This window comes from Lepidochelys kempii, chromosome 5 (genome assembly GCF_965140285.1).
Source record: "Lepidochelys kempii isolate rLepKem1 chromosome 5, rLepKem1.hap1, whole genome shotgun sequence".
NCBI classification, from domain to species: domain Eukaryota; kingdom Metazoa; phylum Chordata; order Testudines; family Cheloniidae; genus Lepidochelys; species Lepidochelys kempii.
Window position 1 is genome coordinate 74,396,190 of NC_136384.1, and position 288,358 is coordinate 74,684,547.

At 41.5% G+C, this 288,358-nt stretch overlaps 1 protein-coding gene and 1 long non-coding RNA gene across 8 annotated transcripts; one reads left to right on the forward strand and one right to left on the reverse strand.

The window, feature by feature from the left end:
* Positions 1–2,035: 2,035 nt before the first annotated feature.
* On the reverse strand, positions 2,036–133,868 carry SEMA6A (semaphorin 6A). 7 transcript variants are annotated; one of them, XM_073344767.2, is made up of 20 exons: positions 133,775–133,868; positions 72,894–73,031; positions 68,738–68,855; positions 63,105–63,165; positions 59,852–59,914; positions 58,914–59,015; positions 54,972–55,062; positions 51,750–51,869; positions 50,500–50,588; positions 49,412–49,629; positions 44,970–45,101; positions 41,400–41,555; positions 39,161–39,337; positions 38,323–38,463; positions 38,120–38,200; positions 36,637–36,695; positions 32,048–32,068; positions 31,864–31,914; positions 25,666–25,830; positions 2,036–4,042 (listed from the first exon to the last, which is right to left on the reverse strand). In XM_073344767.2, the coding sequence occupies exons 2-20, from the start codon at positions 72,991–72,993 to the stop codon at positions 2,859–2,861; spliced, it is 3,129 nt and encodes a 1,042-aa protein (XP_073200868.1). In that variant the 5' UTR covers positions 72,994–73,031; positions 133,775–133,868; the 3' UTR covers positions 2,036–2,858. The 7 variants fall into 7 exon arrangements, with proteins under 7 accessions (XP_073200868.1, XP_073200865.1, XP_073200867.1 ...); XM_073344764.2 differs by lacking the exon at positions 133,775–133,868 and adding an exon at positions 130,677–131,278; XM_073344766.2 differs by lacking the exon at positions 133,775–133,868 and adding an exon at positions 130,159–130,269.
* LOC140911531 (uncharacterized) lies at positions 130,911–134,852 on the forward strand. The gene is made up of 3 exons (XR_012159016.2): positions 130,911–131,668; positions 132,035–133,022; positions 133,693–134,852. It is a non-coding gene; the product is annotated as an uncharacterized LOC140911531 (long non-coding RNA).
* Positions 134,853–288,358: the final 153,506 nt, after the last annotated feature.

Below are 288,358 nucleotides of genomic sequence, written 5' to 3' on the forward strand. Positions count from 1 at the left end.
TAGTTTGTTTTTTTTGTTTTGTTTTTTTTACAACATACATTAAGTTGTGAATCAGATGTTAGGGGGATGTGGAGATGAAGGAAAGTCAGTGACATCACAATATTTTACAACTTTACAACAAATGAGAGTCTGAATTTGTTGCATGTACCAGTGTATATCAAGGGTGGAAAGCAAAGGCACACTTAGGTTTATGTACCCCTCCAAGTGAGGGGTGCAGGGAGATTGGGGTGAGGGAGGATTAAAACAAAAGACCCACTGAGTACAAAATGAGCATTTCAAGGTCAACCCAGTAACTGATGTGATGTATATTACAAAGGCATATCTCTGTACAAGGCTGTTGCAGTGATTATTCATTTCTACATGATGTCAGAATGCCTTGCTTAACAATAGCAATGGGCACTGCACATTTGGTACTCGAGGGATTGAAGTTTGGGGGGGGAAAGGTTGCAAGTTGCTGCTGCTGCTGCTACTTTTCTGTTTTTTGAAAGAAAAAAAAAAAGACTTTCCTGCTACATACTGTTCTGAAAGGGTTTAATTACAAAAAGCATTGCTTTGGATACAGTCTATCTACAGCAGTCTGCATAGTTCACTAACAGTGAACAAGTCAGTTTCATAAAAGAAGCAATGATGGAATGAAAGAACATGCAAGCACCCTTGTTACACACTTTGGTCTAGACCATCCAGACTTTGTAAATACCATCTACACGCTAGCTGACTTGAACTCTTTTTTTTTTGATTGTTCGGAAACAAAACCAAAACTCTGCAAAACAAATTAGGTATAAAATTTAAAAAACAATCAAAACCACCCCCCTCCCCAAATATACTGCCCCGTAGATAAAAAAAAAAAAATGGCCCTCCCTTATTTTCTACAGTATGTTGACACAGTTGTTAGAACAGATTAAAAACAAATCTACCTTTGTGCATGAATAACTGAAAAGCTGTAAAAGACCTTATACATGGGCATGGGCACACTCAGGCCACATGCAAAGTCACATGAAAGGAAAAAATGAAAATGAAAATTAATTCCCCCCAAAAGGTTTTTTGCAGCATTGTTCTGGATGGCCTTATTCGGTTACAGCAGGAACCAGCCTGCCTCATCCTACTTCCATTTCATTTCATTTTGTATACTGTGCATGCACACGGCAGCATGTGTCATTGAGGCTTGCTTCCAGTGGCTGGCCAGTCACACACAGTGCTCGTCTCTATCTAGTGGACAAACCAGACTTGGAGACAGTACATTACTCATTTCTCTGCTGGCTAATGAGAATATCACCATACTGAAATGATATGAAAGTATAAGGGGAAGGAAATTGCCAACCACAATACGGTGTCTATGCTGCCAGCATAGCCTAGGGGTGGTTTGAGGGCAGAATTGGCACAACTAGAAAGTCAAACTGAATTGGAGGGTATAGTACTACTCTAGTTTCTTGATGGATATGGTGTTATTACAATAACCACTACATTCTTCTTTGAACTTCTTTACTCCAATTCTCCAGGGGGCTTAGGAGAGGGAAGGTAAATAAATATTTGCATTTATTCAAAGGGCCGGGGGGAAGGGGAAGGTTTTACATACTACAGCTCACAAATATACACAACTGAGGGTGTAAGGCACAAATTTACATGTGGAAGAAAACAGGCTATTCACAGATGTATTCCCAAGAAAAACCCGTGTGATAAGACCATAATTTATGCATGGTAACAGCCGGCATATTAATTAGTTCACACTGTTTGTGGATTTTGTTTGCCGTCTCACATGCAAGGTGAAATGAGATGGCACATCACAAGCTGGTGCCTTCACAGAAAGTATTAACGACTGACAAAGCCATGTTGACAGCAATGGTGCACAAATGTGCAGTTTTTAAAGAGTTTCTTTTGCAGTTGCTTTAGGAGTTATAAATTCGGGGGATTTTGTTTGTTGCCTGTCATAAATCAGAGGCCCAGCAAGCAAATTAACTAACAGGTTTAAATAAATATTCCCCTTTTTTCAGCTAGAGATCAAACAGTCCAAACACAAAGTTCAGAATTCCAGCTCCAACTTATTTAACTCAGTGAATTTATTGGAAAAATAAAAGAGTTTTAATCACTCCAGTTAATGGGTTTCACGTTAAATAGGTATAATTTTCAATGTATTTCTGAAGAGCTGCTCATAGGATGATATGCAGAAGTCATTTCCTTAGGAAAAACAAAAGATGAACAATAAATAATAGGAGTTATTTGCGTTAACAGTCACATGTTATTCATTAAAAGAGAAGAGTAGCAGAAACCTATGACATAGTTTTGCCCAACGTGGCATTTATCTGCTATAACCAAACGGCTGTAACACTGATGGGCATTTCACAGTACCTGCACATAGTAAACTTCTGCCATTGTTAAGTCAGAGTTAGCTTTATCAATGAATTTTTTATTTTGTATTTATTTTTATTTTTTTTAAGTTCTTTTATTTGCTTTGCTTTTCAGAGCATTCTTTCCCAGTTCAGGAATGCACTGTGCAATTGGGGGTGAAATGTCACAGTCATCATTCACCTGTGTGCTTTTGGCTCAATGTTTGTGATGCTAAGTTAGTGTTTTGAGTAAAGAACTGTCAGGTAGTGGGGGGTGAGTCCTGCGGTTTGAAACCTTCACCATGGATCAGATGGCTGTCAGGTAGTGGGGGGTGAGTCCTGCGGTTTGAAACCTTCACCATGGATCAGATGGCTCGGTTTAAAAAATATTCCACTTTTCCCAGAGAGCAGGATCAACACATCCTCCGCTTAACAACAGCCTTCTTGTCAATTGGAACTAGTGATGCAGTTGCAGAACACTGGCTTTGAAGGGCAAACTCTGTTTAATTGCTGTCTTCCCTCCCCCCCCAACTGTGATTATGTACACGCATCATTGGGCTTCATGGATGTTGAAAGTGGGGTAAAGGAAGGTTTGGGGGGTACATCCGGTTTTAGCGAAGGTGTACGTTTCAACCCGGACCTTGTCAGTGAGTTGTATGCAGTGAGACTAGGCTGCCTCGCTACAGTCCCAGCTGGTGCTTGAGCAGCATGGACTTGTATAGAGTCCACTCTCTGTGGGGCAGGCGGAGGGTTGTCTCCCCTGCTGAAGCTCTGATTTCGAGAGAGGTGGGAGGAATTAGAGGAGTTAGTATTGTTTCTTTTGAGAGTTGATGTCTGATGATTTCTCGTGAGTGAGTTCGTAGGGTAGTTTCTCTTGTAGTCCACATTATAAGCAGAAGAATGCATTTCTAATCGCTTGCCCAGACCACTCTGAGCCAGAGAGGAGCCAGGAGGCCCCAACGAGGCTTCCCTCTGGGGTACTTTTGGTGGCATGCTATCCAGATTTTCCACCAGATTAACCCCATGGTTGGGACTTTTGCTGCTGAGATGCTCCTTTATGGTTTTGTACTCGAGTGTGGCATTCTGGTCCTCCATAGCCATCTGTGCCATGTCGCTCATTTTTGGCTGATCAACATACTCATGCTGATAGCCTTGCTGAGAGATTGGCAAGACTACAACGCTTGGGATGTGGCTGGGAGAAGCCCTGAGAGGCAAGTCAGTTGGAATCACAGGCGATGCCATTGGGGGGATATCTTTTGTGCAGGCGTTGATAAGGTTCTGGTTTCTTTCCCATTCCCTGCTGCCACGGCTGGGCTTCCTCTTTTGTTGCAGGGTTGGGGTGGACTCGGGGGTTGGCAGAGCAGCCAAGTCCAGATGGTGCTGGTCAGCTTTGATTAACATTTTGGCAGTGCTGCCCGGGGTAGTGAGTTTGCCATTGTGCATCAAAGGTGTGAGGATAGCTTCTGGTTTTGGCTCCTTGGACTGTGTGTCTCCAAAGAGACCGCTGAGCTTGGTAACACTACTCATGGAGCCGCGGCGGGAGTGGGCCAGTTCCTTCCTCTGGACAACGGCCACATCTCTGCGGCGATGGTCACAGATGCAGTAAACTATGATTCCCGAGAAGACAGCTCCCATGACAAAAGCAAGAATGACTGCAATGGCCAGGAGGGTGACCGGCACCAGCTGATCGTGGCCTTTGAGATAGCTCTCACGAATCACTCCTGCAACAAACATCATACAGTGGTAAGCAAAAATCTAACAGGAAAAGCTTCTTAACGTATCTAGTCCATTCAAAGGCATTAACTGTGGATTTTACTTATTCTCAGCTTTTCATTAACTATCCCAAGTTCACATCCATACTGTACCTGCTGGCTGGAACTCACTTTGAGCAAAGTTAAGCTCAAGATGTTGAATTAAGATCCAGGGGTGGGTGTTCAGGGTGTCAGTTCATTCTTTATAAAGACAGGGCCCATTTGCAGAATTTGGATCTGTCTCAGAGATCAGCTTTCAAAATACCCCGAAATTCCAGGGTATTTAGATCAGCAAGTGACATTCTGGCCCTACTGAAGTCAATTGCAAAATTCCCAGTGACCTGGAATTTCAGCCAGGGTTTTTAGTTAGGACTGTCTCTCAGGCTGAGAAATAGCATGTATTTCTTCACTCATTCCTCAACTCCATCTCTCCTCCCACCTAATGTTATCTCACATTTTATTTCTGTAAATCACGGACACTGAAAAAGCTGAGGAGTCAGAAGCTTTATGTATGTTACATAAATGAATCTCACATCCTTTCAAGCTTTCTCCCCTGCTATTTCTTTGTTGTCTCTGTCACAAAGTTAGGAAGCCAGTGTCATACGTTTGGGCTGCAGCAGGGATGTTATAGAGTATTAATATCCTGAGTAACTATGAGAGAGAGAGAGCGCCCAACACTGAAATACATTGAGACAGAACAGGTTTAAAAATACCCTCCAGATTTCAAGTGTCACTGCTAATTTTTAAAAAAGTTCTAGATAAGTAAATATGCTGGATTCTCTTTGCTGCTTCAGCTAAAAGCACACACAGTGAGAAGCCTATTTTGTGGCATTGCACTGTGCTTAGAGATGCTGCCAGGTCTTATTATTGCTCCTAAGGCTTGCTGTCATAGTAGGCTTCTTCAGTAGAGTTAATATTCTCAACTTAATAAAAGTGATGTGAAGGCACCAGTCAATAATCCTACAGAACATTAACCAAGATATTGCATATATAAAGAACATTGCTTTTCCTTTCCCTACTTAGTTGTGCACCAAGCCAGCACACGCTAATCAAATGCAAGTGTGGAGCCTGTTGGGCTCTTTTAATGCTAAGTGAGAAGGAATCGCAACTGTCGGATCATAAGTGCCTGACAAAGTAGTTAAAAAAACACAAGTCAAATACCCCATTCCCTTCTCTGGAGAGTGTGCAAATGCAAGTGCATTAAAAGCATACTCTGAGGAAATATAAACAATGTTCTTATTATGAGAGATAGTGAGAGAGAAAATGTACCTCGAAGGGCCTCACAAGACTTTGTGAAGATACCAATCTTCCATGTCATAAATCAACGGTGTCAGGAATCCTGTCTTTTATGTATTTGGTGGGCAGATAGCTGTGGTCCAGAATTAGAACCAAGTGCTAAAAGTCCCAGCAAACGTTTCCAAAATAACATTGAAATACTGCTGTTGCCTCATGAAAAGCATTGATAAGCATTCTGTCTAGATTCAGTTCTACTTCTGTAGCATACTTGTCCCCATTTTAATTACAGTGTGTAAGTGGACAAATCAGGAATTTTAAAAGCTGAACTGCTCTTGAAATCATAATATCCTGCTTGTGACATCACAGTTGGTTGCCATGGAAATTACTTGTGTTGTGACAGAGGATTGTGATTTCAAGTGCAGAACAAAATAGCAGGAGTAGCTGATCCCTTAAGAAACAAATTCATGTAAATGTCCTTAGTAATAAAAGAACAAGGGAAGTAAAATAACGCCCAAAGGGAAAACAATGTGTCACTAGAAACAATCTTCAAATTAAATGCTTTTCGGACTCTTCCAAGAAGCCCCAGAAGCTTTTTAAGGGTCAGATTTTGCCACCCTTTTACCACAAGGAATACTTAATGTGAATATATACGGTAGAATCTGGCCGTATAGTTGAGCTTAGACCAACAACAGCATGAAAGTTCACAGTTTTAAAGTTTCAGCCAAAATGCAAATCCTTTTGTGCCTTACTGACAGGAAGCATGGTCTAGTGATTAAGGCATGGGATGTGAAATGAGGACACCTGGATTCTACTCCTTGCTCTGCTACACTCTTCCTGTTGTGACCCTGGAGAAGTCACTTAAACTCTCTGGGGCTCAGTTTCCTCAACTGTAAAACAGGGATATTTACTTACCCCAGAAGGATGTTTCAGACCAAACTCATTTATATTTGTAAAGTGCATTGACATCCATCCGATGAAGTGAGCTGTAGCTCACGAAAGCTTATGCTCAAATAAATTGGTTAGTCTCTAAGGTGCCACAAGTACTCCTTTTCTTTTTGCGAATACAGACTAACACAGCTGCTACTCTGAAACTTTGATATTGAGTTACTGGGCTTCTTATTTCACTTGAGTTTGCTCAAAAATATTTTTAAAAGAGGATAAGAAAATGGAATAAACAGATTAAATAAAAATGAAACAATTATGTTTCAAATTCTTCCACTGATCTAACAGTTTTGCTGCTGTTTGGATTGGTAGCACCTCTGGATACTGTGTGATATAGTGAGCCCTTGCTATTGTATCCAAAAACTGTATGAGACCCTGCTATCACTATCATATTACAAATGGATTCTGAAGCATTATAACTCGTGTTACAAAACCACCCCACAATTCAGAATGAGTGGCCATGTGAATTCCAGAGAGCTGTGTGGAATAATAATGGTGCTGGAGGTCAGTTTTTCTTCACTGGCAGAATTTCATGAGGAAGCTTGACTTGAGCCAGTGCCATTTGATCCTCGCTTTCATGAGTTCTAAATTCTGCCCAAACCTTCATAAACTCTAAAAGAGAGCTTTGTCATAACAGACTCAAAGGTCAGTTTCTGTGGCTTTGCTCTAGGTGTAGCTGAGTAGCTCTTCACTGATTATACCTTTCTAAATATGAACATTAATTGCTTATTTTATTTGATATGGTTATAAGTGTATTAGAAGGGTTTTCTTTTGTTTCAAACTCAACCTTATCTTTACATAAACTTGAAAGATCTTCCTACAAACATGTTCATATTATTTCCAGATAGCATGTGCAGGTTGATCTCCATAAATGACAACAAACCATTCTCTGGACAGGTTTATGTTATTTACAGAATACATTCAAATAAATCATGAAAGAGAAGCATGTTGGATAACTGTGGTAGTAAACCTCAAAAGCGTCCGAGGGCATAGACTTGAAGATATGAGTGCTCAGCACCTCTAGGAATCAGGCCCTACATGTAGTTAAGGATCTAATCATATTGATACTTAACAAAACCTCTTGGGGTCCTCGAACCAGCCTAGCACTCTCCCTCCCGAATACATCCCTTTTCCCATATAGGCTATGCTATCCTCTTGAGAGACCGAGGGACAGTTTAGTCATCTGATGTCCTCACTTTTTTGGTGGGTGTTCCTCTTCATGGAGACAGTAATCAACCTGATCTCTTCCTTTTGCTGTTCAAGGGAACCACTTCCACTGAACCAATGCAATTGTGTCTGGTATTCATTTTCCTGGGCCTGTTGATCTTACCAATTTAAAATATGAAAATAATTCTGTGTGTCCTCAGAATTTATGCCCAGTACTTTCTGAGACTGTAAAATCCTGGAGCATGCAAGATCATCTCTTCCTACTTTTCCATCAAAGCTGCTCATCCAATGAAAGGGGAGTGATTTCACATCCTCTGGGATTTATCATTCTACTGTATATACAGTCATGCATAAATTGTGAGGAAACCCCAGAATGCCATTTAAATGTAAAGGGATGAGATTTAGAGGTCTAGAAGAAGGATAACTTGGTTCTGTCACTCCACACCATGATAGCAAGTTGCATTCAGGAGAGGAGACCCAGTGTTGGAGGACAGAAACAGGCATCATGGCCCATCTTCACCCCCCTAGAGAACATGCTATTAAGGTAGTGAGTGGGTGGTTGGTTTTTGATGGGGACCTAAGAAAAATGTTTCATAAACTTCAAAATGTTTCAGCTTTGACATGAGGGATGGACAAAGTTCAGATGAATTCTTATTTATAAGAATTATCTGTAATAATTATCCATAGGTTTAATGTCTTCAACACTAAAATGCAGTTGTACTGTGTGACCTTGGTCTCTGAAAACTGTCTTCTGAAGCCCAACTAACCATTCCTACATTATATAAAAGAACATATAAGTTACCTTAGCTAAGCTGTGTTTAAAGGGCTTGATCCCACTGAAGTCAACAGAAACACCTCTTAAGAAACAATCAATGTCATATATCAGACTGTTCAAGTATGATGTATTAAGAACCAAAGCAAAATACCAGAGAGGGAGAGGAATTATTTAAGCTCAGTACCAATGTGGACACAAGAACAAATGGATATAAACTGGTCATTGGGAAGTTTAGACTTGAAATTAGACAAAGGTTTCTAACCATCAGAGGAGTAAAGTTTTGGAATAGCCTTCCAAGGGAAGCAGTGGGGGCAAAAGACCTATCTGGCTTTAAGATTAAACTCGATAAGTTTCTGGAGGAGATGGTATGATGGGATAACATGATTTTGGTAATTAATTGATCTTTAAATATTCATGGTAAATAGGCCCAATGGTCTGTGATGGGATGTTAGATGGGGTGGGATCTGAGTTACTACAGAAAATTCTTTCCTGGGTATCTGGCTGGTGAATCTTGCCCATATGCTCAGGGTTTAGCTGATCGCCATATTTGGGGTCAGGAAGGAATTTTCCTTCAGGGCAGATTGGAAGAGGCCCTAGAGGTTTTTCGCCTTCCTCTGTAGCATGGGGCACGGGTCACTTGCTGGAGGATTCTCTGCTCCTTGAAGTCTTTAAACCACGATTTGAGGACTTCAATAGCTCAGACATAGGTGAGAGGTTTTCCGCAGGAGTGGGTGGGTGAGATTCTGTGGCCTGCATTTTGCAGGAGGTCAGACCACATGATCATAATGGTCCCTTCTGACCTTAGTATCTATGAAAATCATAACTTTGAACAAGGAAAGCCCAAGTCATAATATAAAATGTGGTGGTTCTTCCATTTTTTTGTCTTCCTATCAGTTCACCAGCTTTCTTGTTTCTAGGCTGTTATGATATGATGGATGTGTCTCTCTCCATAGTGAAGTGATTAATAGGCATCTGTGGAGAGCAGACCCAGTGACCACAGATCCAACAAAAACTCTCTGTATTCTTTTTGTTACATGCAGTCAAAAAAAGTCTCCCATGTACAAGCCTGAGTTTGTTTGTCTTGTCTGTGATCACAGATAGAGATAGCAAAACATCAAGAAAAGCCCTAGAGTCAGAGTCCTCTGAAAATAGATTCTGGAGTTTGCTTTATGGTGAAGGCAAGTCTGATATTTCAGTGAACTCATCACAACTGCTTTGGTGAACGAAAATGAACTAGCTCAGTTTTCTGGTTTGAATAGCTTATTGAAAAGACATTCCAGAAATACAAGGGGCTGAATTCTGACCTCATCTCCTCACATACAACACCACTGAAGTCAATGGAGGTCACACATGTAACTGAAAGCAGAATCTGCTCCCGTCACTAGAACACATGAATAAGCTAGCTACCTGTCACCACAAACAATGCATTTTCATTTCAGTACTGTTGTTAGCTGTAGTCTGTATTAAAAGACATCTCTATACTCTGAGCTGCACCCAGGACAAACAGGATGACCACACCAAAAGTGAAATGAGAGTGCTATGTGGTTATCTCAGCAAGAAGCTGTCGTCTTCTTGTTTTCCAGTATAATGTGAACCAGATGGTGAAGTACTAAACCTAACCGCTGGCAATGGCATACACGGAAATGGAACTTAGAGATGGTAAATGATATATGATATTTTGGCAGGGATAAAGGGAAACTACTAATTGGGTATAAAGTTTCAATGACTAAATACATCATGGCAAGGAGGCAGCCAAGGAGTTGTACACGTTGTAGCTATTTTGAGCTTCACATCTTGACATGATGCAGTCAGTGGTTGAATGGGATTCAGGCCACTTCCATTCCCCCCCACCTTTTGAATCACTTAAGGTTTAATTGGGAGCTAGGCATACATGCACATTGGGCAAGGTGAGCCTGAATAAAGAGGAAAACCTGCTGTTCGCATTTTTTGTTTAGTACCAGCTTTTTGTTTGTTGTTTGTGTACCTCTCTCTCTGCATTAGACTTAATTAGCATGACAAAGGGTGGTGGTATTGGCTCAATATGAATGTTTGTGTTTATGGACTTTAAAATATAATTTCTGGATGCAAAAGAATGGGTTTTCAATATGTGTATTCAAGTGTTAGTGCTGTATTTACATACATTCACATACTGATAAAGTCTATTTCAGGTCTGGAAAGCCCCTCAAGGTATTTTTAAGCTTTTTTTTGCTTTCCTAAATACATGTGTCACAAAATAATCAGCTGAAGTTAAACTACACATCCAGATCTGAGTTGACAGCAGGTATGGGAATACCCATGGTCTCCATTTTTTTTTTTGCTTTTTGATATAATTACTTTGCTTGAAGGAACACTTTCAAGGTCAGGAAGCCCACAATCTCACCCACAACACCAATCATCTGGTATCTTCTACTCTGCTGGGAGCTCCTCATCATGGAGACAAGTAAGCAACCTGCTTCCCCCCTCCTTCTACTCCTTCTGTTCCACTGGCCCAGTGCAGTTTTACTCAGTATCCCTTCTGCTGGACCTGCCAATCTCACCATTTAAAAATATAAAAAGTACTATTTGCCAACAGTTAAACACTCCTGTTAAAACCGCTGGTAAAGGATAAATTTTTAATGGGGACCATTGCCCTGTTGTTTTCCTACAGCTCTACAAATACAAGTTTCATGTGATTGATTGCATTTCTCTCGCTCTGAACAATCTATACCAGCAGCCCAGCATTTCTGAGGAAATTCTGCAATATCAAAACAGTGTGCACATATGCTAGAGGGAAGAATGAGGTTAGTTTGCAGTTGTAAAGTTTCATATATATTTCATAGCTTTGTAGATTTCAAGGCCAGAAGGGACTGCAAAACTATGAAAAAAATCCTGTGACTATGTGTCTTTAATAACATGCAGTGCAACCTGAAAAGCATTGGAGTTTCTCATCAAGCATAAAGGAGAGACAGTGATTACTGGTCCCTAATCTCAATAGTGGTCCCTCCAAGAAGGGCTTGTCTACTGGTTTTTGAAGGTATTTTTTCCCTTCTTCCAATTGATCCAAATTAAATTACCCCTGCCCCTCCTGATGAATGACTTTCAGCCTAACTCTCTCCATAAAAAAAAAAAAAAGTGATTGTGTCCTACAAGAGGAGAAGATGTACATGCATGGCTTTGCTTATAATGAGAAGGAAAAAAAATCTAATGAATGATAGTCTTAAATGTAAGGGTCAAATGCAAAAAAATTCCTCTCCACCATGAGTGTTCTAAAGGTTCCAGGTCAAAGAGCTGGCATGGTGACCTAAAAAAACTTCTTTAGGAGCCATGTACAGTCTTTAGTTCAATGGGAGGCAGGCAATCCATTTTTAGTGTGCATTATAGCAGCCACAGAAATCCTAATGCATGGGTTGGCTCTATTGACTGTACAATACTGAAGATCTAGCATTAAGGAGAAATATTTTTATAAATAATTTCTCTCTTAAAAAGCTTGTAATGTAGTTATGAATTAAAGGCCCAATGCTGAAATTCTTATTCAGGCAAACCTTCCACTGAAATCAAAGGGATGTGTGTCTGAGTAAAGATTGGAGGCCTGGCCTGTCTGATGTTTTTATAATCTGTTTTGTGAGTGGTACCTCCACAAATGAACTAATTTACTGAATTTTTAAAACATGACATTAGGTTCAAAGTACATATGCCACTGGATCTATTATTTATGAGAGAGAACTACAGCTCTGAAATCTGCACACTTTAATTTGTCCCAAAGGTTAAACATAAGGTAAGCCCTTACAGTTAAAATTGCCTGACACCATTTCCCCCAATGACTAATGGTATTCAATGGCTGTTCATTGTGAACTTTACTGATTTTAGTACTGTACGTACTTCTCCCCTTTCACCCTTCACAATGAGCAAAGGTAATTTTAGATGCGTGTGTGTGATAAAGCATAACAATTGTGTTTCCTATGGAAAAAAAAATATGGGCGCTTGCAAAAGATAAAACAAAATGTACAATAAAATCCAAATCCCCAGGAAAATTAATTCCTTTGTAGCTTTTTCTTTGAAGAGAGAAACTTTATGCTGCCTTGCATCTTAAAATTTCTTCTGATGTAAAAGAATCTCTGAGCACATTTTAGGATCTTTCTACAGTGCTTGGGATAAGCTTAAAGATATTTAGCTGCTCTTTATTAGTTTACTTCAGGGGATCGTCTCACAACTGTATTGAACTAGATTTACATATGCTCCTGTGAATATGTATGATTTCAGGGGTCCAGAGTAATTGTTGTAGCATGCAACATGCATCGCTCATCTTAGCTGTTCCCATTTCCCTGCATGTTAACTCCTCTCAGGGAACAGAACAAATTGAGCTTTTTTCCTATATGAAGGCAGCAGTAGGCATTATGTATTCAGGGCGGCCTTGTGTCGCTCCCAAGGCAGTTCTTATATGCAGTGTCAAGAAAAGAGAAGCCGTCATTGAGAAATTCTCTGGCACTGCTTCTCTTTCCACACAGCCGATTCTGATCTATGACCTCTCTGCCCAGGGGGAAAACTCAAGTTTGCTGAATGTCAGCATAAGCAGCTGTGCATAGCTCTATGAAACTGCAAGCTTCTCTGACTAGCAGACTTGAGGAAGAATTGGGGTTAATTTTTCATCATTATGTGTGTGACCCAAAATCATAAATTGGATTTCTCATCCACTCCAATCCTTTTTTCAAGACAAAACATGAAAGTAACATTTTTAAGGGAAGGTACTAGTCCAAAGCAAGAGGGCACAGCTGAACTAATTAATGAAGTATCTATTGAGTACCCAGATGTATGTTTAATAAGATTGTGCCCTGTATATCATATCCTCTGAGGTCCATCAAGAGTGCTATTAAGCTGTCAAAAAACTAAAGGACTGATCCTGCAACCTTTTCTAGTGCAAGTGGTCCTTAGTTCATGGGGATGGTCCTTGTGCCTTCAACTGGACCGTGTCTGTGTGTAAGGGTTGCAGAATCACGCCTTAAGTTAGCTCTGCTCTTGCACAAAGAAAGGGCGAAAGGGAAAACTGTTTGAAAATCTGTGAGACTTCTGTGAATACTTCATATAATTAAAATCACAATATTTATTGTGTATTTTGTGATAAAAAGCAAATATGGTTGTTGACATTTTAGTTGCTTCTACACTAATGGTAAAGGACCTGACCTCAAAGCTTTACTCTAACATCTTGAATGTGTGAATCAAAATATATTTTCCTATTTATTGTTCAGTAAAAGGAAAGATTGGATGACTGTGTCTTAGAAATAATCAGAGGACAGAAGCAAGCAGGTGGAGAGGAGAAAATAGTTGGTACATAGGTGATATCATGCTTGTTATTTTTCTCTCCTTATCACACTCCCTATGACCTTGAATAAATTCAGTGAGTGTTCAATCATTTTGAATTTGAGGCAATGCCCACACTACAGAAACCCCTCTTTATATCTACACTTCCATTCCCACCTCAAAATAGAAGACCAGGAGCTGAATTCTACGCTTAGTTACACCAGTTCAAATCTGGAGTAACTCCAGACAATGGAGTAACAGAAATCATTACAGGTATGCTCTCTCTCACACTTGAGTGGCACAGGTACACTATTGAACATTTTCTCTGTTAGACATCCTGTCATGGTACTACTCCCATCTATCTCACACTTTGTTCTCCAACTGGGCTGGTGGTTCCATCTGCATACTGAAACCCTTCCACCTATGGAACTCCATTAAGTCAAATTCTTGGTCCTCTGCATTTTTCTACCTTCACCCTCTCATTCATATTATTGCTACCTTTAAAATTGTCCACCATATTTACCCTGATGATACTTGCTTATGCCTCTCTTTTAACACTTTCAGAGATCCTACACTCTCTACCCTGTCTTGATCAGGTAAGCTTTTGCCTTTGATCTCAAATACAGCAATACAGCAATATTTCTGTTGGGTAAGAGGCCCAAACAGAAGCACAACTTGATGGCCTTGATCTTATGCCATGATTCAGACTTGTTTTTTCCCTCTATTGCTTATAATGTTGATTCTTGACTCTATTTTCCTAGATCTCCCATGTCTGCAAATCTGTTTTCACCACTGTACATCACGGCTTAACTGCTTTGTCTGTACCTCTAATGAAATTCTCATCTATGCCTTTCACTCCTCTCACCTTAACTCTTGCACTTCCCTTCTCTATGGCTTCCTGCCCAGTCCTAGGTCTCCAGACTCTATTATGTGCCGTATGCTCCCAACATTCATCCTCAAACAACTTCCCTGGCTTCCCATTCATTTCAGGATCCAGTTCAAATTTTCCTCCTTGGATTTGTTGTTGTTTTTGTAAAGTTTCTGTTTCTGTTCATTTTTTAAAATCAACATCTTCCTGTCCGGGAGGAAAACCTGGCAGTCTGCATGCCATGGAAGTCAATGAGAATTATGGTGTTATACCAAGGTACCTGATAGGATTCTTGCATATTTGTAGAATGTTCCTTAGGACAGGATGTTGTCTGATCTACTATAGAATTGTCCCTGGACAGGATTTTTTTTTTGTCTTTGGAGCTTCAACAAGCTGCTTATTGGTCTCCTTCCATGCCATATAAAATTGCTGCAGATTCTGTTTAGGTCTTTTTAATGCCATGTAGGTGGAAGTATGGGGTGGACATGTAGGCAATACCTCACGTGGGGATAGGCATTCATTTTTATCATGTTCTCTCAGCCAAACATAGATAATGCTAAGTTATTTCATCTTTAAAGGTCTTGATGTCAGATATTTACAAGGGGTTGCAGATTTAGCAATATTATCTTAGTTAAACTATAGATCTGTACCTTGTGGCATATGAATCCCTCAGAGGACCTCTGGCATGGAAAATTAATTAGTGTCTTGTTGAATGGGTGCCTTAGTGCATCACCTTTGACTTGGCCATATTTAGCAAAAAATATACAGAGTGCTGCAGGCTTTCAAGCCTTATTTAAGGCACTGAATGGAGACTAGTGTTTTGTGATGATAAAGCAGGATGTCATCTGCAAAAACAGCTACGTTCTTTATTATGGATTCTGATTCCCTAAATCTCTGCAGAGTGTCTGTAGTGCTTGCAAGCAGCTCAATGGTGAGAGCATACCAAATAAGTCACAGAGGCCACACTTGCTTTGTGCCCCTCTTGAGAGAGTCTGATTGGGTGCCAGTCATGAAGAACTGTAGAACATGATGGAGGCTGTAAAATGATGTTAGAAATTAGATTTCTCCAGTACTACAAACAGATGGGTTCCGTGGGACTATGTAATATTAGAGCATCTAATGTGACAAGGCCACTTTTGTTAGTTTAATGTGATGAATGATGTTTATTGTTTACCAAATATTATGACTTGTGGCCATCCCTGGACTATAGTCAGATTGGTCAGTTTGAATTAATAGTGGTAGGACTAGACAGCGCCTTTAAAAAAAAAAGACTCTTTACCAGTACTTTATTATTAAATTAATTGATGTGAATGATAATATTCTGAATTTTTATCTTCTTCCTCCCACCCTCCCAGGAGTGCAGTTATACTGGCTTCCAAACTGGAACTGGGTAAGATTCCCTGGTCTGGAGAGGGATAGACCAACTGTAGCATTTGACAGTTGACGCTCCAGAACGGACTTACAGAACTTGTCACTGAAGCTGTTGGACTTGGGACAGTTGCCATGTGTGAGGTCCCTTACACTTTCTTATGCACATTGATAGCACTGCTTCAAATGATACCGCTTGCTCTTCAGTAATGGCAGGATTTTACGACATCTTTGTCTTTTTGTAGGAGTATATGGGAGAGAATAACATAGGGTTGGAGGGGGGTAATAGAATTTTAAAAATACACCATTTGTTTTCTGCTGTCACAATTGTAAGTATCATAGACAAATCATTAGTGGGATGGCATATTTTTGGAAGCATTCAAGGGTCTTTACATTCAAAAAATGATTGTTGGGCATACAAAAGAATCATCTGGGCCCTAGATGTGATAATGTTGTCAAGCTGCATTTCCAGTTGAGCTTTTGTTTCATGGAAAATACCAATCCTCAGTTGTCCTTAAAAGGAGTACAGTTTCTTATCCAGGCTTGACTGTTCTGCTAAAATAGCTGTGCCGTATATGAAACAGTAATCCCACCAAGGTATGCTTTAAATACATCTCAAAATCTCATGAGGAGACTGCTGTCACCTGCCAATTATTTTAAAATATAGCTCCATATGACAATTTACACCAGCAGAGGATCTGCTCTGATATACTGGTGAAAAAATACTTTATTTTTTAAATATGTGTAAAGAGGAGTCTCCATTTGTATTTCTGGTCGTTGAGATCCTACGCTTCTAGAAAGGTATATATTGGTGTGTTAGTTGAGATGAGTATTACACTTATCTTAGAAGCTAAATACTTCATATTTATTTTAGATGAGGAATTGTGGTCTTTGGAATGGGAAGAAAACTCTTTACAATTTGTGCTTAGCAGCCTGTAGACATTGCTAAGGTCTTCTTTAAGGCCTTTCCTAAGGATAATATTGAAGATTTTAGATTTTTTTTTTGTTTATCTGGAAGTTGGGGAGGGATTTAACTTTAATACAGCATTAAAATCCTCAGCTGGTGTAAACTGCAATGTAAATCAGCTGAGGATCTGCCCCATTATGTTTAGAGACATTTTGATGTATAGCCTCAGTTTAGAGCGCAGAGAACGTACTTACATTTTATTAGGTGGTTAATGCCTTTAATAGTCCAAATACAGAATTTTAGCAACTGCAGAAGAGTTGTGGTGGAAGGTTGTATTTTGTTTCATGGCTGTAGCAAAGGAATTCTTGGGTAAGTAATCGCCACTATGTACAATGTTGCTTCCATAGGTGAGCTAGCGGATGGTTAATCTATTGTAAACTTATTAAATTACATGTCTAAATTTAACAATATTCTTAAACATAATTACTATCATAGTGCATTTGCACAAGATGGCTGAATGAAACTGCACAGGATCCTCATCCCTCTGCATTTCAGTCAGGCTGCTGCTGCTTCTTTCTCCTCCATGGGAGGGATGGTGGGGGGAGGGGAAGGGGCATTGAGATCACAGGAGAGATTATCTCAGATGTGCTATCCAGTGCCACAGCGCCTGATACCCACCAGGAGCAACTGCAGGGAAAATCCTGTTCAGGCCCTGCAGCCTGAAGTACTTTGCTGAATCAAGGACATTTGTAGGAGAGATTGCTTATCAGGTGCAATGCAATTGACTTACTGTGTTTAATATTAAATAAAATAAACCTTGACAAAATCTGAATTATGCTACTTAAACTTTCGTAATTAAGTGTGTTAGTTATTAATCAGTAAACTAAGCTACATCCTTGAGTGAAAGAAGACATCTCAATTTATCTCTTTTTTCATAATCCTAAGCAAGTGTAATGATCAATATATGCTCGGAATATCAGCAGAGAAAGGATATTGAAAATGGTCAGGGGAAGTTTATCGACATAAAAAGTGGTATTTCATATAGGATCATGCAATTAGTAAATAATCTGTAGGCTATATGGAAAGTGTAGGCTGCTCTCAATCAACACTTGGGTTGTCATAAAATTTTTACAGAAGATGTTCCCTATTAATTAATATAATCACTGAATCTAAGCACATACTATATAACTAATAAGAAAAATGAATTATTCAAATAGCTTTAATTTAACAGAGTATTGCCATTTTAATTATATGCTGGCATTAATTTAACACAAAAAGGTGCTTTAAGACTCTTTTTAGAGTTATGTTACTTGCTCTAAAGTGTCTTTGACTTTCAGAGGCTTTTCAGTTGGAAAGGCCAGATTCTCTTCTGGAGACCTGACCTCTTTATGCTGCCTGATAACCCTCCAATTAGCATAAAGCCACTATAATTATCATAGAGCTGGTGTAGCCAGCACTTACATCATTGCCTCCAACTGTTCTCTGGCTATTTTCTGATATTGTGATGACTGTGTGGGGCCAAAGCCTGGCTAATGTACTTTACAGCCGTTCCCCATCTGAAAATATTTCAGGATTAGTGTAGAACTGGCCCCAGAATCAGAAAGTCAAATCCTTTGTGCTTCACCATGCAGCTGCCCCGATAGGAGAGTGCAGCTGTGAACGTAGTCCTTGAGGAAATATATCTGATACCCTGATTCTTGCTGAATGGGATGCAGCATCTTTTGCTGCAAAGATGGAAAAAAGTCCTGTGGCAATTGCAGTTTTTCCCTGTTGGAGGGACATCTTTCTTTCTTGCTACCTGAAAGAGGGGAAAACTCTAATTCAAAGAGCTTTTTTTTGAATGGACCCCCCCCAAGCTACTAGATCTACAAGTAAAAAGGCAAAACATTAAAAATAGAGCTTGTCAGTTGTCAAATGTGGCTATGATGGATTGCAGGCTTTTAAAGTTATGTAAGTGGATAATTACAGGTTGGGGGTGAACTCGTCTCCTGAAGCCACTTTTGACACCTGATGAGCTCCGTTTTTAATGTATTCCCTTTTTACTTGTAGATCCAGTAGTTTGGATGTTCTTTCAGATAAAAAGCTCTTTGGATCAGGGTTTTCTACTCTTCCAGGGAGACCCAGAAGTCATATGTTAAGTTGGCAGCTTCTGTTTTCAGTATCTTCATCTTTATCCTTGGAGTAGGCTGACAGGTTTCTGTTGCTATTTGAGTTGATTCATACATTGTTACTGATGGTTCCTCAGCTGTTAGCTAATTATGAAATCCATCTACCCTTCCAGCTAGTTGGTCTAAGAAAGATTGTAGAGCTGTTTTGATTTAAAATTAATTACTGTGGTCAAATGTAGGGCAATCCCGTGTGTGATCTTGGTTACCAGACTCAGCATTTTGCAGAAAGCATGGTTCTCTCCTCTCGACTGTCTTCCTGATCTTCTCCCATCTTTTAGTGCTGCGAGTTTTGCTTTCTTTCTTACAACTCCAAAAGGAGTCCACATATTGTTTAGAAAGCTTTGTGATTGTATCAGTTGGGGAGTCAATTATTTTGTGATTCAAATGAAGATCTAAAAGAGATTCAGCCAGGAGCTAATGGAGATGCTACTAAATTGTTATTCTGCATTACATGACCTCCTCTCTCTTTGTTTTAAAACTTATTCATGGACCTCCTATCTCTTATCTCCTCTGCTTACCTTGCAGTAGTTGCTTCTCTTTCCCTTCACCATCTGTCAGTTACAGTCTTGAGAACGTTTCACTGAAATAAAGTCTTAAGACAGTCTATTGTCTGGAACAGCCTTTCTTCATCTCTCTCTTGCATCAGTTCCCATCTCATTTCCACTTTCAGCTGAAAATGTTTCTTTACCTCTCTCACCCATACCCCTTAATTTCTGTCTCTTGCTATTAATTATTACCTTTCTGTGACTACTGTTGTTCTACCATGTTTTGGTCTAGAGTTGCGATGAAATATGCAAAAGGCAAAAAAGTTGTATTGTATAGTTCTGGAGACACAGCAGAAGTGTCATCAGTAAAAGCCTCTTCGCAACGCTCTGCTAATGTGCCTAAATCTGAACTACAGGGACCACTTCTCAAGGTGTCAGAATAATTCTGCTTCCAACTCCATTTAGCTGTGAACCTTTTTGCTGAGGCTGCCAGTTATGATGGTAGCTTTTGCAATGAGGACACCTGTCCATTAGGAACTGCACTGAGATCACTAACTCCATTTCTATGGTGATGATGATATTGTTAGTACTGACCTGGTCTGCAATCCGACTGGAGTCCTAAAGTTGAAAAGCTCTGAATCCCATTGCCAAATCCCCAAGCCATCCAATTCCCCAAGAGAAGCCACTTATTAGGACTATTCCAGACAAGCATTTGATTATTTTAAAAGAAAATTTCTTACAGCTCCAGTGAAGACCCATTATGTGACAAACATGTAAACATCCATGTTATAAAAGGAACAGTATTCAACAATTTGATGATAATTCACCTAAGAACATTTTAAAGAAAAAAAAACCTATTGGGTTTTGTTAGGAATGGTTCATCTACACAACCTCTACTTAAATTAATCTACATAGAGATACATAAAAGATTTAAACAGACTAAATCCTGTGCCGTCTCAAGTCACTTTACTGAAATCCCAGTATGAAATAGAATATTACTTGGATTATAACTAACTTCACTTCAAATCTGTCTCCACGAACTGCTGAGAGATGCTAGAGAAGCAATGGAGATGCAGATAGTCAGGGCTGACAGTCCACTCTGTCACATTTTTTATATCTCTGTTTTAATTGGATTGCCCTCTAGGAATAGAGTTCCACCAGCAGAGTAACAAATCAAAGGGTCAGCCCTGACTGTCTCTAGTTTCACTGCTTCTCCAGCATCTAGGTTCTGTTCTTAGTAGTTAGAAATGTTGTGAAACTGAAGTAGCTGACCATGCACTTCATACTGTATGGACAAGGGTTTGATTTTGATCAGGGATACTGAAAACAGGTATCTAGAGCAACAGGTGTAATTGTAGTGCTTACTTCAGTCATGTACATCTTGGGTACAAGTCTCCTTCCTGGCCTCCTAACAATGGAATTGATTGTGCATGCAGTTACTTCATTGATTAAACTGACAATTTTTAGCAAGGGTCAGTCCCTTCTGATATCCCATAACTATGACTGGCTAAGGAATATTTGCTGACCTTGGAAATTGAAAAGATAACACTGAACTCAAAGGATGATCTGGACAAATTCTGTGCTACACAGAATCCGCTTCTGAGTTATTACAAAATGGCAGCAGGATAATAAGGAATTCCCCTACTGCTCTTCTGTAAACATGCTTGGAATCCTTCCATACCTTGAAAAAATCAAAATAAATTCATGTAAAAATAGAGCAAATTTAAATGTACTCTCTGGACCAAATTCACCCATGCCGCAATTTATACAAAATGAAGCTGAGCCTCCATCTTTACTGTAGGTTCTTATTGTTTTCATTTCAGTTCGATGTGAACAGGATTTCAGTAAATAACCATTAAAACTCCAGCTGAATTTCTACCTTCTCAATCCCCTCTATCATGATAGTACTGGAAATCTCACATAATTTTGGCTCTTTGGCTTTATTTTTGTGAACTCCCCATGCTAGGTATAGTGTCAACATTCAGCAAATCATTCAAATAGTAGTCGTAATAATAATAATAACAACACTACCTTATTCCTGCAAAAGGAAATGTTTTATTTTAGACAGACTCCTGAAATGTAAAATCTTTGCCCGCCCTGTGTCTATTAGTTGACTACTTCATAATGGTGCACAGAAAATTGTGTGACAGAGACAGGTTTGCAAATATTGTTAAGAGAAGCTGAAAAAAGGAGGTTCCAACATATATAATATTTACATTTGCATCCATGACATTCTAATTAATGTACTGGCTACTCTTGTCACTTGTACACCTCACCTCTTATTTTGAATCAGCGTTGTACCATTATTGTGTTGTAGACACTGAACAAAAAGTTTGTTCAGAGAGGAAGGGTGTCAGGGTCACCTAACCATGCAAGAGACAAATATTAAAACTGCTAAAAATAACCCCTAGACTTTAATCCGTCAGTGGAATAAGCAGCCAACCTCTCTATTGCTTGAATTAGACAGAATAAAAACTGGCAAAACCAAGAAAGTGGAAGCCACGGCTGCTGCATCTAATTTATCAATGTGATTAAAGGGCAGGCTCCAGCCATCTAGCGAGTGAGAGAGAAAAGAGTGGTTGCTGTGTTTGTGTTAATGAATCTAGGACTTGAAAGATATTTCTAAAGAAAGGCAGCAAGGACAGAATACAGCAGACAAGGGCCAGGAGGGTAATGAAGGGCAAGGTCAGTTATGGTTGAAGAAAATTACTTCATTTATACCCTCTAGTAGGTTTATGTAGCTACTCCCCATTTTGTTAGTAGGACCATACATAGGTACAGCACTGTCATACTATTCAAAGTGTACAGGGTAAAGCCTTGGAATATCCCACACAAGGAGCTTGGTTTTATGACTTGAGGGAGGGAGACTAAGTACAATGGCAGCAGAAGGGAAGGTTAGACTGCAAGGTGAGGAGCTACTGTTTTGACAAAGGTGAGAAACACAAAGAATTAAATTAAAACACAGCAAGAAAAAACAAACAAAAGCACACTCTGGAAATGTGTTCTTTTTGGAGAGGGCTGGGAGAAGAAAAAATGGTGGCGTTTGCCAATCGCAATTAATTTTTCATTCTGCAATATCAATGACAGATTATTCAGTGGCCAAAATGAAAAGGCCAATGGAATGGCAACAAACAGCTCCTACTCTATGAAGTGCGCTACACATTTTCATTTTGGCAAGAAATGTGAGGTATCTCAGAAACAACAATTCCAGAGTATATTTAGCTACGGAAGCTGCGGCACACGAATGTCACATTCCCATGAGTCAACCCATTTACAGAAGCCCCTCTTTGCACCCCCGCAGATATTCCCCAAGATGCCTGTGCTGAATTAAAAGCTGAACATATGGATGTGACATCATCAAGGCACCAGTGTCACAGAAAATAAAGTAGCAAGTGGTTTCAGTAGAATTAGAGTGAAGTCGTTTGTGAGTGCAGGAAAAGAAAGAAAACACCCTCCAAAGGAATAAACACAACCACTAAAGAACACCACACAGCACTTTGCAAAACAAAAGGAAAATGTTAAAAACATAAAAGAGATTTTGTTTTTTTTGTAAACATGTGAAGGGAAAAAATACACAGCGAAAGTGAAAACAAAAAACTTTATAAATGAATATTAAGCATAACCTTGTTTGGTTTAATTTTGCATAACAACTCATTCCTTTGCCCTTTAAAATATTGGGTCAATAGTAATTTTGGCACCAACTGGGGTCTGAGTGGGCAAGGCAAGGAGTAACAGCACACAAGTACACGGTAATGGTAAACAACCATGCAGCCACCTCTGCCACCATTGTCTGTGTGTAGACTACTTCCAGCTTTGTCAATATTCATAATAAAGCCCCAACGAATGCATGATATTTAAATGACCCTGTCAAGTGCTAATAAGACTCTTTGGTAACTGTCACTCCCTGGGGAGGTAACTATACAGTGCAAGCTACCTCATCAGCCAGTGACTAGAAGCAAAAAGGCTTACAACCCAGCAGCTATACATTTATTAATATTTTCACTGTGTGCTCTTCTCAAAGCTGCTCCTGGCATTCAAGATGCTTTTAAGAAGTAGCCTTCTATCCATTAAGAGAACTGCTGTGCAATTAACAGTTGTGACGCATGGAACCACACATAACAAATGCCATTAAAATTCACATACACCTCTACATTCTTCCCTGCCACATTAACGACCAGATTCTCCACTGGTGTAATTCATCATATCTCCATAGCTATCAATGGAGCTATACCAATGACTACCAGCTGAAGAGCTGGCTAGCCCCCAGGCGTTATCCTTTCCCCATTACAGATACAGACCTAGTTAAGGGTAAACACATCTGTCTAAGTGGATGGGAGGAGGCCAATGCTTTCTCTTGGGGATAGTGCAGTGGAGAAGGAACAGAAGCACTTGCTCAAAATGGTGTGTATTATCAAGAGAGATGAACAAAAACAAGCCAATTACTTATCTGCCATTTGCAGTGTAGCAGATTTATTGACCAGCGGAATTAAGGATTCCAGGTAAATCACGCATTATCATTTTGAGTCATTTTGTTTTGCTTTCTTTAAGTACATGACAGACAGAAAAGCAAACATTTCTGCAGCTGTTACCATAGTAAGAGCTAATTGCTTTTACAATAAAGGCCCACAAAGGCATGGTGGCTCAGCAGCAAAGTAGGAGAAGCCTGAAGGCTCAAGAAGGATTAATACTGTCACTTGTCAAGGGTTTCACTTCAGAATAATCCCACACGCTGAAGTTCTGACTGATGTTTGCTACCATAATATTGGAGTGAGAAGAGATGGGCCAATCACAGAACTAAGACAAAGAAATGAATGTGAAGATGGGGTCTGCAGGAACCAGCAATTACTTATTGGAGGAAGCATGCTCTTATATTTAAGGCACAGGATGAGGAATCAGAAGTCCCAGAGTTATATTTCATTCTGCAGTCTTCTTGCATGATGGGCAAGTTCCTTAGGTTTAGATTTGTAAAGGTATTCAGGGGCCTAAAGATGCAGACAGGCCCTAGTGGGGTTTTAAAAAGCATTGCTTTCAGGGGGTATTAAGCACCAAGAGCTAGATTTACAAAGGGTCTTATATATCTTACTGCCATTTTAGGTGCTAAAGTCAAACGTTTAGCAGCCACTGAGATTATCAAAACCTCCACTCAGCTGCTGCCTAATCCTGCAGGTGCCTATGTTTCTGTCAGTAATGCTTCCTCAACACCTAAGTTCCCACTAGTTCATGAGCAAAATTGCCCAAGTCCTGATGCCAACTAGATGCCCGGTGCCCTTGCTCATGCCTGAGCCATGGTGGGATGCGCAAGTGAGGCATTCCCTATCTCTCTCAACTGCAGGGCATTCTCAGAGTATGCTTATCTGATCAGGCCTCATATAGAAAACAGCTGGGGATTACCTGATCAAGACTGTTTGGGGCAGGCTGGCTGGTGTGAGTGTTCTAGAATACCAAGGCACTCACCTGTGACTTAGAAGACTTGTTTTCAAATTCCCACTCTGCCTGATTTGAAAAAGGGACTTGGACTCAGGTCTCAGTGAGTGCTCTAATCACTGGGCTATTGGTATAAAGGTGTGGGGATCTTTCTCTCTGGTTTTTCATGAGAAAATGGCGAGCCTGGCTTAGGTTCCTAACTTCAAGAGAGGGTTTATCTGGAATCCCAAATGGAGATAGGTGCTTCTCTCTGGCCCAGCATTAGATGCCTAACTAACTTTGAGCGGCAGGGCCTAAATTGCACCCCCCTTCTCACCATTTCCTATTGGCTAGCATAGGCAGCTCTCCACTCAGCTTGCTGGCTTCTGAGAATATTTTAGGTGCCTAACGCTCCCTATGCATTGTATGAGAAGCCTGGGCACCTAACTCAGGACTGAGAATTCCACTAAGTAGCAAAGCACCTAATGCCTAAGTCCCTTTATGGATCTAGTTCTAGGTGATTTTGAAAATCTGACCTGGCACCTCTCTGCATCTTTTGGAGCATACATACATTTACAAACATGGCCACTAAAAAAAAAATCTCCACATGCCTCAGTTTCCCTATCTAATTTACAGGGAGATGAGGCTAAATTAATTACAGTATGCTGAGTCGTTTTCAAGCCTTCAATGGAAGGCACCATAGACGCGCCACGTGTTAATGATAATATAAAGCAGTGGAAGTGGCTCATCGTTAACTCATGAAGATCAAGCTTAAACAGGGTTAAATCCACACTTCTCCAGTCTCACTCATATTTGTTTTGTGTGGTTTCCTTAGTCAGTGAATATCAAGAACTAAGTCTAAAATTGGTTATTTTGTTTCTGCCTTTCCAATAAGCTTTTAATTACAGTGCAGGAGTTTGGTTACAGGCTACCATGATCCAGCTGGAAGCAGTTACACTGTAGTCACCCCCCCGCCCCCGATTCATTTCCAAGGCCTTACCCTTCTTGTCTTGGTGATTATGGGATGAGACTGCCGCATATGGATCTGTGTTTTCAGATGAGCCAACCGGATCCTTCCAATCCAGCATACGTCCCCTAGTATCATAACCCTCTTGAGCTGGAGAGTCAGAAGTGGTGGTGCTTGGAATTAGTGAACTGGAGTGGCCTGTGTTTACATTACAAATACAGTTAGGGAAGACACCACACATTAGTCACTCACCATGCTAGCTCACGCTCAGGAGCATAAAATAAGCATTGTTTTTTGTGAATGCTGGAAGGATTTCTTGAGACCAAGCAATGTTTCAAAAGCCTTTTACAACATTGCCCAAAGGAAATGTAGCATCTGAATCTTTTGGAGCTGAGAGAAAAACTACCTTCTGAGTAGTCAGAGTGGGCATGTGTGCGCCTGTGTCAGTGGGAGTCATGGGCCTTGGCTATAAGCAAAGCTTCACTGGTTTACCTAAAAATTTTAGTTGACTGATTGAGTTGAACTGGTGCCAAACATGCTGTGGGTACTCTTTCTACTATTTCGGTCCAGCTAGCTTAATTCAGTAAGGTGTTGAGCTAAATCAATATGAGCCTGGTTTACACTGAATTAAGCGTGTCCACACTGTTTTGCACTGGTTTAAGTTAACTGATTTTGTAAACCAACTTAAAGTGAAACTGGTGAATCTTTACCATAGACAAGGCTGCTGTTCTTAAGGAGAATGACAGATTAATTGTGGCAGGGATAGGTCAGCTGATCCCTGCCTTGTGCTCTCAGGGGCAGGACAGAGTGTCCAGGGCCTGACCATGTTCTCACGATGGCATCAATTTTCTGAAAATCCATAAACTCTGTGATTTGCTAACACTACTTTAATGCTCTGGAGTGGTCTCTGCCTGAATGGATACATTAGTGTGATCAAAAGGGGTCCCTGTAATGGGAGTAGGAGTGCTGGCAAAAAGAAGGATTATTAGGTCCTGGCTCCACTCATCTGATCTAGATCAGGAACACAAGTGTCAATACCCCCATCTCATGACCATGATCTACTGACTTTAGAGGCCCCTGCAGCAGTCTCCAGGTGAGATTTACCCACCAATCCCCTTAGGATAAATCACGATTTAAAAAAAATCAGTCCAGGCTCCTTCAAACCTTAATTTGTTCTTGCTGAAGAAAAGCTTTTTTCAGGCTATTTATTTGGCGCCAAACCACTTTGTGTTTTCTATGCAGGCTATTGCAATTTAATGTGCACTACAGGAGACATAATCTTAAAGCTTATAGTTCTGTTCCATGGAGTTTTATAATGATTCTGCGATTGTTATTGATGTTTTTAACTATACAGGTTGTGGCAATCACCTTTGACATGGTTCAGATTAACAAATGTTTTCATGAGACATGGCCAGCCAGGCACAAAGCAATTTTCACATGAAGTGGGATTTAGCTGGGATATGGTGGAGAACTGATCTGTGTGGGTTAAATAGTCCTTTAACCACCTCACAAGGTTGAGTTGCAAATGAATTCAGTGAAAAGGCAGCAGCTTCTATTAAGTTGCTGCTATGATTTAAAGGCGCTCTACTTAATATTAATTATTGCGGAGAGACAGAAAATGTCTCTGTGCCTATATTTTTGAGGAGGTCCTTTGAGTCATCACATAGGGTTACACACAGCAGCACTTTGAACAATATTTAACACAAGACATGCATGTAACTAACGCCTTGTTTTAACTGATACAATTTGCAGGAAAGGAGGTCAGCTCCAGTGTTTTTACCATGGATCCAGTCTTGAGATGCTACAGCTAATCATTAACAAGATTAATTTAGCAGTGTTCCCCAGGCTGAAGGATGATACTGACAAGGGCACTGTATTATTCTTTAATCTATCATGACAGGAAGTGTGGTTCCACTATCAGTCTTTCTAAAATACTGCAAATTAGAGGCTTCATTTTGTTTAAATAGAGCGTTTTTTAATTTTGCTTAAATAAAAAAAGAGAAGCCAAGTGGTTATCCACTTCTAAAGATTTCTGTAAAGCCAAGAGCACTGCTGGAAATATTGGTAACAGTTACGTGGATGGATTCTGAACCAAATTTGCTGCCTTATCTCCAAGAATTCCAAACAGCTGCCGCTGTCCAAAGGGACTAGTACAGAGCCAGCTACTGAAAACTTGTGCCTTCTTAAACTCGGAATATGCTGGAACTGTAAGGCTTTTCTACCATACCATTTTATGCCTATAGCACTCTTGTGCTCATCCCAAAGAAATAACAGAAGCAACAGGACAGAAACAACCTAGAAAGTGGAAGTTATGAGATTCCATGCCTTCTTGTCTCTAAATACAAAACCACAGTGCCAGTATTCATGGGGTTCCAGGCCTCAAGTTGACACCCCATTCAACCACTGCAATACTGTACAATATTTGATCAGCCCTACAAATAATGCTGCACTCAACATAAGAAAACAGTTAGTCCTAGCTTGATAAGGAATTAGGAGAAAGCACTGCCAAATAGCAGTCATAATTTATACCTGTATTTGATATGCATTTTGTGCCCCCATCTCCATGCAGACACTTTCAATTTAGCTGTGTTCAAGGGGCAATTTTATGGTAATGCAATAAGTAGAGTTAAAGAAAAAACATTTCTTAATACGGTAATCTAGGGGAAAGATATGCCTAAGGGACACATTCTTTACAAAAAGTGTTCCTGAACCATATGCTACAAATACATGGAGAACTCCTTGGTAATGGAAAGCTATAGCTATATGATGATATTAATGTGTACCAGATGGCAGTTAGGTAGAGAAATGTTTCACACAAATGCAAGAAATCAGTCTACTCACTCTGTTACTAAAATGGTAGTATAGTACGCATTGAGAAATGATTTTCTACATGTAGCTGAGATACAGTTGCTTCCATCTGAGCGAGGGGCAGCAGCAGATTAGAATATAATAACCTTTCCAACTTGGGTTCAGACTGGATCCTGCAAACACTTACTGCTGGGTACAGAGGTTGCTCCCCTGAGTAGTGTCATTGTGCCCCGTGAGTGTTGACACAATCATTCCTTTGTGAAATTCAAATTTATGATGGCGCACTGCATAGGCGTATGTGTTACTTGAGCACTGAAAGTAAGGGTTAAAAGTGCTGCATAGGCTTAGTGCTGCCCCTCTGTGCAGAGGTGACTCACCCATAGTGATGACTGTTCCTCAGCAGTGACTGTCATATGTAATGTAATATATCTTTTTCTCAAGTACACTAAGACTACTTTATACCACGCTGCCTGCATAAAGTGGCCTTTAAGTTATATTTACACTCACTTTAAAGTCCTTTTTACACAACTACAGCAATGCAAAGTGGCTTTAGCATAAATGGGGACCAGGCCCAATAGCTCTATTTTAACATGGCTTACATTTAAAAAATGTCTACAGTTATTTCCTCATTAAGATTACGCTGCTGTTTTAAACTACCCCCATCTGAACAACTGCAGATTTATGGTGCTCCTCAAGCACTGATTTCGAAAGCAGAAGTTTAAGGACACATACTCTTTGAAAAAAAGTGACTTTGTGATTAATTTGTAAAGCTTTTTGTTTGCAAGTATGTAATCACAATAATACAGCAAGAACAAGAAATCAGATGTAACTAGAGCAGTGCATATTGAGGAATTTGGAAGCTGTAACATGGTTAGTGTCTGTGAGCACTGATGATGCGTCAGAAGAACTGTATTTCTGTAACTACTACTCTAACCATGTTTTTATGAAACAAAGAGATGTGATAGTTTTTTTTAGCTTTAACACAAAGTCAGGGATGCAATATGGATGTGATAGTTGATCTAATATGCACAAGGTGATAAGACTCCAGAGATTAAGATGCTCCACACACTATCCTATTAACAACTATAGCAACCTAATTAGACAATTAGAGGGAAAGGCTAAATCAATACTACAGAGGGAGAAAGGAATGTGGCTAGGGGGTAAATAAGGGCCCAATTCACTAAAAATTGATGTTTCCAAAAGTAATTAAGTTGCATACAATTTTGCACAGGGGAAAGCTTGCTTTAAGCGAAGAGTCTTAGCCTTTTGTCTAAATATGTGTTTTTTGTTCCATATGTATCTGACCTTCATTGAGTGGCCTTCTGCATGGGTGTGGAAAAATGAATGTGCATGAACAGTCATCGATGCGGGCTTTGCACTTCATCACTGGTTTATAGATGATCATGCGAGGCTGCCCTATCTGCCAAATACAGGAGGATGCTAATGCCAAGAATACAAAGATTAAGGGCTTGACTCTCTTCTCAATTACAGTGGCATAAACTAGGAGTAACTCCAGTAACGTCAGTGGAGTAACAATGGTGTAAAACAAGTATCAGAAGAAGCAGCCCTAAGCCTTCTTGTGAATCTGGAGACAGATATATATCCTACAAGCTCCAAATGCATCCTGAGCATTCATTTGATTGGCATGCTGATATATACCAGCATTCTAAGGTTCTAGCCATAATGAAATGCCATTTAATTTTACATTTAATTATGTTCAATAACAGTAAAATGCACTGTTTATATAATTTTAGTTAAAGTAAGTATACTTTTCGTCTCATGCTAAAATGACTTCTTTGCATCAGTTAAAATACTAAACATTAGTGTGTCTATACAGTGAATTGTTAACATGAGGCTGTTTTTTACTGTATGTTGTGGAGAGATTGTGAGTTTTCTCTGTTCATGTACGAGATTTTTGTAACTCCCTTTTCTTTGGTAGGTTGTCTGAGCGCAAAGCAGGAGGGAAGGAGGACTGTCAACTGCATCATAATGTCACCTCTTGTATTTTAACTACGACAACAATAAAAGAAATTCACTGATCTAATGACTGCATATCAGAATTTGCCTCAGGCATGTCATTAGTATTAGATGACAGATAGGGTGTGATTGAGACTTAAAGTTAGCACTGGGTAGCATTTCTCCATAGTACCAGATAAATAAGATCCTTTTTTGAAATGTTAATGCAATAAATCAGTTTGGGAGAGGGAGATACAGACATTAGCGTGTTTTTTTTTTTTATACACACACCCTTTGGGGCTGTGATGTTTCTCACTGAGGGCCATCTTCATGACTCTTTGGTCAGGTGAAAAAAGCAACCTCCACCAAAGTCCGTAACCAATAAGGTGTCTCTCCACAGCCCTGCTGTAAAGCTGTGTTTCATATGAGTGGGAGTACCAATGCACTTGGCAATCAAAACCTTTTTGAACATCAGTGCTATATACAGGGCAATTTTCTTTTCTTCAGACTCAGAAACATTACTTTTAATCAATTACTGCTATATGATTTGGAAGAATAACACTGAAAACACTCTACACTTGCAGATGTTGAGCATGTGCTAATTTTGTCCCAATTCTGATCTACTTTGTTAGTCCAGGGCTTGTTAGTCCCATGCTGCCTGACAGGAGTCTGATCACTAAGCCCCAACCCTGCCCCACTGAAGTCAATGGTAATATGCCATTGCCTTAACCAGGAGTAATACCATATGTCACGCATAGCCTATGGATATCGGCCATTGGAAGAAGATCTGTTGTGGAAGCAATGACTAACTCTTTGGCTCTGGAAGTTAGAACTTTCTGGTATGAAGCCCTTTGTTTTCAGATGGATTGCTGGGATCTGGCAACACCAGGAAGTTAGGGAGTTACATAGAGCATGGAAGCACCACCAGGAATAAGGCAGCCCAAAAGTTTGGAAGCAATTGAAACCTTTGTGTTTTAGGGCATGAGCCAACCTCTAACTAATGAGGCTTGCAAAGAAATTTTCCTTAGGGGTAGGTTATTCCATAACTGCCTGAGGCAGGGTTTCTTGTTCCTTTCCCTACAGCATCTGGTACTGGCTGATGTCAGAGACAGGATACTTGGTTAGATGGACCTATTTTCCTACCTTCTTTTCCGCAGTGAAAAGACAAAATGTATTCATTGTACCATGTACACTTGCTAGATGCTCTGGTGAAGCATGCTTGGGTCAGCTTGGTTAAAAGTTCTGAATTTGGAGTGCCATTAAGACTGGCCATAAATTGTTTTAGCTCAATTAAGTAGTTTTGGTGCAAGATGGAAAACTGTATGTCAAAAAGGACAAATAATCCTAAGATTAGTGAATCAGGCCCCAATAAAACAAAACAAAAAAGACAATTTCTATTGGGGAATGGGATCTACCAGCTAACACAAGGACCTGGGGGAGAATTTTTAAAAATATCAATAAACTGACCATACACTGTGTTGTACGACATTTCATGAGCTGGTGAAGCAGTTGAAATGGCTATGAAAAAAAATAAATTAGGAAAAACATTATAGAAAAATCAAGGCATTACAATATTTAAAAGGTTAGTAAGATGATCCCTCCAAAATTGAGCAGCACAGATAGGAAATGATGTGACTAAGAGCGTCCTTACCATTCAGTGCTACAAAGGAATCTGAAACAAAAACAAAAACGAGAGGTAAAATTCATTATTTCTCCCACAGTGCTAAGTTCTTGCTACTAACAAAACCTCTTATGCTTCTGTTGTTATTTAATTGTACTGTGAGTCAGTGCCCAAGTGCCCCAATCAAAATCGGCATGTCAATGTGCTAGATGCTACACAAACATAGAAGAAGACCACAGTGTCTGCCCCAAACAGCTTACAAGCTAAAGCCTCACTCCTTCAAAGACAACAGTGCAAGCAGACCCTAGCCACCACATAGCTCTCTTTGCAGGATCAAGTCCCAAGGAGTGAATTTCACCCAATGTGCACAGATTGATTCTGAATCATTTCTCACCCTCTTTGATAGTTAAGTGATGTCAGATATCCCCCACTGCCATTCAACCTGGCCAACTGTTATTTGGCCAATTTCTTGTAACCATTGCAGCAGAAATGGGTCTTGAGGCGGGACAGTAAGAGGGCAGTTGTCTCACAGACCATTAGTTATCAGACATTTAAATAGTTAAAGCCTCAACTTATTCTTACATTCAAAATCTGCAAGTGCTGATGGTCTGATTGTGGTCAAGTCATTAAGTGTTTGCTTAAGGAGAAATTTGGAGAAATCCCCACTCTAATTCTTCCACTACTCAAGCTGAGTTGTGGTGGTATTTGGTATTATGGGGAGGACCAAATCTACAGCGAGATCATTCTTGGTGTCTCTGTGTATATGGCACTGGTATGCAGTGAAGGGTACCATGGAATTCTCTGCTTCAAATATGAAACTCTTTACAGAGTAAATATAAAAACAGGCTTTATCCTGCTGCCATTGTAGTTAATGACAAAAATCACATGGACTTTAAGAAAAGTGGGACTGAACTCATACAGAATAAGGGCCATTTAGATATTGTCCTGAGATAGGTGTCATGTCATCCCATGAGGAAGCACTGCAGGGACTGTGCATATATCTCTAAACAACCCAGAGTACAGGCTACCCTATCCTCCTAGCCCATGAAGCAGACTGACGTGGAAGTAGGAGGGGTGCATATGTAACCTACACACCTCCAGGGTGTGGTGTTCTGTCCCCTCTAGTGGCACTGAGACCACTTAGAGATTAAGGAATCTGCTACAGCCCTTAGCTAAGGACCATGTGGCTTTTAGCTCATGCAGTAGAGGCTCATAGGCTAAGCTCCAGAAGTCCCAGGTTTGATTAGGTTCAGTCAGTGTTACACATACATAAGAATGGCCATATTGGGTCAGACCAAAGGTCCATCTAGCCCAGTATCCTGTCGTCTGACAGTGGCTGATACCAGGTGCTCCAGAAGAAATAAACAGAACAGGTAATCATCAAGTGATCCATCCCCTGTCGTCCATTCCTAGCTTCTGGCAAACGGAGGCTAGGGACACCATCCCTGCCCATCCTGGCTAACAGCCATTGATGGACCTATCCTCCATGAACTTATCTAGTTCTTTTCTGAACTCTGTTATAGTCTTGGCCTGTACAAGATCCTCTGACAAAGAGTTCCACATGTTGTCTGGGCGAAGAAATACTTCCTTTTGTTTGTTTTAAATCTGCTGCCTATTAATTACATTTGGTGACCCCTAGTTCTTATGTTATGAGAAGGAGTAAATACTTTCTTATTTACTTTTTCCACACTAGTCATGATTTTATAGACCTCTATCATAGTCCCCCTAAATTGTCTCTATTCCAAGCTGAAAAGTCCCACTCTTTTTAATCTCTCCTCATATGGGAACTGTTCCATACCCCTAGTCACTTTTGTTGACCTTTTCCAATATATCTTTTTTGAGATGGGGAGACCACATCTGCATGCTGTATTCAAGATGTTGGCATACCATGGATTTATATAGGGGCAATATGAAATTTTCGGTCTTATTATCTATCCCTTTCTTAACGATTCCCAACATTCTGTTTGCTTTTTTGACTGCTGCTGCACATTGAGTGGATGTTTTCCGAGAACTAGCCACAATGACTCCAAGATCTCTTTCTTGAGTGGTAACAGCCAATTTAGACCCCATCATTTTATATGCATAGTTAGGATTATGTTTTCTAATGTGCATTACTTTGCATTTATCAACATTGAATTTCATCTGCCATTTTCTTGCCCAGTCACCCAGTTTTGTGAGATCACTTTGTAGTTTTATCTTGAATAGTTTTGTACCATCTACAAATTTTTCCACCTCACTGTTTACCCCTTTTTCCCGATCATTTATGAATATGTTGTATCGTACTCATTCCAGTACAGACTCCTTGGGGGACACTACTATTTACCTCTCTCCATTCTGAAAACTGACCATTTATTCCTACCCTTGTTTCCTATCTTTTAACCAATTACCAATCTGTGAGAGGCCCTACCCTCCTATGCCATGACAGCTTACATTGCTTAAGAGCCTTTGGTGAGGAACCTTGTCAACGGCTTTCTGAAAATCTAAGTATATCTGATACAAAAGATTAAATCCTTGAGCTCTCCCAAGCAGAGGGACTGCAATAAGAAATGGCTATGTCAGGAGTGGGAGGCTTCTGGCATTCTCCCCAGCAGTGCATCTGTGCAGGAGCCAGGCACACTCTGGCCTTCAGTCTACATGCTCCATTACTCTATAGTCCATAAGTGTTGGCTCACTGTACATTAACTCCTCAGCTTCAGCGGTTTTATTGTGGCCACAGGCAGCGGAAATTGTTTTATGAAGAACTGGGTTCTTGGTTGCATGGGTTTAAAGTAATGTCCAGGTTCTGAATTAAACCGACATAGGCGAGAACATTAAGAACGATGGCTATCTTGAACGCAGCCCTAGGTATTTCTGGGGTCTCCAATCAGCACATAAGGTTTCACTGTATGCGACGTGTGCTGCAGTCCCTTGGCACCAGGCACTGTAAAGACTGAGTGACAGCTTTCACTCTGAATTTCTGAGGTATAAAGAGGCATATTATCCAAAGTTTTATACAGGGATTAAGCTGCAGGATTCCACTGCTGGTAACGATGGGGTGAAATCGGCACTCTGCCGCACGAGAAATTTACCTTGTAAAGTTACATGTGGTATTTTGTATTAAATCTCTCTCCAATTAAAAATGCTGAGGCTCTTTAAGTATATTAAGGTACGTTAAAGTATGTCAAATGCAGCTCAACATAACCGTAAGCACTGCTGAACAAATTTTGACATAGATCTTTTGCGTAAAGCCATGCCATGGGAGTGATTATTCAAAGGATTTTTGGCATGTGTTTTCTAAATGCTTCCCATGGAGTTAGCACAGATAGGCAGCATTAAAGGGTCATTAAAAAAAAACAACAACACTTCATATGTACAGCCCACAAGTTTGAAGGTTAAATGTTTGGCCATATAACGTGTGTCATTTCTTTCACCCCAAAGGCCATATTCTCCTAACCTTGTTCATCATGTTGTCTAGCACCTTATTTGACCAGAGTGCCCTGGACTTCAAAGTGAATACTCTAGGCCCTGCTCATGATAACTCAGATTATCAGAATTTGGTCCCAAGTGATTAGTCTGCATTCCAAACTCCTTGTCTACATTGTCCCAGTTAGTAAATGTACATAATTCAAGGAAATCAGAAAAAAGTCCATAACATAAACAAGGCCAATTCTGTAGGCAACAAGGATGAAATCCTGACACCATTACTGACAAGGGCAAAACTCCCACTGACTTATGTGGGGCCTGGATTTCACCCCCTAGGGTTTTGGATGCACAAAGAAATAAAAGATTAGGCTTATTATGCACACACTTGTATTTTTCCTAAAGTCTAAATTTAAATATGCTTAATCTGAAAGAGCTATATTTTGGCACACAGCACAGTTCATAAAAGGGGTGATGGGTAGCTGCACTGCCTCAGGAGCATCCCAAGTCCGCAACTGCCTCTCAGGGAGTCACACTTCCCTCCATGCTGCCCCTTACTCCTGAAGGGTTACTGCTGGTCACACCAGTTGCAAATTACTACCTCCCACAACATGCTGGCACAGCGGTGCTGACCAGTGAGTAGGGAGTGGAGACAAGGCTATGCACACTCCTCATCCATCCTCAAGTCACTGCTGCCCATCTGTTCCAGAGAGGGACTAAGGATAGCCTTGCTTACCCTTGCGGGCCGCGACTCAAGGTCTGAGTAAAGGGAACAGAGGGGCTCTCATGTACGGGTACATAGACCAAGTCACGATTTCACCCAATATTTGTAAAGCAACAAATGTTCATTGCACTGCGCAGCTGAGACCCTGCATGCAAGATCACACACATAATCCAACTCACCCAGTCACCCACCCTTGAGTTTACAATGCAACGAAGATACAGTGTATACAGCTGCTATAATTAATATCCTTCAGAGCTGGATTTGTCCCACAACACAATTGCCATTAAAACAAGTGCCATTGTTTGTATAAACCAAAATTATATGTTTTCTTTAAACAGGCACACAAATGCTTTTCTTGTACTGGTTACTTAAAGTGTGGTTGCTGTTATTATGTTTTTCATTGCTAACAACAGAGCTCTGGGCAGGTAATGGTGATTCTGGGCAGTCAAAAAGTTTCTCTGACACAAGATAAACAGGGAGTAAAAGCTTTGCTTACTTTGGCAGTCACCCAGGCCATCTGTATTGCCATGCTCTATATCCTGCTCAAATGCCAGCCTAAATAACAAAAAGAAACATAATGGTGTAAGTAACAACATTCACAGACATCACCGGAAAGAAATCATACCATCTAAAAATGAAATAAAGATACAGAGAGAAATTGGTCGTTTCTTTAATACACCACTGGGAAACTTGCAAAATGCAAACATAGACAAATTGAGTTATTTTCACCTCTTAATGGTTCTTTTGGGTGCAGATGATGCTTTGACATATTTTTCTGCAAAATTTTTCTACTACGTCTTGTATTGTTAAATCAGGCAAACAGATACATATCTTTACGAAAAATGGGAGAACATCTGTGAATAAAGTGATAAGTCTAAAACAAACAATGAAGTTATCAGAAAGCAATTATGATTCTATCTGAACTTGCTTGTACTCTGCAGAAGGTGCATTGGTATTTTGACAAGAAAAATACATCAAACCAATATGTAGGTACTGAGCCTAGGAACTACGATAATAAACACTTCAGAAATGCTCATAGATGCAGAAATAGATGTTAATGCTATATGCTTTAATTCTCTTCTACCTCTACCAAATGGCCCATCTGAGGCACGGTCCACTTTGCTGTAATGAAGAGAATGCAACAGGGCACTTACAGTTAACAAAGATCTACAGTGAATCTTTAAAAAAAAACATTCTAAAGTAATAGAGAGAATAAAATGGCTGATCTAGGAATAAGAATGATAATGCAGCTGTTATATATTTATTGAGGACCTGTAAGGAAGCAGGGGGCTTCCTGTCGGCAGGAATACAGAGGTTATCTGATGTTAACAATACACCTGTACCAAGATTCGGAAGTACAGCCAAGGCGTAAAGTGAGTGAGCTTGAGCTGTGTCAGACCTGGCCAAAATATGAGACCTTTCAGGTGGATCTGTTGCCTGCAAGGAGGCATTTATAAATGCATTTAAAAAAAGCTTTCAGAGTCCTAAAATGTTGTTATGAAGTACTGATATTCCACTGTTAAGCAATTAGAGATCCAACAAATCTTTCGGTGTACTTTAGTGATCTGTGATTCATCTCAGTAATACACAGAGGGCTGGTTTTGTTTGTTTGTTTGTTTGTCAAACTGCTTCAGTAATCTAATTTGGATTCTATTGTCTCTTTTAATCTGCTTTCATGGCACCAGTGCCAGACTTGCTCATACAGTTCTCCCTCTTTGAGCAATGCATGGGACTTAATGTGTATCTATCTTCTTTTCTTTTTCCTAAGGGTAAATAATCAGTGGAGAGTTTGCATCAAATCATACTCTGGAATTCCAGAGAATGCAAATGAGATGAAAGCAAACATTTTGCACATTCTTTTCCCAAGAGCTCCTTCTGGGCTTTTTCAAACAGTTCTGTCCAAAATTATATCTGATTGGCATCACTGCTAAAGCCCCTAATTTTTTTACTCTGTCTATCCAGTACCAATGGTTACTTACTTTATACCAGGTAACAGTTGTGTGCATACCCCACCTTCCTTCACCCAGCCACAGTATGGGTCTCTGGAGGCTATGCAGGCCCTTAAGAAAGAAGAAGATCATAAAGCTTTCTGGAATTTTTTCTTCTTCAGTTCTCTAATGCTCAATATGGCTTGCAAAAGGGTTTGTAAATGTGGGGAGAAACCGTGACAAAAAACACCTACTTTTTGCACTTGCCATGACGCTCACATCGTCCCAGGGGAATCTTTATCACACAGGTAGAGAATGCTACGTATAGAGAACTGCTGTGTTTGTCAAGCTGCATTCCCATAATCCTCTTGTCTTCTACCCCATCATAGCTGCACCTGATTTGACAGAGCAGGATAATGTTATAAATGGGTGTTCTTGGCAAATTTAATTATAACATAATGATTTCTTAATCTGAGAGCATTCCAGAGAGGAGAAATTATCAAGCCAGGGGAAAAGAATACATGAGCTCCATTAAAATAATTATATAAATTATTATATATATATTATATATTATAATTAAATAAATATAAACAACTGTTAAAAAAGATATATACAAGCGGGGAGCTGCCAGTAGGGAAGACTCCATGTGGCTCCTTGACTTTCAAATTCATTCCCCTCCTTAACCTTTATGGTATGCTGCAAAACTAATCTATTTACATTTGAGGAGGGTTGAAGGTCAGGAGGTCTTATCTTGGGGGTGGGTTTTTGAGGGGAATCAGCATTTTGAGGGTGGGGGAGTTCATTTTTGTGGGCAAGTTGTCGGTTAGCTACTGCTGTTTTTGTCTTTGTTGGATTGCATTGTCAGGGGTGCGTCAGAGCTGACTGTGATGGGCAATTGTCTATACGTGTTGAAATTAAAATACATAAAATAAAATGTAGAAACAGAGGGAAGCAAACACAAAAGAAACATTCAAAATTACTCTAAAACTCTGAATTCTGTGGCCATTCCCTTTTCATGGGACTACCTGCACCATGGAAATTCAGACGTGTCAATGCTGTCCCGTAAATGAGTACAAAGAACCAGATACGCACTTTTCGGGATTGTAAACATTCATCTCCTCCAGGAAAAGGCTATCATTTAGGAAACCGCTGTTTCCTGTCCGGGCCAAGAATTTCAATATGATTCCCTTCTCTGATCCCAGGAAAACCACCGTGTGATTCTGATGTGGTCCAGCAGCAGTGTCAACTGCAATTTTGGTCAGACGATATCTAGCATGACAACATCGCATTTGTCATTATTTGAGTTAGTCTATCATTTATTTTCTCACTTTTCAAATAATAGTTGATAGCTTTCTAGTAATCATATAAGAAACATAAACTATTTCTTTCAGTTGAACTGACTGCATAAGTTCATACAGAGAGTAGTAGTTGGGCACCAAACTGATGCTGTTTTGTGTGTGCATATGTATGTTATACATCTAGCAAAAGTGTTTGCAGCAGCAAAGCTCAAGCAGCCGGCTGAAGAGGTGCATAAGTGTCTGAAAGCACTTAGCAATTACCCTTCTAATCAGAAGCAATGATGACTGATGACTTCTATGAGCAGGGAAAGCAAATGAGTGCGAGGAAATGTTTAAAATGTCATATTCTGTCATAGAAAGCAATAGTGATGGCATATCCGTATTCATCCTTTTGGTAGTAAAAGCTGTGTAAGCACAATACTGAAAAGCTAAAAGCTAAATCAGCTGAACTTATACTTCACCACATATGACCATAGTACTACCACCAAGATAGCTCAGGGATTGGACAACATCAGCTCATGATGAAGAACAGCTTTGTTGAAGCTGAACCTGAGCAAGACGAAGGTGATGCTAGTGGGCAGAAGAAAATATTAGATGAGTTTGCAGCCATGGTGTGGTCTCCTGTCATTGAAGGCACACACCCACAATAGTTCAATTTGGTTCATAGTTTAGGAGTGCGCCTTGATTCCTTGCTGATTCTAAGTTCTCACATAGCAGCTTTCTGTCTTCCCTGGTGGGCTGGGAAATGCCAATAACTCTAGTCCTTTGTTATTCCTTACACATACTTTCATCACCTTCATCTGGACAATAGCACTGGGCACGAAGCCTCCGTCCCTTAGGAAACTCCACCTAAAACAACCATGTTGCAGCACATCTTCTCAACAACATGGGCTACCAAGAGAACCCATTTATAACATTAAATACATTACATCTGTCCTCCCCTCTCTACACTGGCTTCCAATAGAATACTGACTCAAGTTCCGGCTCTCGATCTTTATCTTCAAAGCTGTCAATGGCCTGGGCCCACGGTATCTAAAGACCACCTAAAGCTCCCATGGTTGACACTTCTGCTCCTCTAGCACAATGGAATTTTCTACAATAAGGATAAAGCTCATCTATGTGGGAGAAAAACTTTCTTGAGGCCAGTCTGAGACTGTGGAATGAACTTTCACAGACCACAACAAAACTCATCACTTCTCCAAGTGCTAGGTGCATTTGTTTGAGCTTGTCTTCTCCAACACAAACACATAAAACCTGTACATTAAAAAAAACCTCCTCCAAAACAAAACGCAACCCAAACTAAACACTACACTGCACACACAATTCTCCCCCTGGGGAGAGAATGAGCGCAAGAGAATAAACTACATGAGGCAGATGTTAGTCACTTCGCTTAATGCGCTACTGGAGGGTGCTTAGATATTATCATGATGAAAGCAGCGTTAGAACCGTTACAGAATAGAATAAAAATGTGTTTCCCAATGTGTGGTGGTGACATTCTGAGGATTGTTGATTTATGTGTCTTTGTACAAATCTCTGTATTATTATTTCTTTTCTCATTGTCATAGACCAGATGGGGGTTATGTGATTATTTCTGTTTGTACACTTGTGCAAACACTGAAACAAACCAGCACATATCCTGACAGACATCTTTGTATCCTGTGAACATATCCTGACAGGCATCTTTATTTCCTGTGGATGTACCCCCTGGCTATCTGTAGAACTTTACCCAAAGTTTTCTACAGAGCTGTTTCAAATACTGACCCATAAGCTAATATGCAGGGCAATGTTCCCTGCTCCACATTCCCTTTGAAATCTGGTTTCAGTGCAGCATGGTTGGAAAAGACTGAAATCATTTCCAGTCTTGAAAGCTGCTCTGGGTGTTCTGTGGCCTCTACTCAGTACTGTCATAATTCATTGCTGGATTCATGCCCAGCACAGCAGAAATGGTTATTAGAATTTCAAAGTATTCTAAGCATAGTTCATTAACACATCCTGACAGCATGTTAAGAGGGTTAGGAAAGTTAGTTATTTACCTGACCATCGTCCTCAGGAACCAGGGCCTGCTGACAATTGAAGGAACAGCCTCATCCATGAGAGGATGTGTTTTGATGAAATTTAGAGTATCGTCTGGGAACTCATTGGAGGTTATGTACTTTTCTAATGACACAGAGCCAGCACAGCAACCTGGCCTAAATAAAAAAAGGGGGGAAAGTACTTATTTAGTGCCTGAGGGCAAATTTTCTAAGTGAATTGCTTTTCTAAGCATCTGGCACTAGGCAAGAATGTGCCAAAGATTCTGTGTTGAACAATTCAGAATGCCACCAAATGAAGTACTGTTAGATTTCCTTTGGGCCTGCTGAGACCTTAGTGGGAGTCCAGGACTCTGTTCTGCCTATCTTAGGAATACTTTGATTTATTGCCATCCAAAAAAGAAGATCATGAAGTTTTAAATAGATTCATAGATACTAAGGTCAGAAGGGACCATTATGATCATCTAGTCTGACCTCCTGCACAACGTAAGCCACAGAATTTCACACGAGTCTGCAGTCCATCCACCCACATGGAGTCTAATAAATGTACAGACTTATTTGGCAAGATACTGTTCATGGATAAGGCACTCTCCCGGTTTTAACTGGCCCCATTACTGTGGCACTTTCTCATGGAATAAGTGCACTCTATTTAATTTACAAGGGGATAGTTGGTTTTTTACAGTGTGAAATAAAATGTTCAAAATACAGCCCAGTGGGGGTGGGGGAACCCAGCATCAGTGTGAACACTTTGTTTCTGACAAGCATGAGAACTCCAGTGTGGCAGAATGACAGTATTCTGCAATATCCTGAACAAACCTCACTGAATAAAGATAAACTTCAGTGAATTAAGTTAAACCTTTTCGAAGTAGATTTAATATCTTTGGGTCCATTGTATTACAATTGCAACTGTTTACATGTTACTGTGGGATTGTATGTAACTTTTCTAGGGACTTGACTAATGTAAATGTTAGGAACTTCAAATAACTGTTTGGGAGAATATGTGTGAAGTTGCATCCAATGAAGTGAGCTGTAGCTCACGAAAGCTTATGCTCAAGTAAATTGGTTAGTCTCTAAGGTGCCACAAGTACTCCTTTTCTTTTTGCGAATACAGACTAACACGGCTGTTACTCTGAAACATGTGTGAAGTGGGTTTCCTAATAGGTAGTTGGGAGAACATTGGCAGCTATGGAGAAAGACTCATTGTCTCCTAATTAGCTACTCCTGGACACCCCAGATCAAAGACCTCTGTATAAAGGACTGACTAAACTTTTCATGACTATGCTTGTTCTGAGCTGAAACTGTAATCAACTTAAGCATAAGAACGGCCGTACTGGGTCAGACCAAATGTCCATCTAGCCCAGCATCCTGTCTTCTGACCGGGACTAATGCCAGGTGCTTCAGAAGCAATAAACAGAACAGGTAATCATCAAGTGATCCATCCCCTGTCGCTCATTCCCAGCTTCTGGCAAACAGAGGCTAGGACACCATCCCTGCCCATCCTGGCTAATAGCCATTGATGGACCTATCCTCCATGAATTTATCTAGCTCTTTTTTGAACCCTGTTATAGTCTTGGCCTTTACAACATCTTCTGGCAAAGAGTTCCACAAACTGACTGTGCGTTGTGTGAAGAAATACTTCCTTTTGTTTGTTTTAAACCTGCTGCCTATTAATTACATTTGGTGACCTCTAGTTCTTGTGTTATGAGAAGGAGTAAATACTTCCTTATTTACTTTTTCCACACTAGCCATGATTTTATAGACCTCTATCATATCTCTCCTAAGTTGTCTCTTTTCCAAGCTGAAAAGTCCCAGTCTTATTAATCTCTCCTCATATGGAAGCTGTTCCATACCCCAGTCACTTTTGTTGCCCTTTTCTGAACCTTTTCCAAGGCCAATATATCTTTGTTGAGATGGGGCGACCACATCTGCAAGAAAACCTCAAGGAAACCTCTTGGGTGAAGATACGAAGGTTGGGGTGAACCATGGTAAGCTTACTAGCATGAGTGTAGATTCTTTTATGTTTTAACGTTTTCTCTGTAGTGCTTTTTCCTTACAAATAAAGTAAGCCTGCATAGGAAGTACTGGGTGATCACTCATAACTGTTGGCAATTACATTGTGTGCTGTCTCCGAGAGGAGACGCAAGCAGGCCTGTTTAGGCGGACTGTGTTTTGCTGGGAAAATCACAGTATAATCCTGGAACTGGGCAGCCTAGAAATACCCTGGTCAGGAGAGAGGGAGATACTTGGCTCCACCCAAGAGCGGTAACTTCTAGGGAGCTAGAAGCCTGAGACTGGGTGTCCTTGCTGTGCCATAGAAAGGAATACAGGTGTAGTTGCCCTGAACTGTGACACCCAGTACTGTAGGCATGAGTAAGGCTAAGATTTAGTCACGGGAATTTTTAGTAAAAGTCATGGACAAGTCACGGTCATTAAACAAAAAATCCACACAAAAAAAGGCCACGACTTTTACTATATAAATACCCGACTAAAACTTAGCTCCTGGGGCTCTGGGCGCTGCTGCTCTCGGGGGGGGGGGGGGCGCCCAGGACACCGCTGCTGTGGGGGCCTGCCTGTGGCTAGCCCCTGCACTGGCCGCAGGGGCTGACTGCCCCCAGCCATCCCTGCTCCGAGATTCCAGGGGCCCTCCCGCTGCTCAGGGGTTCCCTGGGGCTGTCCCCAGGAGAGTAGACATAACATATACATGATGTTCCATGGGCATTTCAAAGTTCCTGTCCAGGGAACAACTTACAAATAAAGTTGAAGATAGATAACCTCAGGCCTAATGAAGGAATTGAACTGCTAGGTTCAGTAAGTCTCTAAAACATAATGGGCCAAATTCAGACTTGGTGTAACTGGGTGCAACCCCCATGGAAGTCTTTTGGACCAAATTAAATGATGGATTTGGAGCCAGATTCTACTAATGGTTACAGTGGTATAACTCTATTGACATAAATGGAATTATTCCAGATTTACACCAGTATACCATTAAGTGGAATCTGGCCCTGAGTGTGAGTGAGTCAACAAATGGATGTAGGTGGCAAGGTAGTGTAACTTGCACTGAACTGGTATTCAGTGTGCATACAAAATGAGTGCAATGAACACGCCAAAAGGAGTGGAAAGGAAGTGGACTTAGGGGAAGCAAGTAATAGGTGGTATTAGATAAAGCAGATCCTCTTTTTTATCTTACTCCCTATAGTTAGTTCCTTTTCCTTCTTTCCCCTTATTTCCTCCTACTTGGCACATCAGTTATATTTGTTATGTTACCCACTGAATGGCAAATTGGTGCCAGTCGTTTCCTGACAATGTGTAATTTATACCGTCTTAAGCAACCCCTGATTTCGATCTAATGGGTATGATCCTGATCTGACTTATCCTGTATTAAAGGTGATTTCAATGGACTACTCCTGATTTACACCACAACAACTTAGATCAGAATCAGGCTGAATTCTTATTTCAGTTAAAATATGGATTTCCCATTACATCTGTACCTCACATTGCTGCTCAAATTGTCAAACAGATTGTATTGCGTACACGAAGACACAAACCATTACTACACAGCATATGAACGCATACCTGGGTTTGGGCACTCGCTCATCAGGAACTGGTGTCCATGTAGAATCTGGAGACTTTTGTTCTTTGAATCTCCCAGTAAATACATTGGCAATGTCAAGCATGTCATAGGCACAGACTGCAGAGCCAGGGATGCTGCAACGTGACATTTCCCAGAAATTGTTACTCATTATGCAGTTATGCATAACATTTTGACTGAAAAACATGCTGCATAGAAGTCTTCCTGTCACAGGCTACTCAGTCCTGAACTTTCTAACCTCCGGGTATTGACAGTAAAAGGCTGCCCCATGCAAAAGTTTGAAATGTACCAATGGGTAGTCAGTCCCTGTCAGCACAACTTTTTTCAAAACTCCCTAAAGAAAGAACGAATTTCAGTAATCTTGCAGAGGGAAAAGAATCTGGAAAACTCTGCTTGCCACTGGTGATATATGAAGAGTAACAGGCGATTCATTTAGTGCCCAGTACTTGGAAATTCAATTTCCTGTAATTCATAATACACTCTCAGTACTGATTCTCACAGCCCCTGCTGTGCCCCAAAAATACAATCTAGAGATAATTCAGAAGTTGGAGCTGATGCATCTCTTTGCTGAAGGACCCCATTAAGATTAAGAGTTGAACAGTATCACACCAGCCTTTCAGGTTCAGATCTCCATCAGGTTTTCCCGTACATTTCTAACTGACTTCCTATACACAGTTAACTCAATCAACTGTAAAGAGTTTGCAGAAACAAACACAGTGTTGCTTACAGCCACTAAAAATTTCAATTAGGACGTTGATTATTTGCATGTAACCGGATAGTAACCATGTCTAAATATAATTACATTCTTATATAAACACTATTGGAAGGGCTTAGAGGTTTCCCTTGGTCCGTGACTTTAAGTTATGAATTATTCATTTATCTACCTTTATTGTTTACACATGAACTCTTGCATTTGTGTCTGACTTCCGCTGCTTGATTTTGATCAGAGCACCAGCTGGCCAAGATTTGTAATCAGGCTTTTGGCTAGTGGACTTTGGCCTTTGAAAGTGGGAACAAAACTATGGGAGGGATACAACAAGACTTAGAAGGGAACGTAAATTATTATAAAATAGTTTTATAAATATTAATGAGAGTTTGTCATTTTAATTTCAAAATGCAACATCCAGAGGGCAAGCAAATGAAACAGAAACAGGGAAACCTCACTAGCCCTGTTTGAAACAAAGGGAGGTAGGTGGTTAGCTCTCCAAAGGGTGGGCTGTCTCCTGGAAGGAGATCTAGTGAAAGGTTGCTAATGTGAGTCTACGGTCTGAAATGTTTTAAAGAGAGAGAGAGCCAAGTTCATCTTGTTGTAGCTTTGATGTAGCTACACCAGGGTGAATTTGGTCCTGAGAGTCTAACTGAGGGTGTCCTAAGTATCTAGGGCTCAATCCTGAAAGATGAAGAGCAATTCCTGCATGTGCTGAGCATCTTCAAGTCCCAGTGAAGTCCCATTGGAGATGGAGGAATTCAGCACTTTAAAGGATTAAGCCCCTAATGAAGGGCCAAAAGCAATTTAACAGTGGGAGGTTTGGTATGGAGAACAAAAGCACCGGCAGAGTTCAACTCCACACTCCCGGCATACTGAAGAGATCCCTGTGGAGGCGGATATGGGCAGGCCAAAGGTCTGGCTATTGAGGATCGCAGCAGGTGCATCCACTTAGCCACCTACTAGCACAGTGGGGGAATAGCAAGCCATATCCAATATTCCCCATGACCCAGTAACAGCTGGACCCAGACCCATTCCCTACTTCTCGCAGGGAGTGAGGACTCCCTTCCTACTAGCCCCTTCTAGTTCCTGTGAACAAAGATATTTTACAAGGCCCTGCTCACTGGATACGAAATTAGCTTTAGCCACTCCATGCATCGACCTGATGTTGCAGTGTTTCCAGCTGCAATGTACATCCTCCCATCCCCTGCAAAAAAGACTTTGCCCACAGGAATAATACTTCACATATTATATGATGGTTTCCAAGTATTATATTCTCATAGATTATTTCCCAGAGCCCACCAAACCTCCCCAACATGCTATAAAATCTCCAGGGCCCAGTGGAGGGGAGGGGCTTTGGACTCTGGCCTTCAGCTGCGGGGCTGGTGGGGAACGGGAGTTTCAGGGCTTTTGCCCTGCAGCAGGGTAGTGGGGCTAGGGCAGAGGTGGACAAACTACGGCCTGTGGGCCACATCCAGCCCGCGGGACCGTCCTGCCTGGCCCTGGAGCTCCTGGCTGGGGAGGCTAGCCCCCCGGCCCCTCCCCTCCCCAACAGCTTCTGTGCAGCGGTGTGGCTGGCTCCGGCCAGGAGGTGGGGTTGTGAGCTCCTGCTGCTCTGAGCGACATGGTAAGGGGGCGGGGAGGGTTGGATAAGGGGCAGGGGGTCCCAGGGGGCAGTCAGGGGATAGGGAGCAGGGGGGGTTGATTAGGGGCGGGGGGTCCTGGGAGGGGGCAGTCAGGGAACAAGGAGCAGGAGGGGTTGGATGGGTCAGGGGATGGGGCAGGGCGGTCATGGGACAGGGAATGGGTGGGGGGGTTGGAGAGGCGTGGGAGTCCCGGGGGCCTGTTAGGGGGTGGATAGGGTTGGGGCAGTCAGGAGGCAGGGAGCAAGGGGGGTTGGATGGGGGTGGAGTCCTGGGGGGCAGTTGGTGGGGGTCTCGGGAGGGGGCAGTCAGGGGACAAGGAGGAGCAGGGGTTGGATGGTTCTGAGGTTCTGAGGGGGGCAGTCGGGGTCGGGAAGTGCAAGGGGGTCGAAAGGGGGTGGGGGCCAGGGTGTTTGGGGAGGCACAACCTGACCTTCCATACAGTTTCACAACCCCGATGTGGCCCTCGGGCCAAAAAGTTTGCCTACCCCTGGGCTAGGGGCGTCTGCTCTGCAGGGTGGCAGGGCTCTGTTCTTCGGCTGCGAGGAAGTGAGTTTCAGGGCTGACGGTTGCAGTAGTAGATACCTTAATGATTACTAACAGCACAACATGGAAAACACTGGAAAACTTTCAGTTTAGAGACAATTCTGATGATACAGCCCACTTACTGGTGCACGCTTTTGATTTTTTATTATTATTTTATTTAGTTGATTTGCATGGAAACAAAATCACCTGCTTCTGTTGCTTAGTTTTTATTTGAAGTCATGTCATTCCACAGCAGCTACTCTAATTTTGTTGTCAGAAGTAGTAATTATACACTGGAGGCCTGATCTTGCTCCCATTTGAAATCAGTGGGAGTTTTGTCATTGACCTAAGAGGGGTCACCCTTTTACTCTAGGTGGGAAATGTACGGCAAGAGCAGATAAACTCCAGCAATAAAGTTAATGTTGCAGCCCCAGTGTCTCCTGTCATATAGAACAGGGAAAAAGAAACAGATCCTCTGGGGCCCTGCAGGAATTTTTCTTTAATTAGAACATTTTTTAACTTTTCCTGAGACCTCAGTAATTAGATGCAGTTACATGTTTTAATAACTCACCGAGCAGCATGTTATAATATACGCTGGTAGCAAATTCTAAACAGATGCCATGGAAAGCCTTTATATGCTGAGCTATAAAATGCAGGTGTTAGAACAACGGTCCCGTTATTATTTATTGTTTGTGTTGTGACAGTGCCATTACCAAGCACAGGCCTCTATTGTGCTAGGTTCTGTACAAACACACAGGAAGACATGTCTATGCACAGAGGCGATCCTGCACCCATGAAATGGGAGAGTTCCTCTCACTTGGCATGCCCGATGCTTTCCTCTCAGAATCCCCTTTAACGGAGCATCATGTGGTTACAGCTCCATTGGCTTAGAAGGGACAGGAAGGTGGCAAGCTGGATCTGGAGTTTTCCAGTTTCTCCCCTACAAACTCATGGTGAGAGCTACAGCAATTAACACAAGATGAGGCTCTGTTAACTTCCACTACTATCCTGTCCACACTTTGGAGCCCTTTTCTGTGAGTGTATGGATGGCCAGGTGGAGACCTTAAGAGAACAGCTGTTCCAGAAGACAGACTGCCAGGGGCTAGCAGGAGTTTGTGGGGTATGGTGGCAGGGTGGAGGCAAGGGACATCTATATGGATCTTGAAGAACCCAGGGCTTCTTCTAGGGATCTGGGAGGGGCAAACCACACTCTGCCAATAGAAGAACGAGTAGGAAACTCTGCTAGTTGGACATTGCAGAGTTTCCTGTCCCCTATGTAAAATTATTCCAGCATAAAGGACAATGAGCTTAATGTATGTGCCCATGTAGCACATGATTTAAAACTTATCTCAAGCATCATATAATGTAATAAACAGTACTAATGTATTTAAAATTGGAAAAATGAGTGCCCATATGTGCATGCTAAATAAAAATTATATTTTAATAGCTACTGCTTCTTGTAGTTTTAAAGTGTAAGTAGAAACTGCAATGAAAAGGCAAAACACATGGTACATATTAAGCACAAGCCAAAAGACTGCTGCATTGGGGTTACCTGTTATAAGGGGTGGAGAAGGTTGCCAAGACAATATTATGGCCATTGATATGGATAACATCCGTAACTGCCTGCAGTATGTTAAAGTAGAAGTGTGAATCGCCAGGAACTGAGCAGTTCAGGCGAGCCTTGAGAAAGGAAGTCCACTGTTTTTCCAGAACTCTCTGAGATCCTCCCATGTCATTCTTGCAAACCTGAGCCACTCTTGGGAAAACTACCTGCAGCAAAGGAAAGAAAATAGAGAAAATGAAATATTTCTTTGATCAGAGAAACTTTATTGGAAGTCTGCCTTAAAAAAATAATAAAAATGACACAGCGAGGTGCTTAATTTAATCCCATGTTTCCATAATCTGTGATAAATAACAAACAGAGGAAAATTCAGCTTTGGAAGAGTGTGCTATAAAAGATAAGGCTGTGGCATTTAATACCCAGCCATAAATCCTCCAGGAGATCAGTTCTCAGCACATATAACCTCATTTCCATACAGACTGCTTAGCTTTCTATTTCCCCAAACAAAAGCACTTTATATGCACAATCCCTGCAACCCACGCTGCCAGCCTCTGGGTTTTGTATCTTCAGTATTCAAAACTATGCAAACCTCGCTGGGCTTGTATTCATACCCTGCACCTTTGTGACCCTGGTCAGCTTTTCTATCTGCTTAGTAGGAAGTCTATTGTGGAAATATCAAAAAATGTTAATCAGAAAGTGTTCAATTGTTCTTTACAATAAGGCAAAGAACAAAATTCCTGCCTTGTTTACTTTGTGCTCCTGACTCTCATCTCCTAAGTACAGCTGCCTCTTTCAAGTAAAAATTTTAACTATTACCTGATACAATGAATTTGTCATTTACTTTGCAGAGTTAGGAAAATAAAAGAGCTTCCAGTATATATTGCCACCATCACGTTGTCTATCCAGACAGTGCAATGTTTCACTGCAACCAACCTTTTGGCTCGAGCAGCAGGATCCTCTCAAAACAATGACCTTGTCATTGTGATTTATGGTTCTCATTTCAAGGTCATTCCTAATAGCACTGGTCTGAGAGCAGTTTTTTCTGAATATTACAAAAGAATCCAAGGCAATTCTCTTACCTTTCCCATACTGTTGTACTCCACTGCTATTTCCCGAAAGAAGAAGTAGATGTAGTCACCATAATCTACTGCCTGGACAAAGTATGGCTCTGTAAACAGACAACACATTCTGTCTATGTGTACACCATATATAAAATAAAAATGAATCAAAGGGCCAGATAAGAGCAAAACATATCATTGCATACCCAAAGAGACAAATTTTTTTGGAGGGGAGGGCGGAGCTTAATTTTCAGCCCTTTCACCCAGACCATGGCTTATCAGATGGGAAACAATGCATGTTGGATGGCTGCAGTGGCTGAAGGCAACGCTGTGGAGAACCAATGCAAGGAAATTACACACTTGCATGCATGCCACTGAAATGATCCCCACTGTGGATTTCTGCAGGAGAATTAGGAAAGGTGAAGATAGTGACACTTTCAAATATGGGCATTGGTAGCTGGTACAAGGGTAGATCCTTATGGCCAAAACCTCACGCATGGAGAGAATAGCAAACCATGCAATTTGCTGTTCCCTAGACTTAGCGATGACAGTAGCATATATAGACTAGCTCCATGGGTACCTGGTATTAACACACACACACACACTGGGCTAATGGTTTCTTCCCTCAACCCCATTATGTTTCAGCATTTTTGCATACAAGCCAAGCCCTTATACCTGAGCTTGGCTCACTGTCTCACTGCCATTCATGATGCATTTATGAGGGTAAGCAGTAACTTTCTTAACAACGCAGGTATTTAGAAATTGCCTAATTCAGCAGCAAAGCAATACAGCACCTACAAACTACAAATTGAAGGCTTTGTGTAATATCCCCAGAATTTTATTTATATTGATGAATCATAATGTTGCAGAACAAATTCTCTGTATCACATAAAACCCTGATTGTTACCTACCACACTCCTAGGAAAGGAGTTGTTTCAGGCACAGCCCAAGAACATTTGTCTCCTATCCCAATCCTGAAAATTACATCTTTTTTACACAATAGAAAGATTCAGGCTTGGAAAGTTGGATGTAATGTATTTGACTGTGGTGGTACTTGAAGTTTCTTTCAGCATCCAGTAACGGGGAGTGGGAAGGAGGAGGGGAGGGAAGAAGGGGAAGGAAGGTAAGTAAATTAGTGTAGGTAAAAGATGTAATTTAGTTTCTTCTCTCTGACAGAAAGCATTGCTGAAATGAAACTGCAGCGAGGTCTCTTAGCAATCCAAGACTCTCATCAGAGATGCAGCTCCCTTTTTTTTCGTTTGTGTACTCACCTTTTAACCATTTTGAGTCATGTTTGACTGTCCGCAGGGTTGGGCTGTCTCCAAGGCTCCGGTAAATGACTGCGTCAATTGCAAGGAAGTCAGTCACTGTGGCAGAATACAGCTTTCCCTCTTGGGGAGTGGGAAAGAAAAAATGGGAGGGAGGAGAAATAATGTAATTATTTTCCTTCATCAATCAAATGAGATGGGACAAATGAAATCATCTCAATCTCTTTGGAATGAAAATTCTGAGCGGGTAACTGGAGTCACAGGCAAACTGAAATGTTCCTCATTTTAAAAATGAAATGGCAATTTCAGACAGATGCACTGGAAAAAGGGCATTCCTAGAAAATGTCCTCTGTTTTACTATATTAGATAAATTGGGACTAGAATGCCCGGCTTCATTGTGGACACCACTACCACAACACCACAGGTAATCTAATGTCACTGGAACAATGGCTGGAAAAGATGGGGTTGTTATCCACAGAACCCAGCAAAATAAATGGATATGAGGGAGACCAATAGAACTGCTGGCTTTTAAACAAGTTTGTCAAACTATGTACTTCTGGAGAGCATTGTTCCTTGATTTTGTTGTGTTAGCTAATTGACACTTAGTATTTCTTCCTTTTTGGTCTTTAATGTGCAAAAAGCTCCCCTCCTTTAAGAGCTCTAGTACAAAAATCATCAGTGTTTGGGATGGCAAAGCAAATATATAACTGTGAAGAGACTGATGAAGGTTCCCTATCCTTTTGGATATCTAATCTATGCTTAGGCACCTTTACCTCTTAAAGAGCATTAGAGGAGGAAAGTTAAGAATGTGCTGTAAACAAGGCACAGCAAGGACAAGAGAGTGAGGCAAAACATCACAAGTTAAAGGAAAGCACTGACAAAGTTTAATTTGATAGCAATTGCAAAATCTGGTCATTGTACCATAGGGCTATTTTATGTTATAAGAAATGTCTTTCACCCATGATAATTCACAGTAACACAAACAATAGAACATTATGCAGATCCAGTAACTCAAATCTCAGTTGTGTCTAAATGAAGTGGGTATGGGCTGCAACCACCTCATTGGGAGCTATAATGGGTATTAGGTTGGAACTTATCGATGCTGGATATATGATAAAGTGGGTGCCCTCTTGTTCAGAGGTTTCTGAACCCTTTTGGCCTACACCTCTGCTTATTTTTAGCTAACAGCAGACAGCATTTCATTTCCCTTCAAGGTTTAAAAAACAGATCAAATCTTTTCATTACCAGGGCAGTAATCTTACTTCTGCACCACGCAACCCCTATCAGATTTTGGCTGTTTAAAAATAGGTCTACTTTCTTAGGCGAAAATAAGTAAGTGTTTTAAAAGAAGACAGTAAAACCAATAAAAAGGCTGAACTTTTCATCTGTGGGTGTCAGAGCTCAACATTAATATAATCACTCTCCTTCCTGCCACATCCCAGTAGGTCTTGTGACCAATCACACTTTACACACACTAACTACAATAGCTGCAAGAAGAGTCATATACACATAAGAGCATCCTACAGATCAAAGTCAGCTGGGCTAGCTCCCTAAACTGTGGCTACTACAAAAGCTTTTCCCAGGGGATCAGACTTTATAACCTATCAAACACAGAATGCTTTTACTAAAGCTGGGCGAATTTACTTGATCCATTCTGTAACAATTTATTTGACAAACTTTACCTCTTATACTGAAAGGTAATAGTCCTGATACACAGAACCTCATTATTCAACTGACTAATTTGTGATAACTTGCACTGTATCTTGCTCCTAGGAACATATCTAAAATGAGTGTACTGTAAGAATGCGTGATCTGTAAGAATGTGTGATCATGCCTATGGCATGGGAATGGTGCCTAATATACAGCAGCTGCTTATATAATACACTTATATTAGTGGAGGCTGTTTCTTTAAAACCCTCTTCCTCTGGAAGCATTTAACTTATTTTGGATTAAAAAAGAGAAGTCAGTAAAAAGAAGGTCACTCCCCAACATCCAGAAAAATCTCTCTAGTTTTGTCCTTACTATAAGTAATGAACAATTCATTGGTACTTTTAAATTAGATGGCACCATTAATTTATACTATGCTGAGTGAGGGCATGCTGCATCCTGCTAGAGAATCTCTCCTTTGTAAAAGACAGCATGTCTGTTCAGACACTGTAGGTGGTACTATGTCTTTTTGGTTACAGCAATGATCTCCACTTAATAGCGCTGATCTGTTTATGAACTTCTACACTCTCAAGTGAATTTCTAACATGTTTTCTAAGAAATAGCTAGTCATTATTTTCTATGTAATAGCAAGATACCTGCTCAAAAAACAGCAGTAATGTTATCCTAGATTGCCAACACACTTTACCATCTACGTTACAGCCAAACCTGAGATGTGGTCACCAGAATTCAAAGTAACAGAAGTGCAAAAATGAAACAATATAATTAGAAATCTATAAAAGGTACCAAAATATCATTTTATAACGAATGGCCCAAATTAAAACCATTAATATGCACTCGCTTTTTAAATTACTGTGACAAACAATAGTTAACTGTATTCTGTTACATGCAGCATAAATCATCATTAAAACGAGATTTCTCTCCTTCCTCTGCCACAGCTGGGAATGATCTGTCAAGATGTTTCTAGTTAAAAAAAACAAAAACCCAGCACTTCTGCTTTTCTTGTTGATGCAGAGAGGAGTGCACTCACAGATATTTTTAAACATCTCTGAACTGACCTTCATTATGAAGGGTACCTTAGTTTTAACCAAATATAGGACCATAGCCTGCTCCCTCTAAAGTCATTATGAGTTTTGTCCTTGGCTTTCACAGAAGCAGAATAGGGTCAGTATTTCTGTCTCACACTGATCTGGCATTATATTATCTCCCTTCTTTTACCATGAACCCAGTAAACATGAATCAGGAAACTGAGGCTTTAGACAATGTTGATTACGGTACCGACATTAATATAGCAGCTTGTGAAGTTTTCTGCACTAATGATTCTGTGTGGCCCCTATTTGAAGTCATTATTCACTTACTGTGCCACATTTTAAATGAGACCTGAAGAAGAGCTCTGTGTAAGCTCGAAAGATTGTCTCTCTCACTAATAGAGGTTTGTCCAATAAAAGATATTACCTCACCCATCTTGTCTCTCACATTCTAAAAGTGTCATTTTGTGTGGGAGGCAAGCAGGACCTGGAAAAAGGGAAGGAATGCGTTATTTCACTTTTCCTTATTTACCTGCGAACAGTGCAACATTGGCATGTTTTGCATCATAAGGGCACCTGGCCATGCCACTGAACTCATCTCCTAGGAACTCCAGCGTCTCCATCTGAAAAAAAAAACAATGGAATCTCTTCAGAATAAAAAATGAAACTTATTACCCAGGACAAAACCTATGACACTATACATTTCAGGGCAGGGAAGAAGTTCCTTTTTATAGCAGTGGTTCGGGCTGTGAGTTAAGAACAGTGCAACATTATAGCATTACATAAAATCAATCTATGAAAGAGTATCCAGTAAGTCAGACATCCTTTAAAGCTTCTCGTTCTTATCCCCACTACATTTTACAAAAGTCTTCAGCTGATAATTTCTCTGTACATGTGTTTCCTGTTGAACTGTAATGGGCTATGTGGTCTGTGGTTCTGGAAAATATTCAAATGTTATCCTCAAAATGATGCAACAGAAGTGCTATTATCCAGAGCAATAGGCTGCAACCCATACAAGTGAGAAGAAAAGCAGAAGGTAATTTTGTATGTGTGCATTTTTCCCCTTCTTAAACTGGTGCACAATCTGGGGTAGTCAAAACTGTGCTATTCTCTTTTCTGATTTGCATGTTGGAAGGACCACTCTCCAGGTGTTCCTGCATACATTGAGCCTGTGTCATATAGCAACCCTCTTACCATCAAGCAAGAATTAATCTGTGTGGTAGTTCTAAAATCTTAGGCTTAAGTGTAACCCCTGGGAAATTAATTCACCACCAGGTACAGGTAATTATACAAATAACCAGTTCAACCTTATGCAGAAGTTCAAGGGGTTTTAGTAAACTACAGGGAAAGGTGCAGATCCCACATGTTTAAGACTCATATATTACAGCTGGTAAGATTACTCAGCAGTGTAGCCCACAGAGCTAGCTTAGCCTTTTATTTTACTTTTCAGTAATGCAAGGAACCTACAGGCCTGTATTCTGTAAGACATTGGCATAAGTAAGTTAGAATAAGTAAAATAGGCCTATGACCCTTAGCATACATAAAATGGCCTGATAGTTACCCTAGATTCTGGGGAATAGCTTGCTCAAGAGAGGGAGTTGGTACATAATACCAGGCAACTGCAGGAACACTGAACTGATACTGGACCTGGATATTTTAGGATACAATTGTTGGCAGATGTCTAACCAACAACTTGCTTGAGCAACAGGTGATGTATATGATAAAGAGGTAAATGGCATTAATATGTTAACCTATAGGATAAATGCACCCCAGTATTATGAGGATGAGGATTTGGACATGGAAGGCTGAGCATCAGAGTAAATATCTGTGTCGTACCCAGGTCCTATAACAGGCTAAGCCACCATGTAGTGGGGGCTAGATTTCCATCCTTTAGCTCTTCATTGTTATCTACCACTGACCTTTGGGTGTTGAGGTTCTGGACCATCAGACTCAATTGGCATGCCAAGGACAGGGCTAGTCCTTTGTCTCTCACCCCCAGAACCCCAAGGAAGGGTTGAGTAAAGAATGTGAGCATATGTAGGAAATGACACCAAAGATATCCCTAATACTGTATTACAGCTATTTGTTTATGTGGTTTGGAGCTTTTTTGTCTTTACTGATTGTTTTAATAAAGCTAGCTAAGGCTTTGCTTTATCCTCAGTGTGTGTCTTTGCCATTCACCCTGAGGTTCCCTACAAGATATTGAACTTGTCAGTTTTAATTCTGTGGAGCCTGATTCTGGGACGTGAACACTATTACCTCCCCCCGCCAGCGCATTCATTAGTATTAATTGGCAATCAATACAATTATTATTAACCATTAAAAAGGATCAGGTTATATCAATAACTTGTATGTAGGGGTAAAATCCTTCTAACATGTTTAAATCACTTCAACAGTACATACTGTATAAATCAAATGCAGAGTTCTGAATCATAGACCATGAAAAATAATCCATCTAGCACCATCAGGCTACCCCAATCAACTTTAAGCTCATATGTTATGAAACCTAACTCATTCAGTGGATGATTTGTCATCATTTGTTTTCTGTCATGTATCTTTTCTGTTAAGACCTTCTGAAGGGAATCAGTTGTGTTTACTCTAGGATGGGAAAGCATTTAAAGTAATGGTGAAAGGAAATGAGCTATGCTCCAGAGCTCCTTCCCTCTGCAAGGAGCACAACATTCCAGGGTCATCTGTATTTTCACTTTACAGTGCTGTGGGATGGCCTTATCTTCCACTTTGCATGTCTCAAGTGCCCTGGTGCCATCTGTAATCCCTGAAATACAGTCAGGGAAAGTCAGTGCAGGTGTCAGAGTGACCTTCTATAGGCCCCAAGAGACATCACCATGCAGGCTCTCAGAGCATAGCAACAGCTGAGGGAATCAGCATGGGCCATATATCATGGGGAATGAAACATCTGCAGAAAGGATCCTCACATTAGGATGCCAAGAAAATCTGTATTAAAATATAGCTTTCCAGCAAAGGGACTCCTAAGAATTTGTTAGAAACATTAATTGTACTGAGCGCTAAGCAATGACAAACAGAAAACTAAACTCAGGACTGGAAACAGGAAACCTGGCTATATGATGTGGATGGGAGGTTAGGGATAAGGGAAGGGAAAAAAAGAGACTTTTTTTTTACTAGACCCATTGTTCTAATTTCAGTACTCCTTATATCAGGTAGCTGCACTATATAATTAACTGGAAATGAGCTTGTCTCTGAAGGAGAAATTTCTTTCACAGAGCTATAGAGAAGACTGTGCTGTTGCTCTGCACCATGTGTTGATGTACCTTCCAGGCTAAAGCCACTGAAGGTGCTAAACCAGCATGGCAGAGGAAGGATGGTGAGAAGTAGGGTAATATTGTGTATCACTGCTGTAGTTGCTTTCCTGACAGTTGAGATCTTCAGTTTGTTTTCAGGACACTTCTTACAATAATTCTGGACCTGATCCTGTACCTTGAAGTAATGGGAGGTTTGCCATTGACAACTAAATGAGCAAGAGTAGGCTTTTTATCAGTAGTAACTGAATCCTCTTCCTCTCCAAAGAAAGGTTAGAAATGCACCTTGTGACAAAGGCAGATTCTAAAAGAGTGCACTGCTCTTAGGCTGAATACTAAGGCCCTGATCTAACTCCCATTAAAGAAACTGGAAAAACTCCTATTGATTTCAGTAGGGTCTGGATCAGGGCCTATAACCCTACTCCTCAGACAGTGGACAAAGGTTGAATAAATGGCTTTGCATGCATGCAGAAACACTGGCACAGAATTGGGCTGAGGGAAGGAATCTTCAGCTCCAACATGTGTTTTATTAGCAGGGCTGATGGGTAGCTATTTAGTGCAGCCTGCTCCTAATCTCTATATGATGTTTTGACCTTGTAAATGCCCCATTTCTTTTCCCCCTCTGCATTTCCCTGTAGCAGTCTGCTACTGAAATCACTTTCACAGAATGAAGGAGCGTGTAGAATCCTGCACAGGTTCCCTACTAATTGGGTCCCCAAATACCAGTACAGCAAAAAATGCAGTTTCCACTATACTAAGCCTGTAAGTGTCTAGGCAAGTATCTTTGGGATTGGGCACAACACAACAGACAGATTCAAAATGTTTTATGGATAAGAAATCCTCAGCATCAGGCCTGTACTTTGAGATGCATAGTAAACTTTTTACTTAAGAAAGTTCAAGGGACTAGCCCATATTTTTTCAGTGAGCTGTAAGTTATTGTTCAAGACAACTGTGAAGGATAAGCTCAAGTAGCAATATACTTTTACGTGTAGGGGTTGCAAAGAGGTGTCTATGTCAATCCAGGCAAATCATAGAAACCCAATCAAGATTCCACATGTAAAATGCTGAAGAAGTCAAACAAGTGAAGATAAACTCTGTAATGCTGAATGATACATTTTGTGCTGCCAACTACACAGTCAAAATAAATTGCTAAATTTCTCAGAGCACAGCTGCAATCTCCTAAACACAACACCTACCTTATAATTCCTGCAAGAAGGGTTGAAGGCATTTGTTCCACAGATAAATAAGGTATCATCATTTCGTTTCAGGAGGACTTTAATAAAATTATGACACTCATCCTGAAGAAAAATAATAAAAAGTATTTTACCCAATATATTACAAATGTTTGGCTTTATTCTTGTGCCATGATCTTTCATTGTCAGGGCTAAAATGAAGCTGGCTAGTAGCCACTGTGACATTCTGGGCTTTAGTTTCACAATTTTTTGACTGATAGTGAACAAGACAATGACTTTTCATTCTATTTGTTTCATCATAGTTGCTAGGAACTGAGGACATTTTATTTACAGTTCAGATTTCATTATTGTTCATGAATTTTGTTTGAATTTTGTTGCTTTAATCAAGACTGAGGACCTTTCCGATATATTGCTGTAAGACAACAGTAACATTAATTAATTCAGTGCAGTGCACTAAAGTAAAACTGATGGAAATCAGGTCCAGAAACTCTGGGCCTGATTGTGAGCTGACTAATGTTAGTCAGTGTTTGCACTAGTGTAAAATTGGGGTGAGATCAGGATCAGTTCTTCTGCATCTACAAACACACACTTTGTATTATGGCTTTTTATGAGCTCTTCAGTTAACTCCCAGTGGAGAATGGACAACAGTGTTTAGCTATAGGAGGCCGCATTAAGCAATGTCAGTACACCTAGCACTGTGTCCATAATTCCCACTGCTTCTAAGTATTTCATGATGTTACTGCAGCTGCTGTCGTAATGTTTCATCACATTAAAAGCAAACTATTTTTGCAAATTAAAGACTTCAGTAAGTTGATGGAAAAAGCAATTACTAGCAAAGAAGTGAATGGCATGATCCATTCCACATCACAGAGAGCAGTCTGAGATAATAGTTAAGAAACTAAACTAAAGTGGCAGCTGCAGGAGAAATGAAAATTGCCTACCTTATGTTTTCCCTTCATTCTGCATGTGTCTACATCAGCCTGTCTAGATTTCCATGTCAGTTTCTGCAAGGATCAAGAAAGAAATCAATTAGTGCCCAGAGGTTGTTGCATTTGATTTCAGAAGTAAGAGTTCCCTAGGGGAGACTAGCTGCTGAACATATATTTATTGAAAACTTTCGGCACCCTTTCTCCATGATTAATTCACCAGAACAATGAAAGATCAGTGATGTGGAACATTCACTTAATTTTCTGTTGCTATCTATTCATTAAACAAAAAACCCATCTCACCTTCTAAAGCCTGCAAAAATGTGAATTTAGCAATCTGCCAACTTTTTAAAATATATGCACTTTAAGAAAAGACTTTTCTTTTCTCATTATTTCTTTTAATTTGATGTTGTTTTGCAAAGCAAATTGTTGCAAATGGACTATAAACTCATTAGTTATCAAGCCAAATAATATGCATTGGCACAGTCCAGTTCAGATGAGCAAAGAAATCTAATTCAGGCTATTCTTTTCACTTCATATTAGCTAATAAATTCAGAGATCCTCTAGCTATCAAAGCACTAAAGGTTTTATTTTCTAACATTGTTTCCCTGGAATGGTTATAGGTAAATCCCACATTGGATTTTCGTTCCTCTATGAATGGGAATCTAGATACACCACGTTATGAAGTTAGCAAATGTTAAACTTTCCAAGCAGCTGAGTTATAGAGTCATAGAGTTTAAGGCCAGAAGGGACCACCAAATCATTTAATCTGACTACCTGTATATCACAGGCCACCAATACCACCCAGCACCTGCACACTAACCCAACAACTGAAATTAAAGCAAAGTATTACTGCCCACAGGAGACTAGACTATTATGTGCCAGAGGCAGAGAATGGGGGGCATGGGAGGTGCACCAATGCCTTAGGCCCCATGCCAGGGCAGGGAATTAAGTGTGATACACCTGGGTGATCTCTGCAGGTGACCCACACCTTACACTGCAGAGGAAGACAAAAAAACCCAAAGATCATGGACAAGCTGACCTGGGGGAAAATTTCTTCCCGACCCCACATACGGCCACCAGTTAGACCAGAGGTGGGCAAACTATGGCCCGTGGGCCACATCCAGCCCGTGGGACCGTCCTGCCCGGCCCCTGAGCTCCTGGCAAGGGAGGCTAGTCCCCGGCCCTCCCCTGCTGTTCCCCCTCCCCCGCAGGCTTACCTTGCCACGCCGCCAGCGCAATGCTCTGGGCAGCGTGGCTGCAGAGCCCAGCCTGACCCGGTGCTCTGTGCTGCACGGTGTGGCTGCCTGTCCTGGTGCAGCCGCGCTGCCAGCCACCGGTGTTCCAGGCAGCACAGTAAGGGGGTAGGGAGCAGGGGAGTTCATGAGGGGGATGGTCAGGGGCTAGGGGTGTGGATAGGGGTCAGGGTGGTCAGAGGGTGGGGAACAGAGGGGTTGAATGGGGGCAGAGGTTCAAGGGGGGCAGTCAGGAAGGAGAGGAGGGGTTGGATGGGGTGGCGGGGGGCAGTCAGGGGTGAGGGTTCTGGGGGAAGTCAGGGGACAGGGAGCCAGGGGGGTGGATGGGGCAGGGGTCCCGCGGGAGGGGGACAGTCAGGAAGGAGGGGGGTCGCATGGGGCGGGGGGGGAAGTTAGGGTCGGGGGGCAGTTAGGGGCAGAGGGTCCGGGGGCAGTCAGGGAGAAGGGGTGGTTGGATGGGTCAGGGATCCCGGGGGGGGCATTCAGGAAGGAGAGGTGGGGGCTGGATGGGGCGGCAGGGGGGGTCCAGGGACCAAGAGTGGGGGGGTGGATGGGGCAGGGGTCCCCAGGGGGCTGCCAGGGAACAGGGGGCATTGGATGGTGCAGAAGTCTGGGGAGGGGCGTCAGGGGGCAAGAAGCGGGGGGGGGGGAGTCGGATACGGGGTGGGGGCCAGGTGACGTCTGGCTGTTTGGGGAGGCACAGCCTCCCCTAACCGGCCCTCCATACAATTTCAGAAACCCGATGCGGCCCTCAGGCCAAAAAGTTTGCTCGCCCCGAGTTAGGCCTTGGACTGAGTGTATTAGATTTGAATAATTATAGTAAAATGTCATTAAAAAGTCCCTAGCTTAAAATACTAACACCCTTATAACAATAATAATGGCTTCGAGCCAACAACTCCATTTAATGAATTGAGTTAGTGCTCATTTATTAAACAGTCCTTCGCTAAAACATTTTTCATGGATGTAAGCATGAGCAGCGGGTATAATGGCTGGGGAAGGCTGTGCTTCCTGAAACAGCCCCACGTGGCCTTGCCCATGCTCCACCCTGAGGTTCCCTCCTTCTTGCCCTTCCCTCTTGGCCCCAGCCCAGCCCAAGGCTGGAGGCACTCAGGCGGCTCGGGCTTGGTAGGGGAGGCTGGTGGCCGCTGGCAGGAGCTCTGGGCTTCAGCAGGGGAAGGAGGGGGGGAGAGGTGGGGCCTCAGGCAGAAGGGGTGGGCCGGATCAGGGGCTAACATCCCGAGCCCGTGGTTCATCTACTGCCCATGGATGTAACGCTAGTTTTTCTTTCCTTTGCTGCTCTGTGACCTCATTTTAGTATGAGTATCATGTCATAAGCTCATGTATGGCATCATTCATGGATTTAACATGCCCATTTTTCCTTTCCTGGGGTGAAATTCACCCCGGTGAACTATGAATACTATATATTGCATATAGGGTATGCCATGTGCCAATCAGTATGACGAAACTGGTGGGAGGTCATGTCTAGAAACATTCACACAATACAGAGGAGATCAATGCAAGAAAAACTATTCCCTTTTTGGATATAATTTCCCATAAATGTAATGTGGTTTTTCTTACAACACTTTATAGCATGATGTTATAATAAGATTTTATTTACTGCATACTTGCTTGACTGACTAAAAATTATGTATATGAAAATATATAAGTAGACTTTTCCTTTTATGATGAGAGTTTTAGTATTCTTAATTGGTATAGTATAGCAATTATAAAAAGCTACATAATATCAATGAATAGATGTTTGATGGATTCCAGGGAGCTCAGTATATTTCGGTACTAGCTGCTTATCAAGCTAGCTAAATCGCTCATAAGAAATTCACAGAGGTCATGACTGCTATTCCAGCTTTCCCTATATATGACTAGCAATTCTACCTTACTTGATTAGTACAATTTTTACAGCAATGCTGGAAAGCTGTTTGAAACAATGCCCATTTCCTATTTATTCTCTGTTCTTCCTAGTTTCTTTAGTTTCAAGATGATAAAAAGCAACTTACTTTGCTAAAATAAATTTCTTCTGTATGTGATGTGTCCATATCAACAGTATAAATATGGTCCCTGTAAACAAAGGTAAATCAATGCAAAGTCAAAAGCACTAGTCAGTTTATTTTATATAATAAAAAAAAAAGAACAGACACTATACAAGAGAACACTACTGATTGCTTGGTCTGCTTCTACTGAGAATGCACCACTGTACATAAACTGCTTTGCTTTTCAATAAGAAAGAAGAGAAATTCTAAAAACTAACTCAAGTTTCTTTCCAGTAACAGCTTATTTGTATGAATGAGCTTTAAGAAAGGGGGCTAGTTCCACATCCTCTAGGGGCTGGTGGGCAGATGTTTTTGTGCATCTTTATATCAGCTGCAATCCTATTTAGGCAACCGTTACCAGCTTCCTGGGATGGTTTTCAGTATGCCATTCTTAGTCAGCCAGGGTTAAAAAAAGGTTAATGCGTTTTTTTTTTTAAATTATACCTCCAACCTCAGCTGTAATGATTTGATTGACAATCTGGAAAGGAAAAAATTGACAGCAACAAAATTGTTTCCAGAAATTATTCTTCTCTTCACACGCTGATGGCCAAATTAAACTCTAAAATTCACCCTCAAAAAAAGTTTACATCTCGCCTGTGCTCACCTTCCTATTTTGCTGAGAACCTGGTTTTCTCTACAATTAGCTACCAATCTTCCCTGCACAAGGGGAAACAGACTCAGAAAGTCAGGTGGGGGGACATTTTTAAGCAGTCCCCTTCTGTGTGAGTGGCGCACAGAGACATTTTTGACTGGGGCACAGAATTAAAAAAGAAAACAAAACACCTGAAAGAGCCACACCAAATTGTGCAGGAGGGGTGAAAAACACCCAACATCTCATTTTTCCTTGAAATAACAATGACTTTTTCAAAAATGTGGGAAGTCTTGTGGCTAGAAAACGATTCATAGCTTTAAAAGGGGGCTATATAGGAGTCTGTTGAAAGTAGGATACAGACTGTTTCCATTTTAGAAGCCTCTGCTGTCAAGACTAGCTCCATTTTATCGAGTTTGAGGGAAACAATATTAGCTTCTAACTAAAGCAGACAGAAAACAGTCTTTGCTGTAAAATGAAAATAAGAAACACTTCTCTCACATGGAGAAAAGAGGCAGCATTGTTAATAGAAACTGGCTTTAAAAAAAAATTTGTCTGCCACTGCAGTTGAGGCAGTTTGCTTTGTAAGATGCCAAACTGAGGAGGTTTTTTTTCTCCCTCAGTCTTCAATACAAACCAGAACTGTCATTTATTTTCAAGACGGGTTTAATGCCTTATTATTTGCTTGTCTTTACTGGCGGAGCTATGGTCAGGGTCAGTGGCAGAATAAAATTACATATTAGCATATCAGCTTTATAGACGGTGATGTTACTTCCTTTTTTATATATACATATTCAAAGTTTCAGTTGGTGGAAACCAAGAATCTGAATTGTAAATTGACTGATTATTATGCACTGGCAACACCTGAAAAAGTGTTCTGATTGGCCCCCTTCTGGCACAGCTCTTTACATTAATTATCATTTTAGTGTTGAGGATTTCTTTTTAAAAAGACAAACTAGCAACAACAAAAACCCAGTAAAAGTAAATGGGTGAAATTCAGAGAGAGGCTTGTGTCACTTAGCATCACTCACATCATGGCTCTTCTGAGCGACTTAAGTGACTAAGCAACTTACTTTCTGGCTTGCCAAAGTGTCCTAGGAGAATTCAGACACCAAGTTGTGGAATTATGTCAATGAAACCTGATTTCAGGATAACTAAAACCATTTCCACATGCTGTATCTAATGCACAGTTGCCCAGTGTTGGCAAAAATTAAAAGAACTGTCTATAGATACTATAGATACTAATGGACTGTTTTGCCCTCTCTTCCCCAATACTGCCTACTGGCTGTGGTATGTGTATAGTTCTCTGCTAATTAAATTATTCTAACACAAACTGACTTAATCCTACTGCTTCCGTTTTCCCACCTCCAGTCAGCAGAACTGAATTTTGTTGCCATGGTATAATCTTGTGGAGGAAGGGAATTTAAATAATGCTGCTGGCTGTGCATGACCCTTGGCCATGTCAGTGCAATGTCTGGAAATGTGTAAATGCACTCTGGTACTGCTGGGGCTCAATGAACCATTCTGTGCATACATATGGGAGGTGACAGATCATGGGAACAAAAGCAACCACCAAACAAGTCAGCAGGAAGAGATGACACAGTGAACTCCAGGAAAGGTGTGTGCAAACCTGTACCCTCTGAGGGAAGAAGAAAATGCTGCTATTCTGTTACATATCCAGAGGGACAGCTCAGGGGCAACATTTCAGAAAAACTCAGCTGGGGGTAAGAGATGGGAAAAGTTGTGACAGCATAGAACATAATTTATGATTGTATTGTACTCTGCAAAGTTGGGGGAGGGGCAAAAAGTGGAAGATATTCTGGAGCATATAGGCCTAGGATAAGTCTGAGGGGAGCAAACTAAGGTCTGGATGGGCAACTGCACCGCTTGTCCCATAGCAAATGATGCCCCTGGGACAGATGCTCAGCTGATGTAAATTGGTGTACTACTCTAGTCTCATTAACTTCAGTGAAGCTATGCTAATTTACATCAGCTTAATATCCAGCTCATAATTTGCACTGAAATCTTTCCAAACCCATAAAAAGTGTTTAATAATAGTTAGTACAAAATTCTTATATACATCCCCATATCTTATTTGACAAAATAGGCAACTGACAAACAGATTTTGTTCTATGCCAGACATGTTGTAATAAATTGTTAGCTGTCGCTGAAATCAGTTTGTCCTTTTTTCCAAGGAAATTAACTGCAAAACTAACAGTGAGCACTGGATTTTCTCAAAAACCTCAGTGTTTAATCATGTGTTTTGATTGCTTTTCAGATAATTGGGTACAAATGTAAACTTAGTATCACTATATTTAGACACCTACAAAACAACTTAAAAGAAGCATCTGATATGATACTAAGGGATTTATGCTAAATACAGTTTCAATTAATCCTGTTATGAAGCTCTTTGATAAACACTTTTGACTGTGTTCACATTTGCTTCAGTCTCTCAGTTTATTGCCCCCATTAGTGTTACAGATATAAACTTTCACTCACACTAATTATGGAAAGATTACTCATTTTTGAAAGTTTCTCACTTGAAGATAAAAATGACCTTGTGAATTTTAACTTTTATCACATAGGCTTCTCAACCTAGCAGGGATTTTTTTCCAGTAATATTCTGAGGAGGAAAATAATCTACGTAACAGTTTTTCAGTTACTGGAGCAAAGAAAAGTTTAAGAAGATTTTTTGTGCTCGTGTAAGTAAAAATGGATTACATCTTTCTGTTCTTTTTGCAGGTCATTTGTCCCCAATAATGTCAAAGCATTTCTCTATTTGAATATAATATAATATTTTATCTATACACATTCACATACACTCAAACACAAATATGGTATATATTACACATACACAGATTAAGGAGCTAATTCATTTTTTAAAATGAGCTGTGATTTGTGAATGGTAATTTGCCATCATGAAAAGTTCAAATTCTTTTTCAGACTGTAGCATCAGAGTGCAGCGGAGGCATGTAGCTTGCTGATTACAAGTTAATATTTTCATCAACATTTTAGTCTGCGAATAATGTTTGGATATTTTAATCCACCAAGCAGATTTGCCTTAGTGCTTGTCAGTTCTAATTGTCACACTGCAAATAACCTGCCAATTTAAAAAAGAAAACAAACACACACAAAAAGAAAAAAAAATAAGGGAATTCCCCCATGAAAAATTACATTAAGGAGTAAATCCTGCCATCCCTCTGGCTCCCCCACATGCACATAATCACACAGGTACTATGTTTTCATGGGAAGGTGAAGAGTGGAGCATTCTCCCTGAGAGACTCTGCACAGTCTCTGTGTCATCGAGCCAAGTTCCACACTTCTCTGAAGAATAATCGAAGGTGAAGTTGTACGGTGGGAGGCATGGCCAGTGGGTGCATGCATAACATGGATCCTGTTGCCCAAAATACTACATGGGGCAGCATAAAGCACATCCATTGCACCCACTGCAAAACATAGAGTAGAAACTGTCCCCTGTTTGGGCAGTGTACGAGGTGCTATAGCAATGCTATAGAGGCTGACGCTGAGGATTCTAGTCCTCTGCCTGGGCTGTACTACCATCTATTTATTTGGGCTGGGCACTCTTTCCCCGGATTTGTCCTCTAATGACAATTAAAGGCTGGCCTGGCTATCTAGTCCTTTACTGAGTGCAACAGGCTGTTATGCAGAATATCTGAGTTTGAGACTTAGTAATCTTTTAATGCCTTGTGGACAGGAATTGGGAATGTTACAGAAGCATGGCGTGCAATACTTCGTAATAGGCTGGAGCACGCATGAGGAGCAGCACAATGATGTATGGGAAGGGTCTGAGGAAAGGGTAAGGGGGAAAAAAGACAAAATGGTCTTGTTTTGAAAATATATGCTCTTAACTTAAAACACTACTTCCCATTTTGTCACAGCTCTAAGATTGTGCATCCTTTTCTAGGGACAGCTGGCCTTGGAGAGTACTTGCTGTGAAAAGGAAAGGAAAGAGCATAGGAAACCAGCAGAGAATTGGGGACTCAAAATCTCCAGGACATGTGAGAAATGCAAGCCTATATATGAAGAGTTTGTCAGAAACCGAGTTTTGCAATGAAATCTTAAGATTCCTCCAATGTCTAGGCATAATGAGAAGCGACTTGAAAGTGCAGTTATGGTGTAAAATGGCACCTCCTTACTTAACAATTCTGTTCCTTGGCATATCAATCGATCCATCAATCAATAACTCTAACCCATCTGCTCCCCGAATATATTCTTTCTGATGTGCCAATCAGCATGGGTATTTAGGTAGCATTCTGTGACACTTATGTAATAATAATAAGTTTTGACCTCCTGTTAGCATTGGAAAGCTAAAAACTTATGGGAGAATGAGTATTTACTTATAATATGCACCAGATCTGCAGCTGTTAAAAATCAATGTAGTTCCACTGAAACTGCCAGAGCTATGCCAATTTACACCTACTAAGGAGCTGGCCTTATAAGCCTTCTCATATAAATACATGTGTTTGTGTATATAAAAATATATCTGCAAAAAGATGCAGAAAAGACATTCAATTAACCTCATGGAGTACATCAAAAGAAAAGCAGTAAACGTATTTCTTCTGCTTTTTTTTGTTGTTTTACTATAAAATATGCCTAGAACAGCAACGTTAAAGTTTAATTACTCTTATTCAAATATGTACTTATGCACCCAGTGGCTCATTTGTGTTTGTTCTCCAAAATACGTAATTAATTGTGTGCGCAAACAAAATCACAAACTCCTTTAAGGAAATTATTATTCTGTCTCTATCCTCCAACTTCCATTGGCTTTAATGGGGGGCTGCAGATGCCCAGCACCCCCAGAAGTTGCTCAGCACCTTGACGGATTGAGCCCAAGATGACAAACTAATATGGCTTTTAAGATGTATCACAGACAGACTATAAAGACCAATGTGTGTGATAAAATCCTAAAATACATGTCTGGCAGAGATAAACTCAGAATATCAATTTTTTCTAGGAATAGCAAGAAGGGAATTAGGAAAACACTACAGACCTAGCAGCAATGTAGAGGGTTCTGTTCATTATCATGATCAGCTGGATGTCCAGCCTGTGCCTTTGTGTGGCGTTCCGTCCTGGCTTGTGCCCCACAAACACCGGATACTGTTTTGTATCTGTGAGAAGGGAAAAGGATTGGGAGAAAGAAAGCAAAAAGACAGAGAGACACTCACATTATGAAGTCATATTAACATGGAATATCCCATCACCAAACCCACTGCCAGTATCTATAGTTCCTGCTCTTGCTGTCTCTCCCCACAACACAGCCTGGGGTACTGAAGTAATAGCACAGTGGATTGCATAGCTCATCATGGTTATAATCTTTGTTTGCAATTGTCAAGGAGAAAGCCATTATGTTTTTAGAAATGAAGAACTGTGATTTCTGAGAGCAGAACTGGTATAAAACTGCTCTGAGAGCTCTTGGTATAAAGGTACTTAGCACTTCCACACAGTTTTCCTTTCATCCCCTGCAGCGTTTTAAATGCTGTATGCTGCCTGCCAAAGTTTATCTTTCAGGACAAAGCTATTTTATGGTATAGTATGCAATTGTTTTCAATCTGTGGTCCCTGGATATCTGGAGGCCCGCAGACTATGTCTAAGGGGTCTGTGAAAGGTTGTCATTACCATAGTACAGTGGTTTTCAACATGTGATCCATGGACCCTGGGGGTCCGCAGACTATGTCTAAGATTTCCAAAGGGGACGGCATCTCCATTTGAAATTTTTTAGGGGTCCGTAAATAAAAGAAGGTCAATTCCCCTATTTTATAGTAACCCATCTGTCACTGCAATGGCTATGCTGGCTAGTGGTTAGAGCAAAGGACTTGGCACTACTAGGTACAAAATTGCCAGCTTCACAGGTTTCCTACAGGATTGGGCTGCCAGTGCAGGGCAGCTGTATTTTTTGTACAAACTGTGGGTAGCCATTAATTGACCTTCATTTATTTATTTAACATGACTGGTTTTGGTTGTATTTATTTATTTTTGGCAACCTGTCTGATACATCAGTTTTCCTGGCAGCCAGATGATAATGCTGATTGGAAGTCTGCACTGGTAGCCACTCAGCCTTTTCCCCAACTCTGACAGTCAGTGAGAACACTTATTCATTATATTCCAGAGCTCTTGTTGCTGGGAAGTCAACATGCACTGATGGGATCTACATACAATCTGTATGTAGATCCTATAATAGACACCCAGAAAACATTTCTGACAGAGTTTCTGTCTGTCTGATGCATTTGCAATGCATGTCTCTAGACGTAAGAGCCAGTCAACTAGCCAGCTCCCAGGAAGGCAATCAGAAAGACGCCCAGAAGACAGAAAGAAAAGGAGACTATGAGTAGGAGCAGCATCAGAAGGGAGAATTCCTGCACATTCACATAATGCAGTTAACTGGCATCCAATCAAGCATTAAGCCCTTTCTCCCCAAATCTGTTTGCTCCAAACAAACAGCGCTACCTTGGGGGGCTATTAGTGTAGATATTCTGCTTAATTTTCTCTGTGAACTCTCTCTAGGAGGATCTTCAGTGCTAATCTTGGTTGAGCTACTGACTCACTGTGCAGACTTGGGCAAATCACTTTGTGTTGTCGTCAGCCCAGCTGTAAACTTGGGTACAAACAGGAACTTCCCTGCAAACCAGATGCTGCATCTGAGCGGCGCACTCCTGGGTAAATAAATTAACCAAACTCACAGAGGATTGAAGTTCAGAAGGTTAATCTTCCTGACCAAGATTTACTTGAGAAGTACTAATTTTTAACATTCCAGCTTTCCTCTGTCCAACACTGGTTCCTTTGTAACTGATTGCCCTTGTGTGAATTGGGGCCTGTATGTTTGCAGCCATTTGACATTCATAACATAGAAATAGAAGTTTCCCATGTTTTCCTCCGCAGAGGGGTTAAGATTGCTGACTTGCCATTCCTTACCACACTTTTACAAATGCAGGTGCCAATCCTGACAAGTGCTGAACACCAGGGCTAGAGTCACAAGGGGGATTTAGTTGTTGCAGTGTCTAACTTCGAGGTGCCCTGCCACCTCGTAGAATTCACTACCCCAAGTGAGGCGCCCAGGCTTCCTATACAATGTGTGGGGAGAGTTAGGCACCTAAAAATGGGATTCACAGAAGCCAGCAAGCTAAGCAGGCTGCCAGCTAAGCTAGCCAGTAGCAGGGGTGAAAGGAGGCCGGTACGCCGGTTCCAGCCCGTACGCAGCCAATGTTAAAGCACTATCGCGGCAGCGCTTTAACATCGCTGCCCCTTTTGTCCCCCACTCCCTCCCCGGCGGTCAGTGGGGCAAAAGGGGCAGCTGCCCCAGGCCTGGAGATTTAAAAGAGCCCGGGGCTCCTGGCTGCCGCTGTGGCTACTGCGGCAGCAGCCGAAGCCCCGGGTGGCGTGGGACAGGCAGTGTGGATGGGCTGGCTGGGGAAGGCTGACCCCCTCCAGCTCCACCCCTTCCACCCGAGGCCCCGCCTCTTCTGGGGACCCGGAGCCAGGCCCCCGTACTGGTAAGTGCTTAATGTTACTTTCAGCCCTGGCCAATAGGAAATGCTGAGGAGAGAGGCCTAAGCCCTGCCCCTCAAAAGGAGTTAGGTGCCTAAGTCTGGGCCAGAGGGAAATGCCTATCTCCCCTCAGGATTCATGGCTGTGAACCCTCTCATGGACTTAGGTCAGCCCTTTCCCAAGAAAAACTGAGTTGCAGATGGTATCTCACCCTTTTATTCCATAGTCCAGAGGTTAGAGCATTCACCTTAGAGATGGGAGACATTTGTTCAAATCAGGCAGAGGGGAATTTGAATACAGGTCTCACACCTTCCAGGAGAGTGCCCTAACCACTGAGTATTCTGGGGTGGGTCTCTCACAGTCTCTCCTGTTGATGCTGTTTCATTTTGTATAAAATAATTAAATACTCCTGGGCCAGAGTGGCAATGACTCCACAGCCCGGAAAGTACTCACCTGGGAAGGGGGAGACTCAAGTTCAAGTCTCTACACTAATGAATATTGAATTAGTTATACAAAGTGGAATAGCTCCAACAGGAGAGAGAGCCCAGAAATTACAGCACTCACTTGCAAGGAGGAGCTCTGTGTTCAAATCCCTGTCTGGGCTATGTGTATACCTAATGGATCGGGCCACACAGGCGGGGAGGATGCCTACTTTGTAAACTCACTGGGGCACAGGTGTGAATTGGATGCCAAGCTGCTCGGCAGTGTAAGATTTCGTGGCATAAATTTATGCACCTCATACATTTCACAAGTGGAAACTTTGATGCCTAGGTACCTCCAGAGTTAAGAGGCAGCTGAGTGGGGATTGTGTGAATGCCAATGGCACCTGTTTGTTGCATTTCGGCTACTAAAGAGGCTGTGACATGTCTAAGTCTCCCTTGTGAATTTAGTCCTCGGAAGGCCTTTTTGGAAAAATTGTGATTGAACTGTGATAACCGTGATAAAGAGGAACTTAGTAATACTGAGGGTCTGAGCTAGGTGATCAAATGCAGTGCATGCTTTCCCACCTAGTCCAGCCAGTCCATCTTGATCCTGACTTGCAGCACCGTGTGCTAGCCTAGTCTCAGAGAGACTCCCCATTAAAGCAGGTCAGAAAAAGGAGAATATTTATTGCAAAAATGTTGGCTTTTCACCAAAATATTTTTTGTCAAAATCTTACAAACAGTTTTACTGCCCAAAATGCCAAATGGTAAAGTGGGACAAAGATACATCAAAGGCTGAGCAAACAAATCTGGTTATTTGTATAGTTCTAGAAAATCATTTCAATGATATGTTCTCAACACAGCTACATTAGTGAGCTACACTTGATATATGGACTTGGTTGGTTCTCCAGAACTTTGCTTCTGGGGAGAAAGGTAAGAAACCCTCTGCTCATGAAAAACAAGCTTTCTTCATTTGTTGTTGGGTAGGATGGGAAACTGGACTGACTGCACTGCAGAAACTCCCGTTTGAAGAGTATTCTAGGTTATGGTTTTGGGGGAGCAAGCAGCTCATCAGTTCTGAAAACACAAATCAGGGCAAAAGTGCTCTGCTCTAGTTTTATCATCTGGGAATGTAATCTGGCTGATCTGAAGAGCTATCAAGAAATAAGAAACATTCAGTGATCAATACATTCCTTCTTGGAGCTTGGGGGAGAAAAAAAGCACCAGGCCTTTCATACTTACAGTTGCCATGCGAAATACTGATTGGCTCAGAATCTTCTGGGAAACCAGCCCCAGCAAAGTGTAGCAGTGTGAAATATAGCAGCAAGGCTTCTGACCTCATAGTAGTTCAGCGGGGAGATTTTACTTCTTCACTTCACCCTGTGGAAAACAAACAAGGGCATAAGAGCTTCCTGTCCATTCTATTTTAACTACTGCACACAGAAAGTAGGGCTTGAATGGTCAACAGATAACAAAGGGGATTCTCACTATAAAGTAACAAATAAGTGTAATTTTTAAAAGGGCCTGCCCTGCTGGGCCACTTTTCTTTCATTCCTCAAGCCTCACTTGCCCGTATCAGTTGTGCCTCAATTTGGCTTTGAACAGATTTAAATATGCTGTGAGCTACCTGTGAATTTTCTGTCTCAGCTGATTGGACCCAATAAAGAAACTTTGTCTTCTGAGTCAATCGATAGCTGACACGAGTTTTTAGGGAAATACTCCATCTGCTGTTTCTTTGGGTAGGTTTACAGAATTAGATGATGACACAGGGCATAAATAAAAACCATACTACATTATTTAAGTTAAAAAAAAGTGATTAAGGGTTATACTGGAAGACTGATTCATATCCTGCAGAGTTGTGAATCAAACACAGAAACATGGACAGTTTGATGGAGCACACTGAACATGTCATTGGGCTTTACCATAAAAATAGATACCCATAAATTTAAGTATCATAAAACCAATACTCCAATTTGAAATAAAATAAAGGTGACTAGAACTGTCTAACATTATGGTTTTTCCCCCTCACGTTTCACCAATGTATTCATTCATTAATATTTCATGTGCTAAATAAATAAATAAATAAATCCCCAAATCTTGGAGATAAAAAGAACAAAAGGTGCCTGTGCATACAGTGAAAGAAAACATCATAATACAGTAAATAGCTCATAATTCCCAGGCAAATTTCACAGAGGTGCTGATCTGCAGGGGAAATCAGTCTAAAAGTGGGTTTTTCTTTTCATCCCTTCCAGGGTTTCAAACCTTAAATGCTGCGTGCCAAAGATTATCTTTCTGAACAAAGCTATTTTACAGTAGTATGCCAATCATTCAAGATTTATGTGCATAAAGTCAAACTTTGTAACCTAGATAGTCTTTGAAAGTTACTTTGGCAAATAAAGTGCTAACTTGCCCTTTTGCAACACCATTTAATATTAGATACCTATGTCTCCTTTTTCCATGCCAAAAAAAGCATTAACAAGTTCTGAGTGTTGCATTTTTACTTGCAATTTCACAGACACAGCTGGTTCCCAATCATTTATTCAATTGGAAACGTCACACTAATTAATTTGCCTTTTCTGATATGTGCTTTGAAATAAAATCCCAGCTCCTATAACTGAACTTCAGATGGAAACTCTGTTGAAGGGCAATGTGATCCCTCAGGGCTATAACTAGATGATTTATTATACTCCATGTTTGCCTATTATTGTTCACACACACACTTGAAAACTTGGCTGCTTCTGTATTTTTATTAACCAAAGTTTGAACCCACAGAAAATAAACTCTGATGTGAGCCACTCTGTGATTAACTAACTGACTCCTCGACGGCCACACAGCATTAAAAGAATGGCAAAGGTACAACAGCAAGAGTAAGTAACACATAAAACAGAAACTGGCTGGCTATTATATTTTACATGAGGAAACATATGGGGAGAGCATAATGCGCAGGAGTCTTGAGAGACTTGGTTAGGCTAGTGGCCACCTGTGACTACTGAGGCAACTGTGCCTCCCCATAGCTATCTTCTTTCCTCCCTTCCCACATTTGTCTCATTCATCACCTGTTTCCTAGTGTCTAGACTGTGAGCTCTCTGGGGCAGGGACTATATCCATGTTTGTATAGTGCCTAATATAATAATCCTTGTTTGAGGTCCTTAGGTGCTACCACAACAGAAATAACAAATAAGAAGGAGAATACTCAAAACCACAGATTCCTCAGGGTTTGCATTCAAGGCAGGAATTAAAAAGAAAAAAGAATTAAGGGGGTGATTTTTGTCCCTTTTGAAATACAGTTTTGCCTTTACCTTTAAAGACTCATTTTTCATATTTGGTATGAAGTGCCTATTTTGTCTCGACAAGTGCATTAGAAGGTGACAAAACAAAGCATACTGCTTTACTATAACAACAAATTTCAATTCCTTCCTTCTTGCAAATGCTTTGGTCAAATGCAAAGCTCTTTTCTGAAATACAAGAGAGGAACAGTAATTTATCTAGAAGAAATTTAACCAGCAATTCAGTTTCTCAATTTAAACCCTTTTCACCCACAATATCAGTCTGCAGGCTGATAATTCAAACTTAACATGGCTTACAGTGCGACTGCAACAGAAGAATAGCTGCTTTATGTTACTTCCTATCAGCACATCATCAGCTAGCTAACAATGTATGTATTATATGTGGAAAAGCATTAAGGCAGCATTGATAAATCTTGCCCATTCCACTTTAGAGCTTTAAAAACCTTTTTCAGGAGAGGTTGTGATATATCACTCCCTTCTTCTCACTCAACCTTCTGAACCGTCCCATGTAAACATGTAGACAAGAGGGTCTCCAGTCAGACTAATTACCTCTGTTATATTACCCAGTCATTTTAAGTAGAGTTTAACTGACAGGATTTTTTCTTCACATGAACACAAAGAGAAGACTAAGGAGTTTTCAGTTCTGCCATCTAACAGCTTAATAGTGCAAAGCTGTTTCTACACACAAAGACCTGAGTCCACAGAAAAAAGTGAGGCGTTGTGATGCTCAGCATCACAACGCCTAACTTTTTTAGGTGTCTAGAGAATCACTGTGATTCACAAAGCCTCAGTTAGGCACCTAAGCTCCCATACAATGAATAGGCATCTTATACTATGATTCACAAAAGCTAGCATGCTACGCAGGGAGCCACCTAAACTAGCCAATGGGAGATGCTAATGATAGGAATGTGTGCTAAGCCCCACTCATGTTTCAGAGATAAGTGCCTAAGTGCAGACTGCAGGGAGGCCCTATCGCTCTTTGCAATGCCCATATGCAAACCCTCTCTTGGCATTAGGTGCCTACACCATTTTAGCAAGAAGCTGGAGAGGAGGAGGTGCTTCCCCCATAGTTTTAGCCTAGTGGTTAGGGATGTGGGAGACCCCCCGGTTCAATTCCCCCGCCCACTGAGGGGAGAAGGGATTTACCACCTCTCAGATGAGTGCTCTAACCATTGGGCTATAGGATATTTGGAAATGGGAGCAGGGTCTCCCTCAGTCTCTCCTGTTGAAGCTGCTGCACTCTAGATAACTAATTAAAGAGTCATTGGAGCAGGGGGACCTGATTTTCCATCTCCCACCTCCCAGCTGCGTGCTCTGACCACTTAACCTAAGTTCCCTCTAAGCTGCACAGCAGGCTTGTCAAGGGCTGTGTAGACAGGAGAGGAGCCTCATCCCTGGCCCCAGCCCAAGAGCTGCCCCAGTGCCGGGCTGTTGTGGCGAGAGAGGACTGGGGAGAGTCCTCTCTCCCCGCTACAGCCACGGGGCAGCCTGCACCCCAAACCCCTCATCCCCGGCCCCACCTCAGAGCCTGCACCCCACAGCCAGAGACCTCCTCCCCCCGCCCTGAGCCCCCTTGCACACTCTGAATTCCTCGGCCCACCCCCGTCACACATCACCTCTATATTGGTGCACATAACAAAATTCATGGATGTACAAAATTAGAGGGAACATTGCACTTGGCTATAGAGTCATGTTCGCTTGCTTGCACTCTCTGCCCCGAAATGTCCCCTTAATGGAGAGCAAGAGCACGAGCATGTGAATGACTCTAGAGCTTTGAGCACTCAACTGAGAGGTGGGAAACCCAGGATCCAGTCTCCCTGCTCCAATGACTCTTTAATTATTTATGCACAGTGCAAAATTTTCAACAAGAGAAACTAAGGGAGCCCCACATCATGAGTGGTTAGAACACTCACCTAAGAGGGAGTGAATCCCGTTCAAATCCCTTCTCCCCTCAGGTGAACTGCGGGACTCCCATATTCCAGGTGAGTTCCCTAATCGCTGAGCTAAATGCTATGAGGGAACACCTCCTCTTTCCCAGGTATTTTGTGAGAACTCATCTGAAGGGCCCAATCTAGTAAACATGCTCACAAGGCCCCTACCAGATTGGGCCCTGCACCCAACTTAGGCAGCTGAATGCCTGTGTTCCCTGGTTTGTGAATTGCTCTAGGGTTTCAGCAGGAGATAGCTGCTCAGGTGCCAGTTGGGAGGCAAAAGTGCACATGCTTGGAGGCTGAAACATAGGTGCCCACGGAACTTTACCACAAAAACGTAGGTGTCACGTGAGTTTAGATGCCTACAGGGTTCAGCGGGAGTTTTGTGCATCGTAGTGGTTCCAAAACTGGAACTTCGGCACCTAACTCGTTTCAGGCCAAAATCCTCCATCATTCTTAAGGATATTTTTATTTGTTTCTAATAAACATGGAGGCTGATTATGTACCACCCTACACTTTGTGTAGTCATTAGCATTAGTACAAAGTAAGTTGCTCCCATTCTGCTCTGTTAATACATTATATCCACTCTTCGCTGGGGTAAATGCTTACAGAGCAATGGAGAACTGGATCCAAGGTGAGTCTATCAGCCAATGTCAGCTTTTTCTGGAAGGTAATTATACTAATTTAATACGAATTTTGGCATCCTTTCTGCAGAGCAAGATTTTTGTCCAGTTTCAGTGAAATTTTAGAAAGATGCTTGTTAGAAATAGTTACATTCCTTTCTAGTATAAATTCCCTTTTCAGCAAGTTCTCTGTTCTAGTTGGGCTCCTTTGAATGATGCAAGTGTTTTGACTTACAAGTGTGATGGAACTACTTCCTAACCAAATGTCCTTCCATATGCAGCATGTGATGAAGCACAAGTAGCCAGATGGTGATGCCCAGAGAGTACAGGTACCATCTCCAAATAATGGCTTTGTAAACATCAAGGTTTAGATCCTCAGCTGGTGTAAATCAGTGTGGCTCCATTGACTTCAATAAAGCTATGCCCGTTTATATCAGCTGAGGTTCTGGCTCCAAGAACTTCCATTCTTCCTATTCAAAAGCGCACATAGCTCCAACAGAAAAAGTATTAATTTTGGTAAGTGGGTTTTTGATTGCTTGGTTTTTTTACTTGTAAACTCCGGAGGCACAGCATGATAAATGCTTTAAAGTACTTGAATGAAAAATTCTATATCAATTCACAGTATTATTAGTCATTGAGCTAGTGAGGTTTTACGAAAGGGTATGGCTTGCTTTTGAGTTCTGAAGAACACAAACAAGCAGTCTGTTTTCTTGAATTCCTAGGACTAATGCAAGTATACATTGATGCAAGAGTATCTTGCCTTGAACTGTGTTCTTGACAGGTTTCAGAGTAACAGCCGTGTTAGTCTGTATTCGCAAAAAGAAAAGGAGGACTTGTGGCACCTTAGAGACTAACCAATTTATTAGAGTTGCACAGATATTAGTGAGACGAGACTTTTCCTTAGTAAGTATATATTTCCCCCCCTCTTTGTTGTTGTAGTGATTAGGTATAAAGAAATCACATAATCTTTTGTCTTATTTGCAAATCTGAGTCCCCTATGGGAGAAAACAGGGAAGTGTTGGGGGCAAGAGTTCAGCACAGCGTGGCACTGATCTTGATAAGGGCATTGAGGTGCTACTTCAATAAAAATAAATCAATAAAGTTTCTATATCTATTAGTCTCTAATTTATACATTGGAAAAAAACAAATTACTGGCCTCACGGAGTATTTGAAGATAGGAGGTAATAGTGTCCCTGGCTCAATATGGCTTGTGATATAAGGAGAATGGTTTGATTTTTTGAGCCAAATGCAATACATAACTTCTAGAAACCATGACTCTCCGAGCCAAAGAGAAAGACACCAGCATGACATCAGCCTTCTGCTGTCTGATCTTTTTTAGTGTTTAGTGAGTGATGGTTCAAGGCAGAAATGCTTGCAGAATAACCCTTTGGCTAAGGAAATGAATATATTGCTACTGCCATAATATCCTATTACCTTGTTGTGAGTGTGTCTGCACTGTGTAAGAAGGGTTTGCCTTACTCTGCCCATATTACAAGTAAAATGTAAAAATGAAGTGCCAATTTCTTGATAAATTCTGTGAAAAGGTCAGTTTGGCTCCTGAAAACAGAGGGATAGTTTCTGTTAAATCAGTAGCAGCTGCAAATATAGCTTAGCCCTTAAGAGCTACAATCTTCCATGTCAGAGAAACTCTGATTTAACTTTTCCATTCAGCTATACCCTCAGTTAATCAGGTATAATTCCAAGTAAAGTCAGAAAGCAGAACAATACCACCAGGGTTTTAATGTGGGTCTCCAATCATTTAAATGAAGACAAGATGTCTTTCCAAAAGATATGCTGTAATTCAAACCACAAACTATTGGGCTCAATGCAGGGATTACTTGGTGAAATCCAGTGGCCTGTGTTAGGCAGGAAGTGAGACTGAATGACCTTAATGACCATAAAAATTCATGACTCTATTAATGAGAAGAATACATATATATTTAAACAAATTAAAGGCGACAAGCTACCATCCTGCAAACAAGACTTGGAGTGTGTGTGAAATAAAATGTGCTGAAGAATCTGTGAGTAAGAAATCTAAGAGTTCAAGTCATACCTTCCCTCCAGGGAAAAGAATTTGAACTACTATATGAGGAAAGGAGACGGGGCCAGTAAAACCAGCAGAATCCATGGATCAACAATCCAGGGGGATACCCATAAATATCTGGAGAACAGGCTCTCTCATCACATTCAGGGGCCCAGCAAACATGAAAAATAATGAAGGGATGGGAGGAGGAATTAGACAACTTAAAAACATCTAAAGAGTTCTAAAAGGCAGGTTCATCTAAATTTGTTTGTTCATCTCTAGGTATAAAATTTCGAAAAGTGACTTAGGAACCTAAGTCCCATTTTCAAAAGTGATTTAGACACTTGGGAGACTAACTCTCATTGAAAGGTGTGTGTGTGTGTATACATGTCCCACTTGCTTTATATAAGGAGAATGCTTCCTAGTGGTAAAAGCAGGGTATGTGACTCAGTCACGTAATCTGCATTCTATTCCCCACTCTACCACAGGCTTGCTATGTGTTGATGGGCAACTCACTTACACCCCCTGCCTCCAGTTGGAGAAACCTTTGGAAATCCTTTGAAAAGGCACTATTATAAATGCAGAGTATCATTATTATTATTATTGTTTACTACCTTCTAAATTCACAGTTCCTAGACAGAGAAAGACATGGCTCTATATAAGACAGAAAAGGAGGCTAGAAATAAAACAGCAATAACAGGAATGTAGCTTGCAAACCACAGTCCCTGTGAAAAGAGGAAAGCTAGGCAGGTGCAAGCAGCTAAGGAAGGTGTCCAGGAGAACATGCTATTGCTATATGTGATTTTTGGGTAGCAGTTCTGTTTTGTAAAAATTAGATCTCTATCACCCAGGTACCACTCTCAGGTGTGGTTGAGTGTGGCAGTAAAAAAGATCATACAAAGTGTCCTGATGCTCACTGGGGAATGGAATGGTGCCACAGGCAGCAGACAAAAAGGAATGAACAGAAGCCATGAAAGCTCAAGGGGTGCTTGCAGAGATCAACAAGCACTACAGTGCAGATGACACAGTGGTAATCATCAGGAAACTGCTTTGAATGCCGGACATTAGCACTGAACTGGCACACAGCAAGATGATGTCTGGGATGGCCAATTCTTTTTTCCTGTGATGATAATCAGTCACCTGAGTGCAGGTGGCTGAAACTACTCATGCCAGGTTCCTCTTCCTCTATAGCTACTAACCATCAACATCTCTCTGTGATCCACTGTGCATCCATCATTCATCTTTCCCTCTCTTGTCCTGCTCCTGTTGTCTCTACAGCTGCCCACCCGATTCCTGTGGCCAAACATGTCTCAAACACTCCAGGTATCTGGCCAGTAAAAGAGAACCACTGATGTGTATAAAGTATAGCAGCCACCTGGGATGTTTTAATTTGCACACTGATTAGGGCCTCTCCCACATGCACATTACTAGGGGGCAGAGAATGCCACATGGTCCAGGTTTGTGCAGAGAAGCCCATATCCCTCCCACTTTCCATTGAACATGCCCTCTATTAACTGTAAGCTCATTGGGGCAAGGTCTGACCATTTTGTAGGTGTTTATATAGTGCCTGGTACAATGGCCTCCTTGTCTATGACCTGGCTCCATAGGGGCTACCACAATCAATCAATCAATCAAATAAAATGTGCACATAAATTCTATGCACATCAGTTATACACTCCCCAAAGCACTCCTCACAAATTCGGGGGAATATATGGGCATCCTGTGATATATGCACTTTAGTACCATTTTAACTAGATTTAGCATTGCTTACTCATTTCCCTGCTGCAGGCTGCATCCCAGATATAACAATTGGACCTGGGGGATATACAGTGGTGGAACATAGGATATATTTTTCCTTATATAGCAAGTGACAGCATACACCTTTATTGACGAGAGTAATAAAAATCTACCTAACAAGTATGACCAGATACTACGTAATCATCTATTCAAGGATGTGTGCAACTTTCCAGTAAAGCTAGAGCAAACTTAAGGCTAAAATTGAGTTTCAAATCAAAATGCAAATATTTCTCAAAAACGTTTCAAGAGGATTTGGTTCTATTGTAGCATGCTGATGTTTGTGTAAATGTGAGTACTCATTTGCAGTGTTACACAGGCAATAAATCATATACTGCAATGTCAGCTCTGGGTGTTGTATCACTATCCCCCTGATTCAGCGACTGATAAGCTGAACAGATTTGCAAAACCCCCAGTCAGAACTGATAAACCTCTTCCTGAAGAAGGTGTCATGTCAGTAGGTAATGCTGGCTACCTATCTTGTAGAGATCATCATTACTGATCACCCCAGTATAGTACAAAAGGAAAATGTAAAGAACAAATGAAGGCTTTAATAGGAAGAACCTTCCTTTGACCTGAGTGACACAGTTCCAGTGATTACAGCTTTAATAGGATGCTGTTGTTCAGAGAAGGAACAGTCAGATGGAAGATGAACATCTCCCAGATGGAATTAGAAGTATCTCAGGCCTATCGATTCTGGTTGTAACCTTTACTGTAAACAATCTACAGGGACCTCATCAGCCACCTGTTCAGTGATATTTGCATTGAAATACGGAGCCAACACAAATGAGAAAATGGCCACAGTTCCTTGCTAAAGCATCTGCTCCTCTCTACTCCTCTGGTTATCTGCTTGTCAGGGTATAAGAGGTACATGTTTTAGTGGAATGGATAATGCAATGGCAATAACCTGCTCATACGGCAAAAGACACAATGAACATGTTGTTTGTCTTGATGCTGATGGTAGTATTATATCATGCAATATATCACTTTCTATAATTGCTCAGTTTTATACTGAAAACAGGCTTGCCAAAACTGGCAAGAAAACCATTTGTGCTTGCAGAACTATTGCCAGAAACATTTTCAATTTTATTTTTGGGGCAATAGGCCTGCATTAGAGAACAAAGGCAGTTGCCAAATTATTCCTGTTCCTTACCACCAGAAATACATACAGCAACAGATCTAACTTTAGAACGGCTTGTTCAGTCATTACAATGATGTCTTTATTATTTTAAATACACCTCACTTGTTTAAGAGATAAAAATAGCTATATTGATTGTATGTGGGCTTCAATAAACCACCTTCAAGATTTGAATTGATGTAAGAGCTAAACGTAACACTGCCTTTTGACAAGAAAGAACACTATCTCTCATATATACTTTGCTGTTTAATCTCAGCAATCTTAATAGAAAACAGATACACTACCAGCAATACCATTAGTCTTCTCAACCCTAAATTTACTTGGGAAATATCAGTGCTAGTCAATACACGTTCTATTCTCTCTTTCGGTATATGGAATAAAAATTACACTGCAGCCTGTGATCCACAGGTATAGAGAGAGAATGAAATATGTTCTTCCTTTTTTTTATTATCGATAACAGCAAAGGTGAAACATGAAACCGTGCCTGTTTTCACAACAATATTGCCAATTGCCACTGATTAAAAATTTGACAAAGCCCTGCAGACGTCGTCTGAGCTGCTACATGTCTGCAGTAAACATAACTTCAGGATCAGGCAGTAATTCTAAAATAATCCCTCTAGTGCATTAAACTCTTCAGGCCAGATTCCCTCAGTTGCTCAGCATATGTCTCCTTTCATTATTGTGGGCGCATATTTAAATAGATTCCAGTCCTTTCTTCCATCTCCTCCCCTACCCAGGAAAACAAAAAAGTAATTTACAGTTGATATATGTCTGCACAACAGATCAAATCATATGAAAAGCATAGCATTATTCTAGACCAAAATTAGGATCCCACATAACAGATCCATTGTGTGTTAGAGTGGCTGACTGCTGCTTAACATAATCATAAATAAATATTTTTTATTTTGCATATTTGTTTAAAGTTCAAAACAAATATTATCTTTTGATTTGTGGCATTTGACTGCTTTAAGAAACACATTGTATTTGTTTGAAATGAAAATGTCCACCTTTTAATTTCCCGAAACAGCAGAGAACACATTTAAGTCAACTGTTAAGTAATCAGAGCACGTCATCTAGCTTTTGTGCAATTACTGATATGTAATGTTGGTCACATTAATGCAATCTAATCAGAAAAAAAGAGTCACTAACCTGGTTTGATTCTCATTCGGTAGAATAACAACTTTCTACAGTATATGTTTCAAAAGATACTAATCAACTTTAGCTCAAAAGTGACTGAAACTCCACAGTCCAAAAAATATTAATCAAATTTACTGTAACCATCCCACAATGCTAATCAATTTTAAAAATTTAAATCATGGCTCAATTAAACCAATCACTTGTGCCATGCCCCCATGAAAGTGCATTACTTCCACAGCAACAATGGCAACTTTAAGATAATCCAGTACCCATTACATACCAGAATAGTCTAGTCCTGTCAATAACAGGATTTAGGCCAAATTTCAAGATCATAGTCTATGAAAGGTTGCTCAGTGAAATACAGCAATATTCCACTCAGGCAAGAAGACTTTTATAAATGTACATCACAACTTCTGAAGGAGAATGAGAAGGTAAAGGTAAAACTTTCCCCCTGGAAAGCAACCAATTCATCATGATAATTTATGTATGTCCCTGACAGATAAAAACTGCAGGTAAGCAAAGAGTTCTTGAAGACTTGTGTTTATACATTTATTCCCTTATTTGTTTATGAAATCAATTTTCTCTGGTTTCTTTCCACCTTTCAGAATGGCAAGAGGGAGACTGCTGTAAAAATAAGTAATGGATGAAAAACAGATGGAATCCCTAAGACAAATTTTAAAAGCACCTTGTAGGTAAGCATAAGTCGATGGTGACAACAAAACTGAGAGCACTACAGCAAGAATGAGACTGGAATGTTGCCTCCATGATTCCACAAACACTTTATCTCAGGTGCTCACATATCAAGGTGATGGGCATGTAAAATTTAGATAGATTGTCTAGATCTTTATTTGTCTTTAATTATTTCTTTTTACTGGTAATTTGTGGAATCATATACTTTTCAGATCTTTTCATTAGTGTGTATGGCCATAAAGAAACAAACAAAAACCCTAAAGGACTCTGGACATCTGTCTAGTTTTGCTTTTCCAAAATGGGATGATCTCCAGGCTTGCAGTTACCAATCATCCAGTTCCTGCAGTCTGCTGGTAATTGCTAGTTGCAAGTGGCAGTCTCTGAGCTCTACTCTGCCTGAATTTATGCCCAGAAAATTACCAAATTATACATCATCTATAATCTTAACAGCTTTATGGAGAGGTTGATACAAGAAATAATCCCATCCTTGAGAATTTTTTTGTGGAAAAAGGATCACTCGTGTGACCACATGGCATATTTTTCATCCATAGCTTCATTTCACCTACTTTGGTAATATGAAAAAAGTCAATGAAAGGAGCCAATAGCTATATTAAATGATCCTACTTCCAGGATACTCTTAAGACAAACGCTTATTGTCTGCTATGCTGGACACAAGGTTAATTACTGTAATCTAATTTATCTTTGGAAAATGTTATATGCAGATATCACCAATTAACCCCTAAATATAAAATCACAATTTCTTTAATTAATAGAACACTGCACAGTCACTCTAATTACCAAGAGACCAGTATCAAGAGGAAATGTGAAATTATCTGATGTGAAGGGATTTGAAAAGCAGGCACAAAACTGAGATACTGATGGTCAGACAAAGAAAGGTGGTAATTCAGGAAGAGCTCAGACATTGCACTAAACAGGCACACTACATTTCTGTGCAGGTATACATTCAGCACTGGTCTACACTACAAACTTATGTCAGGATAACTATGTCGTTCACGGGTGTGGACCTAATCCCTGGTGTAGACAGCGCTATGATGACGGGAGGACTTCTCTTGTCGACATAACTACCGCCTCTCGGGAAGGCAGAGTATCTATGTTGATGAGAAAAGCTCTTCTGTAGGCATAGGTAGCGTCTTCAGTAAGCGCTACAGTGGACAGCTGCACTGGTGCAGCTGCGTCGCTGCAGCACTGTTAATGTAGACATGCCCTCACCCATTTACTCTAGAGTACAAGCATCCATGTGCATTCATTCACACCTGTTTCTTGGGAGATTGAGAATAGTATAGAAAGGGAGCCAGAGCGACTCTGATAGCAGCCGAGAGTGCAAGTTATAGGAGTAATAACTCTGTTATTATGTACTTTACATCTTTGGAAAGGTTGAGGAAAAGATCCAGTCCAGCGCAGTGAGAGAAAAGGGGTCTACAGAGTATGAAAGCATGAACTGAAATGATGGGTTAGCTTTCTTGCCGGAAGGGGAAACCTCTAATCCAGTCTCTGGATAATTGGTAGAACAAAGCAAAGTCATTCTCCTCTCCTGCAGGAAATATTCTCTGCCCTTTCAATAACCTATACAGGGTCTTTGCAAAGGAAACAATGAATGTCACATGGATGAGTCAGCAATCTGTTTCCAGGTAGCATGCTAGGACAGGCTAAACTATTCAGCCCGCCACTGTAACAACAAGACAAAAAGACTTTTGTATCATTGATGGTTTCTACAGTTATTTTAGGAATGACTGATTGCACTCGTGTTCCAACAAACAATAATGAGATATATTGGAAAGGAAAAAACTTCGACGGCTCAGACACACAATTAAGTCTGATGCTGAAAACATTATTACAAATATTCTAGCTAATTTTGTAGAGTTAAAAAAATGCATATAGCACCAGACATCAGCACTCTGCCAAACTATGAAATTATACCCACCAACTCACTGCCAGGACAGGGTACTCACTAACTTTAGGGATTGATGTATGTTTGGATAATTTATTTGGTTTGTCTGTCATTGAAACTTAGTGCTTTTTCAGATGACTGAAGAGTTTTTCTCCTCCCCAGCCATAAACTTCATCCTTCGAAGCAGGCAAGGGGTGCCTGACAAGAAAAATTCATGAACATTTGTGAGCTCTCTGGCGTGGCTGTGTATTTTCTGGGCTTGCATGAATACTTCATGAATTGCCTGACAAAAGTATAATTCCTGTGTAGGAACAGGAACATTGTAGCTGCTGCTCTGTTGTTTCTCCCTCCTCACCTCTGCCGGTTATATAATCTATATCAAGTAGGGCAGAGAGCGATTTCCTATGACTTTTGATGGGCCTCAATAACCTGGATGTTCAATTGGTCAGTTGCCAGTGTTTGTTGATCTACAGCCAAGACAAGGATCTCTGCCAGCAGAGAGAGAACAGATTTTTTTTAAAAAGCACAAAAGGAATTAGATCAGATACTCAAATAGCTTTTTAATGAGACTGCAGGCAGTATGTTTTTACTGTGGTAACTTGAAAAGCCTGGAGAGATCTTTGCTGGCATGATGGTTTCATGTTCTTGCCATAGACTCAGTCCTCCAGCCCTTTCTCATGTGAATAATACCATTGGCATCTATAGGAATAAACACATGATTACGAGCTGAAGGACTGATGTTTTCTCATTACTTTAGAGCAATGATTCTTTGGCTTGCCAGAGAAATGCCAAATACCAGTTACAAATAAAGGGCCTGGACCTGCTTCTGTTGAAATCAGTGGAAATTTTGACATTGACGTCCATAGGATTAAGCATCCACAACTCCTACTTGCTTCAGCAGAAGTCGTAGGTGCTCAACAGCTCTGAGCATTTGTCTCATGGAATGGATGATTTTGCAACACCTCTTTCATAAATCCCGTAGGAATCAACTACCTTCTCCTGGCCTTGTACAGCTTTATTGACCAATGTCCTGACTCCCATTCTCTCTGCTGAAATGAGGAAAGGCACATATTGCCATTCAGCTGCCCATGAAATATAACAGAATTCTCCCTTCTAACCAGCCTTCAGAGAGTTTCTGATGTCCTGAACAACAGGATCAATATCACCTATGTGATGATATATGGTTGCTCAGTTCAGAGGCTTTCAACTCTAATGCAGCACAGCCAACACATTATTCACAAGCGTTTAAGATTCACACTAAAAGAGGGATGTGTGTGCATATGTACAAAATTCTAGGACACGGTATCCCCTCTAGAACAGATTTTCAGAGAACCTTTCTCTCAGATATGGGATTAAGATAGAGTGAAGGGCCGGCATTATTTTCTCTTTCCTGCAGTTTTTGTGTGTGTGTTCACCAGTTCTGTTAGAAAAAATATTTTTAATTAAAAATCTTATTGTCTAAATCCTTTGTTCTGGAAGTATTGAGCATCTCTACTCCTGATCTCTACACTTTGCTCCTATCTCCTGACCCTCAGGACTGACTTTTCGTGGATATCCATCACAAAGCTGAATCAGTCAATGAAGCGGCTGCAGAATGACATAATACTCTTAAATCAGTGTGGAAAGCAAATTCTGAATTCAGTTTTGAAAACATTCCCACCAGGAACTTGATTGTAAGAGTCAGGTTCATCCCAGAAAGACCACCACTCGGCCAATCACAGCTAAGCAACACAGCTAAAAGAATCATCCACAGAATAAATGAAATTGCAAAAATGTTGATGAATTATTTTGAATAACAAATACATTTTTAAAAACTTGAATCTACAAATAGAAAAAAGGTTGAAATTCACCCAGTACTTCATTATCACCTCTGCTGAGGATCTGAGTACACCTCCAATCTCAGGATCCAAGCCCTCTGTTCCTCGTTCCAGCCCTAGAACTGAGCGTGTTTCCCCCAGCAAGCAAGTGTGCACCTTTTGCTAAGGTTCTGGGCAAGCTACCTCCTCCGATAGAAGCTGAGTACAGCGACTTGAATGGAATCTGGAGGGATGTGCAAGGGTTGCAGGAGAGAAGTATTTGGAAAAGGCTCCAGGAAGTCAGTTTGCACATAGTTAGGAAGACTAAGCTGCAAGTGGAGCAGCCATAAATTGCTTTAATAAATGGCCAGTTCAGTTTAATAAGAATGAGGAGTCCTCTAAAGTTATTACTGAGTACATGGTACAGGAAAACACTGAGCATGTTTTCTGTCCTAACCCCAAAAAGCTCCCCAGAGTCTCCTCTCCATCAGAAGAGCTAGATATAATGACTCCCTCACCTACAAAAGCTAAGGATGCTGCCTCCCTTACACCAGGAATTGAATAGCCCCCCACCTCACACCCAGACACCTCTTGAAGTTCCGAGCTCTTCCAACCTCTCCCAAGAACTGATATATCCAAATTGTCTTGTCTGCCCATTTAGACTGCAAGTTCTGAGGGACAGAGACAGTCTCTTTCCCTGCCATTCAGACACTGCCAAGTACACGGTCAGTGCTTCAAATAACTAGGATGCTCTGGATGGCCAGAAAATGGTCTTATTTTATTTCACAATGCTGGAAGGTACTTTTGGATTTGCATTTGTGTAAATCAGGATTGTAACATTCACTGAGGGGAAAACAATGGTAGGTTTTGCAGAAGAGGTGTGTTTTAAGGAGAGACTACAATGGAAAGATGTGATTATCTTTTGCACTGAGGTGTATAGAAAGCTGCCTTCCCCTTTCTGGGAGCTGAGTGCGCTTCCTCCCCTCACCTCTTTCTTCCCAAAGAATGAAGTTCACTGCCTGCTCCCCCATGGAAGTGGGTGACCTGCCTCCCCTTCCCCTTGGAGTGGAATGTGCTGCTTCTCTCCCCCTGGGAACAGCTGAGTAATATGAGGGCCCCCCCGCCCCCGCTACAGGAGAGAGGGGCAGTACCCCAGCAGCATTCTGCCTGACTGAATATGCAAATGATGACAAAAATCTAATTTGTAACATTTTCCACTTCAGTTTCTTCAAGTCACAATCTTTGTTTGATTGTTATGCATGTTTAGAAATGAACAGAATTAATCATATAAGAAAAAATGCTGGCCTAATATAAACTACATAGTGTAGCTTAAAAAATGCAAACATTTGCCAGCATTCTCCTTCTCTCTGGATTTTTTTTAAACAGGATTTATTATAACTTTGAAAAAAAATACATAGAGCCATATAAAACCTTTCATTTCTAATATGCTGCTTTCAAGGTATTTCTAATGTAAACACAGACAAAAGGTATGTTCTCCTTTATGACAGGCCTGAAATAAAGCAGCTCTAATTAGCAAAACCAGATGCTACTTAGAGTTAAGGCAGTGTGACTGCTGGGATAGGAAACCTATCCCCTCAGCTTACCAACAACAGCCTCCCCCATCCCTGGCTCATCCTCTCTCTTTGACTCCGGTGACCTGTACATTAGAAATTTGATTACTAATTTACTCCTAACCAACCGCACACTATAATCCAGGGGTTACCAGTGTCCTAAAAGGCTTTAGTTGCACTGTGTCAGTTGAAGGAAAGATTGCAGTATGAGACCCTGTTCACACCAGTGCTTGTAACTGGGTTAGGAACCATTTTCACACATAAAGTGATGGTTGTAACCCAATTTGTGTCTACCATACATACAAATTACAAACCTTGTGCAACATCCCAGTGCCAGAACACTGCTGGGAATTAATCTGTGCCCTGGGATCAACCAGATTGCTTAACTGGAGAAAAAAATAAATAAATAGCCTTGGCCACACTGGACTAAACCATCCAGGATGTAACCCTTAATTGCTATTTATATATCTCCCGAAAGAGTGGTAGAGGTCTACAAATCATAAGAAAACAGGTTCCTGCCCTGTAAAGCTTACAATCCATATAAACAGACAAAGAGGAAAAGAGGGATAAGAGGTGAAATACAGGATTTTTTTTTTCATCAAAGCATGTTGAAAGTGGTCCTCACTTGCAATTCTGCCGGTTTAAACTGGGTAATTTTATTTAGTCGTTTTGATTTTTAAATCACCAGTTTTAACCCTGAGCCATGCCTCGCCACCCAAGGCCAACACTCTGACAAATATATAAAACCACTGCTCCTCAGTCCTGTAACAAGGCCTTCAAAACCCTCAGCATGCACATGGAAATGTTCACTAAAAAAGATGAGTTACTGCTAGCACAGTTTGTGTTCCAGCAGGGACATGGCTTGAAAGTACAGTTTCCAGTTCAAGAAGCACAAACGTGATGATTCATCTCTCTGGTAACAGTCAACTCATAATCATGTTTTTGTTTTGTTTTTTCCTCATTACTGAATGGTCACTCAGAGCTGCACTCTTTAGGTGCATTGACAAGAGCTACATAAATACCAAGAGCACTGCTGTGAGATCTTTATCCTGAAAAGTTGCCATCAAAAATAGAGCAACAATTGGATAAACAGTGAAATCATTATTAGAGAAGCTGGAACAGGTTTAGAAACCTTTGAAGATGGGTCAGATAGCTGAACCCCATCCTTGATCCAATAACAATGGAAGTGCTTTCCGGACATATTTTTAAATCCAACACAAGTGTTTTCATTTGTCATGTAAAATGAATAAGGTTTAATTGATTTTAATTAATGGTTTCTGGCACCTGTATTTAAGAAGGATATGCCAGTGATCACTACAAATTCACAGTTAAAAACAAAACTCAGAAACAACTCCTTTAGATAAGGTTAAGATTTAACATACGAACAATTACTAGCTGATCCAACTGATGGAATAAGGTTTCACTCAGGAGTCATTAATTTTTTAAGCCTCAGTTCTAGCAATGATGAAAAGAACGATACTAAATATTGTAATGATTTTTTTTAAAAGTCAGATTACAAAAAGATGGTGTGCTGATGACCAGGGGAAAGAAATAAACCATTGCAGCACATTACAGCTTTCTGTTAAAGTAACAGCTGGTTCTTGTATGATATAAATAGCAGCTACGACTCCCCTAGGATCTCATTGTTGTGTGAGTCTATATACAAACGTCACTGATGTCTCTCAGGGACCACGGGAGCTTTGAAGGTCTGTTTGAGCAAACTATTCTAACCCTCAGATCCCTTCTCTGAAAACAACACTTACCTTCTTTTCTAATCTGAGGAGTGGCTAAAGCCTTCATGCATATCTTTCATTGAAGAACTTAGGCCAAGTCTACAATTTCAACTTTGGCAATTTCTTCCTTCTAAGTCAGTCCCCTGTAATGAGAAGTGACTAAAATTAAGCTTTTCAAAGCTTACTGGTACATATCTCTGGTTTCTAAATGCAATGGGGACTTATGAAAGACTAGAGGGTATCTGATTAAAGAAATACGTACATCCATAGGCCTTGCCTTGTGGCCTCCTCCTCCCCATCCCCTTATTTTCCTTGATAGGAAGACTTACACTACATGAAAATTTGATTCTTGGGTAAGCCGAGTCATGTAAATTAGCTTAATGAAAGAGATGACTTTGTGGACGTCCCTTTGATACTGATTAGGCTCAAGTATCCACTCAGCTAATGAGGAGCGCAAGAGTATGATAGCACTTGTGGAAGTGTCACAGCTATACCATTTACAGCCATTTACTCATCACTGGCTCATATCTTATATCCCCCTAGTCATAATCGTAAAAACAGGCAGGCTTCCAAAAGCAAACAGCAGCAGCTAACAGCCTAAGACATGATTGACACAACATAAAAAAATCTGTGGGTACTTTACTCACAGCCCAGAACTCAACATGTAAAGGAGATAAGCCTTTGTGTCCTCAGCTTTCAAAGCAGATAACCTGCTGGCACTGTGAATGTAATTATACCCACCCTAATAACGATCTGTTCAATGGCTGCCTACTGTGGTGCCCAGACAGGTTAATCACATTGCGTCCTACTGAAGAGAAAAACCTACCTTCCTTGTCACTTGAAACATGGGACATATTGTGCGAAGGGAAAGTCTCAATGAGTGTTCCCTCTATAGGCTGGACGACATTCTTCAAAGCTTGAAGGAAATTATAAAATTTGCCAATATAATGCATTGCTCTTGATTATACAAGGATGTTTAATCTACAAGAGCATCATTATTAAGGCTGCAATTTAGTCATGGAGGTAACGGAATATGTGACTTCCAAAGACCTCCGTGACTTCAGCCAGCATTGGCTGAGAGCTGCAGGGTCCCCTGCCTCCTGCCTGTGGCTCCAGGCGGTGGGAGCTGCCAGCAGAGGGGGACCCTGAAGTTCCAAGCCTCCTTGGGTGGTGGGGACCCCTGAAGCTCCCAGCCCACCGGCAGTTGTCAAGGCTCCCCATTTTGTTATGGATATTTTTAGTAAAAGTCACGGACATGTCACAGGCGTCTGTAAATTTTTCATTATTTGCCGTGACATGTCTGTGACTTTTACTAAAAATATCCACGACAAAAACTTAGCCTTATTCATTATTATTCCTATGTATCTGTTATTTACTGGGCCCCAGCTGTGTGCTCAGCACTGTACGAGGGGATGTAGTCCCTGCTCCCAGTGAGTTTATTTCATCTAGAATAGCCCAGTTTGGCAGCCATTCCCCATTTGGAACTCCCACTGACTACACTGAGAATTCTCTGTGGGAAGCCGTTGCAAAAGCAAGCACTAAGTGATACAAACAATACAGTACAGACTCAGCTACATGGTGAAGTTAATTTGTTTTATGTATACGTAATACTATTAGGTGGGTTAATATTGCTAGGCCTCATGGAAACACCTGTAAAGAAGGGTATGAAAAAGTTGTAGTGGTGAACATATGTGTAGACCCAAGCGGGTGTCACAATGCAAGAGTTCCAAAAAATCCTCTCTGCAGACTCTGGCTGCTCCTCTCTTCCATGCCATTGTTGCTAGGCTAGTCTGCTCCACAGCAATACAACTTCACATTGAACACAGTAACTCTTGGGATTTTGCGGGACAAACTAATAAAATAACAGGAACAGGAGTGCGGTCAAAGGGTCAAACAAAGGGAACCTGATGGGGACACCGAACAGAGAACCGCAGACAGCGCCCACTGCTCCTCGAAGGCGTCAAGGGAGTTAGTGGATGCCACCCAGAGGAACTCTGCCCGGATGCATGAACGGACGGAGGATCGGAAATAGGCCCCACAGTCACAGGAGTCTCCATCGGCCAACCTCCTCACCCTGGTTTTATAGATGGCCATTTTAGCCAGGGCCAGGAGGAGGTTGACCAGGAGGTCCCGTGGCTTTGTGGAGCCACGGATAGGGAGTGCATAGATAAGTAGGTGAGGGGAAAAGTGTAGCCATGCAAGGCAACAGCTGCTCATTCTGCCCCCTGCTGACTGGACAGTAGTCAGACTCCCTGCTTCCTAACAACAGGAAACAAAGGAGCGGGGTGTGCTAATGGAAAGCTCAAGATGATTCCTGCCCTGCTCTGGCAATCTTAGGCCCAGGAGTGAAATTCTGCCCTCAGACTTGTACAAGCATTTCCCATTGTAGTCAACAGACATTACATGGAAATATCTGAAGGTAGAATTTATTCTGAGGTGAGGGCAAAGAGAACCTGGAAAAGGAAGAGAGAAAAGAGAGACTGTGGTGGAGACAGGGAGGATAGCTGGAAAGTGGGTTGCGGGGGGGAGAAGGAGACAGGTCTGAGAATGGGAAACTGGGAAGGGAGGGGAGTATTGATAGCATTCCAGGGAATGAGGAAGGGAAGTGTTTGGGGGACATGATCTAGAGTGAAAAAGAAGGGAGGAACGGAAGTAGGATGGATGAGGGAATGAAAGCTAGATGGAAATCCCAAAAAGCAAATAGGTGGAAGAAGGATGATTCTGTGGGGTAGGAGGAGAATTGCAAAAAGGGCTAAAAGCGGACATGATTTTAGAAGGAAGGAAATGAGATCATGGGCAGAGGCAGAAGAAAAGGAAAAGATAAATGAGGGTTCTCTGCGAAAAAGAACAAGAGAAAAGTGACCCAGCAGGAAAAGAGGGTAATAAAGAAGGAACATAAGTAAAATCAGGAAAAAAATGCCTTCCCCACAACTTTAAAGTTACTACTGTATATTTTATTCATTTTCATTCCAAGCCTGTATTTGGAGGTTGGCTGTCATGGATGTGATATATTATTTTGCTTTTCAAATCTCACCAACCCTTTTAATCTTACACAGGTGTAAGGATAAAAGCAAAGTATTTTGTGTATATTGACACCGTGTATATAATAGTGAGTGAATGAAGTTGATGCCTAGTGGCTGGCCTACAGAGAGGACACTGACCCTCTCTCTCTTGCTAGCAGAAGCAGAGGTTCTCAAACTGTAGCATGTAGACTGTAGCATGTAGGCTGAGGGGCACTTCCTTAACATTCTGTGGATATCTGGCTGGTCACTTGCTGCTGGCTCGTCCTCTCTTTTCCCGCTGCTAAATCACAAAAAAAGACAGCCAGAATACATTACATACTTCTTTACTCTCACATTTCCACATCAGCAATTACCCAAGTTCCTCAGGGATGTATTTTGATTACATATGAGAGGAGAGGTAGCCTTCAGTTCATGAATGGTAAAAGCGGGTGGTCTTTGAAACAATCACTGTATTCATATATGGGTTCAAACTGAAAATGTTTGAGAACTGCCATGCTTAAAGAATTCTCTAGCTGTGTGGTTTTAGAGGCGAAGGACTTGGATTCTAGTCCCAGCACCCTAGAGGGTTCATGTGTGCACATGGACTTGTTACAGAAGCACCAAAAAAAAATTCTTCCTTATGAACACAAGTACAAATAAAACAGTGCCTGGAAAGAAGAGGATTAAGCAATGGCCCACAAGGAGAGAGAAAGGCTTCCAAGTATCAGGGCAACATGGAGGAAGGAGGAAGATAAGAGTGGGATAAGGATATAAATAAGAGTTTGGGGAGAAGCCTAAGGAGCAGGAGTGGAATCAGGAAGAAGAAATGAGAGAAAGCAGGAAGTTACACACAAACCCTGACACACATTAGCTTAATTTTAATAGATTGTGGGAATCCTTGTTGTGAAATTTAAATAAAATGGACTTCCATTTTATACAGCTGAAAAGATAAACAGGCATCCCCATGTTTCTACCATAAATCCATTATGTTCAAGAGGTTTTAAAATTGTAAATCAGCTCTTCCAAATGCAATGGACAGCAGTCCCAGATATCAATTCAGTTAAGAAAAAACACCACAAAAAACAAAGAACCCAGAATCTGTTAAACTCTTTTTTGGACTCTGATATTGTATTTTTAAAGGGGTTTAGACCCTTGGTACACAGATCCTAAGAAAAGGAAAGGACATTTTAATTTTAAAAAATAGAAACGCTTATAAACTTATAGGACACAGTTCAACTTCACATTAGAGTCAATGGAAAGATTCTCATTGAATTTAGGAGCTAGATCAGTAACATACACAAAGTTTGGGCATTTTCTGGGGAAAAAAATTCAGACAAAACACAACTCTTTAAGTTTGAAAAATATCTCCTGAGCATGTAAAATAGTTCTTTGAACTTGGTTTACAGCACACACTAGAATCCATTAGTTCTCATGTTATGCAACACTGTCATGATTGTTAGAGTGAAGACATTGATTTTTCCACGGCTTTTTACTAAAATGCCATTTTATTTTATTGGGGTTGCTTTTACTGCACAAACTTTTAGCATTCTATGTAGTGAAAAGGTCAGGGCTTTAGATGCTACCACAGCATCAGTTGTACGTTGCCACACCTTCAAACGACTGGCCTAATCCTGCAAACCTGACATTGAATTTAATGAAGTGAATGGGAGGGTAGCCAGCTAGAGGATGGCAACATGAAGCCCTATGAAATCAGTATTCTGTACTAACTAGTTTGTGTCTTGTTATAGACTATATTGTGCACTGTGAATCATCATACACAAATTCAGCCCCGCACTATCCTGTGACAGGAAATGCTCCATTCATGTATGGGAAAAAGTTTCTGCTAAAAAAAATGTGGCTATTTGCATTAGTGAGACAAGAAGTATTTGGGCCACGGACTGCAGTGAGAATCCCTCCCCCTCCCCGCCCCCACACCACCAAAAGTAGGATGTAGTCTATCAGCTATATGAGGCTGAAGTGATCTCTGTATTTCCTGCGTTCGTCGGTTTAAATCAGCCCCTCAGTGTTATTTTAACACAGTTGTTTGTATTTAATTTTAATTAGGAACAGTTGAATTTCCTGTTAACTTGTAAGCAAACAAAGAGACCTCTCCACAAGCACTGGGATTCCTGCTTGGCTGACTTTAAATAGATGTGACTGACCAGATATTGACTGTCGGTTTAGTGAAGAAAGGGACATTGTCCCAGGAATTCACACTCATGGGAACTCAGTCAACACAATGATATATTGCAAACTCTGAGTGGACTATGACCAATCAAAATCTCACTGTAAGGTTTGGTGAGGTGGGTTTAAAACTCAAACTGTGACTGCCAACGGGAAGACGTCACTGTGAAAAAATCTTGGCGCAAATGCTGGCAAACAAGCAAAAAAGTGTAACTTATTTCCAAAGATTTTAGGGTGGTGAAAAAAAGAAAAGAAAAAGCCTGAACCTTCCAGAGAGTGAACTGGCAGAATCCCAATCCCAGCTCCTCCTGAAAAGCTCAGTGTGCGAGTGTTTCCTTCAGGTACGACATTGTCGACAGCAAGATGTTCTCAGCGGTAAAATAACAGCTTCACAATACTAGCAGCAACTGAATGGTTGAACAGTTTTTTTTATACAGGCATAGTGTGATAAAATCCTGGTGTTCTTTTGTGCATCACAAAGCCTGTACTTTGCTGACTCCAAGTTCAAATCTCACAGGCTATTAGAAGAAGGAAGAAGGACAATGCATTAACATGCGTGAGAAAAAGGAATATGCTTTATTCTGGAAGCCAGACCTTTGCTAAGAGCAGCGTTACATCCTAAATACCAAGCCAGGAGCAGCTTTTATGTCAATTGTAAGGCAGTTATTTTGGCATACAGTGATCAAACACTCTATCACAGTGCCACTCATGCCCATTGCACACAGTGAGGTAAAAATGGAGCATTTTCCTCGGAATGGTTATGTTTTCCAGCAGAGGTAAGAATAAAGGACACAACGCTGTCATTATATGTTAGCCCTGTGGCAGATGAAAAAAAGGTTGGATTCCTCCTCCCCACAAAAAACCTAGTTCCTTCCCCCCCAAAATAAATCATAGTCATATAAATTAGAGATGGAAAATTCCTTTTAGATCACTGAGTCCATCCCTCTGCTGATGCTGATTAGAGGGTATTAATTACTGACATAAATTCACCAAACTGTAAATATTTATTACGGGCTCCTGATTATCTGATTTTAACTGAAATAATAATACGAGAAACAGCATAAGAAGACATCAAGAAGACAATGTGCCAAAAGGCAGGGCAGGGCCGTTGATAATGGCAACCTAAATGGAACAAATTCTAAGGAACTGAAATACATGAGTTCCTGATTTTACCTTTTCTCAAGTATCTCTGCCTTCATTTCCCCATCTGTTCTTAATGCACTTTTTTGTTTGTTTTCTCTTAAGTGTTTCAAGTCTATGTATTCCTGGTGAAAGATGTCCAGTAGTCCTACAGATTGAGCCTTCTTTTCCTCCAAACACCAGTACAGTATGGATAGTTTGTTTATCATTTTCACTCCATTGTCTTCTAGGAAAAGTGTAGACTAGCCACTCCTTGCTCCCCTTCCCAGCTCTTCCACTGGCTTTCTTTATGACCTTGTGCCTCAGTTTATCCAGCTGCAAAATTTGTATAGTGATAGCTACCTCACAGTGGTGTTAGGGGCTTAATTAATGTCTGTAATGCACTTTAAGATCCTCAAATAAAAGACGCAATACGGTACATGATAATATTATTCCTTGGCAGTTCCCCCTTTTCCAGTTGGCACAGTTCCCTCTTTTCCCTGGTTTATTTTTAATCTCTCTCAGTCCTGGGGCTACATCTTATTGCTTTGTCTCTAAATTCAGGCCAGAAACCCTTGGCAAATATAATTTCCACTAGCAAAGTTAAGTCAATGTCAGAGTTTTCTGTGTAAACTATAGGAATTAAAACAAGTCATACTGACAGTGACATATAATTTAGTTCTCTTATCCCTGATGCAGTGGTTCTTTATAGAGATCTCTAAAAGAAGGCAAAGTAGCTGAAGGTCAACAACTGGATTTGTTCCCTACATACTCGAGGCTGAATATCTTTATGAACATTTATGCACATTATTCTGGGAGAGAAAAAATCCAGTCTTTGTCGAATGCTTGAATTACATGCTGGCTTTGCTGAGGCAAACTGCTAACTGGCAATAATCAATTCGTAGTCTAAAAATTCTGATTTTGTAGAAATGAAATTAATGCCACAATTGTTCTTTCCATTAGTTTTTGGAAACTAAAATTATTAATTTAAGGAAGAAAAGAAAAGATACTTTTAAACTGCACAATGATTTCTCACTGCTAAAGGTGATGATGGTTCACAGACTTTGAATGGAAAATTATATAATAATAATATAATTGCACATAACTCTGCTAGAAACTCAGGAATACCATGGACAGAGCAAAGGATTAATTACTACATATTGCTGCTAATAGTCCACCCACACAACTTTTGTCTGTCGATATTGAGCTCACATTATTTTCAATATTGTTCAAATGCTAATTCCAGAGCACACATTAATAATTCCAGTATCTTACACATGAATGGATATTCAGGGCAGGAGCAAACCCTAAATTCTGCAAGCCTTAAAGAAAAATTGATCCATGAAGATGTGAAGTCTCATGTTCTAATATATTACATCTTAATTTGCATCTTTGCTTTCTTGCATTAATCTTCCCCTCTACATTAGTCCAATCTTCTTTCAGTGAGTTATGTCACTGCAGCTAGGTCTTATAAAACACAGTTCTATTTAAAAAGGGAAATAACAATTAAAGATGCACAACTGGCTCTTCTTTAGACTCAGTGCACTACAGAACATGCTGAAGGAATGCTAATCAGAAATTCAGATGTACTGAAGACAATCTCCAGCTTCACAAACATTTGCTTTGTGGTGGTATTTGCTCTTCGTAGCCAACAAACCAACTACTTGTCTTATTTATACCAACTTGAAGTTTATCATACTAGTACTGGTAAAGAATACCATACATGTAATGTTGAGGGTCTTACATGCAGATTGAGGTACGCTTTGCAGAAAAATTCCAGACAACGTTCAATTTAAAGAAAAGATTCTGATCTTAGTTACACCAGGTTTACTCGTACTCAATGACAGAATTGCTGATTGGCTTCAATGGAGTTACTCTTGATTTACAGCAGTGTCAGAGCAGAATGAGGCACAATATTCTTTTTACAAAAATGGAGTTGGTTGCTGCACAGATCATATAATACTCTAAGGCTATAATTAGAAATTACACACTGTTAGCCTTTGAAGTCTTTAATAATATGTTTGTCTAATTCAGAGGTGTGGGCCATTCTCACTGAAAAAGCTTCCGAAGAGTAATCAGCATTTGTCTTCCTGTCCATCACATTTCTGCTTCTTTTCCATTTTTTCTTTTTAGATATAAGCATACACTGAAAAGTCCAGTTTATAAATGCCCAGGAAGGATGTGTAGTTTAAAATGTAAGACACTTTCTAAGAATCACAACATTAAAATAGGGGCATTTCCCCATTTTATGGAATTTCCAGAGTAGATGGATTTTCACTTTCATTCCTTTGTTTTTGATCTTTATACTATGCTACTTAAAAGGTTTATAGTAACCACAGACACAAGACACTCCACCCTTTTCTCTTTCACATTTGTTGTCTCTGCTTGTAATTAATGATCGGCATGTTAAAACAAGCTAATAAACATGAGCTTCCGTAAGTTAAGATGTGGTGAATGGAGATCAGTTTGTATGTAGGCAGCATTTCTTGTGGCTGAAGATCAAAAAAAGTTTTGTAGACAAAACAAGAGGGGAGACGTACTTCTCTATCTTTTACTGAAACGTCTTCTAAATTATCCTCGTTCAAAGGCAATGGAGGTGATGACAGTTTTGACTAAGTGCCAGCTGCAACTAGAACACCTTTAAATGTAAAAGGAGCTGTGTTGGGTTTTGTTTTACTTGGCCAGAGCCCATCAACTGGTTCTCAGATTCATTCCTTCTTAATGTATAGAAAAAAGTCCAGTCTTTGGGGATATGGAATGAAACACCCATATAATCTGTAGAAAAACTGAACATGATACAAGAAAGGTGATCTCTCTTTTCCCATTTCTTTACCTCTTTTCTCCCCTTTTTTTCTTTCTCTCCTTTTTGAGAGATTACTTTCAATCAAAGGATTACACTTCCCCCTGGTTCTTAACTAAACTCAACAGGATACATTTCCAGCTATTTGCCCACTAAAGTCACTACAAAAATGTTATAACTATTATGCAGACTTTCCAACCTGACGACCACTACATAATGTCCTTGCAGATAAACACATCTAGTCTAGTCAATATTATCTTTCCAGAATTCCAGCTTTCTGAAAAGAGAATCTGGAGTTAACTTGTGGCCCATGGAAGTTGATGGGAGTTTTGCCATTGACTTCAATGCAGCTAGGATTTCATCCCTGGACTCCGAGGGCCCTATTCTGCTCCTATTTAAATCAGCAGGGAAACTACCTTTTTTTTAAAGATGAACACTGTATTTAGATGCATTTGACAGATAATTTTTCCACCTCTTTTGGACACAGGTTCATTATCTGATAGTTGCAACTAAACAAAAAGGTTTTAAAAAATGATGATCAATGCAGTTATTCATGTACAGGACACACATCTGCGGTCCACTGATTCTCTATGATATCCATTCCAAAGCTCACTAAAACTAGCACTTTCCACAGCCCCAGTTACAGTAATGAATAAAAATGATTTAATTTTCACAAAGAGCTTTGATAGCAATGACTTGATTTGTATTAGCAGGGGATTCATGTTGATCAAGGTATTATCAACAATACATAAAAGCAGACTCGAGTCTCCTTTAATATAACACTAAATTGCTGAATGTACTTAGGGATGGCTGCATTTGTTTGGGGACAAATAACTACCAGCTGGAATCTCAGCCTATACATTGAATGAAATCTGAATCTTTCTAAAGATTTGAATAAATAATTTCTGATGTCATTTATGGACCCCTTGGTTACTAGGATAATATCAGTCTCTATCATATGGGACTCAGCAGGTATAGAAGTCTCTGCTGGGTTGACTGCTATCTCCAGATCACAGGTAATCCAGGGTTTCCTCAGGAATGCAGTGTGCGGTGCTGCTGGATGCCTATGAATTGGGAAAGCCCTGAAATGCAAGTGACTTGAAGACCAGACCTGCTGAGATGTTGCTAGGGATTTGGGGCAATAATAAAGATAAGAAAATAAGACTGGGGACTAGGGAGACAAAAAATGGAAGAAAGAAAAATATGGAAGAAAAGGCATAATCAGAATCAAGTTGTAGGGCTGGGAGAATCATTAAGAGAGTTGATGCATACAAAAGGAGGGGAGGAGAAAGAATCTGGATCTGGATAGTGTAATTTGGGAGAAAGGAAGGATCAGGTTGAGTTGGGAAGAATGTTAGGGACTTGTCTACATGAAGACACTCGGGAAAGTTGTCACATTATCTAAATATATGAATTTAAAGTATATTAGTTAAAGTACATTAAACTTCCAAAGTGAATTAAGCTAAAGCAAACTAAGGCCACTTTGCTTCTGAATAAGAGTGTCCACACAGGGCTTTAATGAGTTTTAAAAACTGCAATTGAAATTCACACCTTTAGTTAACTCTGCTTAACTTTCCTGAGCATTCCCTGATAGACATGTCCTAGGATAAGATGTGGAGAAAGCTGGAAGGTTCAGATGACATTAAGATCTATGAGGATTTATGGTTTATAAAAGCTTGATCTTTGAGATTTGACCTTCACTATTTATAGCCAGTTTTTCCACAGCGGTATACCTAGGATTTAACGTTTAGAGTTGCTTGTGGGGTCTTAAATGATCCTCCTGAGTGCATAGCAAGGTATTACCCAACTCAGTCCCTCACAGAAATTTTCCATGTAAAGCACTACATGCAGTTTGATGCATTTAATCAGTTGAATACCCCATGCATTATTATTGGAAATACTGTAAGTAGAAATGTATTTCAAACAAAAGCACAGCATGTTCTGCCCTTGCTGCTCCTGTTATTTAATAATTATCAAGGCTGCAGCTAAGATAGCAGAACTTTGCCATGAACTGACCTATTCTTTCTCATGCAAACACGTTTCCCTATTCACCTTGTCCCTTGATCACGAGGGTGATTTACAGACTATTGTTTTACAGTCAGCCATATAATATGACACATCTACATATGCAAGCTGTTTGCTCCCCTTGTTCATTTCATACAAAGGCATTCTGTATTTGTCTTCAACTATAAACTACAGTCAGTCACTGAATAAATAAAATAAAGGCCCTTTCGCAAGTAAGTGTTGTTGAATACTGTGATAAGGATAAAACTATTCCAAACAACAGTCTAATCTAGGGTAATTCTTCCTAGCAAATCCAGTCAGTAAAATCTACAGTCTCTGTTTACCCTGATAGAATATGGCTCCAGTCATATCAGCTAAGAATTCTATCCTCTATAGTGCAGGTGTTGCATTCCATAAGGCATGCAAAATGTTGAGGTCTAGTTTAATTAGTTTCCTGACAAAGTTTGGCAGTTTTATATGTTTAAAGTATGACTAACAAAAATATAATCATGTTCTATAATTAAAAGGAGTTGCTAGGCTAAACAAAGAAACATTTCTAAGCCCCTCCTTGTTTTATGACAAAGAGCTGCGGTGTCATATTCTTTGTGTTTTCATTCTTTGTGGGTGTTTTTTGGACTTTTTAAATACCATAAAAAGAAAAGGAGTACTTGTGGCACCTTAGAGACTAACCAATTTATTAGAGCATAAGCTTTCGTGAGCTACAGCTCACTTCATCAGATGCATATCGTGGAAACTGCAGCAGACTTTATATATACACAGAGAATATGAACCAATACCTCCTCCCACCCCACTGTCCTGCTGGTAATAGCTTATCTAAAGTGATCATCAGGTGGGCCATTTCCAGCACAAATCCAGGTTTTCTCACCCTCCACCCCCCCACACAAATTCACTCTCCTGCTGGTGATAGCCCATCCAAAGTGACAACTCTTTACACAATGTGCATGACAATCAAGTTGGGCTATTTCCTGCACAAATCCAGGTTTTCTCACATCCCCCCCACCCCCATACACCCCCATACACACACCCCCATACACACACCCCCATACACACACTGCACTGTGTATGGGGGTGGGGGGGATGTGAGAAAACCTGGATTTGTGCAGGAAATAGCCCAACTTGATTGTCATGCACATTGTGTAAAGAGTTGTCACTTTGGATGGGCTATCACCAGCAGGAGAGTGAATTTGTGTGGGGGGGTGGAGGGTGAGAAAACCTGGATTTGTGCTGGAAATGGCCCACCTGATGATCACTTTAGATAAGCTATTACCAGCAGGACAGTGGGGTGGGAGGAGGTATTGGTTCATATTCTCTGTGTATATATAAAGTCTGCTGCAGTTTCCACGATATGCATCTGATGAAGTGAGCTGTAGCTCACGAAAGCTTATGCTCTAATAAATTGGTTAGTCTCTAAGGTGCCACAAGTACTCCTTTTCTTTTTGCGAATACAGACTAACACGGCTGTTACTCTGAAACCTTTAAATACCATAGTTTTTCAAACAAGTAACATGAAATGGTTTTCTGGCTCTCATTCTGCAGCATCTTATTTGCTCCATTCCCCCAGTGCAAAACTGACATAAGCCTATCAGATCCAACCACTTGAGGATGCCCTGTGGTAAGGGTGGGAGGGATAGCTTAGTGGTTTGAGTGTTGGCCTGCTAAACTGAGGGTTGTGAGTTCAATCCTTGAGGGGGCCATTTAGGGACCTGGGGCAAAAATTGTGTCCCCCTTTGAGCAGGGGGTTGGACTAGATGACCTTCTGAGGTCCCTGCCAACCCTGATATTCTATGAAGGGGATTTTCTGCTGGCATAGATCTGATACAGCCATGCCTGCACTATTGCCCTCCAAGCCAGCAACATAAGGGAAGTGGCCAGAAGAAAGAGAATATAACCAAAGTGCCTTTTTGCTCTGTTGATTTCCACCTACTGAGATGGCCCCTTGGATCACCAGGCACCTGACAGAACTTCCCCATGAGCTGTGCTCTACTATGTACTCTTCGTCATAGCCCAGAATAAGACACTCTATGTAGAAGTGATGACTAATCTATAGGCTCAGTACATAATGTGTATATGTCCTGAAATTATCACTTATTTTACAGACCATTAAAGTCAAGGGGAGCTTTTCTTGAATACAGAATATATGGTCAGGGTCTATGAATTTCTCTTTCAAAACATGAAAATTACAGTATTGTAGTTCCTCTAAAGCACAGAATTCCCGTGAGCAGAACATTAAAAATGTGGAAGAAGTAAGTGAATAATACTTTGTAACCTCCAGGAAATCCAACAGGAACTTCACTGCTACTAATTGATTTTATGTGGAAGGCGCTAAGATACTATAACAGGCAGAGTAGTCTAAAACTCCTTAGAACCTTCCAATGAATAATATTCAAGCACACCACGTTCACCTTAACATATAATTTCTCTTTCTGAATTAGTTTTATTTCTTTCACAAACTTTTTTATGCTGCTTATTGGTTCCCATCTGAATTGCAAATGGGGTTTTCTATCTATAAGTACTCGATAAATATTCTCTTGGTCTTTTGGCTAAGAACAAATGTCATGTCAATTTAACATCTGGTGTTTGCTCTGCCTGCAGACTATATCCTGTTTTTGTAGGGGATGTGCTCAATAATCTAGTATGTCTTCTTCATCCTTAACTTTCAGGAGTCTATTTGATTCATTTATCACTAGAGCTGAGCATATCCTGCAAAATATACCTATGATTTTTTAAATAAACCCTCTTACTGTTTTCATGTCCCTGTTTTGCTTGTTCCTGTAGATACTCCAATAAATTAGTTTATTGGCGGCAACTTTCAGCAGAAACAGTGAATATTAAATGCTATTGGAGAAATATTCCTGCCATGGGAAATTATGCAGGCTTCATGAATAATGCTGAAAGGGATGCTTGCTAAAGTAAATCATCATGTACCTTCTACTCTAGCTTTGGAACGACCACAAGTAGGGGGTTGAGAATGTTCTCCTTTTGTTTATCTTATCCTTCTGTAGCTGCTGTAACACAGAAGCTAGCTCCTGCAGCTACAGGTTATTTTTGCCAACTACAGAACCCAGATATCCAGCCATGGAATACATTTTTAACAGAGATATTGGACCTCTTCCCTGCTTTTTGGCACATTCCTCCATTGTGGGTGTAGCTGGTGACTATGAAACTGCACCTGGCCAATTTAGGATGACCTTGCCCACATGAACGTTGGGATTTTTTTTTTCTGTTTCAAGCCTTGATTAAAGGGATTTAATTCCTGTTTTTAAACAAAATTGGTGTGCCAATCCAATACCAATCATTAGATTCAGGTGCTGAAGCTTTGGGGGTTAATAAAATAGCTTTCACTGCACATGGCATTTTTTTTTAATAAAATCTCACTGGTCATGAAAGGGTAAACTTTCTGTGTAAAGCTCAAGTTCAACATACTTGTGCATCATATTCACATACAATGCTGAACACCTATCCCGAGAATCACCTTTATCTGGATTTGTATCGCACACTAGACTGTTATTGATACAGTTCTAAAATTATTCTCATCTTTCTCTCATACAAAAATATATAAATTTTCAGCCTGTGAAAATTTAAGACTTAAATGCTATTTTTTTAACTGTACATATTAAGAATTATCTGTCTGCCTGGCTGTTTCTCCCACGCTAATGTTTCTTCTGCATTAATCACCATGTGCCAGATTCTGCCATATTTACTCATGCTGACTAGTCCCTTATTGTGTGAGAAATCCCGTTTAAACCATGTTGTATATCCAACAATTGAGTAACAAACAATCCATCCCCAAACCAATGCAATCCTGAAACCCACAGAAATAGCATTAGTTTCACAAACTGCTTTACTGTGGTGCATTATCTTGTTTACACTACGGTGACTGACAATGAGTGAATGATGTAACCACTTAGCAAACCTTCATTTCTTTATTACTCAACGTATCTTTTGTGCTGAAAGGTGACAAAAATAAATATTGTTTGCAAACAGAATGACCCAGAGGAACAATTGTCAGGAAATGCAATGTACCCATTTTACATTTTTTAAGCAATGTTTTTATAGTTCCATTGTTCCTAACTCTTGCCATTTTATTAGGAGTCACAAGATATTTGGTGTTTCTCTTAAAGCTTCAGCTTCTGGAATCATGTAATTATATGAGAATATAAATCTCTTTAAAAAAAAACAAACCTCCTATGTTCTAGCCTGTATAGTTAAGGAGAAAAGACTGAAAATGTGAATTTCAAAGACACAAAAAACAGAAGGCAATAAAAAGATCTCATGATTTAGAAGTCAACCTCCTTACGGTTTTTGGAGTCTTGACTCATGATTTTTGAATAGACAATACTATATTTCTTTGGAATTCTGAGGAACTCAAAAAGCTAAGAACTTTCCTGAAAACTATTGTCTTGTTTTAATTTTAACCAGACATAGGTTATCCAGTGACACATTTTAGTGCCTCTTGTGAGACCTGCATTTGGGAATGGACTCTGCTAATGAAAACTTGGTGTGTTGCAATGTTATTCTTCATAATCTTTCTGGGAAAATGGCAAGGGGATCTGGTTGCTTTTGTTATGTACCTTCCATGTCAGCTAATCCATTAAGGGCCCAATCCTGAAGTTCTTATGCATGTGCGACACATACAGACGATGGTTCCAGAGTGGTAGCCGTGTTAGTCTGTATCAGCAAAAAGAACGAGGAGTACTTGTGGCACCTTAGAGACTAACAAATTTATATGAGTATAAGCTTTTGTGGGCTAAAGCCCACTTCATCAGATGCATGCAATGGAAGATTTGAGATTTTGAGATGCATGTGAGATTTGCGTAAAAAGAACTGTGGGATCTGGCTCAAGTTGATACCAATGTTACTTACCCTGTGGGCTGAAAGTAAAGACCTAATGACCTGATCTGCAGAGGGAGGGAGCCCCTGCAGCTGTCATTGCTGGGTATCCAGCAAGTCTGGAAGTCAGACTAAACAACTTCCTTAACAGCTGCAAAAAATGAATGAGGAAGATAAAACATGAAGCCAAAACTCTGGAGAAAAAAATCCCTTCATTTGTAATAAATAGAAAATTGTCATGTGAATTTGTAATAAGACATTCATTTTAATAATATTAGCCATTACTATTAAATAAATGAATAAACTGCACTTCTACAGCATCTTCCACAATCATTAATTAATTTAACATTGCAATACACCCGCCAGATAAATTTAACCTATCCCCATTTTACAGATGTGGGGAACTAAGAGAGAAAAAGGTTTAGTGACTTCCCCAAGGTCATATAAAAGTCTGAATCTGAGTGGGGATTAGAATGAAAATAGTTTAACTCCACAGCCTGTGTTTCGACTATGAGGCCATCCCCCTCCTTTCTCTCACATGCAGCATGTAAATAGGTCTCTAGTAATTAAGTCAAATACCTCTTCTATATAATCCATACAAAGAGAGATTATCTATCCATATTTCCATTTTACTTTACAAGGCCTGTACCAGTTCTGGTACATACTGAATGTTAATGAGCTACTGAGCAGTACTCTGAAAGATCATATTGTATAACACGCATCCATCCTTTATTAACACCTTTCTTGCATATATTTTCAGAGGCCTGCAGATTTCTGTCATCCGCTTAATGCAATCTACTCCCAATGCCAATTCCCTAAACCTGTGATTCTCTCATACAAGAGACAAAACCATAAGTAACACTTGTTTTCCATGGTGAGTGAAACTGAACTGCACTTTTAGACTGAAGGTCTGCTACAAATTTTACAATGTCAGCAATGTTTATATGGATTGCAAAAAAGGTTACAAAAAGAATCATCTCAAATGTTACTTGATACTGGCAGAGCTTCAGTGCTCCAGTTCTGGGGTTTGAAATCAGCACTGTGAAATAACCTAGCAAATTTGCTAATGCTAACAATATTTTGCTGTACAGAAACTCTCTGATAGCGGTATTCTGTTACCAGGGTGGCTCCATAGTTCTCTCATCCTTTACCTCCACTGGTTGTGTGAGTCTGAGAAGTGCTGCAGAAAGCCGGAATATCATTTCTATCATTTGAATCAGCATTCAAAACCTCCTCTATTTCTTATTAAAAAATCTGTTCTACATAATATTTCAAAATAAGATAGTAGCAGCCAAAGGGTGTGGGACTATGGTGTGAAATGAAGGCTCTGTCCACGCTATTGTTGAAAACTGCGAGCAATAACAATGGTAAAGCACACTTAGCACTTGGAACTATTTTTGTATCCCTTCATTAGCATCTGAGCCTACTGTTTCAGCTACCTAGCATCCAAGTTTACAGAAATCTGAAGGGGGAAAATTATGAACAAGACAACAATGGAAACCTCAGAATGACCCAAATTAGCCTTTCTCTACATCATAATGTCAACATTTTAAATTCTGGTACCTAAAAATGTCCCTAGAAGAAAGTGCCTTGTGGTTTGGTTGGCAGTATACAGATCTCCTTTTTCCAATAGTTTAGAGATATGGGGTTTGATACTCAGCGGTATGCTTCTCTAACCCTGAAGATAGGTCAGAAGATATCAACCCCTAAACCTCTCACTGTGGGCAGGACTGAATAATGTCCTTGATCTTGGGCAAAGTGTAGTTTCGGGTACATAATTCTTCATTTCCTGGGTAAAAGAGGGCAGCTGTTTGAAGATGCTTCTAAGTTTGGAATGTTGTAAGTAATCCCAGGAGGGATATATTCATGGGCAAAATGCCGGTGAGGTGGACAAAGGTACATAACAAGTGCTATTTAATGTGTGGTTCTGCCATTCATCACATGGACACCACATATAGGTGGCATATGTAGAAATTTTGAAAAATTTCAAACAAATATGTTTGTTTCCCTATTTTTATCTGTATCATAATGTTGATCTAACTGTATTTTTTACATTTTTAACTTTGCGGTGTCACAATGAATGAATCATTTAATAATGTTTTATTTCAATGTTAACAAATGTTAAGACACACACAAAAAATGCTTATCAAAACTCTTTCCCCAAGACCACCCTGAAACTCCAAACAAGACCGAAAAGCTACACTAAGAATAAGTATCAGAGACACTGCCATCTTTGTCTCTTCATCTCATTAGTATACAAGATCATTAGTATACAAATGATATAGTACATGGTGCCTGTATTCCCTGATAATATTAGGGACCAAATTTTCAGAGAAGTAGATTACAATCACACTTGCAGAAAACAGTACAGTACTGTCAGCTGTAGCAATAAATGGGAAAAATGGAGACATAGGGAAGCCTGTTGTCCTAATGAAGTGAAAATTCTACAACACATTGTGCTATAAAATGAGATTTGGCTTCTTACTGGAAGAATAAAACAATGGATTCAATAGCACACAGCACTACCGATTGAGTATGTTCTGGCTCCTTTAATCAGGGCTACTTCCCATGCGGGGGGGAGGGGGGGGGATGGGTAGGAGGGAGGGAAGACAATCAAGGTCCTTACATTCTGAATGCTGTCACGTTCCATGGAGCAATGCACCATGAATAAACCAATTCAAACATGGGTCATAAACAAATACTACCATGAGAAAATATGTTTGGTATACATATATGTGTAACTTAATTTATAATGTAGCTATGACAGGTTTCTGGTGAGTTCAAACAGTTTGGCACAAAATAGCATCATTTATAATAAATCCAGGTTTTAGCACTTGTTCTCAAAACACACAGGCAACCAATACTAAAAACATTCACAAAGCGCTCCAGGAACTGAAAAGACAGTTTGTCTGTTTGAACCAAAGACAGTTGATTGCAGCCTATCCAAGTAGGAGCAAGTCCATCTAATTATTAATGGGACATTGTCAAGCACGTTTAGCTTTGAAAAGCTCAGTATAAAATAATTTAGGACTTTTTCAAATCTGTCCTTTTAAAAAAAACCCAAAATATTTGAAAAAAATCACAGCTGTTACTAATGAATTACATTCAAAAGAATAACATGAACAAGCTCCTCTAGCGAGGTTCATAATCAAGGTAGGCATTAATCATTTTTATAAAGCACTCATTTGAAAAGTCCAGTACTTCTGTATTTTGAATTGGTCAGAGAAAATTTCCATTGCAGTTTGGGTTTTGGAAATTCACTGCAATATATTCTTTACAATAAGCAGGTTCTTTAAGCCTGATGAAAAATGCCAGCTTGATAGTCCCCAGCCCATCACAGAAGAAGTAGAGCATGGACTACAGCAATGCAAGCCCTGCCAAATGCTGCAACCTTGGTCTGACCATCCATGGATGAGTGGGTAGTTCAGCAAGGATCAACATGTTTTTTTTGTTATAACTGCTTCAGGATCAAAGCTTGGAAAAGCCTCCTTCCACCTACTGTAGATTTAAGGTTAAAACAGAGTTTCCATTAGAGGCCCCAAATTGATCCCTTTCCATAAAATCCATTAAAAGGGTCTGAAAGGCAGTGCTTGATAGATTAGGGATGAGGTCAAAGCAGAAATTTTCTATCAAGATCCAAAGCTTGAAGTGAATTGGCTTCCTAATTTTGGACACCCTAAAAATAGAGGTGTTCACCAGAATACAAAATGTCTTCTAATTTTTTTTGCCACTTTGTTACAAAGCAAACAAGCAAGCAGGAGAGCAATAAAACTTACCTTACTGCCCTTTAGCTGTTCAGAACCAGAATTTCAATTCTAATTTAAAAACCTATTTGCTTTGAATCAAGAGTGTCAACGTTGGCTTTGGTGAATCTCAGATGGAATGTCAAATGACAGTTGGAGGGCAAAGCTTCTCCTTTCTCTACAAGCTCTTGTTCTTGACAGCTAGACCTCCAGTCCTAACCCAATCACTTGTTAATGGTGAAAAGATAATTTTTCCACCAAAGACTTCCAAGAGGGGTCAGCCAGTCTCCTAAGACTTTGTAGGAAAGAGAAGTCAGGTGGGGGACTTCTATTTTTTCCCCAACTACAAATCTCAGGAGTTCTATGGGAAGATGATCTCCTGTTCCCTAAACCTTCTGTTTTCTCTGACTGTCCCCCTCCCCACCCTCAACACACACTATGGATCTCCTGAGGTACTTTGATGGAAGGGTTCATCAGAAAGAAATCTTTTTGGTGCAAACCACAGATTTGTAAGGTGAAGAAGACAGGAATAGTGCTACTGCTTCGTCCCCACTTCTGCTCCTGAACCTCTTAGCTTCCCGCCAGTACACACCCTCCCCACCTCAAGTCCTGGAAGTCCCCCTGTGTCCCACCCAGAGACCTGACCTGTTCCTCCCAGCTCCCTATAACCCCTCTCCCTCAAATGTTCCCTGAATGTCTCCTGTTACAACTTGTACCCTTTTATAAGGTTAAGATATATTTTGTACAAAATATGCCTTGTGAAATATCATTTGAAAGGTCATAATCTGCTGAACATTATTGTACTGATAAAATATGTGTGGCAGCATTGTATATAAAGTTACAACACTCCACTGTATAATATTGTTATAATATACTCCAAGGTTAAGAACAGCAGGCCCAAACCAGTTTTACAGAGATAAAGACAAATGGACACCTCAGCCAGGTGCTAAAAGGCTATCAACTACTTAAGAGCCATTCTCCAGCAGAGGGGAAGGGGTAAACAAGAAATCTGCATTCCATCACAGGGATGGTTCAAACCTCACAGCCAAAAGAGTCTGTTTTGTCACCATTACTCAGCAAGGATGTTTCTAGTACAAGTGATTGAATTATAAAGAAGGGAGGAAAATGCTTGACTTCACTCATCTTGCTCCCATCTCTGCTCATGACATCAATGAATATCTGAAGGACCCTGAACTAAGGGGGAAGGGTCCCAGGCTGGAAAGAGACCCAGCCTGTGAAATTTACTGCAGAGTGTGGTAAGAGAAATGCCTTTGCTTTGAATTCTGTTAGTTTGTTGTTAGCCATCAGTTCGCATTTTATCTTGTATTTCTTTGCTAACCAATCCTGACTTTTATGCCTCATTGCTTGTAGTCACTTAAAATCTTTCTTATCTTTCTGTACTTAATAAACTTTTTAAACTGTTTTATCTTAACCAGTGTGTTTGGATTAAAGTGTGTGGGAAGCTCCATTTGAGATAACAAGGTTGGTGCATATCATTTTCCATTGATGAAATGACAGACTTTACATGAGCTTGCATTATTCACAGGATGGTAGACAGTGCAAGATGCACATTTCTGGGGTAAAGTCTGGGACTAGAGAGCTTGCTGGTGTTGTTCTGTGGTTTAATTCATGAATGGCTAGCTAGGGTCATGCAATACTGGGAGCAAGTTACACGCTGGACACTGTGTGTTAACTGGCCAGGAGTGACTGTTCTCACAGTAAAGCAGTGTAAGAGGTACCCTAGGCTGGAGAACTAGGGAGACACAGCTGTTCAACAGTCCAGACTGTACCATGGGTAATGTCAGACTCTCACTCCCCTGGATGTCTATATTCTCACTCCACCAGTGTCCCAAGAGTTAGGATGGCAGGGCACCTGCCAAGAACCGATGGCTACCATCACTGCAACTGCCTATCTTTTTAGAGAACGTCTAGTGAGCTTGACTTTAAGTCTGAATTTACTGGGTTTCAACTTTATTTAATTTATTTATTTTTACTCTTGAAAGGTAATATACATGCAAACCACTGATGTGTTCTTGCAGTCTTCATTTCAGCTTAATGAAGGGTTTTTTGTGCGGGAGATTTACAATCAATACAATACCGTCCATTTAATTCAAATGGGGTGAAGCTCCATCCAAAGAAAATGTAGATGAGGTAGATAATCTGATACCTTGTACTGGACCGCCTTAGAAGTTCTGCTGTGAAAAGGCTATCTGGAATGATTTTTTTTCAGCTTGGAAACTTTTGTACTGAACATACACAGTAGTTATCAGCTTGTCATATAAACTATTTTTCAAACATTATTTACTTTCCAAAGATGTCTCTAAAACCTCTCTTGAGAGACTGACAAGTGTTACCCGTAGGTAACTAATGTATTATTTATTGCTCTAAGATGTATGCTGAACCAGGAGGACACATCTCCCTATAGCTCCTTAAGCCAACGGAGGGTTAACGGAACTAAAAATATGTATTAGAGACAAAATACTTGATTAAAGAATGTTAAGGATTTCATTTCAGTCAAGGAAAGCAAAGAAAATGTAGTTAAAGGAGCCATTTCATTCTTAACTTTCCATTTAGTACTACAGGCTTCCAGAACCATGTTTGATCTTTTACATTGTGTACTGTAGAAGCAAAATAGAATGAGTTTAAACCACAGAGTGACAGTCTTAACTTTGAATATTCTTGCTTTTGTTAGATTAAATTAAAGCTGTAGCCAAAAATACTGCTCTTGTTTTGCATGCTGAACCCCCACTGACGTTAATGGAAGTACTGTGCACAGTTCTAGGAAATCATACGTTCTACGACTGTGTTTTAACACAATTTTTTCTGTGTTAGAGGTAGTAGGCTACTCCAGGCCTTTGAGCTTGTCCACTATTTTGTGGTTCCTACCTCCAACTGAAAGCCAGTTCAGACATTATCCTCAGTGTGGTCCTCCCCTTTATTAAACAGATGTTCTTCTTCCTAGCCACACCCATCATAATCTAGGCATCATCACAGAGACAACCTCTCTTATTGTTTGACTCTGTGTCAGTTGCACAAAGGAGCTAGAGTTAACATCTTGGTTTAAGAGATGGGATTGGAAAGTGGCTGTTCTCAGTGAGAGGTCTTTGCCTTTGGAACTCCTTTCCCCCAACCCCCATCTTTGTCAGCCAGACTGCATCTTTGGTGACCTTCAGGATGTACTGCAAGGCCCACTTATTTTCCCACGCTCTTTAATGGGCAGAGCGATGTTGATTAGGGTTTTAGAATAGATGGCTGGAGAGTCTTTAGTTGACACTGAGATAAGTTATAGACAGTTTAATTATTGTTTTTAAATTTTTACGTATGCTAAAAGATTATCCAAATAAATAAATGGCTTGACCGGAAAGGTTGGTTTACTGGCAGGTAGGAGGCACCAGTGAAGCAATCAGGCATCATCCATCTTCTCATTCACACATCTGAGTGTAGGTAGCTCACTTCCATGACACACCCAGGGAGAGAAACACTTTAGATTTGCCATATTCCCTCATTTTATTCACATGTGAATTTTATGCAATATACATTGTTAGTCCCTCACCATTTGGGGCTGAAACATATTATAAACATTCACAAAAATGTAAACAAAAAACCAAGACCTAATTATTCCCGCTCAGATCGGAGTGCTGAGGGAATCCTTTGTGCATCGCTCCTCTCCTTTTCCCAGGGAAAAAGAGGTTAACTGCCTCCCGAAAGGACTTGTGTAAGGCTATAGATCTGTGACCGAGGAGTGGGCAGAGAAGAGGTGAAGGGTATGGGCCTGGGGCAAAAGCAAGAGAGCTGAGAATTCTTTCTGAGAATCCACACAAATATCAATGCAGCCTACGGTCACATTAACTTTTCTACCACTCCTCTCCTAAATGGGTAACCCCCTCCACGGAGTGGTCCAGGGACAAGTACTAGATGAATATGCCCTGGCAGGAGGGACTCTATGGTGACACACTGCCCTGAGGCAAAAGAGGGTTAGGAAGCCCCTGTCACAGGGCCTCTGAGGCGATGGCCTTGCTCTTCTCCACATTTCTTGGGATCTTCATGGATCTCAAAGGGTCTGCATGGCCCTTCATTCACTCCATGCACATAAACCTCATCCCCAAGCAGAATGATATGGAGAAAAGTCTGATGTCAGTAGGACTTGAGCACACTCAGAATTAGGCCCTAAATGCTGATAATCAGGCAGTGGTTAAAAAAACACTACAAAATTATCTTTTGCCTGTTCCAGGTCTAAAAGTTGATAAGTTTTAAAGGAAAAAAATGTGTAAAGGCTGACAGCTTTTGTGCCCTGTTTCAACACAATGCAAATTAAATGTTATAAACCCACTGAGTTTTGCAATGGACCTGAACCAAAATCCTAGATCCAAATACACACCAAGCTTTGAGGAAGTCAGATCTGGATGCTGAGGCTTGGGATCCATCAGGATCCGGATATGTACGGGAGGCCCACCACCAGTTGAACTATGAACACGGTTTATAATAAAAACAGCAACTGACCTTAATTTTCTTTTTGCTGCGGAGTACTCGCTAAATACAGAACTGTGGCAGCCTCTTTTTCTGCATCCTCCAAAAACTTTTTTACATTTCAAAATGCTTATATTTCTTTAAAGGATAAAATTGGGGATAAATACTCCTGTGAGAAGGAAAAATATACTTCATCTGAGTAAGGGAGATGGTTGGGACTATTGCCAGAAACTATCTAATAATTTGGAGCAATTTTTACTCTCTTGTTTCACCGGGGGGGGGAGACTGTTTAAAGGCCGTGAAATCTTTCTTGCTTGCTTCTTTCCTCTCTTTGTAGGAAAATCCAACTAATTTGTTTGAACTTAATCTGCCATTTTAGGAATCCCCTTTGCATGGATAATCAGAAAACCAAATAATTTAGAGCTAAAGCTAGACCACACTATTTTAATATTAACCTGAGATGGAGTATTGCCAAAATGAACAGCCATGGCCTCGATGCAGGAAAAATTGTATTATTTCATATCTAAGTTGTTAACACTTGCATATCCTGACATTCCTATTTATCCCAGAGTGTTAGGGCAAGACCGTGCTACCCCTAAAATTAAACAGGAATTTTACACCAGTCCTTTCATTAGAAGCAGGATTGGGCCCTAAATGTGTATGTTAATCCTAGTGGCAGTTCTCAGGGCAGGCAGTGAATCTCATTTGAACCAGACACATTACGGCTTTTACCCACTGCTGTAAATTGGCTCTGAGTGCATGTCTGTGAGTCAATTTCACTAATCCACTTTGAGATATCACCAGTCTCCACTGCAAAAAGCTATCAACTGCATTGCTTCTTATATTACTTATAAACAGCAAGACAACACATGAACATAGAAGCTACAAGACATTTCAAAAGCGTTGCTTGGGTCTGTCTTTTCCTATTTCTCTTCAGTGTTTTCACTATTGTTACTAAAATCTGGCTGACAAGAGTGTCTGCACTGAGATTTACAAACACAAGAGGGCAGACTATATGTAACATTAAAGGAAACACAAAAAGAAAGAAATGCATATTTTCCTATTAGTTTTCACAATTTAAATAGCTGAGGTGAAAAAAATCAACACTTAAGACAAATATTTTTCATTTTCAAAGCAAAAATATCTATCTAAGCCCTTCACTTAGGCACTTTATTGTTAGTGGTAGTTTTACAGAAGACTTGATTTTAAAACTAGCTTTGTGATAAAGTGACAAGTTTTTTCTCTTGAAATTTCAGGCATTTTCTGAAGCTACTATATAACACTACGGAAAGCTGCTTGTTTTGTGCCAATTTTTGCTGTCCCAACTAATGAAAATGCAACATATACTCTCCAAGTAAATTCTACCTGCAGAACTCTCTAGAAAGACACAGTCTTAGGGTGTACGTGTATTTCACTCATCTTTGCAGAATTCTTTGTTTATCTCCTAAGGAATTCATACAGCAGCTCATTTTTCGCTATTTACTCCAGAAGAAGTAAACAAAATTGTGACCTGGAAGTGAGGTTCAGTCTTGCTACACTAAATAACAAGATTTTCCAGGTTTAACTTTTGGAAAAAGTTCACTTCTAAACTCCTTCAACCACATGGACTCTAAAAGATATTATTTCTTCAATACAACTACTAACTCAGACTCACACCTTTATATACGTAGAGAAATAAAGCACTTCTTCGTGAATTGAATGTCACAGAATTTTCTCATTTGTTTCTTTAGAGAGTTGAAAATCTCCCAGATTGAGGACTCAGTTCACCTCCCATTGAAAAGTGTGGGAGTCCTTCCACTGATTTGAGTGGGAATCAGATTGGGCCCTTATAGACCGATGCGTTTAAATAAATAGGGATTTTGCCATTTGGAGTAGGATTGGCCCTTAGTTTTGTCAATTAGGTGTAAGTAGATTGAGTGTGAGATCCTCCTAACCCTTACTCTTGTGAGTAGTCTCAAAAACTTCATGAGTAGTCATTCAACTCGTTCTTACTCACATGAGCAGTCTAATTGGCTTTGATTAGATGTTTCACATAGGTAAAGACTACTTGCCCAAAAAAGATTTGCAGGATTGGGCCCCAAGAGTTGCATCCTGGAATTCAGCATGAATCAGGACTGCAGAATTAGGCCCTGTTTTCAGAAAATACTACAGGGAAGATTTAGATACAGAAAAGTTCTTAAGATTCTTGGATTGCAATGACAATAAAGTGTTTCCATCTGCTTTAAACTAACACTGATTACCGACCATTTTTGAAAAATGTCTAAAAGAATTGATTTGCTATTCAAGGTGAATCAATGCATGTATTCTTACAGATCCCTTTTTTGACATTAACAATCATTACACATTCTACATTTTCCTTCCCTCCTCAGAACATCAGCAGCACTTACTTGCAGCATAACGTTACAAACAACACTTGCTAGCTGCTATTTATGATTTTACAAGTGATGTCACCTCCAGCATTTCAGTTACACAAGATATCTGAAGACATAAACACAGATAAATATAACTATTGCATAAACATATATCTGTTAAAAATGTAAAGCACTTGCTACAAAGGAAATAGAATATCTGTGTCTGAGAACATGGTCTAATTATTACATAGACTATATTTTTATTTTTAATGTTTTTCCAATTATAGTCAAACTTTTATTATAAACATATTTGAATTATATACTGTACTGGGAAACATATCTTGTCAATGAAAGAACTGTGTTATTCCAGTGATCAGTCATCCATCAATCCACCTTCTATCCCACATTTTCAGACTATTAGCTCCAGGTTGGCTAACTGTCCCTTTGGACTGTTAAACAAGAACAGGACCTTTTTTTTCCTTCCTTGGGAAAGGAAATGCTCTGGCAAGATCTCTGGGTCTTATGTTCAGAACAGGATAAAAGGCGAAAAAAGACGACACCACCCTACGGTATATGCTTCTGGTAAGGAAGTTAATCAGTATTTGAACACAGTGAACTTCCCTTCCTGAGAACTAAAAGGAAACACCTTGAAGATCATTTCAAAAGTGTAATAGCTTATGCAAAAGTCTGTCCCATTCCCAGAATATCTCTTTAAGGGCCAGATTCTGCAGGTCTTACTCAGGAAAAACTCCCCTGGAATGCAGAGATTTTTTGTGTGTCCCTGAACTACAGTATTGGGACTCAAAGAAGCCACTAAAAATGGTCTTATTATTTGTTTGCAAAAAATGAAATTACTTTCCTCTCTCTGCTCTAGTTACTGCCCCAAGAAAAAATCCATACAAATCTATTGCGTGAATTTATTTCTATTAGAGGAAATCTTGTTAGATGGATACAGTTCTGAAAAGTTATTATGTAATCACTTTCCTAGAACACGTTACAGCAAATATTAAAAACCAATTTAATTTAGGTCCTTTCTCAGTAAGATGGCTAAAGATCTGTAAGTCATAAATGCAAAAACTGAGCATTTATAATTAATGAGTACAAATTATTCTAAAATTGATGGGTCGAATGCTACTAGAAGTTTATGTAAGCTACAAATTTATTGTTCACGTGCAGAAATTTAATTTAAAACTCTAATGCATTATACCTTATGTTCAGTAGAAAGCTATTCTTAGAAGCTAAGTACTATGAAAGATAACTGGGCTTTAATGAGCTGATTCATCAACCGGGCTTGAAGATTGTAATGAATAGGTTGAGGTCTGCTCTGAGATACCTGATAATGAAAAAGAATGTTTCAAAACAAATACTGGGCCAGATTTTGCCATGCTGACATTGGGTAGTACCTCACTCAATGGAGAGGCTCCTGGGACTAGATCATTACTTTGGAACAAGACTTGTGTATGGAGTGACATATAGCTGTACCCCAGGAGTAGTACAGAGAATGAATTGTGCCTCTTGGCAGCACAAATCCCACCTTGCTTCCCCACTCCTCTGGCATGTGTCTATGGAAGGTAGTACTTTGCTGCTGGCCTGTTCCAGCACCACCTTACAACATTGCCCACAATGGCTCAGTTGTATCAGAGCCCTGGGGAAGCAGAGCCAAGGATCCAACTACTCTCCCCATCACTTCTCTCCATCCCCCTTTTCTAGGAGGGAAGCAGTTGGTGCATAGCACACATTTACCGATGCTGCCTAGACCTAAGGTCCAGGGAATCAGTCATGAGATAATAGGGAAGGACCTTTCATAGATCAGTAACTGGTTAAGAGATGGGAAACAAAGGGTAGGAATAAATGGTCAGTTGTCAGAATGGAGAGTGGTGTCCCGCAGAGGTCTATACTGGGACTAGTGCTATACAGCATATTCATAAATGATCTGGGAAAAGAGGTAAACAGTGAGATGGCAAAATTTGCAGATGATGCAAAATTACTCAAGATAGATAAGTCCAAAGCAGACTGCAAAGAGTTACAAAGGGATCTAACAAAACAGGGTGCCTGGGCAACAAAATGGCAGATGAAATTCAATGTTGATAAATGCAAAACAATACACATTGAAAAACAAAATCCTGATTATATATACAAAATGATGGGGTCTAAATTAGTCGTTACCACTCAAGAAATAGATCTTGGAGTCATTGTGGATAGTTCTCTGAAAACATCCACTCAATGTGCAGTGGCAGTCAAAAAAGCTAAGAGAATGTTAGGAACCATTAGGAAAGGGATACATAATAAGACAGAAAATATCATAATGCCTCTAGATAAATCCATTGTGCGTGTACATCTTGAATACTGTGTGCAGATCTGGTCAACCCATCTCAAAAAAGATCTATTGGAATTGGAAAAGGTACAGAGAAGGGCAACAAAAATGATTAGGAGAATGGATCAGCTTTCATATGAGAGATTAAAAAGACTGGGACTTTTCAGCTTGGAAAGGATATGATAGAGGATGGTTGTGAAGAAACTGAATAAGGAAATGTTATGTACTCTTTCAAATAACACAAGAATTAGGGGTCATCCAATGAAATTAATAGGCAGCAGGTCTAACACAAACAAAAGGAGGTATATTTTTTCACACAACAAACAGTCAACCCGTGGAACTCTTTGCCAAGGGATGTAGTGATGGTCAAAACTATAATGGGGTTCAAAAAAGAACTACATAAGTTCATGGAGGAACTTGGCTATTAATGGCTATTAGCCAGGATGGGCCGAGATGCAACATCATGCTCTGAGTGTCCCTTGCCTGTTTGCCAGAAGCTGGGAGTGGACGACGGGATGGATCACTTGATGATTGCCTGTTCTGTTCATTCCCCCGAATCACCTGGCATTGACCACGGTCAGAAGACAGGATACTGGATTAGATGGATCAATGGTCTGACCCAGTGTGGCTGTTCTTATGTAGTTGTGGGGAAGAAGTAGGGAGAAGTTACTTCTTCTTAAGCCTCTGCACAGGGCCACAGTCCAAATCAGAATTTAGCCCATTAGGACTACTCACGGAGTAAGAGACTACTCAATATGAATAAGAGTGGCAGAACATGCTGCATAATGTTGTTGAAACCCAGCACATATTAGGAAATATTATACTTTAATTCTCTTCATGCAGTGTGTTTTCTTTGCTTGATGAGATCCACAGATTCAATGTTACAATATTACAATTTCGCTACAAAGAGATGTGTACACATTCTTCAGTTGCCCAACCTCAAATCAACCATATGTTTTATTAAATTGAAAATATACTCAGGGACCAATCCTGGGGAGTTTTGCCTGACTTCAGTAGGAACAGTATTGGGCACAATGTACATACAATTTTAGGTTTCAGAGTAACAGCCGTGTTAGTCTGTATTCGCAAAAAGAAAAGGAGTACTTGTGGCGCCTTAGAGACTAACCAATTTATTTGAGCATGAGCTTTCGTGAGCTACAGCTCACTTCATCGGATGCATACCGTGGAAACTGCAGCAGACTTTATATACACACAGAGAATATGAAACAAATGGCCCAACCTGATGATCACTTTAGATAAGCTATTACCAGCAGGACAGTGGGCTGGTAGGAGGTATTGGTTCATATTCTCTGTGTGTATATAAAGTCTGCTGCAGTTTCCACGGTACGCATCCGATGAAGTGAGCTGTAGCTCACGAAAGCTCATGCTCAAATAAATTGGTTAGTCTCTAAGGTGCCACAAGTACTCCTTTTCTTTATACAATTTTAGTTAACTTGCTGCTTAAAAGAATGCTTTGAAGTAACATAACTGCAGATATGACTATGCCTTGGAGGCACAAAAATATGTAATCAAAAATAGTTAATTAAGGTTAATTAAACTCCACATTATATATGACTATCATCCCCACAAAAGAGCTGCTTTCTTTTCTTAAAGCTACATGAGCAATACCTTGTCTAACCTGAGCCTAATTGGAATACTACAAGTTCTGGTGCCAGAAAGCACAACTAGTGCAAACTGTGTTTACTGCCTTTGATCTGAAGTATTTTTTCATTAATATCAGTTTGCATTTGAAACCACCTAGTCCCATCCATAAGGGAACTGTAAAGTGACCAGGGCATATCCGTTTACAGTGTTAGATCATCAAGCTACCACAATGCTGGATACACTAACACGTTTTCTCTGGTTAACGGAAAAGATTTGGGGGGCTAATTTCAGCATAGGGGAAAGTCACACCACAGGATCAAAAACTTCTGTCACTTGAAAGTACAAAACTTCACTATATGGATTTCTGAGCCCAGAAATCTGTGGAAGCTAACAGCAATTAAAGCCTTGTTATCCCCTCTAATTTACTTTAAATTGTTGGACTTTGAAATCAGTCATTTGGGATAATTCATGAAGGAGGGTTACGTACAGTAGGCACATGTACTAAAACTATTTGTTGATCTTTTTGGAAAACTGATAAACTGGTGTAGTGAAATGCCAAACTGAAGCTCTGAAGCCCATCCTTGAACGAAAGCTAGCCGTTTTACAGTAAAAATGGGCTAATTTTTCAGATTAGTTCCATTTATAATGAAGTCAAGCTTTCTTTAATCTCACTGCACAGCTTTTAGTATGATGCTTTGCTTGATATGAATTTTACAGGTTTCTTTCTTGAAAGGAAAATACTGGTCAAGTTTATCTATATGGGAATCAAATTGCATTATTAAAACTGGAAGGAAGCACTTGATCCCTATTTAAGAAATTGGAAATCAAATGTAACAGAAATGGGATTTAAGAATCCGCTAAAAACAAATGGTTCATTCCTTCTCATGCTGAAGTCAATGGAAATTTTGCTTCAATGGGAAGAGAGGCAGATCCATAATTTTCTTACCAAAAGAAAGCTGTGTAGTATTTTACATCATATATGACAGACACAAATAATTAAATAGAGTGAGAAATGCATATTGTGCTATAGTTAATGTGTTTCTTACTATACCAGTTTACCAGTCTACCACTTTTCCCTCCTACTGTCCAACAAGAGACCATTTTACAGGTGAGCTACTAGTATCTGCTTCTAGTTCTGCCTGTACAAAGCTACAAATGTTTTAATATTATAATTAAAAACAGATATTACAACCTTAAAGAAAAGTAAATGTTTGTTCTCATATAGTGCTGAAAGAGCACTAGTTCTGAATGCCAAAAGTTTACTTCCTTTTTTCCCTGCTGAATAACTCAAATGGCCACTGTAGCCAGTAAAATGTTCCTCACTGTGGACAGAGACCTCCCTCCCCAAAAAGGAAAGGTTAAATTAAGCTAATAATGGAAACTAAACAAATGTTTACTCTGTCAAAAACATGATGTCAGGTACCTAGGCCCAAGAGATTCTAAAAATTACCTGGACTGCTTAGTAAGCCCTAAATGCCCTAATTTACCCAACCATTTATCAACAGTCCTAATGAAAAGCCTTTCCTGCTCTTACAATAGATAAAAGTAGCCATTAGTCTCTGAACTGTAAATTTTTAGCAGCAAGACTTAGCAAGAACCAAATCTTGGAAGTAAAAAATCAGCTGGATGTTCACATAACAAGGTCCAGAGAGACATATCTAGGAGTTGCCTCTTTTAATCCAACACTGAATTATGTTGGAAGCTGTTTTCTATTCTTTTAGAGCTCTACTACTGCCAAAATAACTGCAAGGTTTGCAAGTCCGAGTATATCTCAAGCCTTTCCCAAGGCACCCCAACACTATCTGAGACATTGAAACTATGGCAACCGAATAAGAAAGCAGCTTCCATGATTAATAGATGAAGATCCCAGCGACAGTGTCTAGGTAGGCCATAATTCAAGAATGCAGGAGAAATTAGCATAGAATCCATCTCAAACTACCAATAAAACGTAGATTTTGATAGGCATCAACAAAACTGGGCTTTTGTTCTCCTAAGTCCAAAGTGCTGAACATTGTTTAGATATTTATTTCACACTGAAAAGATGGGTGTCTCCCATACAAGTGACAGATAAAAATCCACCAGAATGATGAAGGGAACAATACAGCCAATTTCCTACCTGGACATTTCAAAGCCAAATGCAAACATATTTAATACTGGAATCATCCAACTGAGGCTGCATAGCTGGGTATAAAGATATGGGGGCAATGTTTGCTGGGGTCGGGAATATGTTGGGATACAGGTTTCCCCATTGTGTTTGGGATTCAGAAGAGGTACATTCCTTTTCATCAGCAGCATCAGGACACGCTCATTTTCACTGCTGGATGCCAGTGGTCACTACAACATTGATGAAAGGCCTGGAACAGTTATAAAAATGCATAATCAAGAAGTAAGTCAGAATTCCACTATCCCCTCCAGGAAAACTTCTGATACATACCCTCTATTCATTGGTCTCAGGCTACCCTAAAAGCCCCATAACAAAAAACACTCTTCACTTCCTTCTGCTTCCATAAACATTTGGTTTCCACTGAAGGCAATTAGATATAGAAACCACAGATGTATTGGAACATACTTTCTTTTTAACCTACCACTAAGGGCCCAATTTTGCAATCCTTCACGCAGGCAAAACTCCTATTAATTTCAATATGGCATGAACATTTAACAAATATTTTTGCAGAAATCCTCTGAGTAGCACATTTGTTTGATAACCACAGAAAAGAAATAGGAGAAGGCAGCATATTAAACATGAATTCCAAGTATCTGCTCTATCTGTATACAGAAATAGCTATTACTGTACTAACAATACTTTTTTAAAAAAAGGTCATCATGAATGCAGTGAATTACCATATGTCTTCACTCTTGAGATACAGCAACTGGCAGTTCTGTTAATAGCTAGTTTATCTACTTCATTTTACATCTCTGTTTCAACCACTACAGATATACTTTGGGAACTGAAAAAAATCCTTTCATACAAGAAAATCTCTGTATTTCACACACAGCATTACCTACCCCTCTTTTAGCTGATAAATAACTATAATTCCGAACTGTGGAAGGCTCCTGGAAGACTGAACTTTCATGGGGTTTCACAGTTGAATTATGGGATAATGTGGTTGTGGTTCTTTTCTCCTTGTTCCTGCTTTTTAAAAGTTGTTTTCATAAAGTGGTATCTATTTCAAATTGTAAAATTATACCTTGAGTCAAATTCTAAATTTCAAAAGCCATTAGGTTAGCAGCCTTATTTCTGTTCATTTGGTGCACAAAAGCCAAAAATTTGCTGTTTTTCTGGGGGGGGGAGGAAGTGGGATATTTCCTATGTGTCTCTTCCCTTCTCTATTTCCTGTGGCCCCTTCATTAACCATTAGCTTTTCTGCTTTTGAAATGTCAAAAATAATGAGTCTTTCTACGGATATATTTTTAAAATAAACTATGACTTTCTGAACAATTGATTTCTTAGCTGTACGTCTTTCCTTTTAAAGTTATTTTCATTTCCCCTGTTGCTTTGACCCCTTTCAGAGCTCACTATTGCTAAAAAGCGACAGGCAAGATCAGTTTGTGGTTTTGAGATCTTCAGAAGAAATTTAGGATCTGCAATAAATGGCAATTTAATAAGGGCACTCTTCCCTCCAAGTACTATATCAATACCCCAGTTTTGTGCTTGGAGGCACTAAACGTCTACCAGTGTCATTCTTTAATGAGCCCTAAGCAAAGTTCTTGACCACTTGTGATAATTAAAGATCCCAAATAACTATAAATTTTAGTGCTCAATTATTTCCACCAGTTGGAATATTGATTTAGTTGATAAAAAATAGATTTGTGCATCATAAGAAAAGGAGAGATGTTAATTCTCATGCCAGACCAAATTCCAACTGGAAATTAAGTTCTGCTTGCCCAATGCTGCAAGTACCATGGGGTAATCAATTATTTGTTGTCAAGGTCCAAATTTCTTGGTCAAGGTATAGTCAAGATCCAGACTCCAGAGAAAGTAATACAAAAATAATAACAATGATGATAATAGTAAGTAAATACTTTAAAAAGATTTTGTGATCTATTCAAAAGTGTCTGGTGGTCCGGATTTGGCCCCGGTTCTGCCTATTGACTGCCGAGTGACTTTACTCATATGAGTGGCCCCACTGAGATCAAGTAAAGTTACTCACCAGCTTAAGAGTTCACAGATCAGGACCCAATTTTCTCTGCTTCCTATCCTAACAGTTGTGTACTGCTGCTGTGTGCTATTGAACAACAATTCCACTCTGTACCAGAGGTAGCCACATTTCACTGTCAAAGTGATCTCCATATATCCCTTACCCACCTCATTGTAATACTATGGGGGATAACTGGTTAATGGTTGTAAAATGCTTTAAGAATCACCAGGTGTACTGGTAGGTGTAAGAGGGAATTGAAAGACATGGAGTTCAGCACAATTTATTACGGACCTGACTCTGACATCACTCATAGAAGACCACTGATACAGAACTCTAGGGCCAAATTTGCATTAAGGGTTTCATACTGCAAGGATGTGCTCAGCACCTCACTATATCAGTCCCTGACTATGGACCATTTCTTACCATAGGATAGAATTTCCAGTGTAGGGACTTAATCCTGCAAACTCTTGCTCACCAGAGTAATTCCTGTTTACATGATCCCATTTTACTTTAATGAAACTACTCAGAGGAGTAAGGATTATTCATGTGAGTGAGCTTTTGAAGATCCGGCTCTGGAATTGACATTACTAGTGAGGTCACATGGAAAAAAACAAAGGAAAAAGAGAAGCAGCATCTGTACCTATTTAGGAATATAAGATTTCTATTTTAGTACCATTAGCCTTTCCTCCTACATATGGTTTGCCAAAATATATAAAAAATATATCAGAATGAATATTACTTTCCAGATTTTACTCTGTAGTTTGTTTTAAGCATTTTATTATAATGTGGTAGCCATGTACTATACACAAAACATTTGTTTGGGTAGCATAACAATGTGTTCCTGCAAACAAGTAGGTTGCAACCCACCTGTTATCTCAGGCCAATTTAATCCTAAAACATTTTATGTCTTCCCTCTGTAAACCGTGTGAACTCCTTTCAGATGTATTTATGTATGGATCTTCTCGCTCTTCAAAACAAGATGACAAATTTCCCCTTTCCTTACAAAAACACACATACAAACAGGTTCACAATCGCCTATTTCCTTTTTAATGCAAACAGTTCTATTTTGGATTTATCACAGGTCATTAGTTTGCTCCTTTTTTAAAAAATCAATGAAAGCAGCTCCTTGTCTATACTCCCTGCTACCTATTTCTTCTGACTCCAATTACAATAGCTGCCCTCCTCAAATTACAAACATTAAAAAAGGGGCCATAGCTACCATCTACTTTTATCTTCACATAGTTAAGAGATGTTAAATACACATGTTCCTTGTAAATTTTAGTGCCCAATTATTCCCCCCCTCAGGAGTACTGGTTTAGCTGATAAAGAAGATTTTGCCATCATAAGAAAAATATACAGTTCTAATGTAAACTAATTGAGAGAATATGCAGAATATCTGTGACCATATGATTCTTTTCACTCAAACTATTCACTCATGTTTCATATATTCTTTGACTCCTATTATATGAAAAACAAATGTAGCAAATATCTTGTATTGCATGAAATTAATTATTCATTAAAAAACATCAGTTTATCATTTATAGAGGTAAGGCTGGATCCTGCAGTCCCTTGACTAAACTTCTATTGAAGTCAGTGGAAGGTTTTCCTGAACAAGGAGTATAGAATTGCACCCATATTTTTTATATTTAGGATGTGTTTGGTTTTATACAAGAAGAATACTCCCTTTGTCTTATTGTCTTTGGGTCTTTTATAACTGGTTACCAATATAAAAATGGTATGTTTCATATTCTAAAGAAAACTGTATAAACCAAGAAACACATTGGCACTGTAGGTGGTTTGGGGGGTTTATTTTATTACTCATGCCAGTAGTTCCATTCAGAGTCATGTGGGATTACTACTGTAAGGAAGGACTTGCTGGCAATGGTCCACTTTTCTTCAAAATATGCTGGCCAGCCCCATTAAACAAGAGAAGTTAACCAAAGCAAGGTCATTTGTCTTTTTCATTATTTATTCTGAAATCCACAAACCAATCTCTAAAAACAGTAATATCTGAGCACATCTTAAACCAGTCGAATAATCTGGGCAAGAGCTGCATAAAGGGCCTGATCCTGCAAGCCTTCCTTCTGCGAGTAATTTTTACTCATTGGAAGAGTCCTATTGAAGTCAATGAATTTACTCCTGTGAGTAAGGATTACTCGCATGAGGAATGATTGCAGGATGGGGCCCAAAGTAAATAAGAACATGTAAACCAAACTCACACAGTCATTGAAATAGTTTTTACAAAGACAGGATAATAGCTGGAGACACGATTTTGCCACTATATTTAAGGTTGGGTTAATAACTAACGTTAGTTATCGATTATATTAAATAGGAGTTATCAGGGTGTATTTCAAATGATACCATACTATATGTAGACCAGAGATAGAAAGTGTTTGGGATGATTTAACTCTCCTGTTATGTATTTACAGACCCAAACATGCCCCCCATTGGGAATTTGCATTTTTTATTTATAGCCAAGTTAATTAATGCCACTATTTCTGTATCTGCAATGAACTTCATGATCTTCATTCTGCATCAGTTTTAAAGAGGTCTGAAATGCATAAACACTGGCATAAGTATGTAGGTTTACAAACATACTTAAATTATCTTAGGAAAGAAAAAAGAGAAGAACAAATTCCTTCTAAACAAGCGGTCAAGCAGACACGTCGGAAAACCCCAATAATTACTATATTACAACTAGCCATTAAATAGTCACTCATGAGAAATTCTTTGACTATGGTTAAAAAAAGCCCTACTGCCTCAACTTTGTCAAAGCTGCTGGGAACCTAGCTTCAAAGGAACAGGAAAAGCTGTGATTTTTACATTTAACCCTTCCTCTGGATGTCAGTCAACAGCACCAGTTTCCCCTCCTCTCATCACAAGCAAAACTAGTTGGAAGCAAAGCAAAAATCTTTGGCACAGAGCGCTCCGTGCAGCCCAAACCAGATGCCTTTTCACACTTTCAAACTTTCACTAACATTTCCCGGGCCACGAGAAAGCCCCAAATGGCTTCACTGGCCCCGGAACCAACAATACCCTGACCCAGGCTGATTTATCTAATAATTGTTACTTCTGTAATTGCTTGTAGGAGGCCAGCAGCCGCCAGCTCTCAACCTTCCCCTTTGCCCCAGGCTGTCTCAGTTCTGCTCCACTTTTCCAGTACACCAGCAGGCAGGAAAACAACTCATGGGGATTTGCAGGCTCAGGCTCCCACTTTCGCTCATGCAAATTCACAGCCAGAGCACTTAATGCACATTACTCTCAACTGAGAGCTTTTCATGCTTCTGCACACACACACACAAAAATCCCTCCCACCAGCAGCATCCTCCCTGCCACCATCATCCCCCTCCACCCCCTGCTGCTGGCTGGGATTTAGGTGGTGAGAGTGGCGGAAAGCCCTCTGGCCCCTTCAGATCTAACACCCTCTGTAGGAAGCAGTCCGGAGGGCGAGGGGGCTTACCGCCATCCCAGGACGGTTCCTTCCCTTCTTACTCCCTATGGCAGGGAGCCCCCCTCGCCTCCCCTCCTCTCCCTTGTATTTTTCACCCAGGCAGCACTTTTAGGAGGCAGCTCGGAACAAACCCTCCATTGTGCGATCCAGCCCTGTTATTTCCTTTTAGACAAACTTTGCCCTGGGGTTGCCTGGTTCCCCGCGGTCTGAAGGGCCGGGGCGGGGAGAAGCAGCAGAGCAAGGGCGCTCAGGGGAGGGAAAGGGCGAGGAGTTTCCTTTCCTAAAGGACCTTTGTCGCTCCTTCAGGATCGGGCCAGCGCGGACAGTTAGCAAGAGGGGGTCAGCCCAGTGGCCCCTCCAGTGCGGGTGGCAGGACCATGGGGGAGGGATCGCCTGAGCCGCCCCCACCCCAGTGCCAGAGAGAGGAGCTGACAGCAGCAGCTAGAGGGGGCGGGGACCCGTCCTGCCCGAGAGCCACCCTTCGCTCGGAGCCGACTGGCGCTACGGGGAGTCAGCCCGTGGTGGCCCCCGACACATACACACACCCCAGCTAGGAGTGGGGGTAGGGGGCAGCGCCAGAGCCTCCCCCTCGCCCTGCTGCAAAGCAATGACAGGAGCCCGCGGCTGGGAGGGGGAGATCAGCCCAGAGCGCCAGCCCCATGCTAGCGAACAAAGCCAGCCAGGCAGCAGCGCACATCAACACCCAGGGACCGGCGTGGGCACGGGGGGCGCGGGGCAGAGCGCGCGGGGCTCCCAGCCGGCTCCTTTGTTCCGCACCCAGCGCCCCTGTCAATAACAACAGCGTCAATACCCGGGTTAAAGAGCAGCGCCCAGGGATTACGCACGTGCAAGGCGCCCACATTGTCCCCACAACAAAGACGCCCCAGCTCCCTCCGGGACGCTCTGCAGCCCCGGGATGAGCAGCTAAGGGCGCAGGTGGGAGCCCCGCATCGCAGGCAGCGCGCACGCCCAGCGGCCGGGGCAAAGCAGCCCGGCTCCGCGCCCGCGGCGAACAAGCGGGCTGAGTGAGGTGCAAGGACCAACGCGTTCAGCCCCGCCAGCGCCCGAGCCCGGGAGGGACGCCCCTGCTTGCCAGCGGGCTGAGCAGCCAGACTGATTAAAAAAAGGCAGCCCAAGCCGCAAGCTGCCCGGGCAGGGGCAGCCGCACAACGTGTGCGAGGGCAGGCGGCTCTCCCCCGCCTTCCCGAAGCGCTGCAAACGCTGCCGAGCTAGAAACCAGCAGGCAACCTTAACCGCACACCGAACACGCTCCTCCCGGACCCGCCAGTGCAAGCCAGGAGGAGCCTTCCTTTGCAAGCAACCCAAAGGATTAGATATAGATATGGAGAGGGGAGTACTGTACCTTTTCGGTGCATGTATCTAGGCAGCTAGAGGACAAGAACTAGCTGATGTAGTGTCCCATTTAGTAATCCATTTAAGGGGATCTCTCTGGGAAACTGGATCCACTCTCTCCTTTGCAATCCTTTGTCAGTACTACATGTGTGCTTCTTTGGGGGATGGGATGTTTAATATTGCTACTTTCTGGAATGCAAACGCAATTTGCTCATTTCCAATGACGGGAGAGAAAAGGGGGAAGAGGAAAAAAGGTTTAGCAACTCCTCTCCAAACCCAAATTCCACTAGGATCCTACTCCAGGAAGTCCCCTTCAGTCGAATCTTAGGAGATAAGTCATTTCAGGGTCTTGTCCTGCTCCCTTTCTACCAAAAGTGCGCCAGGTGTAGAGGCTGCTTCAGGAAAACTCCTAGGCAGGCGGCACTCTGTACGCCGCGGCAGGAAAGCGCGGTTGCTTTAGCCCAAAGCTCCTGGTCATTGAACTGTGTTTGTAGAGGAGTTCAGAGTAACCTCTCTCCCTGTGCCCTGCTAGTCTCCGAGTCCCAACTCCTCTGTCAAAGGAAGGCTGCTACGCTGCGGGTGGAGTCAAATCCCGGACTGGATCTCTCCAGATGGACTCACTTGATTCCACCCACCCTTCCTTTCCAGTCCCTTGCTATAACCAACAAGGATGAGCATGTGCAATGGGTAGGGGATAGGGTGAGAGCATGGCAAGTTTCCAAGTGCATATTCCCCCTCCCTCTCCTCCCCGCCCCCCGACATGTACAAACAAGGCGATAACGAAAGTGAAGAGCTGAAAAAGCCCTTACCCCATATACAGTATTGATGTACAGTGCTGTGTTTGTAATCAGGACGGGGGGTGAATCAGCGATGAGAGAAGTATTACTGATTGTTGACGCAAAAAAAAAAAAAAAAAAGGCAAGGAAGAAGTGCTCCAGGAGAGGAGATACAAGACAGAATTTGCTCATCGATTTTCTTAAATGGAAGTTTTAAAGGATATGGGTAAGTGAATTGTTAAGACTTTCTAATTCTGAGAACTGTTCCGGTGCTCACATCCTAGAGCAATGAACATCCTACACACAAAGCGAGTTGCCTATAAGATACGTAAAATAACTGTTCAGTACATAGTAGTCTTGTAAAAATATGTAGATATAACAGCTCTTGAAAGAAAATATATGCCAAGAATAAACAATAAACTAACAGAACTGCTATGATAGTCTGAATATTGTGCTTGAACTTTTGTATTTACATGCAGTGAGAATATTTTTAATTTAAATTCTTAACAAAGTGAATGCAGTGCCAAAAAAAAATCCCCAATAAAAAAATCCTACACACGCACATTTTAAATATTTGATTTATTTTATACAGGTGCATGAAGAGAGGGAAAGGGATAACCTTCCTTCTAAAAACATCAAATTGCCAAGACACAGCCTCCATCCATCGCCCATGTTAAAAAAGACTTTTTTAAGGGGAAACTTGCCAAAGGCCAATAGATCCTCACTTCTCTCCCTTCCCAAGGCATATCCTTCTTTCTATTCCACATGTATATGCTTATGTTTACCTCAGATTTGTACTGAGTGAGGCAACCAGAAATGCTGGCAATCGAAATTTTCCACCATCGCGATTGTTCCGGGTCCACTAAAACTATTTCCAGTAGCAATGTTTCCTTTTAAGAGACAGAACCAGCAAAATAGCAGGGAGCTACACTTGTGTATCAAGATCTGCAGAAGGAAAGAGCGGAAAAGATGGCCATGAAAAAGCGCCCGGAGACAAAAACAAATCAGAAGCCTCAGGTGGTCTAACTTGTACCTCTGAAACCGAAGTGCCGCTGCGTGTGTACACAAGGGACCCAGCATATGCCTATATATAAGTACAGTCTGTGTGTGCATCTCAGAGGAGATGATTAAGAACATGCACGCACACCGTAGCTCTACCTAGCTTAGAGGGGTTTAGCCTTGGGAGAAAGACGTCTCAGAGCTGTGTTCCCTGTGTGCCAGAAGGGGCCGCTGCACTGATTCGCCAGGGCCAACAATGCGAGGGTTGATTACATTTGCAAAGTTGCTGCCTGATCCGGCTTCCTCCGAAGGCGACGGCAACCCCCCCACTAACTTCAGTGGCAGCAGGCTCGGACGCCCGAGTTGCGCACGGCTTAGCAGGGCGGGAGCTCCCCTGCCTCCCGTCACGCTAGTAGGGCACCGTGGCGCATTTCTCAGCGGCGCGGTCCGCCGAGACGCAGACACAGCTCCTCCCGCTCCAGGCTCCGCTCTGTACAGACAGACCCAGGCTACGTCCAGCTCTCGCTACCTCTCTAGGTTGCAGAACGCGTGTTCTGTGGAGGAGTATCGCAGTCTATTGTGTAAGCCCCCATCGCGTTTCCCTGACATTACCCGTTCGCCGAGGGCCCTAAGCTGAAGCACCATGATGCCACCCCGTCCGATGGCCCTCCAGGGAAACAGGGCTGGGCCCGGGCGGCAGATCAGGTCGCAGTTGTCTCCCCCACCCCACCGATCCCAGTTTGCGAGCGGCTGGCTGGGTTAATCCGTCCGTGTCTCAGAGCCAGCGAGGCGCAAGAAGACAGCTAATAAATTAATCCGCCGCCTTCCCACCCGCCGAGCGGGAACCCCGCTGCCGCTCAACGCCGCTGCTCCGGCGAGTGGCAGCAGCAGCGCCCCCCAGGCTCAGGTGCGGCGGAGGCAGCGCGCAGCCTGTCTTTCGCGCTTGCCTCCAGCAGCAGCCCCAGCCCCACGCTCCGCGGCTGATTTACATGTTATTTGTGCCTGGGAAAACTTCTGTAATTGCCGGAATTAGGCAGAGCAAACGGATTGTTTCACAGGCTGAACCAAATTAATTCCAGGTTTAGCTCCTTCCCTTAGAGAAACAAACAATTAAGCTGTCTTGTTTGCTTTATGGATATCGTTGAAATGGGAGACACGTTGCTTTTCTAGAGGGGGCGGGGTGGGGTTTTCTTTCGCAGGATGTATTGTTATTTTGAATATTAATGTTTATTTACTTATTTTATTTCACAGAGTCGCTAAATGGAGAGGATATTTCTATTGACTTTTTTTTTGCACAATCCGATCAGTAACACACTGATTTATAATTGCTTACCTTTTCATAGCATATCACTAAAGAAAGCTGCGTCCCTCCTCTCTGATTTTCCAAATCCGCTGCATTACGATCCAGTTAGACAGCTATCATTTCAAACCGTTTGGATTTCGATTATGAGATGAAACCGCAGTGGAAGCCACGTGTAAATCCGCTCGCTTGGAGCTCTAAGACTCTTTTACCAGTGCCTTTGTGACAGCAAGCGAAGGAGCAGGGGGAATAAAAGCAAAAGATTCCCCATCCCCCTTTTGCTGATTTCAGCCTGCTCCTTCTCTGACTGCTGAAGCTAAAACCTAGGGGCTATATGGTCAAAACCTGACGCTCACAGACAGGACTGACGTTCAGAGTGCTCAATCCCACTTCAATCAGTTGGTCTCCAGTTTGAAACAAAGCACTGCTTGGGACGTGGGAGGGATGCAAACCACAGTGGATTCTCTTTACAGTGAATGAAGTGCAATTCAGTGCAGCACATGGAGACTTCTCAACGATCTTAAATCTGGATATAAAACATAACCTTTGAAGTCCTGGGAAGGAGCTAAACTATAACCTGAATTCATTTGGGGGATGCAAGACCTCCTCTTGTCTTGATCTAACTAGTGTGCAAATGTTTCCTAACAGTACTTTTACTGTATCTGCCACATGAATAGATCCACAGGGCTGCTGTCCTTTCCCTTTCAACAATAATTCTACTGTACTGCATTGAATCTTTAGCTCCATTCACTTTTTATATTAAATTATTGTTTGGGAAATTAAAAAAGATACTGGAGCGGAATAAGATAAAAATATCAAAGATTAAACAACCTAGATCTGTAACTTAAAAAAAAAAACAATAACAAATTGCATATTTTCTCGAGGTCTTCAATTGTGTGGTATGGACCTTAATGTCTTCAATAGTAATTTCCATCTTCCAGGTCTCAACTGACCCATGTTACAATAACAGCCTCAAGTAATACATTTTAGAACCAGATAAGTGAAATGATGGAGTGCAGTCTACAGCTAGGGGATTTACTAGTTGGCCATAAGAAGCATGACATTAAAATAATTACTTGTTTATGACAACTGTGTTTCTGCCTTTTACTTTTAGATAATGAAAGGACTGCTAGAAATTGGCTTTTCTGCGGTATTTGTTTTAGGATCTAAAGTTACACACAAATACATTCAATTTCTAGTGGTTAGATTACAAGGAAAAAGACTTTTCTGGTATCAAGCAAATCCCCCCACCCCCAGCCCTTGACAGTTTAAACGGAATATGTACTTAGAGTAATTTTCTAACCAAAGGAACAGAGACGTTATATATTTTCTTTCTTTTCACTGGAAATTTAAAACAAGACAGCTCTGCACCAAGCAGAATTATTACTGAGGATGGATACATGTTAACTAAACAATGTTACCCTAAATCTGAAATTAGAGCAACTGAACTGAACTAGTACAGTACCCATTATTTGGGTACCAAATCCAGTGTCAGGGATGAAGCCAGATGAATGGGATTTGATTTAACAAGAGCCCTTGCCCCACACCCCTAAAGTGGCACCATACTGATATTATGCTTCTTCTATAACTCACCAGAAATAGAAACACTGAAAGAATCTCTCCCCCACAGACTGAGGCCATCTTTTCAACAATATGCAACATTTACATTAGATTCTGTATTGCTTGGGAACCCAAAATTCTATTGACTTTCCTGGAAATTTGAAGGGGAAGCAAAACAAGATCCAGCCCAGACCGTTCACTTCATATTCTACCAAAATTTCAGAAATACTCTCACACTTGTTTTCCTCTGTTCAGAGTAAAAAAGACTCTCAAATGGAGGGTTTTTTTTTTAAACTTAGGTTCTCATGAATATAGACCAGATTTTTATATTTCAAAAGGCTTTGCAAGAAGAGGCAGCTGAGAAAACCTATTTCCTTATTCACCAAACAACATTATTAGTAGTGAGAAATTATATTGTTTGAGCCTTTTTCAAAGCTCTTTTTCTGTTTCCTATCCAACGGCTTTCTATCTGTTCCTTTCTGCACTGATTCATTTCTCCTCTTCAAATCTCACATTCGAAACTTCCTTTCTGCTTCAGTCTCTGAAACTCACTTTTCCTTTCTCCCCTTACTGCACCCTTCCATTCTCAGCTGACTAGAACCAGTCTGCAAAATTATCCATTTGCATCTTCACGGCTTCAAACATTGTAGCTCTTTCCTTTTACTTAACTCCATCTCTACTTCATTTTCACTTTCTCTCGGTATCCAACTCAGTGAAGTGTTCTTTCTCCTTTTCTCTTCTACCTCCCTCTGCAAAGTATTTTGTGCTATTTTTAATAGTGTTGTAACATCAGCCTTCACACTATCTTTATTTTGTGGTGGGGTCTGATCTTCTGAAAACTGAGCAACAAATCCTGCTCACCTTAATACATGAACTTGCTGGGCCTATGCACGTGAATATGACGAGGAGGATTTGGCCCCATTAGCCTACTTTTTATTCAGGGCCAGCTCCAGACACCAGCGTTCCAAGCAGGTGCTTGGGGCGGCAGTTCGGAAGGGGCGGCAGTTCCTCCGGCCCCGGCGGCAATTCGGTGGCAGCTTCTTCCTTTTGCCATCCGGGGCGACAGTTTTTTTCAGTGCTTGGGGCAGCAAAAACTGTAGAGCCGGCCCTGTTTTTATTGTAGGGTAAAGGTACTGGCTAAATTCTTAAATGCCTAACGGCCACTTCACATGCCTAAATCCCAGAATCAGGCCACTAAGAGTCACCAAACCCCAGCTCTGTTGCCCCAGAACCCTGTAGGTGCCTAAACTTGCTCAGAACCTACATTGTTGCAGTAAAAGTTCCCTAGGTGCGTATGTTACTGCCTCTGAGCATAAGCGGTCTGCGAGGCATCCGGACACTTAAGACCCAGAGTGATGCGTAAACTGGGGGAAGATAGATATTCCTCTATGTAAATTGCCTGCAGGACCTAATCCTGTAAGCGTACTCAGACCTTGCCTACTGGATGAGACCTCTATAGGCGAGCTTTGCACAAAATGAGGAGAGGAGGAGCTCCTTCCTAACTTTTAGCCCAGTGGTTAGGGTACTCACCTGAGATGTGGGAGATGCCCAGGTCAAGTACCGCCTCCACCTGAGGAGATGGGATTGTGAACTAGGCTATACCACCTCTCAGGTGTGTACCCAAACCACTGGGCTATGGGATATTCTGATGTGGGGGCACCCTAAATCTCTCCTGTTGAAATTGTTGCACTGTGGCTAACAAATAAAAAGAGTCACTGGAGCAGGGGGACTGGATCCTGGGTCTCCCACCTCCCAGTTCAGGCTAAAGAGTCAGCATCATTCTCATCCTCTCTCTGTCACTCTCTCACCCAATAACTTGAGGTGGCTAGAGTACTGAGTTAGGAGACTCAGGATCCAGTCCCTCTGCTCCAATAACTTTTTGTATTTATTATCCACAGTACAACAGCTTCAACAGGAGAGTGTGAGGGAGCCCTACATCAGAACATCCGTAGCCCAACTGTTAGGGCATTCAACTGCAAGATGGCAGATCCCTGTTCAAATCCCTTCTCCCTCTTAGATGGAGGGGGAACTTGAACATGGGGTTCTCCCACATCCCAGGTAAGTGCCCTAACCACTGGGCCAAAAGGGAGCTCCTAAATACCAAGGCCAAAAGGGACCATTGTGATCATCTAGTCTAATCTTCTGTATAACACAGGTCATGGAACTTCCCCAAAATAATTCCTCCAGCAGATCTTTTAGAAAAACATTCAATCTTGATTTTAAAATTGTAAGTGATGGAGATTCCACCATGATCCTGGTAAATTGCTCCAACGGTTAATTACCCTCAGTGTCAAAAATGTACACCTTATTTCCAGTCTGAATTTGTTTAGCTTCAACTTCCAGCCATTGGATCATGTTATGCCTTTCTCTGCTGCACTGAAGAGCCCATTATGAAATATTTTTTCTCCATGTAGATGTTTATAGAGTGTAATCAAGTCACCCCTTAAGCTTCTCTTTGTTAAGCTAAATCGGGGTAGGCAAACTACGGCCCGGAGGCCGCATCCGGCCCTTCAGATGTTTTAAGCTGGCCCTCGAGCTCCTGCCAGGGAGCGGGGTCTAGGGCTTGCACCGCTCCACACATGCCGTGGCTCTGCACAGCTCCCAGAAGCAGCAGCATGTCCCCTCTCTGGCTCCTTCATGTAGAGGCAGCCAGGGGGCTCTGCACGCTGCCCCCACCCCAAGTGCCACCCTGCAGCTCCCATTGGCCGGGAACCAAAGCCAATGGGAGCTGCAGATGTGGCGCCTGTGGATGGGGCCGTGTCTGTGAATTGTGCAGGATGCAGAGCTGCCTGGCCATGCCTCCACATAGGAGCCAGAGCGGGGACATGCTGCTGCTTTCGGGAGCTGCTTGAGGTAAGCGCCATCCGGAGCTGGTGCCCCTGACCCCCTCCAGTGCCCCAACCCTCTGCCCCAGTCCTGATCCCACTCCTGCCCTCCGAACCCCTCAGTCTCACCCTCCAGCACCCCAGAGTCCACCCTGCTAGCTGCAGCCCTCACTCCCCCACCCACATGCCAACCCCCTGCCCCAGCCTGGAGCCCCCTCCCTCACCCTGAACTCCTCATTTCTGGCTCCACCCCAGAGCCCGCACCCCCAGCTGGAACCCTCACCCCCCTCCCACACCCCAAGCCCCAAGTTCGTGAGTATTCATGGCCTGCCATAAAATTTCCATACCCAGATGTGTCCCTAGGGCCAAAAAGTTTGCCCACTCCTGAGCTAAATAGATTGAGCTCTTTTGGTATGTCTACACAGCAATTAGTGCCAGCTGACTCTGACTTACAGGGCTCAGGGACTGTTTAATTGTGGTGTAGACATTCAGGTTTGGCTAGAACTCAGGCTCTAGGACCCTGCAAGATAGGAGGGTTCCAGAGCCTAAGCTCTAGCAAAGCCTAAACATCTACACTGCAATTAAACAGATCCTTAGTCCGAGCCCCATGAGCCTGATTCAGCTGCTCTAGGCCAGCCGCAGGTGCCTAATTGTAGTGTAGATATACCCTTTGAGTCTATCACTACAGACATGCTTTCTAAGGCAAGTTTTCTAATACTTTAAGCATTCTTGTGGCTCTTCTCTGAATCCTCTCTAAGTTATTGACATTCTTCTTGTGGGGACCAGAACTGGACCTAATATTCCAGCAGCAGTTGCACCAGAGCCAAATACAGAGATAAAATAACCTCTCTACTTACGATCCCCCAGCCTATGCATTCCAGGGTCACGTTAATTCTTTTGGCCACAGCCTTACACTGGGAGCTCATGTTCAGCTGGTTATCTACCCTGACCCCCAAATCTTTTTCACGGTCACTGTTTCCCAGAACAGAGTCCCCCATATCATAAGTATGGCCTACATTCTTTGTTCCTAGGTGTATACATTTACACTGAGCCATATTAAAATGCATAATGTTTGCTTGTGCCTTCTTTACCAAGTGAACCAGATCACTCTGAATTACCACTCCCCCAGGCTTGTGTCATCTGCAAAGTGATGATTTTATGTTTTCTTCCAGGTCACTGAAAAAAATGTTAAATAGGGCCAAGAATCAATCCCTGTGGAACCCCACTAGAAACAAACCTGCCTGATGAGGTTTCTTCATTTACAATTACAGTTTGAGATCTATTTGTTAGCCAGTTGTTCATCCATTTTAATATGTGTATGTTAATTTTATATTGCTCCTTCTTCTTCCAAAAATGGCATAGGCGCCTAGCTCCAAAGAGGATTCCTGGCTGTGAATTGCTAGCAGAGGTAGGTGCCTATCTCCCTGATAAGTGTGGGGCTTAACACACACCTCTGTGGTTGGCATCTCCAAGTGGCTAGTTTAGGAGGGTCCCTGCCTAGCATGCTAGCTTTTGTGAACTGTAGTCTAAGGCACCTGTCTCTCCCCATTCATTTTACAGAAGCTTAGGCGCCTAACTCAGGCTGTATGAATTGCAGTGATTTTCCAGGTGCCATTCTTTTGTGCATCCAAGCCAAGATGATGTTACAGTTGGGAGATACATCTGTGTTAAAATGAAAGAATAGAGCACGGATTAAAAAAAGTCTTAATATAGATATGTTTTTGTTCCTTTTCTTAATCTTACTGCAACAAGGAAAACCCAAACTGTAAATATGATTTCTGTCAAGACAACATTGTTGAATGCCTAGCAAAGTAATTACTCCTACACAGAGAAGATAAGATCCTTCTGTTAATCACAGCCGAGGAATTCTCAAAATTCAGATGTATTTCAAGTATGTTGAAAAGCAGTTTGACATTAGATCAGCAGATAACCATTCCTGATCTTACCACTGCTGGCCGGAAGAAGAAGCTGGGTAAATAGTTAACTTATGGGGGCCCAATCTTGAACTCATTACTTGGGCAAGGAGTCAATGGACATTTTGCCCGAATAAGGGCTATAGAATGAAGCCCGTGATTTAGGAGTTGTAAGCTTTCAACATATTTCAGCTATATTACAAGTGAACTGAAATCAGGGTAAGAGCAGGATGACCCTGTGCGATGTGCTCAAGGGAGAAATGTGGTTAGAAAGGCCACATAATCCACGCTAGGGAGAGCAGTGGCTCCACAGCATGAGATGTCCCTCCCTGGGAGCCCACAGAGAACCTCTCTGTGCCAACACCATGCAACAGGGTCTGCACAGCTGTGGGGAATGACGGAAGGGAAACAGGGCCAGGGAGCAGCTGTTTTATGCAAGATGCTGCCCTGGTCAGCCAATTGTATATCTGCCAGAAAAATCAGCAGAAATTCATGCTATTGTAGGAGCAACAATAACTTCTCATATGTGTCATTGGCTTCCCATAGAGGGGGAGTGGTGCACAGGCCTGGCCAAAGTAGGTAGTGGCAGCAGAGGTCCTGAGAAAGTCATGGATGGGGTCAGAGAACAGAGTGACTTGTCCTCTATACAGAGACTCCAGGTATGAGGAGCACAATATGGAAAAGAACTGTAGAATTTAATAGATGTTAAACCAATAGAGTTCTATAGCTATTTAATAGGGTTCTGCTATGAAATAACTCTAAAATATGTGGGTCAGATCCTCATTTGATATAAAGTGGCATCATATTGACATCAGTGCAGCTTCCAAAACGACAGCCTTCACATGGTACTCCTGTTACATGTTATCCCGGCCCTTCCTTTTCAGTTTTTATTTTGTTTCAGTTTTCTCAGGAATTTATTAGTGTTTATGAAAAATAATTGAAAAATCAGTGAAAACATTAACTTTACATTTTCCTGGATAAATATCGGGGGATGCGAGGACAAAAGAAAAGCAACAAATAGAGAAAAGTAAGAATATTGAAAGTAAAAACAGGTTCATGCTGGGCTGCTGCCCATGCATCTCTCCTTCCAGGGAAGGGGGCGTTCCGGCTCTTCTTTTTTTAGGACTTGAGCACTGATTGTACACATATGCATATGTATGCTTGTATGTGTGTGTGTGTGTCTTCTACACAATGAATGTAATCAAATTTTAGTTATGTGAAATGTTTTAAAGTCCTTTTCTGGGGCAGCGCAGAAGAATTGTAGGACCAGTTCTATGTGTCTGGCAACTTAACGTAGAAGGTCTGTCACATGTCTAGTGTGAGTGTCTTTAAAGAGTTCTCAAAGTGCGTAAAACTGATGTTGTAGCTCTATAAGAAAGTCATGCTGCAAAGAATGAGCAAGCTGCAAGATACTAAATTCAGGGCTATGATCTAATTGCCACTGTGAATTATGGGAGGTATGGCCTTGCCAGGTACACCAGGCATGGTCTTATAGACGTCTCAGTCCTGGGGGAATCTAAGACTACAGGAATCTCTGCAATAATAATAATTGCTGCAATAAGAATCAGACAATTGACCATAATGAATGTTTACAAACATCCAAATATTGAATGGCCAAAGCCCGCATTACCATCTTTTCTCCATCCTGCCATGTACTCTGGTGACCTTAATAGCCCCCACTCACAACAGGATTATAGCAGAAATGATGCAGCTAGTGAGAAACTCACAGACTGGGCCTCATTTTTGACCCCAAACAATCAGCGAGTTTTCGCTTGGCCAGATGGAACACGGAACACAATTCAGACTTGTGTTTTCTGATGAAAGACAATAGTGGTGTTCCTCTGTAAGCTTCACAAACAGTACTGGAAAACTTCCTTTATGGAGCACACCACATTCTGCATTTTGGCTTTGGAATTTTGCTGATTGAATCAACACCAAAACCGCACTGGAATTTCCACAAAGTGAACTGGGTTGCACATACTGCTGGTATTGAAAACAGGATATTGTACCAAGTTGATCCCAGAAAACTAAGACCACTTTGTTCACCTTCTTATCAAAGTTGCCGTGAAACACATTCTCTGCAGCTATTGCAAGCCTTGCTGGCAGCCAGAGATAAGCACTCTTCCAACAGTATGAGAAGAGCAGTGATCCGGACACAGCAAAAGCACTAATAGAGTCATTGAACTCTGCCCTCCCAAAGAGATGGAATGAGACTGTGGAGGGTCTTGACTTCACTCTTTCCAATTGCAAAGCCTAGGCACTCCTCCATAAGCCGTAAGTCACTGACCCAGAAAAACTGCACCAACCAAAAGTGATGGCCAGTGCTGTTGCCTCACACCTTCTCTGTCACTCAAAGACCTAAATTAACAAAATGACTGGACACAAAGTTCAGAAAGAGTTCTTTCTATCTGACAAAGCACCACCACTTCACTGCCCTCATCTCTATATACTATAGAAGATAGGAACAAAGCCCTCCTGGTCACTAAAAGTGGAAAAGCTGCTGGCAAGGATGGTATTGTAACCAATTATTTTAGTTTATTATTCATTTATTGTGTGATGCTATGATTAATTAACATGTCATGTTATATATAACATATATGCTAAATAGAATTAAGATGTAAGATTATAGAAATATAAGACTGATTAGTATTTAGAAAGAAATATTATGCATTAGCTATCTAAGAAAGGAAGGCTGAAACACAAAAATGCAGAAACAAATGAACCCCATGATATTGGATGGCCAGCGCACACCATCTCAATCCATTGCCGTAATTACAGAACCATTGTCCTGGACATCAACTCTATACATAGAGTATAAAAGCCAGGAAGGAAGGGGACACTATGGACTCACAAGGACAGAGTGCATGATTCCAAGAGGCCCCATTCACAGTTGTAGCCCCTTTGGGAAGAGATGTAAATGGGAGACCCACAGCATCAGCAATGGTGAGGGGACACCATTTTTGATTTATTATTGATACTGGGACATCAATTAGCATAATCAATTATAAAAATCCAGAATTATCCTCTTTATCATCAGGACAACCTAGGGTGCTAGCAACATTTGGAAGTAACCAGGCCATAATAATCACTCTGGATCATAATATGCACTGTGGCTGATCTAAAAGAGTGGCGATACAAATAGGAGACATGAATATTTGCTTTTACGAATCTGAAGGAACCCTACAATTTACTGGGAGTAGATTTTTTGCGAAAACATGGGTACATTATAGATTTGACCAATTGCTCACTATGTGTAACTACAGCACAGACATTAGACAATCAGCCTGCTGTCATTCCCATATGTGACATTATTTCAACAATAACAAAACCAAGCATGTGTACCCTAGAAAACATTGCAGAAGGGAGAGCTGATATACAAGCATTAGTGGCTAAACATGTTGATGCTTTTGCTAAACACAAGCATGAGTGTGAAAGGATGGAAGTAACTGTTGAAATTTCAGGAGGCGATTTCCCCCCAAAGAAGCAGTATCCTTTTCCAGATCAGGTAAGACCTCATATTGCTAAGACCATTGAATCTTTGCTGCAACAAGGAATCATTCATAAGTGTACTTCAGTATGCAATTCTCCAGTTTGGCCAGTACAAAAACCAGATAGGTCATGGCGTCTTACTATTGATTATTGAAAATTAAATCGAATGATTCCAGTTTGTGCAGCTGTTGTAGCCAAAATGCCTGACCTAAATAAATCTAAATCCCAAAGCAAAATGGTTTTCTACCATTGATATTGCCAATGGCTACTGGTCAGCACCTGTTTTAAGGAAAGTCAACACCATCTGGCTTTCATGGTGGAAGGGGTTCACAGTACCCTTTCCAAGTCTTACACCAAGGATTCTGTAACAGTCCATCTATCTTTCATGGACAAATAAAGCAAATTCTGCCTAGGTTTTCCAAATCATCTGTTTTATTTCAGTACGTAGATGACATTTGTTTCGCAACGGAGACTCAAGAGGAACATCTGGAGTGCCTGGGTGAGCTTTTACAAATCATCAAGGAAGCAGGACTGAAGTGTAACCCAACAAAGGTACAACTAGTAGTCCCAAAAGTGGTTTGGGTTTTTTTTGTTTGTTTTTGTTTTTAGGTCTCACATTGTCTCAAGGAGGTCGAACAGCAGCCCAACAGAAGGTGGATGCAATTCACGAATTGCCTATGCCCACTGACAAACTTCTTTACCCTCTTTTCTATGTGCACAGAATGTAGGTATAGGCAGAATCCCCTTTAAAAAGAAAGGTGCCCTGAGTGGGAAAACTGAGCTTCCTATGGGAAAACTCCAGCAGGAGCCATCCGTCTGCTGATAATCAATCCAGGAGTGACCCATCAGACCCTAACACTATCTAGGAGGATGTGGGTATGTCTATAATTATAACTGGTGCATGGCTCCATCTAGGAGTTATATATGCTGTAACATTCATAACTTTGTTGGTAACTTTAATAAAATTGGTAATAGTGGAGATAGTGGACCTTGTTCTTGTGATTGTATGTGTTACTTGCCTATGGTTTCATGTTTTCCTATGAGCTCTAGATCTAAACCAGGCAGACATAACTGTTGAACTTGAAACTGTAACTGCCAAAGCCGAACCCTCCACGGTGTAATAGAACATCATTAAAATTAACTTTAAATAAAAATAAAGGCTATAGCATGTATTCCAAATTCCTTAAGAGTTTAGCCAAAGGGACAAGCATGGTTGGCAGACCTATTTATTTGCGGGGAATATCCTACAAATCTGGTGTGAGGAGGAAGTCACTGTCCTTCTCAAACATGGGAAACCACCTACTGATGTCACTAGCTAATGCCCAATATCACTCCTCTCCACAACTCTCACGTCAATGAAGATGGCCTCCTACACCCCTATCTTTGAGGCCATCCTCAAAGAACAGGCCAATTTTAGACTGGTTTGAAGTCTAAAACCAGATACTCACTATTACTAATCTCACTGAGGCGGGCTTCCAGCAGAATCTAAAATCCAGAACAGCACTTATAAATTTATTTGCCAACTACAACACAGTATGGGGATATGAACTATTGTTCAAGGCACGAAGGGCATCAAATGCAGTAGCACTATGCAACTCTTGGTCACAGTATTGAGTAATCATAGATACCATGTCCTTTTGAATTGGCAGATAAGGGAAGCATGCAACCTCAATGAAGGTCTGCCTCAGAAGTTCATGCTGGCTCCTTCACTATTCAACATCTATATTAGTGACTTACGTGACAAAATTTTTCAGAAATTCATTTATGCTAACGACATTGCTCTTGCAGCACAAAGCAAAGATCTTGCCACCATCAGCAATAGCTTCTCCACCAACTTGAAGATAATGGCAGAATACTTTCAATATTGGAAGGTCCTCCCCAGTGCCTTCAAATCCTTAGTAACAGCCTATTACCTAAACAAAAAGGCCTCAAGGAACCACTCAGGGCCACCTTTTGTGGTCTGAAATGAGACCTATCCGAAGTGCCTGGGGGCAACTTTGGAGAGAAGTTTGATTTTTAAGGCTCACCTGGAAAAAAGATATGAAGAAAAGTAAAAGCAAGACCTAGCCTCACCTGAAACCTTGTGGGCACAACATAAGGTGCCAATGCACACATATTTCAAACAGCGACTCTAACCCTGGTATACTCGACCACTGAATGTTGTGCACCAATCTGGGCGAGCAGGTCACATATCAGATCTCTGGATGCTCAACTTAATGGTGCAATGAGAATCCTAAATTGAACATTAATGTCAACCCCTGTTCAATGGTTGCCCATTCTGGCACATATAACTCCATCCAAAATCTGAAAACACTCACACAGAGCTCACGAGAACAACTTGATCTTACCAGTTCATGGCCAACTTGGTCTTATCAATTTATGAGGACTTCTAGAACCTTCCAAAGACATGCCTGAAATCTTGCAAGCCCTTTGGGGATCAGGCTAAAGCTCTCAAAGCATCCTCCATGAATCCTGGCTGGCGCACATTTGGAATAATTCTGGGATAATGCTAATGTCCCATACGACACCTGATTGCTGACCTCACAAAAGAACTTCCACACTTCAGCCTATCCCAGAAACAATGGTCTGCATTGAACTATCTCACAACATCATATATCAGATGCTGTCATCTTTGGAATATAAGAAACAATGCACAATGTGAGCGTGGACACTAGTTGCAAACTGCAGACCACATTGCTTGCTTCAGTCCTTTGCTGATGGAATCTCAGATGAAACCTAGCCACTTCCAAAGGTATTCACTGGCTCACTAATCTGGACTTGGTTGAATGTTGCTAACATCTCTTGCCATATGAAAGAAGAATCAGCTTCTCCCACTGCAGTTGATTTACATCACCTGAGGATCTGGCTTAATTGAGAATGGTTCGCTTTGTACAGAGTTTTTTAACCATCCTACAGAATTCTACAGCAAGGATATAATTCTCTATTGAATTCTATAAAACAGTCCCAAAAATCTATAGAAAAGCCATCATTTGCTATTAAATTCTACAGGATTTTCCATAAGGGAAAGCTTCTTTTCTTCACATATACCCAGGCTTTTTGGATTTTGAAGGTTGCACATTGGTCTCCTACAAGGCCAAAACCCCATCCCTCTTGAGGGGAGAATTTAGCAGAAACTGTACGAGGTGAATTGTGTGGAGTTTTTAGACTGTCTTTCCCAAGGGTTTTACTGTGGGAAGGTATGATATGCTTCTTAGTTAGTAATTACACAGTAGCTTAGTTAGTAGTATTGTACTGTATGTTTTTTATTCGCCATTTCTGAAGTTCTTTTTTTCTTTATCTCTTTCTGCTTTGTTCATTGCTACTACATCCTTTCTGAGTACAGCTAAGAACTAAAGATAATAAAATTCATAGTTTCTCAGTTGCTGGCCCTGTTTATACGACAAAGGTTTGAAGCTAACCCGATGGTGTTGTTTAGGGGTGAAAAAAAAGCACTCTGAGAATGTGCAAAAGATATCTGGACTGGAGAGTCAAGCCAGTTTAAGCATTTTTCATGGTGTTCTCAGCAGGACTTGATAAAATCAGGGCATCAATCAAGATCTTAGGGAAGGTGCTGAGGGAAGAGTAGATTTATTTTGGCTTTGTATGTGTTCTTACTGCGGATGAATGTGTCCCAAAGCAGACCATTATTCCGATTCTCAAAACAGCAATGAACAGTTCAGATCAGGCGGGTTGAGGGGGAGCAAGAAAAGGACAAAATTATCATACTTGTAAAAGACAGTGTTGAAGATCGATATTATAATAAAATGTTTTAAATACAATTATAGCATCAAACTGAGAGCAAATCCAATTTTAAATAATAAAAATTAGTTAGTTAAATAAGTAAAAATCATTGCTTTCAGTGTCCTTTCAGCTGACCTGAGCCCTTAGGAACACTCAGTGTGTGGAATTGCTAGGCAATACAATATTACCAAAAGAGAAACCTTTAATGATTTCAGTAGCTGAAAGAAAGAAGCTTTATTTCCCCCCACCACACACACACACTTTAATTCACAACATTAAATCTCATACAGCTGACTTTTTAAAAACCCTTCTAGCTGATGACTGTGGAAGAAAGAAAAGGATTTGTAGGGGATGAGAGAAGAGGAGAGAGAGAATAGATAGGAGAAAATGGAAGAGCTGAGAGAAAGGCTCCAGCTGAGAAGACTTTGCTGAGATTAGAACAGACTGAGAAAACAGCAGAGGTGTGTGTGTGTAAAACAGAAAGAACTAAGGAGAAAGAAAGGTACTAGAGAGAAAGAGAGAGAGAGAGAGAGAGAGAGAATGAGGAAGCTAACAAAGAAAAAAGCTGAGAAAAATGATTATACCTAGCAAAGTATTAGCTGGTTATAGGATGAGAATGTAGGAAAAATGTGACTGGCCAATCATTGATGGTCCCTGAAAAATGATAGTGACTGATGAAAACTGATCGTGTGAAACAGATTTCCTCCTCTCATCTTGTGGGAGCATAGAATTAAAAATTATAAGGGGAACTTGGGATACTGGAGCCTAAATTGCGCTGTGTTTGCATGGGTTCTGAAGCCGCATAATACTTTTGCATATTAAAGGAGAAATTAAAGGCAAACACGTTATGGCTGCTAAGAAAGAAAGGAGTGACTGAAAGCATGGTAAAAGAAATGATAAAATAATTGGAAAGAAAAGAGTATGTCTCCATTTTGGTTGATCAACATTCATCTATCAGTCAACTCACAAAGAGGTCTGATGAGTTATTTTGACCTTATTTTGGGTGCGGGAAAAGTTATGTATGATATGCAGGAGGTGCACAACAGATCCTGTGAATTGAAGTCCAGAGTATGGCCAAGACTAATGCAGCAAAAAAGAGGTGTGAGGTTGCATCACTCTGTGCATGGCCTACCCAGATTGCAACTCCAGGTGCAAGAGGAAAGCAGGTTTTACCTGACTGTTACTCCTGGGCAGGGAGGAAATTGAGAATGAGTGAGCTTGAGCTCCACCCTCTCCTATTGCACCAGCTAGTGCAGCCAAGCTGAACATAAGAGGGTTAGTATTCTATACCTTGTAAGGGGATGCTGCAAATTTACTCCTGCTCCTCAGAGCATGAGAGGAATTGTGACTGCAGCCCAATCTAGTTTTTAGGGAGTACAAGCAAACTACAGAGAAATCAATAAAAAAGGATAATTGATGCAGTTCTTTCCCAGTGATCAATTTTGAGTATGCTTTGTGTTACAGAGATGGTACATAAGCACCACAAGAACAAAAATGATATTTTACTAGTTCTGCTTGTTCGTTTTTTTTAAACATTCTTTTTTAAAGGCTAAAATCTACAGGTACGGTGTTCCACACCCAGTTCAACATATCTGAATATGGAGGTTTTTCCTTTCCATTTTTCTGATCTGTCGTGCTGTCAGGAAGTAAGTGGTGAGACTTTAAAAGACAAAAAACAAACAAACAAAAAAACGATGAGTCCAGAGTTTGCCAACTTTACCTATGTTTAGTAGTACTTTATTCCACACATAGTTCCACTGCAGTCAATGGGGCTAGTCATGGACTAAGGTACTACTCAATATGAGTAAAGCTGGTAGAATCTGGCCCTGTATCATAATGATGACAACCCTGCCACTTAAACACCCTGCTTCTGTGTTGATTCTGATCTTTGTTAGAAACCAGTTCATTTTCATTGATGTCAGGAGTTACTCCTGTTTTACACTGGTGTGAGATCAGAATCATGTTCTCTGTTTTATGATGTCCTTTGATACACTGTGAGGAGAAAATATGCTGCCCCGACTTTGGAGATCATTTCCCAACCATAGCTCAACCAGGGTAGAGAATTCTGGGGTTCAGAAGAGGTTAATGAACTGGGGTAACGTATGTGATACAGAAATAGATGTGTGTGTATTCTATATATTATATCTAAGGGATTTACTCTTCTGGCACTACAGAATGGGTACCAATGTGTGATATGATTAGAGGGAAAATTGTTTATATGGTGAGTTCAGAAAATATAATGCTGAATAAGTTATGGTAAAATAAAGCTGCTGGAGAACATAATTGTTGTTTTATTGAATAATCCTTCACATTTTCTTCAAAGTGAACCTTTTGCTCAAATAAGGACTGCAAAATTTGGCCCTAATTAAGTGACCTTCACAAGACTCCTACGAGGTAGGAGAGTATTGTAATGGAACTAATTGCCCAGGGAACTAATGGGCAAATTGAGTTACGATGTAACTTGTCCTGCAGCATGAATCAGTGGCAGAGTCTGGAAGAGTGTCAGAAGTCCTGACTCCTGGAGTGAAATCCTGGCCTCACTGAAATAAATGGGAATTTTGCCATTCACTTAACTGGAATCAGGATTTCACTACTGGTGACCTGCTACACTGAATAGACAACTCTCTGCCTTATTCTAACTGAAAAATGATATTATCTTGGTGGAAGTTAAATGCCAGTGATGGACATTAAATCTCCCTCAGACTAATTATGAGAAATTAGTATTGCAATCTACAAACTAAATTTTAGTATCTTGGGCTAGCTAGGGAAGTAACTAGATTACATTTACACAAGAGGAAATTCTAGTCTTGGACTTACTGGTGATTATTAGAGCTGAAAAGCATTTGCTAATGAAGCCTGCCCTGTTACCAGACAGAGAAGATGGTGTGTGGCTGCTCATTTCCTTGGAATCATCTGCAAGCTAATCTCTCTCACTTGTGACAGGCTCAGGTAAATTCCAGGGTTGTTTAAGCAGGTTCTATCACAGTTCAGGGCAACTGCACTTGTATTCCCCCTCTATGGTTCACCAAGGGAACCCTCTCTCAGGCTTCTGGCTCCCCAGCTTTGACCTCTCTCGGGTGGAGACATCTCTCTTCTCTTCTCCTGAGGTAGGTATTATCAGGCTGCACAGTTTCCTGCCTACACTGTAAATTCTTCAGCAAGTCAATCTGCCTGGGCAGGTCTGCTTTACCTTCTCCCCAGACATTATGAACAGCATAATTGCCCACAGTTAATTACTGCACAGTTCTTTCTAAGCAAGCACATTTATTTTTCAGGTGAAACCATTACAGAAAAAACATAACAGAACAATACACACATACTAAAAAACCTGGCGGAGTTCAACCCCAACTCCAACCTTGGGCTCTGGCAGGTGTCAGATCTTCCAATCCTTCTCTAAGTGCATAATTTGTAATGAAAGAGTTGCCAGGGCTCAAGCAATTGTTTTACTTTCATAACTGATGCAACAAGTCCAGAGGTGCTGGGGCTATAAACTGCCAAGCCTAGAGGTGTCGGGGCTCTGCCATGGCAAGCCTTGGCACAAATTAAGCACTGCCCGGTGGTCGTCCCCCACCCCCAGGATAGAAGGTCCTGTCCATTTGCTAGATCAGAAAAAAGGCCCTGAATCATTTAAAACTCAGGCTATTTATCCAAAAGTCCTTTTTTGCCTGCTGGCCTCTGGAGAATCCAGTTTGAACTAGTATATGTGAGCCTCCCCAGGAGGTGGTACATCTCTGGAGGTACGAAAGCTTATGCTCAAATAAATTGGTTAGTCTCTAAGGTGCCACAAGTACTCCTTTTCTTTTTGTGAACCTGAGTAAATTTATCTAATCACTTTCCATTGTTCCTAGCTCCTGGAGGGGCTGTGGTTACCCTCCCCCATACAATTGCATACAATCACTGGCCTACAATGATACATAAAATTAATTCAGTAAGATCTCCCAAAGATATTGCAGGAAATTGCCTTATCTGTCAGTTTCTAGTTACTCCCCTGAGGCCAACACTGATAGAACAAAATGGGAAGGAAGTGAAATACACTGGAGAGACCAGCCAGTTTGAAGATTTTTCATTAAATCAACAAAGTGGTCAGGAAACCATGTAGGAACAGAAGCTTGTTTGAGTCTTTATACAAATGGGAATTTTCCAGCTACTAACGGACACAAACTTTGATTTCTGAATCTTTGCCCTTTTCCTAATCCATATCACCAAACATAAACATAAGAATGCATCCTCTATTGATAAATATTGACATTATTGCTTAGGTTAAAGCATATAAATATATATACACAAACAGCAATAGAATTGAACAGATTATACATAAGAGGGAAATTGTGGAAAAACATTAAATTGCATGAAATAAACATCACACTAGATTTGTGTGTTATCATTTATGAAACTCCAGTCTCAGAAAATAAACTCACATATTATTCTCAACAGCATCATTTATAACATTCTTGGTGACTGGCTCTTTTACTTGTGATATATTTGAAATCAGTATCCTTCCTTGACTGCTGTGACTTCCTGTGGTGGCTGTTTGGATTTCGCATAGAATATGCATTAGAGCTCACACATAGCCAACACAAGGGCCTACACACCATTTTAGCCCTGAAGGTATAAGTGGATTTAAGCAGTGCATAGGCATTGTATGGGCCCTCTTTCCAGTAGTGAATTTTCACTGTCAGAGTTAAGTCTTTTTCTTTTTAACTGTATAAAGGCCAAATCTGGTTATAAATTACCTATATTTTCTATGGGCTAGAACACCTGGGGTAAAATCATGGCCCCCAATAAAGTAATTGGGGCCTGGATACACACAGGTATGTAAGCACCTAAGTCCCATTTCTAGGTACCACTGTGATCTGCAAAAGCCCAGCTTGGCTGATGCCTAACCCTGTGAGCAGCTAAACTCACTCAGCACATAAGTTTTTGCAATAAAAGATTATTAAGCAACTACGCTTCCACCTCTGGGCACGCACACTGCAGACTCACGGTAGGTGCCTAGATGTCTATCCTGCCTACGCCCCACAAAGCACAAAGTTTGCTCACTTATTTCACATATGGAGTCCAATCCGGCAGGTGTGCCCAGAGGCTGTCTACGGATTAGGTCGCATTCAAAATCCATCCAGAGGAGATGCTGATGCCCATCTTATAACTTTTAGCCCAGCGGCTAGAGCACTCACTTGGGATGTGGGAGACTCAAGGTCAAATCCCCCCTTTTGCCAGTGGTCTCCCACATCCCTCAGGAAATGCTCTAGCCACTGGGCTATGGGGTATTCTGGTGTGAGTCTCTCTGTCTGTTGAAGCTATTCCATTTTGTACAAATACTTAAATGGTCACTGGGACAGAGAGTGACTGTACAGATCAGTAGTTAGGGCACCTGCCCAGGCAAGAGGGAAATTTAAGCTGGGTCTCCCATATCCTGGGTGAGTGTTTTAACCACTAGTCTAAAAATTCTAACCTGGGCAGGCTCCTCCTCCTCTGGCTGTTTTGTTAGGTACCTTGTTTGTGGTTGTGGCTCCGTACAAAAAACAGGCACCTCTCTGCGGCCCGGACTTAGGACACAACCCTCTAGTCAGTATCTCTCATTGGTTAGCTGGCATGCTGGCTTTTGTGGATTGCATTCTAAGGTACCCCTCTTTCCTTATTCACTGTATAGGGACCCTTGGCACCTAACTCAGGCTTTGTGTATCCCATTGCTGTTCCAGTGATTTTCTAAAGGATGAAAGTAACACTTAAGGGTATATCTACACTGTGATAAAAAACAAACAAACCACGGCAGCGAGTCTCAGCGCCCAGGTCAGCTGACTTGGGCTCATGAGGCTGTGAGCTTAAAAATAGCAGAGACATTTGGGCTTGACTTGAGTGCAACAGGGAATTGGCCCTTAGGTGCAAATCCAGACCCCAGCACCAAGCACTCAGGCCAGGCACAGGGTATACATACAGAGGGACAGACAGGGAGGAATTTTCTCTCCTTTTCTCTCACAGCTTACTTCATCTAATGAGATGCATAGCTTACTCCAGCCCATTGGAACCTTGTGTGATCCTCCAGGCTCCATACTGTCCATTCTGCAGAAGGTAGTCAATGCCACAAAGGGAGTACATACACTTATAAGCCCCTCCCCACCCCCACAACCAGTCGCCTATGTGGAGCAGAACTGCACAGGTTTCAGTGCCTGGGGAACCTCCACATGTGAGGAGACAGGGGTTTGGTTAATGAACTTTTGACATTTTTGTAAAAGAAGTGGCTGTTCATGTTCATTAGTCACGATACAAATAGCGCTAAGTAGGCATTTTCAGTGTCCCCCCTCAAGACTTTGCAAGACACGTGGCCAGATTAGGTAGGAGTGGCCTACAAGATCAGGTTTAAAAATTCATCGCATGGGCTCAAATCTACATCTGAAACCAATAGCTATGGTGAGCGGTGTCTCCCCTCCCTATTGGTGTTTTCTGCCTGTCTAGAATTTTAAAATAGTCATAGTACTATTTCTGCAAAGACTGCGTTTAAAAAAATGTTCCTTAGCAGTCCACCTTCGTCCTTAATTTTCCAGCAGAGCTATAAACCCCTGCAAAGTAGGGGGCTTGTAATAAAAACTCTGCTGCCACCTTAATGATGGTAGCACATTATAATATGCAGGTTGCTGAAAGGTCTGGTTAATGAATATCAGTAGGATAAGAAAACGATGAGGGCACTTTTTAAGGTTTCCATGCTGTGATAGATTTATATCACTAATTACAATGAAAGGTGCACAGGAATCTTATGGACATTGCCTCTTTCCCCCAGAAATCCGCGCTGCCTCTTATTAATTAAATTGCATATAGGACAATATAAATCTCACAGTGCTTATTCCACTCATTTCATACATACTAATGAGGATGAGCTTCTGAAGGTAGTGATAGGAATCATTTATTCAGTGGTGGGAAAAATAACATCAGGATTCAGACCCGCTGCTGACTTTGCACACAGTTCTGCAAGATTTATGTTGGTCTATTAATAAGTAACTGAATACATTAAACAAGGTACTTGTCATTGCAAGGGTTACAAGAGACTCCTTGTTGTTCTTCCTTGAGTATTCTTTGGTGAGGAGATTAGGGGGAGATGGGCCCATTATCTAAGTCTCTTCCTTTCGCATTTCATCCATCAGTTCAAAGCTATCCTTTCCAAATAGAAACTATGCCAAAGTTCTCATCAATCATTAAAAGTCCCAGCAGCTACAAACTGGCTGATTTTGATGTGAAGTGCAAGAGTACTGCCTCTTTTTCACATAAGAAAGTGAACTACGCTATATATAAAGTTCAAACTCTATGTTACACAGTATGCATGATTAGTGAAGACAGAAGATATAGGATATTCAGCCAAACAACAACAACAACAACAAAGGTCTCTTTAGAGCTCATCTTTGGAAGCAAATACAACAGAACCAGAAGGTTAGAGTTTTCTGCTGCATACAATGCTGCACACATGATCAAAATGGAAAAAAAACAAAACAAAACCCCAAACCCCTGGTTGAGTTCTATAGACACTCATTTAAGCTTGAACTGAGAAAGGAAACTTTTACTTACCTTTGAGATTCGGAAACAGATAGTAGTATTCATTATACTGACACAGATGAGTGACTGCTGTTAAAATATGTCAACAAATACCCATGCAACCATCAATATAGAGCAGGTGGTGGGGGCAGGAGGAGAAGTAGGGGAGGTTTGGTTGTCATCATAAATGGCACTTTATAGCAACTGATGGTAATGATGACTTTTTAAAACAGTGACCAATTTATTCTGCCTCCAGCAGTTCTCAGAAGGCAGCCAAAATCCCTCTAATGCACTAAAAACACCCTTGGAAGAAATATTCTTTCTGGACTCCTGCAGCAGACTAGTTTACACTGTGACACAGGAGATGTGATTAGCTTTAGTATCTCAGCTTGCATATCTGCGCGTGTTATTAATGGTGATAAAAATATCCATCTCTTTCAAAACTCCAGCTGCAGTATTTGACTCTACTTGAAAAGGGAGGAGCAAATCAACTTTTTTGTGCAAATCAGTTCCAAGAATGTAGATAGCCAGGGTACTAGGTACTGAATCCTTTAGGAGGCATGGGTACCACCATGCTGGGTGCAGGTTTTAGAGCAAACACTGTTAATATATGTATGGCTAGTACCTCCTTACTGGCTAAACAACTGTTTTATATTTAGACTGCAAACTCATTGAGGTAGGGATCTTCTTTTTGGTCTGTGTTTGTACAGCACCTAGCATAATAGGGCCATGCTCCATGACTCTAGGACTTTTAGGTGCTATGGTAATACAAATAAAATAAATAAAATAATAATACAAACAATAATTTTGTGGGGGGCATGTGCATGGCACTTGTAAGGGTCAAATTCACGTCAGAATAGTAGGCTGAAAATGAATCATGTGGAGGAGCTGAGTCAATCAGGGTGAATGGGAAAATAAAAGAATGGAATTTGGAGGTAAATTGCTTCCCATCTCTTAGCCTTCTGTTCCATAATGCAAACATAAGGGGTAGGATTTGTATGGGAGTTAGGTGCTGCACTGATTGAAGTTCAATAGAGTAGGATGCCTATCTCTGTTAGGTCCTTTTGAAGATTCCAGCCAAAACTTCCTGGAAAATTCAAAAATTAAAGAGAAAACCAAACCTGCCATTTTCTCAAGGTTTTGTTCATGGTTACAGACGTTTGAATATTCTGTGTTAGAAAAAGCAAGGCAGATAAAAACTGTTCCCAGCAGAGAACAAGAATAGGCTAAGGATCTCCTTTATATAATGGGAAGGAAACTTCAGTAAATTAACTTCCCACTTCTTCATATTTCCTTGCTTGTTACAGTTTCCTTCCACCCTAAAGCTCTTTTGAGTGACCCATTTTGTCAATGGGGATGCTTTTTCTTTGAAGTCATAATTTATCTAGAAAAAATCACTTTTTAAACATTCTTTTTTGTTAGACCTGGGAGCAGGGTGGGGATAGTAAGTCACCTCTAAGCATTTGGGTAAATTGAAAATAATATTTTTACCTCAAGGACTCAATTTTAAATTATGGCTTTTTCCTCTGAAGATTTTTTCTTAAACACGTTTTCCCATTTCTTTAACATCAGATTTGGATTTAGATTGTACAAATTAGCTGTGGCTGATGGATTTATGACACACAGTCTGTCAAATGCCAAAATGTGGCTACTTAAATCATTAGCTATCAAGTGAGTCATGACTGTTGCCTGTTAGGAACATAAGAATAACCATACTGGGTCAGACCAAAGATCCAGCTAGCCCAGTATCCTGTCTTCCGACACAGTGGCCAATGCCACGTGCTTCAGAGGGACTGAACGGAACAGGTAATCATTGAGTGATCTATCCCCTGTCTCCCATTCCCAGCTTGTGGCAAACAGAGGCTATTTCACTTTGCACTCTGAAGCACTCCTTCCTCAGCTGCTGTGGGACCCTCACAACAATCATCTACCCCCTGGAAATGTGAACTATGGTGCCCTTCTGAAGCCCTTATTCTTGACTGTGTGTGCAGGCAGCAGTATGTGTCATCAATACAACACCTAGGAGATCATGTGTTTCATCTTCATGATGTACCTGGCTTCCAGGGGCCCTGAGAGTAGGAACTCTGAGGTTGTTTCCAAACCTGGGCCATTTTGATGGCATTACAAGGTAATCATGCTGCACTAGTGGGCTGGCCTACAATAATTCACAAGTAGTAGCAAATTATAGTCAAACTTTCAACAGTCAGTAACATTTCTGTAGGAAACATTAAAAGGATCAGATTCATGTGGTTGTCAAATGAGACAATCCCATCTAGCTCTAGAGATTCCCATGTTCCAGCTGAGCAATGTTTGGTTACTCTTTTGCCTTTTGATGCAAAAGCTTAGATCTTGGATTTAATATTCAACTCAGATTTCACTGAGACAATGGCAGGATCTGCTCAACAGTTTGGCACCTTGTGAAACTGAGATAAATCTTAACCTTTGCCAAATACAAAGGCTGATAAAAACACAAGTCAGTCTTTCCAGCCGAATTAAAATAAACTGCCAATGACTTTGTAGTACTCATCTACTTTGCTGTGTTAATGTGCTAACCTCCAATGGCATTGTGTGGTGTCTACAAAACACCCCTGCAGAATTAATAAATAGAACTGCAGCAGCAAGCTGTTTGCCAGAGATTTGAACACGTCCTCTCCTCAACCAATTTTCATCTATTAAACTCAGAAGAAAAATATTTGTTACCTGATTTCTCTGAGCTATCATAGCAGACAGTTTAAAGTCCCGTCCCGTGAAGACTTACCTCATGTGACTAACTTTATTCACATGAGTAAGCTCTTTGGGTGAAATCCTGGCCCCACTGAAATCAATGGCAAAACTCCCATGGACTTCAATGGGGTAAGATTTTATCCTTTGTGTTTGATGGGACAACTCATGGGAGTAAAGTTGTCTTATGCATGTAAATCTTCTAACATGCATAAATCAGGGCCACAGTTTGTTTCTTCAGCATTTCTAAAACATATTTCCCAGTAATACTGTTGTTTGAAAATTATATTAAAAGGTTCTGATTTTGAGGGCAAGGTTATCAAAAAAGGAGATTGTTCCATGGAGAATGGTTTTCTCCACAGGCTTCAGATAATTTTTTATGTGGGAGTCCACATATGACGCATGGAAATGGAAAGAAAAAAAGTTCAAAAATATGTTTGCATAGTTTTGTTGCTCGTCTTTGGAAAACTTTTGTGTGGGGGCAGATTTTGTGACTGGGTCTCTGGAAGAGGAATATTGTACATCTCTTGCTATATCAAATAGAACATCAGATTTGACATTACTCAACTCTCGCTATATTCTCTGTTCGCTGGGCAGGGGATTTTCCATTTTATTTTCCATCATGCATTATTTGTAGCCATTTCACAAAGTTGCAAAATCATCTACATTCACACTGACTAGTATATTTTTTTTCTATTTTGAAAGGTTGTCAAGGAAGATGGATGTGAAAAACTCCCCCATCTACGCTTGTTTTAGATGCAGTTCCACCTATGCAGGTTTCTAATGTGATTTGGCCAACCAACGTGGATATGGGATCAAAAGTGATAGAATCATGTTTAAAACATATTCAAGTGTTGTTTAACCCCATCTAATCTAACCATGTCAGAAATCATCTTAACTGGAAACATGCTTTAGCATACATAGCTTTCCCAGAGTAAAATAAATATTCCTTTCACTGAAGGGAGATACTGAAACAGAGGCAGGTATTTCTTGAAAATTGAAAATTAACTTTTTATAGGTAATATAAATATTTACTAAATAACAATGTGCATAATGCTACTGGGGACTGTGCCCCTAAGGGCTTTGCTTCCCAGACAGAGACTCTGAATGAGGTGCTGCAAAGGTCTAGTTTATTACTATGCATAGCAAGTTGAAACCTACATAAAATAAAGCAGAGCTTAAGGAAGCAACTGAAACACTGAGTGATCACTGAACACCCCAAAGAGTGCTAGAGAAAAATCACTAGAGTGTCCAACAGTGCAATATAGCTCCTCATCTCAGGCCTGGTCTACAGTATGTGGTTATTGCAGAATTAGCCGAGTTACTTCGAAATAAAACTGATTCCGTCCACACGACCAAACCAGTTTTTTTTATTTAAAGGGCTCTTTAATCAGATTTCTGTACTCCATCTAGGCAAGTGGTGTAGTGCTAAAATCGAGATTGTAGTTCCAGGTTATAGGTACTGTGGACGCAATTCAACATTATTGGCCTCCGGGAGCTATCCCAGAATGCTCTCTTGTGACTGCTCTGGACAAGACTCTCAACTCTGATGCACTAGCCAGGTAGGCAGTAAAAGCCCCGGGAACTTTTGAATTTCCTGTTTGATCACCATCAGCACAGGTGACCATCAGCACAGTTCATCATCACAGGCAACCATACAGAGTCCACTATCAAAAGAGACCACGCAGTCCTGGATTCACAGACGAGCTCCAGCATGGTCCGAACGGGAGGTACTGGATCTCATTGCATGTTGGGGAGACAAATCTGTTATGGCAGAACTACGTTCCAACAAAAGAAACACAAATACATACACTAAAGTCTCCAGGGCCATGCCGGAAAGAGGCTACTCCAGGGACACAGAGCAGTGTCGTACATAAATCAAGGAGCTCAGGCAAGCGTACCAAAAAGCCAGGGAGGCAAACTGGTGGTCTGGGTCACAGCCCCATACATGCCGCTTCTACCGTGAGCTGCATGCAGTTATGGGGGGTGATACCACCACTACCCCTCCACTGTCTGGGGACACCTGCAAGGGGGGAGAAGCATGGAGAGAAGAGGATGAGTTTTGGGAGGAGGAGGACAGTGCACAGGCGGCAAGTGGGGAATCCGTTTTCCCCCCTAGCCAGGAACTATTCTTAACGCTGGAGCCAATAGCCTCCCCCAACTCCCCAGGCATGCTCCCGGACCATGACCCTGGAGAAGGCACTTCTGGTGAGTGAGAGCTTGATCGGAGCCATGCCGTGGGGGGATGGGGGGAAACCCAGCCGCACTGGGCTGTTCGCCTTTTGTTTAAAGGGCTCATCCCTGTTCAGAGCCTCATCAGAGCCACGCGGTGGGTATGTGTGGGTGTGGCAGGGGGAGGGTGTTGTGTGAAGCGATCATCCCAGAGAGCCCGCAGGCCCTCCTTTTATACAGCAAACCCACCAGGCATTGCTTGTTATGGGAAAGGGGGCCCGACAGTTTGAAAGCATTGAAATGAATGTGGAAGAAGCAGAACCCCGCGTGCCCCTAGGGCTTACCATGGCTGCCTGCAAGCTGAATTCTGTTGCCCGGCCGCATGTGGTGGCTTACTCACACCAAAGTGGCAGGCACTTTAGTATAAGAGGCAAAATGCAACCTTGTACAGAAAGAACATGTGCTGTGTACTATGAATTGCCTGTTTCACTGAGAAAGAGTGTCCCATTTGTTCTCTAAAATGTATCTTTTAAAATACTGCCCTCCCTTTTTCTCCTTGCACAGCAGGTGCAAATGTTTCAACGCAGCCCCTATCTACTCCGTCCCAGAGGCTGGTCCAGATTAGAAGGCGGAAAAAACGAACTTGGGACGACATGCAGTTCTCCTGCACTGATAGGGCCCAGCTGAATGCATGGAGGCAAACAACTGCGGAGTCGCGTAGTTACATGTGTTACATGAATATGAAGAGAGGAGGGACATGTGCGATGAGAGCAGGCAGGATGCTATGGTCAAGCTCATGGGGGAGCAAACTGACATGCTCCGCTGTATGGTGGATCTAATGCGGGAAAGGCAGCAAGACCACAGACTGCCGCTGCAAACTCTGTATAACTGCCCTCCCTCCTCCCCAAGTTCCATAGCCTCCTCACCCAGACGCCCAACAACACGGGGGACGGGGGAAGGCTACGGGGACCCACACAGTCAACCCCAGAGGATTGCACAAGCAGCAGAAAGCTGGCATATCCTACATTTTTATTTGGTTTCTGGATTTGTCCTTCCCTCCTCCTCCACCCTCCTAACCCAATACCCCTCTCCCCCGTCTAGCTTCTGATTTCTCTCAATGTTTTGTGCAACAAATAATAAAGGATGTTTTTTAAACAATTGTGACTTTATTTCCTTTCATATATAGAGGAGGCGAGTAACTTTAAGAGAAACAAACATAACGGTCACACCGTACCCTGGCCAGTCATGAAACTGGCTTTCAAAGCTTCTCTGATGTGCAGTGCACCCTGCTGTGCTCTTCTAATCGCCCTGTTGTCTGGCTGTGCAAAACTGACCACCAGACGAGTTGCCTCAACCTCCCACCCCACCATAAACGTCTCCCCCTTACTCTCACAGATATTGTGGAGCGCACAGCAAGCAGCAATAATAATGGGAATATTGGTTGTGCTGAGATCTTACCGAGTCAGTAAACTGCGCCAGCACATTCTGCACTTGCTCAGCCTATAGTTGAACAGCTCCTGACTACTGTCCAGGCTGCCTGTGTCTGACTTCATGAGCCATGGCATTAAGGGTAGGCTGGGTCCCTGAGGATAACTATAGGCAATTCAACATCCCCAACAGTAATTTTCTGGTCTGGGAAGTAAGTTCCTTCCTGCAGCTGTTCAAACAGACCAGAGTTCCTGAAGATGCGAGCATCATGCACCTTTCCCGGCCATCCCACGTTGATGTCGGTGAAACATCCCTTGTGATCCACCAGTGCTTGCAGCATCATGGAAAAGTACCCCTTGCGGTTTATGTACTGGCTGCCCCAGTGTTCCGGGACCAAGATAGGGATATGAGTTCCGTCTATCGCCCCTCCGCAGTTAGGGAACCACAGCACATTAAGGCCATCTACAATGGTCTGCACATTTCCTAAAGTCACTACCCTTGATAGAAGCTGGTCAATGATTGCGTTGGCTACTTGCAGCACAGCAGCCCTACAGTAGATTTGCCCACTCCAAACTGATTCCCGACTGACAGGTAGCTGTTGGGCATTGCAAGCTTCCACATGGCTATGGCCACTCGCTTCTCAACTGTGAGGGCTGCTCTCATTTTGGTGTCTTTGCACTTCAGGGCTGGGGACACAAGTCACAAAGTTCCATGAAAGTGGCCCTACGCATACGAAAGTTTCTCAGCCACCGGGAATCATCCCATACCAGCAACACTATGCAGTCCCACCAGTCTGTGCTTGTTTCCCGGGCCCAGAATTGGCATTCCATGGCATGAACCTGGCCCAACACCACCATAATCTTCCAATCGCCACATGCCGTGCTTCTAGGAACTTCTGTGTCGATGTCCTCATCACTATCGTAATCGCGCTGTCGTCGCTTCCTCGCCCGGTTTTGCAGGTACTGCACATACTGCTGGATAATGCGTGAGGTATTTACAACGGTCAAAACTACAGCGGAGATCTGAGCAGGGTCCATGGCTATGGCGCCTGAACAGGTAATCCTGGAAAAAGTAGGAGAGCAGAGTGGCAGCTGAAGAGGTGCTGTTCGGTTCACGACAGCCAAAAAAAAAAGGCAGGAAATGGTTGTCTTCTGTAGCTTTCATGGAGGCGGGAACCCAGGACAGACAACCTGGAGAAGCTCGGAAGTGTGGCGGTAGCAGGAGAGCAGAGTTGGCGGCGGAAGCTGTGATGCTCGGTTCACGATGGCCGAGCAGAGTTGGCAGCGGAAGCATTCGATGAGGAAGAGAAAGATTAGATAGTAGAGATTACATAGGAAGATGAGAGGAAATGCGAGGTGGATTCATAGTAGCAGGAGAGCAGCGGTGCACCGTCTGCTGAAAGCAGTTTGGCGTCTGCACGCCAAAAAGGCGCAAAATGATTGTCTGCCGTAGCTTTCACAAGGGGAGGAGCGACTGACAACACACACCCAGAAACACCCGCAAGAATGTTTTTGTCCCATCATGCACTGGGAGCTTAACCCAGAATTTCAATGGGTGGCAGGAACTGCTCCGACATTTGATGCTAGCCTTGGTACTGTGGATTCACTCTGCCAAATTCATGCGCTTTAGTGGGGACACAGAAGACCGAATGTATAAAATCACTTCCGAAAATTCAAATAGAATAATTTCGAAATAATTTCGTACTGTAGACGTACCCTTAGTTTGTGTAAACGTCTAAAATAAATCTCACCCAACTCAGGTCTCTCATGTCATAGCTGAGCCATGAGTCTAGGGAAAGGAGAAAGATTTCCCCCATTGGCAAGCTCAGCTAATAGGTGTGGTGACTGCCAAGACACTAGCACAGGATCTACAAGTGGTAGAATATCAGCCACTACTCCTGCGTATACTTTGAGTGGGGGTGTAAATTCCAGTTGGAGGATGCATACTTGTTTTAGCTCTGATTGAGCTAGTGTGCTAAAAATAGAAATGTAGCTGTAGCAGCAGAAGCCATGGGAGGGGCTAGCTGCCCCAAGTACGTACTCATCCGAGACATGAGGCACTTGCTCAGGGCAGCCAAGGCTACGTTCTATTTTTAGCACTTTAACTCAATCAAAGCTAGCACTGAGCTTGAATTTATACCTCCAGCTCAAAGTGTAGACATACCGTTAGAAAGGTAAAATATTGCTGACCCTATTTTGATACTTGCTAAGCTGTTAGTGCGTCCAGTATGACTGGGGAGCTGTTTCGCCACAGATAATTTCCTGAAGCACAACAAAATATTAGTGATGTTATTCTAAGAGATCCCCTGCCCTTGATTAAACAGCTAAAATATTCAGGATTTTTTTTTTTGGTAGACATGTCAAGGAATAAAGAACATGCAGCAAGTGTTATACATGGAAGCACTACGTGTAGTGGTGAACCCATGATAGCTAGACCCAATGAAAGCCATCTGCTAGGTAGCTGGGGAAAAGGATTGAGGAAGAGATTCTGGTAGAAACCGAGTTGGGAGATGTTCAGGACATCCATATACCCATATATCATTTATCTATCCAGATTAATCTACATATACTTTGAGAAATCTCAGGACAGTTCACGGTGTGTAAAGTTAAACAAATGTGCCTTTGTAGGGTTGGGGCCAAAATTTGTAGAATATATACACTTAAGGTACTGGAAGTAGGTCTAAGTTGCATCAAGTGGGCTTTCTATACATGAACTGAGATTTGCTTAGTGCCATATCTGAATTTGACCCATCATGTTTTTTTAATTCTCTGTGCTATCCTTTTCTCTGTGTTTTGCTGCATTAATTTTTCAGACTTTTGATTTCACTAGTGATTTTAAAGAAGCTCTTCTTAAGCTTGAAAATTTGACAAACTTCTTTTTTAAAGGTGAGTTTGTTTACCAGAAGAGTCTTGTGGTAAATCCAGTGGAACAATGCATTTTGTCTAAGTGAATGTTGTTATAGGTGGGAGTCTACAGAAGACTTAAAGAGAACTGGGAAAATGATTCAAGTAGCTATGTTATTTTTCACATGGCAACATATAATCAAGAAAGAGCATATGGGGTTATAAGGACACAACACAAATGGGAAAAACAATTGATTTGAGTTATCGTCACAATTAACCTGTTTGTCATTTACACGTAACTAGTAAGGCACACTTGGGCTACTGCTGCTTTGACATAAGCAGCAGAAGAAATTAATTTATAGCAGTGATTTCACCTACATAATAATTGCAACACCAGAAAAGAAAAAATGAAACCTATGAAGTCTTGAACAATTAGTAGAATAATTTATGTGGGACAAACAAGAAGATAGTGTTGGTTAACTGACATGAAATGTGCTTTATTTCCACTGAGAATTATTTTCCCTTTACTTTCTTTTATTCTACAGCATCTGAAATTGAGTCACTGAACGTAATCCACCCAGGTTTCTTCTTAAGAAAATGTACAGTATGAAAATACGATAATAAAACTGTGAAAGCTCAGATGTAAAGCCTTTCCCATAGAACTGCCAAAAGTCTTCTTGGTTCAAAGTTACGGCCCTTTGTTGATGACTATGTCTTTTTCACACCTAGATACCCAAGAGACAACATCTACCACTGTATAATACTGGGCAATATCACTGGGATGATTGGAGGCGCACAACTGGGTGCTCCAGTGATGTAAATGAATGAGATTTCCAAAGGGAGCATACTCTGTGAGAGCTCACAGACTTTAGAATTTGCTTCCCCACTTGTTGGTCCACCAGAAATATGGCAAATCTCATCTTTTTTCCTCAGGCATCTGTGAGTGAGGGTGGATGGATTGTGAGCAGCAGCAGTGATGGACAGAAGCACATCAGAGACTTCTGACATTAGAGCCAACATTTTTTAAACTGACACCTAGCTTCAGGGTTAGACTCTTTGTGGTTGTTAAGGCTGTATTCCCACGCTGTCACTCCAAGTGCAGAAGATAGGGGCCTGCAAAGATTTAAAAAATTAATACTTGCCACTCCAGGCTTGTATTACATTCCCAAGGTTACAGCTTTTCTCTGACGTTGGCTTGGTAAATGCTGCCACCACCCAAATGCAAAAAACCCCCTTTGAACCGAGGAAAGAGCACCTGGGAATTTCTCCCTGTGGGGTACTCTCAAGCCCTTTCATCCCCGCTCCTCTCCGGGGAAGAGCTGAGAAAGAAAACAAAGGAAATTAGCTGTGGCTATCAGCTAATCAAACAACATGCACAGACCTCTTAGGACACCAAAAATCCAATTCTGTTCTTAAAAAAGGTAAATATTATTACAAATAAAAAGGAAAAAAATACACCTGGAACTTAGGCTTTTTGCTAGATCTTAAAAGAAACAATTACAAAAATTAACCACCCAAACTAGCTTTCTTGGGGGTTCAGCTTAAAGGTTACAAGCAAACAAAAGCATCAGGGGTTAGCACAGAGGAGATCCACAAGCCAAAATAAAAAGTAAACCTGATTGTGTGTAACTAAACATTCCCTATCCAAATAATTTTTTCTAGGTATGGAAGATGATTTAGTTGGGGATTGGTCCTGCTTTGAGCAGGGGGTTGGACTAGATGACCTCCTGAGGTCCCTTCCAACCCTGATATTCTATGATTCTATGAATTTTCATAGCTGGTTCAAACCTTACGCAGCACTCCTGCTTATAGCATTGCTGCTCTGTCCCTGCTTCTCCGGAGAACAACAGACAAAGGGAAAGTTTCTTTCCCAAATTTACAAGTTCTAGCCTTCCCATAGGCTCTTTTGGTCAGGTGGCCACTCCTTTTCTTTTACTTGTGGGCTTGTTAACCCTTTACAGGTAAAGCAAGCAGAGAACAGATACCAAGAGGGATTTTACAGCTAACTGGCTGGCTGGGTGTTCATAAATGGGGGCTGCTTCCCCTTCATTTATCACAGTGGTCATTTACAGTTAATACATTGTTTCTCCTTCCCCCTCCCACCCCCACTGTTCCTCCTGCACTCACCAAATGCCCTGTCCCACCCTCGACAATTTCCCTACTTCCTCTTCTTCCCCTTGCCTAAATCCATCCTAACACCTCACTTTCCCACTGCTGACCTTCTCACCTCTCCACTGCTCTATTGTGTCCCATCCAAAGCTGATAAAAATCACACAAAAATACCAATAGGCAGAGTTTGTTTACCAAAGTCAGAAATGGAGAGATTTGTATAATATATTCCACACTATTTTTTAACAGACTGTTCACAGATTATGAGGCCCAAAGGGACCCCTGTGATCATTTAGTCTGACCACTTGTACAACATAGGCCATGAAATTCCCTGAATTAATTCCTGTTTGAACTAGAGCGGGAATCGGCAACCTTTGGCATGCAACCCACCAGTCACAGCCGCTGGCAGTCCGGGACAGTTTGTTTACCTGCAGCTCAGTTCGGCCGATTGCAGCTCCCACTGACCACGGTTCGCTATCTCAGGCCAATGTGGAGCTGCAATTGGCCGAACCCACAGCCCACATTGGCCTGGAGCGGTGAACTGCGGCCAGTGGGAGCTGCGATTGGCCGAATCAGCAGACGCTGCAGATAGCAGGGGGGAGGGATAGCTCAGTGTGGGGGGGAGGGATAGCTCAGTCGGGGGGAGGGATAGCTCAGTGGGGGGGGGGGAGAGATAGCTCAGTGGTTTGAGCATTGGCCTGCTAAACCCGGGGTTGTGAGTTCAATCCTTGAGGGGGCCATTGAGGGATCTGGGGCAAAAATTGGGGATTGGTCCTGCTTTGAGCAGGGGGTTGGACTAGATGACCTCCTGAGGTCCCTTCCAACCCAAATATTCTATGATTCTAAACAAACCGTCCCGGCCAGCCAGCGGATTTTCCTGACAGGCCATGTGCCAAAGGTTGCCGATCCCTGAAGTAGAGCATATCTTTTAGAAAAACATCCAAACTTGATTTAAAAATTGTGAATAATGGGAAATCCACCATAAAACTTACCATTCCAATGCGTAATTACCCTTTTCTGTTAAAAATATGTACTTTTTTTCTAGTCTGAATTTGTCCGGCTTCAGCTTCCAGCCTTTGGATTTTTTTAGACCTTGGTCTGCTAGACAAAGGAGTCCCTTATCAAATTTTTGTTCCCCATGTACATAATTATAAAGTGTGTAAATACATTATTGTACTAGGGCTTCCCTCATTTACCTTTACACTGCCTTCCTGTTGTTTCCTCGGGTTTTAAAGTAAATTGTGAATTATTAGGGGCAGGGATTGTATTTTAGTTCTGTATTTGTACATCATCTAGCACAAAGAGGCCCTAATCTGTATTGCCCTAATCTGCCAATCTTTAAAAAAGGGAAGGAGGAGGATCCTAGGAACTACATGCCAGTCAGCCTCACCTCAGTTCCCGGAAAAATCATGGAGCAGGTCCTCAAGGAATCAATCCTGAAGCACTTACATGAGAGGAAAGTGATCAGGAACAGTCAGCATGGATTCACCAAGGGAAGGTCATGCCTGACTAATCTAATCGCCTTCTATGATGAGATTACTGGTTCTGTGGATGAAGGGAAAGCAGTGGATGTATTGTTTCTTGACTTTAGCAAAGCTTTTGACACGGTCTCCCACAGTATTCTTGTCAGCAAGCTAAAGAAGTACGGGCTGGATGAATGCACTATAAGGTGGGTAGAAAGTTGGCTAGATTGTCAGGCTCAACAGGTAGTGATCAATGGCTCCATGTCTAGTTGGCAGCCGGTGTCAAGTGGAGTGCCCCAGGGGTCGGTCCTGGGGCCGGTTTTGTTCAATATCTTCATAAATGATCTGGAGGATGGTGTGGATTGTACTCTCAGCAAATTTGCGGATGATACTAAACTGGGAGGAGTGGTTGATACGCTGGAGGGCAGGGATAGGATACAGAGGGACCTAGACAAATTGGAGGATTGGGCCAAAAGAAATCTGATGAGGTTCAATAAGGATAAGTACAGGGTCCTGCACTTAGGACGGAAGAACCCAATGCACAGCTACAGATAGGGACCGAATGGCTAAGCAGGAGTTCTGCAGAAAACGACCTAAGGATGACAGTGGACGAGAAGCTGGATATGAGTCAGCAGTGTGCCCTTGTTGCCAAGAAGGCCAATGGCGTTTTGGGATGTATAAGTAGGGGCATAGCGAGCAGATCGAGGGACATGATCGTTCCCCTCTATTCGACATTGGTAAGGCCTCATCTGGAGTACTGTGTCCAGTTTTGGGCCTCACACTACAAGAAGGATGTGGATAAATTGGAGAGAGTCCAGCAAAGGGCAACAAAAATGATTAGGGGTCTGGAACACATGACTTATGAGGAGAGGCTGAGGGAACTGGGATTGTTTAGTCTGCAGAAGAGAAGAATGAGAGGGGATTTGATAGCTGCTTTCAACTACCTGAGAGGTGGTTCCAGAGAGGATGGTTCTAGACTATTCTCAGAGGTAGAAGAGGACAGGACAAGGAGTAATGGTCTCAAGTTGCAGTGGGGGAGGTTTAGGTTGAATATTAGGAAAAACTTCTTCACTAGGAGGGTGGTGAAACACTGGAATGCATTACCTAGGGAGGTGGTAGAATCTCCTTCCTTAGAAGTTTTTAAGGTCAGGCTTGACAAAACCCTGGCTGGGATGATTTAATTGGGGATTGGTCCTGCTTTGAGCAGGGGGTTGGACTAGGTGACCTCCTGAGGTCCCTTCCAACCCTGATATTCTATGATTCTATGATCAGAGTAACAACAATAATCTGTGTATTATTGAGTTTAGAATTGTGGTCTGTTATATCTACAAATGTGTATTGAGTTATACTTCCTATTGTGAAATTTTAAAATTAGGTGAAATTCCCAGTACTTAAGATTGGAAATTTTGTGGTTTTGTAAAAGAAATAAAAATTAATACACTTTAATGGACTTGGAATCCTTGTGTTTTCTGCATGTAGGCCACGGCAGAGTTGGTTGCTCCTGTCCCCATTTCAGTCTTCTCATCTAAAAAATGTTCACCATTTCTACCAGGTATAATTACATATTTTTCTGTTACTTTGATCTCTCAGGAAAATGCCTAGGATTCACTGGGCCAGATCCTCAGCCATTGTAAAGCTGTGGCTCTGGCCCATTAGCCCTCTCTCTTTCTGTATTCCTTGATCTATATATATACGATATACCATATACGGATCATGAACCCTTTGTACAATATAAAACCATTCTCAGGATCCAAGTTGTTTGTGTTTTCTCAAGAGGTACTGTGATAACAAGGTAATAATGATAAGACTACCTAGTACATTAAACTTTATAGGACTCTTTTATGATGTCAAAATCTCTGATAGAGAGAGATGCACTGTGAGGGGATACTAATAATGTTTAGCTGTTAGGTGTTTATACTGGGTAGGTTGGAGCAGAGAACTTCCTGAATAGGTGCAGTCTTTGGAAAGTCTAAAATCTGGAGCTGATTTTATGGATGGAGAGACACCTTTTATAAATCTTTGGAGCATGAGCTGGCTACACTAAAAGTAAGTTTAGAAGAGATTGAATACGAGTTGAGAATAAACCTTCTACAAATAGCTTCAATAATAAAGAAAAATATAATTAGCCAATTTAGCTTAATCTCTGATTTATGGATATTTTATCTCATCTCCAAAAGCTAATGGCAGAATCTCTTATTATGATCTGCAGTGTTCTTGGATACAAAGGGTAATATTGTCAAGAAATACTTATTGTTGGGGGTAATTGCCAAAAAGAGGAAAGTAGAACAGAAGGATAGAGATGAAGAGAGAAGGTATTGGTAAACCTTATACTTATGAGAAACATTATACTTCAGAATAAGTGTTTGTAACACAATAGCCTAGTGATTCAAGATACAAGATTCAGTCATTTTAAACCCTCTTATTCATGAGATAAGCAGTATCTTTAGGCTTGAAACATATGTTAACAGAGACAGTTTTAACATGAGATATTGTCATTGTAAGGTAGTGATTTTTATGTCAAAAAAGTCATTATCCTCCAAAGATATATAGACCTTTGAGGGAGGACTCAAAATATTGAATGAACTTAAAAGCTTTCTTGTACTAACTCTGCATTTTTGCATGCATTGCTTTATCTTAGAAATTCATTGCCAGTAAAAAAGCCCTTCATTTTGTATTAGATTAAAAAATCATCATTACAATTTTAGTTGTTGTTTCTGCTGTGTTTTTTAAAAAATGTAATCAGTAATGCATAAATACATAAAAATTATAAGTGGTGAAGGTAGCAATGCCTGTGGTAAAGACTGCCTGACACTTCCCATTATAAGACCCTTTTTCAGTTGTTTATAACTTTGCCAAACTTAAACCATCTGGGCTGAAATTTTCAGTGATGTGCCTCAGGCTGATTTTTTAAAAAAAATATTTCAGTAAAAATAGTTCAGCCTTATCCAAGAACAAGACTGGGGAAAATGTGTCATTTTGTTCATCTTAAAAATAATAATAGTAATAATAATAATAATAATAATAAAAAAATCTTACAACTGTTTTGCTGAGAAGCTCTAGTGACTCCATACTTTGGAGCAAAGGTTTTGAAATTTGGCAGAGGGCTCACCTTACTGCTGGGAAACCATCTTTTGCGAACCTTATGAAAATTTGCCCACATTAAAAAAGCTTTTAAAAATAAAATTAATCATAGTTTGTACATGATTAGTAAAGACTTGTTAGAATTTGGCACCTAAATTGTCTGAAGCTTCCAGCTGTGATGAACATGCTCCTTCCCCTCACAGCCATGCTGACCAGACTGCACATATGCCATCTCCACAGAGTGACTCAGCATGCTCTGTCCTCGGACTGCAGGGCTGAACTGGACTTCCCCTGAAATTGCTGCTGCTAGACTTCAGGGACACGGGGTAGCTGAATTAAGGGTTGCACCTTAAATTTGGCATTTCCTAACTTTCAAGTGCTTGACAATGTTCTTTTAACATATTTTTTGGATATAATAATAATAGAAAATATACAATGAGAAAATACTGGTAATTTGAGGCTTGAAATACTTCAGAAATAAGTAATTGTCATAAACCATTATCATGTTTATATGGGGCTCTGGATATCATGACAGAGTCTAAAAAGATAATACTTTTAGGCTTTCATCCCCCAAAGATTTAAGCACGTGCATAAATCTTTTCAGGATTTTGGCCTTAGTTAATTCCATGTGCTGACATTAGAAGAAAATGTTTCTTTTAGAGGTGGGGGAACATAGAGAAAGACTATTTGAGAGGAATTTGGTGCATTAGATACTGAATATCAATTCAACATGAGTGGCATGACTTTCTGTATTTTTTTTTTTTTTGTGAACATGCATTTGAGCAAGGTTTCTTCACATGAACGCTCATGGAAAACACATTTTAGGCCACTGCCCATGATAAAACAACTTTTGTTTCAGAGAGAAGGGAAAGTAGCACAGAAGCCATCTAGATGAGGGCCCATAAATTAAATTACATAAATATATAAAGCAGATGAGGAAGGAGAAGCAATGTCATTCCCCTTATACCATATACAGGACATCATAATCTTCTGTTTTTCATATGCTACATCCTCCTTAGCTGCTATTCCAATGTGGCCAGCCCGGTAAGGTAGACTAACAAATTGTCCTAATCCCAGCATAGTGCAGACATTCAAAGGAATGGTCATACAATCTGATTACCTACAGCTCATCTGTGCTATAAAATACATGGAAAATAAACTAAATCTGCTAAATAGATGTGAAATGTGGCCACTCCTAGGAGCCTGTTAACCGATTCTATACACATACAAAGAAAGTATAAAAGAGACAGACAGACGGACACAGATTTGCAAAGTATGCAAAGTAGAAAGGCCAGGTTGTGAGGATGAAGCTGTGTTGAAATAATTCTTGTTCGTCTTGTCCCCTGGTATATGCACAGAGCTCAGATACAAATTTCTTACTCCCCTTTTCCTGCCTCTCTTGTTTACTGTGCATGCTGATGACAGCAAAGACACTTACAAATAGAACAAAGGTTAATTAACACAAAAGAAGGACAAAAACTTATTCAAATGTTCTGCCAGACTAGGACATGGAGATATTATGAGAATTTGACTGCACCCTTCCTGACTATGACAGTGTACATACATTCATGCTGAAGTTACTAATTTTTTGTGAGAATTACTGTGGGAAATAGTGGCATGAGAAGTAATTAAAGACCAGTAAATACACTAGGTAATATGCGTGAAATGTTAAAAAAACTAAACAGTTAAAAATGTTAAAAAAACTAAACAGGATAGGGAGAGAATATGTTGCCAATTCCCCAGACCTGGAGCTAGCTAATTCAAATGCGAGGCAATGTATATGAGGCACTCTTTACAATAGGACCACACAACTCCCCCAACCAGAGTCCTGACACACAGATAATTAAATAAGTCGAGCTAGAACCTGCTCACAGACTTCATAGCCAGGACTTTGCACGAATAGTTATGCTCAGTTACTTTTTATAAATATGCTGAGACAAAATTAAATTTTAATTCTGACTGACACAAACCAATAATATTATAATAGCCTAATTTTTCTAGCAGTGATTTCTCAGGCAAGGCCTATTCAGGTAATCTAGAAAGAAAATTCCTAATCTGGCTGGCCAAAGGCTTCCCAATTTCAGAAACTCCAGCTCTTTCTGAGATAGTGAATAACCCAGTGAATTGGCCATGTCCTCTTGCTCTTTATTAATGTCACCCGGCCAGCCAGGGACCAGAAACAATGCCACATGATTAAAGTGACTAACCACATAGTGGAAATGAATGAGTAGGAAATAATATAATGAACACAAAATACACGAATAATGTAAAAGCAGAAAAAGGCCCAGATTAATTGTGTAAATTATTCACTATGAATAGTTTGCTTTGTTTTGTCTCTTGTTCTTTTTCTTTGTTGTGAAATTAATGGTGGACAAACTGATTTGGATGAAATAGGATTGACGCCAAACCAGAGTTGGGCAAATAACTGATTTTTCTCTTCAGTGGCAGTTCAAAAAAACTGGAAAAAAAAAATAAAAAAAAAATTGGTTTGGGTTGAACTGAACATGAAGTTTTCCAGAATTTATGGTGAATTGAAAAAGTCTGTTTGGGGCTAAACCTGAGTCTCCCACTTTCTCATTGAGCATCCTAACAGCTGGGCTAAATGTTGCGGCGAGGGGGGCAGTATCATCATCATCACCATCCCCATCATCTTCCCCTCTGGTCATTTTGTGAATGGTTGAAACTATTTTTGTCAAATTTGCAAGTAGTTTTGGGCCAACCGAAGGAGCTATTTTTAAACCATTTGTTCAAAAATTTTTGCCGGCTTTTCTCCAAACAGTTCACTCAGTTTTAGAACCAACCCCAAACTGAATCAAAGTTTCTGAAATGTGCAGAAAAGTGATTTTTTTCACTTGTAGTTTATGGTGGGGTCTGGAAACAGAAGCATCAACATATCATGAAAAATGACATTCTCTCAATACTGCCAACCAGGGCCAGAAGTGCCAGAAATCTTGCAAGAAAGCCTGTTGTCTTGAAATTTCCAGCCTTATTTTGCAGACTCAAGAGTTGCTTTGAACAAACATCAGAACTTTTAGTTGCTCAACCCAGGTATGCCTGGACTATGGACTCATTGAGATTTACCCATCCCTTCAGTAAACATGCTCCTGTTTTTCAGAAGAAAAGTACAGCACCCTTTAAATGTGAGAAATAAATTGGTTTTCGTGGTATAAACTGATACTATAGCTAAGTGGTAGGTATTTCTTTAAGCAAATAAATATGTTAAGTACAAGCCACCCAGCACAATACATATTACCAATTAACTGCATAGTTAGACTGTGCCAAAGAAACTCATTGATTGCTCTGTAATTTGCAATATTACTCTGGTGTATTTACTGATGGGTAGCCTAGAAAACCCATAAATTCCTACATATATGGGATTATGCTGTTCAATCCTACTCACAGAAAATAAAATAGAAACCCAAACCATTTATATAAATGAACCTGCAAAGGGATTTCACTGCAAAAGAAAAAATAATAAGGGGTTTTGTTTTTTCATTTTAGATTTGAGTTTTCAAAGCTAGCACATGAAGCCTGGTTGATTTGATATCTGTAATATTAGTGAAGAGGGGGGATGACCAGGTGCTAAAACGGTTTACATGGCTTTGTCAGCTGCCTTCCTGAAGGATGCAGCTGTTGACCTGTTCTTCAGCTCAAACAGCTGGAAATTGATGCAGCTAATTGGTTCACTGACACAGGAGTCAAATACTTTTTTTTTAAGTTCTGTTTTAAGTTCGCCCTTCCCATTCTTAATGCACATTATTAACTTTACAGTTAAAATTATTATTATTATTATGCAACATTAAATTATGTTGCATTTCAAAGAGAAAATCTTTAAAGTTGATTAAAAATATCCTTAAAATAAATAAAGGAGGCTGAAGGGAAGACACATTATCTATTTCTTCAATTAGCAGCAAAGTCCTGGTAGAATTCTTAAGGAATGGTGGGAGTTCTGATTGAAACATTCACTATTTTCTAGGATACCATGGTTAGCTAAAATGCCCTGACTGACCCTTGGTAAAACACCTCTTTGCAGAGTTTCTGAGAATGAGGTTTTAAGAGATTATTCTAATCTGCTAGGTTAAAAGAAGGGCAGATCACTCAATTTCACTTTCAGAGAAAATGTGGATTATTAAAATAAATAAATGAAACAAAACAAAAAACCCAAACAACATAATTATACTGTGCCTAGAGTTTACTTGTAATGCCTTAGTCAACTGTAGCAATATTACTAATAGTTCTAAGAATAAAAGGAATTAAAGTATCTAGTTTCCTAAATTATCTAAATATTGAAAAACTGTTCATAGATTTTCTTTTGTCATGAGTTCCTCGATATTCCTGAAGTCTGAAATAAAAATTTGTGGACAACTTGAAGACACAACAAAGGCTGCTGACAACAAAACTAAAACAATACATTTCAGTCTTTAAGTGCTGCCTTCGCTAAGAAGACTGGGAATTGACAGACATCTGAGATTTTCAGTTTTTAACAGAACTAACAATCCTTTCTAGTTTCACCTCTGGCTCAGAAGAGTATATTTCATTGTGTCGAGTACACTGATGGAGAATGGGGTGTTCAGTACCTCTCTGACTGTCTTTCTAGGACAGTCAGGAGAAAGTTGAATGGGACTCAGTCACAACAGAAATCCCCAATTTTTTCTAGTATTTCCCCTTCAGTTGAGCAAGAAGAAAATTACAAAGGGTAGGCCATTTTTCACAGTGGAGAAAGGTAAATGGCAAGGGTCTTTACTGGGACCAGTGCTGGTCATAAGTGATCTGCAAAAAGGGATAAACAGTGAGGTGGCAAAGTGCAAATGATACAAAATTACTCAAGATAGTTAATATCAAAATGCCACTATATAAATCCATGAATATTGTGTGCAGTTCTGGTCACCTCATCTCAAAAAAGATATAGTGAAGGTACAGAGAAGAGCAACAAAAATGATTAGGGGAATGGAACAAGTTTTCTATGAGAGATTAAAAAGGCCAAGACTGTTCAGCATAGAAAAGAGGTGACTAAGAGTGGCTATGCACTGCTACAGGCTGGGGGCCAAATGGCTAAGCAGCAGTTCTTCAGACAAGGACCTGGAGATTACAGCGGATGAGAAGCTGGATATGAGTCAACACTGTGTCCTTGTTGCCAAGAAGGCTAGCGGCATATTGGGCTGCATTAGTAGGAGCATTGCCAGCAGATCAAAGGAAGTGATTATTCCCCTCTATTCGGCACTGGTGAGGTCACATCTGAAGTGCTGTGTCCAGTTTTGGGCCCCCCCACTACAGAAAGGATGTGGATAAATTGGAGAGAGTCCAGCAGAGGGCAGCGAAAATTATTAGGGGGCTGGGGCACATGACTTATGAGGAGAGGTTGAGGGAACTGTGCTTATTTAGTAGAAGAGTGAGGGGGGATTTGATAGCAGCCTTCAACTACCTTAAGTGGGGTTCCAAAAAGGATGGAGATCGGTTGTTCTCAGTAGTGGCAGATGACAGAACAAGGAGCAGTGGTCTCAAGTTGCAGTGGGGGAGGTCTATGTTGGGTATTAGAAAAAACTATTTCACTAGCAGGGTGGTGAAGTACTGAAATGGATTACCCTAGGGAGGTGGTGGAGGTTTTTAAGGCCCAACTTGACAAAGCCCTGGCTGGGATGATTTAGTTGGAGCTGGTCCTGCTTTGAGCAGGGAATTGGGCTAGATGACCTCCTGAGGTCTCTTCCAACTCTAATCTTCTTTGATTCTGTGATACAATAGAGATATATAAAATCATGAATGGTATTGAGATAGTGTAATTTACCCCTTCACATAACACAAGGACCAGAGGTCACTCGATATTAATACACAGAGGTTTAAAACAAACATAGAATCATAGACTGGCAGGGACCTTAGTAGATCATCTTGTCCAGGCCCCTGCTCTCTTGCCAGGACTAAGTATTATCTAGACCATCCCTGAGAGGTGTTTGTCTAAAAATCTCCAATGATGGAGATTCTACAACCTCCCTAGGCAATTTATTCTAGTGCTAAGCCATCCTGACAGTTAGCAAGTTTTTCTAATGTCCATCCTAAACTGCCTTTGCTGCAATTTAAGCCCACTGCTTCTTGTCCTATCCTCGGAGGCTAAGGGGAACAATTTTTCTCCCTCCTCCTTTTAACAACTTTTATGTACTTGAAAATGGTTATCATATCCCCCTCAGTTTCTCTTCTCCAGACTAAACAAAACAAGTTTTTTCAATCTTCCCTCATAGGTCATGTTTTCTAGACCTTTAATAATTTTTGTTGCTCTTCTCTGGACTTTCTCCAATTTGTCCACATCTTTCCTGAAATGTGGCTCCCAGAATTGGACACAATACTCCAGTTGAGGCCTAATCAGTGCAGAGTAAAGCAGAAGAATTACTTCTTGTGTCTTGCTTACAACACTCCTGGCTAATACATCCCAGAATGATGTTTGCTTTTCTTTTTTTGCAATAGTATTACACTGTTCAGTCATATTTAACTTGTGATCAATATAATTAACATAAGGAAGTGCTACTTCATACAATACAACACAAGTCAACCCATGGAACTTGTTGCCTGGGGATGTTGTGAAGACCAAAATAACAATTTAGTTAAAAAAAAGAATTACACAAATTCTTAGAGGTAAGGTCCCTCACTGGCTATTAGCTAAGATGCTCAGGGATGCAACCGCATGCTCTGGGTGTCCCTAAACTTCTGACTGCCAGAACCTGGGGCTGGATGAAAGGGATAGATCACTCTATAATTGCCATGTTCTTTTCATTCCCTCTGAAGCATCTGGCACTGGGCACTGTTGAAAGACAGGATACTGGGATAGATGGACCATTGGTCTGACACAGTATGGCCATTCTTTTGTTCTTATGCACATAGCCTCATTTATCAAAGAAGCAACTGGTAACACTTAACAGTTATTTGGCTTTCCTAACATTCTGCTCATTTCTTTGAATTACTTGGAACTTCATCAAAAACCTTACACATTTTAGCAAAAATAATGAGGAGTCCTTTTGGCATCTTAGAGACTACCAAATTTATTTGGGCATAAGCTTTCGTGGGCTAAAACCCACTTCATCAGATGCATGGAGTGAAAAATACAGTAGGCCTATATGCCATTAAAATTTATATATAAACCATTAAAATTAAATTCCACTATCCTTCCCCATATCTTTCAAAGTATACCAATTAGATTTTAGAGTGGAAAGATCATCTTGTTCATCATGCATTTAAGGAAGAAGTTAGGTGCTTTGCTGACTCAGGTCCTAAGGCACTGTTCTGGGGCTCAGGACTTGTAGGTTCAATTCCCACCTAAGCCACAGACTTTCTGTATGACATCAACAAATCACTTTAAAATGGGGATAATAAAAAATGTCCATTCTCCCACCCTTTGCCTCTTTAGACTGTAAGCTCATCAGATCAGAGACTCTCTTACAATGTGTAAATATGTACAGAGTTCAGGGCAATGGGACTGTACTGGTATCACGGTCATCCCTCCCACTCTAGGTCAGAGGGAGGCCACACTGCCTCACTATTTCACCAGGATCACGGCCTAGTGTCAGGGGAATTAGCAGAGTAGGCATTATTGTCCCAACCTTCGTAACAAGGTGGAACCCTAAACAGTCAATAGGCCCTGGGCCTTCAGGCAGGGCTGGGCTAACAAGTAGTCTATTGGCTCTAGCCCTCAGGGGTGGGGTGCCAGGGGTAGGGGGACGCAGGCCCCGCCAACTCCACTGCATCCCAGCCCAAGGCCCTAAAAGTGGCGGGGTGTCCCGCCACTGTGTCAGCGGGGATCCTCCCGCAACACACTGACCAGCTGTTAAGCCCCAACCCCACCAAACTGAAGTCTGGTTTCCCTAGGCTACTTCGTACCAGAGTTCCAGATCAGGCTCCATGGTCTCAGGATCCTCTGCTTCGTCCAGTACTCAGCCGCCGGTAGTCCCACCAGCCCCTGTCCAGCCTCAGTCCTCTGTAAGTCCAGGGTGCTGCCCGGTTTGGCTGCAGATTTGGCGGGGCTGCAGCTAGCAAGGCACGTCTGTCTCCTTTTTGTACTTTCTGCTCCGCCTCTCAACTTCCAGTGGGAAGGCTAAGCCCGTCTTGACTCTGCCCACCTGGGCAGAGAGAGTGGTTCCTCCACCTATGGCTCAGAGGCCACACCACCTCACTACAGGGCCCCTAATCTGAGCTAGGGATATTAGATACTACTGTTATGCAACTAAATAATATTTTCTAGTTGTCTGTTGTCAATAGTGATACTTTCAGGCCTTTTTATTTTCTTTTCTATTCAGGATAAATTGTTTCTTTATTTTTTCTGAAAAAGGGGAAACCACAAAGAACACCTAGGCCAAATGATGGCTTGCAATACCACATCCATTCTTCACAGTAGTAATGTTTTAATTGTTAGAGAACTTCATGTTAGAGAACTGACTGAACTTCTAGAGGCTAGCTATAAATGAAGTTCAGTCAGTCATAAAACTACATGCCAGCTCACAAAGTAAATTATGCTGAGACACACCTTAGATGATTTTTATCCAGTTTGCCTTTAGTACCATAGGAGGGTATTATAGTGGGGATTACTGTTGTAGTAAGGTTTTCTTGTGGAGATTTAGAGACGGTCTTGTTTTATTAAAATATTTGTTAATGGCTCTCTCTTATTGGGGCTGAGCTATATTTGATATTCCTGAATAATTTAATGTTACACATTTATATTTTTAAGATCCGATAAAGGGACCCTTGATTGCTCATACTGAGTAACACTTACCCCTCTAGTACTCCAAATGAATAAGGGCTTCAGAATTGGGTCCAATATATGTCATACCACATGCACACCACTACTTAAAAAGTAAAGAAAGACTCAACATGTAATCATTGTGACCTTCACAATTTAGAAAAGCTGGACATGAGGGTGTTGAAGCAAAGAAGACTTCCAGGGAATCAAGAAGAATGTAATAACCTGATCCAGTAAGTAGCATTGAATAAACTCCTCTTTGAATGATGCAGAGATAATTTCAAGGTAGTTTTAAGGAGAATCTTCCAAGTGGGTTAGTTTGAGGTAAAAGTAAATAGTGTTACTTAGTACTGCTTTCCCATTTTATAGTTATTAGAGGCCAGTTAGCCCTCCTTTTGGCCTGTGAAATGTCATGCATGCACATGGTACAGTAGAGATAAAACAGGAGTATGGTCAATTATACTTTTAGTATAATATGTTATTATATTACCTCTTAAAATACGTATGATATTTCTGCTTAAACATGTATCTTCAAATTGGAGGGATTACTAGTAGTTCATCATTAGCTTTTTGGAAGAGCAATGCTCTTGGAGTAGAAGGTATATCATCATCATCATCATCAATAAAGATGCTACTATTTGCTTCCTCTGTAGTTTTCTACATTTGGGGACTCCTCAAAATTTAATCTCGAGTCAGTGAGATAACCTTTATTTGCAGTGATAGCTGCTCTTAAATCTCAGAGAGCATGTGACCTCTGAGGGAAGACTGAAAAAATTGGGTTTGTTTAGTCTGGAGCAGAGAAGACCGAGAGGGGACATGATATCAGTTTTCAAGTATATAAAAGGTTGTTATAAGGAGGAGGAAGACAAATTGTTGTTCTGAACCTCTGAGCATAGGCGCCGACTCCATGGGTGCTCCGGGGCTGGAGCACCCACGGGGAAAAATTGATGGGTGCTCTGCACCCACCGGCAGCTCCTCGCCCCGCCCCAGCTCACCTCCACCTCCGCCTCCTCCCCTGAGCACACCGCAGCGTCCTGCTTCTCCCTCCTCCCTCCCAGCGCTTGCTGCGCAAAACAGCTGTTTTACTGTGCAAGTGCTGGAAGGGAGCGGGGAGGAGGAGGAACACGGTGCGCTGAGGGAAAGAGGCAGGGCTGGGGCGCAGATTTGGGGAGGGGTCCAGTAGGGGCAGGGAGGGGGTGGAGTCGGGGCGGGGGTGTGGGAGCCTGTGCCTTTGAGAATAGGACAAGAAGCAATGAGCATACATTGCAGCAAGGGAGGTTTATGTTGGACATTAGGAAAAACTTCCTAACTGTGAGGGTGGTAAAGCACTGGAATAAATTGCCTAGGGAGGTTGTGGAATCTCCATCATTGGAAATTTTTAAGAGCAAAAAATTAGACTAGGTTAGACAAACACCTGTCAGGAATGGTCTAGATAATGCTTAGTCCTGACACAAGTGCAGGGGACTGGACTACATGAGGGGGGATTTGATAGCTGCTTTCAACTACCTGAAAGGGGGTTCCAAAGAGGATAGATCTAGACTGTTCTCAGTGATAGCAGATGACAGAACAAGGAGTAATGGTCTCAAGTTGCAGTGGGGGAGGTTTAGGTTAGATATTAGGAAAAACTTTTTCACTAGGAGAGTGGCGAAACACTGGAATGCATTACATAGGGAGGTGGTGGAATCTTCTTCCTTAGCAGTTTTTAAGGTCAAGCTTGACAAAGCCATGGCTGGGATGATTTAGTTGGGGATTGGTCCTGCTTTGAGCAGGGAGTTGGACTAGATGACCTCCTGAGGTCCCTTCCAACCCTGATATTCTATGATTCTATGATTCTATAATACATGAACTATCAAGGTCCCTTTCAGTTCTGTGATTCTATGAGTGCTGTTGAACAACAGAAACATCATTGGAAGTAGAATTCTAAAACCTTTCTTGGAAGTTTCTAGAATATTTTAAGAGGAGAAACCTAGCCTGTCCTTGGATGCATAAATAACAAACTGCATAAAAACTGTTGAAAATATCATTAAACAACTATTATTTTGCTCGTATAGGACATATTGGCCTCAGAACCTAGATGAAGTTGGTATGGCAAAGTTGCCTCCATGGCAAAGGGGGTCTAACTGTAGGAATGGGTCCACTAAAAAAAAGGGGTGGGGGGAATTCTCTCTATCTTCCAACCTAAATCTTTGTCGAGAACCCACATCCAGCCTGAACAGAAATTTTTGCAAGATTCAAAAAGGTACCTTAGTTAGGATTTTCCCCCTGTTGGCTTTTGTTTTTAAATGTTACTGCTTTTAAAAACTTGCTACCTTTCTGAGCCTAGGTAATTTAACAGAATCTCATATAGATGTCTGTTTTTATGAGATTTCCAGCCCAAGTTCAATTTCACAATATGCATTTTCCAAAGGAAATTGTAGTAGAATATAACATAACAATATTAACATCATAACCATTTCCAAAACAATATGGTTCAGTTATTTTCAGTTAAATAAGTGACTATTTGGGTGCTTATCGCAATCAGTCTGACTTCCTGAGGTCACCCACCACTTGCTTTTATTAGGGTGAATAGAATTGTGCTGATTTTGCAAACTGATCTGTGTATACAATTTGGAAACTAAATAATTTCAGAAAAAAAGTATGTCCACATTCAGACAGTGCACTGACTTGCTGATGCACATCATGATTACTGTGCATGTGGGTTTTTAAAATACCAATATCCAGTTTTAGAAGTACAATGCTGTCATAAATATAAAAGGAAGGGTAAACACTTTTAAATCCCTCCTGGCCAGAGGAAAAATCCTTTCACCTGTAAAGGGTTAAGAAGCTAGGATAACCTCGCTGGCACCTGACCAAAATGACCAATGAGGAGACAGGTCAGAACTCCTGTAAAGGGTTAATAAGCAATCTAGTTAGATATGTGTTAGATTCTGTTTTGTTTAAATGGCTGATAAAATAAGTTGTGGTGAATGGAATGTATATTCCTGGTTTTGTGTCTTTTTGTAACTTAAGGTTTTGCCTAGAGGGATTCTCTATGTTTTGAATCTGATTAGTCTGTAAGGTATTTACCATCCTGATTTTACAGAGGTGATTCTTTTACTTTTTCTTTAATTAAAATTCTTTTAAGAACCTGATTGCTTTTTCCTTGTTCTTAAGACCCAAGGGTTTGGGTCTGTGTTCACCTATGCAAATTTGTGAGGATTTTTATCAAGCCTTCCCCAGGAAAGGGGGTGTAGGGTTTGGGAGGATTTTGGGGGGAAAGACGTTTCCAGGCAGGCTCTTACCCTGTTATATATCTGTTAGACGCTTGGTGGTGGCAGCAATAAAGTCCAAGGGCAAAAGGTAAAATAGTTTGTACCTTGGGGAAGTTTTAACCTAAGCTGGTAAAAATAAGCTTAGAGGGTTTTTCATGCAGGTCCCCACATCTGTACTCTAAAGTTCAGAGAGGGGAAGGAACCTTGACAAATGCACTTATTTCATTTCAGAACATGATTTATCATAAGAAAAAATAAACATGAAAAAAAGACATCTCTTCTTAAAAATCTTTTTTAGTTGATGAGTCCTGTCATTCTGAAGTCATATAAGTTGATTTTTCACCCTTCCAATACGCAGATATTTGGGGGCAGGGGAGACAGCAGGAACGCACAGTTTTAGCCTGGCTTTCAGAGAGTTTTTACAAAGGTTTGCTCTTTCCAGGGAGCGGTAAATGCTAATTCCTTTTTAGGGTGGTCTCTAAACTGGATTTCAATTTGTGGTTAGTGCAAAAATACAGTGTCTCTCACAGGTGGCTTGCAGTTTCCTATGTATATGCCTTTATTGCAAAACCATTAAGACCACCAATAGAGAAGACATATACAGGCCTTCCCTGGGAAGCTGTCAGCATAATTGCTGGGTTGGCATACGCTGAAGACTCAGCTGTCTTTCCATTCACCTATATCAATATATTCCTCTCAGGCTCCTGGACCCCCTGGCTACTAACTTGCAGCTTCCCTTGCAGTCTATCCTTCAGGGGCTGATACTGAAAATCAACCCTGCTGCTTTTAAAGATAGCATCTCTCCTGAAGGCAAATGATCACCATGAGCTGCATCTGATACTGGAGAAACGAAAGAAAAAAACTCTCCAAAATGAGTTCATCTATTTGCAGGCTCCAATCACCTCTGCAGATCCTGAGATCAAATGTACACAGCTTTTTATGCCTGCAAATCAATCTCTTTTCAGGGAGATTCAAATTAGAGTCCATGAACAGTTAGGGAGACCAGGCAGAAGCATCTGAGCATTCAGTTCTTATTGCTTATCTCTTTTCTGTCATTTGAATTTCTCAGCCTTTACTTGGCTGTGAAGCTGAATCCCAAATACTCTGCTTGTATGTTTTCAAACAGCAGAAAGGGCACCTTAGTAGTGGTACAGTGCCTCCATTTCATTTTGGGTTAATACGTTCCCTATTATACTTATTGTTCTACATTTACTCTATTGCCTGGTACTGTAATACACTGCTCTCAGTATTCTAATGGGATTTCATGGGGTTGCCATCACTAGCTTGATTTGTAACAGGAAGCTAGGACAATAAAGGCTTTGAGAAGATTAATGTGAGAAATGCATGCCTCTGTAGAGGGGCAAAATGAAAAACAACACTGTCTCCCATTGCTTGCTACTGCCATCTCATTTTCACCAGTAAATAACTAGTGCATTTCGCTCCACAATGAACACAAACAAAGGGAAGACAGCCTCTATCAACAATGAATGCACTATAAGAGGAGAGAGAGAGGGCAGCATTCCTTTGGGGCATTTAATATTCACCTATCAACTCTACCCTCTCCCTAGACTTATATGTTTAAAGAAATGTCCTAATTTTGTATCCAAGGAAACACCCTTCTTCCCCTAAAAAACAGCAACTTTCTATCAGAAAATGCACAGCATGTTGTAATTGGTCTAACAAAAGATTGGGCAATTTAGCAGCAGGTTACAATTGTAAGCTCATGTACATATTCTGCTGAAACCACTTTGTCTCCCAACATAGCTTGGATGAGAAATTGCATTTGGTAGCACAGCGGGCACAACTGTGTTGTTGACCTGAAAGCAAATAGCCAGCCCCAGAACAAGGTGGCCCCAAGAAAGCAGCCTCTTGTCTTTCACCAGGTATAAATTATGGTTATGCACGATGCACACTAATAGAAAGTCATTGGGTGTTTTTAGGGTTTCTTAGTTAGTGTCTCTGAAGGTCTTTGAAAATGTAAAGTGCTATATAATTTCCAAGAATTATTAATTATTATCAATTAGAATTTCAGCTATGATATTACTTCTGGACAAAAAGAGAGGGTGGGGGACAGAGAAAGGGGAGAGATGATACATTTACTGTTGTTTTATAAGGAAAGTCTCTGTGGGTATGCAGAAATCATCATGATTACAGTTCAGATCATCGCCTGCAGTGTCACACCAACCCCAGGGTGACCTTCTGTAACTTCTCCTTGAGAAACAAGAAAAAAAAGTTTTCACACCAACGGAATAGTTGACTGGTAACAGACTGATCAATCTGGGCTACCATTGAGCCAGCTCAGAACAGAGCTGATTACTTCTCTGTGGAAGCAGCCATGCCCTTGTTACCTGCAGGTTAGACTACTGCAATACAATTCACTTGGAGCAACCCTGGAAAAAACTGGGAATTTTCAGCTAATGTAGCCCACCTGCTCAGCAGTGTAAGTTGTACTGAACATATTGCTCCACTTCCTTTTTATCTGCTTCTGAGTGCATTTCCAAGTGCTGGTTTTAATCTATAAAAGCCTGTGGGTATGTCTATATTACAAGTGCTAGAGTGGCAAAGGGCTTTTCTTTCACTATAGTAAAACCACCTCTCGGAGGCCATAGCTAGGTCAACAAAAGAGTTGTTCCATTGATCTAGCTTAATCTACATCAGGGGTTAGGTTGACCAAATTACGTTGCATATTTTTCCACAGCCCTGAGCTAGGTGAACCTATGGCTAGGTGAACTTAAATTTTAGGTTTACACAAGGCTTCCAGAATTTGGGTTCAGGCTAATAAGAAGGTCACACCTTTTCCTGTGTGCCATTTCTACCACTGAGATATGTATAGATGCTTCTGTTGATCATCCTTGAATCAGACTCTGGGAATCTGGAGGCAAGACATACTCAATAGAGAATCCTCTTGCTTTCCACTGGTTCACCAAAGTCGGAGTTTATTAACCCATGGTACAAGAGACATGTTTGCTCAAGTATTTGTTTGAGGGTGGGTTGGATTACGTATCAATTAGATCCTCTGAAAAGTTTATATGATGGCTGTATGCTCATAAATTTCAGTGTAAATAAATAAATGATGGGGAATTCAGAGAGCAGAGAAACTTTTGCCTTCTCAATGCCAGATGGCAATGGATGCTGGGAAAAGCATTGTAGGTCCACTCACTAATTACACCAACACTGAGGTATGTGCAGATACCATATTTCTTATGCACCCTGTACAAGTGTTCCCCATCACCACACCCATAATATCTTGTTATGAAAGCAACAACAAACAAGCTGCTTTGTGATACATTCCTTTCCTGAAGTCAGCTAGAGGGATCCTAAATTGATTTAGGTATAACTTGGTCTTTAACTGGATTAAAGTCTGCACTCCATTAAAAACCAATCAACTGATATGCCTTGCAGGAATTTTACTTTATGATCTGTACTCTGCTTTAGAGCCCGCATTTTCCAAAAGACTGATTTTGTCCCGTTTTTTTCCTCATCAGTTTCCTACCCTCGAATGAGGGCATCAGTAAATTACAGAAATCCTCTTGGCTATTTCATTGTTTTTCTGTGTGGAGCAGAATTCACTGCATATTGCACAGGTGTGGTAATGCAAATTGCAGTTGATTAGTATAGTCCTAGGAAAGTTTTGGTTAATAGAACATCATCAATAACCCTTTGAGGGCCTGACCCTGAACCAATGAAGTCAGTGGAAAAACTCCTGATGACTTCAGTGGACTATGGCTCAGCCTCTTAAATGCCTTGCTTCTGATACAAACTTGGGGGGGGACACAAAAAAACAAACAAAAAACAAACAAAACAACAAAAAAGCCTATAGCAATACAGAACCCAAAATAGACTGAATTTTAAAGGACATTTAGAACTGTTTGTTGATTGGAAACCTATAACAATAGTTGATTTTGTAAAGCAGAAGGTTCTTTGAGGGGGCAGTGTTTGTACAAGCTTAAAATACAACTGAATTCAGAAATGCAGCTCCTCGGTGAACTCTGAGTGTATATACTTGAAAGTGTTAAGTAGAGCATTCCAGAGGAATCAGAAATTGTCATATACCTGATTTTTTGTGTGGGGGGGAGGATGGACCAAAATAAATAAATAAATAAATAACCATCTAGTCCTTTCATTAGCAGGTGGTTTTTACCAAGCAGCAGTTAGAGTGAATTTAAGGCTGCATTAATTGCACTGTCATGTGCTTTAGACTGTTCTGGTCGGTTGCCAATTTGTTGCCAAGTGATACTTTGAAGTATGCCTAGCCCGGAAATGATAACAAATAGAACTCCAATGTTTCCCTGTTCCTTTTTTACAGTATTTTTATTGGAAAGTTATTTTTAATTTATTAGTTTTTATTTTTGTAGTTTCTATTTTGCTTGGTAAATAAAGTACATCTTCCAGAACTGAAAAAATTTAAATACAAAAGCCTTGGAAAGAATAAATGGTTTGCATACAATTTCAGGGAGACAATTTCAGGAATTCTCTGTTGAAGGGGAGCGCTTCTCTACTACCTTTCACTTTCTACATGGAATAAGATCTTTGTACACCTAACTGTACCTTTGTTTACAGCACTTTTCTTGATTACATTGTTTTAATGGAGGAAAAGAAATTTGTATCCAGAAAACCTTCTTCTGCAGTTAAAAAGAGTGGTCAGAAACATATCACATTACAAAGGGAAGAAGACGACTCTGTGTGTTGCTTTGGACCAAAATCCTCCAGGTTGCATATACCTATCTACCTAGGTCCGCGTATGGCCCCCCAACACCACAGCATCTGAGTGCCTCACAGACATTCATGAATGTATCCTCACAAGATGCCTTTGAGGCAGCAAACTGAGGAACAGACACATTAAAGGCAACATTTTCTAAAAGACCTATGTGATTTAGGAGCCTAGGGCCCCATTTTTGAAAGAGATTTACGCACCTAAGATTCTATATCCTACTGAAAGTCAGGCCAAGTGCCTAAGTCACCTTTGAAAATAGGACGTAGGCTCCTAAATCGTGTGTGTGCTTTTGAAAATGTTACCTAAGTGACTTACCCAAAGTCACATAGGAAGTCTGCCGAGGAGCCAGAAGAGCTGGGTTCTGTTCCTGAGTGCCAGTCCAGTTCCTTTCTAACTAAGTAATTCATTGTATTGCACAGGTGTTATAATGCTGCCATGCATCCCCTTCTCCCATTTATCCTTTCCTATATGAATAACCCTATGCACTTGTGTATATAGGGGTTCTCACTATTCTGGAAGGGTACAGGCCTCAGCATGAGTATCAAACATACCCATAGGGATTTCTGGAGCAGAGGCTGTGTGCGAGCCTGGTTATACAGCACACTCCCAAACGGCCTGGAGGACACCTTAAAGTTTTGGATAACTGGATGTTCGGATAAATGGAAGTGCTATTAACTATCATAGGGTTACATGTGTGACACACTGGATCTGGATAACTAGGATTTTTGGATCAAGGGAATTTGGATAACTGGAATTATACTATATATGCAAAGTAGATTTTCATCTGATATTTCACCCCACCCCCTTTTTTTTCTCAGTCTCAGACTTTAAATAGTGACCTCCAGAGGCGGTGCTAGCCTATTTGGGGCCCTAAGCAGGAATATTTTTTGGCCCACAATACATCGTAAAAAAAGCAAATGGGGGTAGGGGGTGGGGGTAGGGGGTAGGGGGTAGGGGGTTGGCCTTGAGTGGCTCAGGGCCCTGAGCAATTGCTCTGATGACCTCTTGTCTGGTCAGGCAGCACCTGGAACATCAGTGGTAAGAATGAAGCACTGCTCTATTTGGAGAGCCTAACTAAAATCCTTTGTGCCAAGAAGGGATCATATGTCTTTCCTGGGTATATTGAACACTGCTCTAATTACTATACATTTTGCATACATTCACAAGTTCTGAAAAGCTTTAATTGGTTTCTCAGGATAGTTCTCAAACTGAAAGCAACTTCATATTGAGAGAGCCTGGCCCTGTTATACAGACAATCTGTTATCATTTTTTTACATGCCTCACAAATCTGGGGGATTAATTTTTTTAAACTCTGTGATACAGCAGTTTTAATGAACATGAACTAACTAACTAAATAAATTAAACCACTAAAAGCCATTGGCATTCTCATGTACTCAGAATGCTTTGATAGTGCCTCTGATCTACCAAGGGGATTATATATACCAAGAGCGTATGGTCTAACTGCACTTTTAAGAGTGCACGGATTATTCATATCTATAGACTTGAGTCTCCTTTCACAATGCTGACATAAATCAGCAGTTACTCCACTGATGTCAATCAAGGTACACAGATGTAAAACCCATTTTAAATGAATAACGCTCATATACACCTGCATACCTACAAATATATTAGGTCTGATTCTCCTTTCACTTATTCTGGTTTTATGCTAGAGCAAGTCCATTGGCTTCAGTGGAATTTCTCCTCATTTACACTGGGATAAATTAGGGGAGAATCAGGCCTTTTGTTAAACTCACAAGAACAGATTCTTTGCCATTGCTCTGCTCCATTTGTACTGCTCACGTGGTGCAACCAGGAGTGCAGACTGTCTGCAGCCCTCCAGCTGGGGATACCCTTGGCACGAGGATGACTCCTGTACATAGTGATCCAGCATAACTAGCTCCTATGTCTCCCTTCCTACTTCCCCATTACCAGGGTAATTAGGGGTGTGTGAAGGGGCATGCTGGGGGCAGGAAGGAGGAATGGCTAGCCTGATGTGGTCCATCAATCCCAGCCATGGGGACCATAGACAGCTGCCACCGGCTACAGTAAACCCCAAGCTACTCAAGCCTGTGTCTGGGGCTAAGGAGAGAATCAAGGGGTAATAGTTAGTTCCCTCATGGTCTCTCTTCACTGTTTCGCTAAATATAAGCCAGAGAGATTCTGACCTATACTTTCTGAAAATATGGCTTTATAACTGGAAATATTGGCCCTATTTTAACTATAGCAGTGTGTAGTGTGAACAGTATCACTGCAATATATGAGGTTAAATATCTCATTAATGCACAGCTCAAGTTTTGTCACTTTTAATAATAGAGGACCTAACTTGGGACCTTGTAGCTTTACCGTGCTAAAATGATCAGATTTTTGTTCTGTCTTGACTGTTTTCGGCCTTGCTGTGTGTCCAGAGTATAACTGTTTCTCTGAGATACTCTACCTGTTCAACTGATGGAATTGAGCAGTTGCGAGATCAGTATTTACTAGCTAGGCTTCAGATGCCTGAGAATGTGGCAGTGCATTACTTTAACTGCTCCTTTTGTTAATTAGCATTCTTCAGGGAACGATTGCTAGGTGTGTTGTGAAAGAATCAGAGATTTTGTAATTAAAAAATACCAACAACTAAACCAGCTCTTTAATTTCTGTGAAAGGCTGGAGCTAAGAAGTGAGCTAGCTACGGGCAAGTGAATGTCCTTCACTTAAGCTAATCACACAGGGACAGATTCTGATAGTTTTACTCACATTAAATTGTACCCTGTTCTGGGACACACACCACTGATTGCAACCAGACCGCTTGAGGAGAAGGGAAACAGTCTGAGTAAGGATATCAGAATCTGTCCCTTAATACTTCTTTGTGGTATATAAAGATATTGGGCCTGGTTCACCCTTGGGTTACTTGAGTTTTATGTCAGAATAACTCCACTGAAGTAATGGAATTACACCAGCATAAAACTTGGGTAACATAGGGCTGAATCAGGCCTAGTAAATCTGGAAGTTGGTTTCTTTCTTTCCTTTTAAATGTAGTGGCTTGTGAAAGCAACCAGCCTGACAGCTTTGGACACTGTGGATTAGATCCTCCACTTGTGTATATTGGCCTAAGTCCATTGACTCCAACAGAGCTAGGCTGATTTACCCCAGCTGCGGCTCTGGTCGCCTGAAATTCTAATTATCCAGCATGGACTCTGGAGGGACCACCTTTGATGCTGAGGGTTCAGCCTCAATCTCATTTCTGTCCTTACTTTCTGCCAAGAGTGTAAAGAAGAGTGCATCAAAGCTACCACCTCGTTTCCCATACTGTAAGCCACCAGACAGCCACTGATACTATCTGAAAGTTAGTACTATCAGGTAAAAGGCTCTGTATCCCATTACCCATTCCTGGAGCCATCCAGTCCCTCCATCATGCAGTTTTCTCTAAACTCATGTTTGCACATACATGCCGCTATATAATGTATATTCCACAGTAGCTTTTAGTTTAATCCATCAAATATGTCTCAAGGTCTGGTGCTTTTTGCCTCTCTGTAAAATTGTGAATATATTAGAGACGTTATCCCTAGGTTTAAATCATGCTTTTTCAAGAACTCTAGCAAGTTTTGTTTTCAGACTATCACATTTCTGTCCTACTTTCTTCCTTCCTAATTTCACCTAATTAACATCACTACCAAACTTACAAATAATGTAGAAAGCTTAGCGACATGAGGGGTCAGATTTCTTCTTGGTCTTCAGTTTCTGAATATTTAATACTCAGTTCCTGCTTGAACAGAAAGCTTTAATCTTTCCAGTCCAATAGTAAAGTGACTTATTTTTTTTCTTTTCAGGTACATAATTTGAGAAAAGAATCATTCCCACTGCTGATGACTAGCACATAATCTAGAACTAGGAGAATTAAAACATGTATTATGATAAATTTAACTAGCAGTTTGAGTACTGTTTTATTTCAGGCCTTGTCTATGCAAAGTTTTTGTAGGAATGTAAATAGTTTAGTTAGGGGTGCGATTTTCTACCAAACTAGCTGAATCAGTACATCCCCTAGTATGGGCACAGTTACATGAGTCTAAAGGTGCTTTATGCTGGTATAGTTTATTCTCCTTCCATTATGAGAATAACCCATACAGGTATAAGTACTGTCATAGTAGTACAACAGCCAGTCGAGTTAAAGCAGCATGATTTTTGAGTGTAGACAAAGCCTTAGTTTTCTCTTGGTCTCTTTTTCTCTCACATACACAATACTAACTAAAATTATATATGGCATACATATAAGCTTAATTAAAATGCAGTGGTATCCTGTTAAAAGGAATTTTTAAAAGGAAAAAAAAGATAAAATGGAAGTTTAATTTTAAATCAACTAGCAAACCGGAGCTGCTAATGGGAGATTTGCGAAGGACTGCTCCAGGTGAAGGAGGAGCGATTATGTGATCTTTGGGGTAAGTTTGTTGTCTGTTGTGTGTGTGTTTGTTTGTGTTGTGGTGTGCTTGCTGCTGGACTGAAATATACCATGTGGTCTGTTTGTTTGGGGGAACCGTGTGCTGACTGTGTGGGTGCAAGGCTGAGAGCTTCTTAACGAGGCTTTGATCCCAATGCCCTTTAGCACCCATCAACCCTTAACAAGGGGGTGGAGCTACTCAGGAAGACCAGGGATTTAAAAAGCCTGCTCCTAAGCGACCAGAGGAGTTAGTGAACAGGGGAGTTTTGTGAGGGGGAGGGCCTACATACACTTAACATTCCTTAAACTTCTTTAAACTTAAGGTAAAAAACACCCCCTGATAGAAACAAAACAACAAAGGAATCAGCTGCAGGAGTAAAAAGAGAATGCAGGCAGAAGTCCAGCAACAGAGTGGGGGCTACTCAGTTTATTGCACCCAATGCAGCATGTATGATTACCTGCCCTGTGGGCAGGTGACGTATGTGTGCATTCAGTGCAAGGAGCTCCTGGCCCTCAGAGACTGTGTATGGGTTTTTGGAGGCCAGGATGGCTGAGCTGGAGGAGCTAAGGGGGATAGAGAGGTACATAGATGAGACTTTCTGGGACACAGTAGAATGGTCCCACCCCCGGTCTGAGAGCCTCTGTGCTGTTGAGGAGGATGAAAGTCTTAGGGAAGGAGAACATCAGTTAGAGATGAGGGAAATGATACCACAGTTGGGACCCTCCTTCCAGATGATGTTGTGGTATCCTCTCGCACTGAGGATACTCCTCCAGGGGAGGGAACTCCATTTATTGGGAAGAAACAGGTAATAGTAATGGGGGATTTGATCATTCGAAACATAGACAGCTGGGTTTGCGATGACTGGGAGAACCTCATGGTGACTTGCCTGCCTGGTGCAAAGGTTGTGGATCTCTTGAGACATCTAGATAGGCTTATGTGGAGTGCTGGGGAGTAGCCGGTGGTCGTGGTACATGTAGGTAACAGTGACATAGGGAAGAATAGGAGAGAGGTCCTGGAGACCAAATTTAGGCTGCTAGGTAAGAGTTTGACATCCAGAACCTCATGGTAGCATTCTCTGAAATAAGTCCAGTTCCATGCGCAGGGCCAGTTAGACTGAACTGCAGGGTCTCAATGCGTGGATGAGACGATGATGTAGGGAGGAGGGATTTAGATTTATTAGGAACTGGGGAAACTTTGGGGAAAGGAGGAGCCTATACAGAAAGGATGGGCTCCACCTAAACCAAAATGGAACCAGATTGCTGGCACTTAATATTAAAAAGGTTGTGGAGCAGTTTTTAAACTAAGGGCTGGGGGGAAAGCTGACAGGTGTGGAGGAGTATGTGGTTCGGAAATCCCTTAGGGGAGGATCTATAAATGGAGATTCCCTATGTCCTAATAAGGAGGAGAGGATGGAAGATGATAAAATACAGGTAGGGTCTGATGAGATACAGTCAAATGAAAAAAAAATCCCATTCAATTACATCATGTAATGGCAGGCAGCTAAAAAGTAACAAGTTTTTAAAATGCTTATATACCAATGCTAGAAGGCTAAATAATAAGATGGGTGAACTAAAATGCCTCATATTAAATCAGGATATTGATATAATAGGCAACACAGAAATTTGGTGGAATGGGGATATATCAATGGGACACAGTAATATCAGGGTACAAAATATATCGGAAGGACAGAACAGGTCATACTGGTGGGGGAGTGGCACTGTATGTGCAAGAAAGCGTAGAATCAAACAAAGTAAAAATCTGAAATGAACCAAACTGTATCCTGCAATCTCTATGGATAGTAATTCCGTGCTTTAATAAGAAGAATATAGCAGTAGGGATATATTACAGACCACCTGACCAGGATGGTGCTAGTGACTATGAAATGCTCAGGGAGATTAGAAAGGCTACTAAAATAAAAAAAACTCAATAATAATAAATGGAGCACAGGATCAGGTCCAAGAGGTGAATATAGCTGGACTGCTTGGTGATAGTGACCATAATATAATTAAATGTAACATCCCTGTAGTGGGGAAACCACCACAACAGCCCAACACTGTATCATTTAATTTCAGAAAGGGGGACTACACAAAAATGAAGAGGTTAATTAAACAGAAATTAAAAGGTACAGCATCAAAAGTAAAATCCCTGCAAGCTGCATGGAAACTTTTAAAAGACACCATAATAGAGGCTTAACTTAAACGTATACCCCAAATTAAAAAACATAGTAAGAGAACCAAAAAAGAGCCACTGTGGCTAAACAATGAAGTAAAAGAAGCAGTGAGAGGCAAAAAGGCATCCTTTAAAAAGTGGAATTTAAATCCTAATGAGGAAAATAGAAAGGAGCATAAACTCTGGCAAGTGAAGTGTAAAAATATAATTAGGAAGACCAAAAAAGAATTTGAAGAACAGCTAGCCAAAGACTCAAAAAGTAATAGCAAAAAAATTAAGTACAACAGAAGCAGGAAGCCTGCTAAACAACCAGTGCGACCATTGGAGGATTGAGATGCTAAAGGAGCACTCAAGGATGATAAGGCCATTGTGGAGAAACTAAATGAATTCTTTGCATTGGACTTCATAGTTGAGGAAGATTCCCAAACCAGAGCCTTTCTTTTTAGGTGACAAATCTGAGTAACTGTCCCAGATTGAGGGGTCAGAGGAGGTTTTGGAACAAATTGATAAACTAAACAGTAATAAGTCACCAGGACCAGATGGTTTCACCCAAGAGTTCTGAAGGAACTCAAATGTGAAACTGCAGGACTACTAATGTCGTCTGTAACCTATCCTTTAAATCAGTTTCTGTACCAGATGACTGGAGGATAGCTAATGAGACACCAATTTTTAAAAAGGGCTCCAGAGATGATCCCGGCAATTACTGGCCAGTAAGCCTGACTTCAATACTGGGCAAACTGGTTGAAACTATAGTAAAGAACAGAACTGTCAGACACATAGATGAACATAATTTGTTGGGGAAGAGTCAATATGGTTTTTGTAAAGGGAAATCATGCCTCACCAATCTACTAGAATTCTTTGACGGGGTCAACAAGAATGTGGACAAGGGGGATCCAGTGGATATAGCATATTTAGATTTTCAGAAAGCCTTTGACAAGGTCCCTCACCAAAGGGTCTTAAGGAAAGTAAGCGGTCATAAGGATAAGAGGGAAGGTTCTCTCACAGATTGGTAACTGGTTTAAAGATAGGAAACAAAGGGTAGGAATAAATGGTCAGTTTTCAGAATGGAGAGAGGTAAAGTGTGGTGTCCCCCAGGGGTCTGTACCGGGCCCAGTCCTATTTAACATATTCATAAATGATCTGGAAAAAGGGGTACACAGTGAGATGGCAACATTTGCACATGATAACCATCTTGAGTAGTTTTGTAAGTCCTAGGCAGATTGCGAAGAGCTACCAAAGGATCTCTCAAAACTGGGTGACTGGGCAACAAAATGGCAGATGAAATTCAATGTTGATAAATGCAAGGTAATGCACTTTCGAAAAAATAATCCCAATTATACATATAAAATGATGGGGTCTAAATTAGCTATTACTACTCAAGAAAGATCTTGGAGTCATTGTGCATAGTTCTCTGAAAACATCCACTCACAATGCAGCAGCAGTCAAAAAAGCAAACAGAATGTTGAGAATCATTAAGAAAGGGAGAGATAATAAGACAGAAAATATATTGCTTCTATATAAATCCTTAATACGTCCACACAATGAATACTGTGTGCAGATATGGTCGCCCCATCTCAAAAAAGATATATTGGACTTGGAAAAGGTTCAGAAAAGGGCAACAAAAATTATTAGGGATATGGACCGGCTGCCATATGAGGAGAGATTAATAAGACTGGGACTTTTCAGCTTGGAAAAGAGACAAATATGGGTCGATATGATAGAGGTCTATAAAATCAAGATGGGTGTGGAGAAAGTAAATAAGGAAGTGTTATTTACTCCTTCTCATAACACAAGAACTAGGGGTTATCAAATTAAATTAATAGGCAGCAGATTTAAAACAAACAAAAGGAAGTATTTTTTCATACAACGCACAGTCAACCTGTGGAACTCCTTGCCAGAGATGTTGTGAAGGCCAAGACTACAACAGGGTTCAAAAAAGAGCTAGATAAGTTCTTGGAGGATAGGTCCATCAATGGCTATTAGCCAGGATGGGCAGCAATGGTGTCCCTAGTGTCTGTTTGCCACCAGCTGGGAATGGGCGACAGGGGATGGATCACTTGATGATTACCTGTTCTTTTCATTCCATCTGGGGCACCTGGCATTGGCCACTGTCAGAAGACAGGATACTGGGCTGGATGGACCTTTGATCTGACGCACTATGGCCATTCTTATGTAGTTTATTGACTTAAAAAAATACTTCAGCCAGCTTTGTACTCCAGATCTGAGGTGCACAGCAGCTGAAAGGATATGGGCGATAAGACTTTAACCTATATTTTTGGCATGGGCAATAGACCAGCTTCCAATGGCCTCATACTGTGACAAGACTCATACAGAGAAACACATAGGCCCCAAACTGTTCCCCAACTGTATAAGTCATCAAAGGAATTTTAAAATCAATTTGATGTTTGACAAAGAGCCAATGCAGCTCCTTCAAGATTAGTGACCGCAGCATTTTGACAGTGCTGGAAGCTATGCAGCATTTTCTCAGGAAAGCCATAAAGTAAAGCAGTATAATAGTCTATTTTTTAAGAGATCAGGGACACATGCACTACATCAGTCTGTGATGATAGCATTGGCTAAATTCCAGCTGTGTTCTGTGAGTGACAAATCAGACAGATAGAACAGTCTGTAGCACAGCCTTGCCCACATTTTAAACAGCAGAAGGAAGAATATGATCAGTTTCAACAGATTGTTTATATTGGGGACCTCCATTTAGTCACGCTATATGTAGGGAGCTGGAAAAATAAGAATAATTTTGATCACCAATTCAAGCTCAAATCCTTTTCTATATTCTTATTGGATTGGTAGTTTGGATAAATATAACTCTATGCTAGCAAAGCACAATTCTTTCCATAACGACTCTGTACTTATGCCAATACCCTGCAGCTTCCATTGCAGCATCTGAGCAAATCTGATATCAGCTAGTCCAATAGAGATTACATCATGTGATAATATTACAGAATCACCAAAAGCTGCTCCTTTCTAACACTGAAGAAGGAATTTTTATTAGAATAAGGAAACAAAAAGCAGTGTAATTGCTCTTACTCAGGCTCTGTCTGCTTTACTGTACACACAGCATCTGCTTAGAACCTTCCCCAGCTTCTTCCTCATTAGCTTTGTGTTACAGTTTTAAATGAACAGTACGCATCCTCACTGCTATTTTCAGATCTCACAGGCTCAGAGTTTTCTGCAGTAAAAGCTACGTCAGAATCATTATGCACCTCTGACCAGGGAGACAGCTCAGAGAATGAGTGTTTAGAAATACAAGGGTCACACACTTGTGCTGGCCAGCTGCATATGAAATAAACAAGGGGAGGCCAATAAAAGAAATTTCCTCTCCATTAAACCTAGGCAAATAACTGCAGACATGTTTTTGTGAATATCTGCTTGACTTTCTTCAATGAACTCAGCCTTGGCCACGTTTGTAGCCCATTCTGAATTTGCTTTTCATGAACATTCATGCAAAATTATTTGTCTGTTGAGACCGGACAATAAAGTATTTTTAAAAAATTATAAAAAATATTGTGAACTATTAATACTGTTGAGGAAATCATGCTATTCTCACCAATAATCCAGAAGCTAAAAAAAAAAAAAAATTGAAGCTGCAAATTATTTCTCTGCTCACATACATGTTCTAGATTTCCCAGGAGGATTCTATAATCAACTGTGTTAAATGTCGCTGACACCACTCAAACCAATACTGAGTCAGAGATAACAGCACTTCCTCAGTATTTTGTGCTCATTGCTATTGTACACTTCTGAGAATTCAGTTCAGAATTTTCCAGCCTGGATTTAATCAGATGAACCTCATTTTTAAAAGAGCATTGCTTTTTCTTCCATCCTTGTTCCCATATTTATAAATTCAGATATTCTGCAATACTAAAGCTTTATGAGACACATTCATATGGATTCTCCAAACAGTATGATGGCTTGTTCAGAATATGAAAAATGTAGTTTTGAGAGTTAATTATCAGTGTTATTCAGAGAATGTTTGAAAGCATTATTCTAGGCTGGCATCGTGGTAAAGAGGTAGGGCTGGTTGAGATCCATAGTCAGAACTGCCAATTATTTTTAAGCATTAAGAAGATGGATAGCAGGAAACTAACTAAATTGAAGTACAAAACAGTAAGAGTTAAGTAAACATGATAAGAAAGTGATCAGCAAATCTATACGCAACACAAATTAATAGAAGCAGAACCAAATATCAAAATCATTTCAAGACTATCCAGCGTGTAGCGTGTAAGGCGAATGGGGAACATCATGTGAAATCAAGCCATTTCATAAATAAAGTGAAGTATTTTGACAACAAAGTTGTGTTATGTGTCAACATGAAAGATGCAATATTTTAGTACTGAAAGAGTAGAAGACTTCATAGCATTCATGGGAATAAAATCTGATTATTTTTATATGACTCATAAAGGACTTTAGAGGGTGTGTCATGGAAGGTTAAAGGCAACAGGAAGTTATTAAATATTCAAAGAGCATGTGAGGAAGATGCACAGTAGAAATAATAATTGTAATAACTTTACAATAAAAACAATCACAATCTATGCAAAAAATACAGGCAAGTAGAACATGTCAGATAAAAGGAAGATCATTAAATGACAGTCTAGTTGTTTGAGTGTAATCATTTATCAGTAAAAAAATTTTTTGATTAGTGCTAGGCAATATCAGACTAGTCTTAATGGTGATTAAGCAGGAGGATGAAACTCCATGGCCAGGCAGGGCTCTATGGTGAACTCTCAAGTACTCAAAGGACAAGCAGTATAAATTATTGCAGAGAGAATCTTCCTTCTACGTGTCATAGAATCATAGAATAACTGAGTTGGAAGGGACTTCTGGAAGCCATCTAGTCCAACCCCCTGCCCAGAGCAGGACCAATCCCAACTAAATCATCCCAGCCAGGGCTTTGTCAAGCCTGACTTTAAAAACTTCTAAGGAAGGGGATTCCACCACCTCCCTAGGTAACACATTCCAGTGTTTCACCACCCTCCTAGTGAAAAAGTTTTTCCTAATATCCAACCTAAATCTCCCCCACTGCAATTTGAGACCATTACGCCTTGTCCTGTCATCTGCTATCACTGAGAATAGTCTAGATCCATCCTCTTTGGATCCACCTTTCAGGTAGTTGAAAGCAGCTATCAAATCCCCCCTCATTCTTCTCTTCCGCAGACTAAACAATCCCAGTTCCCTCAGCCTCTCCTCATAAGTCATGTGTTCCAGACCCCTAATCATTTTTGTTGCCCTTCGCTGGACTCTCTCCAGTTTCTCCACATCCTTCTTGTAGTGTGGGGCCCAAAACTGGACACAATACTCCAGATGAGGCCTCACCAGTGTCGAATAGAGGGGAACGATCACGTCCTTTGATCTGCTGGCATGAATAGAGGGGAACGATCACGTCATGTCATGTTTTCCCCCTTGAGGATTCTTCCCAGAGGCAAGTCAGGTTGGAGAGCTCCTGACAACATGTCTTCTGGGAGAACGGTGCTCTCTGTGGCAGCCAAGGCCAGGCGGCAATGCAGAGGTAAGGGGTCCAGTTCAGAAACCCGTTCCCTCTTGGGGTTCTGCAGCTGGGGTGGGGGGGAGAAACTGCCCCAGTACTTGTCCTAGATGAGAGAGAAGGCAAAAGCACCTCTCCCAAATGAAGGAATCCCCATGAGTTGAAACTCAGGGAAGGTTGGGGCCTTAAATTACTAGAGATATCTATTAGAAATATTACTGTAGCCTTTCCTAAGGAGAAAGGCTGGGGTGGAGGAATAGCATCATATGTAAATCCATAGAATCTGAATAAGATTCTGAATCTGGAACTATGTCTCTGCCCATCTACACCAGAAAAATGGGTAAAGCACAATGATAAACTGTGTATGTCAGCCCTTGCCGTCAGAGAGTTGCTGGATGTCTGCTTTGTAGGGTTGGGGGAGGAGAGGGGGGAGAACCAACAACCCACCAAGCCCACAGAAAGGCCCCAGGGTTGGGGGGCGGAAAGATGTTGGAATTTGATATTTAGTATGGAAACCCAAGGAAACTTAGCTAACATGTGTGTCAGAACAAGAAATCCTCCACTCATTTCAATTACTCAAAATCTTGGTTAGCCATTGAAAGTGCATTTTTGAAACTTATGTAATTAAAAGGAGAGCAAGAGCCAAAAGGGAAATTACAAAAACTTGTAAGCCGCATTGAGAAACTAAAATCACGATTCCTTTACATATCTTGCCACCTTCTTATACAGATTTAGACAATCAGAAGAGAGCTTTTGATGGGCCAGATTTAGACCAATGTAAAACTGCACTACTTCTATTGGTTTCAGAAAACTTTACTTTGCACTTACACTACATACCTCACATCATAATCTGCCCCATTGTTAGTAGAGTGCTTTGAACATGTAAAGCATTATATAAATGCTCAGTTTTACTAAACTGGAAACACAGATCAGGCCTGTTGAAAGGTTTGTTAAGGTTTACAAACTTTTAGGGATGAATCTGTAGAGCACATTGGGAAATGCAGAGACAATAAGACAGGGCTTACCACACACCTTTCTGCCCTCTCCAATATTGGGAGCAGCTGCGAGTCCTGTTAGCCATGTCAGAGTTGCTCTGAATTGTGCCATCTTGTATCATTCCCTCAAGGACTATCAAGCTGGTGGAGTCTCCTTGAGCACAACGCACTGCATCTGTGCTTTGACCCCTTTCCAACACTGCCACTATGTTGGGGGGCTGGGAGAAATCTTCAGCCTCTCACTAAGAGCAGTTTTGATTCCTCTGTCTGACAAAAGGGACTCCGCGGGGCCTAGTATCTCGTGAACCTCTGGGAAGTTTGAGTGAATCTGGGCTGAGTTATAGTTTTATGGAAAGTTGCCACTGTGACAGTATTTAGCCTTGAAACTTTGGGTTAGTTTGAAACCCGCCTGAATTGAAAGGGAAGAAACAATTCTGCTGACACTCTGCAAACAGAACCACAGAACTTCACTCATAAGTTTACCTAGAAGTCACACTTACAGGCAAAACTACAGTGTTCCCACAAGGAAGAATATTCTTTATATTCTTCTGCTAAAAGTGCAAGAGAAAAACTGTACCAAGTTCTTCACAAAGACTGTCACCCTTTATGCACTGATAATTACATCAGCTGAAAATTAAAAATCTAGATTACTAAAAGCACGTTTTCCTCTGCTGTTTTCAGTGGAAGGGTTTGATTTCTTTCTGGCTTTGCAGCATTTCATATTTGTTTATAGAATTAGTAGAAATGACAGACCTCTCTCTTTTTCCATAAATAAAATTAATTAGTAAATGTAACTTGCAGAACAAACAAAGACTCATTTTGGGTAAATATTAGAAGAATGGGAGAGAGAGAGCTAAGTGGTCTCACCAAGCACTGTGTACAAGCAGAAATGATAAGATGCATTTTATATCACACAATGAAAGCTCTCCAGTTACACACAGTATTTATTGTTTGAGTTTCTGTTGGTGAAATGGAATGCTGTTTTTTTTTTCTAGTTCATATCTATTTGATTGCTATTTTGTTTAGTTGCAGTTTCAGTGCATTTGGTGATTAAATCTTCCTGTAGGATGTGTTTTCCAAATGCAAACAGGCTAGCGAGGCTATCTTTGTGTGTTAATTTAGATTTGGTATATTTTGGCAGGTGGCAGTTTTATGTATTATTACTGTATATAATGAAAAGAATGTCTGGACTGTAGATTGGGAGAATTACTGGGTCAAGTTGTCTGCTGCTATAAATAATCAATAGAATTACGCCCAAGGGAGAATATGGTGTGTTGAGTCCGAGGGCCTTATTCTATCTCACTTACCCTTCAGTCTGCAGAAACTTAGCTGAGTCAAAAGAGTTACACTGGGTAAAACTGAGGAAAATGAGATTGGATTCAGGTCCTGAGTGCAGTACAATCAACTTCCAATTACGGAGCGCACCCATTCACAAAAGAGCAAAATTTAGCTTTTACTATGTGGAGTCAGAGATGGGAGGAATGGACCAGTGTTGACTAGTTGTTAGACCTCAGAACCATCTTTCCTGTGCAGAGCACTCATTATATGTCACTGAGCATGGGGATGGGAATTAGGAGGGCAAGGGGGAAATGAGGCAGTCAACATGATGTGAAGTACAGCTTACCTTTTAAAATAATCAGTGTGTACAACTGCCTGGTGTTTGCTGCACACTATAGCATGCATGCAGGGGAGCTGATCATTCACCCTCTCAAACACCTGGCTTCACCAGCCAGGCAGTAGCCACTCTCTCTCCCTAGTGTTTGATGGTAAACCTGATACGTTCCTGGGTTGGTGGGGGTGGAAAGTGGCTCCCTTCACCCTCTTCCTCAATTAGGGCACCCATGCAGCATCAGAGGACTGGGATGTGCCATTACTGTTGGGAGAATTACAAAGAGCTCCTTCATAATTCAGGTATATTATAATATACAATTATATATCATTAAAATGGTATCACATCATTTTAAAGTGCAGGAGTTATCATGTAATTAATTTGGGATAATATGGAATAAATTGTAGGTTAATATCCTAGGGCTTTATTGACCAGGACATTTTTCCATTCTTTCTTGGACTGATACCTGTACAGTATGACACTGTTTCAGGAAATAATGGGCTTTCTTTAGGGTGAGCACAGAGGTCTTGCCTTTTCTACCCTCCCTTCTCGCTCAGGTTGGCTGTGCAAATCTGCTTCTAGCTGTTAGGTTTTCCAGACAAAAGAGCTACTATGTACTTTCAGTCCGAATGCCACTTATCTTAAAGAGGAACAATAAAACAAGATGGACCAAGTGGAGCTACACCACCGTATATCAGCTGAGGATCTGGGCTAAAGTCTCTTTGTATGGGTCCTCTCTGCAACTGGGCACATATGAGCTCAACACAAAATGGCAGAAAATCATAACAATTACAAAGCTATCGACATCACACTCATTAATTAAAAAAAAAACTTACAGAGCCAGTAGCAATGCATTATTGAGTGATTTGCAATTAATTTTACAATATACTTCTCTATACGTGCAGCCAGATATACCTCTCAAGCTTGAGTGTTGTCAGGTTTCGACCCATGCAGACTCAGGCCAGGTAAATGTTTGCATAGGGACAACTTCTAGGAGAAACACAGTGGCCGGAGGAAGTGGTGATAGTGACTCAGTGGGAAGTACTCTTCCCTACAAGGTGGGGCATTAGTTAAAAGCTTTCGTGGTGGTTGGAGGTATCAGGGATGGCTACAGCAAATGGGTCAACCAAACGTTCAATAACTATTTTAATTTATTAACTTTTTAGTACCTGTTTGTAGGTGTTACATACTGTGGGCTCAGTTCTCAGCTGCCCCTAATCAGATCTGACACAGATGAGGAAGGGAAGCTGTGAAGGTGATTGTGCTGTTCCCTGATCTTGCAGCTGGTTCTACTCTGTCCACATGCCCAGCATATTTTTACCAGCCTCAAGGCTGATCTCATCAGGTGGGGTTTGCCAGAGAGCAGTGGTGCTCCTGCTACAATCCCTTTCTTTCTGGTTATATGCCCAACACATGCCATAGGGGGATTACTGAAAAATGCTTGATTGTGCAGGATGATTTTCTGACCCTGTTGTGTTACTGGAGCAGTGAAATGGGTGGGAGCAGGACCCTGAGAATCTGACCTAGCATTTGCCAGTTTGCCTAGAACATAGAACCCCTGCAGCTGACACAATGGTGTTTGTTTTTGTATGAGTCATAAAATTGTGACCCTGACTACGTGTGGTAATTAAAATCCAATGATTGAAGAGCCCAAAGATCCTTACAAACTTCTTCTTTCTGAAGGAAGCACTTAAATGTAGACATCTCTGGAGCAAAATGCACCAGCCCGTTGAAGGTCGGCTCTGACTTCCATTGACTGGGTTTTGGATCAGGTCCAAAGCAATGCTGTTCCTCAGTTGTGGACAGGAAATGAAGAACACCATATCCTATTAAAATTTCAGGGGAAATTTACTGGAAGTGGGCAGAACATAATTACCCAAACTGGAATTCGACTATGGCACTAGGATGAAAGCCGCTACTTTTGTCAAAAATGCCACGGGATTTTAAGTAACCACAAGCGTTCAAGACCTCTGTTTTACCCCTCATCCAAAAAACAGCACCACTATGCCAGCTATAGCAATTCTGCTTCCCTAGGCAGTCTGGCAAACACGTAGCTGCCACAACTGGCCAACAGTCTCCCACAGCATTAGTGAATGCTCCAATGATTCCGAGAGTCAGCATCCCACCCCTTTAGTTACCATCTGATGGGGGGAAGAGCCATAGCTCAGGTTACAGCTTTATGTGACATCACTATGGACAGTTCCAAGAGATTCCCAGAATACCTCCGGCAGAGAGAGAAATACAGATCAAATATTTCTCATGGAAAATGCAAACAGAAATGTTTTAAAAAAAACATACTTTGCCCAGCCTCTATACATGTTAAAGAAATAACAAAGGAAAAAGGAAAAACCTTATTTTGCATTGCATTTCACTCTTAAAACTTTAAAGCTGCAGAGAACCTTAAAGTTTATATGAAGCCTTTTATAGTGACAGTATATTTATTATGGGTGAGCCAGATTCTTTGTTGGTGTAAACTAATGTAGCTTCATTAAAGCCAATGAACTATGCCAATTTGCATTAGCTGAGGATCTGGCCTATTATTTGTTGATAATGCTCAAAATGGACATGGTACTGTCCAGAAGACACAATCCATGGCCCAAACAGTTTACAGTCTAAGGCCCCAGTCTACAGTCTGAGCTGCATGAATGGACTTTTGCATCTGTGGGTAGGGTCCTTGACTTCCACGGAACTCTGTCTGTGCACAATGGTCTGACCTTATGGATCAGATTGTGGAACTGGGGTCTAAGAAGAGAGAGAACATATGGAGATTGGTGGGAAAGATAAAGTCAAAATATATATCCATATTTTATATGCATTAAATACGTTTTATATACATTGTTGGCCTGATTTTCACAGGTGCTAAACACCACAGTTCCCATTGACTTCACTTGGAGTTTTGGGTAGTCAGCACCTTTGACAGTCAGGCTCTACATAAAGTTTTTTGGCTAAATCAATTTGCATGAGCTATATCTTACAGCCTCCCACCAAGATAATTATTACAGCATTACAATTTTGTGTACCCCTCACAGAAAGAGTGGATCTGAAAAAGCTGTTAATTTACATACACCAGTAAAAATAGAAACATACCAAATAAACAGTCATCCTGATTAGCAGAGGTTCACAGACTGCATTGTGCTGTTAGATGCTCACTCTTATTTCATTAATTGTTTTAAAGATACACATAGTTGAAATCAATTAAAAATAAATGTTTATGTAAAATCAGCAACAAGTCAGTCATAGCATGATTTAGCAGCCACAACTGAACTAAAAAGCAGCATAGAATCATAAGGCCTAATTCACCACTGAGTAACTCATGTCATGCTACTGTAACTCCACTGACTGAAGTCAAGAGGGTTACACTGACACAAAAGTAGACTAAGAGAGTGGTGAATAAGGCCCATAGAATCATTTAGGATACAAAGAGACCTCTAAAAGACTAGTTCATTCCCTACCTTGTGGCAGGATCCTAATATCCCTTAAATCATCTAGATCAGCTGATCAGAAGGGTCTTGACATGAAGACATCCACTGATGATTATTTCAACATTTCTTTTTCAACCCTTCCATACCCTAACTAATCCTCTGGTCCTAAAGCAATGATGTGCTGAAGAGGTGGGGAGAGGGGTGTCCTCAGGGCCCCTTGCTAAAATGTTACCACCAAATAAAAGGTGAAATTTCCCTGGGTAATTTCCTGATTCTAATAGAGTTTATCTTCAGTTACTACTAAATTATCCTTGCTAAGGAGAGAACATTGTGATATTGCACCACATATTCTTCACAGTGATATTATGATATGATTATAGCATAATTATGATATATTTAATGCAAGATGGGTAGTGTGAGGTGTCATTGGAAAAGTTATGATTTGCTGAATATGATTTTCCTATTTGTATGCATGTATCATTTTTGTATCTGAAGTTATGATATTGACTAGGGATCTGTAATTCAAATGGTCTTACTCTGGAAAACACCCACAGCCAGCCTTTCAGGTACAACAATGAAGCCCATCAGCAAAGACAATGGACTGTGGAATAGCTTAATCTGCCTGTGGGCATTTTGACCAGCCTGTAAGGAATGGCTGCTATAACTCTACAAGGATACGTGGCCAGGTCACATGATGCTGCACTCCATCTTGGAATGTCAGTATTTTTTCACAAACTGGTCTGGGAACCAAAGGGTTCCCACCATATGGTAAAGCTGTATAAGGCAGGGAGTGACATCATTTGTTGTTCTTCACTTCACCCACAAGAGGACTCCTGGAAACACCTGACGAATAAAGACTGAACTAGGGAAAGTGCTGGGCCCAGGCTAAAGGAATTTCTAGCCTGTATATGAAGACCTGAGAAACCCAAGCTCTAACGCTAATGCAGCTTGTGCCTTAAGAATCTACAAGTCTGCCTGTACCATCAATTAGGGTGAAAATCTGCTAATTCATATCCAATCTATCTAGTATATTAAGCTTAGTTTGCATTTTTGTTTATTTGCTAGGTAATCTGCTTTGATCTGTCTATCACTTATAATCACTTAAAATCTATCTTTTGTAGTTAATAAATTTATTTTATGTTTTAATCTAAATCAGGGAGTTTGGAGTCAAGTGTGTGGGAGTCTTAGCTCAGAGGGGCGGTTGCACTTCCTCTCCACATTGAGGGGGGTGAACTCAAGGAGCTTGCGCTGTACAGTTGTGTAGTGCAAGACAGCATTGTGACATTCTGTACCTTGGGGGAACACCTAGCACCCCCATGTTCATCCTTATAATATGATTGTGTGGTATCTAATGCAAAGTTTGTCATGTCGGGTGTCTTCAGAAGGCTCATGATTCACCGAACATTGTTGTTATAGTAATGTTATAGGTTGTAATTTCATGTATATAGTTATGAGGTGATATACATAAGGGGCAGTTCACACCTCATCAGGGCATGTATGGGACAAACCCAGCCCAGCCTCACAGAAACAAAGAACACTGGCCTAGGCAACAATAAAGGATTTATTGGACTCTTGAGTGAGTCACCCCCCTTCCTTTGGTCAGTTTGGGACTGTGATGAGGTAATGCTCACCTGACTCTGAAGGGGGGAGAGAGGGCAAAGCCAAGAGTGAAGAAAGGACATGATAAAACGGAGAGATGTTTGCCATGCTCTTCCTCTCTCTTCCACCTACATCTACAGACATCACCACTGAGCAACTGAAGCGCTGATCAAAGGGGAGAGCCTGCCTGAAGGGGCAACCAGCTAGCTTGTGGTGAGAAGCATCTAAGTTTGTAAGGGCATTGAAAGTCTTAAGATCAGCTTAGAATGCATTTTGCTTTTATTTCATTTGACCAAATCTGACTTGTTATGCTTTGACTTAAAATCTATCTTTGTAGTTAATAAATTTGTTTATTTATTCTACCTGGAACAGTGCGTTTGGTTTAAAGCATGTCAGAGACTCCCTTTGGGATAAAAAGCCTGGTGCATATCAATTTCTTTGTTAAATTGACAAACTCATATAAGCTTGCAGTGTCCAGTGGGCATAACTGGACACTGCAAGATAGAGGTTCCTAGGGTTGTGTCTGGGACCAGAGATATTGGCTAGTGTCATTTGGTTGCACAATCCAAGGATCAGCTTACATGTCAGAGGCTGTGTGTGAACAGCCCAGGAGTGGGGGTTCTCACAGCAGAGCAGGGTAAGGCTGGCTCCCAGAGTCAAGGATTGGAGTGACCTGGCAGATCACTGGCCCAGATAACACCAGGGGAACATCACAAGTATAATTTTGGGTTTATGCTCCAGAGAGGGTGCATGATTGAGGAGCTGAGAGTTACCTTGGCTTTAACCTTTCTGCTGTTAGTCCTAGGCTGGAAATCTGGTGGTTATTTTGGCAGTAGCCTCTCTATTGTTGGTTTGTGCAGAGGCTGGTCAGAGAGCCTGCTTGTAACTCCACCTGGGTGTGTCCCTACCTTTGTGTATGCTGGTGAAAGTGTAAGAGTATGTCTACACTATGAAATTAAGTTGAATGTATAGAAGTCAATTTTTAGGAAGGGATTTTATACAGTCAATTGTGTATGTCCCCCCTAAGCACATTAAGTTGGTGGAGTGCGTCCACAGTACTGTGGCTAGCATCAAAGTTCAGAGTGTTGCACTGTGGGTAGCTATCCCACAGGTCCCGCAGTCTCCGCTGCCCATTGGAATGCTGGGTTGAGCTCCCAATGCCTGATGGGGCAAAAACATTGTTGCGGGTGGTTTTGGGTACATGTCATCAGTCGCCCCTCCCTCCATGAAAGCAAGGGCAGACAATCGTTTTGTGCCTTTTTTCTGTGCAGATGCCATACTGCTGTCAGCAGACGGTGCAGTAAGACTACTAACCGTCATCATCCACCGCAACTCTGCTCTCCTGGTGCCATGAATCCATCTTGCAGGTCCTCTCGTTGCTCTGTATAAATATCTATTCTCATGGCATCCTTCGTCATCCACTGCTTCTGCTGCAACTCTGCTCTCCTGCAGACGCCATACCATGGCAAGCCTGGAACCTGCTCAGCTCACCACTGCTGTTGTGAGCATTGTAAATACCTCGCACATTATCCTGCAGTATGTGCAGAACCTGCAAAAGCAGGTGAGGAGGCGACGTCAGCATGATTACAATAGTGATGAGGACATGGACACAGACTTCTCTCAAAGCATGGGCCCTGGCAATTTGGACATCATGGTGGTAATGGAGCAGGTTCATGCCGTGGAACGCTGATTCTGGGCCTGGGAAACATGCACAGATTGGTGGGACTGCATAGTGTTGCAGGTATGGGATGAGTCACAGTGGATGCAAAACTTTCATATGCATAAGGGTACTTTCATGGAACTTTATGACTTGCTTTCCCCTGCCCTGAAGCGCAAGAATACCAAGATGAGAACAGCCCTCACAGTTGAGAAGTGAGTGGCGAGAGCCCTCTGGAAGCTTGCAATGCCAGACAGCTACCGGTCAGTCAGGAATCAATTTGGAGTGGGTAAATCTACTGTGGGGTCTGCTCTGGTCCAAGTCACCAATGCACTCACTGAGCTGCTGCTATCAAGGGTAGTGACTCTGGGAAATGTGAAGGTCATAGTGGATGACTTTGCAGCAATGGGGTTCCCTAACTGTGGTGGGGCGATAAATGGAATGCATATCCCTATCTTGGGACTGGACCACCTTGGCAGCCAGTACGTAAAATGCCAGAGGTACTTTTCAATGGTGCTGCAAGCACTGGATGGTGGATCTTTTGGGATATTTCACAGACATCAACGTGGGATGGCTGGGAAAGGTGTATGAGGCTCACATCTTCAGGAACTCTGGTCTGTTTGAACAGCTGCAGGAAGGAACTTACTTCCCAGACCAGAAAATAACCATTGTAGATGTTGAAATGCCTATAGTTATCCTTCAGGACCCAGCCTATGCTTTAATGCCATACACAGCCACCCTGGACAGTAGTAAGGAGCAGTTCAACTATAGGCTTAGCAAGTGCAGAACGATGGTAGAATGTGCATTTGGATGTTTAAAAGCTCGCTGGCGCAGTTTACTGACTGCGTTAGACCTCAGCGAAACCAATATTTCCATTGTTATTGCTGTTTGCTGTGTGCTCCACAATATCTGTAAGAGTAAGGGGGAGATGTTTATGGCGGGGTAGGAGGTTGAGACAAATTGCCTGGTGGCCGATTATGTGCAGCCAGATACCAGGGCGATTAGAAGAGCACAGCTGGGTGCCCTGCGTATCAGAGAAGCTTTGGAGTTTCATGACTGACCAGGCTACAGTGTGACAGTTCTGTTTGTATCTCCTTGATGAAAACCTGCCTGCTTGGTTGACTCTACTTCCCTGTAAGCCAACCGACCTCCCCTCTTCGATCACCACTTTCAGAGGCAAAAAAGTCATTATTGTTTCAAAATCATGCATTCTTTATTAATTCATCACACAAATAGGTGGAAAACTCGCAAGGTAGCTTGGGAGGGGTGGGTGAGGAGGGAAGCACCAGGTGAGGTGGTGAATGAGGGGAGGAGGGAAGGACAAGGACTTGTCCTTCCCTCCTCCCCTCATTCACCACCTCACCTGGTGCTTCCCTCCTCACCCACCCCTCCCAAGCTACCTTGCGAGTTTTCCACCTATTTGTGTGATGAATTAATAAAGAATGCATGATTTTGAAACAATAATGACTTTTTGAATGCCAATATTCTATTGCTTGGGCAATCCTCTGGGCTGGAGTGGCTGGGTACCTGTAGCCTCCCACCCCGTGTTCTTGGGTGTCTGGGTGAAGAGGATAGGGAACTTGGGGAGAAGGGCAGGGAGTTGTATGGTGGATGAAGTGGTGGTCTGTGCTCCTGCTGCCTTTCCTGCAGCTCCACCAGACACCTGAGCATGTCAGTTTTCTCCCCCATTCGCTCAGCATTGCATCCTGCCTCCTCTAAGTGTGCTCCTTCCTCCTCTCATCGTGTTCATTTAACACTTTCCTGGACTCTGCCATTGTTTGCCTCCACTCATTCTGATGAGCTCTTCCAGTGAGGGAGGACTGCATGAGCTCTGAGGACATGTCATCGCGAGTGCGTTTTTTTTGCCTTCCAATCTGTGCTAGCCTCTGGGACGCAGATGATAGGGGGAGCGTAGAAACATTTGCAGCTTTGGGAGGAAAAAAAAAGGGAGAGTAGTATTTAAAAAGATACACTTTAGAGAACAAAGGGAAGACTATTTCACACTGAATCAAGTGATTCACATTACATAGCATATGTGCTTTTGCTACAAGGTCGCATTTTGCTTCTTATATTGAGTGCCTGCCGGTTTGGTGTGAGACATCACACATGCTCAGCTGGGCAACAGAATTCAGCTTGCAGGCAGCCATGGTAAGGCAAAGGTTTTTGGCTTCTTCAACCTTCATAACATGTGGGAATGGTTTCAAACAGTAGAGCCCTCCTTTCCCATACCAAGCAAAGCCCATTGGGTTGGCCATTTAAAAGGAGGGATTGCGGTTTTAGGGTGAATGTGCAGCACAATCCAAACCGCCTCCCCAGCAATACTCTGGGATGATTGCCTCCCCTCCCTCCCCCCCGCCCACCGTGTGGCTAGTATCATGGAAGATCCCTGTCAGCCAAATGCGAACAGCTCAGCACGAATGAGCCTCCCCCCACCACGTGTCTAACAGGGGGGGTGATTTCTTTTCAGCCAAAGGCAAACAGCCCAGCAGGAACGGGCACCTCTGAATGTCCTCTTAAACAAATTTCCCATATTTCAACTAGGTGACCATGAATGATATCACTCTCCTGAGGCTAACACAGAGAGATAAAGAACGGATGTTGCTTGAATGCCCGGGCCCATTCGCTGCAATGCTTTGTTCTGCAGTGATTCCAGACTACTTGCTACTGGCTTGGCGTGGTAAAGTGTCCTATCATGGAGGACGGAATAAGGCTGCCCTCCCCAAAAACCTTCTGCAAAACCTTTTAGAGTACCTCCAGGAGAGCTTCATGGAGATGTCCCTGGAGGATTTCCACTCCATCCCCAGACACGTTAACAGACTTTTCCAGTAACTGTACTGGCCTCGAATGCATCCCAAGTCTTTAGGGCAAATTAATCATTAAACACACTTGCTTTTAAACCCTGTATTATATTTACAAAGGTACACTCACCAAAGGTGCCTTCTCTGGCTTCATGGTCTGGGAGCCTGCCTTGGGACGGTCGGGAGGGTATTGGCTCCAGTCTGATGAACAGTTCCTGGCAGCTGGGGAGAAGGGATTCTCCACTTGCCTGCTGTGCACTATCCTCAACCTCCTCCTCCTCATTTTCCTCCTCCAAAAAAATCCTTGTCCCCGTTGTGTGAGATTCCCCCCTTGCAAGTGTCCATGGATAGTGGTGGGGAAGTGGTAGGGGCCCCCCCGAGAATTGCATGCAGCTCATCATAGAAGCAGCAGGTATGGGGCTCTGACCTGGAGCGACCATTTGCATTCTTTGTTTTTTGGTAGGCTTGCCTCAGCTCCTTAACTTTCATGCGGCACTGCTGTGTGTCCCTGTTGTAGCCTCTGTCCATCATGCCCTTGGAGATTTTGGCAAATATACTGGCATTTCGTCTTTTGGAATGGAGTTCTGCCTGCATGGATTCTTCTCCCCATACAGCAATCAGATCCAGTTTGGTCCATGCTGGAGCTCTTTTGCAGTTCTGGGACTCCATGATTACCTGTGCTGATGAGCTCTGCATGGTCACCTGTACTGATCAGCTCACCATGCTGGCCAAACAGGAAATGAAATTCAAAAGTTCCAGCGGCTTTTCCTGTCTACCTGGCCAGTGCATCTGAGTTGAGAGTGCTGTCCAGAGCGGTCACACACTACCCCAAATTTGAGCCAGCAAGGTCGATTTTAGCGCTAAACCCCTCGCCAGGGAGGAGTACAGAAATCGATTTTAAGAGCCCTTTAAGTCAACAGAACAGGCTTGGTCATATGGACGGGTGCAGGGTTAAATTGACCTAATGCTGCTAAATTTGACCTAAACTCGTAATGTAGACCAGGACTGAGAGTGGGTCTGCAGCTTGAACAGCAGCAGAGTGAGAAAGGGATCCCAGGCTGGTAGGTCAGATGGCTCAGCAGTACCCCAGTTCCAGGTGGCACCCTGGGGGAACCCATCACAAACATCTCTGGAATTAAAGTATATCTGGATAACAAGTTTCTTGCAGTTGGGATGTACTGGACGGTTTTGAAAAACTGACCATTTTTTTGGTGCCTCATTGATAGCTGAGCTCTTTTGAAAATCTGGGCTTGATTGTAGAGGCTGAGCTCTCGTAAAAATCTAATACTGTGCTTCTTTGAAAATCTAGTGCCCATCAGCAGTATCAAAGCTTCAGAAATTTGATACCAATGTGCACTCCTCAAGTTCACTTGGAGGCATCATGAAGTTATTTTGCTCTGAGCTAGTGACAATGTAAGCTTCTGTAATGGCATGAGAGTATTTGTATTTGCAATACAACCATTGTACCCAGTTATGTTAGCCTAGACGTACTGGATTTTGGTCCTGTACCTCTCTAGCTACTTAAATATTTGCATAAGAAAACCAAAAAAGTATTTTCTGAGAGATTCGAAGGCCCATTGTTGTCATCCTTACTCATGAGTAGTCGGTTGGAAGTCAATAGAACTACAGGCATTGTAAGTTACTATGCAATTTTAGTAAGGCTGGCAGAATTGGGCCCAGAGAGATTATATGGTTAATTGTAGTCTGTAATCAAGTATTATCCTAATCTCGCAGAAGGTGGATTGCACAGAATTTACATAGAATTCTGCAGTAATCCCCAATAAATTGTCAATTTTACAGGAATTGCAGATATATGTCAGTTACTGGCTAATTAAAGAGAAGGGGCATCTGTGTATAGTACTATAATGCCATATCACATATTCATTGAAGTTCAATGATGTGCTGTCTGACTTGTTTCCCATAAGACTCTTAAAGAGAGAAGATATTGTGGAAAAAATTTTCAGTGCATCTTCATTGTCAGCTAATTTATAACATATGGGGTGAAGGAGCTACATATATGGCGAGTAGGATCTCTTCCCCCCCCCCTTCCCCCAGCTGCATTTTCAGCCTGTTGAAAAAAATCAAGCCCACAGCAGGGTTTAAGTCATTAATACATTTATTAGAATATATCTCCTATTTGAATGGTTATAAATCAAACCTTGGAAAAAACAGGGAAACTGAAAATGGGCACATAGAGTTTCATTCTTTCTGTATTCACAACTAAATGTATACTGTAATCTAAGTCAGGATTTAAATAGCTGATTGTTGCTGGGTGTGTTTCCTTTTGCTATCACTACCTATATGGATTTCAGAACTATATAGTGTTTTCAGCCCCATAAATTTCACAATCAATAGCTGTTTGTTTTAGAAAAGACCAATATACAATAAAAAGAGCTTCCTCGTTGAACGTTAACCACTTCTGTCCAATAGAGGAGAACTAATACAGTCCTACGTATACACACTAATCCAACATCACCCTAATTTTGAAAGGTATGGATTGGTGCCAAGGGCAGAAGAAAGGGTTTAAGATGAAATAACTATTAATTTATGTTTACCATTGTGAAAGTGGCCACCAGACTTCTAGGAACTCAGCAAAACAAAACAAAATTCTGTGATCTCCATTTATTAGAGGAGTAGCAAGGGCATGTGAAAGACATCCTAGAAACACTCCATACCATAGTTCTGACTCCTAATAAAACGTGTTACCCTCACTCTAGCTGGCACAGCATTTAACAATACATGAGGAGAAAGATGCAGAAATAGGTTTCTTGGCTGATTTCTCAGTTTTTCATTCATTCACTGTGGTCCGAACAATGGCCTTGTCACTTCATGCAACTGTATGGCCCACACAGCCTATGCCATGTGCTTTGGATTGCAGGAAGGATTTAAGACTAGAATGTGCTGTGTGTGTGGCAAGCATAGCAGTTTACAATTCATGAGCGGTTGAAAATCTCTTGCTTGCCAAAAATGCTGTGCCTTTGTTTGAGACGGCCAAAGGGGATACTACTGATTCAAGGGTCACTAGCTCAGCAAGGAGCAAATACTTGCTTCAACAATAAAATAAATACATGATTATAAAATGCATTATCTTTACTGCACACTGTGTTGTAATGTTGCAGCCTGCCAATAATTTGTGGTCCCTTACCTCACATTCATAGGAGGTGTAGCAGCTGAGTGGTTCAGGTGCTTGGGTACAATCCTGGATGTTGTAGGTTCAAGTCTTGCTGATCTCACGCAGAAGGACAGACAGTCTCCTTTGTGTACTTGTGGCTTTAGAAGCCAGCATGCCTTAACGTTATCAGCCACGTGAACTGCATGGGACAGACTGACTTTTTGACCTCATGTTCCTGTCACTTCATGAGGTACCATGTATTACAGGGTATAATGGCATGCCTTTCGGGTGGCTCAGTGAGGAAATGTCTGTGTTGCTTGTATTCTAGAAAGCATCAGAGTACTGCTGCCACAAGTCATCTGTTCCTACATGACATTTGTTTCACTAAATAAAAGCGGTTGATGAGCAGTAGGGCATTATTGATACCTGAAACAACCCCCCCCCTTAAGAAAAAACCACCCACCCCATTATTCTCCGTGAAGTGCCTTAGCCAGAACTCACTGAAGTCAATAGGAATCTTTCCATTGACTTAATGGCTTTGAATCAGGTCCTATTTGCACAAAACGTTACAGTGAAATACGGCTTTACTTTGTCAAGTGTCATTCCTATGAATTATATCCCACAAATGATTACAGATTCAATAAATCAATTACAGAGATAAATATTACCAAAGGGGGAGAGAAATGAAGAGTTACAGGCAAAGGAGGAAAGAGACTTTCAAATCTCAGCTAAAACTAAGGCCTTGTCTACATGCAAATTTGTGAGTGGCAGGTTAAGAACAAAAGAACATCCATACTGGGTCAGACCAAAGGTCCATCTAGCCTAATATCCTGTCTTCCAACAATGGCCAATACCAGGTGCCCCAGAGGGAATGAACAGAACAGGTAATCCTCAAGTGATCCATCCCCTTTCGCCCATTCCCAGCTGGTGGCAAACAGAAGCTAGAGACACCATCCCTGCCCATCCTGGCTAACAGCCATTGATGGACCTATCCTCCAAGAACTTATCTAGTTCTTTTTTGAACCCCGTTTTAGGGCTTGTCTACACTGGCAACTGCCACGGCAGCGCTTTAACATGGCTTGTGTAGTTGTGGCAGAGAGCTGGGAGAGAGCTCTCCTAGCGCTCTAAGAAAACCACCTCCACAAGGGGTGTAGCTCCCAGCGCTGGAGCACGGTCTACACTGGTGCTTCACAGCGCTGAAACTTGCTGTGCTTGGGGGAGGGGGGTTCACACCCCTGAGTGAGAAAGTTGCAGTGCTGTAAAGTGCCAGTGTAGACAAACATATAGTCTTGGTTATAGTTATCACATGGCTGCCTTCTGGGAGATTCTACACCCTCCTGATACATCTAGTACTTTCTACTGTCAGAAACAAGATACTGGACTCAATGGCATTTGAGTCTGGACCAGTATGACAATTCCTAAATTAAACTGATTTAATTAATCTGGCACTAGTTTGTGTGTAAACACCCTTATTTCAGTTTAAGAAGAGTTTATTTTGGTTTAGCTTAATTAGTACAGGAACCAATTTAAAAGTGACACCCTTGATCAATACACTCACAGACCTTAATTTATGTTAATTTAAACCACACAAACTCAAATCATAATGTCTACACACAAACTTGCACTGGCTTAACTAAATCAGTTAAAAATATACCTTTAGTTTGTATGTCAACAGCCCTTGGGGTTAATGAGGTTGAGATGTACTTAGATTGTGAGCTCCTTGTGGCAGGACCTATCTTTTTTGTTACACTTGTTTAGTGCCTTGCTAAATTGGGTCACAGTCAATGGTTGGGGTCCCTATGTGCTTCTGCAATACAAATAAATTCTTCTTCATAATAAAAATAATAAAGGGATTCTCAGATGACAAGAAATGCAGAAGCAAAGGCTCTTGCACTGCCAGTGGCCAGATTACACAGTGACAGAGAGGAAGCCAATGGTAAACGTATAGTGGGATGTGGAAGGGAAGTAGAGAGAAGGACTGGGAATTCCCCCCACCCTTTAAATTAAGAAGGGATATATTAAATTGGATCCTGCAATCAATGAGGAGCCAGTAAAAGTGTCAGGGGATGGGAATCATATGGTCATGCTTACTTGCATGTGTGAAAATGCCACTAGAAGCAATTCACCACATGCTGGTCAGTGGAAATATGAGATAAGAGAGAGATTTTTAATAGCTAAGTAAAACCATATGATTTTACCAAGTGTTCTACCTCAGTTCCTTAATCTGTAAAATCGGGATAATAATACTTACTTCCCTATGTGACAGGGATTAATTAATGTATGTAGTGTTGTTGCTTCCAGACTATTAAAGAAATAAGGTGGATGAGGTAATAGCTTTTATTGGACCAACCTCTTCTGGAGAGGGAGGGAGAGAAACAAGCTTTTGAGCTTACATAGAGCTCTTCAGGTCTGTGAAGAGCAGCTCTGTATAACCTCAAAAATTTGTCTCTCACCAACAGAAGCTGGTCCAATAACAGGGATTAATGAGTGTTTCAAAAGTGCTTTTAAAAGGAAAAGATGATGCTATAAAGTAGTAAGGATTATTATAGCTTTATTAAGTATTATTTTTAAAAATAAGTGAATCTTTTTGTGAGCCAGGGCTTCCAAAAGCCTGAAATCTCTACATTAAAGAGTGAACCAAATGGAATCAGCTTGAAAGTACAACAGTTAAATAAGCAAAATTTCTACCCCCATAAAAATGCCTTGTAACAAAGAGTAAAAGTCTTATGTAAGCATAAAGCATCAGCTGTATGTCTTGTTTAAAAGGAGGCAGTTGCCAAGGCAAGTACTCTGCATTTTTGTGTTGATGTTCATTTTCCACGTCAGCTCTAGCCCATAAAAAAGTATGTTGACTACTATTTGTGAGCAGCTCATTAAAAAAAAAAAAATAAGGAGGAGCTTGTAAAATTTACAGAGTCCAAAAAGCCTTTGTGCGCCAAGCTGAATGTTGGGAAAGTAATTAATTGCAGGGCAGCTTGAATACCCTGTCCCTTTTGTCCAGACAGTTCGGCTGTGTTCTGTCCCAGAACGTGGAATGGTACAATCATCATTTATGGCCTGATGATTCTGTGCCTTCTTGACACTTGAATGTTTTACATTGCTAATACAACTTTAATGCAATATAATTAATTGGACAAGGACCACCGGAGTGAGTGGTTACAGCAGCTCAGGTGGAGGAGTGACTTCCCCTCTCCTTCCCCACCATCTCTCTCACTTTCACTCCTGGATTTTAATTATGCTACAACACCTTGCACAGAGATGTGAAAATGCTATAAAAACCCCTATGCTTGCAAATAAAGTTAACCAGACACAGTAATTAAGGAGGAGAGGAGAATAGCTGCAATGTGTGTTTTCCAGGGGTTAGGGCTCATGTGTGGGGAAAAAAGAAAAAAAGATCAAACCCCCCCCACCCCCAAAAAACAGACTGATTAGAACATCTGCAGCCAATCAAGAAGCAGCTAGAATCAATTAAGGCAGGCTAATCAGGGCACCTGGGTTTTAAAAAGGAGCTCACTTCAGTTTGTGGTGCGCATGTGAGGAGAAGGAAGCAAAAGGCACTAGGAGCTGAGAGTGAGAACACAGACTGTTGGAGGGCTGAGGTGTACAAGCATTATCAGACACAAGGAGGAAGGTCCTATGGTGAGGATAAAGAAGGTATTGGGAGGAGGCCATGGGGAAGTAGCCCAGGGAGTTGTAGCTGTCACACAGCTGTTCCAGGAGGCACTGTAGACAGCTGCAGTCCACAGGGCCCTGGGCTGGAACCCGGAGTAGAGGGCAGGCCCGGGTTCCCCCCAAATCCTCCCAACTCCTGGTCAGACACAGGAGGAGTCTACCTGGACTGTGGGTTCAGAAAAACGGCCAAGCTGAGGGCTGCTGTGAAGCTCTAAGGTGAGCAAATCTGCCAATAAGCACAAGACCCACCAAGGTAGAGCAGGAACTTTGTCACTATATTATATATATATACACACACACAACATGAAAAAATGGGTGTTGCCAATACACACTATAATGAGTGATCAATTAAGGCGAGCTATTATCAGCAGGAGAAAAAAAACCTTTTGTAGTGATAATTAGGATGGCCCATTTCCAACAGTTGACAAGAAGGTGAGAGTAACAGTGCAGGGGGGAGGGGGATAAGGGGGCTCCCCCCCCACTGTCAGAGGCTCGTTCACCTGCACATCTACCAATGTGATATATGCCATTATGTGCCAGCAATGCCCCTCTGCCATGTACATTGGCCAAACTGGACAGTCTCTACGTAAAAGAATAAATGGACACAAATCAGACGTCAAGAATTAGAACATTCAAAAACCAGTCAGAGAACACTTCAATCTCCTTGGTCACTTGATTACAGACCAAAAAGTCGCAATATTACAACAGAAAAACTTCAAAAACAGACTCCAACGAGAGACTGCTGAATTGGAATTAATTTGCAAACTGGACACCATTAAATTAGGCTTGAATAAAGACGGGGAGCGGATGGGTCATTACACAAAGTAAACTATTTCCCCATGCTTATTTCCCCCATCCCCCCCGCACTGTTACTCTCACCTTCTTGTCAACTGTTGGAAATGGGCCATCCTGATTCTCACTACAGAAGTTTTTTCTCTGAGGTGCCACAAGTACTCCTCGTTCTTTTTGCTGATACAGACTAACACAGCTACCACTCTGAACTCTGTATGTGTGTGTTTGTCTACACATGAAATAGCGAGTGGGGGTGGGGCTGCTCACAGCCTTAATTCAAGATCCTCCTTTTTATCAGAAGAGAATAGTAACATCTGCTACTTTGTCCACTGAGTGCCTACTCTAATTTTCAGTCTCATTCCTTTCTACTTTATTAATATTTATATCTTTAGATACAAAAAAGTGATCTCAAAGCAAAACAGCTATTTTCCACCTTATTTTTCTTTTAATTCTGGTTATCATGTGTCATCATCATCTTGTTTCATGACAACAAGAATTATTGTATTATCATCCCATATACCCTGACTCCTTTGGGGGTGGGATACCTATATTCACCAAGCAAAAGGCAAATTAAAACAACTTACAATCCATGATTTATAGTCCAATTCTTATTAACCTGATCTAATTTTGGACTGTGAAAATCTTCTACAAACTATAATTTTGTGTTAATACTGGATTTATAAAGATTAGGGGGAGAAAAATCCACTTGGGAGCAGTTACTACTGCCACTGGAATTGTGCTGAATTTCTCATTTCTGTCCATTTGATTGGAAATTTAAATCATCTTGCATTTCAGGATATTGGTAGCTTCATAAGATACAGAATCTGACAGTTTATGGCCTCAGTCTATATCTTGCTGTCTTTAAAGGAAAGGTAGTAAAAAATGAAATTACGGAAAACAGATAAATGCCAAAATCCTTTGATGGTGTATCTTGTAATTATCACATCTGCTGCAAAGCATCTGAAAAATGGCTCTGGAAGCCTGCCATGCTCCAAAACAACTCACACAATGAAGGGGAGCAGGACAGTAAAGGACAACTGATAATGAGTTTTTTAAATGAAAGGTTAACCTTGTAGCAGTAGGTCTTGCTTGCTCCCTTTTTTGTTGTTGCTTCTGTTGGATTTTCAACTAAAATCCATGATTCGCCCCTCCCCCCCCCACATTTTGCAATGCCATCTGATGGCATGTTTAGGAAATGTAACATGGGAACAAATTCATCCTTGAAGAGGATGATGGGCTGGGGGGGGAAAGAGAATGAGCTTTGTCTTTTCATTCCCCTAAGCTGCATTTTTTCAATATTATAAACTCATCTGTAAAGCTAGAATCTGGCTGAAACTTCTCTGCAGTAATTTTTTAAATTTTTTGTTACATGTAGTTTAGATTGGCTAAGCGTGTGTGTGTGTGTATGGGGGGGAGGGACGGGACGATGATTTAAACATTATGTGATTTAGAGTCTGCAATAAGAACAGCCATTTTGGGTCAGACCAGTGGTCTATCTAGCCCAGTGTCCTGTCTTCCAACAATGGCCAGTGCCAGATACTTCAGAGGAAATGAACAGAATAGAGTAATTATTGAGTGATAGAGGTTTAGGGGGACACAGATCATGGTGTTGTGTCCCTGACCAACTTGGCTAATAGCCATTGAAGGATCTTATCCTCCAAGAACTTATCTAGTTCTTTTCTGAACCCATTTATAGTTTTGTCCACTGGTTGACTGCTCATTGTGTGAAATATATAAATAAAAGCTTATGCTTCTAAAGGGGCTGGAAAGCACTTTATTGAGCAACTTTCTTCAGAGGAGCTATCTGAGGACTTGATACTGAATTCACTGCCCATGGATAAAGCTGTTCAGCCACATGCAATGAATTGCAGGATCAGGGCTGAGTGTAGAGTACAAGCTATCAGTTCAAAATATATACTAATGCCTCTGAGTATTTTCAGACCAAAAAAAGTTGGTTGAGCTACTGTAGTATAAAAATCTGCCATATGTATCCATAATTCCTTCTAGGAGGACTTATACTTCATCTATTTACTGTTGGCCTAATTCTGCCACCCTTACTCAATGGAACTAACTAGGGAGCAAGACATTACTCATCCTTGAGTAAGGGTGGCAGAATTAGGCCCCATGGAAATAAAGAGTTGAGGAGATAATGGAAGTGGGTTGTAGACAGTGGATTTAAATATTATAGGTGGGGCAGGAAGCACCACCTATCATTAATGTTCTTAAACTTCCCATTATGATTCCCTGTTTTCAATTGCTTATAGCTAACTGTTTAGGCTGAAAGTTTCCAGCTGGGTGTCTCCTTCAGTCTGAATACTTTTGGAAAGTTTCAGCCAAACCAGTTCAGCCATTTCTGACAACAAGGCTATTTAAAGCAAGTCTGGCAACCTTTCCTTTGAGAAGTTCTAGCGCCCCCATCATTTCGGGCAGGGATTTGAAGTTTGCAAGGGGAGTGGCCTTCAGATCTGAGACATGACTTTTGCTGTTCCTGTGAAAATTCTGCCAAATTTAGCCAAGTTATAAACCATTGAAAAAAAGTCAGTTTATACATGCTCACTAGAGGCAGAGTTTGGCAGCTAAAACCTCAGAATATTTCATCCTCACTAAGCCTCTTCCATCCCCTCACAGCTCCTAGCGCTGACCAGACTGTCGGTTGACTTGTAGGTGACCAGAAAAATCGTTTGTAGTTTTCAGTGGGTGGGATGTAGACTTCAGGGGACTGCCGGAAGAGAAAGGATGGTCTTGGGTTTATCAAGCAGTCGAATAACACCTTACAGTTTCCAGAGAATTGGAATCTATTCCTGCCACTGCCAAAATTTTGAGAGATGGTCACTAATGGTATGTCCCCATGCCTGATTGGCACTCTCAGCTGTAACTGAATTCAATGGGAGCCGTGTTTTGAATGTATGAAATGTAATATAATGCTAAGTAGTCAGGTCCTAATCACCTCCAGTTGGGTACCCAAGATTAGTTAGTAGACACTTTCAACCTTAATTTCTCCGCTTCCATTCCCCATCTGTAAAATGGAGATGATACAAACACATTTATTTTCACAAAACTCCTGTGATATAGGGGGTAAGTCACGTAGAAACTCTACAGAAATTCTGTCTTCACAGTAGGGTTTGAATCTTGTGTAGTAAATAAGGCATGGGGAGGAGAGCCAAAGGTTGAAAAATAAACAGAAAACAAAACATCGATTAGCTTTTTGTTAACTGAGCACCATCCATTGCCTGCACTGAATGAGGCAGGACTCCTGTGGAAAATATAGTATGTGATCATGTAATTAAACACTGTATCATAATGCATAGGCAAAAGGGGCTAAATTAAAGTTGAAAAGCTAAACAGCCATGTAGGATCAGACCAATGGTCCATCTCGCCCCGTAGCCTGTCTGACAGTGACCAGGTGCCGGATGCTTCAGAAGGAATGAACTGAACAGGGCAATTTTGAGTGATTCATCCCCTGTTACCCAGCCCCAGTTTTTGAGAGTATAACCTTAACCCTAGCATTCCCTAAATTTTGAGTGCTTGATATTGCAAAAATTAATAGTGCTCTTGTAATTGGTGTACATAATATGTACATAAAATGGTCTACACTTTGAAATGGAAAGGGTGAAATTGTAGCATTTTGCTTGCAGCACAAATAGGGAACAGTGTGCTGCCATATTGTCCCAAGTGGTCTGGTACACCTCTTTCTCCTTCCTTTATTGCCCCTTGTGGGATGCCAGACACTCCCTGGGACACACTGAAGGAATAGTCTAGGGATTGCAACTGTGGCTAGCTCATGTGGATTCATGGAGGTGTTGAAGAGGCTCTTTCCTTCACAAACCCATGTGAGGGCATGTCACGTTCTGGTGCAAACAGCATATAATCAGCACTGTCTAAAGCCTCTGAAGCCATTATTAGTGTATATGCTGTTTCAATAAGCAGATTTTGGGGAAAGATTTGGAACATTCTAGTTGTGTTCTTGTGTTTTGTCTTCATTTGCATATTTGCTTGTTTTATTACATTTCAAAATATGACTAAAATATTAATATGTAGATTAAACACTAGGTGTGACACTCTGTACTTCAAAGTAGCACCCTGGAATCCCCATATTCACTGCTGTCATATAATTATGATGTTTTGTACAAAGTATGCCTCATGAGGTATCATTTTAAAAGTATTTATCTGTTAAACATTAATATCCTGGTGGACTTTATGTGCTATCATTATATGTGAACTTATTTCAGTAGCACAGATAGTAATGTTTCATATGTGAGAGGCTGGGAGATGTCCACAGCCAACCTTTCAATTGCAACAAAGGAGCAGCCAGACACGTGCTGATGGCTCATGCAAGGGAAGCCACTCTCTTAATGGCCATTCCAGAGACTTCTCAGAGAAAGCATGTATGCAATGGAGACTGCTTGACTAATGGGGACTGCCTGATCCCCACATCACAGCAGACCTTTCCAGCAAGCTGGAAGAAAATATGAAAGAGGGGAAGTAATATCATCACTTGTTTTACTCCCCTCTGGAAGAAAGAGACTTTGAACTGGTACCAGGCTGGAAAAAGAGTCCCAGTCTGCGTACTGAGGAACTGCAACCTGCTTGTGCCATCTGTCAGGGTGAGACACTGCTTGATTCAAATTCTGTTTGGTTTGAATAAAATAAAAATAAATTCACAGTCTAAGTTCTAAAGTGACCAACTTTGATCTCTATGCTTGCTTATAATGGCTTAAAATCTTTCTATAGTTAATAAATCTGCTTTATATTTTACCTAAAAACTGTGTTTTGATGAAAGTGCTTGGGAAATCTCAGCTTACAAAGGCTGGTGCATGTCCACTTTCCTTTGAAGAAGTGGCAATCTAGGTAATGAGCTTACACTGGCAAGGTTTCTGAACAATGCAAGACAGTACAGTTCTGGGGTGCAAGGCTGGGGAGCTCAGAGGAATTAGCTGGAGCTTCTCTATTGATTATTCATGAGTGACTGGGAGATCATTCATATAACACAGTTGGGTGTGTCCCTGCCTTTGGATGTCTGTGTAAGTGCAGTGCCCATCAGAGATTTATAGCTTGACATCCGCATCACAGTGTGAGAGGCAGGCCAGGTTGGCGGGCTCAGCAGTCCCACAGTCCAGGTTGCACCCTGGGGGCCCATCACACGAGGGGGTCTGATTTTGAACTCATTATACTGATGTAAATCTGGAATAAGTGCACTAATGACAGTGGAGTTACTCTGTATTTACACCAATAAAACAGACAGAATCTGTCCAGCTGTCATACACTTCTTTGAAATTGAAGCCATTGCATTCTCAATGGGGGAATAATGTTGTTCATAATAAGGTGCCATACACTATCTCAAAGACAATTTTCCTCCCTATTTCTTTTGTACAACTCTTTCTCCTCTCCCAAATGAGATTAGACACAAAAGACCAGATAATGCTATCCTTATAATGGGAACTTGCAGAGTTGAATGCTACCGAGCATGCTACTGGGCTCAGAATCTGCCCCAAAACAGAGTGGTGAAATAGCCTTACAGGCATCCTGTGAAAGGCAGGAAGCTTATGTTTACAGGGTCTTTCTATTTCCTAGCCTTTCATGCAGAGGTGCTGCAGGAATCAAAGAAAACACTGTTCTTCCATACCGTATGTTACAGCACAACACCTTCTGCCGTGCCATGGCTGCAATGGTGTGAGCACAAGAAGGCAGGAGAGCCATAACTGTGAATTAATTGGCTGTGTGCAGAGCTAAACCAGACAACATTCAGCAGCTTTTCCCCTGCTTAATTATAGACACAGAATAGGCATGGCAACATCAAGCAGCATAGCTCAACACAAGGGAAAGAGAGTGTGTGTTATCAACTGTGTGTGGCAATTTGGGGGTCAGGGTCTGTTTATATTTCATGTGTGTGAAGTGCTTAGCACAGCCTGGCCCCCGCTCATTCACTGTGGCCTCTAAGCATTACAATACAAATAAATGATAATGCTAATTGGAGCTAGGCAGTAACACTAATGCTGTTTTAGCAAAGGCCGAAGTTGAATAGTAAAATCAGGATGTTCCAGGGCTGGTAGTGTAGGAGGGTTTATTTTCTGCAGTAACGGTTGTGGTAAAAGTGTATTTTTGCTGCTCCTTCAACTTTTTATGAGAAATCCTAAAAGCCACCTCTCCAAAACTAGAGACTTGGCAGCAAGACAAGAGAGAATGTTGCCCCATTCTCATCCAAGTGGTTTCTGAGAAGATGGCCAAGGGAATCATTGTGCATGATAAAGGAGTCAACCTTTTGATTTTAATGTAGTAAGTAAAAATCCTAGAATGAAATAAAGATGTTTGTATCTCTCTCCCACCATTTGCTTTCGGGAAACACTGAGCACCTGCTTGTAAACGATCCTGAGTTTATACAGCTGACAAAGGAAAAAAAAAAAGTGTTCAACTAATTCTTTTAATTGATGCAGTACAGACAGCACAGGCACCCTTTATGAAGCCTGAAGTGAATAGTCAGGATGTTTCTAGAACCTATTCTCCCCCCTTGTTTTTCCACTCGAGAGGCTTGGTGAAGATGCATCTATGACATCAGAATGCTCTCAGAAAAGCTGATAGTGGTGTAGCAATGAAAACCTGCTTGAAATCATTCCTTGATAGGTCCGCTCCGGCTTCAGAGTTCCCATTGTAACATTAATCTTAGTGGTGTTTTCTGTAGCGTACCAAACAAAGCCAATCTGATAGGAAAGCAACACTGATGCTGTATTTGGTTGCAAAACAATAATCAAGGTAGAAATAGAAGATAAATCACTTCCTCCCCACAAACATGTGGCAAGCTTTGTACTTTTACCATTTTGCATTTAAGTTGTTTGTCTCTCATCTATCTAGATTGAGAGATCTTTGGGAAGGACTCAAGGGGCTAGATTTTTAGATGCCGAAAAATGCAGATAGGCATTTAGTGGAATTTTCAACAGCAGAGTGAGTTTGGGGGGTGGGGAGAAAACCTGGATTTGTGTTGGAAATGACCCACCTTGGTTATCATACACATTGTAAGGAGAGTGATCACTTTAGATAAGCTATTACCAGCAGGAGAGTGGGGTGGGGGGAGAGAAAACCTTTTGTAGTGATAAACACCCATTTTTTCATAGTCTGTGTGTATAAAAACATCTTCTGTATTTTCCACAGTATGCATCCGATGAAGCGAGCTGTAGCTCACGAAAGCTTATGCTCAAATAAATTGGTTAGTCTCTAAGGTGCCACAAGTACTCCTTTTCTTATTAGGTACCTAGGTACTTTTGAAAATAGCACTAGGTACCTCTCTGTCCCTTTAGGCACAGTCATCAAGCTATTGCCTGGTGGGACAGGATGACCTGACCACTGTAGGGGGAAAAAAAAAAAAAAAGATAGGAGGAAGGAAAAGTAGAAATAAGGTAGATACTTATAAAAGGGTATATCAATTTTTAGTTTGTCATCTACACCCAAAGTCTTTAGTCATTTCCCCACAAATTCTCTTGCCTCTCAGGCAAGTCCACACTTTTCTAGGGAAGCAGGCCCCACTTGATGTCCCACCCTCCCTAAACTCAGTACCTTCATCCTAAGACAATGAGCTCTTCTCCTTCCTCTTTCTGGAGCTACCCACCTTCACACTTCTTAGGACTCCCAGTTTTCACCCTGACCACACCACTCCATCCATCGTCTACAGCCAAGCTCTGCGATACAACCGCATTTGCTCCAACCCCTCAGACAGAGACAAACACCTACAAGATCTCTGTCAAGCTTTCTTACAACTACAATACCCACCTGCAGAAGTAAAGAAACAGATTGATAGAGCCAGAAGAGTTCCCAGAAGTTACCTACTACAGGACAGGCCTAACAAAGAAAATAACAGAACGCCACTAGCCATCACCTTCAGCCCCCAACTAAAACCCCTCCAACGCATTATTAAGGATCTACAACCTATCCTAAAGGATGACCCAGCACTCTCACAAATCTTGGGAGACAGGCCAGTCCTTGCCTACAGACAGCCTCGCAACCTGAAGCAAATACTCACCAACAACCACATACCACACAACAGAACCACTAACCCAGGAACTTATCCTTGCAACAAAGCCTGTTGCCAACTGTGTCCACATATCTATTCAGGGGACACCATCACAGGGCCTAATAACATCAGCCACACTATCAGAGGCTCGTTCACCTGCACATCCACCAATGTGATATATGCCATCATGTGCCAGCAATGCCCCTCTGCCGTGTACATTGGTCAAACTGGACAGTCTCTACGTAAAAGAATAAATGGACACAAATCAGACATCAAGAATTATAACATTCAAAAACCAGTCGGAGAACATTCAATCTCTCTGGTCACGCGATTACAGACATGAAAGTTGCAATATTACAACAAAAAAACTTCAAATCCAGACTCCAGCGAGAAACTGCTGAATAGGAATTCATTTGCAAATTGGATACTATTACTTTAGGCTTAAATAGAGACTGGGAGTGGCTAAGTCATTATGCAAGGTAGCCTGTTTCCTCTTGTTTTTTCCTACCCCCCCCCCAGATGTTCTGGTTTAACTTGGATTTAAACTTGGAGAGTGGTCAGTTTGGATGAGCTATTACCAGCAGGAGAGTGAGTTTGTGTGTGTATGGGGGTGGGGGGGATGTGAGAAAACCTGGATTTGTGCAGGAAATAGCCCAACTTGTTTATCATGCACATTGTGTAAAGAGTTGTCACTTTGGATGGGCTATCACCAGCAGGAGAGTGAATTTGTGTGGGGGGGTGGAGGGTGAGAAAACCTGGATTTGTGCTGGAAATGGCCCACCTGATGATCACTTTAGATAAGCTATTACCAGCAGGACAGTGGGGTGGGAAGAGGTATTGTTTCATATTCTCTGTGTATATATAAAGTCTGCTGCAGTTTCCACGGTATGCATCCGATGAAGTGAGCTGTAGCTCACGAAAGCTCATGCTCAAATAAATTGGTTAGTCTCTAAGGTGCCACAAGTACTCCTTTTCTTTTTTCAGTTTTCTTGAGTGTCACTCATCTTCCTCTCTCCCTTTGAAATGAGCTGGATCTTATTTATTTAGGTTCAGACCCCTCTCATTCCCAGCAGCCTCGGTGAGGACTGACTAATTGAAATCAGCTGCTTAGGGACTGGTTTTCTCTCCCCCACCCTCATGTGACATTTCACTGAGGTCATACCTTTAGCAATCTGGCCCCTACCTGATAATCAGTCCTGAGTGCATAGTTGCACTGCCCCCCAAGCAAAACAGATTTAGTCACGCTTCAACCCCAGCTTCTCCCATACTCCAGAAGAGAAGTAAACTACATGAGCTCTTTTCCTGGCACAGCTCACTTTCTTCTGTTGCTTGTCTCAGCTACATAAGGTAGTTTGGTAGGGGTCGAGCTAAGGCTCAGCCCACTACCACCCCTGCTCTCCCACTCATTGCACACCTGTTCAGGGCAGTGCTTAGCAGCCCAGTGGCAGCTCCCTTCCCCACTGCCTTATCACTCATGATACAAGTAGCCTATGCAGGGGCATGAAGTGGCTTCTTCTATTCACAGCTTCCTCTGCACAGGAATGCAGCCAGGGTTACATTCTGCCCCTGTGTTTGTACAATGCCTAGCATAATGCTAACTGCTACCCCATAATATTGATTAGAGACTATGTTTATTAGTTTGATTACTAGAGTTTCCTATAGATGAGAATGTTGTATCTCTTCGGGCATGGCTACACTGGAAACTTTAAAGCGTTGTCGCGGGTGTGCTCCCATGGGTGTGGTCACACTCGAGCACTGGGAGAGAGCTCTCCCAGAGCTCCTGGTAATCCACCTCCACTAGGGGATCAGCTCTGAGCACTAGGAGCCTGGCTCCCACCGCTCAGAGCCTGTCTACACTAGCACTTTAAAGTGCTCTGACTTGATACACTCAGGGGGGTGATTTTTCACCCCCCTGAGCCAGCAAGTTAGAGCGCTATAAAATGTAAGTGTAGCCAACCCCTTAATATCAGTTAACTAACCTATGACTCTTCTGAGAAGGAATTTGCAAATGAACTTTAGAAATTTCAGAGGAGGTGATAACAAGCAAGATGTGAGCACAGTGGCATTTACTGTATATTTGTATAATCAGCATTTAAAGAGCATATCTAATTGCACAGCTTCACCTACTAGGCAGGTCTGATCAGAAGGAGAACAGATGGATTTTTCCAGATTGTGGGTGCACCCTGGAGTGGCATTGAGTGGGGTTATTGCAAAGAGACATCTTACACACTGTGCAAGAAGCAAGCAGAATTCCACTTTCTGAGCTGAGGAGAGTGGCATCTCACAGCCAGGAGACAAACACTGAGTGTAGGGGGATGCAAAGGTGCTGGGGAGAGATCTCCTTTCCCAAGAAGCCAGGAGATATGGCCAGGTTCTGCCCCCTTTTACATCCTTGAGAAGTGAGAAAGAGAGTTGTGGGCCAGGGAAAGGTGGGGTGTACAGCCCATGCTTAAAGTGGTCTGTAAGGAGTGATAGTGTGTGTGTGTTTGTATGGAGCCGGGGGGGAAGGAGGGAGGAGAGGGGTTCTCTCATAATCTAGGAGCAGTGACATTGGTAAAACAATGCTTAAAGTACACTCCCAGCTCAATTAATAAGGTTCCTTTGCCCCATGTCTGCAACCCCCTGTGACACCCTCTTTTACTATTTCCTCACCCCTCACAAACTGTAAGTGCCGGGAACATGCACCAGAAAGTTGAGAGGATCAGACTTCTGCCTTCCTGCAGGGGACAAGGAGTGACAAAGTTCATCGTCCTTGCAGGCAGCCAAGGAAACATGGGGGAAGACAGAAAAAGTGATCAGACATTTATTCATTAAAACCAATACATTAGATGGAGTCTCTGGGCAAAGTTAGGACAGCCCTCCCGGTGGGAATCCCAGTGTTTCTCTCCCAGAAACCGGAATTTTTCACCAGAGCTCTGCCCCTGAACTCAACTGGTGGAGCTCCCATCTTTCATATCTGCTAGGCTACTAGGCTTGGGGTCCAGGTGTGTAAGCCTGAGTTCCAGGGTTATTCCTTACTTACATGAGTAGTTGCATTGAGATAGAGTCCCATTGGGGCTACTCATGTGAGTAAGGGTACCAGGACTTGCACCAGGAAAGTTTCTCAGGCCTTGTCAATAGGAAATATAAATGCCTTTTCTTTGTAAAAATTAGGAAGGAGAAAAATGTCTTCTTACTAATTTACTCACCTTATATATCCTTTTCACAATATTTCATAATTAAACTCTCCAGTAAGGAACAATGTTCCAACATTTAAGCAAATACTTTGCAAACCAATGTATTTCTCCAGAAAATGGACAAGAGAGGTGTTGTGAGATGCTGTGAATAAGAAACAACCTTCATGACATTGGCAATAGAGTGGACATTTAAGAGGACTGGATGGCTCAGGAGACTGGTAATAGACCGTACAGCCTTTCAGCTTCAAGACTGGGATTCAAATTCAAGCTAAATAAGAAGTGACTGAGCTTGGTTGTTTGCTAACCTTTATGAAATGAGTTCTGTGGTCTCAAGCCAATTTCCAGTAGTCAATGGCCTGGTCCAAAATACCTAAAAGATCCTCACCGACTTCTTTGGGCTTGACTAACAAATAATATTGTGTCCTGTTCCCTAGTTAGGTGAACTAACATTATCAGAAAGGTAGCAGCATGCTCAGCTCAGCAGGCCTTTGAGGGGGGAAGTTGGGAAGACTTCAGGAAGATAGAGAAAAGAGGAGGAGATGAGACTTGGGGATTTTAGGAAATTTTAAAATCTTCATCATCCACCTTGAAACCTTAACATTTTGTTGCTTATTTGAACCCTTCATTTTAATATACTTGGATTCCTTCCTTACCCTGAGAGATATAAACCTCTTTATACTGACTGGTAAGCAGGTAGAGTTTTAATATTCAATTTTTCTCTTGTCACACATCAAGTGGTTGCACTGTGTTTATGTGTGCATAATCTCATTTGCAAGAGTGCTCTGCAGCTCACTATAGCTCTCTCTGAGTTGATACATTGTCCCAGGAACTGTTTCTGGGGGCAGAACTGGTGTATTGTGTTCTATCCCCATCCTACAACAATGGAGTATTCCTGTGAAGTTCAATGACTGAAAGACTGATCTCCATTTCCTGTCACCACTCACTGCCATCATTTTTATGTAGTGTAGTAGTCACATGTATGAGTGTGGTCCTATCTGCAAAAAGCATGGGGATCAAATGAATTTATAGGGTCTATTTTTTAAAAATACCTTTTTTGCAGTGTTTGTTCAAGTTTATCTGATGGAGACAAAGAACTTAGCAGGCTTCAAAAAAGTAGACATTTATATGTATAAAAATAATATCCACACTTACACTAGTGGGGGGGAGGGCAAAAATTATAAAGTAGAATCAGTCCTCTTGCTTTAGGAGATCAAACATAAGAGATTAGGCTTAGAAATAATAGATTTCCCCTCTGGCACATTATTGCCCAACTGTCTCTTACACCTTTCCCTAAAGTATCTGGTACCAACCTCTCTTGGACACAGGCTACCAGATAAGATAAATCATTGGCCTCATCTGGCATGGAAACTCTTATGTTTTTAGCTCCTGACAGGCTGAAGTCCAGAAAGGAAGAGTGGAGCAGGGTGCTGGAACAATTTGTATAGTGGGGGTGCTGAGAGCTATTGGCCCAAACTTTAAACCCCTTATATGATGGAAACCACTTCAAGCCAGGGTTGTGTGGCACTTTTCACCAGTGCTAAGTTTACACCATTGAAAAAAAATAAATGAAGAGTTGACATACTACACAGGGAACATTTAATATGGTGCAGTTAAGTGAACACTGTCATTTGGGATTTGTGCACAGGACACACAAGCCTACATTTTCAAAAGTGACTCGTAATTTTGCAGGCTCAGATTGAGACACATTAAAGAGACTTAATTTTCAGAAAGTGCTGAACACCTATACACTGAAAAACATCTGGCCTTTTTTATGATGTCTCAAATCGAGCACAGAAAAACAGGAGCACCCAAAATTACTGTTCACTTTTGAAACTGTAGACCTTTAATATGCTTGCATTTCTAGGGACTTCATCTGTCACTATAGCTGAATCATGACAATGAAATCTCCTCACAAAGGAAACAATTTCAAGAGGATAACCAGGAACAGTTTATTGTGTTCTGAAGCTGATGCTCTTGCACTTGCATCAAAAGCCCCTAATGAGCATGCTGGCTGGAGGGTATCCTCTCATGGCCACCTGTGAAAGATTAATGGAATCAACTGATGCAGCAAAAATGTCATCACCAAACCATATGCTTTTACTACTCAGTATCATTTAACCCTCCCAAAAATGTGAATGAATAAACAAACGCTTCTTCCTCTGCCTAACTTAACACAACAGTTTGAATCAAATCCCTTATCCTTTATTTTAAATATTCAAAAATCTGATTTTCAGGCTTATTTTCTTCATTATAGCAAAAGAAAATAATTGCTTATTTGATTCGTAAACTGTTTGTGTCACTGCTCCAGTTTTATTTTTATATATTATATATATGAAAAAATAAGTTAGTGCAGTAGTGCACACAAATCAAATAAGCAATTATTTTCCTTTGCTATAATGAGGAAAAGGTAGTGTATAGATGGCGAGAGTTTAGGCAACAGATATGTGTGCATGTCCTATGCTCTGCCATCTATACAATTAATCAAAATATATACAGGCATGGTCAGAACACAAGAGAAATGGTTTGACATGCTAGATTCCAGAGCCAGGATCCGTTAATTAATTTTAGGAATACTTTTAAAAACCTCCCTTCACACAAAACCAGGACATCATGGCTGGCAGACACTTTAACCCTTTTTGTTGTTGAAAGTGTATTTCACACTAAAGGTCACTTAACCCCATGCCCCCGGGGTTCTTTATGTTTAGATGTTGACTCTCTCTTTACAAAGAGGAGTTCTTCATTAACTTGTTTCCCATCTTGAGTTAAATCTCAAAATGAGAAAGCCAAGAAAAAAAGGCTACAAACCCCATGATGACCTCTATGTTGGTCAGAGTGTGCACAGTCTGTCTTTGGTGTTCCTATTTCTTCCTCTTGTTGGAAAGGGGCTATGAGAGTGCACTCAGCAATAAACATCCACATAAACTTGTGTATCAGCATAACGCACAAGCTCTGACTCCCTTTCCCATTTTGCTGCACTGTGTATCCTGTATGGCAATTTAATTTTGTCACTCAGTACTATATTTAATATGTAATCCCTTTCTGTGGAAGTTTATCAACCTTGGCAGACTTATATGAGAAGCCTTTTGGCAACTTTTGGTCCTATGCTAGCTCTGAAGACATGTCAATATCGTACAAAGCATTTCTCAGGATATGTCGTGACCAGCCATACCCAATTAGCTACCAGCTGAAAAGCCTCAGAGTAATGAATTGGCTAATCAAGATGAAACTTCAGAGAAACTCTCACTTAGGTTAATTGTCATCAATATAACTCTTTCAACTGACTTGTTCATTGTCCTGCTTCACATTGATTAATGCATCCCCAAATGAATTAGTCTGAGATACCTTTTACTTGGATTTTCTCCCATGTACTGTATCCATTCTCTAATATGTCTCTGTTTACACACTAGGAATAACTGGGTGATGTTCTGCTTGCTACACTGTCAACACATTTCCATTTAAATGTAAACCCAGCTGCCTAAATACATTAATTAACTTGAAAGCAAACTGGAAACCCAAAAGCTAGAAGTCAATTAATGAACATCAGTTTCATTCAATACATGGGAATATTAGAAAAGCACTTAAAGACATCATGGTCTGCTAGAACAAACCCTTTGAATCCATATACATGTTCTTCTTCATGACAAGCAAACCTATTGTTAATGGGTACTATCCCCTCTATTTATAAATGCAGCAAAAGATTCTTTTCACAGCATTCCCCTTTGTAAGATGAATATTCCATCCCCTTTTCACACTAGGTATAATTATCTTAGGGAATGTTTACAACTAACTCTCAGAACACATTTTTAAAAGGAATGGAAGGCAAGCAGTTAAATGTCTTAACTTCTCCAGTTCACTCATATCACCCCACTTATATATATACTTCTTGAACAAAAGGAGCGCCAAAAGGTATCCCTACAGAGAGTCAATCTGTCCCAGCTTCTCTAAGCAGACAGGTTACCATAAGTCAACATATGGGATAGAAAATAATTAAAAGACCTTTTGAGCTTCATAGTACTTTAGTGTGAATAAGCCAGTGGACCAACAAAGCAGGCCCCACAGCACCTGGAAAAAGGAAATCCCTCTGGGACGGTCTACTATGGCCAGTTTAATGTCTCCTTCAAAGTGAAAAAAATCTGCTCACTGTGAAAAAACATTTAATATGCAGTTGTGGTTCTTTAAAAGTGCATGATGAATAAACTTTAAAACAGGTTTCAGAGTAACAGCCGTGTTAGTCTGTATTCGCAAAAAGAAAAGGAGTACTTGTGGCACCTTAGAGACTAACCAATTTATTTGAGCATGAGCTTTCGTGAGAGCTCACGAAAGCTCATGCTCAAATAAATTGGTTAGTCTCTAAGGTCCACAAGTACTCCTAAACTTTAAAACAGTTTCCATTAGTTGATTTCTTTCACCTTACTTTAGAGGATATATACAGACAGCTTAATACAAATCAGCAATCAATGCATTTTGCTAAAATGTGCATGCACAACCATATATTTAATTTACAAGTATCTCTTAAAAGCATGATTAGTAGTTAGATTGTTTTTTGTTGGCAGTACAGAATAGGTGTTAGCATGACTCTGTATGCTTTCTGCCCCTGGATGTCATAGGTTCCTGTTGCATAACAGGATTTGGGTTCATATCCAGAGTTTATGCTGCCCTACAGTACTAGAGGGGTGCCAAGCTCTTTGTTGAGAAAAGACAAAGTTTACTAAAGAAACCACCCATGCATTTATGACAGTCAGCGTGATCTGGGGAAGCTAGAAATGCACTGAAGTCAATAGCAATGGTAGTTGATAATTTATTCAGGTGCCTAAACATTGGTTTAGGAGCCTAACTTTAGGCATCCAAGTTCAGAAATTCTGGACCTCACCATTTCTTTGCAAAGATAACCTGGAAAATGCAAACCAGATTAAAATGATATATATCAATTACAAGGTCTGAAAGAACAGTAGCTTGTCTCCACTTTTTGATGAGGAGGAAGAGGGGGACCTAAGGATCCCATGCACACTTTCTTTAAGACGGATCAGTTAACTTTGGTATCTATCCCCTAATAATCATCTCACTGATTCTCAGCATAATTCTTAGTCTAGTTTTATGCATAGCAATATGATGATGGTGGACAGGCAGGGGTGACATTTGGAGATGGACAACAAAAATACGGTTTCACAGGCTGTCCAAAAATGCGAAGGGGAGCTCTGTAGGTTAGCATATCTAATTACCACAATAGCATGCACAAAACATATATTTATATTGCACATTGGGATTTAAGTGTTTAAAAACCCTTTGAACATGTAAATACCCAATGAGCATATTCAGTTATGTTAACTATATGTGAAAATATAAGTGCAAATGCACCTTTCACCTCTATAGTACATTAAAAAGAATCAAAGAATCAATCCTGAAGCACTTGCATGAGAGGAAAGTGATCAGGAACAGCCAGCATGGATTCACCAAGGGAAGGTCATGCCTGACTAATCTAATCACCTTTTATGATGAGATTACTGGTTCTGTGGATGAAGGGAAAGCAGTGGATGTATTGTTTCTTGACTTTAGCAAAGCTTTTGACATGGTCTCCCACAGCATTCTTGTCAGCAAGTTAAGGAAGTATGGGCTGGATGAATGCACTATAAGGTGGGTGGAAAGCTGGCTAGATTGTCGGGCTCAACGGGTAGTGATCAATGGCTCCATGTCTAGTTGGCAGCCGGTATCAAGTGGAGTGCCCCAGGGGTCGGTCCTGGGGCCGGTTTTGTTCAATATCTTCATAAATGATCTGGAGGATGGTGTGGATTGCACTCTCAGCAAATTTGCGGATGATACTAAACTGGGAGGAGTGGTAGATATGCTGGAGGGGAGGGATAGGATACAGAAGGACCTAGACAAATTGGAGGATTGGGCCAAAAGAAATCTGATGAGGTTCAATAAGGATAAGTGCAGAGTCCTGCACTTAGGACGGAAGAACCCAATGCACAGCTACAGACTAGGGACCAAATGGCTAGGCAGCAGTTCTGCGGAAAAAGACCTAGGGGTGACAGTGGACGAGAAGCTGGATATGAGTCAGCAGTGTGCCCTTGTTGCCAAGAAGGCCAATGGCATTTTGGGATGTATAAGTAGGGGCATAGCGAGCAGATCGAGGGACGTGATCGTTCCCCTCTATTCGACATTGGTGAGGCCTCATCTGGAGTACTGTGTCCAGTTTTGGGCCCCACACTACAAGAAGGATGTGGATAAATTGGAGAGAGTCCAGCGAAGGGCAACAAAAATGATTAGGGGTCTGGAACACATGACTTATGAGGAGAGGCTGAGGGAGCTGGGATTGTTTAGCCTGCAGAAGAGAAGAATGAGGGGGGGATTTGATAGCTACTTTCAACTACCTGAAAGGGGGTTCCAAAGAGGATGGCTCTAGACTGTTCTCAATGGTAGCAGATGACAGAACGAGGAGTAATGGTCTCAAGTTGCAGTGGGGGAGGTTTAGATTGGATATTAGGAAAAACTTTTTCACTAAGAGGGTGGTGAAACACTGGAATGCGTTACCTGGGGAGGTGGTAGAATCTCCTTCCTTAGAGGTTTTTAAGGTCAGGCTTGACAAAGCCCTGGCTGGGATGATTTAACTGGGAATTGGTCCTGCTTCGAGCAGGGGGTTGGACTAGATGACCTTCTGGGGTCCCTTCCAACCCTGATATTCTATGATTCTATGAAAAATACCAGCCCTTAACTTCTCTGTCCCAGCTTCCCCATTGGTAAAACAGAGATAAAACATACTTTATCACAAAGGTTTGGGGCCCGACTGGGAACCTTTTACTTTCATGCCCATAAGTAGTCCTATTGGAAGTAAAATGACTCATTGTGGGAATAATTGTTCACTTTAGGGAGTAGGGGTTTCACAGTCTTTGTGAGGATTAATGCATTGTTTGTAAAGTGTTTTAAAGATATTCAGCTTTGAATAAGTGCTTTATTACTGACGATGATATGCCCTGCAGTTTCCCCTGGCTCTGCCACACAATTAATTGCATGCATACTTTAAGCCCCTGTCCCCTCATCCGTGGTGCTTGTCAGTTGAAAGACAAAGATCCAATTGCTATTTTCTAAATGGACTGGTGACAGCACCACAACCCTGGCCAATGTTCTTTCTCTCAATAAAAGCAGTTTCTAATGTCAGCATCTAATGTGTGAGCTATTGTTGAGTACATAATGACTGCTGCGTTTTGCTTGCATAGTCACCGCACTTTTAAGGCCTAATTCTGATCTCACTTTCAGCAGTACACAGTGACTTAATTCCATAGAAGTAATCTGTGGTACACCTGATTTACATACCAGTAAACAAGGAAAAAGGCCTCTAATATTTAACTCATCATTTTGGAAAGCAGTATATAAAACCTGTCTATTTTCTTCTCTTCTACTATGTCACTGCATGATGTCTATTAGTATTTTAGATGAGAATGAAAATTTTAATGGTCAATAAAGGTGCCCAGAACATGAAATGAGTTTTATTGATTGAATGCATTGTTTACAAATCAAAATAATTAACTCAATAATTCAGTAGAAACTGATAAATATTTAAAGGTAATTTTTTAATTTGATTTATGGAGGAGATTTACATGAATAAATCCACAAGCAACCACATCAGATTATATACTGCACAGGTCTGTGCAAAACTTGGGTAAAGAAACTTCTGCTTTTCATTGTGAAAGTGGATTTTGCTGAGGTTCAACAAAAGGCCTACTGAACTTGTACTAACTAGTAAGCAAACTCCATGGAGCTTCACACCAGGCTCATACAGAAAAATAAGTGAGTTTTACCTGGTTAGATTTAGACCTAGCCAGCCTGGGATCCCAGCATACCTTTGTTTCTCAGCTCTAACAGTTAGCAGGCAACTAAGCCTGCCTACTCAGAAAATGGGAAAAGGTAACAGGAAAAGTCAAGGCCTGTTACGTATAAGGAATAAGACTTGTGACTCAAGTCTTCTTACCCCATGTTGTGGACTGGGATATAGGTGGTCAACAGCAGTGGTCAAAGTAGGATTTGGCATCCTGGAGTCTCCCACTGGAGTCAGGGGTCAAGACCAGGGGTGGGACATAGGAGCACAGATATGGAACAAATCAGAAGGGCAGGATGCATGAACCAGGAAGAGAACAGAACTGGAAGGCAGAAATCAGGAACAAGGCAGGTCTCGAGAGTCAGGCAAGAAAACAGGATCCAATGTAGCAGCCAGACAGGAATTTAACTAGTTGCTCAGACAACTTCCTGTGCCTCCTTCTGGCACAAATAGTGAATCTGAGCCAGAGAGGCTGGGTGTCTCCCCAAATTATGAGCTTCATGGGTGGTGTCTCTTGTGAGCTAGGGTCTACTAGCTGACACTCCCTGCTGGTACCAGCAAGTTGCCAGGTGGTGGCTGCTATTTGAGGACTGCCTAGGGACCTGTGATCCCTCACTCCCCAGCCCCTTTGTGGGTCTTCTCCTCTGTTCCTGTTGATGGCTGCTCAGGGCTGTTGTAGATGATAAAAACCAAGAAAAATATGGTGGTTTTGGTTAATTAATACAATACAATAAGAATAATGGGAATGAAGATCATATTAACAGTGGGGATAATCAAATATTGCAACAATTTACAGAGGGATATGGTAGATTCTCCATTGCTTGAATTCTTTAAATCAAGACCTGATTTCTTTCTAAAAAATATGCTGTAGCTCAAAGAGAAGTTATTGGCTCAATGCAGAAATTACTAGGTGAGGTTCTTTGGCTTGTTTTATGAAGAGGGTCAGACTAGATGTCAAAATAGTCCCTTCTGACTTTAAATGCCATGAATTGCAATTTAAAAATGTTGGGTAGTTTTGAACTGGAAAAAAAAAATGAATTGAACCCAATATAAAAGGAAACAACATCATTTTCCCCAGCTGTAATTCTATCCATCAAGGTTCTGTCTATGAACAACTCAAGAACTTTACACAATGGGTTTCTAGTATAATGTGACCATAAGAAATGTAATATCCACAAATACATCCAGACCTGCTATTCCTAGTCACCATCCCTATGAGCTCTGTCTAACTTTGCTCCTGATGAATGAGAGTACACACTTTAAAAGGAGAAACAGGTTGTAAATGTGACTCTCCCTGTTCTCATGAACATGGGATGCTTGGCGAACAACCACCCTTGCCCTCTTTCTTCTTTGAGTCCCATGCTGATGTCTGCTCTGTAGGACCTGAGGATTGGTGCCAGCTTGCTCATTAGCATTATCCTTGTTCCCAGGTCATATTCTGAAATTCATAAGCTGAATAATCATAGAGAAACTGCTTAGATACTGACACTGTTTTGGAATAATGGTGCCATATATCCCACATAAAAGGAGATTTGTGTTTTACTAATTAATTAATCAGTGGAAGTGTGCTTTGATGACAGATTTTTTGGATGAGGTTCAATGGCTCACTAGCATTAACCATATTAACCTAGTGCATTTATTTATATCAGGCAGAATAAAGTGTGACACTAGATCACAGGAAAGTCTTCAGGAAGAAGGACATCATTTAGGAGGAAAATGAACCTGGACTTCTCTGATATTGCCTCTTCTTGCTAGTTAAATAGCATGATGCAATAAACAAACCAAGAAGAAATCACCATCCATGCCTCTTAGGGTTTGTCAAGAAGCAGCTACATAAAACCAGCATTGAGGCTGAGAGTTCTGACCTCCCACTTTCTGAAAGATAATAGTTAAACCTTATTGGATTACCTTAAAAGTAGACACTCGCATATTTAATTTTGGTCTAGATACAGCGTACAGCTGACATCAGGGTTCTGGACCTCAGCATCTAAGGGTCAGTACTCACGAGCCAAATCCAGTGTGCTTATGAATTTTGCCCACACCCCCAATAGGTCCAGTAAATCATCTACTTGGGGTATGGAGTAAGGATCAGGCTGGGTGATAGCACTTAGCTTCCTGTAAATCTACACAAAAGGTTTTGTCCTTTTTAGGTACCATCACAATAGGAAACATCCAGGGGCTTTTTGACTTAGTGATTAGCCCCATTTTCAGCATGCTTTCAGCCTCCTGCTGGATCTGCTTCTGCATTTCCCCTTTGGCTCACTATGCTCTGCTAGGAGCAAGGGCAGGGCCCAGTGGTTTGAATGGAGTGTAGAATCTTGTTAGTCAAATCTGGCCAACTGGAAAATACCTCTGCGTTGTGCTTTAAAGGGGCCAGCATTTCCTGCTTTTGGGTTAGAGTTAATCCCTTCCCAAACTCAGTGCTTTCCAGAGGAGTTTCTCCCCTGCTCTCTTTGACTGAATAAATTAAAGGGGTGGAGAGGTTTCCTCATCAGTACAACATATCATGTTTACTGCTATCTCCCTTTAGTGGTAAGCTTTTAATCTGTTGAGATGCACTGTTTGCACAGATACTCTGGCAATAATCGGCAAACGCTTCTGATGTAAATCACAACTTTTGCAGTAATTTTTTACTGTTTCAAACATAGGAGGCCAATAGAATTCTGCTTCAGCCTTTCTCAGGTTTTTTCCACTACCAGCTGTCCTGTGAATGGGCTATTAGGGCCAATTCTCTCCTATATGCCTCAGGCACAACTACTTGCTTGCAATTCTCACTCTTCTTCCCCACAGGGGCTTCTCAATACAACAAACCTTCTTGCATAGAAAGAAAAAAATCTACCCTTTCCTTCCCCAGATGGGGTATCATTCTGCGCTGCACATCTCTCATGTTCCAAAGTAGGATGAGTTTGCTGAGCAGATACAAATTCCCTTTGTGCTTCACTTAAGTCCAGAGCTGATTCTGGCACAACAGAAGAACTTTACAATTCCTTCTCAGCAGGAAACTGCTATTCTCGACAGACAAAGGCTTGAGGGGATTTTGCTCCCCTTCACAGCCTTCTTCGCTGACTACAGAGAAAGCAGGTGTTTCCCTGGGACCTGATTATAAAACATTAATATGCTTAGACATTGCTAAAATGTTATTACCTAAGATAGCAAATTCCTAATGCCAACCACAACATCACCCTTAAAATCTTCCCACTCAACATGGCTTTAGCTGGAGGAACAGTCACAGAAAATTCAGCCAAAGCTAAAATATTCTGACTTGCCAGGTAGTCTGTCTTCTTACCTCACAAAACTTTTCTTAATTAAAGTGACTTGAGAGGCAGTGTCCCTCCACCCAGTACACTCTCACACTCTTAATAAATTCTTCACTACCACCCCAAGACTCAGTTCTAATATAGTTTATGAGGTCACCCTCCTACTCCACAATTTCCTTTGGGATCAAGGTGGTAGCATTGGCACGTATGGTGAGGGTTGGGGGTGTAAACCGTGGGGTCATTAAGTTTGAGGCAATTTGGTTTTATATGGCCAGGAACCCCAGAATGATGGCCGATTGTCTGTTTTCCCTTAGAATAACAGGTTCTAAAAAATCTGGATTTCCTTGAGGTTTTTTTTTAACAAAGTTGGGGTTTGAGAATAAACCTTTCATCCCTTCTAATCTGGAGAACAGAGGGATTACCCTTCCCCTTAGGTTTGCAGCCCTCCCAAGTTCTTGAATCAACATATTCACAAGCAATTTCTGCTGCCACCAAAACCCTGGAAGGTTTTTTTGTCACAGGGTATGTCTATACTGGCAGAGTTACATTGCTGCCAGTTACAGCGCCACTCAGAGCGCGCTGAAGGGAAACCACTGTTGTGGGTTCACACTATCAGCTGCCTGCGCAATAATGTCTCACTCGCGGCACTAATCGGAGCAGTGCACTATGGGCAGCTATCCTACAGAGCACCTCTTTCTCTTCTGCCGCTAAGACTTGTGGGAAGGCGGAGGGGGTCGCAGGGCATCCTCGGTCCTGTCCCAACGACCCGTGATGCATTGCTTCGCATCCCAGAAATCCCTGTGCTTCCGGCTGCATTTGGTGCCGTATTTCAACGATTTGTGTACTGCGTGCCCTGCCTCTTTTGGCTGCAGGAATGGATCCCAAACTGCTGACCAGTATGCTGCTCGCTCTGACCAACCCGTCACGAGTGGCAGTGGAGTTATCCTTAAGCTACAAAGGCAAGAGGAGTGCGACATTGATCTCGCTATGCATAGTAGCTATGACATGAGATTGCTTGTGGCATTCACGGAGGTGCTGATCACAGTGGAATGCCACTTTTGGGCTCGGGAAACAAGCACTGAGTGGCGAGATCACATCGTGATGTACGTCTGGGACGATGAGTGTGGCTGCAGAACTTTCAGATGAGGAAAGCCACATTCATGGGACTGTGTGTGATGAGGTCATCCCAGCCCTGCGGTGCAAGGACGTGAGAATGAGAGCAGCCCTGCTGTTGGAATCAACCAGGGGCCATTCTCCTTTTGACCTGCTGATTACAAACAGGGAAGAATTGGTAGGGGAAGTAGAAGTGGGTGGCAATCTGGGCAGCAGTGACCATGAGATGGTTAAGTTCAGGATCCTCACAAAAAGAAGAAAGGAGAGTAGCAAAATACAGACCCTGGACTTCAGAAAAACAGACTGACTCCCTTAGGGAGCTGATGGGAAGGATCCCCTGAGAGGCTAATATGAGGGGGAAAAGGAGACCAGGAAAGCTGGCTGTATTTTAAAGAAGCCTTATTGAGGGCACAGGAACAAACCATACTGATGTGCAGAAAGAACAAGTATGGCAGGCGACCAGCTTGCTTAACAGTAAAAGTTTTGGTGAGCTTAAACTCAAAAAGGAAGCTTACAAGAAGTGGAAAACTTGGTTAGACAACTAGGGAGGAGTACAAAGATATTGCTCGAGCATGCAAGGGTGTAATCAGGAAGGCCAAAACACAACTGGAGTTACAGCTAGCAAGGGATTGGAAGGGTAACAAGAACTGTTTCTACGGGTATGTTAGCAACAACAACAACAAAAAAAGGTCAGGAAAAGTGTGGGACCCTTTATGAATGGGGGAGACAACCTAGTGATAGATGATGTGGAAAAAGCTGAAGTACTCAATGCTTTTTTTTGCCTCTGTCTTCACAGACAAGGTCAGCTCCCACACTGCTGTCCTGGGAAACACAGTATGGGAAGGAGGTGAGCAGCCCTCAGTGGTGAAAGAACAGGTTAAGGACTATTTAGAAAAGCTGGACATGCACAAGTCCATGGGTGCAGATCAAATGCATCCAAGGGTGCTGAGGGAATTGACTGATATTTATTGCTATGCTCAGGAATGCAGTACTTGTAATGCTAGGAGGTGATTGTGATTGGTGCAGATGATGCACTATGAAGGTTTAAGAAAATTGCCTGTTGCTTTGCAGGGGTCTGTTTGCTTTCAAACCAAAACAATTTTATTAAAAATGCCACAACCAACAACTGGAAGAGAGAGAGAGAGAGAAACAAAAACAAAAAACACATCAGCACTGTGGGGAATGGGGGGAAGGGAGGGTCCCAGGAGGAGGTGGGGATCTCGGGATGATTAAAGATTTGTATATGTCCAGTACCATATGCAACCTTCTCCTTTGGAGTACAGGACAGCGGGTTCTGTACTTCAGCAGGGCTAAACTGCAGTGGGTAGTGGGAGTCCGCAGGGCTGGAGTGGAATGCAGCGGGTACAGACTGGAGCCAGGAGGTTGATAAGAGTATGTTGGTGGTGTCTGGTGGGAGCATGGGAAAGAGTTTTGCGACAGCAGCTGCACGGGAGGGCAGGCGCGGAGCTGCTTGGTTTGCAGTGCTAGTAGTGCCTGGAGCATGTCCACGCAGCGCTCCATAATATTTAAGAGCTGCTCTGGGGCTTTGTTCTGGTGTGCCACGGTCTCCTTTTGGTCCCTCTTCTTACTGTCCCGCAATTCCTTCAATTATTGTTTTTCGGATGCGGCGTGCATCATGACATCATGCAGAAAGTCCTCTTTAATTCTTCGTGGCCACTTTCTAATTCTGCACAGCCGTTCAGCCGGCAACAACAAAGAGGGAGGCTGGGCTCCCAAGGTCATCTCTGTAAAGCCAAAATGTAAAGCCATTTTACAGAAGCAGTATTGTTTGCCGCAGACAGATCACTGGTTCAGTGATTTAAAACACAGCCACTATTCACACACACCTGTCACTAACTGGCTGACCCCAAGCAAGCACGCATGAGCCACAAGACCCCAAAATAGTGAGTAACTGCAGGGGCAGGAGAAATCAGTGTTCCAGGACTGCACTGTACACTGGACACGTGGCTCTTAGAGAGAGCCAACACTGTAGGATGGGTCTGATAATCATAACTGTTCCCATATTTTCCACAGGCTGTGTTCATTATGGAAGATATCTTGCTGCTGAGGGTGAGCAGGGAATCCAAGGAGGGTCTTCTCCAAGACTGCAGCTTCTGCCCTGGCCCTTATGCAGCTTGCTTGTGTGCAGCAATGGTTTCCCCCCTTCCCCCCACAGTGATGGCAGAGCGGTACGGGAAAGTCATCCTTAATGGGGCAAGAAACAGAACATCTCTGCCAAAGAACCTGTGGCAGCAAATTGCCCAGTATCTCCATGAGAGTTTTGTGGAGATCTGAGGCAGATTCCCATGAAGCGAGGGAGTAAAAACACCCTGTTCTGCCACTCAGACTAGACATGTTGTTGTACGTACATCATATAGACACAAGCCTGCTTTCTGCAACCCTCTTGCCCCCCAAAAAAGTTGCTTCAACTTGCTTCCCAAATTCAAAGCTACTTACCAGGGGCCTCCTCTCCTGTTTAAGCTTCGCTAAGCTGGGACAGCTGTGACTCGCTAGACTCCTCTGGGATAGAGAAGAGCTCCTGGATGCATGCATCTCTGACCTCCGAGTCATCCTCTGCCTCTGGTCCCCCTCCACATCCTCGTCCAAGTTTTCCTCCTCCTGGCTTGGTCCACTCTCGATTGGCACACAAGCCACTGAAGTATCCACAGTGGCCTTTGCAGTGGAGGTGGGGTTACCACCAAGTATCACTTCCAGCTCTTTGTAGAACCAGCAGCTCATGGGCACAGCACTGGAGCAGTGGTTTGCTTCCTGCACTTTGTGGTAGGCGTTCCGCAACTCCTTCACTTTGACACTGGACTGCAATGTGTCCCAGTCATGGCCCCTTTCTGTCATGCATCATGAAATCTGTCCTTAGGTATCATAATTCCTATGGCTGGAGCGCAGCTGGGACTGTACAGCCTCCTCTCCGCAAATGCTGATGAGGTCCAGCAGCTTGGCATTACTCCAAGTGGGGGAATCACCTGGTGCTTGGAGCAGGCATCACCACCTGCAAAGATGCACTGAGACCACTGCACACGTCACCGAGCAAACAGGAAGGGGACTTTCAAAATTCCCAAGGAATTCAAGGGGGGCTCATGGTTGGTCACTTGAGGGCAAGGCAGTAGAGTTCAAACTGATGACCAGAGAGGCGAGAACAGGCATTGTGGGACACCTGCCAGAGGCCAATTGCAGCGCTGTAATCGACCAGGGTGTCTACACTGGCACCGTGGCACTGTAGCCCTGGCGCAGAAAGCTATACGCCTCTCATCAGGGTGGGTTTTTTTTTTTTTTTTTTTACAGTGCTGCAACTGTGCAGTTTCTGCGCACTGAGTGGCTTGGCAGTGTGTACACCTCGGGAGTTACACTGCAGAAAGCTGCTGTACTGCACAGAAACTCACCAGTGTAGACAAGACCATAGATGGCCACTTTTACTTCATCAGTGACCACCAATAATAATTGCTGTCTCACCAAATCTAACATCTTGTCAAAGCTACCATCAGCCCCTGTCTGAATCATCCATTTTTTTTTAAACATAACTACACACTTAATGCACATATTCCATGAGTACGTGAAGTTATGAGATTTTGCTGTATGGTTGTTTACTGAAATATGTTGTAAGTTTGAGAGTCTATTACTAGGTACTGATTCACTCCCAGGGAGGGTGTTAAGTGACCATTAATCAGCAGGGGAGCTGTAAAAAGGGATTTTCAAACTTTAAGAGGGCTGCACAAGCATCACACAATGGGGGATTGCTCAACTGTGACTCGGTAAAGTCACAGTAAAGTCAGTAAAGACATGTCTGGGCTACAGTCTTCCAGACTAAAGCTATAGAATAGGGGACAGTGGCATCATGTGTTGGGCTTTCTCCTCCCCCACCTACAATGGAAGCAACAACAATGCTGGGAAGACAAAGACTTGAACTGAGGACATTGACCTGTTCACTTCATTCTAAAAGTAGCAGCAGTGTGACCATACATTCCACATTCTGCACCTGTTACATGTTTGTACACCCCCCTGCCACGACCCAACTCTAGGAGGAGCCAGAGGGACCTGCCAGATGCTTCCTGGGAGCTGCCCCAGGTAAGCACTGCTAGGACTCCCCACCTCGCCCCCCGGCAGGTCCCTCTGGCTCTTAGGGTCAGGTCAGGTGGTGGTGGGGGGAGGGGCGGAGGGCTCTCTGCGCACTGCCGGTGCCTGCAAGCCCCACTCTGCGGCTCTGGCAGCTCCCATTGGTGCTTTCCCCAGCCAATGGGAGCATGGAGCTCACACTTTTGGTGGGAGCAGCACATGGAGACCCCTTGGATGCCCCTGATCCTAGGAGCCAGAGGGACCTGCAACAGGAGGGGTGAGTAGGCGAGTGGGGTGGGGTGAAGAGGTGAGCGATGAGCCAGCAGTGAGCCGGGGGCGGTGGGGTGGAGAAGAGGCGAGCGGCAAGAGAGCCAGTGGCTGGCTGGCAGGCAGGCTGGGAGGCAAGTGGCGTGTGGGGAGGGTGAAAAGGCGAGCGGCGAAGGAGCCAGCAGTGGGTAGGGTCCAATGGGCATGGAGGGGGTGGGGACTTTGGGGAAGGGGTTGGAATGGGGGCAGGGAAGGGGCAGGGGCATGTGAGAAAATACCACCCCCCTGGAGTGTCCTCTTTTCTGAATGTTCAAATATGGTAAGAGACAAAATGCCTCATTGTGCTCCTCCCATGCACTTTCTGCAAGGCAGAGCAGTGGCTAAATGCTACAATATTACCCTAAACAATACAAAATATGCCACAGACCTCTGCAATGTATTTGAGAGGGGACTAAGGACTTGATTTTACCAGACTTGCTCATACGGAGAAGTCCCCTATTCTGTGAAAGGTCACATTGAATTAGGTACTATTCATGCATCAGGGCAGCAGAGTGAGACCTAACATTTGAATTGTTTAGTTATCCAACATTAAGCATTAGTCTGCAGGGTAGCAGTGTTCAATGACCTTTATAATCAGTTCTTCATTCCTCTGAGCGCTAAAGTTGGGCTTCTTTATGTTTGGGCTGCAAAGACCCAAACAGAGACAAATGTTTTGCAGGCCTGCACTGAGGGAGAGCAAAAACAGCAGGAAGCTTAGAAACAATGGAAAGCAATAGGTAGAACAGGCTGCAGAACTGAATTCTTATGTGAGAATGCTTTGAGCAGTGCCTGTTCAAGTGCTCTAAAAGGGTAACTAAATGAAGAGAAAAGATATTTCATAGAAAGATTTGTGCCCAGTATTATAAGTTTACCTTACTGATGCTTTGTCTTACCTATATTTTATTGATTTGGCACAATCACTAGTTAACTGCTTTCAGCCTTACATGTCTCCCTCAGCAGCAGAAATGTCAAGGAATTCTGAAAAAATGGGCATGGCAAGAAACAAACCAGTTTTCTCCAATGCACTCAAGCATGATCTGCTTTTCTTCCCTGCAAATCTTACCCCTCACGGCATACGAAGGGCCTGATTCTCACCTTCTGTATGTTGCTGTAGGTCAGTCGTGACTCTGTCGAGGTAAAACTAGGGTACACGTTGGGAGTTTCTCAGTGGTATTGATTCTAAGTAGATACAGGTGTGGTAAGTTTTGACATGTTAAAATGCAAAGAAAAAATCCTTTACGAAAAAAGTGAGGCTCTTTCATGATATTCTGTCATTCCTTGTTTAGATCCTAATGGCAGTGCACAGTTCTCAAAGGAGAGGGGCTGGAAAGGGCAAGAGTGCATCTAAAACTACCTCTACACCTCCCCTAGTCCTGGTGGTGATTGAAGCTGGTGGTGATGCAAGCCACAGGGCCATTCTAAGATAGAATAGATAGAAAAGCCTCCTAAAGACAGTTTCACTGGCCATGGTTGAGTGGAACACATTGTGATTCAGCTCTGCCTCTTTTCACGTCCAGAAAATACCCACTTGGTCCTGAGTGGCCCTGACATCTCAACAGCGGTGGAGGCAGTAGGGACTACATATATAGTCAGCTCTGCCAGCTTTGGACAGCTTCCTTAGGAGGAGACAAGCATAGTGAGGGATGGCACTCAGAGGGAAATGGACCTGCCCAACATTGTTTGGGGGTGTCCTCAGCTGCCCTTTGAGAGCAGCTTTAGCTGAGTAGAGAATCTGACTTGGCGTTTTTGCCCATTACGACTGCTTACAAGTGAGTTTCTTTTCATCCTCATGAACGGTCAATGGGCCACCTGTCTGTAGTGTTTGAGCAGCAGTCACTCTCTCCCACACACAATAGGTCCTATAAAGGTCTTGTCTTCACTTCTAAAAAAAAGGTTTGTAATAGTTACCCTGAGGTAAAAAAAATACATGAGACAATGAAAACCAGGCAGTTTAGTTTTACCATGAGGTAAATTCATTGAGGTCAACCCATGGAGAAGTAGAGGGCTTTTTACCTCAACATAAAACTAAAGTGCCTGGTCTTCATTGTATTTTTTAATGTCTGAATAGCTCATACAGGTTAGTTGTCCCAAGCTGTGGGGTGGGGGAGAAGAAGAGAAAAATCACACCTTTTTAATCAGTGAAGACAAGGCCTAAGACTTTGACCTGGTGGGACCTATTTTAGTGAAATTTCTCTTTCTAGCAGAAAGAGAGAGTTTACTGAGACTGAAGATGTTCCATACACCCAAAAGCTCAAAGAATTTGGCATGTGCAGCACAATTATTAAAATGCCCAGAATAATCATAAAGACAACCATTATCACCCCTAACTGTGAAACCTGAATCTCCTACTGGCTCACCAGCGTAGCCATTTTCTGCGGGCAGTTGCTCTTTTCCAACTTGCATCCTTATAACAGGGTGGGCTGTTTAATCAGTGGGCCTAGTGTTCCAGGCCTGACTCCAGTCTGTCATATTGTCACAGGGTGCTTTAGTCAGCTGGCAGGCCCGCTGGCCTTGGCGTCCGACTCCAGCCCTTTTATTAGTCTGAAGCAGGGTTGCGTGGGTAGTCAGCAGGCCCTTTGGTCTGGGCCTCCAACTCCAGCCTTTAGTTCATGGTATCCCCATCCACTGCATGAAATCTTAGGTGGACTGGCCTCTTTGATGGGAACCCCCAGCCCTTTCCTCCTTGGGATCAAAGCTGTAGTTCTAGGCTGGGTAGGGGGACCTGGGCCCTTCCTCTCCACCAGGTCCTGGCCCAGCACCCCGAAAGTCAATCTGCATGCACCAGCCTAAGTTCAGATGGTTCACTTAGTCACCTTCCCCTGGGCAACTTCCAACCACCCCTGCATCTCAGTTTGGGGGGTGGTCACAGTGCACTTCCAGCCCTCCCAAACTATGGCTGGTGCCTGCAGCCTTCTCCAACTCCTGCCCTTGACTCTTCCTCCCTCTTGAGGCATGACTAAGAGGATGTGGGAGGCTCACAGTCAGGTCCCCAGGATAGAAGCTTACTCTCCTGTTGCTACAGAGCAAAACTCCTCTAGGAAAGGGCCACCACTACCTGGGAAAAAGATTTGGGGGTCATGGTGGATAATCAGCTGAACAGAAGCTCCCCATGTGACACCAGCCAAATGAGCTAATGTCATCCTGGTTGCATAAAGAGGGGTGTCTCAGAAGTTAAGATGTTCTTTTACCTCTGCATTTGGCACTGATGTGATTGCTGCTGAAATACTTTGTCCAATTGTGCTGTCCAGAGTTCAAGAAGGATGATGATGAGTTGGAGAGTGTTCAGAGAAGAGCCATGAGAATGATAGATGGTATAGAAAAAACATACCTTCTAGTGATAGACAAAAGGAGCAATCTATTTAGCTTAACAAAGAGATGGCTCGGGGTGACTTGATTAAAGTCCATCAGTATCTACATGGGGAACAACTTGATAATGGGCTTTTCAATCTAGGATTATGTTGTTACACCTTTCTTTACAATGGTTGGAAGCTGAAGCTACACAAATTCACACTGGAGATAAGGCCTAAATTTTTAAGTGAGGGTAATTTGCTCTTGGAGCAATCTCCATCACTGACAATTTTTAAACCAAGATTGGATGTGTTTCTAAAAGATCTGCTCAAGGAGTTATTTGGGGGGAATTCTATGGCCTTGGTTATACAGGAGGTCAGACTAGATGATTACAATGGTCCCATCTGGCCTTGGAACCTGTGAAGAGGTTAGAATTATATTAGGGATATCGCCTCATGCTTCAAGGCATGTTCAAGCAGGCTTCTAAACTTGCTCCACCAAATGTTGTGTGCTTATTCAGGCAAACAGGGGGGTATGAGAGTTTAGAGGCTCATTTGAAAATCTGGTACTTACTGTCTATTTTAGTATGTTTCACTAAAAGCACTCTCAGCAGCTTTCATGATGGGTTTCACAGCTTCCGTCTTAGAATGTGATCAACAGTCCAGATGCTACCTCCAAGCAGAGAGAAAAGGTGATGGTTCTTAGTCTGGGAACAGGTTCTGATTTGCATGAATATAACTGCAATCAGAGTCTAGCCTTGTATGTGATAGATGGGGCCTGATCCTAAAATGTGCTGAGGAACTGTAAAATTTGAGAGAGCTCAGAACCAGTCTGGATTGGTCTTCATATGACTACGGAGTCACTCCCTCACAGATGTTGGCAAGGAAGTTTCTTTTTAGATCCATCCTCTTTACCATCCTAACAGGCACATTCAAGCTTTGTGAAAGAAGTTTTCTTCATGGGAAAATAGTATTTAATTTGTGAACTTTAACAGGATTGTTTTCCACAGTTTGCTGTAGAGGTGAACAGTTCACTGAAGCTTTGATGCTCACCCAAACTCACCCACATGCAATTATGCGGATTACTAACAGCAATTCTTAATTTTTAATTGCGTGCACACAAACCGTGCATTCATGTTTCACCATAGATCCAAGACAGAGAATAACAGAAATTTTTCAGATCCATGAAGCCCATGCAGGGTTGGAAAGGTCAGAAAAAGCTAGATTTTTTTCCCCCACACAGCAGATTCAGATTGACTGTAAAAGAGGTGGATTTACTACAATGACAAAAGGACCCCTTCCATTGATGTAGTGTTTTACACTACAATGGCACAGCTACAATGCAGCTGCTGTAGCATTTCTAGTGTAGACATGCCCAAGAAATTTAAAGTCTAAGATGCCCAAACTTGCACTTTGATCCCTGTGTCTAGATCCCTGTGTCTACATAGAATCCCACTGTGGTCAATGGGGCCGCAGGGGTCAGGCTTTTTGGATTAGATTGCAGAATTGGGAGGTGTGTCAGACAAGAGGCAGTGGAGGGGTACAAAAAATGATGTGAAGCAGTTATGGGAGAAAGTATAAGAGCTAAAGCAATGAGGTTAACAGAAGCTAGCATGGTGGGACACAATTTTTTTTTTAAAAAAAAGATCTAAAATGCCTTTGACGACTCATTTCTTGCGGGTATCATGGCAAACAAACGTGACTGTAGCAAACATACTTAAATGAGGAGTGCATAGTGGGAAGAGGGCAGGGAGGCTAGTTAACAGATAACTTTTGCTCCTTGTATTGGACTACAGTGCAGAATGAAGAGTCACTACATACTTTCTGGGAAACACCCTTTTCCTTACAGATTATAATTGAATAAAATACTTTTATTGCTTCATCTTAAACTACCCATGATTGAAACTGACTGCATAAGTATCCATTTTAATCCAAACAATTACCTTTTTCAAATTAAAAATTGCCAATATATTTAGCAATATCTTCATACTAAGAATATCTATGTGGCTAAAGTGATCTGCCACATCAATGTTTAATATGTGTGTGTTTATCAGAAGCACAGGGTACATCTTTTGGTTTACAGTATCTTTCCTTAATATTAGTATATTGCCTAATTGCATATGATTGATTTTATTGTCCTAGGTTATGCAAGGCATCAAGGGCAGGAAGACAGGCTGTGACTCTAAACTACTCCCATAACTATGCATGGACAGACAGCTGTAGCTCAGTTACAGCTCAGTTGGATGTCATCGTTAATTGAAACTGAGAAAACAGATTATCGGCAGAAACCATTATAAATAGAGAGACTTAACATAAATTCCTTAAATATTTTGTGTTATACTATACAAACTAATTGGCAGGAGCACACACACAACTACATTTAGAAAAGCTCAGAAACCAAGTGATTTACAGCTTGTGTGTGTGCACAAACAAGTCCCAGATTCTGCCCTGAGTTATAATATTGTGATTCCTTGACTTCAATGGAGCTCACTTTCTCTCCCTTTCCTCCTGGGTCTCAGGCCCACTCTTTCTCCTTGCAATCACAAGTTGGTCAGCTCCCCACTCCCTTTGCCTCTACTTTCTCCCAGTTGAATCCCACTGCTGCTCCAGAGGTGTGGGCAGAGAACTATACTGGGGCTGTGCTTACACCATCACTCCTTGGGGATACCCCCCGATTCTGCCCCAAAGAGGAATGAGAAGGCAGCCAACGTGCATGTGCAACTCTTAGCACTGTTGTATACTTTCAACGGAGGGAGGAGCTCTCAGGGACTGGAGTGTACTAGTCCTACTTGCTCCTCCATTCATGGACTGCATTTTATGGTACTAGTATATTGGATATGCTAGGAGAGGAAGTCAGCCCCTCCTTCTCTGACTGCATTCTATGGGACATATTGAAGGGGCTAGAATCTGTCATTCCTCCTTCCACCCTTTGTGGTACTGCTGGTGAGGAGAAAGGAGCAAATTGTCACCAAGGGGTTTTCTTTAAAGAAATAAAAACAAGTGGGGCTTAGCTCCTTGTTACAAACCACCACCACCACCGAAAGGGGTGAATTTCACCCTTTAAGGTGTATTGTGGTGATGCAACCATGTTGGTAAAAATATCAGAATACTTTTTGCAGACCGAATGACACTGAAAAGCCCCTCACCAGGTTTCTTACACCACAGTGGTCACAGTAGACTCAAAGCAGTGAAAAAATATTTCAGTCAAAACAATTCATTAAAGTCACTTATGAAAAACATCTAGTTATTAGGCTCAATATAAGGCAAGTGAGTGCTATTCTATGGCCTATATCAGAGTAGATGATCTAATAGTCCCTTCTGGACTCAGGTATAGGCATCTCTTAATCTCTTCATTGACTATGGTGTTTTTCACCAGCTGATGATTTGCCCCTTTGCCTTTGGTAGAGCTGAGCAAATAATTTCTTGGTTTCATTTCCCCTTTGTTTGTGAAAAGTCGAGAAGCACCTTATGATTGTCTCAGATTTATTTGCTAGTCAGTCAGATCAGAGCTAAGTTTATTCTTGAACTGGTACGCTGTACTGTGAGCATTTAATATTCAGGAGCAGAGCTGAGTGGCTGGTCACCTACATCACATGGTAGGCACCTGATCAGAATTTAAGATTTGCCTTTTGTGATCATTTTCCAATAATTGCTTAGTTGTCTATTTCCAAGAATATTCCTGCCAGCAGACTTATTCACTAGACTATTTTCAGAAAATGAACATAAAAGGGATGTGTACACCCCCAAGGTGAATCTCTTGAAAAATATGAATATATGCTTAGCTCTAACTTTATGCTAACGATGGTCTCATGTTAAGGTACTAGTAGCTGAAAGCCTGTGCTGTTGCTTGGTTGTGGTAGTTGGGCCAAGTAATCCAACATTTCCCTCATACAACCAATGAAATTATTGCATGCAAGTTAGCTATAGGGTAAGGGTGGTGATTGATTGAGTTACCTCTGATATCAGAAGGGTCTAGAACTCTTGGCATGGAATAGATTCCTGCGTTACAGAAGTACACCATGTTGGTGTAATTTCAAAGCAAAAATGAGAGTGTTAAAATTGGATGGCAATAGATAAATCCCAGTAATGATCGAACCCGGTGATATTCTGAACAAAGAGCTCTTAACCATGCTTATACCCGTTTCCCTTACTTCACAGACTCCGACATTCTAGGCTTCAGAGTGACGCACAGACAGGTATAGAGTCTATTAGGAATATTTCTCCTTTTATTATAGGCAGAACTAATAGAGACACCTGTAATGAAGGCTGCCCTACACTTCCATCATAAGACACTTCTCAATTGCTTACAACTTTCGCCAGAATGTAACCATTTGGGCTGCATAAGGGGCGCCATCCTCAAGTGTGCCCTCTTATGGCCCTGAAGGCTTGCTGCTCTCAGCTCCCTCTTGGCACCTGCAATCCTTTACTCAGAACCAAGAACAAGAGGACCCCTTTGTGAGTGCTGATTTATTAGCTCCTTTCACAGAATACAAAAGACCTCCTTGTTAGCCCCCCAAGTCCCTTTTTCTGTCCCTAGGCAAGTGACAAGTTCAGGAATCCCTAGATTTCTGCCTGGAACTAGGTTATCATCCAAAGTCTCACTCTCCATAATAATCATGAGTGCCCAGAACTGAATGATGCTTCAGATCAGCTATAGCACCCAGTCAGCTGCTTCCTAACCGACCTCTTTTTACTCACTCTTTTTGCCTGTCAGCTTGGCAAGGGGCAGGGGAATAAGTCTCCAGATTCTCTGCCAGCTCCTGTCCTTAAGAGCACTTCTCTCTTAACGGAGCACTGGTACTCTTAAATAGGTCCAGGTGCTTGTTAATCAATTAACTGCCAATCAGCCACTTAGTCAATAAGTTGTTTACAAGTGGACCAAGATGCACTTGTTCCTCTTAATTTAGCCCATCACAAGTAGACTGGGCCCTGGCTTCTCTTAAGGGGGTCAGCCACCTGGTGGCAGGCTGAAATTGTCCATGCTGATGGACCTTAGGCTGGGGTTTTCTGGAAAGTTTCAGTAAAAAAATCCAGACATTTCTGAGTGAGAATGGTGGGAAAAAAATTTGTTTTTATAATACTTTGACTGATAAACTCTAGCAACTCTGTGCTTTGGAGCAAGGACTTGAAATTTGGCAGGATGGTCCCCCTGGTGCCTTTTGCTGTTTCTGTGAAAAACTGCCTAAATAGAGACGAGTTAAAAGCCTTTGAAAAATCACAGTTCACATATGCTCAGCAGAGACTGTTTAGGGTTTGGCAGTTAAATTCTTGGAAAATTCCATCTGTACTGAACATGCTCCAGCCCAGGGCTGTAGGGGCTAAGCAGAACTCTGTACCATTGCTGTTCCTAGCAGCCATTGTGGCACTGGGCACCAGGACACAGAGCAGTGAGGCTGTTGCTCCATACTCCCACTGCTGGCATCCAGGCAGTGAGGAGGAGGAGGAAACACCCTGATTCAGCTCTTGACCTGATGTAGGGGAGAAACTGGGACTGAGAGCTGGTGGGTTGAGGGTGGAGTCTGGGACTGGGAGCCAAGAGGTGAGAAAACAGGGGAAAGGAAGGCTAAGATTGGAGGAGGACTCCTCTAGGGTCAGAGGAGGAGAGTGGGACTGGGTCGGCTAAGAGACTGGGAGAAGGATCCTGGTGAGGAGACAGGGACAAAGAGTTGGGGCATGGAGACAGGATGGAGGGAGGGAAGAGACTTGGACTGGCTGGCCAAGGAAACTGGAACATAGAGTTTTTTTGGGGGGCAGACTGTAATGAGGATCTTGAGGAAGTGGGGTGGGGGGGGGTGGAAGGATAGCTCAGTAGTTTGAGCACTGGCCTGCTAAACCCAGGGTTGAGAGTTCAATCTTTGAGGGTGCCATTTAGGGATCCAGAGAAAAAAATTGGGGATTGGTCCTGCTTTGAGCAGGGGGTTGAACTAGATGATCTCCTGAGGTCCCTTCCAACCCTGATATTCTATGATGTAGACTGGAATAAGAATCCAGGGTGAAAAGAGATTGGGATTCAGATGGAAAGTACTGGAGGGAGAATGGGACTGGCTGGGCAAGGAGGCCGAAAGTGGAACAAGAAGCCTGTGGGATGGAGACTGGGACTGGCTAGGTGAGGGTACTGGGACTTGGAGCCACGTGGGTAGGGGGAAAAGAGACAGGAATGGGACATGAACAGGGACAGAAGGGTCTGTGGTCATGAAAGAACACTTACTTCCTGAACCTGGAATGGAAACCAAGATTCCTGACTCTCACCATTTCTCTGCTGTGAGCAAATATTGATGAAATACACTGGCAAACAGTGGGTCTCATGCCCATCTAATGGCTGGTCCACACAGAGGATGACAATCTACTATTGCTATCAATTACTTTGTTAAAATGCTTCTAACTGGTGTTTTTGTTAAAGCCTCAGATATAGTAGTCATGGCATTACCTAAGAATCTCAGCTTTCACTTTTTTTTAAAAAAAAAGTTTGTGGTTTTCCCTCCCAGTTATATAGAAAAGCTTGGAAACATGACCTGAGTGCCCTGCAAAGGCTCAGAAAACAGAAGTCAAATGAAAAGAACCCCAAATGCATTTAAAAAAAAACAAACACAAGATGTGATTTTAGGACAATCTCTTGATTTTTTGGGGCCCTGACTCATGCATTTTGAACACTTGAGGATGGCAATTCTGCCATGAGCTTGGTACCAGAGGTCTGAGCTGTGGATCTAAAGTTCCAGTCCTGCTTATGACCAGTGTGGGTATCATGCCACATAATGGCATTTCTGTTTGCTTTTCTAAAAACCTAGAAAATTATGTCCAAAAAAACTACATTGAAAGAATTGTAAAGTTTCTAAGTCAAGCATTCAAAAGTGAGGAAATGCCAGCATTACAGGTTGTCCGTGCATATGCATTAACATATAGTCTTTAATTACACGATCATAGTTTATTTTCATAGGACTCTGCCTAGCTCAGGATGGACCCGCTGTGGGGACGAATCAGAGTTATGTAGTGAAGGAGGCTGTTGTCTGTAGGACTTCTGCCTCCTTTGTTGCATAAGTTGGAAGGTTTCTGGTGAATGAGCCAGGAGAATGCAGGAAGGGAAAGGATGGTCCCCTAGTTAAAGCAAATGATGGCACCTGGATAATTGCACAGGAAATGCCAGAACTAGTTGCCCATCTTTGAGACATTGACTTTGCAACCTTACTATTTTAACAGTTTTCTGGGTGTAATTGAGATATACACTGGGGCTGATTCTGCTCTCACACTGATATAAAATACTCTTAAAGTTACAGTATGTTATTCCACAGTGAGAATGGAGTAAATTAGATTAAGATTATATTATACAAACATCTCATAGACCCAGTTCTCCCTTGCAGCTTGTTCCAAGTGAATGCAGGGTAAATGGAAAACACTAACACTGATGTGAGGTGAAAATTTTGGTTTGGTAGATTTACACCCAGGTGCAAATGACTACATAGTGTGTGGGGCAGTGAAGATTCGAGGCCAGAAAGAGCATTTGGTTAGGAGAGCATGCTCCTTCTTCAAATGATTCATGTCAATGTTTTTCTTGCTAGAGTCAGTAAAAAGCTGTTTGTTTTTACCCTAGTTTCTGCCAAACTTCTTTTCCTGTCTCCTGCCTTGACTTTAGTTCAATGTTTTGCTTCTGTCTGCTGTTCCAGCTGGTAGGCTGCAGTTACCTCAATGAAAGAGGCTCTCTTCATACGCATATTACCTACACCCACACCACTTTCCATGCACACACATGCTGTGGAACACAATAGTTTTACGTACAGGATGCTCTGCATCAAGAGGGCAGGTCACACAACCAAGGGCCTGGCAGAACCAAGTGTATTGCATGTTTTAAGGAGTAAGTTAGTTGCTATCAGTAAAAATCAGTATCCTGGAAAAGGAAACCATAGTCCCTACTTCAGCAGCAGGAAGGAATCTCCCATCCTGAGGAAGAAAGATTACATTCTCTCTGTGTATGATGCCCTGGAACAACTTCTCAAATTACAGTGCATGAAAAGTTCCCAATTTAGTATGTTATCAGGGTAAGACTATTGAACTGCATGCAGAATAAAGAACTCACATTCATTATTATTAAGAAGTCTAATTTTAGTAACAACTGTTCTACATGAATCAAAGGCAGAGCTATGTTAAAATTGGATAGAAAACTGAAGAAAGGTCATACCTACCTATGCTTCTTTAGATATAGGACACAGTAATAACAATGTGATTAAATATTAAAATGGCCTGTGTTGATGGAACTGGGAGTTGAGTACATTTCTCTCTCTCTCTATATATATATAGATGAACACACTAATATGCATGTGTGTTTATGATTGAATTTTACAGGATATTTTGATGACTCTCAGTCTTGTCGATGATTAAGTCATGTATGAGGAAGGTAGAGACACCAGCCTCCTCTTTGGTAGATAAGAGTCAGAAACCCCAGCTGTCCAGGCTGTGGAGGTTGTTGAGAGAATAATCATGGAGAATAATCTTGGGAGAATTGTTCTGGACGGGCACCGAAAATAAAAATATAGAAACAAAGGACCACATGATATGAAACTCAATGGCGCTTCTGAGAAGATATTTAGGGGGAAGTAATCCAGCTCACCATTTTTAAAGGTGTCTTCCCAGGTTTTGTATTGTCATTAGGCCTAAGTAAAACAAAGAATTCCCTCCCACCCCCCGCTGTTCCTCAGACGTTCTTGTCAACTGCTGGAAATGTCCCACCTTGATTATCCCTACAAAAGGTTCCCTCCTGCTGGTAATAGCTCACCTTACCTGATCACCCTCCTTACAGTGTGTATGGTAACTCCCATTGTTTCATGTTCTCTGTGTATATAAATCTCCCCACTGTATTTTCTACTGAATGCATCTGATGAAGTGAGCTGTAGCTCACGAAAGCTTATGCTCAAATAAATGTGTTAGTCTCTAAGGTGCTACAAGCCCTCCTTTTCTTTTTTCTGCTACAAGAGCTCAAAATCTTTCATATAGTCTTTTCTTCATTACAGAAATTGTCTACTCTTTCTGCCTAATTTGAGAATGTTAAGTCAAGCACTTGAAGATGGAAGGTGTATATATATACACCTACTGCTTGTAACAAAGCCAATGACTATTAAGGTTGGCTGATTAAAGCCATGGTTCTTGATGATAAATGGCTTGGAGTGTGAGATAAAGCAAAGGTACTTCCAGTGAAATCTTTCATGCCATAGAAGAGGAAGCAAGATTGGCAAATTTCAGAGAGGACATAAATGATTGTGATTGGATGCTATTTATAACCCATGGCACAGGAAGCTAATTAGTTGCTTTTCATTTGCACTCAGTAAGCTGAATCTGATAAGACATACGTTCATACAAGGTTTTCTCAAAAGATAAATAGAAAAAGGAAGCATCATCACCACCGACATGTACACTACCTCTAATGTCAATACTGAGTGAAGTCAGAAAGGGAAATTAATTCAGTTGCCACAAACTATACAAATATCTATTGGAAAAATCACTGCATTTCATTACCTTTGGAAAATGAATGTGTTCTATGTAGGAAAAAAAAAATCATATATTGGATTCAAGGTACCCTGCAATATCAAATGAAAAAAATTGGGACTTTCTAGAAGAAGCAGTGATTATACACTGTTGTAGGAGAAGAAAAAATATTTCATATCATAAGTAAAAATTTTGAATCTGAGAGACTGGAATAGAAATGCTATAGCAAGATGAATGAGAAGAGGTGCAAAAAGCTTAGATAGGAGACTTTCTTCTTACAGTTTCATGCATCAAATTACTTTTTACAAGAGAAACTGGTAGGAAATACATTTTCTGCTTATATAATATTATGTACGAATGAATGAATGCAATGAAGGTAACATACATCTGTTGAGTATATTTGATTCTTCACTGCCTGGTGCCATGCATTGTCATTTACATCTATGCAGAGTTTGCATAAAATGCTATCGTCAGTAGTATTTTGTACCTACTATGAGTAGGTGTAAATGACTACACAGGATTCAAGGTGGTAGATAATCAAGCCCACATCTTCTCTTGTCCTTCTTGTTTTATATTAGACTAGTGCTTAGGAAGAATTTTCATTACTGGAAAATGGAGGCTATCTTCCCTGCGAGCTGGTGTATGCTCCTGAAGTAGTTCTGTTCTTTATGAGAGAGGAGGTCACAAGCCCTGGTCAAGATTTTCACTGAATATGGAATGCATCTCTACAGAGAATTTCAGTCTTATTTCTCTAGGCAGCTGTCAAGAGAAATGCAGCCACAGCGTGTCCCAAACAAATGAATGCAAAGCATTTTCCTCAAATTTCAACTGATTTATGAATGCATCAGTGAATTTTTAATGTCATTAAAGATTTCAGATGAGAGAAGTCATTCAATAAATCAGAACAACCAAACGATTCAAATGAGAACATTTTGGCTCAAAAAAATGTTATTGCTTTTGATGAGATTACATTTTAGCCTTTCACTTCAGCTAACATTACATTTTATTCACCAGGATTCTATAAACAAAATGCATTCAGTTAGGATGATGACTAAAATGTAATATTTAAATCAGCACAATCTATAACAGATCCCCCATAATAAAATATATTATCCATCTCCTTTAGCAATATGCAGAAGCCAACATAAAGCAGCTGCAAGAATTAATTTTCTGAGTTGGTTGACATTTCTGAGCCGACTGCCTCTTAGAGAAAATGATCTCATTCTCCAGCAGACTAATGACAGTTGCCAGACTGACAAAACACACTCTGGTAAGATTCATTGCCCACCCAGCCCTTCCCTTTTTGTTGCAGTTAGAAACTGACCCAAACAAAATCCTGCATCAGAATATCAAAATCTGTGAAAATTCATACTTGGACTTACATTTTGGGACTATTTGTAGTGACAGTGGAGATTTCAGTGGAACGTATTAGCATTTTTGTGTTGCTTTTTTACAGGAGAGAATTTCACTATGTAGAGGGCCCACACCATGGCTATGCACTATTTAAGGGCTTGTCTACACAGTCAGTTAGAGCACAACATCCAGGGTGCATATCTACAGCGCTCGAGCCTGCCACGGCCTAACTAGTCATGTGAAACCTGCTAATGCGCACTAAAAGTTCTGTAGCATGCTTGGACTTACTGCTGTTTCAAAGAGCAGGACGTCAAAATGCACTACAGAATATTTAGTGCATCATAGCAGGGACACAGACTTACTGTATGGCAAGCTAGTCTGCTATGCAGTTCAAAGGAAGCTACAGTGTGACTAAGTCTCCATGTGGAGAAGCCCTCTGCCGTTTACATCCTCAAAAAGGGGCTTGTGTAGGAAATAAGTGGAGCATAGGCCTTATTAACAGGAGTGGATTGCATTCTTACTGCACCATGAAAGGGACAACAATTTTTGTGGGGAAATCAGCATAAAATATTTTTCTTGTGTTCCAGACAAATTAATTCCCCTAAAATTTTGCTTTTCTGCAAATTTTGAGGAGAAGGTTACTCTTTTGCTTGGTAACAGGCAAAAAGCTATTTTCCACTGAAATTTGTGCTTGTGTAATTTTGTGTGAAAGTGGCTTATTTTTTAGTTCTCTTTTTATAGGGATTCATGAAAACAAGTTTACAGTGAGCACACAGGACACTAGGTAGTCAAAGCCCCCATCAGACACCACACTGTTTAAGGCATGTGTACACTACAAACTTAAGTCGGCCTGTGTTAGGTCTACTTACAGCCACCACAGTTGTTCATGTCCATGCTGCCTTCCTTCTGTCAGTGGTGCATGTCCTCATGAGGAGCACTTCCACCGAATTAAGAAGGGCAAAGTGGGGGACTGAGGGCCCAGGCCCTCAGCTCTGTGCAGCTCCCTCCCGGGAGCCTGGTTTCCTCTCCTCCCCACAGGCTCTCGGCTCCCTGCAGGAGCCCAGCAGCTGCCCGGGTTCCCGATGGGAAGCTCCGAGTCTGGGCACAGGGAATCAGAAGCCTACCCCAGGGGCAGCTGGTCTCTAGCTGGAGCCTACCCCAGGGTGACAGCCCAACCTGTAAGTGGCTTTCTTGTTAATTTCATGGCTCCAGCATGAAGGTATGAAATTGATAGCTATCAGCAGTTGTAAGTAACCCACAGTGTCTACATGGACACTGCGTCGCCCTAACTACATCGACAGAAACCCTACACCTCTCATGGAAATGGAGTTATGTCAGTGTAGTACAGCACTTACATCAGCAGGAGCATGGCTGTAGTGTGTACACCGACATAATTAAGTCTACGTAAACTGCCGTATGTTGACCTAACTGTAGCGTAGACCAGGCCTTACTTTGTGGCCTAAGGTCACAAACTCAGGGAACAATGAGTAACTGGTCAACCATGCATCTGTTGTCTCACTCAGCTCATGCAACAGATTACATGAAATGGGCCAGATTGTCCCTAATCAGAGGCCTGCATTAGGGATTGTGTGGATCGGTACAATCCCAGTAGGATCTGGGCAGGGTTGTGTGTTTTAGGAGACAATAATCCCTCCCTGACATGGGTGGCGCAGAGAGCACAATCTCAGAGAACGGTGTGAATTGTACTCCTCACTTTGAAGCCAGCCAGATCCACTGACGGATCTGGAGGATAATCAGAGATGTAAGGCTGGAAGTGACCTTGAGAAGTCATCAAGTCCAGGCCCCTCTGCTGTGGCAGGACTAAGTAAACCTAGACCATCCTTGACAGGTGTTTGTTTAGCCAGTTATTGAAAACCTCTAGTGTTGGGGATTCCACAGCTTCCCTTGGAATCCTTTTCCAGAACTCTACCACCCTTGTAGGTAGAAAGCTTTGCTAATATCTAACCTAAATGGCCTTTGCTGCAGATTACACCCATTACTTGTCTCACCTTCAGTGAACATGGAAAACAAGTGATTACCAATCTCTTTATAACAGCCTTTAACATATTTGGAGACTTATCAGGTCCCTCTCTGCTGTTATACTCAGCTGGCTAACTCCCTTAGTCTCCCAGCTGCCTTTGTCTCACCAGCCACATGTCTGGTGGCTCCAATTCCTCTCATCTCCCTGTTTTCCTTGAGTTGGAGTATGTCCTCTGTGGGACAAGTGAAATCTTTGCACTCCCATGAGTGCAGTAACTGTGATTATACACCTGGATCTTGCCTGGCAGGGTGCATGAAGTGGAATGGGTTCCTTGTGCCATACTCTTCTCCCTCGTTTGCCCTACAACCAGTGGCCAAGCATAATCACAGAAAATGTACAGTGAGGCCTTGTGACGGGGTTGGGGCTCACCACCACGGCACCTCCTGTTGATAACTCTGGGAATTAACTCCGTCCATGTGGAGTGCCCTCCACTGGTGGTGTGCAGTCAGTCTCTCGCCCTTTGTCAGCATCCAGACCCACGTTGCTCCCTTCTTTTGGCAACCTCTTCAGGACACTGCCCTTTGGTAGTGCCCCCTAGTCCACGCTCACCCCCTTCCAGGGGCGGGGTTAACAGCAGTCTTTTTGCTTCACCCCAGCCACAGTGGCTAACCACATCCCCAAAGTCTAACCCCTCCTATCAGGGGTTGGGTGCAGTCCGCTATGGCCACTTCTAACAGACAGGTGTAGTACAAGGGGGTAGGGGGGACCCAGGCCCACTCTACTCAGGGTCCCGGCCCAGGGACCCTCTGGCAGCAGCCTCTCTACCCTCCTTGTCAGCCTCTCCCTCCCTGGACCGCTTCCCCTTCAGCCCCCTTGCACCTTGTGGGCCCTGGCCCCTTCACTCAGGAGACAGACCTTCTTCCTTGAAAGTGAGAGAGAGACTGCCTGCCTCTTGCCTGGGCAGCCTTCATATAGGGCCTAGCCTGGCCCTGATTGGCTCCCCACAGGACCTCTCTGACTGCCTGCACAGCTGCTCTGGCCTGCTGTAGCACAATCTGGCCTGGGCGTGGGCACCGCCCCACCACAGGCCTCCTGCTGAATATTGCTGCTGTTGCACTATGGCAGTAGTACCCCTTCTCCCTGTTCAAATTTCAGCTCTGAAATCTGGCCCTGTGGCTGCTGACACATACAAGATTAGAAATCATCCAACAACCAGCCCATATGCTAGGGTTGTGAAGTGAATTTCCCCCCACCCAACCCTTCCTACATCAACAAATAAAGATGGCAGTAAATTGAATACCAGCATTCCTGTTGGTCTGCCAATAAACACAGAGTCCTGCACAGGGTCCTGAGTGGGTATAATGGAATTAAGATCAGGCAAGACATAGTGATCAATAGGATAACTCTGCTGCAGACAGCAGCTCCAGAAGGATGAAAAGAGCATGCAGAGATTACATGAGAAGACATACGTACAGTTTCACAGGCTGAACCAGAGCAACTCTTCAGGGAAGTGGCTGTGTCTTCGTATATGTTTGTACAGTGGGGCTGTAGGCTGCTGGCATGTATCTCTAGCCCAGGAAGGATTAAAAGCTCCTCCTAGATCTTTGAGGCCCTTCCTGGAGGGTACAATTCAAACAAAAAACCCTCAAAGTAACACAAAGCAAAGCTATTCTGTCCTGACCCGCACAGGCTCCAAGGGCCCAGAGGCCTTTCACTCTGTGCCTATCTCTCTACTCATTGGGCAACCTCCCTCCTGCAGCTCTTCCCACTGTCTTCTTTCAGTCCCTTATAGGGATGTTGTGAGCCCTTCCCAGCTGGGTCTGACAACTGGGTAGGGCTCACTGTCCCCCAGCCCTTAAGGGGCATACCACTCTGTTACAGGGCGCTGTTCCTGAATGGGGCCTTTGGGCATTATTGCAATAACTATAATAAGTACCAGGAGGGTTGGATCCTCCCAGCATTGTCCTCATGAAAGATCCCACTCTTAACGGAAGCATCAGTGACCTGTGCATGGCACTCAGTGAGTGGAATGAACAGCTGCCACTACATCAGCAATGATTCCGAGAATGAAAAGCAGAGAAAGAGAAATGGCACCAACACATGTTTGAAGGATGTGATGCTGCTGGTGCAGTTTTTCCTCTGCTTTCTCAGTAATGGACATGTCTGCTGTGACATACAACATCTGGGTAAGATAGATTCAGCTCTACACCACCTTTTTTATGGGTTCCAACTCCTCACTGTTTCCCTCCTCCTCCATCTGAACAGCTCTCGCACCCCCATTTTTCATATTAGTCCTGAACCCTCAAAGGAGATACTATCCAGCTTTCCAAGGAAGGAGACTGGAAAAAAGACTCCATGAAGACCTATCAATCAGTATTGCTCTAGAGTTGGCCACATGGGTATTCTCTATTCCTCAGGAGCAGAGTGCATTGCCATAGTACTCCAAACTACTATCAGCCAGTCAGAGAGCAACCAAATTCAGATCTCCTGAGCCATAAGTAGACCACCAGACTGACAAAATGGTATGGGCCTTTAAGAAAAAAAATAAGAGGAACTCACTTGCACGTTTGGGGTAGAGGAGAACAAGGTTGTTTATAGCAATTATGTCAGAGAAGATATTAGACTAGACTGTTTCAGCTGGAAGTCCCATTGTGCACCAGGAAACCCTCAAGTATGATGAATACTGAACATTTGCACTCCTGAATCCTTTACAAGGAAAATTACTGATTTTGTGTAACTTACTTAAAAGTCAAGCTGTTTATAAATGTTGATATAGCGCCTTTCACAAGCATCAAGACCCTTTACAGAATGACAAAATAGATCTGTCTATGCAGTTTTTACTATGCTCATCACCTTGGTATCTGAACATCTTATAAATCCAAAAGATGCTATAAATGATCTCTTAAACAGGGATTGTGGTACTCATTTCATCCACTGCTAATGCCACTAGCATGGCAGGAGGCAGGGTGGCTAGGTGTCCGGTTTTTGACCAGAAAGGATGGTCAAAAAGGGGAACTGACAGAGTCTAGTCAGATCGACTCACCAGACAGGCAGGCATCACCTGCGCCAGCCTCTGCTAAGCTGGGGCAACCTCTTACCTGTGTCAGGCAGCTGCAGCTCACAGCCCTGGCTCCGCAGGCAAATCCCTCCTGACCCAGGCAGAGGGGAGGGAGGGGGAGAAGAGAAAAGCAGCGAGCGATTGGGGAGTGGGGAGAAGAAGAGAAAAAGGAGAGAAGAATGAATGGGGGGCAGGGACGAGGTGGCCTGCTGGAGTGGCAGGTTTTTGAATATTACAACGTTGGCAACCCTAGAGAGGGCAGCCATTATAACAGCTTCAGCAATACTACATAAATTAAGGACAGGAAGTGAAGAAATATCTTCTCCAGTTAATGTGACAGAGGAATTTAGGTTGGCAGAATGTATTTATTCATAAAGGGGGCAGAAGTCATTCACCCCTCTCCTTCTGCCCCCATACGGTTGCACCTCCACTGTCCACACACTTCTCATTTCCTAGGAGACCTATAAGTATTGGATGGACAGCCTTCACTGAGAAAGATTTCTTTGGTGCAAGAAAGTCTAGCACACAAGAACAGGAAAACTTAAAGCTGTTTCAAGGACAGGTGGAAATTCCGATCTTAGAGTATTCAGTAACTCTAAGAATATCCTTCACTCAATAAAACAGCAGAGCTTCCTTTCTCTCTGATTAAAGGAAAGGTTTTAAATTGCTCAGGTAAAAAGAACTATAGTGATGCCTTCCTAATCATAGATAAGTATCAGCTACTTCTGATCTGCTATATTGTCAGCTAAGTAATGACTCATTTTGTGCATTGTTCTCCCAGTACTGAAGACAACAGAAGAGTAAACCTTATCCACAGGCTCCTGTTACACTTAGACATTCCTCTCAATCAGAGGTAGGCATTACGAAACCACAGTTACTGCATTCACAAATTAAAAGGAGAGAAACAGTGAACATTTACATAGGCTCTTGATATACCTATCTGATTGTCCCATTAAACTTCAAGGCTGTATTGGAACATTTGGTTGGCTTTAAAAAAAAGGCAAACCTAGGAGACAGATGTATTAAGTGGGCCTGCAAGCCACATTAGTGACTGGAAACTATTTTTCATTTTAAGCCTGGTCCCATCCCCTTTTTTTGTAGATATAACCTGCACCTTTTTTTAAGGTGGGCAGGATATAATTTTTTGCAACCTCATGTTGCTAATGCCATTCATATGCTGCTGAAAGCTCAGAGAGGTCAATAGCAGGTGAACCTTCTTGTGTACCATAGACCACTCAGACTGCATACATCACTTTTATGCTACTCAGACAGAATCCCCACCAGCCAGAGAAATGGGAGCACAAATTGTGGCTCAGTCACCATGATTTCCCAGTACCCATGGCCACAGTGGTCACTATTAAAGAGTCAGCATTTGCCACCGGTTACCACACACTTCCATCTGAGATACCACAATTCCCCTCTGCACTTAAAATGGGAAATCTCATCATCTCCCCAAAAGGGCTATACACAAGATTCTCCTCATGGCTCTTCCCTGTCCCAGAGAGATGAAGTAGGAGTGGTCCAATAAACTGGTGATCTGTGGCTAGTGGGAGGGAGGCTGAGGAATTAGATGGGTAACCAGAATTCCACTCTGCTTCGGAGACTCCCTAGAGGGGGGCTTTTGGGGCAGCCACTGGTTTAGAAGCCCCTAACAATGGTGTTTGAATGGACTTGTGGTGCCCAGGAGCAGGAGGTCCCTTGAAGTATTGCAAGAAGCAGCACCTCTAGGTATACAGCTCTGAGCTCCTGAAGAAGCCATTGGACCTGTGAGCCTTGAGGGCTGAACTGCTCCCCATTTGGAGAGGGCAAATCTCTCTTCCAAAATGGAATGATTCAGTGAAAATTCCATGTGGAATGCCTGAAGAGCCCCTCCCCCCCAGTTCTATTGCAGGGACATTTCCTCAGGAAGGGGTGATTTAAGTCTATGGTAACTGTGTGGGAGTTATTGGCAAATGCCAAGTTTTTAATACTTACTGTATATATAGTAGCAGTGGTTCAGCCTCCTCTACACAAACTCCTTGTATTTTGAATCATGCTCAAACATGAGGCTTTTCCTAACTGGAAAAGAGTGGTTCATAGTTCTACCCAATCCTTTAATTTCTTACATTTGAAACCAGAACTGATGTCACATCATCTGCTAAATTACAGGATTAGATTTCAGGTTTCCCACTGCTCAACTTCATTTCCACTCTCTGCACTGGAATAACACAGGAACCAGATATACCAGATTACAAAAACTGTATGTGTGTCAGTCTCACTTTGCTGTCACATTGCATTTTACCCCCGGGTTATAATACATATCCTGTTTAAGATGAATTGGTTCCTTAGTGTGTTCATTTTCAGAGATTCACAGCTAACTAAACAAACTGCTGAATCTTGTTCTGCAAGTTTAACATGGTAACTGCTATCTCTTGCTTATACTGCATAAAAAAAGTTTTTATCCTGTGGAACAAGACATTTTAAAAAAGAGGCAGAGCAGTTTTGAAGCTACTGTGTTACTAGTGCTCTCTATGCTGCCAACTAGAGTATGCTTTACTGGCAAGAAAACAGGTTATGGTTATTTATATGCAAACATTCATTTATTTTCATTCAGAACTGCAAACAATTATTTAGATAACCAGTAGTGAAAGCAAGTAAATTTCCACCTCAATAGTTTGCTTCTACTTGAGAAGAAACTCAAGCAATTTTGATAATGCATTATGTGTCTACTGAAGTAATTTCTCTGTTCCTGGCTTTCAAAGAAGATTTGTAATTAAATAACTGTGGAGGAAAGTACTGAAAGGAAAACACAGCAAAGAGTAAAACATGTATTTGCTATATGAATGCCAGTATGGATGGTCACTCAGGCAGCAATGCCTAATCCTGCTTTATAACATGGCATCTGTACACTGTCCAAGTTTTGCATGCATACCTCAGAATTGGCAACACAATGGCTTTGTAGACCTTCAGTTTTGTTTGACAACTAATGCCTCTGCACTCTCACATTTGCACGTAGTCTGCCATAGGCCACACTTTGGCAATTCTGGAATTGGTTTAAGAGTCGGTCTGAACTGCACCTGACAGCATACTGCCAAGGTAAGTGAACTTGTCCACTGCCCGGAGGGTTTGACCATTCACTGTGATAGTGTCTACATAAGGCTTTCCTGGTTCAGGCTGGTACATCACTTCTGTCTTCCTGATGTTGATTGTGAGACCAAAAAAGTGTCAGAAGCTGAAGAGAAATAGTCCATACTCCTCTGCATGTCAAACTCTACTCCTTGGACCTTTACCTTGTTATGGTGGAGAGGCGTGTGTATCCCAATGACCCTCAGAACTTAGTCATCTGGAGTCTTGTACTCCTGGTAGGTCACCCTTGATGAACAGGTCTGAGGTGTGATTCCAGATGAAGCACAGTTCAAACTTATCAAGACAGGTCAGGCTACGCCTGCTACCGTAAGTAACAGTAGACAGTACTACCTGCGACTTTTGACAAGAGTGGACAGCTACACCTGGCTCCCTCTAGAAAGATTTCTCTGATGGACCAAGCAATCAAGCAGATATGCTTATCTCCCCAGCCATGAAAGTGGATGGTAAGAACTGTGTAGCCAGCCTAGGGCATCAGTTCAGGTGCAGTAGGACTTGATGGCCTCCTACCGCATCCAGACCTGTCTCCAGCCGTCTTGACATCGTTGTGCCAGTGGATTCAGACAGGCCTGGATGAGAGAGAGGGCGAGACTGTACAACTTTCTGTCACTTAAATCCAATTCACGTGCTAGTCATGACATCCAACTACTAGACACCTACAAGTCTCTTTGACTTCAGGATTGGGTCCTAAAACAGCTAAACAATCAGACTTCAGTTTCTGAAGGTGATATTACCAGATAGTAGTAGTAGCATTGTGTGGGGTTACACAATCTGCTATTTTTCCCATGAGTGGCCTGATCCTATAGCCCTTAATCATGTGAGTAATCCCATTTAAGCTATTCACCATTTGAATGAGAGCTGCGGAAAATTGTTTATGGAAGCAAAACTCCTATGCATGTATTTATGCAGGCAAAACATCCCATGGGAGTTCCTTGGGTGCCATTCACCTCTGTGCAGAGGCTCAGCACAAGACTTATGCAATACTTAAGGACTCAACTGGGATCTGAACAGTGCATAGGCTTTGTGTTCAGAGATGAATTGCACCCAGTATGCTCATGGACTGCAGGATTGGTTCCGTCTGATTAAACAATGTACAAAACTAAATCAGAAAGATCAAGGAAAAATATTTTTTTAAAAAGGAAAATGCTCCATTGTTTTCTCTTTTTGGGGGGAGGGGAGCTACAATGTAGTTGTAAAGATTAAAAATAAAGCAGTCATAAAATTAATTTACTTAAAGATTTTGATTAGATTTTAAGAAAAGTTTCCTTTGAACAAACAAATCAGGGGAGGGAAATACGTTAAACATTTGAAAAAATATGCACCTAAAATTCCACTTCCTTCTGACTTTGTTTTGCATGTATCATTAAGAAAAGGGCTATAAATGAATAGGAGACTCATTCATAATGAAATATGATCAAAACTAGATTTATTACAAACGATGCAAAAGTTCAGGAAGCCATCATTAGGGTGTGCAAAGTGAGGCCTGCCATTCTATTGAACTGGTGAGGAGTGTTCCATTCAGCAGAAAGGTAGGGAGGCAGAACTCCGCCTAGCACACCAACAATCATTCTTATTCTCATTATAAGATGACCCAAGGCTTAGCACAAAACTTTTTTTGCCCCAGAACATAATGAGCTTTGTACCATAATGAAAGTGCTTGCCATTGATTTGACTGCAAATGTTATAAAAGTATCAGATCAAAGAAATCAGCAAACACCCCAAAATGGGGTTAAAATGTACTTTCAAAATGGGAAGGTGTGGTGCTATTAAAAAAAGTAGGAAATATATCACATCAGGCATGTTGATCCTATCATGTTTATTGTGGCTAACTGTATATCACTCACAAACTACCAGAGAGTGCCAGATGAATCCAAGGATCATTAGTGAGAGGAATATTCTGAATCCTGATTCCATTTCAATCTCATTCCGTAGTGGTTTTGCATTGGTCCTCTATCCATGTCCTGGGGTGCACCCCTCCTCCCTGCCATGCTAATTTGTAAAACAAATTTTACTGAATGCCATCTAATCGTATTGCCATAGTTACAACCAAGAAATCGAAGATTGCTGCACTGAGCTGAAAATAGCTGACTTTATACAAGAAAAGGACTAATTCTTATGCAAAGCTCTGTACTCAAATACAATCTCTTATTCAAAGAACAATGGGAAGTTTGCTCTTTGGAAGCACGACCTTCTAATGTCTTTTCTTTCTCCAGCACTATGCTGCAAAAAGGGCTGAATGAAATGTGTAAAAATGATGGGAGGTGTGCATCTCTGAAGCCCAATGTTCAGAATACATATTATTCAATCATGAAAAAAAATTAAAGCAACAGTAGCACCTACCTTTATAAGGGACAGAGTTTAACCATTCAACTCCTAATGACTTTAATGGGTGTCAGCTAAAAACCTTGCATGATGCTTTAAACAACTAGGGATAAGGGGCTGATTTAAGCCTATAAAAGTCCAGAAATTCAGCATTTAGGCTGAAGTTCAGTTCTTATTCCATTTCTTCAGACTTTTGTATTGCAGTAGTTTTAGTACATTATGAAGAGGATGCAAAAATGGTGCTGCATATTATTCAAATTATCCTTGATTCCAGTGGTTGAAGTTCCAGAGGAGAAAGGGCCAAATCACCCCACCCTGTGCAAAGCTTGTTTTGAAAGCTCTGTGTGTCTATAGATTCTTTGGGGAGACCGATGTGGGAGAAGTACTCTCCCCCAGGCTATGAAGTGCTAGTGGAGTACCTGGGACTGCAGCCAAGGGACTATTGTAGTTTCTGCAGTCACTGTAGCCCCCCACTAAGTAGGGGATTTGGTCCATGGATCCAACCCCTGAATGCAACCAAAAGCTTGCATATAATAAAGGGAGGAAAAATAATGAAAGGAAACTGAGCAGAGGGGAAAAGAAGCGGCTGAAGGGCAAGGCAAAACTCACAGAATAAAATATGTCTTGGAGAAGAGAGGAATAAATACTCTTAAAGAAAAAAAGATTTAACAATTCCTTTAACATTAAACATTTTAGATAGATAATAAAATAAGTAAAAAATACCTAGCATTTATTTAGATCTTTTAGACCTCAAAGTGCTTTACAAAGGTGGTCAGTATTTGTGAGTAAAGCGAGCCACCAAAAAAGGAGCCTTCCCTCACCTGAGGATAAGATAGACAGATCTAGGAGTAAAGAAAACAGATAGTACTGTTGCCTATATAAGTGTAAGATTTTAAAATCCCCTTTATATTTTATTATCATAAACAATACTATTTTCTTGTTGGAAGAAATCTGGTTACACTATGTGGAATAATCTAACAGCTAACTGAAATGTTACTGTAGCCAGTTTAGAAAATTATGGGTTCAATTCAGCAAAAGGCTGAGCACTTCCGGAAGACAATGGGAGTTGAGGGCTCTGGGAAGGAGATCAGTACCTCACGGGATCAAGCCCAAAGCTAGAAAATTGTCTCCGTTTTATTCAGTGCAGTAGCACATCATCCTCGAGTTCTATATTTTTGTGCTAATAGCACCACACTTCATGCTTTAAATCTCTTTCATAGTTCAAGAATCCCACACAGCAAAGGGAAAAGAGACCAGAAGTTGTGAGGCGCAGGCATTCCTTTAAATGTGTGACGCAGTACGCCAGACTTTCAAACTAAATTGCTTTGTGCCCAGCCTGAGTGTGTGTCCCTAAAGGGGTATTTCGGAGTATAAAAGGAGTTGATTGTGCCCCTATGGGTTACTTTGCCCATACAAATCCCTTTTAATGTGCACCAATGTATATTTTTGAGTACAAATGTAAGATAAAATGTAAGATATCAGAGTGGAATTTTGGGTAGTTTGGACTCAATAGATCAAGAAAAAAATCATAAAATCATGCAGTAGTGATAGTAAAAAAAAGGCATAAAGCTATTTTTAATGAAAATGGTGCACTGCACCAAAATGATTTGGTGAGAATATATAGTACCATTCTGTACATTCCTTGGGAAACTATTGCATGGTATGTATTAGACTGTTTATATGGGAAAGTTATACTGCTTTAACTTAAATTGGTTTTTAAACTGGTTTAGTTAAACTGAAATAAAAGTATCCACAGAGGGATTTAAGAGTGGCTTACTTAATGCTTTAGCTTAAACGGATTCCTACTTGGTTAAGCTAACCTGAAATAAACCTGTTTTAAACTGAAATAAGAGTGGGCCAGTTTAAATCAGTTCAAAAACAATGCCACTTTGTCAGGCAGAAAAGGCCTTAGAAATCTGTCTGTAGTTACATGTAATATGAAATGCTACATAACATGAAACTCCAAGGCAATGACAAAGGTTATAACAGTTATTGCCATTGTAGGCAGTATCAACCAGTGTTTGGATAGCTGTGCCTTGCATATTCACATCAAGATAACATAATGACTAGCCAGGTGTTGACTTCAATTTCCCAGGTCTAAATGAAGTCATCCCCATGATATTGATTTCAAGTAGCTTTGGTTTGTTGATGACTGCTGTCATTAATTTATTCACAGGGGTGAAATTCTTCCTCGCACAGAACCCAAGCAAATGAGTTTTGTGCTGGGAATTAAGCAGGTGACGGGAGAGGAATAAATGGAATCCCACCTTCTCCACTCTCAGCTCACCTCCCAGTCTGCTGCATGGTGCAGGGCTGCTGCACAACCCACTGACTTAGTTTCAGACTTTTGGCAAGAATTGTGGCTGCTGCCCTTCAGAACTCCCAATAGGGGATTTCACTGTAAGCATAAGTCCAGTGGCCTGTTTGCAACCTCTGTCCATGTTGGCCAATTTCAAGCCTTCAGAACACAAGGGGTGCGGAAACTCCCTTGTGCACCTACTTCATTTTTGCCACTTCAATTAAGGCAGCTGGGGGGCTCCCATGGCATAAGGATAATGTGGAAGGGGGTGAAGTTTCCTCAGGAGGTATTAGTGAAAGCCCCTAAAACAAACAAAAGCTGCTTAGAAATGTTGTTGCATTTGATGGATGGATTAAAAATGGACTAAGATTGCTTTAATTTCATGAGAAATTAGCTGGAAGCTCTAATTCCACAGATGTTTACATTTATGAAGATAAAACAAACTATAATATGACATTCAAAGCATTGGGTGGGGGGGAACAGTGAGTTTCTTTATATTTTATTAGTCAAAACAAAAATTATGAAACTAATCTTTGAGAATGTGATAAGATTTATCACATTATGTAGCTCACCCCTTCAGGATAATTAAATAGCTTCATTTAAGTTTTACATATCAGAGCTAGTGGGAGAGAGTGAAACAGATGTTTGGATAACAACGGGTAGCTATGCAGGCTCTTCAAACAGAGCCAATTATTCATGAATTTTTAGTAGCACTTTGTATTGTAGAGACTTTAATTACACTGTTACTGCTCTGACTAGCATTACATACACGTGTATGAAGGAAGGGAGAAGGGGCATTAAACTGAGGAATAAGACAGAGTGAAGATTAATTCTTTACCACAATATTCTGTCCTGAATCACATAGTTAGAAATAAATCTTATCCTCCCCTCTCCCCATCTTGGCTCAAAAAGGAAGGAAATCTCTATTTTAGACATTGTGTTCTCTGTATTTATATAGTTTTTATTTAGAAACTGAGAGATTAATATTTTTTTAAATACAGACTCCCCTAAGACACCAATCCTGAAAACATTTAATCACGTGTTTAACTTTTCACAGCTGAGTACTCCTGTTGAAGTCAATGGATATTCACATGTTTATAATTAAGCACATACAAGAATGTGTGCAGGATCAGATCTAAGGGCCTATTAATAACTAGCTCGTATGAGGGGTAAGCTTAGTTTTCATTATGTGTGGACAAAGCTGCCTCTGACAAGTAGTAGGTGGATTTTCACTTAACGGCTTTCTTCCTTTGCATGCTCTGGGTCTTCTCCTGTAAATGACAGGCATTCTATACTTGCAGTCAAAATAGACTTTTAAAGATTACGAGTCTTCAATCCCTTCAATAGGTCCAGATATGCAGTTCTAACACCTGCTGATTGCTGCCATTTTAATATGGGGTCTATGTAATCCTACTAATAATAAACCTTTTGACTCTTAAAGACTTAAGGAGCTATGTGTCTGGTCTCATAACCATTGTGAAAATGCTTGGAGCAACCATTAGCAATATCATTACACTCCATTGTTACAGGAGTCATTTCAGAGAGAACGTTAGGAATCACTTGTAACTGAGTGCATGGAGACGCTGAGGAAGGCTTTACTTGAGTCCATATTTGCTAGGAAAGTCCTTTTGCAAATAGTACTTCAGGCCTGGTTCTCATTTACACTAAAGCCTCTTTATATGTTGCAGCAGTATAAAGTAGCTTAGTGTAAGTGAGACCCAGATCCAGGGACTTAGGTCTTTGGGATTCCCCATGAAAAACAGCTGGGTAGTTTTGAATTAGTTTGGAGGTTTTATGTTTAAAAGAGATGAAAGCCCTCAGTGGACTTGCAAACTATTAAACTGGTGTTTATCAACTTCTCTGAGGGCTTGTCTACACTGCGAAGTTGTCTTTCCTGGGTACTTAAAAGAGCCCCCCCACGAAAGACAAAAAAGTTTTGCCAACGCAAGTGGCAGTGTGAACGTGGCTTTGTCAGCAGGAGCACTCTCCTGCTGACAAAGCTAACGCTGCTCGCAGGGTTGGAAGTATTTGGTCGGCAAAAGTACCAACAAAGTATTTACACACGCTGACGCTTAGCGACAAGGCTGTGTTGACACAGCCTTGTCGCTAAAAGCCGCATGGTGTAGAGAAGCCCTGAGTATCGCTTTTGAGTTTCAACTTACCATGTCTACACTTACAGCACTTCAGTGGCATAGATGTACCAATAGTGGTGAAGACACTATGCTGATGGGAGAGAGTGTCAGCATAAGAAAAAAAAAACTCCTGTGAGCGGCATAAGCTATGTCAGTGAGAGAAGCTCTCCTGCTGACATAGCACTGTGCTCACTAGCACTTATGTTGGTGTAACTTATGTTGCTCAGGGGGTGGAATATTCACACCCCTGACTGACATAAGTTTTGCCAAAATAGGCGGTAGTGTAGACATAGCCTCAGTCTCTGAAGATATTCTCCTTTAGAAGGTTGTGTGTGTCTTAGTTTATTTGAGAAAGCAGGAATTTGCAGGGCCAGAGACTCAAAATTGGTCCAGTATATGGAAGCAAAAGAGGCAAATTAAGCTATTGTACTGCCCTCATAACCAGGGAGTTCTTCAAAACAGAACTGGTCTCAATTGAATGTTTCTTTTTTGTTCATGCTTAAAAAGAGTTGCAATATCATTATCTGATTAGATATTTGACATTGGCTGTTTGGGATGTGCTGGCCAGACAAATCACATGGTATTTGCTTCTGTTCTGAGCTTAAAGTGACTTCAAATTTGAATATCCATGTGTGTGATTTTTAAATTCAGTTTCTATAAATACCAACATGTGACTGAAATTTCCTTTTCACAAATATCCAGGTCAGTAAAACTTCAGTGTTTGAATATTTGTTCTCTGCAAACACAAAGGGTATGTCTTCACTGCAATTAAACATCTGTGGCTAGCTCTTGTCAGCTGAATTGGGTTTGTGAGGTTAAGGAGCTGTTTATTGCAGTGTAGACATTCGGGCTTGGGCTGGAGCACACACAGGGTCCCCGAGCCTGGTGTCCAGTTGGACCCCAAACATCTACACTTCCAATTAAGCAGCCCCTGAGCTCAAGCTCAAGTCAGCTAACACCAGCCAGCCACAGGTTTTTAATTGCAGCATAAACATACCCTAAAGGAGGATTATTGATGTGATTTATTTTTAAAATTTGAATGAAGATTTGTGAGAAACTGCTTGCATAATATAGGTATGTGGGAACAGGGACTTTATCTTCCTTCATGTTTGTCCTGAGTGAGCAGATTATGGCACTAATGTATTGTAAATTATTATTCCCTCCAACTGTAAACATCAGCACAAAGTGGTTTGACAGTGATATGAAGCATAGATGTTTTATCTAGCACTATTGGAGAGCGGATGAACTATTTTTGGGTCCTGAGCCAATGCCCATTGAAATTAATGGACAAACTCCCATGGAGTTAAATGGACTTTGGATCAGCCCCTTTATAATTAATAAACTATAAAATCTGTTAAGATTTGCTTTGCTTCCTTATCGGATCAAAAGGAGATTCCTTCTGCCAGCATTATAAATGCTTAAGTATAGGGTCAGGCAAAGCCAGCCCTGTTGCTGCAATGGTGCCACATATTTTGGGACTTCAGGGGATGAATATAGTGTTGCCAACGCATCCATCTGTCCAAACTGAAGAATCATGTAAAAATGAAGATCCACCCACATAAGTGATATGTTGATGAGCAGGGTCCTAAGTGTTGTTGAAACAAAATTTCACAGGGCAATTGAAAGAGGGAATTATTTATACAAAGCGGCTTGTATTTGCAATAAAAATATTTGTGCTCTCTTGTCGCATTGCCCACTTTCTGTAAATGTGTGTTTACTGCTGTTATTTCACACTGAAGGAAAAAGGTCACACAATGCATGCTGTGCTTTTTATCCTATTAGTTCTGTCATGGAGATGCAATAGACTAAAACAAATCAAAGATGTACAGCCCAAGCATTTGAAGGGTATTCAGTGAATTTAGGAGTGAGCAGGTGTTGGTTACAGTGATGTCACGGGCACATTAAAAACCTTTTGTTAAGCAATTAACTTGACATCCTCCAGTAGCATGAAATATGGACAGGTTTCCAGTATTTTGTAATCGTTCCTTTGTAGGGAGGCAGAATTATCTGAACTGTAGTGCAGTCACTCAACTCTAATGATTACAAGGGATATTACATCTCATGCTTCAGGGCCTAAGCCAATCTCTATTAGAGATCAGAATAAAGACTGGATGTGGGAGGCAGATTACCCCACACCTGCCTACCACTGGGTAGTTACATCTTCCTCTGAAGTATAGGATACTTGCCACAGTCAGAGACAGGATACTGTGTAGATGCATTTCTGATCTCATTCAGGACTGCATGTCTGATGTTCCTATGTTTCTATGTTAGATGGAAAAATAGACCTAAGAATAAGATATTTATATTAGCACGAGGCAAATATTGGAAAGATATCCTGAAAATATTCCTTTCCCTTTTTAAAGGAATTCACTTTGACTATGTTCATGCCCTTGTTGTGACTATTGGAGGCTGTTAGTGAGAAGCACATTTGAAATGATCTTTTTGAAGAGAATTCAAACAGAAAATCAGACTCAGAGTCAAGCAGAAACCTATGCAGGTGACCAATCATACAGCTCACATTTTAAATATCAAATTCTTTCAACAAAGGGCTTGCAAATGAATTATAGACCAAAAATTATTCACAGAAATTTGGTGAACAATTTCAAATAATGAATAAGTGAGGGGAAAAAGAAATAATTCTCCACTCATGGTCAATTTGCAATTGCAACTTGAAAAAAAATGCAAGTTTTGTTGATTACATTATTGTGAACTATTCATTTAGCTCAAATTCAGATATGTGGTAGGCACACACTATTTTTATCTATGCATATGCACATGGGTAAAGAGAATGAAAGTGCCCCTTCTTAAATGAATTTATGACAAAGGAATAAAAAACCCTAGGAATTTGTTCACTCAGGTAAGTGCTCAAATCATATGGACTTGCTCAAGCAATAAACTTGATAAATGTTGCCTTTTACTGACCATGAAAGTTCTTTTTCAGCATCTGTGTTATAGATAGAAGAGCTTTCAGCTTTGAAACATATATGCTTGCTGGCTGGCTGGTTGGTTTAAAAACAGACAAAACACTAAGATTTTTATGAATGAATTTCCCACAGCAGATAAAAGCAAGAGTCCTGACAGTGATCTACACCAACAGAAACAGACACAGAAGGATGAAGAAAAGGGATCAACTTCTATCACATGAAGATTGAGTAGCTGCAGCCTGATGATTGCACAACATGAAGTTTACCAAGCCGTATTGGAGCAAATAATGCAACCAGAGACCAGTGCTGCTTGGAAGAAATTATGCCAGGAGCATACTACTGGTTCAAGGAAGGCAGGGTTTTCTTGATGACCCACTGGTGATTGTAAAAAGATAAAAGAATTTGGGTTCAGCTGGAAAGTCTAGAGTCCTGACAGCTAGATTACCCAAATTCAAAAAGAGTGCTCTGCAGATACCCCAGGAAGAACCAGTTTATTCTCTGATCAGTCCAGGAGGAAACAATCCTTTGAAGTCACTACCAAGACAGTAAGAGTTCAAGGGCTATTAGGAGAAAACTTTTAGGACTGACTTTGGGGTGTGTGTGTGTGTGTGGGGGTGTTAGGTTTTTGGGGCTTGCCATCTTCAGGAGTTGCGCTTTGGTAAAAATATTTTAGGAACCATCATTGTCCTCTCTTCCCCAACACTTCTAATTCAAATGTCTGAGTTGCTTATCGCTACATATTATCATAGTATAGTTGTAAAATACAGTACAGAAAATTTGTCCCCTGCATTTCCCTAGCAGGGATACTTGGTGGTATATTTTTTAAGTCTTTGTGTGAATGTATGTGTGTTTTTAAAATCAAGAATAAAGTGCTCCATGATGCAAAGAATGATTTCTTCCTCTACTTCCTCCCCTCTTGCTCTTGGGCTGCAGAGCCGAAGGAGAGCTATACATCTTGAGGAACTTAAGGAATTGATGCCTTAAATAAAGGGAAAAGAAGAAATGTGTTTGTGAACTTGATTTCACTGAAAAATTGAGACAATTTAATTTAAGAGAGCCATGATTATAGATTCATTGGCTATACTGCTGGTCATAATGAATTTGTTTAGTATTCATGAGATGCTATATTCATTTCCACAGATTATACGCTTGTGAGACATAGCCTCACTTAACTATTGGCTATTCCTAGCTAGAATGTTAGAGTAAACAGTTTCATCAAATGGTGAATTCCATCTATTGCCAAGTATTTAGAGTGCAATTGTTCTGCTCAGATAGCCAGAAATTTAGCTTCTTTCTGCTATGGAAGTGAGTGACCTCCCACACAAATATACAATTAACCTAAGGCTATCAACAAATGATTAGGGTTGACCTTTTTAAAAAACAAAAAAACAAAAAACCCTCAATCATTTAAGAATTTTGGCTATATTTAAAATCACTGTGATTACTGTCATCCTGACAACCTAGCATGCACAGATGCTAGAGCTGGATTGCTTAATGTTGTTACTGAGGAAGTCAAGTGGTGCTCCTTGCCATCAACTCTTCTCACATGCAACATAGCAACGTTGACACTCTTCTCTATCACTGTGATAGTACGGCCCCACCATGTGAGTTTCTCTGGAGTTGGAGGATTTTTTCCATGAGACAGGGAACTTGTACTGTGTATTTTACTTGCTTGACAGATTTGTATACCAGTCCAATCAGCTAGGGCTCACTCCCTAGTCCTGGACGTAGTGCACAGAAGCTGGAAAGCTGCCCTTAAAGAGTAGCAGATGATTCCTCGAGTCTTGACAAAGAGGAATTCTCAGGCAAAGTAGAGCTGATGTTATTTATAGCAATCCGTGAAGGACTGTTCTGTCCCCTGGCCAGGTCACAGGTGGCTTAAAGCCCCTTTCCCCCCACCAATTCTCTTCAGCTGCACCAAGAATCAAGTCAACCCAACTGAGGACTGTGTGCCTAGAGTAGCAAAAGAATGAAAGCACCAAGGGTAATTGTAAGCTAGACCTTGACAACTGTCAGGAACAAGGGCTTGCACATTAACCTGGGACTAGCTGGCTTAGTCTCCAGCAGCAGATGATCACAAGTTCCTTGATGATGACACCTGCAGTTGAACTCATTCCTATGTTTGCTTTGTTTCCAGCCTTGCTCCAGGCATTCTCCTGATTCCAGCTATGAGCCATGGCTCCAGTTACTGGCTTCTGATTCTGGCTCTGACCTTTGGCTCCAACTTCTGGTTCCTGGCCCTGGCTCTGGCTCTAACCTCTAGGCAGGACTCCAGCTCTAATCACTAGTGCAGACAATCCACATCCTGCTTGTGAACAGCACCTGAATATACTGATGCCCCATCCTGTGAAGGCAAGCCCCCTCCATTCTCATTGACTTCACTCAGAGCAGAGAGCATTTAGCATGTCTCAGAAAGTTCTCAGCACCTCACAGGATCAGGCCCATCATGAGTATTTTGAATGCCTCTTCTTCCTAAGTCTTTGCAATAGACCACCTGCTATAACTACATCCTTGTTTTCTTTCTTGATGCTCCATGTTCACAGTTGGGTTGCAAGTTCAGATATGCTGTTGAAAGTACACTTTGGTGGAAGTACTCTTTTGTTCTCATTGTGTTTGTCCCTTATCTGTAGGCTATTTTCTCCACCCAGCCACCCTTAAATTCACCAAGAATATTCCACTGATTGATAGGCTTCCTTTCAAAGACAGGAAGCCTATCAGTAGTTTGCTAGTAGGAAATGGAGCATAGGTGTCTTACTGCTTAAGGGCCAGTTCCTCAGACTGAGAAGTCATTCGACTCATGAGCTCAACTGAACTACTTATGTAAGTAGTCCTTACTCAAAGGCAGCAAAGGCTACAGCATCAGGCCCTGAAACTTTAAACTTAATTTCATGTGTGTTAATGAATAAAAGTCTAATCCTCTATGGACCAGATGTCTTAAATCCCCTACTCCTTATTTTAAATACTGCTGCATGAATGACTGTTGTCTAGGTAGCGTTTGTCTACCTACCTATGCATTTATCACTGCCCTATATGAGCATCCTACAGAAGAGACAGGAAGGTAACAGGAATTCCGCCACTAAGTGCTGATGGCCCAGTGATTTATGTTTGGGAGGTGATCAGCCATCATGCTACTCTCACACTGCACTAGTACCCTAGTTTAGACATTTGTATGTGAGCAACCATTGTAATTTCAGTCCTGAGTAGTGGCATCATAGTAATTACCTTGCGTGAAATTCATTCCACTGGCATAAGGTCAGAATAATCAGGCTCACCTCTGTATGAGAGTGAAATGAGAAGATTTAGGGTGGTGAAATCCACACTTCAGGACAGTTTCAGTGAGAAGCCCTGGCCTGGAATAGCAGTCATAACACTTCTGTGCCAGCTGTCTGGGGTACTGGGGTCTTAGAATCCATGTTTACATGGATCCTGCAGCCCCTCCCCTACAAAAAGGTAACTCACCTCCATCATGGCCTTGTACTTCCTGCCCCTTTCCATTGCATGTGCAGATGGAGCACCACTTACTGCTGCCTAGCTACTCCTCATATATGCCACTGAATAGCCCCTCTTTGGGATTAAGTGATGGTAGGGCTTTGCGCTGGCCTTTTACATCACAGAGATATTTCACTTCTTGATTTTATGCTTATTAATGAAAATATAAAATACTGGAGTCCAGTCTCCTGCCCTCCACGCTTTCCCGTGTTTGTGTACAGAGACTGGTGTATATTTAGAGAAAGTTACATTAACCCTATCTTTAGGCAACTTAAAGAAACTGGTTGCTTAAGACAGATTCTCTAATACAATTGGAACAAACTTTGTCCAGCAGCAGCCTCTTCCTCCCCAGTTTTAGCAGAGCAAGACTGGAAGTTTTAATACATTCACCTACTGTCACTATGCTTCTCTAAAGAAGATTAGTGTGACCAGTTATTGGTTTAACTATGCCAGCATCTCTCTCTGCCAATAAGATCAACTGGCAAAACAAAGGGGATACCTTTGATGGCAGCTGTGAGGCTGGTAGACCACGTGCCAGCTCTTGCCAAATCTGTAGGTTTCAGCTGAGCACTGACAGATTCATAGCTGGAAACCAGACCAGCTCACCTATATGCTTGTATTGTTCAAGATAGGTGTTAGATTTATAAGGATGTGTTTAGACTCTATAAAATGCCTGTAAGTTGCTGCATGCATTAATCTTCCTTGTAATGTCTGTATCCTTTGATAAATTAATATGTACATTTTGCTTTATAACTAAAAATGACCGCTCTGACCTGGCGAACCCATTCAGGAAGAGGGGTTCCCCCACCCCTCAAGAAGGGCTATCAAAATTAAATGGGCCATTGTGGAACATGATACAAAGTCTTGGTTAATGGCCCTTTCACATGCATCAAGGTGCTACTTGCAAGAGAACCCATCCCATCAACTTGAATACTGGAGGAAGGGGATAAAACATGGACACAAGAAAATCCCCTCTCTCTTTTGATGTTTGGACTGTGACAGGGCCAGAGACACTAAACTGAAGCATATATACCCAGGGTTTCCTTGGGTCTGCCCTGAAAGACATTTTGAATTGGCAGATTACAACTGTCACTTTTTAAAACAATAGATTAACTTGTTTGCGTATAGATGTTGCCTTCTTTAACCTGTAAATAAGATTTCTTTTTCCTAGTTAATAAATCCTTAATTTATTATAGGATTGGCTACAAGTGTTTTTGATGAGACATCTGACATACAAATTGACCTGGGGGAGGTAACTAGTTTCTTGGGACTGGAAGCAACCTGAATCTTTTGTGATCTTTACAGACATGCCAAACCCCTGGGGAAATACCCCCTTCCCCCCCCACACACAGAATTTGGGCTTGTTTTTGGTTTATGAGTTGCTTGTTGGCTAATTTGTAGCTTGTAGCATGTTTGGTTTGCAGCTTGTTGCAGGTTCTGTTTTTTTGGATTAGCTCCCAAAAGCAAGGGCAAGGCGGGGGAGTCAGGGGTGCACAGCAGGCCCATCGCAGTCCCAGACTGCACACTGGTGAGGTGGGGGGAGATCTAGTCACACAGAGTGTTGGGGTTCTTAGAGATTGGCTTGTTTTGAAATGTGATTAGCTTGATTTTTGGCTTATTGTGAAAGTCAGGATGCTTATTGACTACATTAAAGGTGGCAACTGTGGATCTTTGGTGTATGCCAACCAACTATTACTAAGTGCAGCTTGCTTGGATAACAAGATAGACGGGAGTGCCCAATGAAACTGTGTGACAACATGGTAAACCTGTTACAGTGCTTCAGGAGTTCACATTTGTTACTGGGTTGGTGCAAATCTAATTATAGAACATAAAATCAGTTTGCCCTGCTTTTTGACAGTCTGCTGTGAGGTTGGTACTCATGGTTGTGAGCCACTCCAGACATTGTGACAGTGACTTCTGGCAGGTAGTCACAAGCTAACAGTGGTCCATATTACGAGTCTGTCTATTCATGTTAATGATTGATTCACATTAGAAAGAGCTTTATTACTACTCTGTTGTATTGCCAACTGGTGGGCATGGCTTTGTAGTCCAATTCTCAGTTTATAGAAAACCCTGGACACCATGGCACTATTAGCTCAACCCTTCATTTTTCCAAGGTAGACTGTGTTGGGCCTTACAATTTTCTTTGGGGGTGGAGGGAGAAGTCTTTCAGATGAGACTTTAACGGCCAGGCTCAGTTCTCTGTTTCTGGACATTAAGATTGCCCATGACACTTTTCATAAGAATAAGTTTATCCTGATATGTTTGGGCAACTTCAGGGATGTTGCTGAAAAACTCAGGCAAGCAAGAACCCATTTTATCCCTGCAAGTAGATTACTCACCATATAAACCTTAAACAATAAGTCCTTAAACTTTATCCTTTCAATGATTTTGCACAGACCCAATTACTCTCAATTCCAGAATCATTTTAATTGGTGCCACCTTTTAGCTATAAAAATCTCCAGAAATGTTGGGAAATCATTATTCTTCATCTCCATCTCAATTTTTCTAATTAAATAAAACACAGATTAATTCAATTTATTAAATTTTGTACACACAGAAGAACAAACTAAGGAATATTCTTTATTTGAATGCAGCACTTATTTGACTTATTAAATTTCCCTATAATTTTCAATATTCTCTTTAGGATGATACCTCTATATATCCCTATGGCTGTTAGCTGTGCAATATGAGCAGCCTAGTGGATAAAGAGACCCTATATATTACAGTGCTCTTACAACTGGGGCAGCTGCATTTTTATTAGACTTTTCATTATCAAACTCTACTTCATTACGCCAAAATAGGCTGTTAAGGGCCAAATCTTGCTCCCATTGAAGTCAGTAGCTAAATTTCCATTGGCTTAAATTGGACTAAGATTTGTCCCTTAATAAAAATCTTCAAACATTTTTCTTCAGGCAAAACTGACTATTCTCGCAAGTTTAACTTTCATGACATTTTCTATGCACTTAGATCTTTATATGAATTAGGGAATAGGCTTTGTTTGAACTGTGTCATTCTTATATTTGATTTCTTAATGATTTAACTTGTTATACTCTGAAGATTGGTTATAATGAGGGAATGTAGGTGCAGCTAGCATACCACCCAAAAGCTCTTCGAGCTAGGATAAAAGACTATGTAGCCATGTGGATAACATACCCATTTCCTATTTCTAAGGGTGGAAGTTTAGAATTGCAGTTGTACTTTTATTAAATCTTGTATGAATTTTGTTTCCATCTAGGCCGTTGTAGATTAGTCTCTGCCACTATTGAAAAATTGCTCATTTGCATTTAGGGTTGGGTAAGAGTTTTTGTACATAAATTAGAAGAAAAAAAATAGAAGCAGGTAGTATATCTACATTTGGATCCAAGCATAAAACAATGCAATTATTTAACAGAAAGAATAAAGCAACAAACTGATTTCTAGGTGTTGTAGATTTTAGTACAACAGCCTGAAAAGTAGAAATTCATCATAGCTGAGTATTCATGGACTTGCTGCTCCCCTTCTCTTTATGCTCATATAGGGAACTAATGTGTAATGCGTAGTAGGGGTGGTAGCAGCAGATCTGCAGGGAAAGGAAGCTGCGATTCTCCATCATACTCCATCCCCTTACCTGTAGCAGCCCCTTGACATTAAAGACCTGATTTTCAGGGATGCTGAGCACCCCTACCTCCACTTGTATTGGAGCTGTAGCTGCACATCAGTCCCTAAGGGCTGGTGGTGTTCGAGCCTGGAGCATAGTCAGTAGAAAGAGTCAGAGCTAGATAGTGTAAGCAGCTTGCCCTCCTGGGAAAAATGCTATATCTGTGGAAGATTGTAGCAGACAATGCTGGTTGGGCGGGAATTAACGCTTTTGCTGTGTCATTAATTTACCGCAGTGGGGACTGCATTATACAACTGCAACCGGGGAGCATATGACAGCATAGCTTGGGAGCTGGACCCGTGGGGACAAGGGTTGTCTGACTCCTGAAGCTGTGTCATCAAGCATTTGCTGTCTGAGCCTGATTTTACAGCAGATTCCCCACCTAAGCCTCCCTACCTCTAGCCTGAGGCTATCATCAACTCATATCTGAAGGAATGGTGCAGAAGACAAGACATGATGAAGCACTCATTTTTAGGGTGACTAGATGTCCCGATTTTGGGGGGCTTTGTCTTCTATAGGTGCCTATTACCCCCACACCCCCATCCCAATTTTTCACACTTGCTGTCTAGTCACCCTATTCATTTTAAAAATATCCCCACCCCACATTCTGTGGTAGTTGTTTTAGGGGCAGCGCTATTCTACTTAACAAAGGTATTAAGATGCAAATACAGATATATACTGCTGGAGAATACACTACATAATTCCACTAAAAATAAAAATTAAGTTCTTTTGCAGAGCAGAACATGCTGTATCAATGATCAGAAGTTATAGAGCACAGGCATGCTTTGCTATCCAGTATTCTCCAAGAGACAGATGTTTTCCAAGGGTTCAAGACTTAGTCTCAGTGGAGAAAATTGCCTGTCAAAAACAATAGACACAATACACTTTGCTACTCTATATGGAATCCATGTGTTTTTGATGAAGACTATTTTCATGTTGTACAACCTACTTTGAGTTCAGATGACCAGGACTGATATGCAATATAAACCCAGGTTAAGGTTTAGTGTTAATATGTCTAGTACATGTACCATTTTTCCTAAATAAAAGCAGACCCAGAATATTTAACAGATTCAAATTAGAAGTAGATCAGTTCAGTTATATCAATATGTGATCATTGCGACAGCCCCTTGCAAGAGTAAATGGTCAAGTTAATGTGACAAAGTTAGAGATAAGAGAATTAAATAAGTTAAGGACAGTGCCAAAGCCCCTGGAAGTTAATGGGAGTTTTACTACTGATTTCTAGGACAGTTGGGCTGAGTCTTGAGGCCCTGATCCAAATATTACTGAAGTCAATGGGAACCTAGTCATTAACTTTTAGGGGAGTTGGACTGGATCCGTAGAGTTTAAAAGCCCACATGTTAGAAGGAAACACATTAGCATGAACGGTGTTTTGATTACAGAGCTTGTAAAGTGTATCTGTTTTTAACCAGTTAGATGTTTACCTTCTAATTTCTATACATAGTGCTCTATTAAAGATCACTTAGTTTAAAATGCCTCCAGTTCTTATGATTTAAGTATAAGACAATATAAATGCCCCATTTTGCTAATTTACACTTGTGTGTGAGAAAGATTTTAAATGTTTTATTGAATATATAATTTTCTCTTACACACATTCAGAAATTAGATAATACCTAAGATAGTATAACTAGTAATCAGCTTTGAGAGATCTTGTGAAAGGACTAGTCTTTTTCTTATGTCTTCCTATATTTTCAGCCCACTGGAAACCTACAGGGTTTTTTGTGATTCCCCCCCATTTTGGCTGACTAATAAGAGGCAGTTCTCTTAGTGGTATTGATTGAGTGTCACTTTTATAGCATTTAAGAATTTGAACTCAATCTTTGATCTAATTCCACCTATATTTAACTTGGTTGCTCTAACCATGAAGGAGTCCTCCCCCACCAGCTATTGGCCTGGTATGTGCCACCACAGTCTCTCAAACAGGTTTATACTCTTTCTCAAGCACATAAAACAAACAAACAAACAGAAACTCACTCTTTGCTGTCAGGACCACCCATCCCAGGGGTCTCCAGCGTCCTGCTCCTGAAACCTTCCCAGTTCTGCTCCCTTCCTGGAGCAGTCACACTGGGGTTGCCTCCCTAGACACCTAGCCCTTGCTTTAGGATCTCTCCCTTATGGCTTTTTCCTTTTCCAGATATAGATTAGCCCTATCACTTACTGCCTCTAATGCCCTTTATAGGTTCAGGTGTAGCCCCTTTTAATTGGTTGGATTGGTCTCATCTGCTCTGACACAGGGTGTGAGTCCAGTCTACTCACAGGGGCTAGCTACCCTGTGAAAGTTGCCCAAAAGTATAACCACAGCTTAGTCAACGCTTGTTGTCCATTTTTCTTCAAGAACTGTAATGACATCCTGGTGCATGACTGCAATACAAATAATAGATAATGCTGTTTCATATGACTCTTGAGATGTGCTTATCAGTTAAGTCTATCTATTTCTGGGGTCTTTGTAGTACTCTGTATAGTTTATTCTTGAAAGAACTTTCGTTTTGAATGCTTGTCTG

Coding starts and splice junctions, on each gene's coding strand:
- SEMA6A (XM_073344767.2), bottom strand. CDS start 72,993: ATGAGGTCAGAAGCCTTGCTGCTATATTTCACACTGCTACACTTTGCT. Junction 45,102..49,411: donor TTCTCCACCCCTTATAACAG/GTAACCCCAATG, acceptor GTCACGTTGCAG/CATCCCTGGCTCTGCAGTCT. Junction 36,696..38,119: donor CAACTGTTACCTGGTATAAA/GTAAGTAACCAT, acceptor TTTGTTATTTAG/GCTGGCATTTGAGCAGGATA.